General features: G+C 42.5%; 8 protein-coding genes across 8 annotated transcripts; 4 read left to right on the top strand and 4 right to left on the bottom strand.

Moving 5' to 3' along the window:
• Positions 1 to 7,448: 7,448 nt before the first annotated feature.
• LOC310992965 (piggyBac transposable element-derived protein 4-like) lies at positions 7,449 to 10,582 on the top strand (the record flags this gene model as incomplete). Its single annotated transcript, XM_083981193.1, has 2 exons — positions 7,449 to 9,038; positions 9,160 to 10,582. The coding sequence occupies 2 exons, from the start codon at positions 7,449 to 7,451 to the stop codon at positions 9,607 to 9,609; spliced, it is 2,040 nt and encodes a 679-aa protein (XP_083837319.1). The 3' UTR covers positions 9,610 to 10,582.
• A 2,661-nt stretch (positions 10,583 to 13,243) lies between these two features.
• Positions 13,244 to 24,082, top strand: LOC310992964 (piggyBac transposable element-derived protein 4-like; the record flags this gene model as incomplete). Its single annotated transcript, XM_083981192.1, has 3 exons — positions 13,244 to 13,346; positions 21,937 to 23,467; positions 23,591 to 24,082. The coding sequence occupies exons 2-3, from the start codon at positions 21,974 to 21,976 to the stop codon at positions 24,080 to 24,082; spliced, it is 1,986 nt and encodes a 661-aa protein (XP_083837318.1). The 5' UTR covers positions 13,244 to 13,346; positions 21,937 to 21,973.
• A 35,346-nt stretch (positions 24,083 to 59,428) lies between these two features.
• Positions 59,429 to 63,718, bottom strand: spry1 (sprouty homolog 1, antagonist of FGF signaling). The gene is made up of 2 exons (XM_083981046.1): positions 62,901 to 63,718; positions 59,429 to 61,508 (listed from the first exon to the last, which is right to left on the bottom strand). Exon 2 carries the CDS (start codon positions 61,451 to 61,453, stop codon positions 60,365 to 60,367), a length of 1,089 nt encoding a protein of 362 aa, XP_083837172.1. The 5' UTR covers positions 61,454 to 61,508; positions 62,901 to 63,718; the 3' UTR covers positions 59,429 to 60,364.
• Positions 63,719 to 66,190: 2,472 nt separating this feature from the next.
• On the bottom strand, positions 66,191 to 191,995 carry afg2a (AFG2 AAA ATPase homolog A). Its single transcript, XM_083980445.1, has 17 exons — positions 191,763 to 191,995; positions 190,533 to 190,657; positions 190,284 to 190,441; positions 189,593 to 189,651; positions 188,743 to 189,402; positions 188,538 to 188,667; positions 187,919 to 187,975; positions 187,647 to 187,770; positions 184,150 to 184,251; positions 183,730 to 183,883; positions 171,308 to 171,462; positions 163,111 to 163,320; positions 157,877 to 157,930; positions 157,438 to 157,517; positions 151,803 to 151,932; positions 92,168 to 92,332; positions 66,191 to 66,668 (listed from the first exon to the last, which is right to left on the bottom strand). The coding sequence occupies exons 1-17, from the start codon at positions 191,935 to 191,937 to the stop codon at positions 66,489 to 66,491; spliced, it is 2,718 nt and encodes a 905-aa protein (XP_083836571.1). The 5' UTR covers positions 191,938 to 191,995; the 3' UTR covers positions 66,191 to 66,488.
• A 788-nt stretch (positions 191,996 to 192,783) lies between these two features.
• Positions 192,784 to 206,972, top strand: nudt6 (nudix (nucleoside diphosphate linked moiety X)-type motif 6; the record flags this gene model as incomplete). Its single annotated transcript, XM_083981191.1, has 5 exons — positions 192,784 to 193,021; positions 194,980 to 195,183; positions 201,539 to 201,594; positions 205,089 to 205,143; positions 205,545 to 206,972. The coding sequence occupies 5 exons, from the start codon at positions 192,784 to 192,786 to the stop codon at positions 205,922 to 205,924; spliced, it is 933 nt and encodes a 310-aa protein (XP_083837317.1). The 3' UTR covers positions 205,925 to 206,972.
• fgf2 (fibroblast growth factor 2) lies at positions 205,954 to 213,946 on the bottom strand. The gene is made up of 3 exons (XM_083980769.1): positions 213,242 to 213,946; positions 210,458 to 210,561; positions 205,954 to 207,305 (listed from the first exon to the last, which is right to left on the bottom strand). Exons 1-3 carry the CDS (start codon positions 213,417 to 213,419, stop codon positions 207,120 to 207,122), a joined length of 468 nt encoding a protein of 155 aa, XP_083836895.1. The 5' UTR covers positions 213,420 to 213,946; the 3' UTR covers positions 205,954 to 207,119.
• Positions 213,947 to 217,239: 3,293 nt separating this feature from the next.
• bbs12 (Bardet-Biedl syndrome 12) lies at positions 217,240 to 220,178 on the bottom strand (the record flags this gene model as incomplete). The annotated part of the gene is made up of 2 exons (XM_083980481.1): positions 220,132 to 220,178; positions 217,240 to 219,207 (listed from the first exon to the last, which is right to left on the bottom strand). The coding sequence occupies exon 2, from the start codon at positions 219,190 to 219,192 to the stop codon at positions 217,240 to 217,242; it is 1,953 nt and encodes a 650-aa protein (XP_083836607.1). The 5' UTR covers positions 219,193 to 219,207; positions 220,132 to 220,178.
• A 176-nt stretch (positions 220,179 to 220,354) lies between these two features.
• cetn4 (centrin 4) lies at positions 220,355 to 223,853 on the top strand. The gene is made up of 5 exons (XM_083980094.1): positions 220,355 to 220,471; positions 220,667 to 220,822; positions 221,056 to 221,184; positions 223,012 to 223,149; positions 223,603 to 223,853. Exons 1-5 carry the CDS (start codon positions 220,469 to 220,471, stop codon positions 223,690 to 223,692), a joined length of 516 nt encoding a protein of 171 aa, XP_083836220.1. The 5' UTR covers positions 220,355 to 220,468; the 3' UTR covers positions 223,693 to 223,853.
• Positions 223,854 to 250,068: the final 26,215 nt, after the last annotated feature.

Genomic DNA, 250,068 nt, shown 5'->3' with positions numbered 1-250,068 from the left:
CACCTCGCTCTTTTCTTCCTGTTTGTATTGGTCCAGCACAGCTGATGTTGTAGTGTTGCTGCCGTTTACCTGTTGTGGAAGTCCCACAAGCGCTGTACAACGTCAAGCCAGCTTTGCTCTGCCGGACCGGCGGAGTCGTATTACGTTTCCATGATATTTCAGTAGTTGTCATAGTTACGCATAGATTACGGCAGCCAATCAGTGCTGAGCGACAAGTGACTGACGGCCAGATAGTTGGGATTTCCCATCTCGAGCCCCAGCGATTTTTTGCCTGAGTGATTAAACCCTCAGTCGCTCGTTTGCATTGACTTAATATGTAAACTTGTCGCTAGTGATAAAAATAAAAGGTCTGGTGTGTGAACGCACCTTTACTTAAAGCAGAAGTGAGTGGTCCGGTCGTTTTCGCTAATGCTGCGTTCCAGGCAGGCTTTTGAAATCGTAAATTACAGCTTCAAGTCACAATTTACGACTTTGTAGCGTTCCAGGCAACCCACTCGTGTTTTTCCGACCTGTTTTACCGGTGAAAGTCACTATAACGGCCACTCGTAACTTCCGACCGGTGAACTCGTACCAGATCGAACTGGTACGACTTCACGGTCGGAAAAATACGAGTTTCCTTGAACGCACCATAACAGTCCTCGTCGCTACGTCACCACATTCACGGCGTTCCTTGGCTGCACACACAGCCCTGCATGCCGTTCTCTCTCCTCATTGGATAAAAACTGTAGGATACGATAAATGTTTTCTCTTCGGCTCAGAGCAGAGCAGAGGGACTGAGAGACCCGTGTTTCAGTCCAAACACTCTATGTAAGTGATTGCTGTCGGAAGATATAACTATTTAAGACTTATATTAACACAAATATATCACTCACTTCTGCTTTAAGTTACAATGGTAACATGGTAATCAGTGACACCAGCAGTACAAAACAACCAAAAAGAACGTTGGCTGACAATTTGTGGTTTGTTAACAATGTTATGAAGAGAGTGATGATTTATTTTGAAGATGTCACAGTGCGGCTTGAGACAATAAACTGCTGAATTTAGACATTTCTCTGAAGTCTCTGTTTTATTTATAGTGTGGCTGTGAAACTAACCTTCTCTATTCAATCATATATTTTACCTCGTTAATGTCACCAAAACAAGGGCTAAAATCCATTGAACCTTTCCAATATTATTGTTGATTTTAAGCATCACAGTTGTTTGTTGTTTTGGTCAAATATTCTTTTGACTTTTTTATTGGATTTGCAAAAAAATGTTTATTTTGGGACTAAATCCAAACTAAGTACAGCATGGTAGAGAAACGACAGGAAACAAACTATGTCGAATTAATCTCAGTCATAGTTTTGTGATGATTTTTTTTTTTTTTTGGGTGGGTGGGGGGGGGGGGGTTGCCAGTCAAGGAGATCATCAGCCAACCTTTAATATAACGTGCTGGTGTAATAATTACATTAAAGTTCTGACACTCAACGCACCTTGCTTTCATCACATTAGGAGCAAAAATGACAAATTATGCATGCATTTCCATAATGATTTACTTTTCAGCTATTCCTGCTAAACCTTCTCCACTCAGTCACTCGTTGTTGGGCTCCTGTTAAAGGTGTACAGAAATGGCCGTTTGTCCTGTTTGTCGCGCCGAGTTGTCACGAGCTGCAACACGAGTTTACCCGAGTGAGGAAAACGAATTTGATTGGTCGTTATCGAGCGGGCGGGATATTCAAAGCTTGGGGCGAGACCGAGCTCCGTGTGTGTGTGCGTGTCTCAGACGTTTGAATGACGGATGACAGATCCAATATCAGTGGCTGATGAATCGTGTACAGGCTGACGTATAATCCGTGCGCCTGCATTATCCAATGCGAAAAAAAAATACACACTTTCATCCTGGATTTACTCAAAAATAGAATTTTGCACAAAGTTTGGTCTACATTGTCTGATAGATGAGTTATTACATAAATTTTTTGATCCAGAGTGGGCTCAAATTCAGTTTTCTTTTCTGTACACCTTTAAAGATGATTCCGATTCATCTAGAGTTTTATTTAGAGATGTCACATTTGTATATATTTTTGTCAGCTGGAAGGAATTGGACACGCATCTCTGTTGCTGCATCACTGTCTCATTCATTTGTATTATGTAAAAGTTATTATGACTTTTCATGGTTCATATGTTTATTAACGTAACACATTTGTGCATTAAAATTACGACTTGGAGGTTGGGAATTCTAGCTTCCAAGCCTGCAAACTGGTCACCTTTTGGCTACAGTCACCTTTTGTCAACCGGAGTAGCAGAAGTGAATGAAGAGGGTTTTAGTTTTGTATGTTTTCAGCTTTTTCATTACTCCAAAGTTTGTAGATCTGCCCACTTCTGATTTTTCTACTCGCGTTACTCTCGCGAGTACAAACAACTCGCACGTATTCGCCACTCCCACTAAGCTCCCACTGTAAGCAATCAATATACGGAAGTAGCCACTACGAAACTACAGCTCCCATAAGCACTATCGTCACACAGCGTGTGCTCATTGGTCCATCCATCTCGACGTCGCTCTGAACAGGAAGTCTCTGTGTCGAACACACAGTGGAGATTTGAAACGGTGGAGCAATTTGGCGGTACAGTAAAACTATAACAAAACTGGAAAAACGCGGAGAGGAGACCAAACTACAGAGACTACACAGGGAGACAGAGGAGAAAGAGGCAGAGCTGAAACCAGCTTCTGAATCACGGCATCACTCCGCCTCCTGTGCTTCATTCCGCGGCTCCGCATTGCCACAAAGGTAAACAACCCTCCCCCTCTCTCTCAGCGGGTCACAAGCAAAAAGTACAGGCAAACTTTTTTCATGTAGAAACCATTCTGAATGAAGACTTCATATAAACATGCGACGTGATGTTTTCCGAGCTGGTGTTTACCTGTGAAACGTGTATTTCCTTCTGCATTTATTCAGAGCGGACGTTGATAAAAAAATAAAAAAAAACATCCCAAACAAAGGTGAAACCACTTACTAACGCCCTGCCTACTACACTCAATCATGTGCTGCATAGGCTACTAAATACATGCAACTACATACTAAATGTGCGATTAGTTTGTCGTTCCACAGATACCACCACATTTGAAACTTCAAATACATGTTTTAAAGGAGCATTATCGCAAATACAGCAGTAATAGCATAAAATAAGCTGACATATGTAAAAGATGGGTCGGGGGGGAGCCATAACAAAAAATCGCCAACAGTATAGTGTCCGTGGGGCAAATGCAGCATTTGTCTTTGTTATGATCCAAGCCGGCCCGGCGCTTGCTGCGCTAAAATGCACTCGGAACTCGCAAATCAGACCTCCGAACCAGACAAATATGCAACAGTAAGTAATGTAGCAGTGTTAGGGTGCTCACAGTCACTGAATCGCTGGTAGAACACTTTGTCTCCACGTCCCTGTGTCTTTCTTCAGCTGTCCTCTCAGCGTTATTAAGGAGGAGGACGTTTCAGTTGTTGTTGTCGTTGTTGTGGTTGTGCGCGACGTAGAGCTGCCGCTTCCACTAGCGAGTTTTCTTTTTCCCGCGATTGCACGTTCATTCAGCCTGGCGAGGGAGAAGGAGGGGGGGCGGGGGGGGGGGACTAAACGAGGCTGCTCTCTCTCTCTGTCAGCTGCCCACATCTGATAAGCTCCGCCTGGCTCCATCTAGTGGCCGAATTTTGCGATAATACTCCTTTAAAATGAACAGATAAGTCTATTTTATTTTATTAAGTTACTTTACAGCCTGGATCATTATTATAGCTACACCCGTTCTGCATGCTGTGCTTGGTAGCCGCCATATTTGAAGACGCTTGACGATACATTTACGCCAAAGCAGAGCTACAGATTCACCCCCACTCCTGTCTCTCCTTAAAGCAGAAGTAAGCGATCCGGTCGTTTTGGCTAACTTCTTGTCAGCCGATGGAGTTAGCAGTCCCCGCCCTCGTCATGGATCTATTGGTCCTCGTCCCTACGTCACCACATTCACGCGCATCCCTTGGCTGCACACACAGCCCTTCATGCCGTTCTCTCTCCTCATTGGATAAAGGTTGTAGGACGCAAGGAAGTATACAAGAAGTTTTCTCCTTGGCTTACAGCAGAGCAGAGTGACTGACAGACCCGTGTTTCAGACCAAACACTCTATGTAAGTGATTGCTGTCGGAAGATATAACTATTTAAGACTTAGGCTATATTAACACAAACATTCCGCTTACTTCTGCTTTAAGTAACTCAGTGTTGGGCAACATCTTATGGGATAGCAGAAAAAATACCTCATTACTGTAAAAAGTAATTACAGGGGTGCAAACTTGTCACCTTTCGGCGAAATTCACCGTTTTGGATCCAAAATGGGTCATTTGTGTGATTCGTGTAAATCCGCAATTTAAAAAAATTTTGGGGGTGGTATGTGGCGAGGCGAGCCAATGCACCTGTCTCTTTAAGGCGCGTGCACCTTATCTGGATGAAAATAAGTGGAGGCAGCGCTCCTCTTCTGTCCAGCAATACACACCTGAAGCTTCACTTTTCATACAAACTAACTAACGCGACTGCCACAATTGTTAGATTTAATCAATGAGACCAACATTAACTCATTGAGTGCCGCGCTCCTTTCCAAAGTTTTAGTCAAGTGTACCGGCAATTTAGACCATTTTTGACTTTTTATGTAGAGCCACAGTGTATTCTATATTATTGCCACCAACACATACTGTGGCTCAATTGAAAGGTTTACCTTAATGCTTCAAGTGGCCACAAACCGTTTGTTTCTACGTGCCTCTGTTCCTGAGAAAAGTCAAGCTAAACATGGCTGGGTTTCACCAAAATCCCTCCTTTTTTTCTAGAAAAGGAGATACAGCGTCTTTTATGAAAGGTGCGCTGTTTGTGTCTGTCGCTCTTCTGACACTCGCATTTCTGGATCAAAGGGCTCGTATAAGATAAATATATACAACAGTTGTTGTTCTATTCACAAAACCACCATCGGGGGCGGGGGGGGCGCCACTAAACAACAATAACACAGACGCACCGTGCCGTGTCACAGCTTCTCCCCGCGGAGCGTGAGGGTCAGTCGGCCACCGCGGCTCGGGAAGACCGGTCCCGCCGGTGGTCGCGGTCCTTCTGTGGTTCGGGTCGGTGATGCCGGTCGGCTTTGGTCCAGAGACCATCAGATTTTACCGCGGGAGGACTTTGGGGAGGACACGGTGTTGCTCCAGCTGAAGACCGGGCGGACTGTCGGCTGAGAGCTTCCTGGTTCAGCTCCGAGCAGCTCGAGCAGCTGGAGCAGCTGGAGCAGCAGCGCGGGTGAGAGCAGAGCAGCTGCGCTGCATCTGCATGCAGAACTCGTTTGCAGAAGCCGAGTTATGATAAAAACTTCCAGATCATGAGCTGTCATGTGACTTTGATCGTCATCTATTTCAGTTCTCCTCGTCGTAGAGTCCCCAAATTTACATATAATGTGTATTAAAGTGTCTATTTTCATAATTTAAAAAAAAAGCAAAAAACGTAAAATTACGTTTTCGGCACTCAACGCATGGGAACGAAAAACGAGAAATTACGTGGTTGGCACTCAATGAGTTAAGCTTCTATAAAGAGTTTAACCAGCCAGCGGTAAACCTAAGGCTGTACAGTGCACACATGCCTGTGTGTTTATCTGCCCTGTAGCATGGCTGCTATGGGTAAACAAGAAGAAGAAGAAGAGCAGTGTATCAGCTGGTCACTTGTGGAAACGTTTGTGAGCATGGCGAGTGAAAGAGTTGGAGCTAGCCAGCAGCGTTGTATACAGTAGGTCTGCTGAATGGGACCGCGTGTGTGATGATCGCGACCAATTAGCGATTAGCGCGTTTAGCTTTTATTAGCGCTGCAGCGCGACCTGTGCAGCAGCAGGAGGAGGTTGACTGACTGTGGCAGAACACCTCTGCCTCTGTTTCACTTTATGTTGCTGGTAAATAATGTGGTTGTAAAAGTAGTAGGCTAAAGTTAAATTATTTTGTATGCACTAATTAAAGGGGCAGAGCAAGAGACATTTTAGCTTTTATATTTTATAAGATATATTTTTTGTAAGAACCACAATTAATAAATATAGGTTATATATTTCAGTGAATATCTAATTGTTCTTAGCATTTGTTAGATAACTTTCTTTGCCCAATAAATTAAAACATGTTGGAACTATCAATGTCTCCTCTCTTGCAGCCAGAATCTCACCTACTTTTAACCTCAGACTGTCACAATGACGGATCAGATGTCAGACTGCCTCATTCTTTAAGTTTTAACCTGAATATACAAGACATGATTGATTTTCCCAACGATCAAAATATACGAAACCGAACCGAAAACCATGACCACAAAACCGTGAACCGAACCGTTTGCTTGAACATCTTTTAAATACATATTGCCGCTTAATATGTTTTATGTAACCTATGGCATTTTTAAGCTTCATGTGTGTTATTGGACAGAAAGAGCAGCGCTGCCTAGGAGCATAGCCTACGTACAAAAAACACATTTACATCAATAAATAAATGTTTCACAATGAACCAAGCAGTCTGTATTACATTTTATTTAGTTTGAAGGCAAGGTTTGCAAGGTTCATCTGATGGACATCTAGGGACAGATTCTCCAAGTTTTGCACAGCTTTTGCTCATGCTAAACCTGCATAGGCTGAAGACCCCCTTCACATATTTCAAAACCAAACACAGAGAGACAGATTGTGCAGGTTTAACAGGAGCAAAAGCTGTGCAAACCTGAGTAAATCTGGACCCTAGTCTCATGCTAAAATTGACTGTAAATTCACCTTTAAAGTTGGTTTTAAAAAAAAATTCCCCAGGGGAGCATGCCCCCGGACCCCCCTAGGGGGTCGGTATCTTGTCACCTTTTTTACCCCTGATGAGTTTGCACCCCTGTAAACAACTTGTCTCCCTCTGTACACCAAACTTCATTCAAATATGACATTTTGCATGCCACAGCCTCAAACTTGATCATACTAAACATAATTTCCCAACAAAAAAATGTGGCCTATGAAAATGCTGACTGGCTAGTAACTTTGGAAAATATTTAAAACTTGTTTCATGTTGCATAACGCTCTGTTTCTTTAAGCAACATACTACATCACTAGGATTTTTGCCAATTTGGGCATCTTGAGCTGACCATTTTGTGTGCTGTGTTACTGCAAATGACACATTTTTTGTAAGACCTGTAAGCCTTTCTCTTGACAAATTTTGGAAATCAGATTTTAATATTCTAATTGGTCAACAGAACACTGGAAAAATATTAATCATACTCATCAGCATATAAATCATATCATCATATAAATATCCACTTCCAAAAGATGCTATAAAGATATTACAGATTAATATGTTTTCTTCTGCTTTTCTACCAATGTTTGTAGCTTGGCCATTTCATTCCTGTGACGAGGAAGGAGCAAGATGGAGAGGCGTGTCTCTGAGGAACAGGCTCAGCATGAACCCATGGAGGATGCACCTCCTGGCAAAGATGCACCTCCTGTTAAAGATGGATCTTCTGAAGAGGATGCACCTCGTAGAGAGGATGCACCTTCTGGACAGGATGAACCCATGGAGGATGCACTTCATGGCAAGGATGCATCTTCTGAAGAGGATGCACCTCCTGGAGAGGTTGAACCCATGGAGGATGCACCTCCTGGCAAGGATGCATCTTCTGAAGAGGATGCACCTCCTCGCAAAGTTGCACGTTCTGAAGAGGATGCACCTCCTCGCAAAGTTGCACGTTCTGAAGAGGATGCACCTCCTGAAGAGGTTGAACCCATGGAGGATGCACTTCATGGCAAGGATGCACCTTCTGAAGAGGATGCACCTCCTCGCAAAGTTGCACGTTCTGAAGAGGTTGATGAAAGTGAAGCAGAGGGAGACATTGACCCGGACTATGTGGTGGAGTCAGATCATTCTTCTTCCTCATCCTCCTGTCCTGACCTTCACACTGAGGATGGAGAGAACGACCACAATCCCAAAAAGGAGTGGATTTCAAGAAGTGGGAAAGTCTGGCTTCCTACGAATGCAGAGACCCCCGGTTATGTTCCTTCTGGCAAAGGTTTGACTCCTGGGCCGACACGGTACGCCATCTCCAGGATTGACAACTTGGACTCCTCGTTTGATTTGTTTTTCACTCCGGAGATCATTAACATCATCGTCAACATGACAAACCTGAACGGAAAATATGCAAAAGTGCCTAAGTGGAAGGATGTCGATGTCACATGTATGAAAGCGTACATCGGGCTCCTGATTTTGGCTGGTGTATACCGCTCAAAGGGAGAACCCTACTCCAGCCTCTGGGAGGACCAGACTGGACGTGCGATCTTCCGAGCCACCATGAGTTTCACCAAATTCAACCTAATCAACTCCACCCTCCGGTTTGAGGACGAGAAGAACAGATCTGGCCGTCTCAGAAAGGACGAGCTTGCCCCCATCCGTGTGATCTGGGACATGTGGACACAACGCCCCCCACTGCTTTTCAACCCCGGGAAAGATGTGTGTGTTGATGAGCAAGTTGTCCCTTTCAGAGGCCGGTGCAAATTTCGTTATTATATACGGAACAATCCAGCAAAGTACGGAATTAAAATGTGGGTCGCTGCTGATGTCACCACTTCGTATGCCTGGAAGTGCCAGGTCTATACTGGAAAGGATTTGAACGATACTAAGGATTTCTCCCAGGGAGAATGTGCTGTCCTGAAGTTGACGGAGAAGCTCCGAAGGGCCACTGTCACATGTGATGATGTCTTAACAACGTATTCACTTGTGCAGGAACTTCTGAAGAGGAATGTGGCGATGGTCGGGGCCATTAAAAAAAACAAACCTGAGCTTCCTCCCAAGCTCGCGCTACGGAAAGAGAAAGCCCTCCACTCCTCTATTTTCGCCTTCACAAAGACAACCACTGCAGTGAGCTACATTCCCAAGCGGGACAAGAACCTGGTCGTCCTCAGCAGCAGACACAGAGACATGGCTATGAGCAATGATGATAAAAAGAGACCTGTGATCATCACAGATTATAACCGCTGCAAGGGAGCTGTTGACAAATTGGACCAGGTACGAGCCTTAACACACATTACAGCATGCATCTATTCCAGACTTAGCCTGCTTACTTGTATTGAAATGATTATTGTCTGAAATATACTTTATTTGGTGATTTTATTTATTTATTTTGTAGGCCATCAGCATCTACAGCTGCAGAAGAAAGACCTCTCAGTGGCCACATGCTTTGTTCTTCAACATGATCGACATGTCCACCTTCAACTCCTTCGTGATTTACACTGCTGCCAATCCCAACTGGAACAGTGGCAAGACGAACAGGAGGAGGCTTTTCTTAGAGGAGCTGGGGAAGAAGTTGGTGTCTGGAGAAATGATGAGGAGAGAACGCATCCCCATTGCACCAACTGCTGCTACTGTGGTGCAGGAAATAAAGGGAATACGACAATCAGAAGCGGCTCCCATAACTGACCTGCCCACCAACGGCTCCAAAAAGAGGACATGGTGCTGGATGTGCCCGGAAAAACATACGAGAATTAACACCTGTTGCATCAAGTGCACCAAGCAAACATGCAAAGAGCACAGAGTCTCATGCTGCTGGTCCTGCTGGATCGGCGGAAGCATCTCGTAAGTCCACTCACCACCTCAGAAAACCAATGCGGTTGTAAGGAAATATTGATACAATGAAATTTTGCGATATTTCATTTAGCAATATTGTATCAATACTCAAACACACTGTACAGATTAACAGGCAAACATTCACGGCGGTGGTTCATGTTTGTGTTGTACTTAAAGGTACAATATGTAAGAATGTGGTCAAAAACGGTTACTGCAGTCAAATTCAAAACACAGCGATCTCATTTTTTCTCCCAGTCGTAGCAGCAGCTCAGTGGAAGCAGACTGAGGCTGAAACGCCACTGACGCCGCCGTGACTGGGAGAGAGGGCTAGGTGGCGCAACATGTAAACAAGTAAATTCAAAACATGAACATGATTTGCAGTCTGCAAAAAGAGATTTTTAATGCGAATACTCTGGCTGTACTATTGTTGTTGGTGAGTTCATCATGTTATATGAACATTATTCCTGAGTCTCTGTGACATATTAGGAGGATTTTACGGCCAGTTGCTTTAGATTTCTTACATACTGTACCTTTAAAATTCTGACAGCTAATTGGCCACAATCATTCAGCCATCGACTCCTTTGCTACTCTGCTGGCATTAGCTAACTTAGAACAGTCAAAAAAGGAAAAAAATGTTGCCCCTGTATCGTATCACCAGGATCTTGCCAATACACACCTCTAAACTACATACGCACACACACTTTTTGTTCAAATACTCTAAAACAGGCTAAGGACCCCCAAACTGATGGAGAGATCGAGCAGGGACCCCCCTACTGTTGTATAAGATTGGGTTTTATATTCAAGTAGGCCTATTGTTAGTGTAAACGTACCTTGTTATGAATAAACAGGTTCATATAGTCATTTTTTGTTGTTGTTGTTTTTTTTATGCATGGGCAAGGTGCAGTGAGTGGAGTGTTCACGCCAATGCCATTTTTAGTAAATGTGAAAACAAAACAAAAAATTTAAAATTTTCTAATAAATGAAAAATGTTGCTACCCCCACTGCAGTACCTCTGTGCACCTCCTACGGGTCAAGGACCCTCTGTTGACTACCTCTGTTCTTAAAATGTAAAGTTTGTTTACCTCATTTGTACATTAATGTCTCCATTTTCTTTAACACACTTGTTTAGAACATAGCCTATGAATGTTGATTGTATTTCATTATTCAAAATAAATACTGATATTGATAAATCTGGCTACTCATCATCTGCCTCACGCTGCATTAAACATTGTTTCATAAAAAAAATAAAGACATTTCAGGTAAAAACAAAACCATTAGACAACTCGCCCATCTCCAGGGCTTACTGAAGTGCAGTGACACCTGCAGCAGCACAAAACAACCAAAAAGAAACATGGCTGACATTGTGAAGAGAGTGATGATTTATTTTGAAGATGTCACAGTGCGGCTTGAGAGAGTAAACTGCTGAATTTAGACATTTCTCTCAAGTCTCTGTTTTATTTATAATGTGTCTGTGAAACCAACCCTCTCTCTATATATATACAGTATATTCTACATAATTAATGTCACCAAAACTAGACTAAAATCCACTGAGCTTTTACAAGGCTATAGCCCAAGATTATTGTTGTTTTTAAGCATCACAGTTGTTTGTTGTTTTGGTCAGATATTCTTTTGACTTTTTAAAGTTCTTGTTGGGCTCCTGTTAAAGATGATTCCGATTCATCCAGAGTTTTATTTAGAGATGTCACATTTATTGTGAGTTGTATATTTTTGTCAGCTGGAGGGAATTGGACACACATCTCTGTTTCTGCTTCACTGTCTAATTCATTTGTATTGTATAAAACATATTATGACTTTTCATGGTTCACATGTTAGAAGTAAGCGGAATGTTTGTGTTAATATAAGTCTTAATAGTTCTATCGTCCGACAGCAATCACTTATATAGAGTGTTTGGTCTGAAACACGGGTCTGTCAGTCACTCTGCTCTGCTGTAAGCCGAGGAGAAAACTTTCCTTGTATCTAGAGCACTGGAAAAGAGAGTAACGACACCACCATTGACTCCCGTGGTAAGGGTTTTGCACCCCGAGTGGCAGGATATGGGTATTGCAAAAGCGCCAGAAAACCCATGCACTCCAATGTATGTGTGTTGCCCACTTGCTTGTAAATTTATGAAAACGGGCCATGTTTTTGTTTTTAGGTGTCTTGGTCATATCAAATTATACTTATAATTTGTTTATTACAAAATGTAGATTGAAACATTAAAGCAAAAGTAAGCGGAATGTTTGTGTTATAAGTCTTAAATAGTTATATCTTCTGACAGCAATCACTTCGAGTGTTTGGTCTGAAACACAAGTCTGTCAGTCACTCTGCTCTGCGGTAAGCCAAGGAGAAAACTTCTTGTATACTTCCTTGTATCCTACAACCTTTATCCAATGAGGAGAGAGAACGGCATGAAGGGCATTGTGTGCAGCCAAGGCATGCACGTGAATGTGTTGACGTAGGGACGAGGACCAATAGATCCATGACGAGGGCGGGGACTGCTAACTCCATCGGCTGACAAAAAGTTAGCCAAAACGACCGGATCGCTAACTTCTGCTTTAATGTAGACAACTGTTTTTTTTGTGTGTTTTTTTTTTACTAGCCTATGTGTTAATATTCATCTGTAAAGGATCCACGATGATGCTATTAACGTGGGTGATCTATAAATGTCCATAAATTATTGAAAATACCACACTTGCTCATTCACCAACAATGCAGAGATGTCAGTTCTTGGGCGCTTTTGAGGCTACCCACATTCTGCCATCAGGAGGCGCTTCCATTGGACCAATGCGTGTCGTTACTCTCTTTTCCAGTGCTTTACTTTTATCCTACAACCTTTATCCAATGAGGAGAGAGAGCGGCATAAAGGGGCGGTCCTCTCGTGTGTGCACTGTGCAGCCAGAGCATCAATCGCTCTGTGTGCAGCCAAGGGATGCGCGTGCATGTGGTGATGTAGGCACGAGGGCGGGGACTGCTAACTCCATCCGCTGACAGGAAGTTAGCCAAAACGACCGGGTCGCTTACTTCTGCTTTAACATAACAATTTACCATTCTCATCCATTGTACATTTGAAGAGTTCATTTGCAAAAAGCAGATAACTCAGTTTTTTTTTTTAATATTTGAAATTTTTTAATTATTATTTACACCAGGTGATATCAGTCAAACCAAAGTTGAGTGGCTTTGAGATGAGATGTACAAAAACAGATGTAACTCAAAAAAAAAAAAAAAGCTTTATTGAAAACAACACTATAAGAATAATTCAAGAGCATCCGCTATCTTTTTTTTTTTTTTTTTCTTTTCAAAATGGCACTTATCTGCTTTTGCAAATGAACTCTTCATTTGTTGCATTAATATTCCGATTTGGAGGTCGGGAATTCTGGCTTCCAACAACTGGAACGAACCACAACACCCGGATTTTCTGATTTTTCTACTCATTTTAACTCATTCGCCACTCTGAAACTACAGCTCCCATAAGCACTATCGTCACACAGCGCGTGCTCATTGGTCCATCCTTCTCGACGTCGCTCTGAACAGGAAGTCTCTTTGTCAAACACACAGTGGAGATTTGAAACGGTGGAGCAATTTGGCGGTACAGTAAAACTATAACAAAACTGAAAAACGCGGAGAGGAGACCAAACTACAGAGACTACACAGGGAGACAGAGGAGAAAGAGGCAGAGCTGAAACCAGCTTCTGAATCACGGCATCACTCCGCCTCTTGTGCTTCATCCCGCGGCTCCGCATTGCCACAAAGGTAAACAACCCTCCCCCTCTCTCTCAGCAGGTCACAAGCAAAAAGTACATGCAAACTTTTTTTTTCATTCAGATACAAACCATTCTGAATGAAGACTTCATATAAACATGCGAAGTGATGTTTTCCGAGCTGGTGTTTACCCGTGATGAAACTTGTCTTGCCCGCTTCTGCATTTATTCAGAGCGACGTTGATAAAAAAAAACGTCCAAAACAAACTGGCTCTCTTTGAAACCACCTAACGTCCTGCCTATTACACTCAATCATGTGCTGCAGACTAAATACATGCAACTACATACTAAATGTGCGATTAGTATGTTGTTCCACAGATATCACCACATTTCAAATTTCAAGTAGGGTGGATTCGCCTAATGTGGGACACTGCCTAATGTGGGACACTTAAGCTTAAATGGGTGTAGGTCTTCCTATAGCAAAAGAAAGTTAATGTAAATGTGGTCTCACACAAGCTGTGATATTGCATTATCAAAATCACATGACATCTCAAATGTCCAATCATAGGTTTAGGAGGGAGAGCCTTCAAACCGGAGGCACCCTGTGTGAAGACCACCAAAATGCTAGTTACTTAGGGTTTGGACAAAAATAATGTTAAGGCCATAATTTATTAAAAAAAACAAAATGATTGCAATTTTTTGTCAAAATGTGTTTATAATATGCTGATGCATTAAAATATATCTTAATATGGTGTAACCATTCTCAATATTTAGCATTTTGATCAACATTTCTACTGTCCCACTTTAGGAAACATGCTTTCCTAAAGCGGGACAGGTGGTTTTTCCTAATGTGGGACAGTGCTTTTCCAGGTAAAACTAATAGGTTGAACAATAACAATGATTGTTTACATGGTTTTATTGTTATAATGCATTGTTTTGAATATTTTACTGTTAAAGGGGTAAATGGCTCTGATTTTTTTTCTTTCTTGTTTCTAAATCTTGTCTTTTTTGATAATGTTCATGAAAGATGTTGTGTTTAGAAGTAATCAAGGGATAGCACATTACTGATTAATTAAATGGAATGTATTTCAGATCACAGTGGCAAAAAAGAGTAAGGCAATGAGACAAAATCAGGGAAAGAAAACATGGGAAAAGAAAGGAAAATAATCAAGCAAGAGAACTCAACCAGTGGAAAAAAGACAGGATGAGGGGAGACATTACTGAATATAGGAAGATCACTGAGGATGGTGGTGTCCCACAATTGAGGTTGTTGACCAGGGCTGGGAATGACCCTAGCGAAGGGTAAAAGGTCACATCCAACACACAATTGGTAGAAAACCATTAACACTATAGAAGATGAAGCAGAACTAGGACAATAAGTGATATTATTGAACACTGGTTTGCAATCTAGCATTTATCATGTAAATTAAGATGACTTTTAAACAGACTTTTTAGTGTCCCACATTAGGAGCATGACTGTCCCACATTAGGGAACAGAAATTGCCGCAAAAAACTTTGCAATCAGAGTTGAAATATGTATGGTATTTCTTTTAGGAGTGTGATATCAGAATTTTCTCTTTGGATTCCATTAGATCACAACCTAAGGATTTCAGAATGGTACAGGATGTAGATTGAAAGTGTTTGCTTCATATCGCAAAATACACCAGAAGTCTAAATTGCAAAAAATGTCCCACATTAGGCGAATTCACCCTATATTTTAAAATGAAAAGATTAGTCTATTTTAGTGCTGTGCCTCATGGACAACATTTTACATCCCGATATAGGTAATTTTATATCCCGATAACGGTATACGATATCATATTTTCTCTTGAAATCATATCCTATGTAGGCTACAGGGTTTTTCCTGCATAGATAATTTGGTGGCGGCTGCCACACTAAATATCTCACCGTCAACTCACGACTCACGAGTCAGTGTTTTGTTTTGTTTTTCTCAGATTTTTTGTGCATTTATTTTGAAAGGACAGCTGGAGAGAGACGGGCAGGAGGAAGAGAGAGCACTTCTTCAGCTTCAGAGTTGGGGCAGACGCACAATAATGGCCCTTTCCACTACAAAGTCGTTGGTCCGACGGGGGGCTGAGCAATTAGCGCGATATAGCGCATTTAGCGTGCGCCCCTGTCTGTATCTGGCAGAGATCAGAGATGGTGTTTTAAATAACCATGCTAGCGTTTCACCAGCTCTCATCTCTGCCATTCAGCCTCTCAAACTGCCGCCTCTCTCGCGTGCGGGCGCCCCGCACGTAGACACACGTGAGAGAGAAAAAAATAATAGTTAATAGGAAACACTGAATTACGATATAAACGAGAGGGCTCTATCGTTCGTACGATAGACATTATTATATCTCACTACGATATATATCGTAATATTGCACAATGCACAGCACTAGTCTATTTTATTTTATTTTAATAATCTACTTAAAGCAGATATCAGCTTCACGGCCGTTTCGGCTAATGCTGCGTTCAAGGCAGGCTTTTGAAACCGTAAGTTACAGCTTCAAGTCACAACTACGACTTGGTAGCGTTCCAGGTAACCCGTAGCTCGTGTTTTTACCATCCTGTTGTCTGTGAAAGTTCCCTATAACGGCCACTCGTAACTTCCGACCCGTGAACTCGTACCAGATCGAACTGGTATGACTTCACAGGAAGGAAAAACACAAAGTACGAGTTTCTTTGAACGCACCATGAGTTAGCAGCCCCCGCCCTTGTCAGGCATCAATTGGTCCTCGTGCTACGTCACCACATTCACGCGCATCCCTTGGCTGCACACACAGCCCTTCATGCCGTTCTCTCTCCTCATTGGATAACACTTGTATCCCACAAGGAAAATTTTCTCCTCGGGTTACAGCAGAGCAGAGTGACGGAGAGACTCGTGTTTAGGCTGAAATACTTCATGTAAGTGATTGCTGACGGAAAATAGGACTATTTAGGACTTATATTAACAAAAACATTCCACTGATATCTGCTTTAACAGCCTGGATCATTATTACAGCTACATCCGCCGTGGACCAGTTCTGCGTGCTGTGCTTTGTAGCCGCCATATTTGCAAGTGAAGACACTTCACTACGCATTTACGCCCAAGCAGAGCTACAGATATTCACCCTCACTCCTGTCTCTCATTACATAACTCAGTGTTGGGCAACATCTTAAGGGATAGCAGAAAAAATACCTCTTACTCTACCTCTTACTCTAAGAAGTAATCACGTTACTGTTCTTCAGGACCTTCTGACTGGGGACTTGTGGCTTGTGTCGGCAGCTGTGACTTATGTTGACAATGATGATTTTACAATCGTTAGTTTATCTATTTGTCTTACTTTTTTTTTTTATTTACCTGATGCTCGGATCGTTTCACTTCCGGGTTGGAGTGATCTAATCTACGTGAATTGATGCGTGATGAATGGCTATTAGTGCTGGGTTGAAAAGATCGATCCACCGATTTTAAATCGATTCTCATTTTAATTCCTACAGATCAAGTAGGCCTACGTTTTTTTTTGTTTTTTTTTAATATATATATTGTAGTGTCTGACCGGACGTGATAAAAGGATGATGAGGAGTTGTTCAACAAACCTTCATTTATTTCAGGAACGGTACAGTTACTGTCGGCCGTAACCCAAAAGAAAGAAAAACGACGACAAACTTCCCTCCTCTGCTCCTCTCGCACGCACACCATAGACTGTAAAAAGAATGGGCGTAGCGTCCGTGACGTCACCCATTGGTTTTGGGGAGTCTGTTTTGTGCCGCTACTACGGGGGTTAGAACCGCGCCATGTTGGATTCTACTTGCCATATTTGGAGCGGTGCGGCCGTTGGCCGGCCGAGAGCCCGCCCACTGGCCTCGTAGCAGCGGTCGCCGGACCTGTCACTCAACGGTTCTGCGCCCTGATTGGCCAGAACTTTAACCTTAATAATAGTAAAACGGTAGAGTTTAAAAAAAATTCACCCCCCTCAGAGTGTGTGCGGGGGTAGAAACTATCGATTGAGACCAAAAAAATAAAATGTACCAGGCTGTAAATATGTTTTTTTAAGCTGTAAAATCGGCTATTTTAACATGGGGCTCGATTGGAGTTGCTCCCTTCTGGAGCCAGCCCCCAGCGACAGCCGAGGGGATTGCAGCTTTTTGAATGCGGAAGTGAGCTTCACTCCTCAGACCGACAACTGCCCCCTTGACGCACACGCAGGCTCGGTCCTCCTCACACCCGCCCCCCACTCTCTCATCCAACCAACTTGGCGACTTTCTCTTTTTTAGTCAAAAGCGACTAGCGACAAATCTAGCGACATTTTCCGGTCTCTCGTTTGTAGACTCCAATGTGAAAGCACGTCTCAAGCACCATCTTCAACGAGCCGCGGGTGCCGCCGTGAGCCCCGCCCCCCATCCCCGTCCCAAAGCACTTACAGGCGGTCAGTCTCACAGTGGTGTCACGGTCCCTGCTGCAGTCAGAGACCCACACCGCTCCACGCCACCGACCGCTCGTCAGTCATGCTGCTTTTCACACTGATGCTGCTATTCGGGCTGAAGTGTGCACAACATGCAGTATAGTTCACTGTGTTACCCTACACTTCACTATCTTAAAGCAGAAGTAAGCGGAATATTTGTGTTAATATAAGTCTTAAATAGTTATATCTTCCGACAGCAATCACTTACATAGAGTGTTTGGTCCAAAACACGGGTCTGTCAGTCACTCTGCTCTGCTGTAAGCCGAGGAGAAAACTTCTTGTATACTTCCTTGTATCCTACAAGCTTTATCCAATGAGGAGAGAGAACGGCATGAAGGGCTGTGTGTGCAGCCAAGGGATGCGCGTGAATGTGGTGATGTAGGGACGAGGACCAATAGATCCATGACGAGGGCGGGGACTGCTAACTCTGGCTGACAAGAAGTTAGCCAAAACGACCGGATCGCTAACTTCTGCTTTAAGTTGTTCACATTCACAGCTGTTTGTGGGCCAAATGGCCATGACAAAATTAAAATAAAAGTACTTTTGTATTCAACAGCAACAGCTTTTGGGTGAATTCTTCATGTCATATTTTTAATAATTCACCAGGTTACTGTCCCAGTGTCCCAATAGCAATCCATTGCTGCAGGTGCCCTGGATCTGTTCAGTAATTCTGCCCTACAGCATGTTCGTAAAATTCTAGTCTATCAATATTCTGGGATTGGTCCTTGCCATTTTCACCAGTCTTATAGCCATCAATAACTACTACTACTAAATAGGCTACTTCATTAATTTAATACTAGTATTAATATGTTGCATAGCTAGACAATCAGGTATTAATATGTTACATAACTAGACAATAACAGCTCAAAAAACTGTTTTAATGACACTAATCCAAATTGATATCGGATCAAATCGAAAAAATCGATTCTGAATCTTAAGAATCGGAATCGAATCGATTCTTGAAATTTGAATCGATACCCAGCGCTAATGGCTATGTGATATTCTTTGGTATTGAAGTAATCCAAATGTAACTAAAGTAATCCGGTACACTACTTAATTTTGTGATACTTACAGTAAGTTACTGATTACATTTTTTAACCCTTCCAACCCTGCTAGTTACATTACTCCATTCCCGCCAGAAAACAAACAAACAAAAACAATGTTTAGCAAGACAGCGGAGCGGGCCGACACTGGAAGCCCAGGACAGGTGCCCAAGTGTGGGTAAGAGGATCAAAGAGGACCTACAATGGTAACAGTTGCCTTGGCTTAACCATAATCTAATTACTATTTTAGAATTTATAATGCATTACATCTAGGGGTGTAACGGTTCTGAACGGAAACCGAAAACCTCCGTTCAAAGGACTTCGGTTCAGAAACTCATTTTATCTTCCCGAACCGATCGGTTCATCTCCGCCCCGCCCTTCCCACACTCATACACTGAATTTTATTGAGGCAGAGAGAGAGAGAGAGAGGACAAGCTAAAGTTGGACCCACAGCTGTGGGAGACAGCATGACCGGGTGATCAGCAGTAAATCCGGCGCAGTCCGGGATGGAAGATCAGATCGACACTTGTGTCATAGTCTGACATGTTTACGTTAAAGGGATAGTTCACCCTAGAATGATATTTCGCTCATTATCTACTCACCCTCATGTTGACTAAGGGCTGGAAGAATTATCAGAGTCCACCGTCCCTTCTCTTAGTTACAGGGGGTCTCGGCGTAGCAGTGAATTTCAATGCAACGGTTGCAAAGGGACACCGGAGCTCTTCGTAAAAAAACACACACAAAAAAACATCCAAATACCTCCATGATGCTCGTATGTAATGTCCGTCTTGTGCTGAAGCCCCAAATTGCGTAATTGTCCCGAAAAAAAATTAAATAAGTCTATATTTTAAGCTTGTTTGTAGCGGAAGCTTCTCGTCTTCTTCTTCTTCTCCTATTCCTGGTCCGTCCAAATATCGCGTGATTCGCAGTAACCGCAATGACGCCGGCGCAAATCACGCGATATTTGGACGGACCAGGAATAGGAGAAGAAGAAGAAGACGAGAAGCTTCCGCTACAAACAAGCTTAAAATATAGACTTATTTAATTTTTTTTCGGGACAATTACGCAATTTGGGGCTTCAGCACAAGACGGACATTACATACGAGCATCATGGAGGTATTTGGATGTTTTTTTGTGTGTGTTTTTTTACGAAGAGCTCCGGTGTCCCTTTGCAACCGTTGCATTGAAATTCACTGCTACGCCGAGACCCCCTGTAACTAAGAGAAGGGACGGTGGACTCTGATAATTCTTCCAGCCCTTAGTCAACATGAGGGTGAGTAGATAATGAGCGAAATATCATTCTAGGGTGAACTATCCCTTTAACTATCCGAGCAGTAAACACTGTGAAACAGGTGATGGAAACGTGCACAGCTGTTGACACGCTGCAGCGCGCAGTGATACAGAGAGAAAATAGCGCCTATCGATTGTCATGCAACTATTACTCTTTTGAAATTATTATTTACTTACTTATTGTTATACCTCGGACTGGTGTAAGAAGTTTTTATTTTATTCATTTAGATGATGTAGAGTAGCCTCGTAAACCAGCCTCTCGCGGAAATGCATTGCATTTCATTTCTCGGGAGAGTCTGGCCTCATTCCCCCTGTAAGCGTTTGGGGTGGGCGGGAGTAGTAGCATTGACAGCCAATCAGCAGAATGCTGAAGGCTGAATGGGGTTGTCTGTAGAGTGGTCTTAAGAAAAATTTAAATTTTTTTCTATCCCTGGATAGTTAAGAAATTAATGTAAGTGTTTTTTTTTATTTATCTATTTTTTTATAGGGGAGAAGTGTTATACTTGATTAAGTTAATATAATTCTGTCAGGATCACTATGTCAAAATAATATTTAATTACTTGCACAAGTTTTATTTGGCGGTATGATACTGTTCTGGGACCCCCTGCTCTTCCATGCGCTTGCGTGGAAAGCCTGAGGCAGGAAGAGCACCTTCCTGCCCTTCATGAGCTATCATGAACGGCATAAGCAGGGAGCGCAGCAGCAAAGAAAACCCAGACAGAGCAGAGCAACTAACAAGATAGGATTCATAACAGATAACGGGAGGAGCTGGGGTGGAGGTGGGTTGCAAAAAAGCCAGCAGAGGAAGCAGCAGCAAGGGAGGTGACGTTGGGCTAGAGCGGTTTAAATAGCGCGCTCTGAATGAAATTCCCCAATAGGAAGCGGCCACGGGGAGTCAGCGGAGCCATCAGCTGATCTGCACCGGTGATGCAGCTACGCTGTGCTGATTTAGAGCTTGATGTCATGGCCTGCCAGAACTAACGCTACGCTTGATTTTAAGTCATGTTCATGTTCTTGATATTGCAATGCAACAATCCAGACATTTTTCTGGAAGTTTTCCAAAAGGTTTTTTAGTATGTTTTTAAAAACCGAGGTTTGAACCGAACCGTGAGTCAAAAACCGAAGTTTGAACCGAATCGTGGGTTTGGTGAACTGTTACACCCATAGTTACATCACTCTGTTACTAAAAAACAAAAATCAAATTACAGGGAATGCCTAACACTACATAACTATCATCAGAGACATTTTTCGTGGGGTGTTGTTGTTGAGACCTGCTGTCAGGGCTCGTGGACTCTGAATGTAATGTAATGTTACTAAACAACTTGTCTCCCTCTGTACACCAAACTTCATTCAAATATGACATTTTGTATGCCACAGCCGCTGTTGGTTTACCACACACACACACACACCTCAGACCATGACTGAGGGCCTCTGCTGTAAATTTTAGCATGCCATAGTCAAACTTGATCATACTAAACATAATTTCCCAACAAAAAAAATGTGGCCTATGAAAATGCTGACTGGCTAACTTTAAACATGTTTCATGTTGCATGTATGCTATGCAACTCTCTGTTTCTTTAAGCAACATACATTACTAGGATTTTTGCCAATTTGGGCATCTTGAGCTGACTATTTTGTGTGCTGTGTTACTGTATATGACACATGTTTTTGTAAGACCTGTAAGCCTTTCTCTTGACAAATTTTGGAAATCAGATTTTAGGTCGACAGAACACTGTGGAAAAATATTCATCATACTCCCAAATAATAAGTCTACAAAAATATCCACTTCCAAAAGATGCTATAAACATATTACAGATTAATATGTTTTCTTCTGCCTTTCTATCTATTTCTATGTTTGTAGATTGGCCATTTCATTCCTGTGACAAGGAAGGAGCAAGATGGAGGAGGAACGGGCTCAGCATGAACCCATGGAGGATGCACCTCCTGAAGAGGATGCATCTTCTGAAGAGGATGCACTTCCTCGCAAAGTTGCACGTTCTGAAGAGGATGCACCTCCTCGCAAAGTTGCCCGTTCTGAAGAGGATGAACACATGGAGGATGCACCTCCTGGTAAGGATGCACCTTCTGGAGAGGTTGATGAAAGTGACCACGTTGATGAAAGTGCAGCAGAGGGAAACACTGACCCGGACTATGTCCCTGGCAAGGATGCATCTTCTGAAGAGGATGCGCCTCCTGGAGAGGTTGATGAAAGTGAAGCAGAGGGAGACATTGACGATGTGGTGGAGTCAGATCATTCTTCTACCTCATCCTCCTGTCCTGACCTTCACTCTGAGGATGGAGAGGACAAACACAATCCTGAAAGGGAGTGGACTTCAAGAAATGGGCAAGTCTGGCTTCCTACGAATGCAGAGACCCCCGGTTATGTTCCTTCTAACAAAGGTTTCACTCCTGGGCTGACACGGTATGCCATCTCCAGGATTGACAACTTGGACTCCTCGTTTGATTTGTTTCTCACTCCGGAGATCATCAACATCATCGTCAACATGACAAACCTGAGGGGAAGAAAGACAAAAGTGCCTAAGTGGATCGATGTCGATGTCACAGGTGTGAAAGCGTACATCGGGCTCTTGATTTTGGCTGGTGTATACCGCTCAAAGGGAGAACCCCACTCCAGCCTCTGGGAGGACCAAACTGGACGTGCGATCTTCCGAGCCACCATGAGTTATAAGAAATACAACCGAATGAACCCCAGCCTCCGGTTTGATGACGAGAAGAACAGATCTGGCCGTCTCAGAAGGGACAAGCTTGCCCCCATCCGCGTGATCTGGGACATGTGGACACAACGCCTCCCACTGCTTTTCAACCCCGGGGAAGATGTGTGTGTTGGTGAACAGCGTGTCCCTTTCAGAGGCCAGTGCGAATTTCGCCAGTCTATGCAGAACTGTGAAGGAAGGGTTGGAATGAAAATGTGGGTCGCTGCTGATGTCGCCACTTCTTACGTCTGGAACTGCCAGGTCTATACTGGAAAGGCCTTGAGAGATACTTGGAATGTCTCCCAGGGAGAACATGCTGTCCTGAAGTTGACGGAGAATCTTCGAAGGGCCACTGTCACATGTGATGATGTCTTCACAACGTATTCACTTGTGCAGGAACTTCTGAAGAGGAATGTGGCGATGGTCGGGGCCATTAAAAAAAACAAACCTGAGCTTCCTCCCAAGCTCCTGCAGACGAAATCGAGAGCCGTCCAGTCCTCTATTTTCGCCTTCACAAAGACAACCACCGCAGTGAGCTACGTTCCCAAGCGGGGGAAGAACCTGGTCGTCCTCAGCAGCAGACACAGAGACATGGCTATGAGCAATGATAATAAAAAGAGACCTGTGATCGTCAAAGATTATAACCGCTGCAAGGGAGCTGTTGAAAACTTGAACCAGGTACGAGCCTTTACACATATTACAGCATGCATCTATTCCAGAATTAGCCTGCTTACTTTTATTGAAATTATGTGCTTGTCTGAGATATACTGTATTTGGTGATTTTATTTATTTATTTTGTAGGCCATCAGCACCTACAGCTGCAGAAGAAAGGCCTCTCATTGGCCACAGGCTTTGTTCTTCAACATGATCGATGTGTCTGCCTTCAACTCCTTCGTGATTTACACTGCCGTGAATCCCAACTGGAACAGTGGCAAGACGAACAGGAGGAGGCTTTTCTTAGAGGAGCTGGGGAACAACCTGGTGTCTGGAGAATTGATGAGGAGAGTTCGCATCCCCAGAGCACCGACTGCTGCTACTATGGTGCAGGAAATAAAGGGATTACGAGAATCAGAAGCGGCTCCCATAATTAACCTGCCCACCAACGGCTCCAAAAAGAGGAGGACATGGTGCTGGATGTGCCCGAAAAGATTTAGGAAAGTTGACACCAGTTGCATCAAGTGCACCAAGCAAACATGCAAAGATCACGGAGTCTTATGCTGCAGGTCCTGCTGGATCGACAGAAAACTATCTCTTGAGTCCACTCACCACCTCAGAAAACCAATGGGGGTGTAAGCAAATATAATGAAATTTCGCGATATTTCATTTAGCAATACCGTATAGGCTACTCAAACTCACTGTACAGATTAACAGGCAAACATTCACGGCGGTGGTTCATGTTTGTGTTGTATTTAAAATTCTGACAGCTAATGGGCCACAGTCATTCAGCCATTGACCCCTTTGCTACTCTGCTAGCATTAGATTACTTAGCACCGTCAAAAAAGGAAAACAATAGCAATATATTGTACTGTTGCCCCTGTATCGTATCACCAGGATCTTGCCAATACACACCTCTAAACTACACACGCACACACACGTTTTGTTCAAATACTCTAAAACAGGCCAAGGACCCCCAAACTGATGGAGAGTTGTATAAGATTGGGTTTTATATTCAAGTAGAACTATTGTTAGTATAAACGTACCTTGTTATGAATACACAGGTCCATATAGTAATTTTTATTTTTATTTTTTATTTTATGCATGTGCAAGGTGAAGTGAGTTGAGTGTTTACGCCAATGTGAAAACAAAAAAACAAAAAATTCAAATAAATGAAAAATGTTGCTACCCCCACTGCAGTACCTCCGTGCACCTCCTACGGGTCAAGGACCCTCTGTTGACTACCTCTGTTCTTAAAATGTAAAGTTTGTTTACCTCATTTGCACATTAATGTCCTCATTTTCTTTAACACACGTGTTTAGAGCATAGCCTATGAATGTTAATAAATCTGGCTACTCTTCATCTGCCTCACGCTGCATTAAACATTGTTAATCAAAAATAAAGACTGGCACATTTCAGGCAAAAACAAAACCATTACACAACTCACCCATCTCCAGGGCTTACTGAAGTTACCATGGTAGCATGGTAATCAGTGACACCAGCAGCACAAAACAACCAAAAAGAAAGTTGGCTGACAATTTGTGGTTTGTTAACAATGTTATGAAGTGAGTGATGATTTATTTTGAAGATGTCACAGTGCAGCTTGAGAGAGTAAACTGCTGAATTTAGACATTTCTCTGAAGTCTCTGTTTTATTTATAATGTGTCTGTAAAACCAACCCCCTCTCTCTATACTGTATATTCAATCATATATTCTACCTAATTAATGTCACCAAAACTAGGCTAAAATCCACTGAGCTTTTACAAGGCTATAGCCCAGGATTATTGTTGTTTTTAAGTATCACAGTTGTTTGTTGTTTTGGACAGATAACAACACTCAACGCACCTTGCTCTCAGGATTCCAGCTTTCATGACATTAGGAACCAAAATGACAAATTATGCATGAATTTCCGTAACAATAATTTACTTTTCAGCTATTCCTGCTAAACCTTCTCCACTCAGTCACTCTATGTTAGGCTCCTGTTAAAGATGATTCCGATTCATCCAGAGTTTTATTTAAAGATGTCACATTTTTTGTGAGTTGTGTATTTTTGTCAGCTGGAGGGAATTGGACAGAGAGGGACCCGTGTGCAGGGACAAGGGCGCCGCCATAGCTCAGCTCATCCATACCGGAAGTCACGACCGGAAGTTGCTTTTCTTCGTGTATATTATTTCTATGTTATTCTAAGAACCCCCTCTCTCTCTCTGGCCTGACTAAACTTAACCAACTCCTTTCTTCATTGCCTAAACCCAACCAAAGCACCCACCAAAGACATTCCTTTTTTCTCTCTCTCTCTCCTGGTCTGCTGTCAGCAGGAGCGGCGAGCTGTTAGCCGTTAGCAGCGTTTTTTAATAACTTAATAAACGATCCATGCAAAAAAATATTTAGTTAGCTCAATCATGTTGTAACTAAGATATCCGCTGGAAAAAAAATATATTATCATGGACCATTTGAGTTACTGAGTTTTTTTTTATCTGAGAAATGATACACGAAGAAGAGCAACTTCCGGTCGTGACTTCCGGTATGGATCAGCTGAGCTAATGGCGGCGCTCTTGTCCCTGCATACGGGTACTCTTGATTGGACAAGCATCCCTGTTGCTGCTTCACTGTCTCATTCATTTGTACTGTTATGTAAAACTTTATGTTTCATGAACATCCTTGTGACGTTTACAGACAGCACGTTGTTTGGAGACACACGTTGCAGTCTGCAGTCAATAAGCAGTTTGGTTATTACTACCCTTTATCAGGGGGGTAAAGGAGTAAGTCCCCCCCCCGTCCCCTTTCTGGGACCCCAGAGACAGAACGGAAAGCATAAACACTCGCTGAGCCTCTGTGATGTTTTTCAAGTGCTTAACAGCTCAATCTCTCTTAAAATAATTACACCTGAAAGGCAGAGATCCATCACAACTGCACCGCTCTGGAAATTGCCCTCAGATGGGCACACACAGAGAGAAAGGGGCAACATTTGTAAGCTATTATAGGGACTTTCTCCCTCCTCCGCTGCCTCCCTGCCTCTGCTGCTTCTCTGTAAACCTTTGCTCTGCGAGTGGTGGTGGTGATGATGTTGATGATGATGCAGGATGTGGTCAGAGGACACATGTCTGACTTTGCTAAAGGCTAAAAATTAAACCTGCCATCAATGTTAGTGCTGACATTAACCATGGGGTTAGTATCAAGTATTAGAATAAACATCAGAGTTTGTGTTGGGAGTGTTCAGGAAGCAAAACTGTTACTCATATCCTAATAGACAAAGCAATTGCCCATAGGTTATTGACAGTTGTAACACATTCAATAGTTAATAGTTCTATGGACATGAACTGTTGAGATCTTTAGTGAAGGAAAAAAGACCAGTCAATCCATTAGAAAATCATTACTTCTACAACATTACAGACTTTTAACAACCAGAGGTGAGGAATCAGAAACATTTCAAGCTACGTCCACACTACATTTTCATTTTAAAGCAAAAACATTATCTGTCTGGACCGGTGTTTGAGTTTCTTATCAGATAATATAATAATAATCTTTATCTTTCCAATCACACTTCAGCACATGTATCACATGACTATTGAGAGACAATGGGCATGTGTGAGCCAGTGTAAACAGGAAAAAGATTGTCTACTCTCAGTGCAGAAAATACTACAAATGAGGAGCAGCAAAGGCAGCTGTAGCAATCAAATGCAAAATATAACTGCACAAGTACTGCAAAGACAAGGTTGTTGATGCTTGTGATTCATCATCATCATCATCATCATCATCATCATCATCATCATCATCATCATCGAGGCTGGTAACCAGGGAGCGACCATGGGGCGTCTTTAACTTTGTTTCCAAATGTCTGAATTTCTGTCCATCCAGTGTGCAACACAAATCACAGTAATAAAGATGTGTTTTAAAACTAAAAGAAGTCTTAGCAATAAAAGTCTAACTCTGTGTAATCTGGAGCTAAAGATCACATTTTGTATAAACTTGATGGAAAAATTAGGATTTCTTGCTGCTTGGGTTTTATTTTTCTAGCTCTGACCATATTATCACAACACTGTGCTCATCAAAGTAATCGCTTAATCCTGAGCTGCAACCCGATTTGTAATAAACCAAATCTTCCATTTAATAATAAAACCAGTTCACTCCAGGATTCTGGATCAGCGCAAGACTATGGCACGGAGTTCAGGTCCTTGGTTCCAACAAGTGAGATTCAGGCCTCGAGCCGGTGTCTTCGCCACATCGACACCCCCCTGAGGTCGACGGTTGTTGTCATTTTTAGAAAAATCGATGGAAAACACTGACTCCTCAGAAATTAAAGTTGGAATATTAATAACCGATGGGCACGACATAAAACTTAAGCATCGTTAAATAATCCAGGAGACTACAGCGTTTCTATTTGGAGGAACAACACTGAGGTTGTCATGAAAAAAATGAAAAAAAAATCCCTTAAATGCTAATTTTCAGTGGGGGAAAATATTTCCAAACCCAGTTGCAGTGCAGTATTTTTAGCATTATTTTAATAGCGGGTGTCCTTTAATCCCACAACTTGTAAGGTTTTCTGGGTTAAACCTTAATACTGTGAAAATATCCACTATTGGAAACTACAGCAACGTTAGATTAATAGTTTGCTCAAATAAAGCAGGTTTGTTGTGCCCATGCAGCCGCTGTGCTGCTAACTGCTTGTGTAAAAAGTGAATCATATGATTGTGCGCTGCCAGCCTGAGCCTGTTACAGTCCAAGCTGCTGCTGCTGTTGTTGTGAAGGCCTGCGATACAGAGCTAGTTAATGTTTACCCAGAAAATATGTAATTGCAGACTTCCCCCTAATAAACTGTTCCAGCATGCAGACCACAATCCTCCTGCTGTAACATTATTATTATCCACAGGCCTCTGACTCCCTCTTTCTCCCTCTCCGCCTCACTCACACATGTATTTATACACACACGTCTGTAGTTATAGAAATGATACGACCAAACTAAAAAAAAAAAAAAAAAACATTTGGAGACAATGCTATGCAGAGTTGTTGTGAAATAAAAAGTCACACTTGTACTTTTTGAAGCCGTTTTGGCCTCAAAAACATCAACACATTCAGATTTGAAGCACAAGGATCTACTTTCTGTGTATTTTTAAAAGCTTTGATGTCCTACCTAAGAACAAAGTGTCACACCAGGTAGGTAAAAACATATCAAAAATGCTGATAAATGACCCACAGTCCTTTGTACCAACTGTGCTTCAGACTCTCCATTTACTGCGCTTTATCTTTCTCAGTTAAAGCTGCCAGAATAACTAACCAACGACTGAAATCTAATCTGTAGTTATTGATAAATGAGTGAAACATACAGCACATATTATGCTCTTTGAACTCTGTCTGAGGAGATGTCAGGGCACCACAGCAGCAGGGTGAACGGTGCTGGGGGAAAAAAACGCAGCCAAATAATATTTACTCGTATTGCATCCTGTTCAGGTTCCTTTATACAATAAAGCAGCAGTGTAAAATACATTTCCTGCTCCGGATGTTTTTATATTACTTTATGGAGCCATCAGTCACACTGATAGAAAAGGAGGAAGTCTGATTGCCAGCGGTTGCCAAAAAATGATTTAGTTCTGTGAAGAAAAAAGTCGACCGACTCATTTCCTCCTCATGTAAATAAATAAAACTTGTAGGCAGTTGACCTCTTTGATTTTTACTCTTTTTGTGTATGTTGTTATGTCAAATCATGTGTCTTTGTCTGTTGAACACCGTGGGAGATTATAGACTTACTTGTTATCTTTCATAGAAGAAATAAATAAATATAAAATACTGCTCTCATGCCTGTGCATAGACACAAACAGACGTCCTGGAGGTGATTAGCATAGCTTAGCATAAGGCCTGATAGCGTGAAATGGCTCGTGTCAAACAGTGGCCTTCACATCTTCTACACTTCTGTCATTAACATAATTTATATTAGAAACTTCGGGGTGTGTCTCCACTGCAGGAACCGCCCCGAAAGGAAAATCTCCCAAAACTTTTACAGGGTCTAAACCTGAGGATTATATGCTGTCATTCCTACATACCGCTATTCCGACATGCCATCATCCCACCACTCCGACAAGGCTTTCAATATAAAGAAATGTGCGTTACTCAACAGGTGACTCCCTCCTACTTATCTGGGTTTTCTCTATCTATCTGGTCTGTCTAGCCTCTACCTGGTCTTTTTACTAAACTTAACCAATCTTTTGAGTAGAAAATACACTATTAAAGGAATTGTCAGAAAGGCCGGATGTTTAAAAAAAGAAAATAATACCGTCATTCCGACCATAGGAGGCAAGAATTGTCAGAATGATTGGACATTTGATAGAAAATTAAGTGTTGCCCATTTAGACAATTAGAGGCCTATGTCGGACTGGTGGGATGGCGGGATGGCGGCTGTCCCCCAAACCTGAGTCCCTGCCTCAGGGTAGGTAGGGCTACTCCAAGCAGCCTTGAAAAATCCTGGGTGGGGGCTCAAGGTTTACTCAGTGCTGATTGGGTATACTCAATGGAGGATGTGAGAGAGAAAGAGCCCAAATAAGCGGCATTTTTAAAACCCAGCAGATGAGGAGCATTAGTAGAAAGTGTCAACAACAACAGCAGCAAAGAGAAGAAGAATAAGGGTTAGGCTATACAACGACTACGTCCGGTGGGTTGGTCCAGCCTCCAAAATGTTACCAGGAACTTTCTCAGTGGAAACCATACTATAGTTAGTCCATGCAGAATCATACATTCAAAAGAGGTTATATGCTGCAAATGTTTCTTGGTTATGTGTAGTGACCAACAAATTTTCATTTGACGTGAACATCGATGAGGTTTAGATCCCTATAAGCCCCTACAACACCAACGCCACCTGTTTCCAGTCTTTATACTAAGCTACCCTAATCACTTCCTGATTCCAGCCCCACACTCTCTTCCAAACACACAGATGCGAGAACCACATCAATCTTCTTGCAGTCTAAGTTGAACTACAGCACACCAACATCTTTCATTGACACTCACACCACAAATTCATATTAACATAAACCAGAGCACTTAGGAGACCAGGACTTGTTTTTTCCTTGTGAGAAAAAAAAGATTTTCAGAGCAACAAGGAATTTTTCATATGTATCAGCCAAACCACAAAAGGTGAGTGTGGTCACTGAGGTCGGCAGGAGAGCTCGTGTGCACAGAAATAAATCAGTCCTTTCAAAATGTCAAACATCAGCATCATCAGGTGAAAACCACAGCTGTCACATTTTCTCAGGTTGAATGCTGACATGTTTCTCAAAATCCTGTGTGTTTGTTCTGCCTGGAGAAAATCTCATTGTGTAATGGAGAAAATACAATAATAAGCATTCTTTCCATCATTCCTGCATAAACACATTTCGCAGATATGTGGGTTTTTTCCGTAACAGCAGTGATATTTCTTAAACACAGGCTTAAGGTTTCACCCAGCAGCTCCGGAAGAATGTTAATATTCAGGTCAGATAAAAAAGTAACTCCCCGTTTCCGGCCACGGCTGTAATTTTTACGCCACAGATGTAACGCTGGACGTCCCAGTTGAGGCTGAGGTTGGCTGACGTCGCTTACATTCATGATTACCGTCTGTAACATGTCTTTAAAAGACCATTTGGGATGGAATTATTTTATGCTGGATTATTTTTACATTCTGCTTTGGCTTTTTGTCATGTTGGACAGCTAACTGTAGCTGGCTCTTTCATTTTCCTCTTCTTTTCACAACGACTTATTGGTTTCTGCTCTGCTTTCACTGTAATAAGAGCGGGCATCTGCCTCCAAGTCTGCCCAGTTTAATATATAGAGACAAATTGCATTACCTCAGTCTTTAGACCCAGTTAAGTAGCCAAGATGGCCACCGTGACATTACTGGGACTTTCCTTCATAGAGGTGGTGCACTGCTGTGGATGTGTGGCTCAATCTGTAAGTGTCTGAAGAAGTCTGAAGGACTGATCATATGATATTGATGATGATATGGATGTTTCTTTACCTTAAAAATCAATTAAACTTATTGATCTCTACTTCCCAAGAGACACACACAACACATCCAGTATCCTCAAATGTCAAACTGTTGTCCTGTCTCCAAAGACACTTTAAAAACTGTTTTCAAACTAAATAGATAATCAATACCGTGATTGCTGCTTTGTATTATTGATTGAATGATCAACTATCACACAATCTCATTGAGATAGAGTTTGGGTCTTGTGAAGGTGTATTGATCACCAACTTCCAGGAGGCCTGACCAATGGATATGGATCAAAATGCCTCTGTACACAGTCGGATAGACCTCAAACCAATCAGAGCAATGATCCAGATGACATTTGCAGAACAACAGAAAACGTGTCTGTCAACAAATGTGGTTGTTTGTTGTATTTTTGCAGGAGCGATGGCGTCGAAGGACTTCTGTTGGTTTTACAAAGACAATGGGAGAGTGTCTGGCATCTACAGCCACTCGCTTTTAAGCCAGCCTAAGTAAAAATCCCATTTGTGATTGGGTTCCCCAGTTTTCGGGTAATTGGAAATTTGCCTCGAAGGCTTCTTCTCTAGACTGATCTACATAGCAAAATGAAATTGGTGGCAGGTTCATCTGAGTTCACACAGGGGAAATGGTGGCAAAACCAACATCCAAGTCAATGGTGCAATCAGGCCAATAAAAATCAATTCACCTGTCAATGCAGCTTTTCAATATCACATAAATGTCTAGCGCAGCTAAACAAGAGCAGAAAGTTTCAGTGTTCTATGCTAGACGTAAAGTCATTAAAGTTGTCTCGTCACCAGAGGTCATAAAGGTCTGAACCAAACGGCACCAAACATTTGCTGAGACGTCTCACTCTGAACCACAAATGTCAACCTGTTGTAAACATCAGAGGAGAAGTGAAGGGACGAGCAAAGACGTTAGGATTCATCCTCTGTGATAAAACTCAAATTGTAATGAACAGGAATCCTTCAATGCGGCATCAGGCGTGCGTAAAATGAATCTGGCATCTTCTGATGTAAAGAGAAAATCCAGGCGTGACACAGTGGAGATGAGCAGGTGACGATCACAGTGAGTCACAACATAATGGCTCCTGAAGCCAGAGTCAGACTCAGTGACTGGAGCCCAGAGAGGGGTGGTGGGCTGTTTCTCTGCTTCTCCCCCTGTGGGAAAAAAGGGGGTTCAGGACATGCTGACATCCCAGGACACACTGAAAAGGGGGTGGGTGGTGTTGGTGGTGGTCTCTCTCTCTCTCTTTTCTTTTCTCCCCCCTTTCCTCCAACTCCACTCTGCCTCGCTGCCCTTGACTCCGCCCCTTCCGTGAGCCGGGAGGTGGTCGAGGAGTGTGTGTGTGTGTGTGCATGTGTGTCTGTGTATGGAAAGTGTTGAGTTGGGTGGTGGTGGTGGTGGAGGAGGTGGGGGTCCTTATTGAAGCCGAACGGAGTGGAACCTCTCGTATTGTCCCCCCCCCCCCCCTCCTGCACCCCACCTCCCCACCCTCCCTGCCTCACCCCCTGTCTCTCTCCCTCCTCCTCCTCCTCCTCCTCCTCCTCCTCCTCCTCCTCCTCCTCCTCCTCCTCCTCCTCCTCCTTTCTCCAGGGACAAAGAATGCCCTGAATGCCTGGCGTCTCCTGCAGTGTCAAATAACCAAAGGATAGGTGGAGTGGTGCAAGGGCCCAGGAAGGAGAGGAGGAGGCGAAGGGGATGAGGGGGAGGGAGGAAAAGAGAAAAAAAAATTAGAGGAAGTGCTCCTCTACTTCTTTTTATGTATTTACATAAACCATCCATCCATCTGTCAACAGCACTGGTCGTTTCCCCTCTGAAAACATCTGTATGAGCGTTTCCTAATCTGTGGTCAATAGTTAGTTAAGTAGTTCAAACAGACAGTGTGAGATAGGAAACTAGGTGAAAGACTGGGAGAGAAGATCTGGGTCACTTTTCCTTTAAACTGTGTAAAAATGGTTATAACACCATTCAGCCTAAAATCCTATATCAGCCATAACATGTTGTTCGAGCAATCATAAGCTGCTTTTAAAGGAAATGCAAACCAACAGTTGTCATTCAAGGTCTGTGATGAGATGTTATCATTTAAAATTCCTCAGCTGTCACATGTCCGGATATGTAGCTATATGTTTTTAGGTGTGTAGTATGGAAGCAGATCATTTCTGATTCAGAACTAAAACCACTGATCATTGTTGTGTAAAACAAACATAGTCAACACAGATGGATACTGAAAGTAGGAAATCACAAGAAGCCCCATGATACAAAATGGGGTCATTCCTATGTTCCCACAGCCCTATGTTCCCACATTTCTAACTTTTGTTGTCACTGAAAATTAGGCCCTATGTTCCCACAGCCCTTTGGTCCCACCATTGGTTGGGTTTAGGCAATGAAGAAAAGAGTTGGTTAAGTTTAGTAAAAAGACCCGGTAGAGGCTAGACAGGCCAGATAGATAGAGTCCAGATAGGTAGAGAGAGTCCAGTGGGAACATAGGGCCTAATTTTGAGGAAAACCTTAGAACTGTGGGAACATAGGGCCGTGGGAACATAGGGCTGTGGGAACATAGGGCTGTGGGAACATAGGCACGCTCCCTATTACAACACTACTTAAGTCTCAATGCAATATTATTGTTATTTTAAACATTTTGCGATATCCTCAACATGTGTTTTATCCACCAAGATGAAGTTGTTCGTCTGTTTCGCACTTGAATTATTGTTCTTCTTGCAAAACAGGATTGTAAAACAGCCAGACTGACCAACACAGTCATAAAAACGTACTTTAGTATTCTGGTGCTAAAAACTTCAATTCGTATTTGCAATTCATACGATAAAAAATTGATACTTGGCGTCTGTGAATCAATACACTATTGCCACACAAAATATTGCGTTACTATGCTTTTCCCCAACACCACTACGAGATATTGAGACGTTTAAGCCTGGATCTTCCTATACAGTAGATGCACCAACAGCGTCATCCCTAAAGCTGACATGTGTCTTTCAAAAGAAGCATACACACTCGGCTCTGTTCATGCAACACTGACACAAACTCGAGCTGTCAGAAGTTTCAGGGTTAGACCCCCATGAAAGATGTGAAGTGTGATGTCAGACACTTTTCAGACCCACCAAGACGTCGCTCTGCAACTTCCTGTGACTTTGCGACTGAACACTTTTTGCATCTCCTGATGAACATAATTTAACATCTCTCTCTCTCTCTCCCGCAGTGAAAATGTGAAACTGCTGAACTGAGGCAAACCCTCCTCCTTCAGTTTGATTGATTACGGGAGCGAACGGTTCCATTTCTTAATTCCATGCAGCAAAATGAAATCCAATAATTCACTGGATACTGTTTTCTTTCCTGCGCCGAACAGCTCGGAATTGTTTACTGGCAAGAGCTCCAGCGCGTATTTCACTTGTTTCTGCAAACATTTGCCAAAAGTAGTCTTATGAAACTACAAGTGTGGTTTGAAAATTATGTCCCATGAGGTTTTCACGTTCACATCTGCAAACCAACACACACACACACACTGAAGCTCTCAATTCCACGTGCACACGCCCAGGCAGACACGCTGCAGCCCTATCATACAGTGAATGTAATGGGTGAGTGCGCTAATTGCTGCAGCGCGCTGGAGCAACAGGAACAGCGCGGCCTCGCAAACCACATGAAATCATCTTATTCCGCAAGCAGTGTGTGCAAAAGAGACCATCCATCAAGCTGTCATACTACCCCCCCTCTCTCGCTCTCTCTCTTCCACAAGGTAGGAAGTGAAACTCTCACACAAACACACACTGTGAGAAGCATGACTTCATCATGACAACACACACCATCCCATCCACTGTTCAAGAAGACACACAGACACACAAAGTCACAAAGCTGAAATCAAATAATAGCTATTAGGTTTGTTTTAATGGTGGTGCCGCGGCTGCAGCAGACGGGCGGCTGCTATTGCGTCAGGATACGACTCGAATTGTTCCAAGTATGCCGTCAACCACAGGAGAGCACGATGATTTGATGTTCAGGAAAGTTACTGGTACGCTTTGTGTGTGCCAATGTGGGGAGAAACTCGCTCCATCTGGTGCTGCGTGCAGATCAAAACAAAAGGGAGAAGAAGAAGTATTTGGACGTAGCTTCTGAACCAGCCCTGGATCAGAGAGGTTTTTTTTTTTCATGCATGTAATCAGATGTATCAGAAACTATGCGCGGGATATTCACCTTTTTGACTGCAACGCCAGTGACTTCATCTGAAAATAACTAATTATGCGAAAGCAAAACAACACATCTGCGCTGCTCCATCACGTTAGCTGTTTCGCAAAACAAAAGGCGTTTCAGTCAAACAAGAAAAACCGCACGATTGAGCCGTGATGCGAGCTCGATGCGGCTACGGTTTGTTGTAGTTACACACGAGGATCGGTTTACTCATCCTGAGCCATGCTTTGCCTTGAGAGAGCAGCTACATGAGAAAACACTGTGATACTGTTGTCAGCGTTTTCTCGGCTCCAGTTGAAACAAAAGTCACAACATTTGCGAAAGCGGGGAGGGAGATAATAAAAAATGCAATGCTTGTGTGGGGAGGGGAGGGGAGGGGGGCATCATGGGAAATGTAGGGTGTGTGGTAACCATTTGTAGGCAGATCACCGATAAACATTTGTAGTATTTGTGTTTACATGACAGTCCACAGTTTTGTTTTATGTGTTTCAATAAAGTTGAGTCAAAGTTAATTTAGAAGAAGTCGGGTTTTTTCAGGAATTATCTACAGCAGTAGCAACACACAGACTTAACACTTTCCATTGCAGTTTAGCAAAAACAGCCAAAATACTAAAATAAACATCAGCAATTTCAGTTTTTTGTTTACTTTTTGCTCATCGTGTCTCGTCTTATTCCTTTTGCCATCCCATTTCTTAGCAACACAAATTCTTGTCATCTGGTTGAAGTTCTTGGCCGCAGCTTGGAGCCGGTCTTCAGGGACCACCAGATGGCGTCCTGCAGCCCCCACCCACCAACCCAACCACCCACCATTCTCTTCTCTTGGTGCCATTTGGCAGGATACCACCAACAGTGGTTCACCAGCAGAGATAGGATGAAAGTTTGGCTAAGTGCTGATCGCTGGCAAGATACACAACTGCTTTGCAAATGGTCCGTTCCACAGAGGGAAAACTACAGGAGCTCTGCCTGCATTTTTTTTTTTTTTTTGCAGTCGACCAAATTTCTTTCATCTGTTGATCCAAACCAAAGTGGACTGGTGATACGAGGAGGAGGAGGCCGTGTAAAAGACACGGTTTGGTTTCTGTGGAGAGAGTTGTTGGACTCCGACCGAGGAGGTGAAGCTGTGGAGCGGATGGAGAGACTGGAAAAGGAGGAACTGACAAATCTCTCATGAAATAAACTTTTTGAACGTTTGCTGCAACTAAATAAAACAAGCATCATAAATAAACTGCTACCACACACACACACACACACACACACACACATATATAGACACACAGAATATGGAAGATTTCATGGAAAGTGGAGTAAAAAGCAGCTGCAGGCGGAGACGCAGTGACATATGGATACTGCAGACACATGGTGTTTGTATTGAGAAATAATCAGGCTGCACTTTTTTCTGCTCTCACTGACATGAGATATGATCTGTAGCGTGGAGAGGAAAAGCAGAGGCAATGGTTGAGAGCCAGAAATTAAATGTGCATGTGCAGTGTGTGTGTTTGAGTGTGTGTAAAGAGACAGAGTCCCGCAGTTTACGAGGTTTTTGTCCCGTTGCCCCTCAGACTGGACTCTTAAACCACTAAAAAAGAGAATCAGGGAATATTACTTCAGGTCCTGTGCTTCCTTCGCTGCCGGCCTATCAAATACACAAAGCAGTTAAATCAAATGACTGGAAAGTGCACTTTGAACTCGGCCCCTGGCAGAGGTCCCATTCAAGCAGAAATGTAAAAGTTCCTGTCCCCCCCCCTCACCCGCCCACCCCTCCCTGTTAGAGGGTGTCCCATAAAAAGACTTATAGCTGGTTACAGCAGCTTGGAAAGGAGCCCATAGATGGCCCAACAAGCCTCGACCAGCATTATTTCCTGCCGGCCTCTTTGTTTGGTGAAGCCTCCGTTCTTGGCAGAGTTCCTGTTTCAGCACCCGACCCCCCCCCCCCACCACCACCACCGAGCACGGCACTGCGAACGAACCCCACAGGCTTCTGGCCCTCCATGTTTCCTTCAGCAAATTAGTCAAAGCTTGTTTTTTTCTTGTTGAGACCTCACTGGAACATAAACCACATATCGATCACTGATACTTTGAGATACTTTGATTCCCAGCCCCCCCCCCCCCCCCCCCATCATCAGTGTGTAAATGAACACTTTCTTGTCAAAATGTCTCATTTCTAGTCAAAACTAATCTCTTTCCACTTAAAATAAGACTCATCACCTAAAAATTCACTTGTTTTTAGATAAATTCACTTGTTTTAAACAAATTTTCACTTGAAATAAGTAGAAAAAAAGTTTTTTGTGCTTGTAATAAGAAAGAAAAACTTGCCCCACTATCAGATTTTTCTACTTATTTCAAGTAACAAATATGCTTGAAAGAAGTAAAAAAAAGTGTCTAAAAACAAGTTACTTTGTATGTGATGAGTCTTATTTTAAGTATAATGACATTTGTTTTGACTATAAATTACATTGTGACTAGAAATAAGACAAATATTCTTGGAAAGATTTTGAGTTTTTGCAGTGAAGTAGCACCTAGCCTACTTGGTTATTGTTTTCACTGCTTTTTTTATGAATGGGCCCTGCAATCAAAGTTCACTATTGTTTTATTGTCGGGCTAATTTATCAGAGTTCCAGGAGTTAATGGTTTCCTTGCCCGTCTCAACAGCTTGTAAAGATCTGGCTGCTCTCAGCGAAGGTTAAGCACAATTTATAGTTAACTGATAATACAGAGTTACCCTCGCTATATGACCTTATTAAGGTTCTGTAAACAATTATATTCAATCAGCTGTATTCATCCCTTTTCGAGCAGAAATGACTCTTGGACGTGGAGGCTGAGTCATTTGAAGTAAATGAGCCGCGGGGCCGAAGCAGCCTGGCATGGTTCGGCATGTCAGTCACAGTCCACAAGCAGAGCACAGTAGCACCTTTCCATGTTGCCCCCGCTGCCTGTCAGCAGCTACATTAAGCCATTACACAAGTGTGCAAAAGAAAACCGCCCCCGTGGCTGGGCCCACACCGGCACACATCCGCTCAGGGATACATACCATAATTATCCCCCCACTTCATACTCATCTCCCCTGGCAACTGCAATCATACAGCCTAAATAGCTCGGGCTAATTCATTACTTTGGTAGAGGGAAGTTGGCTGCCTGTAATGACACCAATTGCCCTGACCTAAACGCTGTAATAGGACCTCTCGGTACACTGGTGAGGAAATGGCTGCAATTGAGGCTCTTCCACTTCCTAGCAACCGAGGCTCGGGCCTACAATTTAAAAAGGGGAGGGTGGGGGGGAATGCTTTGCATTACCTGTGCCCTGCAGCTTGAAATGCAGCCTAATGAAGGTGAAATTGTACGAATTAAGCAGGCTTCAGTGGGGGTGGGGAGGTTTGTGTGTGTGTGTGGGGGGGTGGGGGGGGGGGGGGGGGGGGGGGGGGGGGCAACAAATAGAAAAGTGGAAGCATGTGTGTCAAATGGGTTTTTCTCGTGAATCCGGTGGGTGTCTATAACGGCGAGATTAGAGACCCCGGCTGAATTTAGCCTGGACGCTCCAATCACAGGAGAGGGCCAGAGGTGAAACAAACACAGGCCGGTCTGTTCGGACCCGGCTGGCGGCTGGACACAAACAGCGAGAAAGAGAGAGAGAGAGAGGAGGAAGGGAAAGGTGGTGGAAGTGGGTGGTGGGAAGGCCGACAAGCCGGAGGGGAGGTGGTGGTGGTGGGGGGGGGGTTACAAAGTGTAGAGTCCAACATTTAACAGTAAATTGCAGGGCGAGCGTTTCGCAACACCGACCCGGGTCAAATAATATTAGCAAATACTTTTTTATGATGTGTTATATATCACTCAGGTGCCAGATGGAGACGGTGCACCGGGCCGGACAATACAGAGAGTGAGAGAAAGTTCAGATAAGCACAGCAGCATAAGTGTTTCTAAAAATCTGCCAAAAAATATGTATATAAAAACACACATACACTATCTGAGTTTTCCCTGGGGGGCGGAAACAAACGGCTTCCAACAGACACTGAAAACAGGCTTGAAATTTACATATTTGACAAGACAAAAGTCAACAGTGAGACAGAGAAATGTGTCTGCTGCCAAGTTTTAAAGGGTCACATCAACTAAATCACAAAAATAACATAACATTTTCTCACGTATATGCAGTGGAATCTGGTTTTAAAGAGATATAATTCCCACATCATATCATAGAGGTGAATGGGATTTTGTCTGAGGTTTCACTAAATCAACAAAAACTTCTTTCTCTCAACTTTGTATGTCTTACAAACAGATAATGTATTTTATTCTGGCGAGTAGATGCTTTAAACTTCTGATTATTCGAAAAGCTGTGAGATGTTCACAAACACAAACAACATGTGAATGAGGAGGAGCCTCAGCAGACAAGACAAAGTGAACCTTGTAACCTTGGTTTTGAAAGGTGCTATAGAAATAAAGTTTGTTATTATTATTATTATAACTCGGCTCAGCTCTGCACAGCGCTGACATGTTATCCACGCTCATCATCACCTCGGCAAACACCACAAAACACTGGTTGGCCCCAGTTTTTTAGCCGTGGATCACATCTCCACCCCTCCCATTGGTTGGCTCACAATAAAAGCACGGCTCTCTCTACCAGCTCATCTGTTGGAAAAGCCAACCTGTGGGACGAGGTACGGATCCAGGCCTCTGATTGGTTGGGAACGATAACGTTATCTGGCTGATCTTCAGTCGGGACGGACGGGGCCAAGAAGAGCTCATCATGGGGCCAGGGGAGCGATCCAAATTTGTGGACTGGTGAGCAGATGGAGAACCAGGAGAGTTCGTCTTTCTCACTGGGGTCCAGGTGGTGGTCCAGGTGAACCGCTTCACCCCCCCAGAACCTGCAGAGGATACGGGATCGGAGCAGACACACACTGTATTTCATGATGATTTCTGCTGTTGCTTTTGTTTTGTCTGTGTGGAGTTTGGACGACAGGTGCTCAATTAGCTGTTTAGACGTCAATGTGCATCAGTGTCACGAAGATAAATAAACAATTAAACAATTGGGAAATAAAAATCGCACATCAATGCTGCCAAAAGTCAGTATCACTTCCCAAGAAAATAATCAAAGTCAAAACCTCAGCAGACATTTAACACAATCAGCTGGACTAACCTTCGAGCTCCCGGGGGTGCAGCTGCTCTCCAAACTGTTCCTGAGATGTTGAAAGTTGCTGCGAAGCTTTTAAAATGTCTGGAATCAATTTCTTGTCCACTTTCAAAAATCATCATCATCATCATCATCATCAGGTGTAACTGTGGTTCGCTGAAAACTGAAAACACATCACTGGGAAAAACGAAGCCTCTTGAAATCTGCTCGGGTGTTGACAGATTCCAAAGAAAAACACACAAATCTCGACGAAAAAGCTCAGTGAGTTCATACAAACATAATAAAATCCTTCATTACTCAGCTCTGCAGGAAAGTGTTGGACTTGAAGGAGCTTTTACTGTAGAGAGCTTAAGAGATAAAATAAATAAATAAATAAAAATGTTTGATGGCAGATTCATTTGCAGTCAGGTGACAGCTGCAGGTGAGGGAGGTTACTTCCTGGTTGTTATGCACGTCCGGTTGAAACAGGATGTTATGGGGCGGGGCTTAACACAGAGCAGAGAAGCTTATTTTCTCTGCTAAAAATATCTGAGTTATTGCAAAAATGTTTGGAGGCTTTATTTCGTGTGGTCTCAAATGCAAGTTTTACAAAAACACAATAAATTAAGATAAATTAAAACTTCTTTTAATTGATTACACTTTAATTTACTTTTTACAGGATCAGAAAGTAAAAAAAAAGGGGGGGGGGGGGGGGGGGGTAAGAGACACTTTTTTTTACACAATATTTAGAAACATTTATATGGTATAATATAATATTGATACTTGCATTTTCTTGTTTTCCCTTTTTAAGTGCTGTTTTTTTTATGTTGTGTGCTTGCAAATGCTTTCTGCACTAGTGTTATAGTGGCAATAAATTTACACAACTATGCACTGTGTGGGAGTTTGTTTTTTTATTTTCTGGTAAACCAAAGGCTGCAATGTTGATTATCAACATAATGACAAAATGTGCAAAAGTGTCAACATTTTTCTCTCTGGGCTTCTAAAACAAGGGCAACATTTACGTATAATAGTCACGTTTTGGCAGCTCAAACAACTCGGTTAAAGGGACAACGAGGAGTTTCTATTCGGTTATAAAAAAGTCTCACGTTAATGTGGATGAATCTCCGCTACCCACACTTGTTAATGGGCCCATTTTCGATAAATATATCGTTCTGTCTCTATCGTTATTTTGTTATTATTAGTGGTGGCGGAGATGCTGGTCGAGCCGACCAGCGTTTTTTACTTTCGGTTTCGCAACGAGTCATGAGAATAACGCCGCCGAATCGCCGTTTATGGTCGGAACTATGACGGTATCTGAACCTCTTTGAACCTCTGACTTTAATTCTTGATGAATGAAAACATGAGTCCGTCTTGCGCCGGTCAAAAGAATTTTACGGTGCGCACGGAGGCTCATAAATGTAGTGTGAAAACGCTTCGCTTTTCCAAAACTCCTCGTTGTCCCTTTAAGGTTTGGTAAACACCAGTGGTGAGATATGCATGGTTAAAAATATTGAGGGAGATGTGTGTGTGTGTGCAGCTTGGTTGAGATGAACAAACATTGAATGGTAAGGATCAACATTAAAGCTGCAAGTTTCCTTTTTTTTTTTTTTTTTTTACCAAAGGCCCAAAACCTTTTCCCAAACCTTAAAGGGATAGTTCAACATTTTGGCAAATTGGCCCATTGCCATAATCCCTATAGTCATAGCAGTAGTTTCGTTACCTTTATTTGTTGGTGTAAGCTATTTTTAGAGTGGCCGGGCTGAGCGGCGAGCTGTTCAGAGCTAAGTTACGGAGGCTAATGGTATTTCATGGTAACTCTTCGAATATACAATCCAACAACTCCAAAACACTCTGGTGGACAAGTTGTGACCTGCACATTCACGACGCTATGAGATAATAACAGAACGTTATGAGACAGAGTTGTTTTAGAGGTAAATTCATGCAAAACCGCTGATGCGCGTTGCCTTCAGGGACAGTTTTTCAGTAAGCTGTCTCTGTATTTACCTCTAAAACAACTCTGTCTCGTAACGATCCGTTATTATCTAGTGTGGTGAATGTGCAGGTCATAACTTGTCCACCGGAGCGTTTTGGAGTTGTTGGATTGAGGAGTTTGATGAGGGAAACCCAGAAATCTCATTAGCCTCCGTAGCGTAGCTCTGAGCAGCTCGCCACTCTGCTATTTCTAAAAATAGCTTGCACCGGCAGTTAAAGGTAACTACTGCTATGACTATAGGGCAATGGGCCAATTTTGCCAAAATGTTGAACTATCCCTTTAAAGCTGGAAGTTTCCTTTTTCACCAAAGACCCAAAACCTTTTCCCAAACCTTAACAAAATGTGCCAGTTACTTTATCTCAATCACACCTGGAGACACAAACCAAAAATGGCTCTATATGGAGGATGTGTGGTGATTGTCATTAGTCTGGTGGAGCTCACTGTGATGTAATGCACAGGACACTGTACAAAGTTTACCGAACTACTGGGCGTAAAGTTTGGACGTAAAGTTTGGATGTGTGCGTCCTGCGCAGAGAGGATGGAGCTTTTCTCTCTTGTCTTTCCGTCTGCAGGGCTGTGTGCCACTCTGAGAAGTGGGTCAGAGCAGCAGAGGAGCCCCCCCCCCACCACCCAACCACCACCAGCACCCCCAGCACCAGTCACTTTTGGCCGCTTCAAGTCACGTCACATAAACAATGGCACTTCATGGGGAGAGGCTCGTCTTCCTTCCTGCCTGGCTTCCTGTCGATCGTTCTGCCTGACTTGGCAAACTCAATGTGTCCTACTCCCCCTCCCCAACACCCAACACCCCCACCTCCCCACCCTTTACCCATTCCTCCCCCATGCACCAGCCCCCCCCCTCCTCCTCCTCCTCCTCCTCCTCCTCCTCCCTCCTGAATCAGACAGCCAAGTTGGTCATGGCTAAGGAGGGGGGGACAGAGCGTTGTCAGAGAAGAAATGATAAACGACAACAAAGCTGCAAGAGGCTCCAGTGGAAGTGGAACATACCAGGACAACAAGCAGGAGCCATTCACATGTAGATGGTGGTGGTGACGGGGTAGGAAGGCAGTGAATGTACCGTTTGGCACCTACAGTGCACTAAACTTTTAACCCCGCCCACGACCTCCAGCTCCTTTCTCATGCAGGCCCCTCTGACCAGATTGATGATAGTGGTGCACTTCCTCTGCAGGGAGCGCGACCTCTGCCTGAATAATAGCTGACTGTTGATTAGCCTGTCTCATTAGCATTCAAGGCCAGGTGTCACTGCATCCTCAACTGTACTGCCGCCAGTCTGGGGAAGTGATGAATTACCGAATTGTTAAATTTAGCACAAGGGAGGAATTTACACATAATAGGAAGGAGGAAATCAATGTTCACAGTCCATTCATTGGTTCCACAAAGAATCAACATGATATGACTTTTCCATTTAATACAAACTTTTTCCTACAAAATAAAATCCGAAAAGAAAGAAATAAACTTGATGAACTTGTTTTTTTTTTTAAAGAAGTCACTCAGAATCAGAATTACTTTATTGTTTACCGAGGGGGAAATCTTTTGTTACAGAACTCCTGATAGAAAATTGGAAATATGAAATGTAATATACATAAGACTGGAGTTAGGGAAAAACATAAACTACAATAAAAGAAAATAAAAGAAATAAGATAATGAAATAATTTTAAATAATACAATACTGAACTTTTAGAATATAGATACCACATGGCAGCAAAATTAAAATATTTACATGATGTTTAAATTGAATTATATATATATAACAAATGAAAGTCGACTCCAGGTTATGAATTTGGTTGGGAAAATTGAAAAAAAAAATGTTTCTGCAGACTTTCAGGGGTGCAGCCAAATTTATGTGATCCTAATTTTTTCTTTTTCTTTTTTTGGACACAGCTTCTGTACAAGAAACACAGTTTGTCATAGACATGAGTAGGAACCAAAGTCTTTAGTACTGTTTTAAAAAAAAAAAACCTCAGCTAAATCTGTGCTTGTAAAAGAACACATTGCTTTCCTCAGGAGAACATCCTGTCAGACCGACAACACACACAATCACAGATCTGAAGGCCGATCCATGACCTCCGTAAGATGGCCATTGACTTTTTTTTTAGAGGCTGTAAACTCTTACGGTGTTTATGGGATGAACTTCCTGAGGATGCAAGATACCTTTATCTGTTTTATGGACCTATTAGGTCAAATCCAGATCAACACGTCTGGTACAGAAGTGCGAGCAACCTTTGGCACGTTGAGGTACAATTTCAGGACGATTTACTGCGGTTTAAATGACATCCTGACAACTTTTGTTATCTGCAGCCTGGATCGGAGATAGCAGACACAAAGTCGTAAAAGTCCAAAGAATACCCGAGAGAGGCACGGCTGACATCATCGGCCCACATGTCCACAGACAGGGAGGGGAGAAGCCAAGGAGCTTTTTCTTTTCTTTTTTTTTTTAGACAGGTGGTAATTTGTGTTTCTGTTTAGTGTCTGAGCTCCTCTGAGTCTTTACCTGGAGGTTAGGTTCATTCATGAAAAGGCTTTTGTGAAGCAAACTGTCACCTGTCTGCATCTCCGTCTCTGTCATTGTCTCGCTCTTTCAATGACTTACTGTGTCTCTGCCCCCCTTTTAGACTCCACTTTCAGCTGTTTAGGGCTGCACCCACTCTCCAAGGTTTTGATATTAACCCCCTGACTTCCACACGAGTTTTAAAATATTTAAAAAGAAGATTTTTAAAAACTCCAACCTGTGCTGTTGTAGTTGGGAAACTCTGCACAAACCTTTGGAAACACTACACCAACAGTTGCTCCCTGACTCGATCTTATCCGACTCAACTACCAGTAATGAAGGGAACATGAATAACAACTTACAAACATTACCGTTGACGCTACAACTGCCTCTGTTGTAGAGTAGATACTCTGCTTTCCATTGACACTGCAATGTTTTTGTCTCAAGTTCCTGTTTTATTTTGAAACTCCATTGTCTTGTCTTCCTGTGTCTCACCTGTGTCCGACTGCCCCACTTGTGTGTCGCTTCCTCATGTATTTTTACCTCAGTGTTGGTTCATCTGTGTTCGCCCTCAGCATTCCCCAGTTTGTTCTTTTGTCTATGAGTCAATAAATCATCTCTTCGTCCAAACCGTATCTGGTTCTGAGTCTGCAAAACCCCACTAGTTTACATGATTGTTAAAGGGATAGTTTTTGGCAAATTGGCCCATTGCCATAATCCCTATAGGTTTTAGGTGTAGGTTCGTTACCTTTAATTGTCGGTGCAAGCTATTTTTAGAACGGCGGAGCAGAGCTGCGAGTTGCTCAGAGCTACGCTACGGAGGCTAATGGGATTTCTTGGTTTCCCTCATCAAACTCATCAAATACACAATCCAACAACTCCAAAACGCTCTGGTGGACAAGTCGTGACTTGCACATTCACCACGCTATGAGATAATAACAGAACGTTACAGAGTTGTTTTCGAGGTAAATGCAGAGACTGCTTGCTGAAAAACTGCCCCCGATGGGAACATGCATCAGCGGTTTTGCATGAATTTGCCTCGAAAACAACTCTGTCTGGTAACGTTCTGTTATTATCTCATAGCGTGGGGAATGTGCAGATCACAACTTGTCCACCAGAGCGTTTTGGAGTTGTTGGATTGTGTATTTGCCGGCCGCCGTTCTAAAAATAGCTTGCACTGACAATTAAAGGTAACAAACCTACTGCTATGACTATAACGAATATGGCAATGGGCCAATTTGCCAAAATGTTGAACTATCCCTTTAGTGTATGAATACGTTCTCAGGTGCGACAGTATATGAACATGTAGAGCAGACTGAGCCTTATTACTTAAAGTTTGCACTCCTCAGAGGTTTTGGGTCAACCCTGAGGACGACGTCCAGGAACCCATAAAATATTTGATCCCTGAATCCAAATATTTTCCCTTCATTTATTTCGGTATAATTGGTGGTAGTGTTTTTAGAGTCATGGTTTGGTTGACACACTCATAGAGTTAATGTCATGTTCATATTTTGGAATGAGAAGAGAGAGAGAGAGAGAGAGAGAGAGAGAGAGAGAGAGAGAGAGAGAGAGAGAGAGAGAGAGAGAGAGAGAGAGAGAGAGAGAGAGAGAAATAAAAACGTCTATGACCTTGAATTGATGATGAGAGAAAAGAGAGAGCTGGTTAAAGAAGTGAGGGGAAAAACATAAAGGGAGAGACGTAACTGCAGGCGTCCAGCAGCCCGCCTGCGATGAGAGCGCTTTTAAAGTTGCACCTGTACAGCGTGGTGGGGGTCCGGCTTGATGTGGGCACACTGTTCTCTACCCCCTCAGGAAAGGAAAGAATTAGAGGGGGGCCTTTGTTGTCTACACCAGCTACACCTCATATATATTTTAAAGGCACAAATACTTGAGGGTAGCCAAGCCTGTTCACCCCCCAACCTACCCCACGCCCCCCCCCCCCCCCCCCCCCCCCCCCCCCCCCCCCCCCCCCCCCCCCCCCCCCCCCCCCCCCCCCCCCCCCCCCCCCCCCCCCCCTCCCTTCAAAAATCGACCTTGGCTGAACATCTCCGATATTCCTGTAAAGGCAAATTGAGCGTTTGATTGTGGCCAAACTTGAACAAGGGTTATGAGCATGCGCCGCTGCAGTGTCGTAAAGACGAGGCACTTCCAGACAGCTGGTTTCACTTTTTCGTTCACTCTCTCTTCCTCTCTCTCTCTAACTCTACGCTTTCCTTTTGTTCGACCGAAAGTGTTCCTCTTTTTGATTCATCCTGAGTAATGGTGTGAGATTCGCAGGGCAGCTGAAGTTTCCTTTCAACTTCTCACATGGCCTCCACAGCTGGCCGTCTCTCCCGAGCAGGACCCTGGAACAGATGCAGACGAAAAGCTATAGGGCCCTCTTTTTTTTTTTTTTTTGCGTGACAGCTATTTTTTCCATCTGCTCTGCTGCTCCGGCCGCCGGTGCCTGTTGGAGCTGAGGCTGCGAGCAGGAATTAACATTAGTGCAAGTTCTGGTATTAACAGCGGTTTAAGCAAATTGGTGGAAATCCAGAGTGACTTTCACATCATCATCATCATCATCATCATCATCCACTTGTAGCATCATGATATCACCACCATCGCCCCCCGCCCCGCCTCGGCCTGAAAGCACCAAACGCTGCTGAGGTTTGTCACCTGCCACACTGGCTACAGATGCTCAGACACAATAAAACAGGACGACCGCTGTTTTATACAGACGTGGACTTGTTTCTGCAGACCTCAGACTAAGAGCGAAAAAAACTGCTGATAGGAAGTCTGTCTTACTGACTTACAACAAAGAATAGCAACAAAATCTGTGTTTTTTGCTTTAAAAAGTATAGAAAAATACCAAAAGTTATGCAAGTAAAAGCTTAATCAGAAATCAGTATGAAAAACCAGAAATGATGTCTATATTCAATAATATATGCAGGTATATTAATCACACTTTACCCCAATTCATTGCAGGAGTTTGCATATTTAAAATAAATGCCCATTTTCACGTGTGGACCACATGTTCGAGAAGTTTCTAATATCAAGAACGTTCATATAACAAAGGGTGAGCTTTGAAAGGAACTTTTTTCTTTATTCTTCAATCGATCAATTTGGTAACGTTAGAAATTAGAAACATATGTCGCCCTGAGAAAGTCAAGATAGCTGAGAAAGTTATCAAGAATCCTGGTGTCTTTTTGTCCAAAGTTTGCGCCAGAACATGACAGAGGAGCTGCAAGGAAAATGAACATGTGTTGTGAAAATACTCTGGAAACTGAAAAAAAAAAAAAGTTTAGTATGAGAGTTAAAATGGTCGTTTTTTCGGGTGCCAGACTTTCCTGCTCTGTCAGGAAGGCAGAAAGAAACATTTTATCTGCTGCCGATTCGCTCCTACAAAAAAAAAAAAAAAAACCTGAAAAGATTAGAGCAGCCTGCACAGTAGTCTACAACAACAATTTTGGGTTGCAAGGAAAATTACTTTGGAAATTTGGGTCCGCTGAGAGAGTTTGGAAACCAGTGAAGCGTTGCATCTGTTCCACAGGATGGTGTGCAGGATTGCGTATCTTGCATACTACCACTCTGAGTATATAATGGTCAACATCTAGCCTTGGCCTCTCTATGCTGAAACTGCTTTGTACTGCAAATAGCAGCGTTCAAACCTCAGCAACTTTATACACACACACACACACACAACACTCTGGCAGGGCAGCGATGTGGAAAAGGATCTCTGCACACTCCTTCAAAGACTGCACACATCCTACAAGGTGCCAATCAATGCAAGCGTTGACGATGTCAGAGCCTAACCTGTGATTGACAGGTCTGTTTCTATCGAGGGGGGCGTGGTCAGTGTGAGTCAAGCTGGGTTGTATTATCGGGGGGGACGTACTTAATAAGATCTACAGCAGGGAAAGTGCCTGCCCTTAAGGTCCAATTTCCCCTTTGGCATAATAGTGCCATTGAAGGAGATGGAGATGGAATCGCACCTCTCGCAGAGTTCGAAATTGAAATGTTAAAGACCAAGAGGAGTGGGAATAGAAATGATTGAAATCTACTTTACAGGAGCGAGGAGGTGAACTTTTGCAAAATGCCACCAAAGGAGCTCCGGAGCTGGTTGTTGTTAGTTTGGAAACAATACTCCATGTTTTCTCTGTCACATTTCACCACTTACCACCCCCCGACTCCCCCCCACCCGACTGCCTTATCTGCTCTTACTTGTTGCTTTCACTTTTAAAGGGCCCTTCAGAACTGTACCCCAGTTTTCAAAGACCTGGAAGAACAAATGCATTTTTTTTTTTAAAGATGAAAAGGTTGAGATTCAATGATCCAACCCTGTAATTCCTTGACACATTTCTAGAACCCTGTGCTTGAGCGTAAGCCTAAAATCAACAACAGATAAGCCTTTTCTGTGTCCTTTCTCTTTGATCTACAGCCCCCCCCCCCCTCTCTCTCTGCTTCAAGCATGTGTGTGTGTGTGTGTGTGTGGGGGGGGGGGGGGGTACCTCTAAGCTTCCTGTTCAGGACCCCCCCTGCTCTGGATTTGGGGCTGGAGACCCTGGAGGGAGGTAGAGGGAGGAGGAGTGCTCAGCAGATGCCCTCAGACTTTCCACAGAGTCACTCACTGTAATAGGCCGACTGACTGTAAACAGCCACTAACATAATTATTAAAAGCATTTTGACTGAAACTTGATACAGACCTGTCGCCATCTGCTCCCAACGCCGTCCACTTATTTCAACTGCCTAACGAGAAATGACTTGAACTGTACTTCAGCGTGGTCGTCATGCAGGTTTTGCATGGACTTAAAATTCTTACTCCGGGTCATTCAATATGTTTGCATTAAGTTGAGCATGCCCTTATGCCCCTCGGACATTTAATTGGATGGCTTGTCTTTTTCCGTTGATCTTCTCTCAGACCAAACAATCAACAAACAAGTTAGCTGGTGGTGGCAAACTGGTAGCATCTTTAGCAGTGAAGATGTGCAGTTTTACAGTGTTGAAGGCTACATGTTACTTTTTGTCACTGTCCTCTTCTTCTGTCGTATATTTGATTATTTTGATTATTATATTCAGACTCAGAGCCAAAGTGTTAAGCATGCTCGGAGCATCAAGGCTATTTTGCACCCAACTAAGGCCTTGTCCACACAGAAACAGAGTTCCTCCCCAAACGATCTTTTCCTTGTTTGTTTTGAAAAAGTTTTCCATAAACATGGCATCGTTACAAGAAATATCTGCATACACACGGATCCACTGAAAACAACTCGAAACTACATGTCTACATGTGCCAGGTCTGTGTGGCACTTGTTTGGCACTGTAACCCTCCCACACAAAACACTGTATTCAAACTCCAAACATTATAAGTCGACTACATGTTGACAGGGAGTCGTGTCAAATCGTGTGCAAATATGACAATTTAACGGATGCGTTTCGGGCGCAGTATCCAAGAAACCTAACAGTAGTCGGCCATTGTTGTTGTTGTTACGTTACGTCCATAGACTGTGTACATCTAGCAGTGTGGCTACAGGTTACAGGTTAGAAATCAAATCATCATTGTTTCACAAAAGATCCAATTTGGGTGTCTATGAAAACGCTTGGGCCAACATTTTGAAATCTAACACTTTTTCGAAAAATACAGTTTTTGGCCTCCCAAACACTGTTTCCTTGTAGACGAAAACACTGAACTGATTAAAAAAAAACTTTTGCGGATACTCCTAAACCTGTATCTGTGTGGATGGCTCCTAAGGTAAACATACAGGAGTACTTCAACTCCCAACTGCATAATGTGGATGTGTTAGTCCAACTTTGAGTAATTCAATTCAGTATTTCAGTCAAGTCAGTTTTATTTATGAAGCACCAATTCACATCATAAAGTAGGCTATCTGAAGACACACGTTTTGGTTTTTCCAGAGGAAAAAAAGGGGTAGAAACCAGTCGTAGCCTACTAATCTGGTTTCAGTCAGACTAACACAACCTGATTGATTTGAAATATTGGGTCCATTCAGCATTGTGTGATTGTGTTGCGTGCAAAAAGGTGAACCAATTTCCCCTCTGAACAAAATGGCTTGTGTGTAAAATGTAAATGTTTTTAGGTAGAGCAGAGGTAGGAGAGGGAGTGACATGAGGTCAGCTCCTTTATGGAGGTAATCAGAGTTGTCTTCCTGTCTATTCTCCCCCTATTCACACAGCCTGGCCCTCATTCCCAAAGTGAAACTAGACACCGAGGGTTTTGTTATGGGTTTACAGCTCCAGAGGGCGAGGAGACAAACAAGACGGCAGAGTGAGAGAGAGAGAGAGAGAGAGAGAGGGTGAGAGGGGGAGAGAGAAAGGCGACATCTCCCCTGGAGCTGCAGCACCGCTGTGAAACTGACACTGAAGTCAGGAAAATAGTTTACATAGAAAGTTAAGACTTGACTTTTTCAGAGTGTGGTGTTGTTCCTTTGATAGAGATAGTTGCTGGATGGCTGGGTCTCGTGTTAAAACTAATTAAACGAGGTTGTGTGGTTGTACAATTGACGAGCAACAACCACAACCACACAGTGGAGAAAGGAGCCAAAGATGTGGGCAGATGTCATGTCTCCTGTTGGGAAACTATCAAATCTGAACCCGGGGCGGCGGCGGTGGAGGCGAAGGACTGGCGGTGTTTGAAATGGGCTGTGTCACTTTACGAGTGTACAAGTGAAATATCAGTAATGTGATTTAAAGGAAAGGAAAACTGACACATTCTTCAAGATTGTAAATCATAATATCGTTTCCCCGATTTCAAATGCAAACCTACCAGCACCTGTTGATCTAAGCATTTTAAGACACTGTCATGATAAGGAATTTGTTTCATTGGTCCCCTGTTGTTTCACTGTTCACACTATCTTAACTTTAAAACACCCAACCGTAGCAAAATTGGTTCATTTCAGTGGAATCACCCGCAAGCCATATTATGAATGTTTCTGTAGTTCAGACTTTGGTCCTGTCAGTGAGTGCAGATCTCTGAGGGAAAGGTGAGCGGCAGAGGAAGCTATCGTAGCTCATTAGCCGCGTTGCACAATCAACTGTAACAAAGAGCGAGAGTACCTACGTGACTTTCACCACCTCAACAGGCCTCAGCTGTCTTCTACAGGTAGAAGGTGAATATTGATTTGTAAATAGTGAAGAGTGGCAGAACATAAAGAAAAAGAAATGCAGCAATTGCTAACATTTGCCACTTAGCTGTAGTAATAGAAGTCACCCATCACAAAGATATTGGAGTATAAACATCCACAGGTCTTGAGTTGCAGACACATGAACTCATTTTCCCATTAGCAATCATGCTAATTAGCTAGATGCTACGTTTGAAGAGCTAGTCCTGTAGTCTAGACAAAATGTTTCCATGCAACCTAAGCACAGCAAATATTTAAGGAAAGATTAGATTCCTATTACAACAGTGAGGATGGGTGTGCATGCACAGGCCCAATATTTGTTTTTAAATGAAAACATCCATCATGTAGCTCAGTGTCCATTAATAGTGAATCAAGCATTTTCAAATTTGCTTCTTTTTTTTTGGGGGGGGGGGGGGGGGGGAGGTTATGTTTAGACTCTCACATTGCTCAGTTACAGTAAGTGGACATTAAGGTCTGTGAAAAAAAGTTCACAGTGACCCCAGACAACAAGGTTATTTACATTTAATAAACACCATGACCTTTCGCTGACCTTAACCGCAGTGCTTTTGTTGCCTAAACCAAACCACAGACAGGACTGTGGATGTGAAGCCTGGTCTCTGGTGTGATGGTCATGTGCTTTGTAGCTACACTCACTGAACCTCCTGAACCACCTCAAATGATCAACAGCAAATACAAAATATCTTTGCTGTTACCGTTAGGCCTACATGTAGGCTATAATTTCTGGAAGAAGTTCATCTCAACAACTAATAGATGCATCTTACATAATAGGTTGTTTTTTAAAGACGCATGACCTCATATTCTTCCAGAGAAAGGTTTTCAAGAGAGGTCTCACTGATTTGATCGTATACAGTCAGATCCAAATAAGTGAACTTATGTTGGCCCCAAACTGAACCCAAACCTGGCAGAAAACAAAATATACAAAGAAGGGGAAAAAACTCTGGTCTGTCTCAGGCCAGACCTGAGTCTTTGTCAGGAGCACGGGTCTTTAACAGGATCAAAACCAGCCTGATCCAAAAGCTCCACAAAAGCCAAAATATCTCAGCGAGCCCACCTGTCGGCCGACCACACAGCAGCCTCAAAGGTCCGCTGATAGTGCAGCAGATTAAAGCCTATCTATCTGTGTCTGGGGAGGCTCTTGTGGGAGGGAGGGGTGGAGAGGGGCGGGGCGGGGGGGTCATCAGAATAGGAAGAAGGAGGAGGAGGCCTTCGAGGGTCGAAGGGTGAGCAAACCAGCAACTGGGAGGTTACCCATCATACTGGGGATGGGATGGAGGCTTTTTTTTTGGTGGTGGGGGTGGGAGGGGGGTTGCAACTTCCACTCTGTGACTGGCTGACTGATGGAAAAAAAAAGAAAAAAAGAAAGTCCCCCGTGACCCCCACTCTGTTGCCCCCCAGCCGAGAAGAGCCGGACGGGACTAAAGCCCCCCATTGTTGTCCCCTCACACAGGATCACCAAGGCCCCAACAGTGAGAGAGGGACGGGGGGTGGGAGAAAGGATGGGGCCGGTGTGGGAGTGGGGTGTGTGTGAGTGAGTGTATGTGTGTGTGTGTGTGTGTGTGTGTGTGTGAGGGGGGGGGGGGGGGGGGGGGGGTCGGTCCGCCAGCTCAAACACAATCGTGTGATAGGACTTGGCCCTATCTAATCAAGGGCAGGAGGTCACTTCCGAACAACTGGGCAATAAAAGATTATTTTCAGCCACATAACAGAGGAGCCGTTGGAGGAGGGGGGAGAGGGGGGAGAAGGAAAGAGAGAGAGGGAGGGAGAGGGAGAGAGGGGAGGGAGTGAGAGAGAGAGAGAGAGAGCAGAGGGGGGAAGGGTGGCTGTCTGTGAGGAGAGGAAGTGAATTGAAAAAAGCCAGCAGACGGGAACCATCTGTCTGGATGCATAGTCTAATCTAAAAAAAAAAAAGAGGGAATGCAGGGGGGAGGAGGAGGAGGAAAAGGGAGGATAAAGAAAGAGCGAGCTTCCTCTTCTTCCTCGCAAACAACCACGCAGTCAAATCTTACGCTCAGCTGTCAGATTAGCGGGAACACCTTGCTTTTAAAAAAACGAAGGCAGCAGATTAATCCAACAACAGGCCTGAAATAAACCCCCGTATTCATGAGGGACATGTTCCTGTTGTTAAGCCTCCACTCACTGAAGTGCAAAAAGAAACACCTCAACATCTTCCATGATTAACATATAGTTGAATCAACATCAAAAACTCTAACATTATAACTTTCATGAAGGAGGATGTATCGCTAACTGATCGTATCTCTCCATATCTTTTGAAGTTATCTATCTAATGCGTAGCTGTGTGATGTTTGATGATTCTTTTTTTTTTTTTTTTTGGTCGTCCTTGGTTGAGAAATCAAAGGGAAAAACAGAACAAAAGTGGTTGTAGGGGGCCAGGAATGCAGCAAACACACAAAACTGTCCCCTGGGGCCGTTAAAAGAGGAACAAGGACATGATCTTGTCAGAGGCCATGTGAGGAAAAAGTTAAAGCAGCTCAGAGTTAGCCGGAGGAGACGCTGCTGTTCGCATTAGAAATATTCTTCCAGAAGTGATCTTTTTCTTTTTTCTTTTTAATGTTAAGGCCAAGCTGTGGTTGGATTATTGTCCTTCTTCAACTATACCTTCTCCTTCTTCTAGCATCGTTGATATCCGTCGAGCGGCTCCGTTGAGCATATTTGCAGATCAAATCTAACGACTCTTGACAACTGTGTGTTTCCAGCAACAGTCTCCAATAAGAGCAACACTGAGACAAACACCCCGCTGATTTAATTAGCGAGCAGAATACAAAATCACAAGCCGGGTCCATTGGGATCTCTGTGAGAGCTGGCAGAGGGTTTTTTTTTTTTTTTGCACTAACTTTGCAGAAAGGAAGTGACACTTTGAATACTGATGAGTCAATCGCGCTGATGAAACAGGCCGCCATTGATCATGAGCAAATCTCATCTGTAAGCCGGAGTAACACCGGGCCATTAATTACAAAAGAGGCCGCAATGAATGATTTGCCAAGGGTTGTGTTTTTGTATTGATCCATCGGCCGCCTCCTCCTCCTTCTTATCATCATCATCATCATCATTGTCGTCGTCATCCCCACCAAGTGGCCTTTGTCCATAAACTGGCAGACAAAGACAAGAGACAGGAAGGGGGCTTGGAGAAGAATGTGGTATCAGATAGCCAGTAACGCTGCATAGACACATAGCAGGTTAGGAGGGAAGGGAGAGGTGGTGGGGTGGGGGTGTGAAAGTTTTACGCTGAAGTTCCTGTTGGTGGGTGGGTGGGTGTGTGTGTGTACCCAGGAGCAAATGCTTAAGAGGCTCAAGCTCCAATGAAACACCTCCATCTTGAATAGCCCTCAACACCTGATAAAACACTGGGTCATCCCTGCAGGCCCTTTATGGCCGCCGAGGAGGAAAGAGGCCGCTAAACGACCGACCGTCTGTCTCCTGACACGCCGCTCGTCTGACAAACAACACAGCCCGGCTGAGTGTTGTTTTCTCCAGTGTCAGTTACACAGTCATCAATGTGTATTTTTCTACTTTTGTCGACCTGATTATGTGGGTTCTTTTGAACTTTCTGCGTCCGTTTGTTTTTGTCACGTTCATAGCCGTTTTGCACCAAACTTTTGTATTGAGAAACAATGTCTTGGTTGCTTTGGATAACCCACAGACCTCAGTGTCAACAGCTTTCATGGGCGAATAGTCCTCATGAAAACTGTTGACAGTGAGGTCTACGGATCATGCATGGTATCCAGGACACAGTTTCCGCTGTAATTTGTCAAAGATACCAACGGCAACAAACAAAATTCCCTTGACTTGCATTGTTTTTTGAGTTGTATGGAGGGGAAACGTCCTCTCTAATTTGTCAATACGAAACTGCTAAAGTGCCTGAGTGATCTTTATTTGTGTTTGGAGGGACATCTCCTCATGAGATCACCTGTGGATCTACTGTCAACACAAACCAACACTGCAGCAGCAGCAGCAGGAGTCAGGTGGAGGAACAGCAGCAGCTCCAACCGTGTTTACCTTCTTCAGTCGGTGGCTACCTGGAGCCACAAAACCTGTTGGGCCTTTTCTGTTGTCGAGCCAAAGAACAGTCTTTATGGTATCATCTCTGTTAGGTAAAAAAAATATCAACATCTTCTACACCTTTGTGGGGATTTTTCATGTTTTTGGAGTTAAATTGAAGGATTACATGTTCCTCTCTGGGTTGAGAAACATCTCCCAACCATCCCCCGCTTCAATAACCTGTTGTATAAACTGTGAAACACTTTGGTGGTCGGGGTAAACACAAGGCTGCTTGTCTTATTTACTGATGTGTTTACACTTGGGATACGTCAGGTTTTCACCAGATAACAGCAATATGTTGTTTCTCAGATATTTAAGACGTTGTGAGTTACAGCAGGGACTTTATCAGGACCTTTAGAGAAAATGTTTTATGGCCGTCTAATATATTTTTTAATGTTATTCTAATCCTGCAGAGGCCAGTGTGTATGTTGGAGAAGTTTCTAAAAACGCATGAGCTCTCACATGTTGCTCCAGCGGCACCGACATCATCCAAATCCAAATATCTGAGGAGATAACTTCCATAAACTTTGGTCATCACGCTGAAGTCCAAAAAAGCCGCCTTCCTCTCCAAAAAATCCACCACCACCCCCACATTTCCACTGATTGCTAATTTCTATTTATATGCCATGAGGGGAAATAATGAAAACCAGATGAGGAGGCGGAGGAAAGCTGAAGCAGCAGCAGCAGCAGCAGCAGCAGCAGCAGCAGCAGGCCCTCTGGTGATGAATGCTGTGGAGGAGGATGACTGTTTATAGAGTATCCTGCTCCACCACCGCCACGGCCCGCCATGCCGGCAAAGCAGTGCCATGGCTAAGAAAAGGACTGCCCCGGTAGGATGTGTGGGCTGGAGGTTCCACCATGACTCACTTGGTAGTCATGCGTGTTTGCACTTGTATGGTCCCAAAAAACCCAGAGCTGGAGTGAAGGGACCCCGCCAAGCCTGACGACTCCAAATAGCATTACGTGGGTGTGTGGAGCAGCTAAATTTACTCTGAAACAAGTGCAAAGAGGAAGAGGAGGGGGGCAGGGGGGGAGGTTGTGACCGTTTATACCATTGAATTACTTAATACTGACTCAGATTTCACTCCTTCTCTTCTTTTTTTTTTTTTTTTCTTACAGTCAAGTGGTAGCCCTCTGATGAGTGAAATGTGACGCAGTTGCAGAGCGGTTCACGTGGCAGGGTGACTGAAAAAGTGAAAGAAACTATTCAGAGACCCTCACAATGTTATTTTAGACACCTGTGCTGATTAGATCAGAGATTTAAGAGACGTGTTGAGGACTTTGCAGAGCCAAGTTCTGGAAATGGTGGGAGTAGGATCTGTTTCCTTATTTGGCTTAGGCTGGAAAATACCAAGTAAACACTGTCTTCCTGTTCACCGCCTCCTGAATACACTACCACCACCCCCCCCCCCCCCACCCCACCCCCCGTCCTCCTCCTCCTCCTCCCTTTTCTATCCATACAGGGGAACTAAAGTGAAACCTGAAAAAAAGAAGAAAAAAAAGAGAGGCCTCCTATTGTTTGCTGTCATCTATGAGCCAGGAGCAAACAGGGCTCAATTTGCAGCTCTGAAAGGTAACAGGAAATTGACAAGTCGCTTATCCACTCTTAACTATTCAGAGCAACAAAACGTACATTTGACCAAAAAGAGACGGAAAAGCGTGTAAGGCTAAGTAAGGCCCAGTTGTCTTAATGCAGACAGTTGTGAACAAACTGGATGCACGCTAGTCAGAGTGTTAGCTTAGCCTGGTCACAGCTCCTTTGTGCTCATGTTTACCATGAGCGTCGTCTTATCTGTGGAGCATTTATCTGTTCCTGCTGCTCAACACCACTGCTGTTGCAGCTTTAAAACTGTGGGGCTCTTTAGCTTCATGTTCCTGTTTAGCAAAAACTCCACAGATCCCAGGCCCGTTGCGCACAGCACCTGAGGGCACCAGCGAGCGTCATATGTGGCTGATTACAGACACGGTTTGTGTTGTTTTCTTGCCAACACTGCAGCTTTCCAAACCCCGAGCCCCCACGAGTATATTTTTTCCCTTTTGTCCCAGAGAATTTCCTGGTCACAGTTTGTGTTTCCCCCAACTGTTGGCATTTCTGGCCCCGGCCAACCAACTTTCAAAGTGATGATCTCATCCCCTTAGGGGTGGTGGGGGTCAGCGGACTTCCCAAGTGATAAATTCAATGACAAAAAGTAAAAAAAAAAAAAAAAGAGGCGACCAAACGGCGGGGTCTGTGGGATCTGGTGGGGGCTGGATTTGCCCCCATGTCGTTGCCTTTAGTGCAGGAACCGCGTCATAAAAGCCCAGCATTGATAGCCCCAGTTTATTATCTTTGAACAGGTGGCCCTGGCTACTCGTAATGGTCGCTCTCATTTCTCAAGGCACACACACTGTTGGTTGGCCTCTCTGCAATATGGAGACCATTTGGGAGTTTGGGAACATCCCGATCTAGCCGTGTTAAAGCCCAGGGAATAAACTATAGCACATAGTTTTGTGATGACTTGTTGGCTGGTGTGTGGAGTTTGAGCAGAAGGAGAGTTAAGGGGGGGGGGGACAACTTTAGAGTTACTTCCTGTGAGCATAACTCATGGAAATGTGGTGGAGGCTCTTGTTGATGCTATAGCAGCTTCGGGGGCTAATCGTGTCAATGACCTGTATTGTTTAGCTTTCAAGGTTACCGAGGAGAATCGCAGCAAAGAAGCCCCCTCCAAGAATGTAAACAGTCCCATTTCTACAAGCTACAAGCTGTTTCTACTCTAACTGCTGATTTTTTTTTTTTTTTTTTTTTTACCAGGAATTCCACACCCAGCATGAACACACACAGCACGCATGCATGCATGCATACACACACACATGGAAAAACAGTGATTAGCTGTTCGCCAATGAGCTGGAGGAAACAGGAAGGACCCGCCAATCATAATCAATCACCAATCACCAATCACATCGTTCACTCCGCAGACCAGTTTCTGTTCAGCTCAATCAAGACACCAGACAGGGCTATTGTTTTCATTAATTAATATATTTTCTGCATTAAAGTTAACATAGTTTTCTTTTGTGCCACCCTTTAATTTTTCAGTAAGTATTTGATATTTTTGTTATATTCAGACATGAGTAAATTTAAGACTGTCTCTTGCAATAAATATCATAAAATAATAGAGCTTCACATAATAAATATTTTTTACAACAAAAAAAATGTTTTAACAGACATTTTTCTTTTTTTAAAAAATAGCCAGAATTCCTCTTATGGATTTTGAGCAATACAATTTACACAAAATAAAGAAAAAAACAAAACAAAAACAAAAAACCAATGGGAGAATGCCACAGAATGTGTATGAAGAGTTCAGATGGGTGGAAGGAGAGAAACATATCCAAGTGGGAGGAAATACTATGAGATGGATGTGCTTTCGTTAATGCAACATGAGCATAGGAACCACGTTTTCTTTTTTTTCTCTCTCTTTTTTTTTTAGTGTGGTAGCAACCAATAATTCAAACATACCTGTTTTGCTATGAATACCAGGTAACAGCTACATAATCGCCCTATAGAAGATCGTCCTTCACAGATTTGGTGAGAGGCAGCTTCCCCCCTGCCGGGCGCTCAGACCCCCACCGGAGGAAGCTGCCTACCTAAAAACGGAAGAAAAACTTTTCTTTTTTTCCATATATATAAAAAAATAGTGTTAATGAGGAGCTGAGGATAGACATAGAAACAGTTAAGGCAAACACTGGTCTGTAAAAACATGGTCCTGATCCAGAGAAAATAAAAAATAAAAAATAATTGAGTGGTTTTCATTACTCCTTTGCTTAGCTCCTTAGGGTTCCGCAGTGAGGAGGGGAGGCGGGTGGGAGGTGCTTAGAGAGTGTTTGATAAACATTAATTTGTGACTATCATCATCATTATCATTGTCATCATAAGATCCACATCAAGAGTTCTCCCGCGCACACGCAATCACAAACACACAGGGGCGATCAGGAAGGTTTTTCCTGGGTCTGTGGGTCCCAGCTCTCCAGTTTGCAATAGACAGTGTTGGAGTTCTTGCAGCGACAGCCGGGCCTGTTGACCCGGTCGTAGCAGCTCTGGCACGCCTTCAGACACCCCTTGACAGGCGGGTAGCATAGCAGAGGGGGGAAGAGTACCGACATTAATCCCATGCACAGGAAACGAGAGCAGCAGTGGGAGCGTGACAGCGAGCAGGGGTGGTCAGCGCACGAGTCCCCCTCGTCGTCATTGGAGCAGTGGTAGAAGATGCCCTTTACCAGGCACATGCACGTGCCGTGCTCCAGCGCGCTCTCTGCAGAGCACAGGCACTGGCCGTTACATGCCAGACACGAAGGCAGGCTCCTGGGAGCCGTGCAGTCGCTGCACTTGCACTTCCCACAGCGCTCACAGATGAACTGGTGCCCAGCAGCAGCCACCACCCCGTTGCCGCTGCCAGAAAAGTCTGATTTCCCTTTGCCCTGGGGCTTGAGTGGAGCCTCTAGTGGAGGCTGGTGGAAGTGAGGTCCCTGCTGGGGCTGTGAAAGGGCCTTGGGCTTGGGCTGAGTCCGTACAGGCCGCTCCGCTCGGTGGTGGTGCTGCAAGTTCATGCCGGGCCTGGTGGGGGGCGAGCGTGCCAAGAGTCCCTGCTCAGAGGAGGCGCTGCTGTTGCTCCCTGAGCTGGCAGCACTTCCTGTGCTAGTGGAGCGGCTGAGCCCCGGTGCCCGGGGCCCGCCATACTGCTGCCCCCCAGCCACGACCACCACGCCGCCCCTGACGTGATGGTGGTGGCCTGACGGCCGGTGCTCATAATTGTTGTTCACATTGACGAGGATGACCTCGTGAGTCCTCTCCTGCTTGTCCTGGGGCCTGGGGGCCATGCGGGGCGCAGGGGGCCTCCGTACCACCGAGGGCCCCTCGGTGTACTCGTTGCTGGAGCGGATGGCCTTGATTTGGTCCAGGGAGAGAATGGCGGCATGCTGGAGCTCCCGCTCGTAATCCGACCTCTGCCGGCTCTCCAGGGAAGGCTGCTGGATCACCACTAATGAACCGCCGGGGCCATGTTGACTTTGGAGCTCCATCTGGGGGGATCACCACTTCCGACATTCACCGTAGACTTGGCATGCATCGGAAAACCTGCCAGAGGGGGGGAAGAGAGAGGGGAGAGACAAAGGAGAGGCAGGAGGGAGGGGACATGATCAGAGAGAGCCAAAACATGGCAAAACTGGCAAACACACAGTGTCCTGATGGAAGAGGCTCCACATGACTCCCTGGATATAACATGTAGACCCCAAACAGCATCACAACATCATCATCATCACTCCTGAACCACAACACTAAACTGACTCTGCAGCTACAGAAACAGAAACTCTCAACGTGGACTGATGTTTAAGAAGAAATCTCACACTTGAGCTGCATCTAAACTCGATCCACACTCCCCAGTTCTCATCCTGTCAACGTGACAATCTGTCACTTTTGATCCGGTTAAGTGAGGCAACCCGGGGGAAAAAGTTGACTATTAACAAGACTTTTTGTACCTTCCTCCCCAAATACGCTCACATCTAAACTTCAGCAGGCCCTACAAATACTTCCCCTGCTCATTTACATTTGTATGACTAGTTAACATTTAAATGCACCGCGGCGACGAAATGAGGACACGATCCAAGGGAACTAAATGAGCTGCCTCACTTAGTATTCTATTACTACACCAAAAAGGATTTCAGGGAAATGGGGACAAAAGTAGAGCAAAAAAAAAAAAAAAAAGAATCCTAAGGTCAGACCAAGTTCCGACAAAATACAGACAAACCGAACTCTGCGCTCGACACTTGTCCGAGTAAAACTTCATCCTAAAGCTGCAGAGAGACGCTTGACGTTTCTAATAAGAAGTAAATAACCGCGTGTGTGTGTGTTTATGCCATTAATACCAACAAACTCTCATTATTAGTAAGAGGCAGAGCGTCAGTGGGAGACGCAGCACGAGCGAGCAGGCTGATCCGCACAGGAGCGTGTCCCGGAGCGAGAGAGGGAGAGTCGGTGCGCAGCGATAAAACAGCAGAAAAAAGAAGCAGGATCCTGCTACGAGGCTGAGAGCAGGAGATATTACAGGACGCATCCAAACAGACTCGGGGAAAAACTTATGAATGAAAACAACCGCCGTGGGGGGAGGGGTGTTTATTACAGCAGAGCCGCAGAAGGACACGGGCATGGAGATCCATCAACTTCTATCAACTCACCGAGACCGACTTCTGTCGCTCTTTCTCCTTTTTCTTTTATTTCTAATCACCTAGCCCTCAGCTGCGGGTGTTTTTTTTCACGTGCCAAACGCGTAAAGCATTTTTTTTTTTAAAGAAAGAGACGGAACCTCTCCGGGGTTTGTGCACCAGTCAGTCGAAAACATTTATTTCGCTACACAGCGGCGCAACAGCACACACACCGCTGCTTCTCTCCGGCAAGAAACGCCGCTAAAAGCACAAACACAACGTGCGTACAACAAGTGTAAAATAAATAAAGATAAATAAAGATACGTACCTATATGCAGTCATCCATAAAGTCGAATCCATCAACCAGATGAGCCTACTAACACTCCATCCACAAGGAAGGGGCCAATGTCCACACGGAGACTAGTTCACCAGGTCTAATGCATAACATTCACAGCCTTGTTAATCCAAGTGCGAGTGTAGGATCCCTTTGCGTTATTCCCTTTATTTATTGATTGATTGTTAATTCTTGGTTGGTTGGCGTAAAGAAAAGTTCAGCAGCGTGGGGTTTTTTTTACGCATGCACTCGTCCCAGGATAAAAAAGCCCCAGTAAATCCACGGTGGAGATTCTGATGGAAGCGCGCGGAGGGGAAGGAAAGAAGAAGGCACCCGGAGGACTGCTGCGCACTTGAGAGGACAATCTTTACAAAAATAGAAAAGCAAAGACAACGTTGCCCCTCAAAGCTTCTGGAAGTCCCGTGTGAATTGTTGAAGAATTTTTAAAAAATAAAATAAAATAAAATTTAAATTAAAATCACAGCGTTAGAAAGCAGTGAAATCTTGTAGCTTATATCCCAGAGTTCCTCTTCTTCTTCTTCTTGGTGCCTCTTGCAGAGAGCTGAGCTGGAGTTCTGGCTCTGACTTATTGTTGCGGGGAATCTGCTGCTGCGCTCTGGTGCAGAGAGAGAGAGAGAGAGAGAGAGAGGAGGGAGAAAAAAAAGCGTCGTCGGGTCTCGGGCGACGGTGCGCTCTCTCCAGCTCTGCGTTGCCTGTTCAGCACTGAATGAATGGGAACGCAGGACTCAGTGTTTGCTCGACAAGCCAACTCCCATTGGCCATTCACTCCACTGAAAAAGGATACATCGCATCCGCTCCTGATTCATTGGGCAGATGTAGAAGGCCGGGCAATAGAGATGTGTGCACTAGTTAAGGTGGAACGGCAGTTTTATGTCGAGGTTGGCTCTCGGTGAGGGGGCTCAGGGAGGAAAACACACACACAATGACACACATACACTCACATGCACTCACACTACTAGTTTCCGTTCCTGTGGGTTATGAATAATGATGTGAATAATGTTTTAATGTGACTAAAAGTTACCTAATGTAATAAACGCGCCATTTAAGGCTATTTATACTCTGGCTGCTCACTACACAGACCACACATGGAAGGAAATGAGAGGAAAAATAAAAGTCTCACTTAATCATTTTTTTTTCTCTGCTTGTAAAATATAAACTAAAATATCATCTCGGTCCAAATAAAGATAAAAAGCCATTAGGCTATAACCACTTAATACATATAGATCCCCACTATTAATAAAGCAGTTCAAGGCATTTTGATCTTCTTGTATTGGCCATATAAACATCATATAAGTGTATTTTTCTTATATAGAGCGTATAGGTTGGCAAAGAAGTGAAAGTAAAAGCTTTAAACTGTGTATTAAACTGAAAGCGGTGATATTAACTGATGGGAAACGAAGCCGATAAACTAAAAATAAACTAAATAGGAGTGTTTAACTTTTTATTTAAACTTCAGATGATCCAAGTTGTTGAGAAGTTCACATCAGGATCAGATCTCTGTAGAAAACCTGCACATCTGACTGACTGTCATATTCACTTCAATGTTATAGTCCTATTCTAAGTTAATTTGATTCAACGTGTACTCTGTTGCATGAGCTGAGACCTCACTGTGTGTCTTCTCTTCTGCACAGACAAACTGTGATTTCAGACAATTCAGGGAAGAAACATCAACAGGATGTCTATGCCCCCCCATCCCCACCCTCCCTCCCTCCTTTCCCCCTCTCCGGAATGTTCCCATTACGCATTTACGCATGTCATCAGAGGAAATCAAATGTGTGGAGATGAGTCTGCAGCTTGTGTAACTCTCTGATACGGACACTTTCCCATCATTTGATGAGTTTCATGGGCAAGATTTCTTATTTTGGATGAGGGAGGGGGGAGAGCAGCAGCAGGAGGAGGAGGAGGTGGTGGAGGGGGGGAGTTTAGTTCCAGTCCACCTTAAGAAAAACGCAGCCCTGCAGCCAGGGGAAAGACTCCCCCCTCCCTCCCTCCCTCCTCACTCCTGCCACCCCACCCCCCTCTCCCTCTCCCCTCCCCTCTGTTCCTGACTGTCTGGTTTGATTGGTGTCGCGGATGCGCTACATCCGGATCCATGAGAAAAGGAAGTTCAATACAAAGTCAATTTATCCTATTCAAATGGAAAAATCAATAGATGAATGACCCTCGGTGCCATTTCGGGTCAGCAACAGCTTCCAAAAAAGAAAGCGAGCTGCAGCCTGAGCAGAGTTAACGGACTGTTAAAGTGACTCTGCTGTGGCGCAGGAAAGAGTCAAGTTTTTTTTTTTTTTTTTTTGAGAGCTCGATGTTAAAGCGGAGTCTCTCGGTGATAAAGCCAGTCCTGGTAGACCGACAGATGGCCGCCTGGATCCCCTGCTCTTAGTGGTCGGAAGTGCGGACGGAAATCTCACGATTACAGCAATTAGCTGATTTTCCATGGATGAATGTGATGAATATACCAGCCGCGGCTGTTTTTCTCCCCGTGGATGTAGAGCACAGTTTCCCAAACTAGGGGTTTAGTAACCATCAGAGGTCCTTGAAGCGGGGGTGGGGGGGTCCTCAGGTCCTCACTTACAAACCCTAATCCACAGAAACAGAATATCCTGATTAGAGGGTTTATTCTCTCTCCACTTGCAGAATAATCTGTCGTAAAACAGACTTGAGGTTTATTGCAATCTTTTCAAAATATGAGGCTGAAGTCTTGGATCTTTTTTCCCCTGAATACATATATAAACCTGCAGGATTTGATTGTGCAAGAACTGCACATAAGATCCATAAGTAGTTCAACTAATAAAAATCATTAAGTGGCAGTAAAACATGCAGGAGGGGTTTAAAGCTGAGCCGAAGCAGATATATGCATGTGAAGAGTTCAAATCCAGTCTAAACCTGTAACTTTTGCATTGAAACACACTGAATTACTAGAAAATATGCGTCCACTTTCAGACTTTTCTAACTTGGCTGCAAATGCAGTGTCAGAAAAACGTGTTTCTTTGCTTTTTTGCAACTTTACTTCTTACTATAAAGTGTGAACAATGTGTTGTGGGAAAAAAAGACACAAGGCAACCACAGACAATCAGTACATAAATAATGTGTTTTAATACATTATCAACATTTCATATCATCACACTTTCTTTTTGCAAAAACCAAACCAAAAAAAAAAGAAATGAAATAAAAGAAACAACGCCGTCCTCGTCCTGCTGAGCTGCTGAGTATTTTGAAACTTCAGTCTAAGGAACAGCCAAGATTTTAACAGGCATTTTCGGGAAACTAAATTCTTCTATTTGGCTTGATAGTGCGTGGACTCGAAGCCACTTTTTTAACCACATTTGTTTTCTAATAGCTATAAAATAAAAAAAAACATTCATAACTTGGCAGAGCAGCTACAAAAAAGAAATCTTCCCCATTTTGCCAAAATCAGCATCGACCACTTTTCAGCTGGACGCCGTCTTATCGTGTTGGTCGGTGACTTCTCCTGTGAGAAGAAAACTTAGACTTTTTAAAATAATAAGAGAAGAATAAGAAGAAAAAGCTATTTAGTTGTGGATGTGTCCATGGCAGCGTGGTTCAGAAGAAGCCCAGGCCGCTGCGCTGCTGCTGATAGCTGATATACGACTGGATGAGAGAGTCGGGGATTCGGGGTTTCACAGTGTTCAGGGCACTTTCAAAGTGTCTGGCCTCGATGTGCTGAGCTTTGATGTCCTCTTGCAGGGCCAGGAGGGCAGCCTCTCTGCATACTGCTGTTATCTGGGACAGGAAACAGACACAGATATTCAGCTGTCAGGCCGAGCGCTGCTGCTGCTGCGTCCACCACAGGACCACGTGAGCGGCCGATCGACTCTGCGATACACAGCTGAGGGCAGATTTGTCATAGCAACAGAGCAGCATTTTGTTTATCTGTATCTGTAGAAATATCTTTATCTCACGAACATCAAAAGCCTGTATATAATCTGCACAGCCACTGACAGATCGGCCGCTGTCTGTGCCGCATGTGATCGTCTGTGGACGTGAAAACATTTCAAACTTCTGATTCTGATTTATCACCATTTACAGCTTACATATTGAACGTATTAAATCCCTTAGAAATATTGATCACATCCCGTTGGCCATGTGAGCGCAGTAAATTACAGCGGTGCAGCGTTGGCGCTTCATGCTTTGGAGAAGACAATCAGCTAAATCAGCTGAAGTACGACATGTAATCACTGAAATCCTAGGAAAAAATGAGGCGTATGATATAAACAATAGGTGAACGGGAGTTTAACTAGGTCTTTAAAAATGTCAATCATCATATAAAACATAATAGTAAAGTGAAGAACTTTTTACAGGCTGGAAAGGAAACAAGGAAAATGAACAATTTTGGATTAGAGTACATTAAAAAATTTGGTTTTGCACACATTTCTCCACTGTACAGTTCAGTTTCTTGTGAGTTTTTCATCTAAGAAGGAACTTTACTACTGCAATCTGCAATAAAACAATGTGTAGGCCCTGGCTCTGCCCTTTAAGATTTACTTAATAGGATTATTTCTGCCTCCGGAGCATCTCTTTTAATGAGAAATGTGTATGTAACGAACATTTCTGCTTTGCTGTGTCTGAAGTGTAAATACAGTAGTTCCTAGGACTTGATGGCATTATGCAACGGCTGAAATGGAGGAGGAGTGCTGCAGGTGAACTTTTCGGGGAGAGATTCTGCACACGCCAGAGGAGTGACTCACTTCCGAAAATCGGCGGCGATGGCTGATGGAGCCCAGGCAGGCACCTTTCCCAGCGCTGCCACCCTCCTCCTCCTCCCTTTTTTTTTCAAGAAGCACAGCTTTGTTCTGAGCCGGGGCAGCTTACACAACTCCCTCCGACGAGAGCCTCGCAGGAAACTATTCGCCTGTACAACCGCTGATAACGTCTGCTGGGAGGTTAGTGGGACATGCAGTCATGTGATGCAGCAGCAGCAGAGAGAGAGAGAGAGAGGGAGAGAGAGAGAGAGTGTTGGAATATTGCACAGTGAATGTAGAGCAATGTGGGTCCAGGGAAATTGTTCAGTGGCCCGCGAAGCGCTGATGGTCACCGCCCTTCCCTCTGCAGCTGCACTGTGTGGCACGCTGCGTGACATGCAAGCTGATACCAGATATTCACATCACACCGTGTGAAGCAAAAACAATTTACAACTACCACGGATGTTGCACTGTCCCTTTAACCACTGCTGCCTGTTCACAAAAGCATGAACAGGCTCAGAAACTATGTAGACACTAGGCTACAGAACATAAAGCTGTAATCAAATCAACTTTAATCAAGATGTTATTACATCGGGGCTGATTCATTTTCAGTTTTTGAATGAGAAAACCCACTGAATAAGATTTTGCTGAGGATTCAAGAAAGAAAATGACAGTTTAATAATTAATTGTTTAATGTTTGTGCACTTTTCTCATCCTAAGTGACCACTACAAGCGTTGCAGCCATCATGGGTAACCTGAAGTTCAGTATCTTGCCCACCAATAGCTACTTGGAATTGAGCTGCTGTTGAGCAACTTTACCTCCAAAAAAGAGACTTAATAAAATAAAAAAAAATATTTCGTTAAGTCTACAACAAAAAAGAGCTCCTATTTCTCTGAATAAATTAAAAAAAAAGTCTGTCAGACTGTTGTTTTCTCCTTTTAGCTGATAGAAGTGTGACATTAGCCACCTAGCTAATGTTTGCACCCTAGCCACGCTAACAAACCCATTAACTTGGGTAATGCTCATCCAGTATTTACAACTTCTATTTACTAATTTACTTAATTTCTCTCACCAGGGCAGAAACTTAACAAAGAGCAGCTGTTGCACTCTCGATTAGCAAATGTTAGCGAGCTGTTTATCTAATTTCTTTTTGTTTGCTAAACAATTCACCTGGTAAAAAAAAAAAAAGAGGATAATTAACAGGTTTCAAGATACGTGGTTCGCAGGATGTGGTTATTCAGGTTTACTGTTGAAGTGTTGGGCTCCAACAGCTGCAACTGTGCAAAGCAATAAGTCAAAGTCTACAGTGAAGCAGTTTCCTCACTGAGGTCGACTGACGGTGAGACAAAGATAAGGAGCTGCAATAAAAAGCCGATGTACTGTAGGCTGCTGCACTAATACTGTCTAAATGTGTCAAACATGAACCCAAAGCTTAAAGTCTCAACACAAGGTCCGTGATTCAGTTGGAGGAAAACACATCTCCACGTTTAGATAAAACTATCAACAACACGACATCATCATCCGAAACAAATAAACCGCTCAGACTCGGTGGCGACAGGAGAAAAAGAAGAAGAAGAGGAAGAAGAGGAAGAAGTGCAGCAGAGGAGGAGGTCGTCCACTGTTACAGCCGAGGACAGGCCTGCATGGGGAGTGCAGGCTGTTTCAACGTGCTCCGGCCTCGGCCTGCATCATGCACGACTTGGGACAGGTGCTTTGCAGATGTCAGGATGTGAGGCCTGCTGCCCCCTTCTCGTCCTCCTCCTACTCCTCCTCCTTCTTCTGTTTCAAGCCAGTGAGCGGCATGATTCAGGCTGGGTAAACACACGGGGCTGGGTTAATTTTCTGCGAGGGTTTCTCATCATTCAAGTCATTTAGGCCTGTCAGTAATAATGATGCGAAACAATGAGGCCACGTATCCCTGTTCCCCTGTTTACAAACCGACTTCGAGGGCCGGGCGAGTAAACGAGCGAGAGGGATGCCACATGTTGAACAATATGATTTAGTGTTGTTTCCAAGCAACACCCATAAACAGGAACAGACAAAAAAAAAAGCTGCAGCACAATAATCAAGACTGTAATTTCTTATTTACGTTGACTTACAGGAACGCGTCCGCTCCCTCTGCCTCCGTCTCATGATTCAACGGTTAATAATTATTTGCTTGTTTACTTCCACAACACCCCTCGGGTTTATTAAAAAAAAAAAAAAAAAAGAGGGAGGAAAATAAATGTCCGGAGCTGCTCTTGAAGTACACAAACGACACACACACACACAGGCCTCGGCATTCATGCTCCCTGGGTTTATGAGCTGGTCTGTGAAGGCGATCAACAAGCCAGTGTTTCCTGCTGTGTGTTTGCCCGTACAGGCCTTGAAAAAAAACAGAAAGCCACAAAGGCAAACAGGGCGAGCGAAAGAGCCAGTTTGTTTGTAAACGTGAAGGCATTCCTACACCGGAGCCAAAAGTCCAGCAGCGTCCAGTATCCAGTGCTGACCCCCCCCCCACACACACACACACACCTACACACACACACACTCCTACAGCAGCACCTTGATACCCCCCACCACACTGTAAAAACTCATAATCTTTCCAAGAATATTTGTCTTATTTCTTGTCAAAATGTCTCAATTTTAGTCAAAACGAATCTCTTTCCACTTAAAACAAGACTCATCACCTAAAAATGTACTTGTTTTTAGACAGTTTTCACTTTTTTCAAGCAAATTTTCAATTGAAATAAGTAGAAAAATCTGCCAGTGAAAGCAAGTTTTTTGTGCTTGTAATAACAAAGAAAAACTTGCTCCACTATCAGATTTTTCTACTTATTTCAAGTGAAAATATGCTTGAAAAAAGTAAAAAGTGTCTAAAAACAAGCTACTTTGAGTCTTATTTTTAGTATAATTAGATTTGTTTAGACTAGAAACGACATTTTAACTAGAAATAAGACAAATATTCTTGGTAAGATTTTGAGTTTTTGCAGTGCACCACCACCACAAATACAGCAACCTACAACCCCTTAAAGACGGGCCCCCTGCGCCTCTGAGGAGGAAAAGGAGGAGGAAGGCGAAAAACTGCAAATGCACAGAAATGAGAGTGCATATGTGTGTGTGTGTGTGTGTGTGTGTGTGTGTGTGTGTGTGTGTGTGTGTGTGTGTGTGTGTGTGTGTGTGTGTGTGTGTGTGTGTGTGTGTGTGTGTTGAGGAGGGGGTGGTGGGGTTGGGGGTCAGGGTTGGTGGTGAAGAGTGCTGAATTGTGGCGGGCCAAATAAATTATAGATCTCCCTCTCTCTCTGTTTTATTTTATTGCAATGCAGACTTTATTTTTCATTCCCTTCATAAATTATGTCAGCAATCACTTAAATATATGGAGAGGGAGGGGTGGGGTGGGGGGCCGCGCTGCTGATGCATTGCAGTGGCTGCTCTCTGGTGATGTGGTGGGCGAGCTCAGAGTTCCTGGAGGTGGCACGGAGCCAGTCGTAAAAAGGCAAAAGCAAATGAGAAAAAAAAACAGAAAAGAAAAAAAAAAAAACAGCAGCAATCATCAAGAACTCCTCAGTTTGGAGACTTGCTGACTCAAGATGACCCAGAAAAAAAAAAAAAAAAAAAAAAAAGTCGGGCTGATACTGAGTCAAAGAGGGTGGTTTTGATGACGAGGCAGAAAGCGCTACGGTGAAGCTGGTGCCAGTGCAGCTGGTTCAGGTTAAACAGTAACGCCTGTGACAAACTTCTCTGAATCAGGGGTTTTCGGGGCTCGTCCTTCAGCACATCTGAGCTGATGATACAAACATTCAACAACTCCTGTGGTGCATTGTAAACACACTGAACTTCTATGCTCTTATCAACCAATCAGGCCTCGTCTATACGTTTCATCTCTATCTTTTTTGTTCTTGAAAAAATGTCTGCATACACACAAAGTTAACCCTCCTGTTGTCCTTCTGGGTCAAATTTGACCCAATCTGTTCACTTCCTCCATCCTTCCTTCTTTCCACAATCCCTTTTCCCTTGCTTCTTTCCTTCCTTCTTCTTCCTTCCTCTTTTGATCCAGTTGACCTGGTCTGTTCCCTCCCTCCATCTTTCTTTCCTTCCCTTTCCCTTCCTTCTTTCCACAATCCATTTAGCCTCCCTCTCTCCCTTCCCTTCGTCCTTACTTCTTCCTTCTTTTTTGACCCAATCTCTTCCCTCTCTCCATCTATCTTTCCTTCCTTTTTCCCTTCCTTCTTTCCCTTTGTCCTTCCTTCCTTGACACAGGAGGACAGCAGGAGGGTTAAAAAAATGTAAGAAACAGCAATCCAAGTGTTTCTTACAGTTTTTGAACTTTATACCTCATTAGAAATTCAGCACCCACTTTTTGTTTCTGTTCATGTGAGTTGAGCGCGTTGTCTCCCATTTAAAATGCATACACACAAAACCACTGAAAATGTCTCTAAACGTTGTGGCGGTGTAACGCTGCCACAGGAATACACCAAAAAACACAGAAGAACGTGTGCATAACAGTTTGCACACTGTATATCAACTTGTCCGTGACCATTTGTTGCTCAGCACAGTCGTACAGGAGCAGAAGGTTTTGCTGAAGTGGCTCTAATAAAAGACTCGGTGCCTTCTGTACAGGCCTGTAGTCCACCATTTTGGTAGTTGTTACGTGATTTCTAGCGGAGAAGCTGAGGTCATAGAGGTTAGAAAGACAGGTCTATCACATCATTTCACAAAAGCTGCATATTGGTTGTATACATGAAAATGCCAAAGATGGCGTTTTGAGATTTGTTCACACATGTTTTAGACGAAACGCAGATAGAATCCAAAACTTTTGCAGATACTCCTGAGCTCGTCTCCGTCTGTGTGCTTCACAAAGGGAATCTACATTCACCCGTTCACACCCACAGTCACAGACCTACGATACGTCATTGACATGCAGACTGGACGAGCCGGGAATCGAAACCACTGATGTTCCCGTTGGTGGACGAGCCGGCCGGTCGACGACCTCCTGAGCAACAGAGACGCTTCAATCATCGTAAGGGACAGGATGTGTGTCTTCTGGGATGAGATCATGAGAAGTAATGATCAAAGTGTCATGTCGTTACCCTTTTTCACTGTTGGTTTTTGGTTGAAAATCACCACTCCTGAATGTGTTGTTTTTCACCTTCTTCCTTTGATTTGAGGGTTCCTCTAGAACCTTCGTCTGCAACATCTGCGTTGAAGAAACATCTGGTATAACAGGTCGTCTACTGTTCTCTAATGGGGAGTCTAAAGCCTGGCGCAAAGGTTTAAGGTTTAAGGCTTTTCAAAAAAGGTTTGTTTGTTCGATCATGGAAGTAAAAAGTCACATTTAAAGGGATAGTTCAACATTTTGGCAAATTGACCCATTGCCATAATCAGTATAGTCATAGCAGTAGGTTCGTTACCTTTATTTGTCGGTGCAAGCTATTTTTAGAACGGCCGATCAGCAGCAGTTTTGCATGAATTTACCTCTAAAACAACTCTGTCTCGTATCCATTATTATCTCATAGCGTAGTAAATGTGCAGGTCACAACTTGTCCACCAGAGCAAAAATTGAGAAGGAGCACAGATCAGAATCTCACAATGGTGCCGGTGGTGTAGGGAATAAAGTCCAAAAAAAGGGAAGGAGTTCCACCGCACACAAAGGGGTCGTATAAACACTTATTTATTTATTTAAAAAGTCAAGCAGCAACGCGTTTCACCCGTGTGGGCTTCATCAGGCTTGTGGCTCAGACACAACCACTGCCCCTTGTAGGTTCTTACTGCAATCAGTGGAATAAGCCGCAGCTGGCCATGGGCTGGTCCACCAGAGCGTTTTGGAGTTGTTGGATTGTGTATTTGATGAGTTTGATGAGGGAAACCAAGAAATCCCATTAGCCTCCGTAGCGTAGCTCTGAGCAGCTCACGGCTCTGCTCCACTGTTCTAAAAATAGCTTGCACCGACGATTAAAGGTAACAAACCTACTGCTATGACTATAGGGATTGTGGCAATGGGCCAATTTGCCAAAATGTTGAACTATCCCTTTAAAGGCGAAGAGAAAATACTTCATATATCTAAACACACTGGATTAACCCCAAGAAGAGCAACCGAAACAGACAAAAAAAAAGATGATAAAGTGCTGCAAAATACAACACACATAAACTTTTACATTCATTACATTGACTTGTGTCCAGCTTTAAGCTCCCTCATATACTGCAGCGCCGCCGCCACCACCACCAGCAGAAATGTCGGGAATCCTTGTGTCAGTCATTCCACCTTAATAAAACGTCCACGGAGCCTCTTAAAACCACAAGAGCTTTTAAATGGGTCGCTGGAAAAGTGATAGATACTCAATTGGAGCGCCCACCACATCCTTGTTTCCACATATTCCTCTAATAACAAGTTTCCCCTGGTGGTTCTCAAACCCCCTCTGAAAACCAAGCCTCCAATGCACGAACATACAAACACACACACACACACACTGAAACACATGCAAGAGTAATATGTAATTCCTGTTGAAAAAGGTTCATCACCACTGTTTGGGCTGCTGTCAATAAGAGTCTGCAGCAGCGGTGAGAGCGGTGAGGAAGAGGAGGCTCTGACGACTGTAATGACATGTTTGGTGGAGACTGGCACATTGACCTCGGCCGGCTCTCACTCGTTTCATACGGACGGGAAAAGTCATTTAGATTTCCTATTGATCTTCAAGCGGGCTACAGATCGGCTTCTCCAAAAGAGCACAAAGAGACGGAGACAGAGAGGGAGAGGGACGGAGGAAGGTGATCATTAAACCCCGAGCTGTGGTCATTGATTTCAAGACGGAACTTTTTCAGTTACAATCTGGGGGGAATGGATTTACAAGCATCACCTTCAGGGGGCAGACGTACGTCAAGTCCGACAGTCAAAGAGGAAGAGGAAGAAGAAGAAAGCAGGATGAAACAAGCAGCAGGTTGGTGATTGACAGCTGATCGTCCTTCAGATTGATTGTTCGCAAAGCAGTTAAGATGGAAACCAGCCAACATCAGAACCAGTGTGTTCTCAACAGAAGTGTTAACTATCGACTTTATTTCTTGTAATAACACATTAATCGGGACTTTTGGGTTGCCAGGTTGGACCAAAATGGACCAAAATGTGATTATTAAAGGGACAACGAGGAGTATTGGAAAGCAAAGTGTTTTCACACTACATTTCCAATGACCCGCTGGGCAGCGTCTGGGAAACCAAAAGTAGGAAATGCTGGGCGAACCGACCACTAAATAGTAATATCAAAATAACTATAAAGACAAAACGATATATTTATCGAAAATGGACCCATTAACAAGTGGGTAATGTAGATTCATCCACATTAATATGAGACTTTTTTATAACCAAATACAAACTCCTCGTTGTCCCTTTTAAGTAACTTTGTGACATTTACAACTCAACATTTGATGGAAAAAAAATCATTATTTCACAACTTATTAATGTTTGCAACCTGCCCAGAGCTGATGAGACAGCACAAATCTATGGTTATCAAAGCATTTATAAACATGTGTAACCTGTTATTATAGATTTATAAAGCATGGATTAGATAACTAATGGGTATTATTTAGTGTATTATTAAAACTCTTCTTGTCAGCTGTGTTAAAATTATAATAAACTATTATGAATCTTGAGCGTTAAGCCTCTAGTTCCTTTTAAAAAATGTTTTATCAGACAGTATCAAGCTTCCTGTTGTATCTGATTTAATTTTGAATTCTGGTAACGTGTCAGACGAAGCCAGAGGACTCCAGTGGGTCCAGTCGTTTTAATGGGGTTACGACATGAGGACGGGCACGTGCAGCGCTCAGGGCTGCAGGCCCTCGCTCGCCTCCTGCGCTCGCAGCAATTAGGGTGCCACAACAGTGGCCTTTATGCTCTACTGGTCACTGCACTGCACTTCCCTCTGTACTTACAGCTACACCCTATATCATACAGTTTCAGAGCACGCCGCTGTATCACATTGGATATACAGTGGATATACAGTATATAGTGTATGTGGGATGATATACTGCAGTGTGTCCAGCTCTGTATGTGCGGTCCTGTTGTCCTTGTAAGATAAGACAACACCAAGCTTTTAATGAACCCAGAGAGGAAATTAGGCCGTTGTTGTTGCAGCGAAATGGTAACGAGATACAGTGAAGAATAACAGAGTATAAATAAGAACATAGCAAAGTGGAGGTTGCATAAACACACCTGACACTTTTTAGCACCAGAACATGGCAAGCAGAAATATATGAGTGGAATAAAAAGTCGCAAGTATCAACATTTAGCTGGAGACGCAAAATAGCGACAGTAATAATCTCAAGCGTTAAAAAAATGAAAAAATAAATAAAAAATGGAGCTGAAACGTTGAGAATAAAAATGATTGAGAGATATGATAAAGGCTAAATGAGGTCAGAACACACACCAGCATGTGAAAATAGGCTTAATAGGTCTGCAAACTTGTGCCATGTTGTCAAAAATAAATAAAAAAATTGCATCCCACTACTACATGTTGGTGTATATTACATGTCACATGGCAGCAGGCAGTGACACATATTTACACGCCTCCTACATGTTTGCAGCTGAGAAACGATGTAATTCCCATCAGTATTTCCCAGGAGAAGGTGAGACAACCTGCTCAGCGTGATGAAAATAACCCCTCAAGAGAAAAAAAAAGGGTAGAAAAAAAAAACAGAAAAGCTTGTGAGTGCTGGCAGTGCACAGCAACCATCTCAGGTCAAATCTGTCTGCTGTACTTTTTCGCTTCCTCCTCCAACAAAGGCGCTCAGTGAGTGTATCAGACGCCCTTAATGAAGGGCTTGTTAGCCGGGCTACACCGGCAGCAGATCCACTAGACCCCGAATGTGTGTGTGTGTGTGTGTGTGTGTTTACTATCAATCCGCCCTTGTGTCTACAGCGGGCTACGTCCAGTCCTCTCCGCCTCACCCACCCCCCTCCCTCACACACAAACGGCCACATTTACAGGAGCGACCTCCCCCCCTTTTCCTTGCCTCCCACAAAACCTCTCCTCCATCAATCCACAAGCCCTGCACACATACTTTACACACACACACTGCACTTGCTCGTATAATACATTGCACACACTGCACAGATATGTTAAACAGGCCAATGCACACACACACACACCAAAGGTATCATGGTTTATAACACATATGAACATATACTTAACAAACTGCATGTTTAATTATTGAATAAACACTGATTTAACCATTTAAAGTCACAGAAACAGGTTATTCTCTTATTTTATGATTTCATGGTCAGTTATAACATAAACACCAGTCAAACCAGTCAGTCCTGTCACTGTTTAACTGTGAGTGTCAGTTCCTGTATCGCTGAAAACCACAAAAATGTTCGGTGAAAAGTCACAATGCAGGCAGGACTGGACTGTCATTGCTGATTCATCTACTGGTTAATCAAAACTTAATTGATAAGCACCAATAAAACATCAGTTTATCATCACAAACGTCTTCTAATTTGATGTTTACAAGTTTAAAGCAACTTAAAGAGGAACTAAGTAGGATTTCTCACGTGGCTATGCTACATTTTTACCTTAACTGCTCCGTAACCGGCCATCTTTTGTTTATGGCGGTTAAAATTACACAAATAGATACGCTGTAACATTTTATATGTTAATGTAACGTTATCCGCAGCTCCATGTATTGATTTTTCGCCGGCTTTGTTGTAAACAAATGCACGTGGACAAGAGGAGCGTTAGCAAAACAGCGGAAAAGCCACCAGATTTGCATAGTTCCCCTTTAATTCAGCCCAAATAAATTCAGTTTACTCAGATGAATTTACTCAGAAAAGGGAAAAACTGCTAAATTATTAGTATTAAACAATAAATACAAAATAGTTTAGCATCACTGTGGAGAAAAATGTTCAATAGTATGTTGCTTGAACTTGTTTAAAACTCACAACAACAGGTTTTCAGGTGGTAACTAATGGACAACACTATATATACAGAGGCCCATGCAGTGCACGGACTCCACTCACATCTAATACAGAGATATTGGCTCTGAGAGAGGTGCTTTGCTTTCTGAGGTGGAAAAATATTAATTCCCTTTCCTTAAAACTGCCCCCAGCCACCCCCCCCCATAACCCCATCACTGGAGGAGAGAAAGAAAAAGGAAGAAGCCACGCTGCATCCAATTTTCAGACAGGAAATTAAATAATATATAAATCAAACGACGTCAGGGGTGCAGTGCCCAGACTCTCGACCAGAAATAAAATGTTTCATCCTCCAGAAAGGCAAAGAGGAAGTGTCTGCAGTGACATGCCCGCGCCAAGAGAAACAAGGCCTGACCACAGCTCCATGTGAAACCTATTTAAGATTACAAGGCGAGAGAGAAGGAGAGAAGGAGGGAGGAGGAGAGGGGGGAGGTTAAAGAGAGGGAGGTGAGGTTAAGCATGGAAGGAGGAGAGTCACGTGGGGAGAAAAAAAAGGGGGGAGGAAGAGAACGGAAATATGGCACATGATCATAAATAGACCGTGTGTGTGTGTGGATGAGTGTGCACATGCTTGTGCTCTAAGCCGAGGAATTTAGATTCCATAGAAAACTCTGCTGATGATGAAAGTGTGATCGCGTGGGCTGCTCCTCGCCATATGTTACAGCTGAGACAATAGAGACTTCTTTGTGTGTGTGTCCCGGCAGAAACACGATGAAGGGAAGGGGGCTGAGGGAACTTTATATATGATATAATGTTCAGTTCATGTGTGTGCTCAAGGCTGAAACCAAAGAAAACAAACAGACATCTGACTTTTTTTTTTTTTTACTGGAGCTCCTGATCTAATCTGAGAACTGTGAGGTTTGCAGGTTGCTGATGGCTGTGTGTGTGTGTGGCACGTTTCCTAGCCACACAGGAAATGTTTGTCATGAACGTGGAGGATGCTCCGATTGTCCCATGAGTCACTGCTCGTGCCTTAAAGTGAGTAAAGACTAAAAAGGTGATTTTCAGGGTGGAAACCTCCCACTAAGGCAAAACTAAGAACTTCCTTGTCATGTGATTATTATTATTATTAATTCTTATTATTAGCCTAAAGGTAGAGTCTGGAGTTTTGTTCATTGCAGTTTGTGGGCCGAAACCCGACCATCACCAACACCGGGAGCCTCTGTGTTATGTTGTTATGTTGTTGTGGTGAGCTGGGAAGCGGGTGTTAGCGGCAGATGCTAACCGCTACCGCTTGCCGAATTTAGCATCGAGCTAGCTCACCAAACGATCCTCATACTTGTTACCAGTCGAGGCTTTAGTTGTCGGTGACGGTCGGGAATCGGTCCGCGGCTCCATCGCTTCACTCAGACTGTATTTCTTTTTCGTTTGCAGTCCTGACTGCTGCTGCTGAGAGAGAGAGACGTGCTAGCACCTGTTAGCATCAGAGACAGCTAGTGCGGCTAGCAGCCATAGCTGAGCCCTCCTACTCTGCTGCACGTAGCTTCACCTGAGCTCCGTCATTGGCTGGAGAGAAAACACAGACTCTGCACCCAGAAACGTCCACGTGCACAACAAAACAGAGCAAAATACCAAAATACAGGCAGGGGGAGTTGGCGCTGCAGACACAGACACCACCACGCAGGACTAGAAGCCCATAGGTGATGATTAAGATGGATTTCATTTGTATAAGTCTTAACGTTTATTTTTGGGCACAAAACTCCAGACTCAACCTTTAAGTGTTATCCTCTCCTACCCCCCTCCCCCCTCTCCTCATGTTTTGGAAAGACCTGTGTGGGATCGCACCTGTGTTGGGGCTACACAGTGTTAAGATTGTGTGTGTGTGTGTGTAGGGGAGTATAGCTGGGCCTCGCCTTTAACGGCATATTTGTCCTCGCCCCTTAATCAGACGAATGAAAGCTCCACATTCTCCGTGGACTGGGAAAAGGCCGGGATGGCATATTTACCAAACACACCCACACTGAAGTGACCTGCAGACTCAGAATGTACATGTATGTGTGTGTGTGTGTTGGGTAATGTCAAGGTAGGTAAAACTCCACCTGTGTGATGTGCTCCACTCAAATGCTCTTTTTCCTGTCGCCTCCATCGTTCACACACAGTACCTGCATACATGCTGCAAAGCCTTCACGTGTTAGCGAACGCAGCACAAACAACATAAACACATGACGCAGACGAACATTTACTGATTACAGTTAGAGCTGAAACGATTTTCTTATTTATTTTATTGCAACATTTTTCTTGATAGAAACGCTGCTGTTTAGTTTTTTAAGGTTTTTTTTTCCCCCTAAACTGAGCTGTGCTTTGGGGGAAGTGGTAATTTTTGGGAGCAAACGTCCTCTTCAACTAATGGATTTTGCAGCAGTTACCTGTCAGATCTGCTTCAGCCTCCACACCGATTACAAACCGCCTGCCAACATCTCAAACCTATGTCGCACGGGTCAGAACTGAGACACTGGAGGTTGTGAAGTCAGGATAATGAACTCTCCAAGTGACATGTTACACCCTACATATGATCTGATTAACTTAAATGTTCTACTTTATTCATCATGACTCAACAACTTTGGGCAGAACAGCGGCCACTGTGACCACAGGTGGGAATTACAGGGCAAAAGGTAAAAAAAATAATTTGCTTTAATTACCCTAAGATGTTTTTACACCACATGTAGTGCAACAGGTATACAATTAATTAGAAACGTCAATTCACAGGTAAATCTGCAGCTGCAAAAGGTAACTGAATAAATTCATAGAGAATATGTATTTTATGTCTTATTCTTATTTATAAATGAACATATTACAAACTGACATAGTCTGGCTTTAACTCCCATGTGGATATCCTGCAGCCTCTCAGAGCCAACACAGTCTTCATCCAGTGTGGAAAAAAGTTTTTAAACATTCGAGAGCTCAACTGTTGACATTTTAATTCGACCTTTCAAATGTGTGGATGAAGAAATATATAATTGACACTGACTTAATGGTGAGTCCTGTGAGTTTCCTTCTTGGCTTAACTGTCCTCTTCTATTTTTATTAGCAGGCATTTAAAGGTTGTTCTACCGTTCCCTCTCTTTTGGCTTCTTTCTCCTCACCCCTCCTCCTCCTCCTCCTCCTCTCTTCCTCTGTCCCTTCCTACCTTTCAACCCGTCTTTTCTTGCTCCATTTCTTTCCCTTTTGGCCTTTTCCCACTCACCTTCTGTCCTCTTGCACGGCCAAAGGAAACAGCACAGCTCGTGCACTTGTGGACTCGTATTTCCAGGGAAAAATTCAATTTGTGCTTTGCCGTGTACTCACACATCAACCACACTGAGGGCTTTATGTATATATATATATATAAAAAAAACAAGTTAAATTAGGTCAGATCTGGAGCCCTTTTCCCGCTCCAGGGTCGATCGCTGGCCCTTTTACATGTCACCACAGCTCGAGCTTGGCCGAGGGAAATTATTTCTTTTTCTTTTTCTTTTTCTTAACCTTTATTTAACCCGCCGTGTGTCGGGGTAAGAACAACACACGCACAATCACAAGAGGCAAAAGGCTTTCTGGAGAGGAAGTGAGGCGAGGTGTTTCACAGCCACACGGCGTTGCAGAGGTGTGAAAGGCTTTTTCCTCGCTGCCTTTGTTGAGATGTTTGACTATGTTTTCTGTGTCGACTGTGCTTTTCTGTGTGGCAGCGTGACCGCCTCTGTGGTCAGACACACACACTTACACAAACCCACTCATTCACACACATACACACACAAGGGCTAAGGGGTGAAACCATATTTTGGAAAATCACGGTCAACTTCAGACCTCATCAGACACGCATTCCACCAAAGCTGACATGTTTATTCGATGATGATTACCGATCTTTGTCTATACTCCAGCGTCCCGGGACTGATGGTGTGTATCTGTATCAGGCCTCGCACGTTGTGTTATGTCACTATTATTCAAACAGCAACGTGTTTTGTTGATGCATTTTTTTTGTTTCTTTCACGCCTGTGTCCTTGGTGATAAAAATCTTTGCAACAACAAATACCGAGTCATAAATCAGAGACGACACGGCGAGCCAGAGGAGGAACAGCCACAACCACAACAGGTGTTAGGAGGAAACCATTTGTCTTCCTGTGAGGGTGGTGTGTGTGTGTGTGCGCCATGGCTGTGTTGTGTGTGTGTGTGTGTGTTGTCTGGTGTGTCATTATAGCCTACAAAGCTGTATTTGTGATCAAACTCTATTTTAATTCTCTTAAATCGGTGGAAACCAGCTCCTATAAATCCAGCGTGTCGTGTCGGGTTTCCATTTTAAAATATGTGGTTTAACGAAAAAAACAAAAAAACAACACCACATCATCACAAAACTGGATTTAACTGATGCATAAATGCACCGCTGCTTTATCAAGTCACAACTCAACAACATGTTGACGTTGTTCACACAGAGCTGCAGAGCTGCTGCTGCTGCTGGGTAATCTAGGAACCAGGGGGAATATTAAGCGTCTGAGGCAGCTCATTGACGTCAAGACGAAATGTTGATCTGCCTGATTGGTGCGTCCTGCGTTTGGAACAGACTTGCTCCTGCCAGTGTGATGAAAAAACAGAGTTAAGAAAACAATTGCACCAGTGAGTTTGAATGGCTGCCAGCCAAGCGTCTCAGACACCTGGGCTCAGACCAAAAAAAAAAAAAAAAAAAACCTCCACCAGTGTTGGAGGGTAAAGCCCCTCCACTTCCACCACTGGGGTCAGAGGCATCAGAGACTGAACCGACAGAGATATTCTGATACTCAGTGTTGGGTAGTAACGCCGTTACTTTATTCAGTAACTAATAACGTAACACGTTGTTTTTTTTAATTCAGTAACTCCGTTTCCGTTACCAAACGCTGCGTTACTCTGTTCCTTTTGGTGAGGTTTTACAATGGCACACAGTTCCCATAACATTTTAGCAAACAATAAAGTTTTATTGAATTGAAATTAAGACAGAGTACACTGTGAAAAAAAAAGCACTTGGTGCCCTGCATCAGTGCAGAACTGAAATGACGGTTAGAGGGGAATTCAATTAACCTTTATTTAATGGGAGCATTGGAAAAACGTTTTAAAGTAACAAAAAAGTTACTTTCTCAGTAACGCATAACTTTTTGGTTTAAGTAACAGAGTTACATTTTTATTAAGTAACTAGTAACTGTGACTAGTAACTATTTTTCAGTAACTAGCACAACACTTCTGATACTGCAGCTCCAGGTTTCATTAAAATGCTTCAACCACCACCACCCGGCTCCACTCCTCTCCTCTGGAGATGGATGTTATGTTGGCACTCGGGTGGGACGGTGGGGGGAGGGGAGGGGGGGCACGCCGCGAGGTCGACGCTGTCAGTCAGCTGTCGTCACATCCACGTGTTCTGCATCCAAACAGTGACTTCCAGCTCCGTCCAGCTCGGAGTTCATGCAGAGAAATCCTGATTTCTTCTTTTTTTTTTGTCAACAACTTGTCAAGATCTGCTAAGAGCGTCTTTACTGTGGTGTTTTTGCTCTTGCACGTCCTGGAGGTCACCTGTCAATCAAACACCACAGGGGAGGTCCGAAACATCCACTGGGTTAAAAAAAAAAGAAAAAAGTTTTGACTTTCTGGAAGTTGCGCACTCAGTGACTGTCACTGTTTGTTTTAATGACTCAGTTCCTTTCCTGTTTATTCCATACTAACTGCACAGCAGGAAACATATCAGTCCGACGTGTCTGAGCACTTTTCCAGGGGAAAATGACCTAATGGCTTTTTCCTCATCTGTATAGTATGTGTGTGTGTGTGTGTGTGTGTGTGTGTTCAAACAGCAATACCAGAGAGTTTCAATTAAAATATCTCGTGATTATTTTGTGATGAGACCTTTTCAAGTTCTTTGCAAATACCAATCTATCATTTGTTTCTGCAGAATATCTAATCTTTCCATTCGCTTTTTAATTACACTGAATGACTATTTTGCTTTTCTTCATCATCTGTTTGTTGTTTCCTGCGCAGGCTGAGACGCACTTTGCCCGAATCGATCCCACTCACACTGATGCCATTTGTCATCTTGTGAACCACGACCTATTTCTTTGTTATGTTTAGCACGTTGACTCACAACAACCAGCACAGGAGGAAAATGTGCAGGTTATTTTTGAAGCACAGGTGTGTGTGAATATTACAGGAAGAACATGTGCGAAAACACTATTTCCTGTTTTATTTTTGTTATCTGGGCTCTTTTGTTGTAGTAAAATTGATTCAGCTCTTTTAAGACTTTCAGTCTTTATAACTTATTATTAAACTTAAAGCATTTTGAAATAGAAAGCAGTTTCTGCAGGAATAATACTTTTGTATTTCTTTACTGGATTCAGCTAAAGTCTTGGGTAACACTTTATAATAACTACACACTATTAAGCATTAGTTAAGCATTAATAAATCCTGATTTCTTCATTTATAACGCATAAATACCTATTAGTATGTAGTTTATAAATACAGTTAATGATGAGTAAAACTTTTTTTTTTTACTGTGTTTATAAACTACATACTAGTGAGTATTAATGTGTTATAAATGATGAATTCAGTATGTCATGCTTAACTAATGCTTAATAGTGTGTACTTATTATAAAGTGTTACCAAGTCTTGTTTATATTGCAAAAAACTATATGAAATTTTGATTTGACAGTAGACAAAAGCTGCGTCCCTAAATAGTTCAGGAACCACTTTGTTCAGAGCCTGCAACTTAAAACTGGTTAAGAAGCTGTGGTACATTTCACTAATATACAACGGTTAAATCAAGGGCCTTAAACCTGAATCCTCCATAGACCCAGACGGTAGGTTTACAAGGACCCTGCGTTATCAATATTCTGTTTTACATAATATAACATTTGTTGCATAAATGAGTAACCCTGTGGGTATTTTATTACTCAGAAGTGATATTACAAAAATTTATGTTCATGTTAAATGAGGTCGAAATGAAGCCGCTTGATATCTACAATAAAAAATAGTGTTGTATCGAAACCTGAGAAGGCTTCAGCTTTTCATCAAGGCTACAAAAAAGGCCTGCAACTGACTCGATGTCTGTGACAGGCTGCAATAAATCCTCCAGGTCTTTTCCTGTCAGGACTTGATCATAGATAGAAAAAAGAAAAGAGAGAGAGAGAAAGGGGGAGAGAGAAAAGGAGAGAGAGAGAGAGAGACGTGGAGCAGCATCACACCGTCCTTTAGGTGGAAGTTAAGCCCGTCTTCGTCTTCGTGACAACACTGCGATTACAGTATCAAATGTTGCTTCTGTTTGGAGGAGTGATGGCAGAGATGAGGAGGGAGAGCCGGCAGCAATTTTCTGAGCTGAGTGTGAGTTAAAGGTGTGTGTGTATATGTGTGTGTGTGTGTGTGTATGCGTGTGTGTGTGTGTGTGTGTGTGTGTGTGTGTGTGTGTGTGTATCAGTGAATCGTTTAGTGGGGAGGTGAGGGTTGGGAAACCAGATGTCACTCCGGGCAGGTAGGAAGACAGGTGAGTTTAACAAGCTTCTAGCTCCGAGCTGACAACAACCGTGTCCTCCTGCATGACCCCCCCCCCCCCTCCCTCCTCCTCCTTCCTCCTCCTCCTCCCCCGACCTTACCTCCCTCTCCTCTCAAACAAGTCTGAAATCCCAGGAATGTAATTAAAGTCAAAGCTTCAGGTAGTCCGACTGCCAAGTCTGAGGACTGAAACATGCTCGGTGTGCCTCAGCAGTCATGTACAGTTTCCGTAAACACCCAGGAAATCGACCCCCCCCCCCCCCCACCACCCACCACCCACCCACCGACTGCCAGTGTAATCGGAGAGAGGGGAAAAAAAGAAATGACAATAAATTTACTGCTGAATTCGAGGCAACAGTAGCGTAAAGGTTCGAGCAGCAATCTGACCCAGTGACCACGAGACAGCTTCGATTTCTGTAGCAGCAGATAAGACTGTGACTGTGCTGGACGGCTTCCAGGTGTGGATGTGTAGCAGCTACGTGAACATGGAGCAGGGGGCTAACAACAAAACAGTGTCCTCAATATATGTGACTGAAAAAACAGATTTCTGGTCTTGTACATTATAATGTCATGAGTAAATATGCAATGAAAGACAATTAAAAACACAAATATCACCTGTCTGTATGTATAATGTATAATCATAACAGCTTCATTCAGAGTGTGTTGCTGTGCTACTATATTGGATTAAAGTGTTGTTCATACTGTATCATACTCCTGCTACACGTTTACACACAATATATCAGATAAACGTATGTTAATAGTTGAAGTTTCTCAATCAGACCAGTAATAAAAATGACAAATCTACAAGTAATCATTAATTAAGCTTATTTAAAAGCTTTAATATTGCTACATTAGCTTATTTTAGCATTTAGTCATGTAGCTGTTTATTCACCAGTCTTCCCAGAAGCTTCAGCCACTGTTGCCTCAAAGGGGCGAAACAAGCTAGCTGGTTAGCATGCTAATTTCAATATGAGAAAAGAAATAATAGAAACAGAAGCAAAACAAAAGCTCAGACAATCAACAGCTCAGCAACAGCAAGTTTGATGCTGAACTCACAAGCAGCTGTTAATGCTAACCGTAGCCATGTAGCAACAGTAAAACTCGTTTGAACATGTTTCTATGACACAGCAGAGCTACGTATGTTTTTTTTGCCTTCTGCATCTTGATAGACCTGAGATGCATGGTTTCCACCTATAATTAACTAACATAGTGGTGTAAATTATGAATAATTATCACCACAGCAGCAAAATGTTTCCATCCCTGTTCATGACACAGTAGCATCATCAACATCATGTGAGAAGATGCAGGCCGTCAATCCAGTCTACTCTGGAGATATCAGAGAAACACATCAGTTTTAACTTTATGCAATAAAACAGGCCCATGCAAGCTGAATCTGAACCAAGCCAGCTCCTCATGAGGAGGTGGAGGCTGCAGACGAGAAGACCCCCCGACCGCCAACTGTGTCCAAGCTTCACGGTGACACCAGCTGGAGTCGACAGAAAATTTGTCAAAGCCTCGGTACGAGCAGTCGACAGGTAGGGAGAGACGGGGAATGCAATCTAAGGAGGTGAGAACAGTGAGGGGAGTGAGGGGAGCGAGTCGGCGGCGACGGCGCACTGGACAGTAAACGATACGAAAACTGAAACTGCACACGGCTCAGTGGCCTCCAGCTTCAATAAGCATCTCGCTGTTGATTTACGAGCTCCCCACCCACCACCCACCACCCACCAGCACCTCCTCCTCCTCCTCCTCCCTGTCTTCATCCAGCTCGCTCCCTGGCAGCGTGGCCCTGACGCACGGCTGACCAGAGCCCGTCGGCTGCGGCTCACCCAGCTGGCTACTGCATTACCAGTTAGCACGCCAAGTCAAATATAATGGCTCAGCGCTCTGTCACACAGTAGACGGAGAGGTCCAGCTACCTCTCCATGTCCACGCCGAGCTAAAGGCAATACCACTCATTCCTCCTGGTTATATAAGCTGTGAAACTCTGCCAGAGGATGTGTGGCACAGCGGCTCATGATGCTGAATGAAACATATACTGTACTATATATAGTATGTATATTTTAAATATATAGTGTATATTGTGGTGAAATACTGCTGATCTGAAAGTGCTTTGTTTCCAATTTGCATTGAAAGCATCAAATCTACTGATAATTGTTTGCAAAAAGGTGACAAATAATGACAATTATATCTGTTAGGGGCATTTTCACCTTCATCTATTGTCATCATACTGTTATTTATATCTGAACAGCTAGGTCCAGCTTCTATTTTTAATGTTTTTGAATTGTATTGCTTCATTATGTTGCATAATAAATGTGTACGGTATATTGTTTATAAAAGCTGATCATCTAAAAAGCAGGTTTTAAACAAAAGACAACTTTATTTAAACAACACAGCCCTCTGAGGACAAGCAGCTGATCGCCTGATTTCTTTTTCACTCTCTGTGAACAGGACAGATTTTCTCCATGGTCAACAAGAGGATCTTGTTTACTGTAAACTGTGGTGATCGGTGTCTTCCTGCCGCACGAAACACAAACACTTTTGGGGGTTTGTGTAGCCGTAACAACCAGGTGGAAAAAACAAAAACAAAAAAAACAATCTGCTCTATAAAATAAATCGGGGTATTTTGAAGTGATGACCTTGACTTTTTACCTTTCATCACCTAAATAACAATTGCTCAATCATCGAGTCCTTGTGGATATTTGTGTCTAATCTGAAGAGGATCCAGTGGAGACAATTTAAAATAATCTGTGGAAAAACAAAGAAAAACTCCAAGGCACTCTCTCGAGTTAATAAAAATGCCTTTAATTAATCTGGCATTGTCACAATGACATGTTTAAAATGACTTTGACGCGTTTCGGCATCAAGCCTTCATCAGGGAGTCAAAAGCTTGATGCCGAAACACGTCGTAGTCATTTTAAACATGTCATTGTGACAATGACAGATTAATTAAAGGCATTTTTATTAACTCGAGAGAATGCCTTGGAGTTTTTCTTTGTTTTTCCACTTCCCTTGGATCCCTCTCCAAAGAGCACCTCTAGTTTTGAGAAAGGTATAGCGCTCTTCGCTTTGAACATTTAAAAAAAATAATCTGTGTTTAATAACGAACATTTAAAATTGTATCTGATATACTTATCAACATTGTTGCTTGATGTTAAAACTTGAACCCTCCAGCGAGTAACAGAAGAGCTGGCCAGTGATCATGTGACCGGTCGGCAGTCACATGCAGCGTGTTTGGACATCCACATGTTTATTTACTTGTTGATTTGTTGCATTTGTCCCTGGGCTCTCTCCTCTTGTAAACACAGCATTATCTCCACTGCTGTGTTCGCTCTCTTATCTGTATCCTGTTTTCCCTGCAAACTTCCCCTCGCTGATCAGAGGAGTTTAAGGTTTCATCTAATCTAATTTGATCTATAGCGTTGGTATGTAAAATATAATACCTACGCAGGTGAGACCCTGCCGGAGCTCTTATCAGCACGACTGTGGCATGTCTTTGAATTTTTTTGCGGGGTTTCAAGAACTCAATGGCAAGTGACTGCAAACCTCCATTCCACAGATGAGACACTACACCAGAAACCCCGATGTCAAACACAACACCTGATAGTGGGGGGATTGGTTTCCCTCTGCATACCTCCTCCAGCTCAATGCCTGGCTTTAGGGCTTGCTTGCTTTTTTTTTTTTTGGGTGGGGGCTGCCTCATCAGGATCCGGAGAGGAGAGGAGAGTATGTACTTTCAGGATATGAGCGGGCCCTATAGATAACCTCGACCTGCCCTGGAGAAGAAAATAATGTTGAAAGAAAAGATGAAAACAGCTCAACACCTCGCTGTCCTGAGCAGACTTGATTCAAGAACTGATGAACAGCTTTGAGAGCGCGTGGAGAGAAAAGTCAACGTGTGCATCTGCATGTGTGTTTAGAATCAGTCAGTACGTTCATATGATACTTGAAAAAACTAAATTATTGCCTTAATCCGACTTTAACTGGACAACTGAGTGCATGTAAACGCGTTAGTCCAACTAATATTAATATAAGATTAAGACACCCAGATAATGTGATCGATGAAAATCAATTTTCTTCAGCATGTATTCACCTTGATCGGACTGAAACTGGACAATGCATGTGTGCATGCTCCACAACAGTAGAGACGGCACAAAGTGGAGCAGAGAAGGTCAAGTAAAGAAAAAAAAAACTGCGTCAACTCAGCGCCGATTCAGTGCATTTCACACATTAAAAAAGAGAGAGAGAGAGATGAAGCCTGTAGACTGTCATTTGTAGACCGGCGCATCTGGTCGGGCACTGAATTTGAGAATTTTTAAAGCTTTTTTTTTTCTTTTTTATTTAAACACAGAATTTTTTAAGCTTATTAAATTGTTTATATTCATTTTTTTACTCTGGGACAAGGACAGAAGTCTGATCGCCAAAATCAAATTTTGAGCATAGCAGGATTAAGCTGTGCATGTAAACGTACTGAGTGTTCCTCTACAAGACGACTTTTATGTGATTAAGCCTCGAGTGCTTCATGTTAAAGCAAAAGATTTTGTTCATCTGTTGGTGTCTGGATGTATCAGGTTGGACTGACAGTAACTCCAAACTTTGCTGATCTCTTTCAACAGTTCACCAATCAAAATGTATTGAATCCATAATGGTTGAAAATAACAAGTAATCATTTATATTATCAGTGTTTTGTTCTTTTAGACAGACATAAGGAGGATTGTAAGGTAACAATCCTTCAGTCTGTCTAAAAGAACAAAACACTGATCGTCTAACTGAAGACACAATGAACCAAATTGCATAATTTATATAGGTTGATTTTGTGGTGATTGACTCATCCATTAATCAACCAATGTCTTTAACAAACAGACTCTAGTTCTTGTTGTCATGTTGTTATGTTGTGACTGACTGATTGATTGATTGAGTCTAAATCGATGGGAACAACAAGATAGACAGAAACGAGTTCCTGTTCCAGTTCCTCTGTCAAAGATGTCAATAAGTTTTATGAATGGGTTTCTTCTATGTCACAAAACCAGTCTGTCTTTACAACCTTGTTGTGTTTAAACATGTTTTTGTAAACTATGACCAACAGTCTAGAAGAGGTGACGCTATAAATCAAACTACGAGTTGGAAGTTTAGCGGTGGTGACATGTAAGCCAAGTCACCTTAATGTTGTTATGTATAGCCTGAGAACTAACAGCTTTTTACTTCAAGTTCTTCGGGTATAAGCTTTCAAAAACCATGTAGGTTTTCGTTTGTGATGCTTATCGAGCTGAACAAACAAACTCTTTTCCACACTAATACAGAAGTCTATGGAAAAATCCCATTGGCTTTAAGTTAAGGAAACCGGGGCGATGCTAACCTCTGGTATGGCGCTCTATAATCGCAGACGGCATAGGACACAGGACACAATGTGTGAACTGTAGCTCATTTTAATTACGGCTGCCACAGTTGGTCTCATTATCCTGGAGTCTCAACCAACTAAAAAAAATCATCATCCGGTTCAGGCAGCTCTTGTGCGAGTGTCTGTTTCAGATCACCCTAACGCGAACCCACAAATCCATACCCACGAGGACAATCATGGACAAGACCCAAAAGAAATCTCTGAAGTGAAAAGAACCAGTATCGTTCATCTGACTTCTCTGGACAAAGTGGTTTCATGAAGGAACCCACTGCTCACAGCGAGAGGCAGATTTTGTAAGAGTAAGTAAGTGTTTCTGCATCTAGAGCAAAACAACCTTGGCTCCTGCACTGTCTCAGGGAAACGAATGGAGGAAACAACACATGACATGTTCATCTGTACACCGACAAACATGTCACACAAAAAAGCAACAATGAAATGTGTGTTTTTGCAGCCGCTGCCAAAGGCACGTTTGCGTCTGGATCGTTTGAAAACGGCCGATTTTCGAGGACCAGCATGACATTTCTCTCATGGCTGTAACTGTAACTCTTCAAGTCTAAATATACAGTGGGGGAATTTACATTCAGGGGCAAAAGACATACTGTATGTCTCATGGGGAAAGTTTTTTTTCTTTCCGTTGAATAGTGTATGAACTGTGAGTCACAATGAAGGTCAAAGACAAACAAGATTTCTCTGACAAAGAACAAGACAGATACCGAGAACCAGACCCAGTAGAGAAAACTCCCAAAACCCCTTCGTCTCCACCGTCACGAGGTAAATACTTCAACCCGACCGATCGTAAAGTGAGGGGAGATCGGTTTGTTCTTATTTCTTATAATGTTTCAGTCGACTCGTCTGTGTCCTGGAGGACGGGAGCAGTTTCTCTGTTCAAAACAATGTGAATCACGCGCTGGAGACAAATCTGTCATACAAAGAAGTGTTTGTACAATTACTCCCAGTCCGCCGTGAGATCACGAGGGCGCTCTGTGACACAGCACAGACACGACGCAGGCATCATGGAAAAGCTCAGTAACATCTCTCTGCAGGGAAACAGCAGCGGTTTCTCTCTTGTTTTTAATTTTCATCAGCTGTTGTCAGAAGGTAAAGCTCTGGCCCTTGAATGCAGCGTTACCGATTTGCAGTGGACTTTTCCTGAGAAAAAGTCTGACGAGTTGACTGAATGTCTTGTATCTCTAAATCGGCTGGTTTTTTAAACAATCGGCCCAAATCTTTAAAAAAAACTTTGCCAAAACAGAAAACCCTGCTGCAAATGTGTTTTTTGTAAAAACAGATTATAGTTAAACGAATTTGGACGCGAGGCAGAGCCTGCTGCACAAGTATTAGGAGAAATTACACTTGGCTGAAGAAACTTCTTCTTATCTCTATTTTCTGTGTTGCATTCACTAGTTTAATGGTTTGTAGTGGCCTGTTGTCATGCTAGTTTCAATAAATCTTTTGCTTTTCCCAAGTGCAAAAAGCAAATGTGTTACTAAAATAGACAGAGCCGTTCACTGTTGATTTTTTGGCAGCCACACTGAGTGAAAATTGAATTTTGAATGAACATCTCACTTCATTCTTTTCATGATTTATAAAGAGGTCACACAGTCAGTATTTAATGTCATTAATCTCTCTTGTCATTTTAGGGAAATGAGTTTGTAACCAGTGTGTGTTTTATGGATCTGTGACATTCGCAACTAGTTCCGCGTTGTAAATTATCCAGAGAAAAATGCAACCCACCTCCGCTCCGGAGTATTTATCCGTCCGAGTCACGAGGTCATCAAGAGACACGTCCTGGGCCACAGGCATGTTACGGAACTGGAGGGAAAATATTTCCCGTCGGGTCGGAGCATCTGGAAGAGGCACGTAGATGATTCGGTCGAGGCGACCTGGACGCATCAGAGCCTGTGGGACGGAAAAAAGACAGTCATCGTCTGATTTACCGTCGTATTTCACAAAATGTCACACACACACACACACACACACATAAACACATGCATCTGTCAAGTTCAGACTCAACACATCAGCGCTCATCATCAGTGTAACGGTCTTTGGCTCTGTGAAGGTAACACACGCAAATCCAGAGGAGAGATAATTCTTTCTTTCTTTTGCATATGTGGACGCCACAGCTCTGACCTTTGACCTCCTCTCTGCTCTACATCTAGGAACCCAATCTTTCTCCACCGCTGCACCGCCGACCGTGTTGCTCTTCACACAGAACCACGAAAACCCAAATGCCTAAAATGCAAAACTGTGAAATTTCAGTTTTCCACTTCTTGCAGTCGGCGTGGAGACAATGTTGACGTTATCTGATAAACCCTCCACTTCCTACAGATCACATCTCCATGACCCCAAAACAAGTCCTCGAGTACCCAAAGCTGCCGCTGTCTCGCTTGTCAGACGTCATTAAGTGGCAGGCGCCTCTCAACGCAGACAAGCCGACGGACAGACAAATATGCCCTGTCTCCATTTGCTTTCCCCCGGCCTGGGCCCGGGACAGGCTGAGGGCTACGGTGTGGCGCTGTTTGGTTTGGGTTGTGTATCCTGTTTGAACAGCGAGCCGGTTGAAGAAACGGCGTGATTTGAAAATAACAAAAAAAAAAAGAAGAAGAAAAAAAAAGGCATTTTGCTGGCTGCGAGTTAACCTTCAATTTAACAGAGAAACAAACATCAAGTGGAACTGACAGTTTCCTTGTTGTTTATCGTCTAAGGCTCAGTGAGGTCTGGTTGTAAAGACGGTGGAGCCCTCTGGCTCGGGGCCAGACAGGCCACAGCGGGGCTAAACCCCGGCCGGCGGAGACGAGGCAGGAGACACACACAGACGCAAGCCATGCAGGAGGTCACGTCAGGAGAGATCAGTGAAGGTTGGAGGGACTGGACCAGCAGCCTTTGAACTCTTACACAGTCATCACGCTGCTGTTCCTGCTACTCTGCATGCACAATGCGCCCTTCAGGCCCGACAACATCTTTATGTCTTTTATATACTGCACGTAGACGGAGAGCATTAGCTGTATGTCTTCCTGTTGGCTTGATGAGAACAGCAGAGAAGAGCTCAGATGAACGATGTGCCGGGTTCAAATCTAAATGATGATTTTGTGAAGTAATATAACAAGCAGAAATACATTTATAAAAGTTTAGCATTAATTATTTATACATAACTGTTTTATATCTTTGTAAACTCAATTTTTTTAAATAAAGGTAATTTAATGATGTAAACTGTATAGATATTATTGACAGTGATGAATATTTCACTTTTTCCTGGTGTTTATTGACTAAATCATTAACTAAACAACATGGGGAAAAATATCTGTATGCTTCCAAGGTTAAAGGGATAGTTCAACATTTTGGCAAATTGGCCCATTGCCATAATCCCTATAGTCATAGCAGTAGGTTTGTTACCTTTAATTGTTGGTGCAAGCTATTTTTAGAAAGGCGGAGCAGAGCGGCGAGCTGTCTCTGTATTTACCTCTAAAACAACTCTGTCTCGTAACGCTCTGTTCTTATCTCATAGTGTGGTGAATGTGCAGGTCACAACTTGTCCACCAGAGCGTTTTGGAGTTGTTGGATTGTGTATTTGATGAGTTTGATGAGGGAAACCAAGAAATCCCATGAGCCTCCATAGCGTAGCTCTGAGCAGCTTCTAAAAATAGCTTGCACCAACGAAAAAAGGTAACAAACCTACTGCTATGACTATAGGGATTATGGCAATAGGTCAATTTGCCAAAATGTTGAACTATCCCTTTAAGCTTGAAATTTGAATGTCAACTTCAACACCAACATGGATGAGAAGTCCTGAGAGCATCTAGGCGTTTGTGACGATTGAGAAACGATGATATAACCAGCAGCTCCAGGCTTATTCCAGTCACATGCTGCCTTCGCTGCCTTCAAGACCGAACCGTAATGAAACAAAAGTAAGTTTCACTCCTGTCACAGAGAGAGACCATCATCAAACAGTTTTTATCATGTTACATTTGAAGTCCATCTGCTTGCTTGAGTTTTGCCGGATGCAGTTTTAAGAGTTTAGTTTTATGGTTTGCTTCATTTTCCCTCTGGATAACTAAACTCCCGTTTACTGAGGCTATGGACACTTTTCCTGCCTTTTATCTGTTGCTTTTTTTGTGTTCCTGTGTATGTCTATGGAATATGAGAGGATGGAAACTGGAGACAAACATTAGTAGCTACCCTTAGGTAACCACAACAGAGCCATGGCTGACAAAGGAGCAATGGATCATGAGAGGAAACGTTCTTGTTTTTCAGGTCTCTGGATTCTTCCACTCATCTGAGGAGAGGGGTCCGGGGCCGTGGGTGACCAGCAGTCGTCGTGAAACGGACAGAAAGGAACAACGTCACCGTGATTCAAGGCGAGGAAATGATGGCTGCTGGGGGATCGGAGGTTCACGTGCTGCCTGCAGCCTTAAATTAAAGTCATGAGGGTACAACTTGATAAAGATGCGTCTGGCAAAACAACTATTAAAACCACACATGTGGGAGTTTGCTGTCATGATTCTTCCCACAGGTTAGCGCTGGGTATTGTAGGTGTGTGTGTCTGTGTGTGTGTGCACAGGTTGTGGGACTGCAGCCTGTGGTTGTTTGTCACAGCAGGTCGAGCCAGTCGCGGCGGTGCGTATTGCTCTGTGCAGAGGACGTGCCAGGGACACTTCCTGAGTTGCTCTCCCTGGAAGTATCTGGCGGCTGTGTGCCAACACAAACCTGCTGACCCCCAGCTAAATAACTCTCACACACACACACACAGACACTCCCACATGCACACTGACAAACAAACACACACACATACACACATGCACGATTCCAGTAAATGCTCTTTGGCTCGGTCCCTTTTGATTTCAGATCCATTTTTCTTGCCGGCTACTTTATCAGCCGTTAATTCTCTCTGCACGCATAATGGAGAAGTTGCTCGTGGCTTCCAGGCGCTCGGGCTCCAAGGGCTCCAAGGCGCTCCCAAAAAGCAGCAGAGCCTCAGACCCTCAGCTTTGAGACTGCTAAACTCATCTGACTGCCCTGGAGGGAAAGAAAGGCTTTTTTTCCCTTTCCTCTCAGCAAGAACAGGGGGCCCATCCATCACTTAACAAGATACACTTCCTGTTCTCAAGGATCCGGGGGTGGGGGGTGAGGGGTAGGAGAGTCGGAGGAGGGGGGAGGAGGAGGGAGAAGAGGAGGAGGAGGAGGAGGAGGTGAGGGGCACCCCGAAAGACAAATACTTGGCTTGGCATGTCGGGCAAGCGTTGACGGGCTCTTTTCGTAGCGGCATCATTCCACCTGAAGTCTTGGCTCAACTGGCAAGAAGGCAGGAGGAGGAGAAGAGGGAGGGAGGGAGAAAATAGAGGAAAAGGAGGAGAAGGAGGAGGAGGAAAAAAAAAAAACACACCCAGGCCAAGGGGACAACCCAGACAAACCCACTTGAAAAAGACTGCAGGGACCAAAAAACCCTGCAAACAAACACAGATAAGTGGCGTGGGAGACAGCAGCAGTCGGCCACCATCCACAGAGAGCAGTGGGATAAATTCTCTGTTGTTCTAACATGAGTCTGCATGACGGATCGTATCCACCTTGTTGAACCACTGACATGATAGGCATCATTACACATGAGCCATTAGTAATTAGAAATGCCCCCAGGTAAGAAATACCAAGTAGCTTTAAGTCAACATCGGAGCATTTATAACATCGCTGAAGCTGGGTCACTGTGCAGCGTGGAGAAAGCAAAACCTTGGCCTTCGCCGGATCGGTCGAGCTGATCAAAACACACAGGGAAAGAGAAGAGAAAACCGAGACAAAGAAGAGGAAAAAGAAAAAGAAAAAGAAAAAAAACCTCATCCGCTCTCCCTGCGCCAAGTTTCACTGCCGATAACAACAGTAATCATTCCAGGCATTGCAATCCTCCTCAAGAAGAAGTGATTACCCCCTAATGACAGACGACTTCCTATCTGTGAAGGCCGGTACCTCTCCCTAACCAGCGAGGAATGCTGGGAATCTTCTCCTCGGAGCGTTTTGTTGCCGAGCACATTCTTGGCCTATAGCGGTGGATCTGACCTGCTCTGAGCTATGTCTACAAACTGTTTACAAACGGACGCCCACGCAAAAGTTCAGGTGTCTTATTCTTAGATTTTTTTTTCCAAGCTCAGACACGGGCCGCGGATCGGATCGGCTTCGCTGCCTCACGTTGTCAGATCAAATAAAGAAATAAAAAAAAAAAACACAAAGGAAACATTGAGTTCATGATACTGAACATGATGACTAAGTTCTTCCCTGCACATCTGGTGAATTCAACTGTGTTTTTTTTTTTTTTATTGTTGTTGTTGGTGCTTTTTCCAAAAGTGCAGGATGATCGCAGGCTTGTCTGAGTGAATAAGTGGTTTGCCCCGAGGAGATATGAGTTGACTTTGTTCCCTGCCTCGAGGCACCGACTGTATGTGGTTTCCTAACCTGTCAGTCCGCAATCCTCAGAGGCCTCGGTGAGTCATACTGACTCGGAGATGGGCCACCCTGGATTTATGCAGAACACACACACCAAAACAAAAAAAAAGAAAAAATGCAGAGAGTATGATGGGAACCAGAGAGGGAGAGAGGGAGAGAGGGAGAGAGAGAGAGAGAGAGAGAGAGAGAGAGAGAGAGAGGTCAGAGAGGTCGAATCTGAGGTTCAGATTTAGAGAAATTGACACAGGGCGGGCTCTGACTAAATGCTGGTGAGTGTTGGTTGTCTTCAGATTGAAGACACTGTACTAATAAAGGTTTTAGTTGTTGCAAATTTTTTTTGACACATCCCATCCTCAACTCAACTCAAAATGTATTTATATAGCACATTTAAAAACAACCTTAGTTGCCCAACATACATAAAGTCAAGTTCTAGCAATATAGATAAAAACAGCATAAATCATCAACATAGATTAACAATAAGATGGGGCAATAAGAACAATTACTAAGATGAGGTAAAACAAATAAAAGCTATACTAAAAGATGAAAATAACAGGTCATCCTCGGTGTGGAGAAGCTCGATGACTTGAACCCAGACTCAGGTTTGTCTCTCACGTGGTTTGGGAGGGAGTTTCTGAACTTTATGTCGATTGTGCAACGTGCATCCGATCGGACGAGACGGAACAGGATCGATGCCGTTGTAGTTGTTGCAATGATCATATGATCATATAGAAGGGTGTTTTTATACCGGTGCATCCTGCAAGAAAAGGAGATCCTTTTGAGGAATTAAGCTTCACCTGGATTCAGCAGCAGCAGCAGCAGCTTCACTTTAATAACAGAATAAACTGTGTAACTGTGTGAAAAGAAGGGGAGGTTATCAGCCCCGCTCTGGTTCAGCTCCTTCAAATCCTAACAAACTATCTCCCAAAGAGTCCCTGAACACCACATCTTTCTAGAAAAAAGAAAAAAAAGAAAAGAGAGATGACATAATTTTGGAGGAAGCTGCACTATTTGCAGAGAGACGCTGGACCTGCCTCATGTCAGTCCACAGTTTGATGCCGGAGAGGATCAGAGGGAGAACGGCGGCGTGGGGGAGAAAGAAAGAGTAAATCAGTGTGAGAGAGGGAGAGGGAGAGAGAGAGAGGGAATAAGAGTGACAGGAGAGAGAGAGAGAGAGAGAGAGAGAGAGAGAGCAAGGGAGCAAGAGAGAGAGAGAGAGAGAGCAGAGTTGGCAACCAGTCAAAAACATGTGAGGCTTTCACTCTGGATTTTGCCCTTGAGTCAAACTTGCATCCGGCAGGCGAGGCCACCGTGTCCAAGAACCAAAGAGCTCTGGCGCTGTTAACCCCCTACTGTCCCGCCGAGGCTGCTCGGCCAGGAGGAAGTCAGGATTTGTAGTTTCAAAATGAGGTAGAAAGAAATCATGTGAGCGGGTTATTTCCTCTGGTTTCTGGCATCGCTATGCAACCCAGTTTTAAAAAAGAATTGAAAAGAAAGCTAATTATTTAAAGCATTTTCCAGCACATGTGGAGCACTATGCTGTGTTTCTTTTATTTTTTACACTTTTAAAACTCTTAACTTTTAACTTAAAGTGACGTTATTTGTCTTTGTTTTATCTTCCAAATAGATTTGAATGATTTTGGGTTTATTGAAAACCTGATTCTTTTGTCTTTCTTTTAAATGTTTGGCCCGTCACACTTCTTTTAAATGATACTCTGTGTATAATGTCACTTCTACTGACAGGAATGGTTATGAAATTAACATCTAAGCTGTAATAAAACTGTTTTTTTTTTTTTTTCCTTTAACACATAATAGGAATCATGAATTTACACATAGTTTGCTTGTTTTTTGGACCATGCAGCCGCAGGATTCACATACAGACCACAGATGTGTGTGTGTGAGCATAGGGTCATTACAGAATTACATGTCACACCTCTTTTACCTTTTATGGTCTGTGTGTGTGTGTGTGTGTGTGTGTCTGTGTGTGTGAGGGTCAAGATCATATGGAGACCAGGTGAAGGGGCTGAGTTGAGGGGAGGGGAGGAGAAGAAGTAGCAGCAGCTGTGTTGCTCTCTTTTTGGGTCTGGGGGGGGTGGAGGGTGTGGAGGAGGAGGAGGTGGTGGGGTCCTCACACCCCTACAGCTGCCTTGGGGGCCGCAATAAAGTCCCTGAATCTGTCAAAACAAGCCCAACAGGCCGGTCCTCACACCTCCACGGAAATAAAAATGGCTACTGCCAAAAAAACAGAGGTATTTTGATAGGAATAGGTGGGCAGAGTGTGTGTGTGTGTGTGTGTGTCTGTGTGTGTGTGTAAAAAAGAAAAAAAGAAAAAAAAAAGGTGAAGAAAAGCAGAGGAAATTAGACGGAGGCCATGTTGAAATGTCGACTCATTGGAGCCCAAAATAAAAAAGCACTAAAGCGGCTGCCATAAAGTACATGTATGTTTGCTTTACAAAGAGGCGCTTCCTGTGAGCTGTCCACAGTTCGCCGGTTCATTCTACGGGGCCTTTTCGTTCGGTGTAAACTCACCAGGTCTGGTTTCCATAATCTGCCCCAGAGCCATGTGGGCAACCAGCTCCAACCCCCACCCCCCACCCTCACCCTCACCCCCTGCCTCACTCGCTGCTCGCTGACAAAACGACAAGCGACCGACGTTTTTACCTTACAGGTGACACTGGCATCGTCGTGGAATCACATGTTTTATGAATACACATGTTGAATTATAGGACTGTATTAAAGGATTATTATTATTATTATTATTATCAACTGATCTACCAATTCATATTTTGATAAATCAGTTCATAAATAAAGTTTTGTCTATGAAACATCAAAAAACGGTAATAAATTGCTCATGCTCATGCTTCTAGAGGCCAAAGTGAGTTATATTCATGAAGCTTTAAGCTTTAGAGATTTAAAAACTACGTCTCTAAACTCTCAACGTTGGTTTTCACAATGAGACTGAGCTGAACATCTGACAGAGAGGTTTGCAAACTCTGATGTATTTAAAGGGATACTTAACCCAAAATCAATAATTCACCAATTTTCTACTCACCGTCATGCCAAGGAAGGGTTTGGAGAACTTTCAGAGTTATCAAAACGCTTTTGGAGTTCCAGTTTTCCGAACCCTTCCTTGGCATTGCGATGAGTAGAAAATTGGTGAAGTATCGATTTTGGGTGAAGTATCCCTTTAATCACTAACTGCAGATACAGGTGCACACACACACACACACACACACACACGCACACACACACACACACACACACACAAACACACAGACACACAGACATACATTAATATAGCGAACTATGACGTCTTGGTCGTCCCGTCCACTTCCACTACAGTTCGATCACCATCTGATTTCCTCAAGACACAGAAACTGCAAATGAATCATTTTAATAATGAGCCACTGTGTTTTCCACATCTGAGGCTTTTACAGCCGTTGATTTATTTCTCCAATTGCAAACTGGAACATACATAGATGTTACAGTTTATTTTAATTACTGAGAAAACCATGAATAATCCTACATTAGCTTCTGCTTCCTGTTCAGCGTGTCAGTAAATACCTCCTGTTTCAACAAGTGACCATCACAGCAGCCTGACTGCTCCAATTCCCCACAGTGGAGAGTGACATCCTAACTGCCGCCCCCCCACTGAGACACATGCATGTTAAAAACTGACATATATGCACACACACACGCACACACACACACACACACACACACACACACACACACACACATCCCTATTCTTTCCACTTCCCCCTTTCCACACACAGAGCCCCCACCCCACCCCCCCATCCCCAATCCCCTCCCACTTCCCCCAGAGACAGACTGCAGGTGCCAGGCCCACCTCGGGGTCCCTGCCGGGCTCTCGTTAGGCCTGGTGCCATTCAGGCGGCTCCTAACACGCAACCCTGAGTGCTTTGTGTTTCTCTGACAGCCCTTGTCGTCCTCTTCATGTAGTGGTGGAATAAAAAAAAAGAAAAGGGAAGAAAAGAAAAGAAAAGAAAAGAAAAAGAAAGAAAAGAAAAGAGGAGGACTTCAGGGATTATTGCTCTGAAGAATTTGACAGAACGACAAGGCCGAGATTCACCTCACACTTTTTTTTCCTTTTTTTCTTTTTTTTAAAAAGGCCCAGCCTCTGTTTTTAGCCCTTTTACGACAAATTGCATATTATTTCTAGACAGCCATCGGCTTTCATTCATTTTCTATGCTAGAGACTTCAAACTTGCTCGAGGGGGAAGACAGTCAATCACGGTGAAAATCACATGTGCCACAACTACGACGAAGACGGCGGCGCTTATTTCAACAGTTCCAGGCTTTTTAAAGTTAATGTCTCGCTGTCATTTATCACCTGAAGCAGGTCTCCGCAAGTTCACTTAAAATGAATGGAAACCAACAAGTGCCTGGAAAAATAAAATGAATTAAAACATTCTGTAAAGATATAAAACAAAACCACTGGAAAAAAAGGTTTAAAGATCCTGCAAAAAGACAGGAAGTAAAGGATCAATCCGCCAGTTTTCACATTCAAATGCATTGAAATTAAAGCAGATATCAGCTTCACGGCCGTTTCGGCTAATGCTGCGTTCAAGGCAGGCTTTTGAAACCGTAAGTTACAGCTTCAAGTCACAACTACGACTTGGTAGCGTTCCAGGTAACCCGTAGCTCGTGTTTTTACCATCCTGTTGTCTGTGAAAGTTCCCTATAACGGCCACTCGTAACTTCCGACCCGTGAACTCGTACCAGATCGAACTGGTATGACTTCACAGGAAGGAAAAACACAAAGTACGAGTTTCTTTGAACGCACCATGAGTTAGCAGCCCCCGCCCTTGTCAGGCATCAATTGGTCCTCGTGCTACGTCACCACATTCACGCGCATCCCTTGGCTGCACACACAGCCCTTCATGCCGTTCTCTCTCCTCATTGGATAACACTTGTATCCCACAAGGAAAATTTTCTCCTTGGGTTACAGCAGAGCAGAGTGACGGAGAGACTCGTGTTTAGGCTGAAACACTTCATGTAAGTGATTGCTGACGGAAAATAGGACTATTTAGGACTTATATTAACAAAAACATTCCACTGATATCTGCTTTAACATTTAATTGACATTTTCATCTGTCATGTGATTATATATAACACTATTACACTACTACTATACGATACACTTCTTTCTTTCTTTTTTCTGCCCAAGAAACATCTGAAACATCTGCCCCACATGTGACAGAGTGGAGGAGCGGGCGGCCAGATATGTTTTGTCTCCTGTAAATCATAAACCTCTTGTCGCTGAGTGATCAAAGTTAATGTGCTGCTTTTTGAATACATTGTAAGAAACACACACACACACACACACACACACTCACACACACTTGTACGTCTATCTTTGTGGGGACATAATGTGTTCCCTAGCCCCTTGCTATGCTAAGGCCTAACCCTGACCATAACCCTCACCCCCTCTTGACCCTCAAAAAGCCCCTTTGATGATGTGTCAGAAAAATGAGGCCCGGCCCAAAATGTCGTCACTCTGTTGTGGAAAAAAACTTTTTTTTTCTTTTCCCTTTGGCCCGTGCTACAGTATGTAACATTCACAAGGACGTCCATATGCTGCACGCCTCCTCTGGTGTTGTTTTGAGGACGGCGCCTGTGTTCAGTTCTGCAGAATATGTTCAAAGGACTCCTTTTTAAAACATTGTTTGACGATTGTTTGCAACGCTTTCCCTCTGTGGAGATGTTGCTGCTCAGGGCCGCACTTTCTCAGTCACTGTTGCATGATGGGAAAATAAGATTAATGCAACCAAAGAATGGCCTAAAACAAAAAAAATAAAGGTGAAATGCAGATTGTGGCAGCGTACAATGATCATCCTCACGATGAGGCCCAAGTCAATGTTCAACCTGTTTGCAGCTCGTCCATTCTTACACACAAAGGCATGCTCTCTCTCTCACACACACACACACACACACAGACTTGAACGCTCACATATGCTGCCACTCACAGATACTCACCAAAGAGACAAACATAAACAGGCGCGTTGCTGAGTGACAGAGCCGACTCGGCCGGATCAGTTTCCACTTCCGTGAAATCTAAACATTAGCTTGTTTACCCTCATCCTGAGCCGAGACCAGGGCCCGGGCGGGCGAGAGACAGAGTGTGTGTCTCAACATGCAGATCAGTGTGTGTTGCATGTGTGTGTGTCCCCCCGGAGAGACTAGAGAAAATAGGGGACATGGTAGTGGAGTGAGACAATACCCCGATAGAGAAGCAGCAGCAGCAGCAGCAGCAGGACGGGACAGACGGAGCTCTCCGTCCTCTCCCTGCTCACCTGCCTAATCCCTCCATCATGATGTCAGCCATGACATCTTTCACACAGCTGTCAGCAGAGTGAGTCCTGCTTTAAAGCAGATCTGGTGATTGATTAGCCGATTAAAAGCAATTCTGATCATCTATGATTTGACAAAGCACAATCGATGCCTCTTGTTTTGAACTCTGGGAGTCTTTTTTGACATTTTAAATGTTTGACTTAACTTATTTTCTTCAGCGTGTGAAGAGGAAACAGCTGAAAAACTGGTGTGTTTTTGAAGCGACTCAGATGTAAAAATTTCCCAGAGCTCCGGTCGGTTTTTCCTGCGTCTGAACTCGAGGAACCGAGAGTACAATTCAGCCGTATCTGCTTTTTCGTCCTACTGCACCACACTGCACACAAACAATGTGAGCTGCATGCTAAATGTAATCTACAACATCAGAGCAATTAGCCACCTACTGCAGGAGATAACAAGACAGAGGAAGAGAGAGAGAGAGACAGAGGGAGAGGAGGAGGAGGTGGGAGGAGGAGGAGGGAAAAAAAATCCCCCACCCAGCATGTGAAAACCTGTGTCAGATTTCGCCACAGACAAGGTCACCCTCTCTTGGTCTCGCCTCAATGCCCCGGCTTGGTAACCGGATCCAGCACAGGATGGTGACAAACCTGTTTTTGTCACAGCAGAGGTGCCCACTTGGTTTACATGCCCATTGTGTTTACAACACCTCCACGTTTTTTTTTATTTTTTATTTTAAATTTTTCCCACTTGTTTTCTTTCCCAGTGAACCGTTCATTTACCTGTGCAGCGATTCAACGGGTTGTGTGTAACTATGCACAGCTGCAAACACCGAAAAACTTCAGGAAAAAAAAGAGGCTTGTCCCAATTCCAGAGCCAAAGCATCATCATTGATGTTATGCTGCACAGCCAAGTTAACACTTGGTATGTTTGTAATTGTGCTGCCTATGAAACTGCACTGTAATCCCTTCCAGCTGCCTCCCTCACTCACCCATCCACCCTCCTCTTCCTCCTCCTCCTCCTCCTCCTCCTCCTCTCTCCCCTTTCAGAGAAACTGTAGCTGCAGCTCTCAGTATGTTTTCCATGGGCCCTGGTGGATTCATCCTGTTGACAGCGCCAAGCCTTTTATGCATTGAAAACACAGTATTCCCTTTCAGGTGGAGAGACGATGGAAGAGAGCGGGGGAGCCGGGCTGTGTGAGGTGGAGCTGGAGGTGGAGGTGGAGGGGAGTCGGAGCTATAAGGACGGTCCCCACAACAGCCTTCAAACTTCAAAATCTTGGTCCTCATCTCCTCAGAGAAAGAGAGTGAGAGACAGACAGCGGGAAGGGAGGGGATGAAGGGTCAAGAAGAAGAAGAAGAAGCGGAGGCAGGAGAGGAGGTGGAGGTGGTAGAGAAGAGGGGAAGGGAAGGGGGGAAGAAAAAAAAACAACGGCACAAAGGAGTGCGTAATTAAGACAGGAAATGGGAGAAGAGAGGAGGGCTCTGGGGGCTTTCAGAACGAGGCTGGCTGGGGTCGCTTTTCCAGAGAGCAGAGGAGTGGGGCTGATACCCGAGCCGTCTGAATGGAAATCAGATAATCTGTTAACACAAGGCATGGCCCAGATCCTGCCTGCAGACTGACATGGATAGGCCAGTTCCTGTTCCAATCCGCTGCGGTGGCACAAAGTGTTGCCAAGGCAACCAGCTGTTCCAGCCAAACTTTGCCTCTCTCTCTCTCTCTCTCTCTCTCTCTCTCTGTGAGCCGGCGGCAAAGAAAAAGAAGAAGAAGAAGAAGAAGAAGAAGAAGAAAGAAAAAAAAAAGCGACAGGTGGGGCAGCGAGGTGGGGAAGAAGCAGCACGGAGGCGCTTGTGAAAACACAAAGTTACCGCGACAATGACACGACACCGGGGGGAGGAATTCAACACCGGCTGCCGCCGCTGTGCAAACAAAACAAACAAACAAACAAACAAAAACAAAAAACGCTGCAGAGCTCAGGCGCTGACCAATCAGACGGTCTGTTTCTGCTTGGGAATTGAAAAAAAAGTGACATGCTACATAACATTTTCCCACAAACATTTGCAGAGATTTCCATTTCTGTTTCTAATATTACTGTTTGTCAAACACATGAGAGGAAAATGATATATTTACATTGCACACTGTCTTTTTTTCTTCTTTTATAGTCATAATAATTATGTAACTTCTGCACACTGTAATGCAGTGTTTTTCAACCTTGGGGTCGGGGCCCCACATGGGGTCGCCTGGAATTCAAATGGGGTCACCTGAAATATCTACTAATTGATAAAAAAACATTGACTGATAAAAATATTCTTTTAACTAATTATTATTATTTTTAAAACTATGATTAAAAACACCACACAATCTTAAACAACTGTATCCTATACCTTTACTTTCTCAAATATAAATCGAGTTCAATTAAAATGCAGCATATAAAAATATCACAGCTGACGCATGATTGACGGTCGCAATCACATGACTGCACGTGATCGGGGGTCACCAGAAATTTGTGATGTCAAAATGGGGTCACGAGCCAAAAAAGAGAACCACTGCTGTAATGTCTAAAAATGACTAATCCTGTGTTTATATACATTTTGAGTTGTGTAATTACATTTTTATAAATTCTGTGATCAATTCTCCAACCCAGAGGAATACATTATCTTAATCGTGGTAATGGTCTGTTTCATTTGGTCGTCTGTCCATGACGTCACATCCCCTGTGCCGACAGGTGGTTGGTTACCTGCCAGAAACTCAAACCTTTTTTTTTTTTTTTGCAATTTCAAGCCACATTCCTACGATACACTTCTTATACCTCTGTCATTTTCAACCATATGTGGCGTCCAATCTTTATTGACTGGACGCCAGGCATAACTCAGTGTCTGCTGAGGAATCACTGATGTTGAACATGAAACTGTTTTAATCTGTGTTTCTATTAGTTTTAAACCATGCTGTCTGTTTGTCATGGACAACTGGACAACCCGGTGGAACATCTGGATCACAAGTTATCAATCAAAACAAAAGTTAGCAGCAGGCTCAGTAACCAGCCGTATACAGCCTCAATGAAACACTGAATTAAAACGTGAAAACTGTTTCATTCAGTTTTTTTTCCTGTCACCAGGTCTGTTTGTGTTGGAGAGGAAACCTGGATGACTCCACTTCCTGAGTCCAAATCAAGAAAATATTCGGAAAAAAAAAGACAGATGAACATTTAGAAATCTAGTAAATTTGTGTTCAACTAGAAACTCAGCATTAGTGCCATAGTCACAGATTTATTATGAGGATCAGGCGTTCAGGCCATAACGTGACTGGTCCACATAAATACAATGTGTAGATTATAAAAATTAATTGTTTCGGCTACCAGTTGCGTTTATGTCGTCAAGGCACGCGGCCAGTTGAGTCTTCAGGGCCTCGTGTTAACTAACATAAAAATAATTTCACTATAAGCAACACACACACAGCCCTGGCGTGAGGCTGTGTATCAGTGTACAATGAGTGGAGGTGTTAAATCAGCATCTGATGAGGAAACGTTGGATCGGCGCGTTTCTGTCTTTGACTTGCTTGAACCGATGGAAAAACAAGTTTGGCTTCCGGCTGTGCGGCGTGATGAACTGCTGCCCTGATCAATGCAGGCTGCTACTGTTGCTAACTAGCCGTATTATCACATCTGGCTAAATGATCACACTTTTTTTTTTTTTTTTTAGCACGTCTTCTCTGATTTAACTCACACCCCGCTCTGCATTTACACAGCCTGAAACACTAAAAACTCCCCTTGGCCAAACTCAACAGTCTCCCCTTCCCCAAAAATAGTAGATTTTTACAACTTTATGCTCATTTACATTTTTGTGTGCTTGGTCACAGTATCATTTGCTGCCGGTCGACACAGAAACAGGGGGGGCCGGGGCCGGCTAATCTACCTAGCAGTGGTGTTGGTCCCAATGAGGTGTTAGGATCAAACTCTCCCCACAGTACCATAAAAGTGTTATTTACAATGGCCTGAACAACTTTATAGATTCCCCTGGAGGTGAACAGGAGGCCACAGCTCTAAATCAAGGCTGGTTAAAGGTAGCTATTTCAACCCCTTTTTAAATTTAAGCTGCGTTCATATTTTAAGAGCCGAGATTTAACAACAAGAAGGAACAAATCTTTGGCAATAAAGCCACCACCACCACCACTTGACCCATGTTGTTTCCCAGCCTCCTCCTCCTCCCCCCTCCATCTCTGATTATCAAATAGCTGAACTGGAGGAGATGATGAGGAGGAAGGGAGGAAGAGAAGAAAAAAACAAAATAATAATAAAGAAGAAGAAGAAGAAGAAAAAAAGAATCTCCTGAAGGACCTCCACCTCTGCTCCCACTTCAAGAGCCAGGCGGTGCGACATGCAGCGGCGTACCGCAGCTCAAACTTCCCCTTCCTCTTGAGGGGAAGCCATTTTATTGTGTTCCACTGAGATAATTGCCAATCCTTTAAATGAAAGGGTTTTCTCAGTGCTCTGGTAATTACTAGATACGCAGCAAGGGTCTGGTGAAGGGGAAGGGAAGGGAAGGGGAGGAGGAGGAGGAGGGGAAGGGGGGTGGAGAGAGAAGGAGAGAGAGAGAAAAAAGAGAAGAAAACATGACAGGCAGGTATTAAAATTCAATGGGTGGGGCAGGAAGGAAGTCGAGAGAGGGATGTGTTGAAACAGAGAGAATGAGGGAGGGAGGGAGGGAGGGAGGCACGCTGTGCTGCTGTAGCCTCTGTTTGGGGTTGAGGAAGGACATGTTTATGGTCTGAGGGTTGGGCCTTTTTAGTTTTTTTTTGATCCGACACTGAAATCCTGTGCCAAGCACCAAGGACACATCTGCTCCTGGGCAACGCTTTACCATGGAAAGGTGATTTATGTGGTGAACACAAACTTTTCCTCAAATCAGTGATGTTTAGTTTTTTTTTAGGAAGTTCCCATCAGAATCGGAGCAGCTGAGCCCGAGCTGAATAAATTCTTTCAGACAGCGCAAATTACACACTGCGCTTCCTATACTCGGTGTGTGTTGTTGAGGAATGTCTCTGCAGTGATGATGGAGAGATTGAAAACCAGAGCGAACTGTTAACTACACTATGCAGTTATGTGTACACCTCAAAAGGTTTCATGGAGACACTCATTGGCACAGTTTCACAAGAACGAGCTCCATGAATCACCGCAGGTAAACACACAGCAGCAGGCCCCGAGGAATAATTGTGGGGTGCCGTCGTTAGGGATCACACACTTATTAACTATTGCTGCTGCTTCACATCTTGTTGGAGATAGATAAAGCCCAACTTCAGAGCCTGAGTTCACACGGCAGAGCAGATTAACGACAAACAATGATCGTAAAAGTTGGCTGCGTAGAAAAAAAACAACAAACAAAAACCTGAGTATCTTAAAAAGTTGTTGTCTGAAAGCCAATGGCAGTTTTTTTTTCAGTCAATATGGTGCATTGCCTGTTCTTGCAGCCGTATCAATACAAAAGTTTTTAAAATGACAAATTTCTACAACATTTTCACAAAGAAACTGTAATACGTCGAGGGTTTAAAGCAGAAGTAAGTGATCCGGTCGTTTTGGGTAATTTCTTGTCAGCCGATGGAGTTAGCAGTCCCTGCCCTCGTCCCTACGTCACCACATTCACGCGCATCCCTTGGCTGCACACACAGAGAGGACCGCCCCTTTATGCCGTTCTCTCTCCTCATTGGATAAAGGTTGTAGGATACAAGGAAAGTTTTCTCCTCGGCTTACAGCAGAGCAGAGTGACTGACAGACCCGTGTTTCGGACCAAACACTCTATATAATGGCGCATTTCCACTAGCACGGCTCGGCTCGGTTTGGTTGTGTTTCATATACAACTGAGTATCACTTGGTGCCTCCTCGACCTGGGCGGGGTCGTCATAACATGGCTGCGCAAAACCGCCGTGACGTCATTTACACGGCGCCGAGCAACGTACAAATCTGGAAGACCAGAACAACAACAACAACATCAGAGCAGGACAGCATGGAGGACATCGAGGCGGTCGTGTTGCTGCTCACCCTGTGGCTTTTTGTCGCACAGAAGGCAAGAGAAGAGAGCCAGAGAAGACTCCGGGCCGCGAGACAAAACACTATTGAAAAGTACCGGAGAGTTTCTAGTCGGTCGTCGCGCGGTTATGACGCTTCCAGTGACGACACTCATCGGCCAATCAGTGGAAGCCAGTCGGCTGACGTCACGTTTTAGTAATGCTTCGGCTCGCTTGGAACCAGGGCTGAGGTGATACCAAAAGTGTACCTAGTTGCAGGTACTGTGTGCTACTGGAAACACGCAAATAGCGCACCGAGCCAAGCCTAGCCGAGCCGAAGCTCGCTAGTGGAAACGCGCCGTAAGTGATTGCCGTCGGAAGATATAACTATTTAAGACTTATATTAACACAAATATTCCGCTTACTTCTGCTTTAAGGGTTGTTATAGTTATTAGAGCTGGGATGTAAGAATGAATTATCCCTTTTGGAATAAGAAAATGCTTGTTTTAGTGAAAAGATCTGAGAAAATGTGACACACTAACGATGGAAGATTTTATGATGACGCACTAGAAAAAACAACAGAAACAAGTTGAGATATGCATAAACTTACACAAAAACAAGCCCAATGTTGGAAAAGATGGCGACTGCCCTGGGCCCCCACACTACTATACCACCAGGTATGGCAGAAAATACGCCACATGTACAATATTGTCAAAGTCTGGTGCTGCTTTATTCACTCATGTTGTGGTGGTGTCTATTAAACGCACAGCAGCCATTGTTCACTTCCTACAGTTGTTTAAGTTAATTTAACTCCTACAGTACAGTGCAGTTGTCCTGTGGTGTTGACAGCTACCTCCGCCTATCAGGGCCCTATCAAATGTTCTTTTTTTTTTTACATGCCGTCAGGTATCATTTACTTTCCCCTGTGGTCCCTGACCCTGGAGAACGGCCCTTCAGATGCCCAGAGAGGCCCCGCGCCTGTCAAAGGATCGCCTGTTGAGGGGGCCTGCATGGCCTGCTGGAAAAAAGGTGTGCTTTTAGCTTGTTATGTGACACGGAGAGGAGACAGGCCAGAGGAAGGTGAGGGGAGGAGTGTGGGGGGGTGGGAGGGTGGGGGTCAAGGCGCACAACAATGGCCCTTCTCAAGTCGGGAGGGCCCATCAGTTAAGTGTGTTTTCCTGCAATTTGAGAAAGTGGAATCTGGTCAAATTGGTGTCCTCTTGAGTTCCGATTGCATGAGTTATGTGACTGGGGGGAGGGAGGGAGAGGGAGAGGGGGGAGGGTGAGGAAGGGGCGGGAGGAGGTGAGATTGGGAGGTGTGTTTAAGGGGGCTGGTACTGCCTTAATTGATACTTTCAGCTCTTCCGAAAGACGAGCGAAAAACCCCTCAGAAGTGCTGAACGAGCGGCATTCCAGGTCAGACTGGCTGTCTCTATGGCGACGGGGGGGGGGGGTAACGGGCTACGGCAATTCGCGCCCGGATTGGATGCTGTAAATGGATACTGAGTGACAGGTCAGCGCCACGAGCCGCATAACACGCTGCAGCCGCAAGGTCACCGGACTGAGGCGGCTTCAGCATCCGTCAGCCGGGAGAGGAGATCCGATATGGGAGGGGGGAGGAGGAAGAAGAGGAGAGGGGGTGGGGGGTTTATTCAGAGGGTCAAGGGCCAACGCAGCATCCCGGCCATGGATACACATACACATATAGTGAAAGCCAACACGGTGGACAGTTATAGTTAATCAATGCGACAGCGCTCGCGGTTGGCTGAGACAGCCGATAGCCCGACTCAATCAAACATTCCTCATGATTATCTATGGAAAAAAATTAATAAATGGAAAAAAAGAGACTTGTGCGCTTGTGTCTGGAAGGTCTCTGCATCTTTAATGAGATTATTCTAGAGTTACAGTTTCTGTTTTTCTCACATTTCAAACAGTGATGTGCCCGAATCCTTACTGAAAGCTCAATGGAGTTGTGTTACGGAAAAATAAATGAAGGTATGAAGCTTGAAGAAAGTCTTTGTTTGTCTGAAACAACATAACCCCACTGACTCCAAGGCCACAAACTCAGTTACATTGAATAATCAGGTATTATATTTGGGGCTGTCACAGACTGGAGGAAAGACTTATCGATCCAAAGAATCATCTGAAAGAATTAAATCTTATGAATGGATATAAACGGGTGAAGTATAGAAAAATAGACTATACAAAATAAACTTGGCTTGTCTTTTTATGCTTGTCTTAATTTGCGGTATTCTTTTATATTGTTGTGTGTTGTAAAGCACTTTGTAACCCTGTTTTGAAAAGTACTATGTCAATAAAGATTATTATTACTATCATTAAGCGGCGTTTTACAAAAGCTTAATGTTTGTGCAGCTTCCTGAGTTTTGTTTGTATTCTTCACAGTGCGTTGTTATGGTATTGGTACCAAAATCAAACCATGGCAATATGACTACAGGAAAAAAAAAAAAGAATAATACCAAGCCCTCATACCAAGTAATGAGGCCTTGCATGTGAACACAGCCAATATTTCATGTCCTACAGTCTAATACAATGGAACAAGACACCACTTGCTCTACATGGGAACTACAAGAGTGCACTTTGAGCCGTACCAGAGTTTGTTGAGGACTTTATATGGATGATTTGTAGGTTTATGTGGGCTGAGCGACTCATGCACAAGACGGTGGAATCAAAATCAATCAATCAATCAACCAATAAAACAGCGCTGACCACAGACAAGAGGCATCCAGAGATCTCAATGCAAAAAATTATATTATCGGCAGTCCCATCTATTCAGTCAACTCAGCACCGCCCTGTTTGCAGAGACATATATCCTTCCTTTTTACAAGGGGATATTATTTTACAGTCTCCTGACCTTGGGTACACGAAGTGAAACACAACACTGCCCACCAGTCTATTTCTGTATTTGTCTTACAGTAAGCTGCCGGTAATTGAATCATGCTATCCAGGCAGGACTGCTCGACATGAACGACGGCGGCGGTGGTGGTGGTGCTGTGGACGCAACTCAGACTTAGTCACAGTGGTTAAGAACAAAGCGTAATCTTGTGGCAACGGCGTTTTTAAGTCGTGTGACTTCCAATTATATTTGTTTTTCCTCCGCTCTGTTTTTACTACTCGAATGGCGAGGCTTTACGTGTTGAGTTAGGAAATCAGGTGATCCGTATTAAAACTCACTTGAGGCTCATAATCCTGAAAGATTAACTAAATATAGACTTTTACCAGCAACATGAATGAGTTGCATCCTTAAGAAATACCACAGAAATAATGCAGTGAAAGCCGGTGTTAGCATTTAGAGCATTTAGCATCATGGTTTTTCAATTGTCTGTGCAGGTTTGGTGCAAAAACCTAGCTGTTCCTGGTACTATTGGTGTTTTTGGTTATGCTTTATTTGTGCAGACTGTTTGGGTGGAGGTTGGTGCATGCGATTATTGTTTATTCACAGCTGGCTGAGCAACAAACAGTCCCCTTAGGGATAATTAACATTTTGCCAAACCTTGAACTTTGAAAAGAGCTGTATGTTTTCCAGTTTGTCTGCGCATCAAACTGATGCAGAAAAACAAGCCGGGGTAATAAAAGCCAAGCTCGTCTACTTTGACTTCTTTCACGTCTGCTTGGGTTCAAAAACCCAACCACACCTCTGTTGTGTAACAACTCCGGATCTAGGTGATTCCCTTTGGCAAGACAACAACAACCCTCAGTTTCTAAAGATAGATAAACTGGTCTTTTTGCATGCTGTCAACTGCTTAATCTCAGAACTAACAAACCACAAACTGAAAGTCACTGGCTTCTCCAACAACAAGCCTCTGCTCCTCCACCTAAGGTCAGGTCGGGAGCCACTAATTCACCTCACTGTGTTTTCAAAACAAATTTTAATGATCAGGCCAGAACTGTCGTACATGGAAAATGAAAGTGTTCATTCAGTAGGAATGATAACAGGCTAATAAAATCAAACAACTCTATTTTTACCTGTGGAGGTGTGTTAGCTCTGTTCTCTACACACACATTCCTACACCCATTTCTTTTTTTAAGGGGGTGAAGAAACAACCTGATTGTGATTTGACGGGCGCCATGTTGGACGATACAGTTCCTCTACTGCTGCAGCCATACGGTTCACCCAGCGCTGCTCTGCCCTGCAACGGAAGAAAGGGGTAACTCCTCAGAGTGCAGTTCTGAGAAAAATTAGTTTAAAGTATTTTTGTTGTCCAGTCAACTGTATTGAACTTAGGATTCTGAAAATTGGTCAAATCCTTGCTTTTGCGAGTAGTAGTCTAGCTGTGTAAAAATATTTAACTCAAACTTAACATTTTACCCTTATTTCAGAGTTACCTCTGTATGTTTGTGCATTGAGGCAAAATATAAGCTGGCCATACAACGCAAGAAAAGGGTAACTCCCATTGGTTCTAAAATGGTAGTAGCCTGTTGTACAGTAGGGCCTGTTGAACATTCTATACACAGGAAGAAAGGGGTAACTCATGTTACTGTGTTCTCTTGTTGTTTCCCCACAGCTTTGGGTAGTTCTATACACAGAGAGAAAGGGGTAACTCTAGTTACTGTATTCTCTTGTTGTTTTACCGCAGTTTTTGGGAGTTACTGTGAAAACCACCCGCAAATATATCCCAAATAAGATAACGTTGACTCAAGATATTTATCTGCATGATGTAGCAGACCTTTAATGTCCCAAAAATGACAAAATCTCATTTTTGACAAAAAATGAGTTACCCCTTTCTTGCGTTGTACAGCTGCTCAATGACATGGCGTCGCCACACGGCCGCCATCTTGCATGAAGCATGAAGCCTATGCATGTTCTACTAAAATAAACAGAACTTCGAGAATAACCCATTTTCAAATGGTTTGGTTTGTTATGAAAGTCAGAAATGCAGTTAGGATACTGCATACTTAAATCACAAATAATTTTAATCATGTACTTTACAGTAGAGTAACATTATGAAAAAAAAAAAGTAATAGCTATATGGACAAAATTTCATAGTTATGAATAGTTTTTTTAGTGCAGATGACTGGTCCACCCATCTACAATCAACTGACCCAATATGGCCGCCTGTGAGTTACATCTGCAGGTAGTCCGATCCCCCCCCTTGGCTGCTGCTACACAGTGTTACAGCTGCACAACCTTATGAAGTAGGGATGCACCGATCCAATGTTAAGATCAATTTCTCAACAGGAATTGTCATTTAAATGTTTAATTTTTATCCCCTGTGATTTTATTTTATTGTTCTAACTGCTAACCCTAACCCTAATGCTCGTGTTTCTCTGTTAAGCACTTTGTACTTTCGTTTGATAAATGCCCTATAAATAAAGTTTATTATTATTTTTATTAAATCGGACATCGGCCCAGATATCGGCTAAAAAGCTAGATTGGGTATCGGATAATGGGGCTGATCCATGATGCCGATCTATTCACTTTAATTCTATGTTTATGATGCGTTTTACATCACGTGTCAGTAGACAACAAACACAGAGCAACAACGTTTTACAAAGTTAGAAAAGTAATGTTAAAGTCAAGCCTGATTCCCTAACTCTCTTCCATGTGGCAAGGTGTACAGTTTATTAATTCAACAGTGGTACCGGACTTAAAAAGCCTGATTGGTGCATCTCTACTCTGAAGGCTGCTGAGAACAGTGCTGCAGCAGCAGCAGCAGCAGCAGCAGCAGCAGCAGCAGCAGCAGCAGCAGCAGCAGCAGCAGAGCATCAATCACAGAAAAAGTCGACCTTCTTAGCCAGCTGCCATCTGCTTGCAATTTCGTGTAAAATCTTTTCTAAGAGCAAAAAAAAAAGTCCTCAGAGATAAGAATCTTTTGGGCCAAACTTTCTCAGATGAGGGTCTCCGGTCTAATTTGGGTCCATTATCTATATTTATGTCCTCTGTAGTGTAGTTAAGTCGTTTGTGAAAAACCTGTTTGGTAATAGCATTTACAGTAATACATAAACTCTGAGCTGAGTTTTGACTTGGGGGGTCCTCGGGATGTGAAGGACTGAAAAAGCGCGGCGCTCGCTATCACCGCCCGGTCGGTGTGCGTTCAGGTTTAGCAGGCTGTTGCAGTCCGGGTTGTGATTAGTGCGTCGATAAGGCATTGTTGATGGGCTGTGGAAAAGCGTTTTATCACTGGAGCATAATAGCGTGCATAAAAGCCATGAACCTGCGCTGAATAAATATGAGGCTGCACACACCCACTGAAAGACAAATGTGCGTGCACGACGCGCACACACACACACACACACACACACACACACACACACACACACACACACACACACACACACACACACACACACACACACACACACACACACACACACACACACACACACACACACACACACACACACACACACACACACACACACACACACACACACACACACACACACACACACACACACACACACACACACACACACACACACACCTTGTGTTCGTAGCACCTTTCCTGAAGATTATCTCTGTGAAAGAATGGCGGGATCTAGGGGCTTTTTCCCTCCCTGCCTCTCTCTCTCTCTCTCTCTCTCTCTCTTTCAGTGTGTGTGTGTATGTGTTGTGTCTCCATGCCTCCCCACACACACTCTTTACCTCTCTCTCTCTCCCTTTCCTATCTCTTCCCACCTTTCTCTTGGCATACACTGCAAAAACTCAAAATCTTACCAGGAATATTTGTCTTATTTCTAGTCTTCAATGTAATTTCTAGTCAAAAGTCTCATTATACTTAAAATAAGACTCCTCAAATTAAAAAGTAGCTTGTTTTTAGACACTTTTTAAAAAAAACTTATTTCAAGCATATTTTCACTTGAAATAAGTAGAAAAATCTGATAGTGGAGCAAGCACAAAAAACTTGCTATCACTGGCAGATTTTTCTACTTATTTCAGGTGAAAATTTGTTTGAAACAAATGAAAATGATCTAAAAACAGGTTCATTTTTAGGTGATGATTCTTATTTTAAGTGAAAAGAGTTTAGTTTTGACTAGAAATTAGACATTTTGACAAGAAATAAGACAAATATTCTTGGAAAGATTTTGAATTTTTTGCAGTGTACTCCTTCCTCTCTGTGTCTCTCTCTGTTTCGCCTTCCATGCCTGAGTGCAAGGTGAGGATCACAAAAGGAACACCTGGCAAACATGGATGTGGTCCTTCTCGTCTCATTGTCACCCTTCCCCTCCCTCCCTCCCTCCCTCCCTCCCTCCCTCCCTCCCTCCCTCCCTCCCTCCCTCCTCCCCTCCTCCCCCCCCTCCCCCCTGTTGACTCCCTTTTCAGAGAGGTGCTTGCAAGAATGGCAAACAAGCCTTTCAGCGGGAGGAGGAAGGAGGAAGAGGAGGAGGAAGAAGAAGAGGAGGAGGTGCACCCCCCACCACCTCCCTCTAGTACTCACTCACTCCCTCCATCCCTCCCCCTTCTCCTCTCCTCTCCTCTCCTCCCTCCCACCCTAGCTCGCCTTTCACACGGCAGGAAGTGCTATTCAGACCAGGAGCTGCATGTACATGTCCCTCTCCACCAGTAACACCTCCCTTCTTTCTCTTTCTCTCTCCGAGTGTGAGAGCACACATGTGTATGTGAGTGCGTGCGTGTGCGTGTGATAAGAGAGAGAGAGAGAAAAAAAGGGGAGAGGAATAGGAAAGGCAGAAGCCAAAAGAGGAAAAGTGAGTATGGAAATGATGAATGGAGATTGTACTTTTAAGATCCTGACTGAAAAAAAAGAAGAAAAAAAAGTGGCTTGTGTAAAACTTTCTCAATGTTTCAACTTTACACTATTTTGGAAATTTACAAGAATACATTTCACATCCTCTGGGGTCACGAGTTGCTCAACCTCGAGTGGAGGCAGGAGAAGTTTCCATTGAAATAAATTCAATTTAAAAACAACACAAAATATTGAATTATGAGGCTTTTTACTTCTATCTCTTTTCTGTCCTGACACTTTAATGGCTCAACAAACACAGGAACCTTCACCTTGAATTAAATGGATACAGACACAGTGGCTCGACATGGAGGCCGACTCTCCACATATCGTATTATGACTGTCATATATCTGATAAAAAAAGAAAAAAAAGAAACCTGAAAAACCCCACACAAGGCTCCCAAGGACCAACTTCACCCTTTACATATTTTAAAGCGTGGTGGTGTTTAGACTGGGGGTCCACGCAGCCTTGGGATTTATCATCGCTCTGCATGGTCATAGAAAAATTGTATTAAATAAACTAATGAGAAACAGAAGATCTTTGTTTCTATCGTGCTTTTGGCCTGTAGACGTTTCAACAGCAGAAGGCCGTCATGATTTCAGCAATTGGTTGAGACATCAGTTTAGTCAGGCCTACATCTTGTTATGGCTTTCAGTCATTACTGTGATAAAACATGAGAGGCACTTTGGCCCATGCACAAGGTCCTTGTTTGATTTTAAAACAAAAGTCCCAATCAAGCACTCGGATGCACTCGTGGATCTGGGCTCTCGTTCTGCTGTTTGGTTTTTTTTAAATAAATGCTGCTGTAGCTAATGTGTGACTTTTTTTTTTATATTAAACGTTGATAACTCAGCGACGACACAGTAACTCAACGTCTTGGCTGCTGATGCTTTCACATGGGAAATATTTCTGCCTAAAACATGCAGATGTTGATTTTTAGGACTGGAAACTTTTTTCTTAAAGTTTAGTTTACTGTAAGTTAAATTCTGACAAGATACTTAAGCCTTTAATCAACTAAAACATTTTTAAAACCAGAAACATTCACTACCTGAGGCTGTAATCAAAGATCCCTCAGAGTTGAGCTGTCAGGCTGTCATATTTCAGCACTAATAAAAAAAATAAAATAAAATGTAAAGGAAGCTTGATTTGTTTTGTTTTTTTTATCATTTCTTCTCTGTAAACAAAAGACTGAACATTCAACAAGAGAAACCAGATGCTGGGACTACTTTTCAGAACAGAGAAGTTTGGACTGGGGTAAACTCAAAATGAACAAGTGTCGTCTGTCTGTATTTTAGACAGTGGTGCTGAATGTGTTAACAGGCAAGATGTTTGATGTAATTATTAATCAAACAAATGACGACAACAAGATAGTACTGAGATGTTTTCTCATAACATTGGTTGTAAAAATGAATAATAACAAGCTGCTGTGTGAAAAATGAAACTTGTATGACTAAGGTTTCCCAATTCCAGTACTGCAGACGTGTCGAGATGCAGGGTTTCAGAGACTGCACATGTACTATTAAACTAGTAGTTTAAAGCACACTAGTAACTACAATCTAGTTGATAAGAAGAAAATTATTGATTCTCTGATAGCGGCAATGACTGTGAGTGAACATTTTTGATTTAAGGGAACAATTTTGAGAATTTATCCTTTTTTAAATACATTTTTTGACTCTGTAATGTTTTTTTGTGAGTTTGTCAGAACTGTTAACCTAAAAAGTAAATAAAACAATAAAATACACTGTTAAAGACAAAATGTTTAAAATGGTATATTATGTATAATTAAGTAGAAATGGAAAAAAAACAATCAATGTGAAGTGATGACTAACAAACTACAGCTGGGGTTTCCTGTCAGTTTCCTACCATGGGAACTTGACAGAGGGTGATAAAACCCTCTGGGGGGCAGCTGCTGGTGCTGAAGGTGGTGGTGGTGTTGTCCCACCACCTTCTGTAAAAACCTAATGATAAAAAACAAAACAAAACAAAACAAAAAAAACATGACAAAACACTTGAGAGAAAAGCTCCTTTGTTCCACAGCTTTCAAAGCGAAAGGAATCGGGGCCTGAACATCATCAGCGCTCACAATGATTAAGCTCCTTTCACACTTGAATACAGGTACCGGTATGTTTTGGGTTTGGTTAAAAAAAGATCTTTCCTTTCTCTTGAGAGTCTTTGTTCGGGTCAGGATGTTGTTGTAAGTCGGCCTCCAACTCTAACAGGAGATATTAAAGCTATCGCAGCGACGCATCAGCAGCAGCAGCAGCAGCAGCAGACAACCTGCATGTGGCGGAGAGGAGAGGGCCATGCAGGCCGACTGTGTGTGAGTGTGTCGGGGAAAGGGGGCGTGGCCTGTGGAATATGATGGATAGTGCAGGAGAGTGTGGGTCCATAGATCTTCATATATCTTCTCAGTGAAGCACACACACGTGCACCAGGCGGAGACGTAAGAGGTTCATCTGCCTTCAGACACAATATTTAGTCCCTGTGTGTTGAACTTTATCCTTATTATACTGCCTCTAAACTTTACCGACTGAATAAAGAAAAACTTTGGAGCAACGTGTTCGACATTGTTCTCCACCAACATCATCACAGGATTCATTCCCACTGTAGAAACACGGAGATCAAGGCCACACGGCTACATTTTTATTTTAAAACACAACTCTTTTGCTACGCTTTTGAACGGTTGCTCCCCGATTAGGTCTCAGCTGCTTTGACTACAAGTGGTGAAGGTAACATGGATAATCAGTTACAGGTGTTACCTTAATTGGCAAGATTAACATTATGGGGTGTACTTTATTGATCCCAGGTTAGGGAATTATTGTTACAGCAGAAGCTTCAACACAGTGCAAATAAAAGTAAGCAAAGAAAAAAATAGTAACTATTTGAGAAAAAAAAATCTTCAAGGCTAAAAACCTACTTATTTAGGATGGCTTTTAATACCCAGTAGCATGATGACACTTTTATCTCATTTGATTTTGTTGTATTTTATTGCTTTCACTGTTCTTTTATTGTTTTTACTTATTCTTCTCTTTATTTATTACCTGCTGAAAAGCACTTTGGTATACCGAAAGGAGTGTTGTAAGGGCTGTATAAATGAAGTACATTTACATTTACATACATGTAAGCGTTTGTAGTTTGAAATGAAATAAATAACTAAATTTAACTTTAACTTGATTAAAACATGAGTGCAACATGAGTACTGGAGAAGTGCAGGGTGCAGATGAGGAGTTAGTGCTCTCTGCTCTAATTGTGAAAGTCTACAGTAGTTGTTTTTGATGGCAGATGTTGTACAGTTGTTTTTTTAACTCTGCAGGTGGAGCTGGATATTATATGCAAATACACGTGCAAATCAACACATCTGATTGGGTTCACTTGTGTGTTTTCAAGCTGATTTCTGTCGACAGCCTTATTGACAGCACTTTATGAATCAGAGCTATCATCACTGTCTGATCGTACCGACCCTTTCTTCTGCTCACGTCATTATTCAGGAGGACGTTTGTTTATCTAGCGCTCAGTCATTAAATCTTTACATTCCAGCCCGGACGAACAATAAAGTTGTAACGTTTAATGTTGTTGATTTCACACATGCATCAACATGGATCATGTTAAACCAGAACCTCACTGCACTGTAGAAGGAAACAGTTTATTAACTCTGCAGCAGTTTAACATCCAGCTCCTCTGTTGTGGGATAGTTCAACATTTTGGCAAATTGGCCCATTGCCATAATCCCTATACTACTTGTTTTTTTGTTTTAAATACTTGTTTTTTTGTTTTACATTTTTATAATGTTTATGTTTTGTGTTTTCAACTGTATATTTGATACTGTTGGACCCCAGGAAGAATAGCTGTGGCTTTGCTGCAGCTAATGGGGATCTTAATAAACAAACAAACAAACAAACAAACAAACCTATAGACCTTTTCAGAGAGTATAAACAAAGACAGGTGTGGCTCATTAGAAAACGCTCTGGTACACTAAATGGAATGGAGCCTTAATTAGTATCCTTGGTAACACCTGTATTTGTTTATACTCTCTGAAAAGGTCTATAGTCATAGCAGAAGGTTCGTTACCTTGCTTGCACCTGTTGGTGCAAGCTATTTTTAGAACGGCGGAGCAGAGCCGCGAGCTGCTCAGAGCTAAGCTGAGGAGGCTAATGGGATTTCCTGGTTTCCTTCATCAAACTCATCAAATACACAATCCAACAACTCCAAAACGTTCTGGTGGACAAGTTGTGACCTGCACATTCACCACGCTATGAGATAATAACAGAACGTTACGAGACAGAGTTGTTTTAGAGGTAAATTCATGCAAAACCGCTGATGCGTGATGCCTACAGGGACAGTTTTTCAGCAAGCAGTCTCTGTCCCGTGACGTTCCATTATTATCTCATAGCGTGGTGAATGTGCAGGTCACAACTTGTCCACCAGAACGTTTTGGAGTTGTTGGATTGTGTATTTGATGAGTTTGATGAAGGAAACCAAGAAATCCCATTAGCCTCCGTAGCGTAACTCTGAGCAGCTTGCGGCTCTGCTCCGCCGTTCTAAAAATAACTTACACCGACAAATAAAGGTAACAAACCTACTGCTATGTCTATAGGGATTATGGCAATGGGCCAATTTGCCAAAATGTTTAACTATCCCTTTAAATCTACTTTTTATGAAGTGCAAAGTTGCAGATACTGTATATAATAACTATACTCCCTGTTGTGGCTGTGTCTGACTTTCTGCTCTCTTTTCTTTTCACCCATCAGTGTCACTGCTTTGGTTTCCAACAGAGGCCGATGGAGCCAATCAGGCGTCCCCTCGCCAACCAACTTCCTGTTTAACACAGGAAGTCAAATTCTGCTTGGAAAGACTGTAAAATATAGACGGACACAAAAAGCAGGAGGCTGAACCTGAGGATGGTGTGTGTGTGACTGTGTGTATAATATGTGAGTGTTCATATGCGAGTGCATGCTTGCTTCAGGAAGACTGTGACAGCTTTACTGCGCTGTCAAGTATTTATAACCTACAACCTTTTCAGAGCCCCTACCCCAGCGCCGGGGCCCTGCCTCTCGCTCCGTCTGAGGCCCTCGCCACAGCGGCGGGCCCCCGCTGCACCCAAACTCCACAGCACTTCAAGCCCTGTAAATCTCTCAGTAAGAGGACTACAATACATGTGTATGTGTGTATGAGGCTCCAGCTCCTGCTATGACAACAGACGAGCCATCACAGCCTTAAGAGCGGCTATTTGCCTGTCAGACTTAATCTTGGCTCGCAGTTCGACTGGAGGTGGCTTTTACTGTCTGTCAAGAAGAGAGGAAGAAGTAGAAGTTGGAGAAGAAGAAGAAGAAAAAAAAGCAGTAGAGCGGATATTTCAGGGGTGGAAAGTGGTGCATACCATAAATAGCTTGACGTTCACAGCTAGGAATCCCATTTTTAGTGGGAGGCATGAGTTTTTCGTTTTTTTTTTCTCTTTTCTTTTTTGGTTTGTGTGCGGAAATGACTATTTATGTACCAAACACCGTGATGTGTAATTTGGGAGATTTTGTTTCAAGCCTTGCGTTCGTGCAATTGAGATAATATAATACTTACTTGTCTTACATCCTGTGGGTTGCCTAGTTTCACTGACACCCTTAAACACACCATCTCTCCCCTCTTTAACTCTCTCTTCCTTCCTTCCCCGAAGACCACAACGTGCCATAAGTGCCTCCGATACCATCATCTAACAAATCACCAGTGCTCATATGAAAGCATTTCTGCGTGGTGAACATATTTCCTGCAACAGTCTGTCACCTCAAAGCGTCTTGTTTGATTTTAATATCTCCATTTACACTGACTGTGCAGTTTCAGCTCTTGCTGCATGCGCTACGGAGGAAACTGTATTCCTCCTGCAGAAGATCCTGAGTAAGAGGATTTCATTCAAGTGACTATTACGTTGCTGTTTAAGACATTTTCTCCTGTATCTATGTAGCAGACTCGAAGTTGACATATTCCCCGCATCGCCTCCGTCCACACACGGGTCCCAGAGCAAAATAACTTATTGCTTTTTTTTGTCGCTCCGCGGTAAAAAAGCTCTCCATCAAAAGGTGCGCGCTGTGTAAAGAGGAGCATTGCAAACTGCTTTTCCAGTTATCTCCTGGATCGCGGTGCTTCTCAGAGGGACTGCACACAGTAATTCATCCACACTGACAGCCATATGGTATACTGCTCTGCTCCGCAAACACTCTTAAAAACGAGCGGGAGCCACCAACCAGAGAGGGGAAAAAAAAGAAAACACATATCCTGACAGGGCCTCTCTCTTTCTCCTGCTATCTCAATAAGAATGCAAACATTTTCAGACATGCTGGCAACAAAACACACATCAATATTAAGACTATGACTGAAATACAGCCGCCCCCAATCCTCCTTAAAAAACTGAAAGTGGTCCATGCATCTATAATTTGACCATACATCTATAATTTGTACCTATCGCATAACATTTGTTTATCTAACTATTGGTTCCAACTGTGTTTGGGCATATACTGTAGGGACGGTAATTGCATCGTTGGTTAAGTGACTGTTTCAGGGAAACGGAGCGGTGCATGTGCCGCCACTGACGGCGGAGGAATGCAGAGTACATATTTGCCAGTTGAAATAACTGTAATATGGCGAGAGGGGGGAGGGTGGTGGGGGGGGGCAGCTGAGTCAGTCAATCAAATTACTGAGTGTAGTCGGGAGAGAGAGAGAAAGAGAGAGAGAGAGGACAGACAAGAGAAGTACGGCTTTAATTCAATTTGGATGGCATGCCGTCTCAGCGGTTTGTATGGCAAATTGTACCGTATACGATTCTGGACGGCTCGAGTACAGAGAGGACCACATTTCACCGAGGAGCTATCAAATGTACAGAGCTTCAGCCTTAATGTAAATCTTTTAAAACCCAGTAAAAGTTTCCTATCGACGATCTATGCACATTAATACTGATTTTTGTTCTTTCTTTATGTTTATTGAAGAAATTCCTTCTCAAGCCATATGACCGAGAGCTGAAAACTTATAGTATAAGTGTAAACAAGTCAGTGAATCAAACCTGCGCCATTAAATAATGTAGGAAAGAGCCAAATCTCCATATTAAGGCCAAGAATGCATGGATTACGCACTGCAAAAATGCAAATCACCTTGTTCCCCGTAGTTTGTAAAAGCAAGTTATGCTCTTTTTTTATATGGTGCAGAAACCTGCCTTGTTTTATGACGCTCATACAGATTCAACATGTTAATTTTTTACTGCACTCGCGTTTCAGGAAAAAAGTAATGTATTTAGGATTTAGTTATTTGATTAAATAGGTTTAATGAGATTTGTAGCAGCGTAGAATCTGGACTGTACGCCGGGTTTACAGGTTTCATCTGAGGTTTTATTGGCCAGAGTATAACGCACTTGAAGTTAATGTGCTGCACAGGTCTGTTAGTTGTAACAATGTCACCAGGTGATTCGTGCACATTTACTTTTCCTGGCACTGAGAGCGATTTCTCCTGCGAGTCGGAGGTTTTCACAAAGCCACATGCAGATACAGTGTTTTTTGTTTTTTTGTTGGTTTCTTTTTTTTTCTCCTCGGGGTCACGGGAGTGTCATATGTCAAACTAAGTGCTTCCTGAGGTTAGCCATGTGCACACACCAAGTCAGTGTCACCTGTAAATCACACTTCACTAAATGCCAAAATGCATTCCACTGCAATCAGTGGGGAGGAGACCAGAGTATAAGACCCAGGACATTATATTACTGTACATTTCCCCCTGTGCAACTCTCTGAGTCAAAAACTTGCCAAACAACCAACAGATTTGCTTGAAAAGAGGTGGAACAACAACAAAACACTGTTGTTTCCCGTCGTCATGGTGGTCATACATGATAGGGCCTGGACTATTCACACTCATTTGCACTGGAACAATCTCATTAAAAGCAAAAGTATACCGCAACCAAACCTGTCAGGAAATTAACTATAACATGTGTGGTTGGAGTTTGATCATAAACATGCCTAATTAAAAGTGCAATTTGCAGATCAGGATTTCCTGTCCTGAAGCTACAATGGTAACAGTCTGCTCTCGTCAATCTATAGTTTGAACCACAAATACCTTGTCCTGAAAGCAAATCAACAAATAATTGTTTGCTCAAAAACAGAAAGGCCTCTTCTCTCATGGAAATCCACTGTGGTACAAAAGAGAGGAGCCCTTTTCATCTATTTATGTGCCTCTTTTTTTACTTGAGCATACGATTCTGCAAGTAAAAAGGGATGCATTTAAAATATAATGGTGTCAAATATTTCATGTTTTAACTTCTTTTATTTCCAGTCTCAAATACTGAAATGCATCAACTATAAAGATGTGATGTTTTTAATAATATAAATAGCTTTCAAAAACAGTTAAAACACAATGAAAATGTTTGTAGCTATGATTAAAATATGACTAAAAATGGGGGTATTTTTAGACAACAAAAACTATACGTTTACAAAGATGCCTTTAGCTTTTTTTCTCTCTCAGTTCTACAACTGCTCTGACTGACAAACCTCCTGCCTCATTTTCTGTGAAGTATCAAATCAAGCGTTCAGCTCTTAATAGGTCCCGACCGATTTGTTTGTAGACACAAAAGAGTGACTTTCACAGAGCCAGCCGAGCGTTGTGTGCATCATCATTTTCATTGTGCTTGGGAATTTTAATTATTCATTTATTTGTTGCTCTTCCGCTCTCACCCCCCACCCCTCACCCCACCTCTCATCTCTATAACCTCTTCTCACCCCCTCATCACACATCCTGGACTGACATAGACACAGGGGACGTACATAGAGTTGCAGGGCCCCGATCCCGGAGCCCACAGAGTCCTAATTGGTGCCCCCACCCACCACCACCACCACCAGCACCACCAGCACTACCCCCCAAAAAAACCCCTATCCCTCTTCCCCATCTCCTCCATGGTGTTTATCCACTAATTGGGCCACTTCCTGAGACAGAGGCCAAACAGGGAAGGGAGGAATGCATGGCAAAAGGCCACTCAGACAAGCTAGCGTCAGGGTTGGGGGGGGTTGGTGGTGGGGCGGGAGGGGCAGTGCAGAGATAGACAGGGGCAAAAGATAGAAAATAAAACAGAGACAGATGCTTTCTTTATCTTTTTTATGGGGAGGGGTGTGGGGGGGGGAGCCCTTGTTCATGACATAACATTAGATATTCCACACGAGGACTTCCCGGTACCAGCACCCTGCAACGTGTGGCGGCTGCGCTCGCTCACTCGCTATAAACTGTAATGCACGCAAGGCTTTTGCGTCTCGACCGCCGCCAAACCCCCACCCACACACCCAGCGCCCCATCGACAAATTGCCGCTTTAATGGGGAGAAAATGTGTATAAGTCATCGAACTGACAAATGGGAGGGTTCATGCTCGTTTTTATCCCGGCTGACCATCTATTCGCTCGGTTCCGTTTGATGTGCTCGTCCTTTGAAGTCGGCCTACAGGGTCTATTGGTGTTTTCCTGGGGTTAGAAGTTGAGCCCCCACACCAGTGAGGCCAGACTTCTCAGGCCAGTTAAAGGATGCCAGATGAGCATCCCACAGGCCCAGTGATATAGGCGCATTTGTTTCTGTACTATATGGGAGAGGATTCCTTTTTGTAGAAGAATTAAGACCTAATTGCCGTTGGAAATTAAGATATAGCCTAATTGGAGGAAACTTCGTCTGTAAGTTCATCTAAAGAAGTAGAGGTTCGAATCCTGCTTTTTGCTTTGAATTTTGAGCAAAAAAACTGTGAAAAGTGAAAAGCCACAGTATTTTGATAATATTGCACGCCCTGTCTAGCACATGCACATATGAACAAAGACATTACAGTCATCCTTAGTCTTCGTCCTCCTGGTGGTGCGTAGTCCGGAAAAAGGTCACATGGTGGCCATTTGGATGGGGAAGAGTAAAATGCAGCTGGACTGGTGAGAATGACTCCGAACAAACAGACCAGGCCAAGCCGGCTGTTGAGGGGAGGAGGAGGGGGACGGGGACGGGGGGGGGGGGGGGGGGTTGGTCGAGACAGACACAAACCCTTTCCTGTTGTCCTAAATAGCAACAACCAAGGGAGCGCTATCTCAACTAAACTTCCTGCCCTATCAGCTCCCGTGGAGTCTGAGAACAGGGCAAGCTGGGCCGGGCCGGGCCGGTCAGAGAGCGAACACTGCGCTACGCTGCTGGAGATCCACCACAAGGTGCTGAAAAGGTGATGTAGGGACGTGTAGTTTGGTGACATGGATACGATGAGGCTCGAGTTAGGACGCCTTCTCTTCGGTGTATTAAATCTACATTCCATCAAACTCATGATGAACGAGTCACATGCACCGAACTTCCCCCAGCGTTAAGTGTGTAACATCATGCACACTGTCTTTTTAAGGACTGATCCCTGCACCAATTTCAAAGACACATTCCTTGAAAATGATATAATGTTCTTCTAAGACAAATGGAAAGCGAGTCCAAGGTTAGAGAAACAAGGTAGAGGGGAAAGAGAAAGGGCAGATAGAGGATGAAGTTTATCTGCAGTTTACTCCATTTAAACAATCTGGGTGTTTGTTTTGTTTGGAAGTGGCGATCTAAAAAAACAAAATCAAAGTGGGAGGTAGATATAGCGAGACAATGGGAAGCCAATACGAGCCAAACTGCAGGGGGTGTGTGACGTTCGGCCGCTGTCCCCCGGTCTACTGGCAGATGTGGTCCTGCAGTCTGCAGGTGGCGTGCAACAGCCCGGGTCCTGGCCAATGGCACTCCAAAACAGGATGTCTGAAACTCCCCAGGCTTGGGACTTCCTCTCCCGGAGCGCCACGGCCCAGAGTTCAGCCAGCTCCCAGCCCGGAGGAACGCATTACAGATCTGGCACGTGAAACAGTCTGCTGCTCACAACTGAACACCACCGCCACCCCCCCCTCCACCCTCCCTTTCTCTGGCCCTATCCCCTCTTTAACAATTTAAAACTACAGAAATAGTCCCCCTGGTGCTTTTCCAGAGGAAAGAGCTCTTTTTCTACTCGCTCGGTTTTGCGTCAGTGAGGGCATCGAGAGTGCACCCTCCACGCTGTTAATGAAACTAGGCCTCGCCAGACCAACGTGCCAAATTAAATCCAATGTGCTTTTTCCAAAATAGCACAAAAAAAGGAAAAACAAAACAAAACACAGATCCAACCTTGACATGAACCATAAACGACTGTAAAGTTCACAAAGAGGATGTGCATATCTTTTACGACTGAATCGCTCCCCGAACACACAAACCCGTCGATGATTCACATTTATCTACATCACAAAGTGTTCTGGGTCACAAAAAGACACAGTGCAACATAGTGTTTTACGATCGCGCCATGTGGCCGCAACTTCCTGTTTGTTAAAAAGATACCTTGCAATATCACCGGGCTTGTAAACTACAAATATTTGGCATCGGTTTGAAAGACATAAATACCCCCTCCCTGTTCCTACAGTCCCGATAGCACTTCTCTGAAGCGGTTTAAGACCTTGCAGCTGCGGAGGCTGTGTTCACAAGCGTGAGCCCGTGTTAATACCATCAGCAAAGATAGATGAAAGATAAATTTGCCTTTGAAGGAGTGGATGAAGCCAGAGGAGGAGGAGGAGGAGGAGGAGGAGGGGGATTCAGGAATAAAAGTGGCCACATTAGAGCGAAGCGGCAGTCTGCTGGGGGCTAAAGGCCAGGCTGGGAGTGTTGAGCAGGATCCTCTGGCCCTTTCCAGGCAGGCACCGCTTCTCGAATTATCCCCCCCCCCCCCCCCCCCCCTCCCCTCCCCCCCTCCCCCTCTCCTCTTTGCCACCCACCCACCCACCAATTTGGATCACAGTGACTTCATTAAGATGGCACGCTGTTTTGCCAATGTGGTTCCAATCGGGGCCCAAACTGTACATAAACCCCGCAGGAAATGCAGCTGGGTGACAGACTGTCCAAAAATAAAGAGAGAGGCAGAGCAACGAGGAGTTAAGGGTGTGTGTGTGTGTGTGTGTGTGTGTGTGTGTGTGTATGTATGCAGGGTGAGGGCTGAGGAAAATAAAACACATGTGAGGCGACGCACAAGAGGTGGGATGGGGGGTGGGGGGCATGATTAACGACGCCGACACTTTGAAGACAGGAAGACACCTGGCGACCATCTTGTCTCCGTGGGCCCTGGACAGACGGTAATGCTTTAGTGTGTAGGAATTAGGCCCTACGCATCTCCCAGCTTTAGCACGGAACCGCTGGCCAGATGGGGACTAAGCCACGGGGGAGGAGGGGGAGGCGGAGGGCTCCAGGAATGAGACATGACTGCTGGCTCTACCCACTGCCGTGGAGTCTCCGTTGCTTTGGCAGCATGCTTAGAGAATGATGGATAGTACGCTGGTCTGCGAGCTAGTTCACTTCCCTTATTGACTATGATTGTGTTAAATCCCTCCCATACGGCTGCGCCTGGGAAGACTAATGAAGTGACTGGGCTATGTGTATTTTCCAGAAAGGATACTGTACACTTCCTGCCTTTGCCAATCCACAAACAGCCATTGTTTTATCGTGCCTCGCAAACAATAAACATCAGGCGCCTAAAAAGTCTCCTGTCTGCATGACCTTAAATATACAAGTGTTAAAAAATAAATAAAAAAATACGCCTGCCTGCTGCATGACAGTACTGACAGCTAATATGAGTTCTGTGTTAAACATCCTCAGCGGCCCTATCGTTTCAGGAAAACATAAATAGGATGTTTAAGTATCATTAACGGAACCATTTCCCATCTGTGAACCAGCGCCGTCCCCTGAGCTTTCCAGTTCAAACTTCACAGGATACATACAATGATTTCCTCCCATTTTTTTCCCATGAAACAGAAGAAAAAAGGAAAGACCCCTGAAAACTATATTTGTCAAATCCCCCCCACCAATAAACACATTGTAAAATGTCAGCTTCCCAAGCCAAAGATGGCAATAACAAAGTCTTGACAGGAAAAGTGGCGACACAAGGCTACACGTTGGGAGCTGAGAACGGCCTGGGGGCTTCGGCCAACTCGATGAGGGTTTAAGGTCCGAGCTATTAGACCAAACAGGCAAGGGTGGGGTGGGGTGGGGGTGGGGGGGTAGTGGGATTGTTCCTGTGGCAGCAGCAGCAGCGTCGAGTGTCTCTTCCTAAGGTCGGCTTTGTAAGTAATTGGTCTGGTAGTTAGCCACAGTTAAGCATCTCCTCAGTGGACCCTGAGGGCTAAACCACTAGCAACGTTGTCATTACCAGGCTCCCTTTGAAGACGCCAGAGATTGAGTTTGACCATTCGTTACGCTCTTTATGCTGTTTCTGGAGGAGCCCAGTATTGCTGCTGGTGACAAACCCCTAATAATGACTACTCTGGCCTGTTTGATGGATGCCTGGGGTGTTGTACTTTGACATGCAGCAGTTTTGGAGTGCATGCGCCTCCTTGGCCCAATTACAATGGCCTCGTTTAGTCTGAAACACCTCTTGTATATAAAGTATCAAAAAAAGAAAAAGCTACAGATACAATCTTTTCAATGAGCATTCAAAAAAAACCCAAATGACCCTTGACAGCAACACATAAGAAAAAAAAGCAACAGAATCCTTCAAAAAATATGTGGAAATTCTGTGGGAAACTGATGGTTTGATAAATAAAAAGGACTTAAATGCTCAGGAAATCAGCAAGTGTAAATAAGATTTCCCTTTTATTCCAACAGGTCAATGGAAACAGTAAAGGCATATGCAGATAAACATCCAAAATGTTAAAGTGTTGCAATCCTCTTCAAAACTCTTGTGATAAGTTGTCTTCTATCACTGCATTAAACATCATGGCTTCATTGTTGATGTGTATTGTTTTTAGAAGCTCCCGTCTACCTGTATCAGAAACTGCAGATGGAAAGTATCTAGCAGCCAAAACTTGCTAAAAAGCATCTCCTCTCATTGGTTGAGATTTACACAGGACTTTTGTATAGGGCCTCTGACAAATTCAATTTAAACCGACGACGCTTCAACACCCTGAAAATGAATTATGCTACAATAAAATGTCTACACTCACACTTACATAAACAGTGAACATTGGCAAGTGGCTGCCTCATGTCCTTAAGAAAGAACAAGTAGTCCATGTACATGTGTCATGACCCGGTCTCTATAAATATACACATGGCGGGCCAATACCCACAAAACATGCCACAAGAAAGAATGGCCCTTTGCAGCGGGTGCAGCGGAGAAGGCAGCAGCCCTGGAGCTCTGCTCCGAGCAGGTCTCAAATCAGTGCTTGGGGAGAGCAAAACATATGTTAGCTGTGTTATGGTTAGAATTAGCATCCCTGGTTTTCAACGGATGTGGATTTGATCCCTTTGGCCTCCAGGCTCAATCAAGTCAATCTAAAATTAGTGGGCTGCCTCTTTTTTTCCGGAAGACAGATAATTCCCCCTTGATTGTGGAGAAGGAAAAACATTGGGAAAAGCAAACATGGTAAGGTACTCGGAGAGAGAGAGAGAGAGAGGGAGAGAGTGGGCGAGTCCAAACTGCATGGACGGAACAGAGCTATGGTGTCACCGAAAATAGTGACAGGTGCAGCGACCAGCAGTTGCCAATAAACACATTCATGCTAAAAATACACGGAGGACAAGAATGGGAAAGCTTTGTGTCAGCTTTTAAAGCTTAAAGTAAATATAGCTATAAACATGGCTGTATACTGTCTGTGATGCTAGGAACTGTAAAACGGAGACGTCTTGTCTTTTGTGATACAAAGTTCAGTTACAGTTTTTCTCCATTGGTTTGGCTCATTTCTTCAAACAGAAACTACATCCTCAAAACAACATGGACAAACCTCCAAACCACTTGACAGGTGTTCACAAGAGAATTGAATTTCTCATTCATTTCATCAAATTGCAAATGTCTTAGTAGGCTACATCTTTAATCTTTTCTCACCTATTACAGATTTTAACCCTTCAACTGTTACACTTTATTATGCAAGATTCAAGTAATTTCCAACCATTTCACATAGCCTCCTTCTTACACATTTTAGTTTTACTCTTCAGATATTGTTTCATCTTTTCAAGATTGCTTCAGATATTTCTTCACTTAATTCAGCATTGTTTCAACAATTTATTCAGCTCATTCAGCTTCCAGCTTTCAGCATTCACCCGTATTTCCTTCAGGAAATGCATTCTCTAGTACAGGTAGCCTACAGTTAGCACAATGTCAAAGTGAATAGATCTTGTTGATCTAACCTGATTGATTGATTCTCATTCTAGTGGTTGTTCTCTCCAAAACATGTCAGCATCATTTCATTGTATAAGTCACCACATGCACAATAGTCTGTTCAATTGTCAGAATTAGTCAAGAACATAATATCATGAATACTATATGAATCTCTTGGAACATTTGATTGATTTGAGTTCATATTACAGTATATTATGCTGTATACATTTTCTTTTTACTCTGATGTATTGACGTTACTTTATGTGTGTGAATAAAAATGGAGGCTACTCTTACCCTAAAATCTTTTATTTTTCCTTGCAGTTTTATACACAATTGTATTCTGTTAGCTAGACAAAAAAAATCTAGTACAGTAACTATTGTCAATGAAGCACATATTTCAATGGTCCTCTGCCATAGTGACAAAACATCTAAACATTTTGACTTGCGGTGCTCACACAATGCCAAAAGGACGATGCATTTTGGGGGAACTAGCTATTTGTATGAGAAAGGAATTCAGTTTTGACACGAGTGAACTGTTTTGGGAGAGATATGAGCTTTTGCAAGTGAGCTATGGTGTTGTGCTGAACTGTAAGACTGTTTTGCCAAATGATCTTAGAGTTTTGAGAATGTAATTTCTGTTTAGAGAAATGAGCCAAACCAATGACGAAAGACTGTAATTTGAAATCCATCCTTGGGGGAAAATGAACGTGTGTTGGTTCAGAGAGAAACCTGACAGTTACTGATCCTGAACCAGGCAACTTGTCAATTGTCAATGAGCTACTGTGACTTTTAACAAGGTAAAAGGATGTAGGCACCTCTGTGTGTCTGCATCCATCAACACTGCTGCTACATGAACAATGCGGCAAAACACACACTAGTCTGAAAAGGCAAATACAACTTACTGTTATCTAATTACAGGGAAGGGGTTTAGAGACCGTTAGTTGTGACAGTTGCAACATGCAAATCACATCAGACTTTAGGGACAGTTGGCTCCTTAGGGCCCAACTGTAATACGTGTCCTGTTTGCTTTCTGTCTGAAGAGGGATCGGCACATAAAATTAATTCAAACATTAAAGTTGCCAATAAGCGAAGATCTTTTGTTTGCAGGTTAAAAAAAAAGATTGTAGTTTCAACAGCATTTCAATACCTCTACTTCAACATGTGGTTATTACCTGCTTCCCAGTGAACTATGGTAATTGGAGCAGTCACTGAGTGAGGTTTGGATATTTGCTGAACAATCACTTTATAAAGAGCTGGAATTAGATGTGAATATCATGCAGGCAGGACTGCAGAGGAAAACAAAAAAGGAAAAACACTGCAGCCTTGGCTGCTGATGTCACTGGATTCTCAAGTGCTGTTATGTCTCTTAAAAAAAAAAAAAAAAGGAAAACTGACACAAGAAATATGTTTTGCTGTGCTATCCTGTTTTGTACATTTCCTGAAATCCAAGGTGTAGGGTACAGGAAAAATCCAGTTGGAGAGGGAAGGTCAGCCTTCAGTGTTCGAGGTCTGGAAAAACCATTAGGCGGAATGGAAGGGAAGAGACAAGGTCTAAGTTATTTCCTCTATTTTTTTTCTCTTCTCTCCATCATTTGAGAAAAGGGTCGGATCGGAGGGAGGGGTGGGGGGGTTTACCCTCCTTGGAGTGTCGCAGCGGTCACTGCTGGGAAGGAAGCAATGACAAGGGGATTCAGGACACATATGTATGTGTATTGGCACAAAGCGAGGCAACTGCTCATGCATCTGGTGGGGTCACAGGGTTACGCAAAAAAAAGTGTCCGTCTGTTGTGTATCTGTTTCTCGGTGTCTTATTGTGCTTCCTTGCTTTATTACATATTTCAAACATTGGAAGAAAGCCTGAGCTAACAGCTAACTAAATTAATACAAGCAGAGGAAATTCAATCAACTCCCAAAATAGATCCTTTCAAGTGTGTGTTCGTGTGCGTGAGGCTATCGTAAATGTTCGTGTACAGTGGTTACACAACATCTTGAGGTGAATAGTTGCCAAGAGGTGTTAGGTAATCACCCATAAAACAATGAGCAAGAAATAGAATCAGGAAGTTGAGATTTATATAAAACAGGCGAGGGCCTCCTTCTTTTTCAGAGTCTCTCCTGATAAGATTTCATGGCACACTGACTTTATTTTTTCATCCCCAGAATAAATACTGAGACTTTTCAGGTTCTTCATGTGGGGAAACAACAACGTCCACGGTGTTGCTTTAATCTCATAGCAACGTTGGCGGGGAAATATTTGAATACTTTTGTGATTTTTTGGCTCACTTTGTTACCTATTTCTGGGAGCGCTGCCCGTCAGTTTTGACCACAAAGTAAATACAAAAAAAAAAAAAAACATAAAAAGGCCTGGAGTCGCCTCCTTTTACAATATGTGCACAGAGACAAGTGCTCCGAGGTCAGTTTGCCAAACGGACACCATTACTCTGGAAGCGTTTGGCGAATACAAGCCCCCGGCCCTTTTGTGAGCCCAGTGTTCAGAGCAACCCTGCGGCTTTCCTCAGGTGCTCAACGTTTCCCTGCAGCTTTCCAAAGCAAGCGTATTGGTTAACCACCCAAACCACTCGAGCATAATGCAATCTCCGATTCACAACACACAAAATGTATTGGCAGCGATCCACGGAACCTAATCCAGGAAGGGGAAACATTTCTGCAAAACAGACTCTTGTTGAAAACGGCTAATGAATGGTTTCTCGTCTATTCTGAATGATGTGGAGACTCCAGGATTTTTCCAAATTTCCCCAGTTTGTGCTTTTTCTTTTTTAGTTTTCCTCATTCCAAACTACCAACAAGGGAGAGGGGCAGACAGACAGTGCTGCCTCTGTGCACAAGCGCTTTCCAAACACAGAAGGCAGCTGTCCTGGAATGTGCACTGGCGTACAAGCAGGCTCTGAAATTATGGCCCTGGCCATTGCTAAAGAAAATAAAATTGATGCAATCTGTAGAGCATGCAGCTTTTAATTAGTGGCTTCCGTCTTCCTAATTGGTTTCTCTCCGTTTCCCTCCGCCTTAATTCGGGATTGGACCAATTGGCCATGCTGCATTTAGTGTGCTTTGTTTGTCTTGAGAGAAACCGTACACCGTAATCAAGGCACAAAATGAACGTTTTCAAGGGCAGCGAAGGCAAATCAGTGCACAGAACAGTAAACCTCAGTCTTTTTTTAGTGTTCCCTGTTGTTTCTTTTTTGCCCTTTTAAAAGGAAATAAATGTGTGCCGATTGTGGTACCACTCAGAGGACAAGTCTGTGTGTTGTGTTGTAAACACGAGATGTTCAGAGAATGTGGAAGAATGAGGACATAACATCGCACTGTTCTCACATTCTTTCTATCTAGAATATCATTTTTCAAAGAGCATGACAGTATGACACAGTTAAATACCTAGATTTCCAAACTTACCATTAACTCATTGAGTGCCATTGACGTCTATGGACGTCAATCAAAATCCAACGCTTGAGTGCCATTGACGTCCATAGACGTCAAATGCAGTTTTCTGCGGCTGGTAAATGGGGACCCTGTTGCGCACACTCTGAGTAATTTTGGGGCTTCTGGGATGTGTAGAACGAATGAGACTGTAGATCAGAGCAAGAAGTGAAGAAGAAGGAGAAGACGAGCGCGATCGGTACAGAGATAACAAAGTTGGAAAAAGTTTCTATTTCTAGAGAAAACGACGGGCAGAGCCTGGAACAAGTGTAACGTGGAGCTGGAGGAAAGCTTAGCCACGGTGCTATTAGCATAGCTCCAGCATGAAGTGATCAGAGGAGGCAGGAAAAGTAAACTCATCTAGATGATCAGCACCGAAATGCCGAAGCGAAAGCGGAGGCGGATCGCGGAGTCAGTGACCGACGTGACGACGAACCGAGAGATCAGCGCGGTGCGTCGCTGCCGCGGCCGCGTCCAGCACAGAGGCTGAAGACGCCACGACGTCTCCCTCCCTCCTTCAGAGACGAGGGGATGCAGCAGGAGGAGAAGGAGGGGAGGAGGGGGGAGGAGAGGGAGGGGAGGGGAGGGGGGCGTAGGAGAGGCTGAGGGGGCAGCAACCGCTCGTACTTGTTGTATTTTAGTTGTTGTTGTTGTTGTTGTTTTTTTTTTTGGGGGGGGGGGGGGGGGGAGGGTCAATGAAAAAACATGTGAAATGAAATTTTCAGACGTCTTACATGTTTTTGAAGCCAAAATTAAAACGGATAAATCACTATTTTTCTTGAGAGACTCTCTTTCACAAAAATGCATTTTTCTCAGCTTTCTAGAAAAAAAGTGGTCTTTTTGGTGCAACCAGGCTCTATTCAACTTAAGATATATCAAGAATGGAACAAGGTACAAACAAATGGTTTTTTCCCTAGTTAAATAGAGAGTCTCCTCTTTCCTTTGAGCTATTTGGTGTTTTCAGAGTCATAGTACAAAATATTCTCTGGGTCTTGACATATTACTCAAAATGCCCCAGAACGCTGGCACATGGCACTGACCATTTTATAAAAGGGCTGGCACTCAATGAGTTAACAACAGTAGTGAGGTCAAAGGTCAGACCCACATGCATTAAAAATGCTTTGGTTTTATGGCGTTCGTATAGAAAAATGCAGGGATCCTGCCAGCTGGAAGAAAGGCCTTGCTGCCTGCACTTCTATACGACTTTGAACATATGCAGCTCGTGCATTTAACACCACTGAGAAAATAAATAAAGCCCCATTCATGCACAAGCTGGGGGTTTATGCCTATGCAATAAGCACTCTTCATAATGGCCTGTGGAAAGTGCATTATCTGAACGCAAATGTTTACCCATGACCTAACAACAGAGTCATGTTTATTGCACGCAACAAAAGCTAACTGTGAGTGAAAACACACAGGAGATCACAAAGCTGAAGCTTACTGTGGTATGTTTATAGCCGGGTATGTGGTCTCTTAGTGGTTTTTGTGTCACAGCGCTGACGAGTAAACACACCCATTCGGCTTTTCCAGTCAAGGTGTGTGAGCACGGTATGGGCAGTATGCAGGTAAAGGAAACGACGGGTGTAGTCTGTCAGCCGTCGCGCAATGTCGACTTCTCTTTGGGTGAAATAAGTAGCGACGAAAACAGCTGGAGAGCAGCTGAGAGGCCGACGAAGCAGAGCAGAGAGAGGTTGCAAAACATGCTCGGTTTGATAACACCAACAAGATCTTTTTTCCTTTTTTTCCCCCCAAACAACGACCCGCTGGACTCTGGGTACGCTGGAGAGATAAGTGTGGGAAAGGAAAAGAGAGAGAGAGATAGAGAAAGCAGATAATCAGAAAGCAAGGACAGAGGAAGAGGAGATAAAAGCAGGGGAAAGAGAGCGACTGGTCGGCTGCTGACGGCTCACAGCACAAGCTTTCAGGAGCAATCATTTGAGGTCAGGGACAGGTCTGGTTGCCTGGCATTACTGGATTCTCACTCTCACACACACATACACACACACACACACACACACACACACACATTCCCTGTGTCATCCTCTCTCATGTTTACTGTTTCCACCGGCCAACAAACGCATTTCCTTGTTGCTGGGGCAACTTGGGAGAAATTCACTCCTGCATAGAAATCACATTCTCCACACAGCGGTGCAGAGGCCTCAGCTGCAGCGCGCGCTAAAACTCAAGACTGACACACTACATCAAATTACTGAAATGACTGGAATGTCATGAACTAGTTTTGGACTTCTGGCATTTTTAAAGAAACTCAACAAATCTATCCTGAGTGTAAACTTAAACTGTTACCTGTGTTGCGATGCTTGTATTTCTCAGTTTTTTATGTGATTGGCTGGAAATCAACTTTTGCACTTGCACATTAAGGTCATTTGATTGTATGAAATACTATATATGAAAATGCCAATATTTTTAAACCCTCTCACCTTGATAAGACTGTAAACTAAACATCAGCCTGGAGCCTCGAACCTAAGGTTTGTCAAAGAAATGATGCTGTTATGACTAAATTCAGATCCGACCAGATGAATAAAACATCCAATTGCTCATTTGTACTTGTTTGTCCAGTAACACTGACCACAAGGATCCAAGTCCTTGTTTGACTGATGGCTTAGGAAATCTGTGTTTGTTTCACTGTGCGATTGTGTGCACGGATTTCCCCGGAGCTGGAACAGACAACAAACATGTGACTCCGTTTTCTGGAAAGCAAAACAACATAGCGAGTGTGTAAGCTGGGCTCTATTAAGTATTTGAGGGCGTAACATAATTCCATGCAACATTTAGTGGTGAAACAAGACACAGATCGCCCGTGGATGCAAGTTGTGCCTGAATTATGAGGGGCTGAAAATGAGGGAGATGGAGGAAGGAGGGAAGATTGGGGACGTGGAGTAAGAGGGGAGGAGGAGGGGGGTGAGGGGTGAGTAATAAAGATGATGGAGATATGAGAGATGAGAAATGGAGGAGGAGGGTGAAAAAGGGAGTTGAGGAAAGAGAGGAGAGAGTTGTGAGTTTCTTCATTCTGCTTTCTGTCTGTGACCAGTGAGTCTAATGCTCAAACGTCCCTCTCTCTCTCCCTCTCTCTCTCCCTCTCTCTCTCTCTGTCTGTTTACAATTACCGTGCCGCGAATGAATCTTCCACGAATGACCGCTCAACTGGCAGCCCTGACTAGTCAGGAACAAGGGAGCTATTAGTGGAGGAACTGAGGAAGGAAGGAAGAGGGGAAAGCCAAAGGGAAGGCAGTCCAGCTCAGAGGCCCATGGAGGGAGAGGAGGGGAAGGAGGGAGGGGAAGGAGGGAGGGAGGGAGGGAGAGAGAGAGCAAGCAAGCAAGGGGGAAGGCTTAGAGGAGAAGGGAGAGAGGGAGGGAGGGAGGTTGGGGAGCAGTAGAGAGGGATCAGCGGAGTTATAGAGCACAGAGGGAAGGGCGATGGAGAGGGAGGGCTCAGCCACATCTCCCTGAGGCGATCTGTTCAGCAGAAGCACAGATCCCAGATGAGGAGGAGGAAGAGGAGGAGGAGGAGGAGGAGGGGGAGGAGGGCAGCAGAGAGAGAAGAGGAGATGAAAGAGATTAGTTCTGGGGTCTGGTCCGGTGGACAGTGGACCAGGCAACCTCTGAAATTCTTTCTTTTCTCAGGCAACAGGATTTAGGATGAGACCTCCCTGTGGCCTTTTGACACAAAGAAATACATGAGAGTATTTGGTGGGTGTGACACTCTCTCCACCCCCCCCTCCCCCCATCTGACCCAAGTCAAGGTTTTTTTTTTTCAGACATGAGGGCGCTTCTGGGGACTTCCTGACAGCCATAAATTGCTGAGACTTCAGAGATGACAAGCTCAAAAGAAAAGAGAAAAAAAAAAAAAAAAAAAAAAAAACACCGGTGCCCTTTTTTCTAACACCTTTTTCATGAACGCACACACACACACACACACACAGAGCTGCAGCCCCCTTACCCTTCGAACCAGCCGCCTTTCACACGGTCATTCATCAACAGAGCCTGCGAAAGAGGAAATGAAGTGACACTGCGGCATCATCCTCTTTCCAAGGCGTCTGCCAAGTCCCTGCAGCAAGGCCACGAGGCCTCCAAGACCTCAGACATGTTTGTGTCTCTCTTGACTTTACAGCTGTACCTGACCTCAGGCTTCCTGTTGTAGCTGTCAAACGATTCATACGAAATCATCAAACGAGGCAGGTCAGTCCAACTATCCATCAGCACGTATGTAGGCGATGATCATTTTAACAACTCTGTGCAATCAGATCAATAGTCGAGAGATCTGCCGCAACACCTGGATACTTCCATTCAGATACAAACTTGTCTGTGTGTGTTTGTCTACATTTCCTAATCCAAAATTTCATTCCAGTTGATCAAGGTGTACCAAAACTTTATTTGCCAAGCAACCGCTGTAAAATTGAATAAATTAAGAAGAGAACAGGAAGAGGGAAAAAAAGAGAGAAGATATAATGTGTGAGGCAATCAATGTGAGTAACATGTGATACCCCAAGAAAAGAGTCAGTTTTGTTTTCTGGAGTATGTGCAATCAACACATTTTCTATGAGAAGGCTACAATCTATTCTGCATGGTTAGAAAGTTGGTGCTGCACATCAATGTCTGCATAATAAATGGCCTTATGAAATACAGTCATCAAACAAACTATCCTACAATAGAAGAAAACACACCATTGGTTAAAAGGGTTGTAAAACAAAAGCTGAAGTTTTATATCATTGTCAATAAATCATCTTTAGGTTGTGTACTGTTTGAGGAATTTGAGGCTCTCACCTTTGGGGAAACTTTCGATAACAGATTTTACTTCACTATTTCAGACATCTATTCACTGGAAAGATTGTGAGAAAACTACTCAATAATAATCATTAGTTGCAACTCTAATCCTTACACTAATTATTCCTCTTCAACAATAAGTAGTGGGCTTATATTATCCAAAGGAATCTACTTAACAACATGCTTAACCAGCACTGATATACTGTATACATGCAGCTCCGGTACATGGAAACTCAACTCCTGCTCTGACAGGCAAATGGTCCTCCTCACAGAAGAGCCTGGTAGGATTGATTTCATCTCAGCTACAATGGGTAACTTAAATCTTGATGAAGACGACTGAGGCCGGCAGAGGATATACATTGGGATACCGTTACTCCCCGCCCGGGCCTGACCATGCAGCGCCCCTCTGAAATGACTGCGGCAAATAATAGCCCATTTGTTTAGCCATTCTCCAAACACAGCAGTGGACCTTGTTGAACACACACAAAAAAAAGCACAAACCTGCTTCTTATCACCGGAAAAAAGAGAGGAGACATTAACCGCACCCCCCTCGTCCACCAACTCCCATTTCAAATCCCCCCAAAACTTACACCTTATCCACTTGTAAGCAGCTCTTAATGTGGTGTTGGGATCCCCGGAGCAGAGAGCCGGGCTCAGGGGGGCTTCAGCAGGGGATACTTGGAACATACAAAGGGAGTATTATTTGTTGTATCCCCCCCCAGTTGGCCCCCTACCAGCTTCTATTCTGTATGTGAGTCTGACTGTATCCTGATGGTGGCAAATGATGACTCCTTCCGCTCCTAGCCTAGAAAAAGACCCGGCCGGCTGGCTAATGTCCTGTCATGTGGCACAAACACATATGTTTATATATATGCCCATTCATGTCTAAATTTAACCTCAGGTTAAGATGCATTATAATGATTAAATCATATTGATGTCCGCATATTCTATAACAACGTTAAGGCAATTGAGTCACTAAAAAATGTAATGTTTCAAAAATTTTAGATGCAATTTCCATCCACTCCATATTTTACCAATGGGGCCCTTTTTCTAGGCCATGGTGAAACATATAGTTTGAGTCATAGATCCATTAGTTTCAAGGCTCTTCGGACGCCTAAATACTGCACAGTGGTTTACAATAACAGAGTTACAGGGTTTTACCCCTCAGGACAGTTGTTACGATGGATATCATATCAAATTGAGTGTTTGCATACAGTAGGTAGGCTATTTAATTTGCTATGGCAGTGCTCTGGTGGACGTTATGTTTTGGCTTTAGTTTTGCTAAGTTCAGTCTCAGGTCACAGTGTCTCCAATTCAAATTAATTAATGTTTTCTCACACTAAGCTCATGTGAGTCTGTTTGCAACCTGAGCACATTGATAAACAAATTAAATGCATTTAGAAAAGTTAAGCTAATAGTTAGCTAACAGCTAAGTTACACAGGGTGATAAAAGACTATGTTTCATAAAATATTGGCTGAAAGACTTTACATTTTTGTCAAAATTTTGATGATCAAGTTGTATGGATAATGTTAAAGCAGAAGTGAGTGATATATTTGTGTTAATATAAGTCTTAAATAGTTATATCTTCCGACAGCAATCACTTACATAGAGTGTTTGGACTGAAACACGGGTCTGTCAGTCACTCTGCTCTGCTCTGAGCCGAAGAGAAAACATTTATCGTATCCTACAGTTTTTATCCAATGAGGAGAGAGAACGGCATGCAGGGCTGTGTGTGCAGCCAAGGAACGCCGTGAATGTGGTGACGTAGCGACGAGGACTGTTATGGTGCGTTCAAGGAAACTCGTATTTTTCCGACCGTGAAGTGGTACCAGTTCGATCTGGTACGAGTTCACCGGTCGGAAGTTACGAGTGGCCGTTATAGTGACTTTCACCGGTAAAACAGGTCGGAAAAACACGAGTGGGTTGCCTGGAACGCTACAAAGTCGTAAGTTGTGACTTGAAGCTGTAATTTACGATTTCAAAAGCCTGCCTGGAACGCAGCATTAGCGAAAACGACCGGATCACTCACTTCTGCTTTAACTTGATAGCTAACTAAGCGAACAGCTACGTAGCTACTTGGTTAGCTGCTAGCTTAACGTTAACGTTGTAAATAAATATAAGACATAATGTAGTTGGCATTAGCATCGACTCAACATAGTAGGCATGTTGCATAAAGACACATTATTTTACCGTGACATATTTGAAACAGTTACTGTACCTCCAGTTAACATTATAGACTTAAGTGCAAGCTAATAGGTGATCGAGTCGGAGATCACTTTTTCTTGCGTCATTTAGGCTGCAATGGCATGCAAAAGTCTGGGCACCTCTGGTCAAAATTTCTGTTAATGTGAACAGTTCAGGAAGTGGAAGATGAAATGATCTCCAAAAGGCATAAAGTCACAAGTGACACATTAGTTATTTTACAACATTTTCAAAATGACAGAAAAGGAACAGGGCCCACAGGAAAGGTTTGGACACCCTGCATACAGTAGTTGGCTATCTAGCAGTTCCCCCTTTGGAAACAATCACAGTGTGTAAATAGTAAATAGCTTGTCTGATGCTTTGGTCAAAGTATCTGAGAGCTCAGGTCTCCTGGGTTTCTCATTCTTTTGCAGGCTGCTGCTTTGTTTCCCTTTCTTGCCCCAAAAACTGTAGAAAACAAAAATAATAGGATTGCTTAAAATATTGCAAAAGAGTGTTTTTTGTTTAACTTGGTGCCTCTTGGAGATCATTCAATCTTCCACTTGCTTAACTCTTCACATTAACAGAAATTTGACCAGGGGTGCCCAAACTTTTGCATGCAACTGTACGCTCATTGAGTGTCAACACTTCCCATCACCTAGAGACCATGTCCTTAAAAAAAACGGCAACAAAGAAATTGAAGAAAACGACAATGAAGTAACAGTGACGATGGACACACCAGGACATAAAACACAGATACACCAGCTCTCCAGCAGGATTGCAGGAGGGGGTTAGGAGCAGCATTTATGAGAATAAACGAGATTTCCTGAACTGAGAGCATTCCAAGGGCGCCGGTGGTCTCGGCTTGCCAAGAGGCAAGACGACACATGCTGGAGATGTCTGCCAGGTAGCAGAGCACAAAGAGCCCTCATTTCCTCCCTATCCCTCCCCAACACACACGCACACACATACACACACACACCTCCCTCAACCATCCTCATGTCTTTTCTCTCTCTTTGCTCACCAAAACACAGGAGTAGCTGACGGAAGTACAGAGTGTCTGTTGATTTATAAATGGCAGGTTTTACACTTCTTCTGGTCACCTCAGCATAAGGAGCAGTTTGTCAAGAAATGGGTATTAAAAAAAACAAACAAAGCTGCAGTAACATTAAAAACACAAGCAGCTTCCTTCCATGACTTTAATGCCTCTTTATTTTCATTTTCTACACTGTCCATATGCATTTCTGACCGTTTTAAAACTCCTTTTGAACTCTACGTTGTAAATTTCATGGAAAAAAAAGGAAGAAATTCCTAAGCCCTTCTTGAACTTTCTTCCGCAGACTTAAATCTTTTTAGGGCTGGATAACCAGAGTTGGTCTGATTGTGCAGGTTTCTTGTTGGCGTCTGGTCAGATTGGAGGCTTTTTTTTTTTGTGGTGGATTCTTGGATGCGCACATGTGTAAGCCGATACTAATACAGCCCTTGAAGTTTGATACTTGCCTGGGGATCCAGCTCCCCCAATGTTCACAAACACATACACACATGCACACAGCTTTCCAGGGCTCATCCATCCCTAGGTGGTATCCCATTACTGGCTTGCAAAGACATACACACATACACACACACTTTTTGTTTTCTCTTGCCACTGTAGCTTCACTAAGCCACAAGCCAAAACTCTCACTCTGCCTTCTCATTACTGCATCTTAGAAACATAAGCAGCGCAGGAAATACTTTGAATAGTCTCAAAACAGGACGGTGAGAGAACAGTGTTCAAGCAAAGAGAAATATTATAATAATAATACCAAAACAAACTATTGGCTAATATAGAAAGAGCTCGATTTAGACCAGTGTGCACTGGCCGACAACGGCTATGGGGATAAATTAAGAAGAGCAAGAACACAGCAGCAAAACACCAATAATGGTGTGGGTAATATGGACGGCTCAGCTCAGCTTCAGCAGGACGCCCTGTACTGTGGCAGCGGGGCCCTATTCAGAACTGTGCAGTCAGGAAAAAACAGTGAATAAGCTCTAATCCTTTAAGACAGCACCAATAGAGATTCCATCATGCTTGGCTCGTCACGAGAGGCGAGCAAAGCTTGGGAGATGATAACGTCAGGCCCAACACAAAATAAAATATGGCCTGTTTTGACTGGCAGGCTTATAGCTGCTCTTTTTAGCGAAGGGTTTTTTCCTGTTGCGTGGAGGCACCGCTCAGGTGGAGGTTTCTGCCGAAGAAAAGGCAAAAACAGAAGGTGTTCGCAGGGACGAAAAGAAGCTCTGAGGATCCGGCGGTGGCCTCGTGTGACGCCGCAGGACAAAGACTGAAATGCTTTGAGTGTTTTCTTTATGTACAGTGTGTGTATGGAGGGAGGATTTAAGAGGTGTTCATACCAGCAAACACACAAAAGCCGAATGGGATGCACACAACAAGTGTTTTCTATTGGGCAAGAATTAATTTTGAACCCCAACTTTAAAGATAAGATGACATGCATGAAAACTTTTTGAGTTAAACATCTAAAGTGATGATGTGATAAGATCTAAAGCTACAGAACAGCTGTTTAATGGGGCATGAGGTGAAATTGTTTTCTCAACTGCTGTTTCCGAGGTCTAGAAAAAAAACTTACTTTCAAATTCAAGATTAATTCAATATATTAATAATATATCATGCGAAAGTTAAAAAACAAACAAAAAAAACCCTGCTGATTGCATCTATTAGTTCATAAATTGATTATATTTTGACTTGGGGCAGTTTTTCCACTGAAATAATGAATTGGAAGACATTACTTTGGAGTCATTGGCTGCATTTTTCCGTGATTTAATAAACCACAAGAATAAAACTGAAAGATTAAAAAGATCTTCTAAAGAATCCTTAATGTATTAAATTCCAGTCAAATGCATCAAAATTTATGTAATTTTCTTTAAAATGATGAATAATTTCCTTGACACTTTCTCAGTAAGGGAAACCCCGCCACTCTGGTTCACCAGGCAGGTGATAACAAAAGGCATAAATCATTTGCAAAACACCCCTGATTAAGATCTGGGATACCAGCATGCAAGCATACATGAATGGAGGGCCACATACACACACACACACACAGGCACTGATACGAGCTGCAAATGCAAAAGAAAGCGGAGGAAAAAAAAAATCAAAGCCTCTCTTAGCTAATGCCCGAATATTTACCAAGTGGCCCACTAATTACAGTCTGGAGGAATTCAAGTGTGATTACAATTAGCAACGTCCAGACTGGGTAGGAAAACACTGGCAGATGTTCAGGGCTGCTCAAACCAGGCCGATGGCAGATATTTACTCCACCGCCACAGAAGGACTTCATGAATTAATTCACCTTTCATTAACGTGCATGTTGGCGAGGAGGACGCGTGACCAGATGTGCTGCAGCTTTCCTCGGGTTTGAAGATGTAAATGATAAGTTATGTGGCTCTGCAAAACCTAGCATGAACTGTGACTGTATTTAAAAAAAAAAAGAAAAAAGTCACATGTTTCACAATTACAATGCTAGTTTGTGTTACTGGAAATACATGAGGACACGAGACCGCAGGACTGTGAGGGCTCGTAAAACATCTCACAAGACCTCATGCTTTATCCTCATGTGTCGGTGCTGCAGAGCTGCGTCTCAGCGGACGACTAAAACGTTGGACATAATAACAACCAAATTACTGCTAAATTGAGACAACATGAAAATGTGGAGCTGCGATGAGTCCACGCAGCACAGAGTGTCATAATCCACCAGTACAGACGATTAAATAATACAACATGTACCACTCCTTAAGACATAACTCTAGCTTTTCAGTGCGTTTTGTTTTTTATGTGGTAAAAATTTATTTAGTGTGACAAGTTTCCTGCTGTTTGCCAACCACAAAGGATGACGACATCAGACATTTCGCCATTATTTTTCTTTAGATTTCCTTTTATCACTCTGAGTGCAAACTTAATCTCAGTAGGAGCTGAACCTCTGAACCACAGATGTTTCTCACTTCATCCACTCAACAGCAACAACTGGGGAGGTGGTTGTACACTTTGTTTTATAAGCATCGCCATCAATTCTGGCAAGTTCCTAATCTGTCAGTTGTTGGAGTCTAATTGTCAGAAAGAACTGACCCATGTCAAGTTTGGCACCATCTCCTGTTCAGAAGCCACACTACAGTACAAGAGGCTGGATTTCAGAGGGAAGCGCCTGTAAACAAAAGAGAGGGGAGAGGAAGGAAAGGCTAAAAAAAAAAAAAAAAAAAAAAAAGGCGACATCCACAGAAGACACTCTGACACTGACTCCTTCACATATCATTTCCCACCACGGACAATATGGAGCGGTGGGATGGCAGCAGCCGTGACACCTGTCTCCATGTTGACGTCTCCACTCTGGGCCTTCATTCTGATCTCACCTGCACACCTGTACAGTTTTTTTGTGATTGCATCTCGGACGGTTGTGATGCTATCGCAGTGACACAATCTGTCCTCAGACCGACAGACGTGGGAACACCTGGAAAAATAACTTTTACACTGTGGCAGTGGGTGTCCTGAGGAAACACAACATAAAAGGTCATTCGTATGTGTTTTACAATCTTGAGGCTTATTTTTGCCATTTTGCTAATAATTAGCTAATTTCAGTGGTTGCTGGCAAACAGCATAACCAGGAAGGAAAGTGTTAGAGGCATTTATTTGTTGTAATTCCTCCAGCATGGTAACATGCCCGTGGAGCTGTTAGCTGACTCAAACAGCACTCTGGCAACACTTCACCCACAACGAGGTGAGTAAAACAGGCAGATAAGATGGTGGGTGGGCCGCCATGCTCAGACCTGTACATCCCATTAGTGTTTTAACAACATCTATATTTATAACATGATTTTATCTGGGCTTGTGGTTATGAATGGATATTGGTTCATCATGAGTGCAATTTGTTTGTTACTGTCAACTGAACTGTTCATGTTGAGAACCTAGTTTGCGTCAAGAAACTGCAAAAATAAGCAAAGCTGAAAGGATCCATTGATCAGCTGATTGGTCAATCACCAGAGAGGTAATTGGCACATTCATTATGAAATTGAGGAAGCAAAACTACCAAGTTGGTTCCATCCAGAGAGTTGGATGCACAAGACAAGAAACTGGAACATTTCACTTTGGCATTAGGTGGACGTTGGTGGTGGAGATTTTTCACTTTTTATCAGAATAAATGATTAATAATTAATAAAACAAAATCAGTTGCCCTCTTTTTCTATTCATATTTTATGTTGAATAATCATAATCATAAGTGTTCGTGTCACCATCTTTTGCACAGAGCAGCCAGGTTGATGGCTCCCGGGTTTAAATCTCTCACAGACATCAGTCCTCTAATTCTGCTGCCTCTGTTTTTGTTTTGGCCTCTTGATCTAATAAGAGCCCAGTTGGCAACTTCTGATCCCAAACAAAGACCCATCTGCTACCAATCTCCTCCACTGTAAGAAGCCCTGCCTCCTGATAGCCCTAGATGTAGTTTGGTTGCGCATTAAGGTAAACAAAAAGATTATTTGGTAGCAAAAACAAACCAGAGGAGAAGAATAATCCGCCTAAGGATTCGTAATAAACAAACTGTAAAAGTTGAAAAAGTGTTTTTTTTCTTTTCAAATGGCAAAAAAGGGGACGTGTTGTCTAAACGAGTGTATGTGTTTGTGTGTAGGAGCAAATAGATGGGCAGCTGCTCGACAAACACAGTGACAGGGGGGGTGCTTCCTCCTGAACAGGCTGGATAAATATTCCTGGTGGTGCTAATCAATCACCAGGGCCGGGTCACGGCAGGTCAGAGGTGTGCCTGGGTGATTGGCGCAATACAAAGGAAAGAGGAAGTGTAAGAAGTTTTTTTTGGAGGGGCTCAGTAGGAGGTGTGTGTGTGTGTTTGAGTGTGTGTGTGTGTGTCATCATGCAGAGGAATGACCGGGCTAACTTACACTCATCCCTCCACCGTTAGACCTTTGTTGCATTATGGTGACGTTACGTTATGTGTTGGGGCACAAACACAGTTTATTCTGGTTTGTCTGGAAGTCGTTGCGTTATATATTTATCGCAACAAAGCCGAGAGGAAGTGCTTTCGTGTGCTTGCGTGAAAACTATGTATTTGTTGTCTTTTGTTATCCTTTTGTTAAGATATGATTCAGCTGCATTAGTCACATTGTGTGTGGATGTTGTTACAGACCGGGTCATGTCAGTCAGTGATGTAAGTCAAAGGAAAGAGGAAGCCCGAGGACTCGGTGTGCGTGAGCGCAGAAAGACAGGACGTCTTAGCTGGAAAAGTTCAGGCTCATCAACTTTATACACAAGAGTCTCAACCACACGGGCAAACAGGCCACTGGTAATCACACATTTCTTATAAAGACGTAAAGAAACAAAGGCTTTGAGTGTTTTTTCATTGGTGCGTAAAGGAAACAATATAACTTGGAGTGTAATTGCTTTTGTTTGTTGTTTGCTTTTGCTATTGTATAACAATAAAAACAAGTAATGTAAAAAGATTGCCCTTTGCAGTGAAGATATCCAGAGACATGTTAAAGGAAAAGATCACCAAAAAATGAAATTTGCGTGAACGCGAGAGCGTGCCCCAGGCAAATTCAATACAGGACTGTTTAGGCTGTAAAAATGTCCTAAATGACATTGTTTCCAGTAAACTCTGGACTATATCCCTTCAGGACACTTGGATTGTAGCGGATGAGCAGTATGGAGGAATATTACATGGTTTTTGTGTAGTTCTATGATTTTTTTTGTGCCAGGCGCTCTTAATCTCATATAAAGTTTTCGTTGGACTACGAACCGGCCTCCCGGGTCTCTAGATGCACTTTGAGGAATAAAAAACTATTCCAGAGTATTCATCAGCATGAGGGTGAGTCACTAATGACTGAATTTCATTTTTCGGTGAACTATTCCTTTAAAGTTTAGAAGCTGCATATTCTGTTTTTTCAGCTGTGAGGCATCCTGCTCTGAACTTATTCAACTTATCAACAGTGATTTCATATTATATTTTTATGAGGAAAAATAAAACAGGCTGATGTATGGTTGGTTGTCAGATTATCCAAATTCTCAAGCACTGAGACGCCACGAAAATCTAATCTCCGTCTTTAGAAATAAAAAAACAAACAAAAAAATGAAATATTCAAAGGACTACATGAAGGATCTTTCACTGAGTCATATATTTATTAGCCTCCTTCTTTGAGTTTATCAAATAAAAACTCATTCCCATGTTGGTGCCACGTGTAAAAGTGTCTCCCGGCTCCAAAAAAAACCTCCTGACTTAGAGAAACAATGTGAAAGCTACTCTGTGGAACAGCAGGAGGTGAAAGACAGACAGCAGGCCTGCTCCTCTCAAAACTAGTAAAGTAAATGCCACTTTCTCCTCATCCCTCCCTCCCACTCTGTCCGTCAAACAGCTGAGGCCCCTAGGAGCCTCCTCTGCTCCATCAAGGCCCGACAATGACTTCATTGACACCCGAGCGTCCCATTAATCTTCATTTGTCCCATCATATCCTGCTATTGGTATGGAAATGCTCGCCCATCTCCGGTGTGAGCTGACAGTCAGGGAGGCGCAGGGCCAGTAAAGTGAAGGCGGGTATGGAGGGTGCTAAAACAGTAAGTGAAGGGTGTGTGTGTGTGGTGGGGGTGGGGGTGGGGGTGGTATCTGTCCATTTGGCAGCTTCCGTTCCCAATGCAGCAGATAGGTTATTCATTCAAATGACTTCAACCTCACTAAACACACACACACACACAGTGGGGGGTGTGTGGGCAGGAGGACGAGGTAATCTGATTTCTCAGCTGCCCGGGAGACCCCACTTCCTGAGAGGGAGGCCAGCCTGTGGAAAGAGACGCCTGGGGTTTCCCATCTGTCCACCCAGGGGCTTGACCCCCTGCTTACTGTTAATAGAGTTTCTTTCTCCCCCCTCTGCCCCCCCACCCACCCCCCACCTCTCAGATTTACACACACATTATTTCTTCACTGTCATGCGTCTAATGGAGTTTGAAATGAAATGACAACCAGTTGCAGAGGTGGAGGAAGATGCTGTCATTCCTCCACCACAGTGATGGATCAATTCTCCACAAGTGGGCTAGAAGTGAGGGGGGTGGGGGTGGGGGGTTGTAGTGTTTGGGAAGCAGGATGTAGTTGGGAGTGGGAGGAGGGGGGGAGGGGGGTTACTCAATATTTCTATGTGGAGGATCTCTCTAAGGAGTATATGTAAGCGCTGATGGATTTGCGGTGAGCTGTTACACAGTTTACGTAAAAACAGTTTTTTCCCACTTCGATGAAGACAGAATAGAAACATAAAATGACGTTTGGATGGAAGAGCTGAGAGAGCCGAGGTCCAGCAAAATGCAAGGTAGATGGATACATGAGAGAAAAATGTAAATATCCCCATCTCATCAATTTCATCTCATGTCAGCGCTCACTCACTCTGAGTTTACATGCTGGTCTTATTATAACTGAATGATGGATGTGCTACTTCAGGACCAAACTCTTCCTGACGGCAGTAGGAGCTGTAGTATTTTTAAACCGACTGGAGGAGGAGGAGGAGAACCAACGACAACAACAGAAAAGAAGAAGTGGAGGAAAGACAGAGACAGAGACAGACGGCGGCGGCCTGAGCAGGAGCTGAAGGAGCGCCGCGACGTTCTCCTTTCCTGTGTCCCCTTTCTTTCTTTCTTTTTTTTTGACGAGGCACAGGCTCCGTCTTTGATCAGCACTCAGGAAATTTCATTAGAACGGAGATGGGAGGATAAGAGACCAAAGAAAAGCTTTTGTGGATGGGGAAGAGGAAGAGAGGGAGATAAAAGGGGTAGAAAAATAGAAAATAGAGGAGAGCAGAGGAATAAAGAGGCTGATAGTGGGGTTCTCCCTTTTTTTTTTTACTCTCTAATTGTCATGGACGGGAAGAAGAAAGGACGATGAGGGCCGATGCTTTTACTCCCACCTGAAAATTAGACCACTTGCTGCCAATAGGAAGCCCCTGATGCAGATAATTAAACTGATAAACTTAAAACGTTTAAATGAATTAAAGTTCAACTGGTCTGCTGCCATGCTAGCTAACAGCTGCCAGGCTGCAATGAAGCACAGTTAAACAAAGAGAACAGGAAGTTATTTGCTGTTATTTAGTCAATCAAACTAAAATAAGCGAGTAAAAAGATGGTGCAAAAGAAAAAAAAAAACCTTAGCAACAGAACAACAGACAGGCGGCGTCCAAGAACAGACAGGAGAGAGTCCAAGAAGACAGACCGGAGCAGGCCACCTTTGACCTTATCAATCATGTACAACAGAGGAAGGGAGGGAGAGGAGGAGACACACAACATCTCCCCAGTCTTATCAATCACAGGCCCAAAGGAGGAGGAGGAAGGAGAAGGTAAAGACAAACAGCCGGCGTCTGTTTACCTTATCGATCATGTCGGGCCGGTTGGTGGCGGCCAGCACGGTGACGTCCCGGAGCTGCTCGATGCCGTCCATCTCTGTCAGGAGCTGAGCCAGGACCCGGTCCCCGACGCCGCCGCCGGAGCCCGAGGAGCTGGTGAACGAGAGAGAGAAGAGAACAAAGAGATAAGATGAGAGGAGAGGATGAAAAGAGATGAGATTGATGTGGTGGAGTAAAGAGAAGAAGTGAATCTAAGGATGGATGAGTGATGGGGAGAAGGAGATGGAGGTTAGACTGAAACCGGTTGAAGAGAAGATGACTGATGGTGTGAAGTGACGGAGGATGGACAGATGAGAGGAAGGACACTGTTACTGTAAAGGAAAAGGTGGAGAAGTTGTCCAGAAAACACAAACAAATTGAAAGATAGAGATAATGGAGGTGAATGTGTGATGGAGGAATGACAGAAATATGAAGCAGCATGCAGTTTGCTCTGGGGAGTCATTACAACACATGCCGTAAAAACTCTCATTATGTAATAATGAACATTGTCCAAATACTTTTTTTTTTTTTTTTTTTACACAGTTTCAGTGACTGATAGCAGCTTCTTTCATTAGTGCAACTCTTTCACTTCGGCTTTGGCAGCAGAAGTCGGCCTCCCTGCCAGTGAACATCACCTAACAAAACTCAAAACAAGAAAACAGCACATCGATCTCAAATAAAGACGTCCTCCTTAGAGATGAATTAAATGTCACCTTGTTTGAACTTGTAAATGTAATGCTTTTGTCCTGCCAATTTGGCAAAGTGTCTTCCTCTCCCAGATTTAATCAAATTCATCATTTTACTTTATTTCTCGCTCCTTGTTAAAGGGGTGAAGTTTGTTGAAGTTTTCTCTGATGGTGATTGTGGTTTCTTTGCCGGGAGCAGGCAACATCGTCTGAGCAGCATGATGTGTTCAGGGCAGAAGTTCCTGTCAGAAAGTGAAGGAACAAGCCGCTGAGCGTGCTAACAAGCCGGCTGATCCATCTTAATGTCCAGGAAACTGAGGACATGACCATTGATTTTAGAAGAACTCCTCAGGGATCAGCTGTGGAGATGGTTGAGTCTCACACGCATTTAGAGACAGTGATTGACAAGAACTTTTATTTATTTTTTGAAAAGTTATTAATTTGTATGGAACCAGCCAAGCTTTTTTTTTTACTTGTGGAATGCACTTTTTGTATTTATTTTAAATCCTGATGCAAAATATTTGCATCAGTTCTAGAGGCCTTTATTTTTATATCAAGTAATGCACCTTATTAAAATACTGTAGATGTTCATTTTAGATATCAAAAAATGTGTATATGTTAGGTCCTCACTAGTCTTTCTTATCTCCAGGTATGTTATCGGTTATCGGCATCGGCATCGGCCTTTGGAGGCAGAAAGTTATCGGTTATCGGTATCGGTTTCAAAAAAACGTTATTGTGCATCCTTAATTTTTTAATTTATTGAGTCAATTTTACACTTGTTTTTTTTTTGTTTTGTTTTGTTTAAATCTCCTTTTATCTTTCTGTACAAAACAAAAACCGTCTTGGAATAATGAGTCCAGTCAGCTAACTCGCCAGTTAGCTGACTGGACTCATTATTACAAGACGGTTTTTGTTGTTCTGCAGCTCTCTCTTAAATAAATCAGTTCAGCCCTTTTTAGTGATTTTATTCTTCTTCCTTCAGGATGGAAAATGCTCCTTTGTTCCACATGCAATCAGTGCAATGGATTGGCAGAATTATCAGTTTGCACTTTTACAGGAACTGTTTTTTATTGTTTTAACTCTGGTTTGATGGTTTTATGTTCTTAAATCCTCCTTTAATGTACCTTACTTCTATCTTTATTGTTTTTATTGTCTCCGTTGTGTTTTTTAGTACCACTGTAAAACAAATCTCCCCTCTGTGGGACAATAAAAGCTCTGAATCTGAATCTAAGTGCAGTAAAATAAAAGACATGATAGATAAACTTTTTCATTTGATGCTTCACTCTTGCCCTGCTTCACCCGAGCACCTTCAGCCTTTAGTTGCTGGGTGTGGCTGCAGGTGCAGCAGGGCTCGGCTCATCACGGCCCACGCCCTGCATTGATCCTGGGTGTGGTCTCAGGCCTGAAACCTTCCACCAGAGGGGGCAGCAAAAACACGGCTCCGCCTCACCTGGTGTAACCTCTCACCTCTATAAGATGTGTTTGTTGTTTCAGACGCTCACTGCATGTGTTGGCAAATCAACCGGGATTGGCAGCTCTCCCATCAATCACATTCATTTTATAATAATTATTATTTTTGTGCATAAGGTGAAGAAAAAACAAAAGAAAAAAAAAAAGATGTTCCCATTTTCCACGTCATTATTGTTGCTATAACGGCAGACAAAAACAAGGCAAAACAAACTACATTACATCAGACGTAAAACAGAAACAAATCCATAACCATGTGCTTTAACTTAATGGCTATGACTGGCATAATTCAATATTTTTGTTATCGTCGAATAAGCAAGTGTAGTTGGGGCTGAAACAAGAGGGAACAGTGCTGTTGTTGAAGACCACTTTAAAACAAGCAGTGATACACAGTTGTGTGTTTGCTGCAGCTGGACAGACTCAAACTACAGTGTCCAAGTTTTTAATAACGAAGGAACGGGTCACACAGAGGACCAGTGTGGCTTCCTGCTGAGTTTTTAATGACAAATATGAATAATAAAGTAAAAATTACAACATTTTTGGTTCAATAATGGACTCTAGGATGAGATGTAACAGGCTTTGGCAACACTAGTGATAGTTTTTTGTTGGATTCATTCATAGTAAGAACAGGCTGTATCAGCAGCTCGGTCCTTTAAGAAACTCATCGGCGTGTTAGACGCTGCACTACAAGGTGGTTATTTTCCACAGCGCGGTGCAGACAGCCACCCTTCCCAGCTCAAACACACACACACACACACACACACACACACACACACACACACACACACACAGACACACACAGTCTCTGTTGACAGGGCCAGCGGAAGTGCCAGACGTCATTAGCAAAGACAAGGCTGCAGAGGAACACAAAGGAGCTCTGTCACTGAGATATGAAGGAGGGAGGAGGAGGAGGAGGAGGAGGAGGAGGAGGAGGAGAGAGGGGGTAGAGGGAGAAAGTTTGGGTCAGGGGAGATAGCGGAGAGAGAGAGAGAGAGAGAGAGCGGGAATATGGAGGAAGAGAGAATAAAAGTGGTGAGAAATAGAGGGAGAGATGAAAGGAGAGAGGATGTTGGCAAAAAAAAGGAGCTGACAGAGAGAATGAGTGACGATGGGATGAGTGTGAGCAAGAGGAAGGAGTGACATGAGATTATAGGCAAGGGAAGGAAATATAAACTCTTTCATTCATTGATCTTTTCGAATCCAATGATCCCTCTCTTTTCCCTCTTATTGTGATCGTCGACCCAGAACAAAGCAGAACTTCCTCCTCCTCCTCATCAGAAAACAGTTCCCTCTCATCAATCAGCCTCTGCCTCTATCTCCACTCTTTCTTTCTTTCTTTCTTTCTTTGTGCTCATCTCTTTCTCTCTCTCTTCTCTTTCTGTCTTCTTTGTTTCATTCCTCCACTCTGGACTCGTGGCAGGTAGGGCTGACAGATTTACAGGTGCTTCTCATCTCCTGCCTCCACGGGAAAACACACGCACGCACACGAGACAGCTGAGGCCGTCTGGTTGTGTCAACAGTTTTGAATTCTGAGTGAGCCACTTCATTGATTAAACATGGCAGGAAGTGAAGACCAATAAATATCCTTTATAGATCAGCGCTAAGTGCATTTTTCCCCCCCCTTCTTTTCCTTTTTTAAATGGCGAGTGGCCTGGAGGCACAGGTCCAGCCCCACGTTCATCACAGCGAGCTGACAAACTCCCACCGCCGGGCGGAGAGTCGGCAGCGTCGGCTCTCGCAAAAGTGCATTCCCCAAATTAAACAAACAGAGCGAAGTTGACGTCCGCACTGGCAAAACAACTGATTGATGAAGACAGGCTGAAATACAGTCGTACTCAGAGCTCATTGGAAACGAGTCTAGACTGCACTGAACATCAAAGTCCAGCCTTTCTCTGGGAAATGCACGCTCACACGGCGCTGTCCACTCAACGAACCCCTGGCTGATCCCCGGCCCCGGTCGTTTGGGAAGGATTTAAGTGAATGAGACATAAAGGTATAAAAAAAACTGTGAGAAAATAAAGATGGAGGAGAAGAGGAGCGGTGCTCTTATTACAAAACATCCTGTTCCTGTAAAACAGAAACAAGACGCTGGAACCGAGAGCGAGAACTGGAAAGTTGGAACGGATGCAGAAATTACCGACTTCCCAGCAATTCAGTTTAATTCTTAAAATATGCAATTCATTACAACAATGGTTATATTTCCTTTCTCGACATGATTTGATTCTGGAAACATGATTTCATAACGATTAGTCAGTGCAGAGCATTCGCTGCAGAAACCTGCACTTGTGATGTGAATCTATTGTAAACGTATTATCCTACAAGGTGAAGAATTAAATATAAATGCGGGTGGAGCACTTAATTGGGATATTATACATTATTATGGCAGAGCGCAATATCCTTTTTGAATGTGTCCTAATGGACCGTCATGATTGATTGGTGCAGAGATCGCCAAGAATGACCACTCCAAGTGAAACTGACTCATATTACCATCAAAATATCCTGTTTTTTTTCACCCAGGCCTAATACATACAGTATTTCCAGTACAAACTGGAAGCTGAGTTTGATTTATTGGAAAAGGAATTCACAAAATCACTTTGTTAGTGGTTCTAGTATGAATCAATAAGCTGGAATAGTAGATAAAACGTTAGATATTCATATGTATGATATTGTTTTTCAGGATTAACAAGAATCCAGATGTCAACATGTGTTATGTCTCAGACAGAGATCGACCGAGGGCCCACGTTAGAAGAGCTGTAGCGCCGGCCCGTTGGCCTCTCTGTGCTCCTTCCTACAACATTTAGTTTCATCGACTGGTTTACCAGGAAGCAGGCTGCATATTTGGCCTTCTCCATCTGCCGTGGAAGGGCACAATGAAGTGTTTGTGTGACTCTGATCTGTGTCCTCTGTCCCCCCCTCACCCCCTCGTCCTCTTTCCTTTAAGCCACAGATGTTCCCAGTGCCATCCCACTAAAGCGCCTGCAGACAAGACTGCGTTCTGTGTTCGCCAGCAGTGAAAAGCCGCAAACGTCCAAGAGGACACCATGGGAACCGAGTGGCTGGCTTTGATAGCGCAGCCATGCAGACTTCTCTGGGATGTTTGCTCCGTCCATTCATAAAGTGAATCTTTGTTGAAGACGTGTGTGTGTGTGTGTGTGTGGGGGGGGGCATGACACACAAGGCTGTGGCCGGTGAATTAAAGCAGACCGCAGCGGCGATGACTGTGCATTTGTCATCATCGCTGCACAATGAATGACCACAGCACTGAAAATAATCAACACTGGACAGCAGCAGTGGCGAACAGTGGACAATCACCCAAATAACCAAATAACTATGAGGGAGGAAATGCAACGTTCATCACGTGGGAGGGAACTTCTGCTGCAACATTATTATTATTTTTAATTCCAGGCATCTTTCTGTAGTGTTTAGGAAAAAAAACAAAAATAAAAGAGAACATGGTGTACTGTACCTTCCTCTCTCGCTGGCAAGAGCATCGATCTCATCAAAGAAAACGATGGAGGGAGCGACGGCCCTCGCCTTCCGAAACACCTGCAGCCAGCGTCAGCAACAATAGGGCAGAGGAGGAGGAGGAGGAGGAGGAGGGAGAGGGGGGGAGAAACAGGACAAATCCTTAAACAGGAACGATGATGAATCACTCTGAGCCAGAAGTGCGCACAAACATACACAGGAAATACAGCACTCATTAATGTCATACGCTGCATCGTACTGTATGCGGGTCATCCGTTCATTATGTCAACAACTATAAATATGCAGTGAGGATAAAGTCACTGGGAAAGAATCTCAGCTTGCATAACTGTCCGTCAGTGTGAGGACGGCTTTAAAAACACACTATTGTGAACCATGTTGACTGTGATAATCAAGTAAAGGGGGAAGTTTAATGTGCTTACCTCTCTCACGGCTCTTTCAGACTCCCCCACATACTTGCTGAGTAACTCCGGCCCCTGAAAAGCAAAGTTTTGAATGGTATTTATTGGGTCTGTAATTAGACATATTTAACTGCACAATCATTTTGTGATGTAAAACAGTGGTTCTCAAAGTGGAGTCCAGGGACCCCCAGGGGTCCTTGAGAGGGTTCAAGGGGGTCCCCAATTTTTTCTTGAAATGTTACCATTTTTTGTAGAATTTTTAAAGTTTTTTGTGGAATTTTTTACCACTTTTTTTAAAATTATTATTTAACTTTCCATAATTTTTTCTGCAATATTTTCAAAAATTCATGCCATTGGCCCTAATTTGAATGTATATTGACTAAAAAAGTAACATTATTCAGTCTCAGAACAAATATTTGTGTATTTCTGGTGTTTGCTTCAATATTTATCCAATTGACCCTTCGCGTAAGCCCCGCCCCCTTGGTTACTGTTGCTACGGCGGGCAAGCTTTCACTCCCAGCCATGCTCCTGGCAGTATTTGGTATCGATTTCAAAGGAAATATCAGCAAATTTCTGGATAAACTGTTCTGAGATAATAGAGAGAAGAAGTCACAAAGATCATTCAGAGTTTTCAGTGACGTGACTCGCGCAGGAGGATAAAACATCTGTTCAACGACACGACTGGACAATGTACAGAGCAGCAGTAAGGGCTGGTCATTTTACCGTCTATCAACCCACGAAGACTTAGGTCATCTCACTGGTCATGAAACGTTGTCAAACTGCAAGTTTTTGGGCGATTGTGAACCACATACAGCTTTCGCTGCTGTTTTTTTCTCTCCCACCGCTGTATCAGTCAGTGAAAGCAGTCCCTGCCTGGAGGATCACTCGCCTAAAAGCCCAGGTAAAAGCCCTAAAAGTACAGCTGTCATTTCGGAGGTGAACATATGGTTATCCCCATATTTACACTTGCTCAAGTCGAAAAAAAAAGTCTGCTCGTATCTGAACATCTCTATATTGCTGCTGCCGCCGCCGCCGTAGTAGCAGCAGCAACAACAACATCCTTCTCTACAAACAAATGTTTTTCGTCCTAGTCTCAAAATGTGTCCACAAAAGCAAACGTAATGACTCACTGCGGAAAGCTTGCCAGGCCTATAGTTACGGTTGCTAACGTAGGATTGGACAATAGCCGTTTGTGGGAGGAGTTGGCGAAGGGTCAATTGGGGTCCGTGGTCTAATTTGTGTTAGTTTAGGGGTCCTTGGTGTAAAAAAAAGAAAAAAAACAACAACAACAAAAAAAGACAAGAAAACAACAACACTAAAACACCAGCACCATCGCCCAATATCACATGCTGGTGGAGCTGCATTTGTGATTCATTTGGTTTAAACTGAGATTTAACAATGTTTGAAACCATGTGGCGTCTTCTGAACACACTGAAACGGTGATAACGCAGTGTGAAAATGTCAAGGAGGACCACAGGCTGTGTGTGTGTGGTGTAATTGCACTGTGCTGCTACAGTGTGTATGTTTGTGTGTGACGTCTGTGGTTCACCTGGCACATGAAGACACTTCCCACTGTGTGATTGTATGATCGCAACATCACCATGATTGCTACCACTGCCAGTACAACAGGGCTGCTGCTGCTGCCGCTGCTGTTACAGTGTAATTACCGCTGCTATTTCTACTCTGTCGTCTAAATCCGACCTTTAGTGAGTTCTCAAAAAGCAAAAAAAAAGAAAAAGAAAAAAGACACTTTTGTGACTAAAAACACTGGATCAAGCTGCTTTTTCCTGTAAAGACTTGTTACACTGCCAACTTCAAAAACACTCCAAATACTCTGTCCCCTGTAAATGTCCACAAGTGATTTAGTGCATTTCCACTTTTCAGGGTTTTTATCTCCAGTGGTTTCATCCTCTGAAACTCCTCCGGCTTAAGGAGAACTCGACTCTGTTGGGCGGCGATTCAACAGTGTTTGCAAACAAGTTCTATTTTATCTCACTGGGAGAATACAGCCAGGCTTACTGCTCTTATAATTACATGTAATACCACTGATACGACTTTAATTGTGTATTTACAAGTTACTTGTACTTCCTCCATTCTCATCTACCATCCACACTAAACTGATTTGAGCTTTTAGAAAATGGTTGGATGATTCATTTTCCGTAATGTGGAACAATAAAAATAAAGATTTTTCAAAACATTGACACCTGACGAACAGATAGGATCAAATGGTAACAGCTAGGTCTGTCACAATTATTACAAAATCGCCTGATCGTGATCACTTTTCATCTGTATAAAAACAGCTGGATGAAACAGAAATATCATATTTACATCACTGTTTCCTCATTGTTTTCCACAGTTTGTGGTTTGAATGGTCCTCTTTTAATAACATCATCAGGCTGCACCCCCCTTCGTCTTCAATGGTTTAATGACAGATGAGTGGACAAAGAGAGCTGTTCATCTCGAGGAGCTTAATTTCTAATATTTGATGACCACATCTCAATTAGCATCTATTGACTTTAGCATCATGGATTTAGTTGCAAAGCCAATAAATGGCTCTTCTTCTTCTTCATAAGGTGTATGTGTATTATTAAACCATGTTTAGGCTTATACTTAATAAAATGATCAAAAAATAGACAATTAAATTGTTACTCGTAATTATTTGTTTGGCAATTAATCGTCAAATGAAATGTCATGCCCTAACAACTGATAACACAGCGCCTATAGTGATTCATTTGTGTACATTTGGACTTTTGTGAGTCTAGTCTAGTGTCTATTATGTTATTGGTCACAAGGTAGCGGTTAGGGGTCATTATAGGGGTTAATTTAAGTATCTGACGAAGAAAAGTGTCAATGACAAGAACTTAACTGTGAGTTCGGCTTTAATCTGAGTTGATTGTGTTGTTCTGTGACAAAAAATTAACACTCGGCCATGTTTGGTGTTTTACTAAGGACAGGAAATATCTCCAACTCATCGGAAAGTCACTCCTTCTGACTGCATTTTTCAGATTTAGCCGTCTGCCTCCAACACTTGTGCGTCTGACCGGCTGAAGCTCCTATATCCTCGTCCTCTTTTAACTTTCCCTCCTTCTTCTCTCCCCTTCAGCTCAGGAGCAGATAAACATCCACTCAACCCTCAGAAGAACTTCCTCCCCAGCAATCCACCCTTTCAACACCTCCGGGCCGACGGAGGAGAAGACACTTAACTCCCAGCCCTTTTGTCTCCTGCAGTAAGTGTGGAGGTTGACTCATTAATCCCAGGTTCCCTCTCTCTGTAGCAGAGTCAAAGGTTGGACATGGTGAGTTTGAAAACCATTGACACTGTAGAGATACGAGCCCCGCATGTGTGTGTTTGCGTGCGTGCGTATCCATGTGCGGATGTGAGTGTGTTTCAGTGGCTGCAGTGGGAGGAAACTGAAAATGACAAGATGATAATAGGGCTTTTTCACACAGAGGAAACAGGCTGAGCTTTAAAGTATCCACATTTAAATCTGGATAACATATCTATGTCAAAGCAACCGCCGCACTGGAAAAACCTGATACTGTTATTGCAGATGCTGGAGAGCAGCTTTCAGCCGGAGGGACAGGATGTTTTTTAGTCTTTTCACAGAGCACAGATACTCTTCCTGATGACTGCAAACCTGCTGTTGTACAGCTCTCTTTTAACACCTTTGTGTCAAACACAATACACAACTCAACAACGATAACGTCTCACGTAAAGTGAAACATTTTAAATTTCATCCACTGCCCATCCGTGAAAGCAGGAGCTCAACTGGTAAATAAAGTGATTAATTCAAAAGCAGTTAATTTTATTGGTCACCTCTGAAAATATTCTAATGCATTTATTCAAATTTATACTTTTTTCTATACATGAGGTGTTTTTTCAAAGGATTTCGGCTCCAAAATCAAAAGCTGCACAGACTAAAGCTGCTGTGAACGACAGCAAAATCAAGATTTCAAAGAGTTAAGTAGCCGGGGTTGAAGAAAATAAGTTGTTCCAGTGAAAAACCGCAGCATTTTACTGCTAAAAACAACAAACAAAGTATTTGCTGATGGTTTTAATGCCCCTGGGTTGAGAGCTTCTGTCGGAGCCCGTTGTCTCACATCATGGCAACTGTGTTTTTCCAAATATTCACCCACTGATCAACAATTCAACGAGCTGATCAATCAATCTCCGTCAACCCGGGGCCTTGATGGGTGGAGGCGATGGGGCGACAGCAGTGGTGGGGGGCGATCGGGGTGATGAATGAGAGGGGACAAACACGGGGTCGGAGGTCAGACAAAGAAGCTCTCTGCAGAGGAAGTTGGGCAGTCGGGCCGCCTTCGGGTCATCAAGGAAACATCTTTCAACCCAGGTCGGTATCCGAGGATTCACGTCCCTAATGGACCGATGTAACCCAGCGCCAACCAACGGGGGTAACAACACAGGAAGTAAAGAGTGCTGTACTGTATGTAGGAAGGTGTATAGTGAGGCTGTGAGGGTGGATGGCTTTTTAACCAATGTGCTGTTGGTTAAATATTGGTCATAGAAACATTGTAGAGAGCAGGAATGAGGAAAAAACATCTGTGTTAAATGTAAACCAGAGTTTTACACCCGACTGACATTCTTGCTTTGCCCACATGAAACCAAACTTGATGTTATTTGTTTGTGGATAATTTCCTCTGATCTGGTTAAATAGCGTCAAACTGAGAGGCTGAACTACAACATAATCTGTATGTTTCGACTTCTTCTGCCCTTATATGAAGCTGTGTCTTTTTGGCTCTATGGTTATTATTCTATAAGAAAAAAAAGAAAAAAAGATGGCAGTACAAATTGCACAACTGCAGCACTTTACTCTGGGATGAAACTGAATCAACACATCATCAATCATCAGGCTAATGGCATCACTTCTAAAAAACTTGCTCAAAACATGTTGGCTATCACTAAACTTGCAATAACTTTTGAGTGAGTTCTTGGCTGAGCTCCATTCTCTTATTCTGGTTTTTGTTCACTGAGTCATGTGTGGACTTTTTTTTTTTTTTGCCAGATCATTCAATCCAGAATATGATATGAGGAGCTACACCTGTAAAACATTATTTGTTCATATTTATGTATAAAAGTTGGAGAAAAACAACACTCTATAACTTTTTTTTTACCATCTTTGATTAGAATTCATCATCCGCTGACGCAAAGATCCAAATAATCATTCAAAAAATCATGTCTAGACAAAGAAAATAAACGATACCACTGGAGTTATGACTCAGTGATGAAAACTCACTTTAATAGCCAGAAAGTTCAGCCCACTTTCATTGGCTACAGCCTTGGCGATCATGGTCTTGGAGCAGCCCGGGGGCCCGTACAGCAGGACTCCTTTAGGTGGTTGGATGCCCATGCGGGTGAAGGCCTCGGGGTGTTTGAGAGGCCACTCCACGGCCTGCTTCAGCTTCAGCTTCACCTCCTCCATCCCACCGACGTCCGACCAGCGGACCTGGAAGCGGGAGACAAGTGAAGTTTGGTGTTTTAATAAAGTTTTGGAGGACGTAATGTTTTTTAATACATTTGTACTGAGTGGTAAGATGGTAAAAATGCACAAAATGAAGTGCTCAATAAAGATAATTTGAACATCAGGTTTTTTTCCAAATACATAAATAAATCAACATCTCGTAATCCCTGGCATTGTTATATAAAAGCAGCATAAGGCTTTTGGCATCTAGTATCTGTTGATTTAACCTTAAGGAGCTTTTCAGGCCAATTTCACATCAATATATTTGAGTGAAGCTGCTCAACTCAAGCGACGAGTCTTAACTGTTCCCCAGGGACATTTATCATGCTTTGACACCGCACTTTGACAAGTTCAAGAGCATAGAAATAATAATAAATAGTGATAAGAGATTAAATAAACAGAAAGAAAGAAGTAAATATAAAGAATGAGAGGAAAAGGATGAGGTAGAAGAAGTGGAAAGAGAAGAAAGGAGTTGGGTCAGACAAAGAAGAAGTAAACAGTATTTGTAGAAGCAGAAGAAGGCGACGCCATTGGGTGAAGGCGGGGTACAACCCGGATATGTCACCTGTTTATCACATCCAACCATTCACACCTATAAGTCCCCAATTAACCTGAACTATATGTGTTTGGATTATGGGATGCAAACAGACAGACTAGCCACCGATCCACCGAGCCGCCCCCAAATCAAATCAAATCAATGAATGGTATTAATCAATCACATGGTGACATGGGAATGAACCTAAATGCACTGTGTTGTGTATGAGATACAATTTGGCAAATTGAGTGGAGGCTCTAATAAATGATCACCATCAGTCTAATAACGCCGGTCCAAGTAATCTGTGGCAGCTTGAACACAAACACGTCGCCAACAATAAATGCAACAGACCAAACAAACTCTGATTGCGCGCTGATGTCACTGGTGTGCTCATGTAGCTTTTCAACTCCCTGACCGCCCGGGTGAGTTGGAGAGAACGGCGAGTTCTTGCAGACGATGAGGATGATGATGATGGTGATGATGATGACGACGACGAGGGGTCGAGTCGGGAGAGCAGAGGAGAGGAGTGAAATATAAAAGCATATTTGGAAGGAGATGGAGGAAGTGGGGGCTCGGGTTGAATCAGGGAGACTCTGGACGGAGTGAGCAACAACAGAGGGAGTCGGCCAATAGCTGTCTGTCTGACAGATGGAAGGAGGGAGGGAGGGAAGAAGGGAAGGAGGGAAGGAGGTGGTGGTGGTGGTGGGGAGAGAGCGAGTCCGGCAGTGAACAACCGGAGGAGATAAAGCAGATAAGGAGAAACTCTCGTCCAAATCCCTCTCTCTCATCCTTCCTGTCTCCTTCTTCATCACCAAGCCTCTCCTCCCTCCCATTCTCACTTCTTCAGCTCTAATCCCTCCATACCTCTGTTCCTTCCCCGTCTCTCTTCTTTGTCTACGTGTCTACATTTCTATCTGTCTTTATTCATCTATATAGCTTCTCTTGATTACATTTACATAAGAAACCAGGTTACTGGTAGAAATGAGGTTACGCAGGAAGTTGCACCATGTCGCCGTCTGGTTACTGTAAAATGAAAAAGTGTGTCGGATTACTTCATGACTTAACTGGTTTTGTGTTGGTTTGGAGTTTGACAGATGTGTTTACTCGACCTCTGCAGCTTCAAGCTAGCAACTCAAAGCTACGTTAGCTGATACCTAATTTTCAACCAAACTGTTGCCAACTGGATTGCTTTGTGGGGCAAAGTAGGCAGCAAAATGTTCAATGTGCGATGACACTGTTCAATATTGCGATATTACGATATGACTTGCGATACATAAGCAAATGTTCAGGTGTGAATATTAACCACACAGTTCCTCCTGCTATGTCTTTCTGAAAACGACTCAATAAGCTGTAGTACATCCACCAGGCCTGTAATGGCGCTGTAACACTGCCACACTGAACACGATAAGTCGTGCCAGTACACATATGCCGATGTTGAACAAAAGAGGGAGTCCGCAATTGTTGTTGTCACTTTACGTCTAGCAGTGTAGCTTAGGTTACAGGTATGAGGTTTATCAGTGTGAAGGCATGACCCCTGTAAATAAAACGTACTCATCGCATTTCCGGAAACCTTTTGCAATGTGTTCATCGTGCCCGTTGACATTAAGCTAATGATGAAAATAAGATTAATCGGTCAGCCCTATAGCACCACATTTGATGTGATTAAAACATGTTCTGGTTCTTCGGCATCCATTTTGATCCTATTTGTTTAAACCAGTCCGTTATATATGAGTGCAATGCTTAATCAGGACAGTTCTCCTTCAAGTGTCGGTTTCAGTTTTGATCAAACTTTTAAATAATTTACTTGTAATATGAGAATATATGATTATATTTGAATGTCTAAAGTCTTTCTACACCTCATGTCTTCAGGTCCATCATAGACCGGAAAAGGTTCTTAAGAAGAAATGTAACTGGGTAAAACCAGGTTTCTCTCAAGCCCAGATCACTGATTTGGTGATCAATCAATTACTTGGTTGATGGGGGAAAAAATCCCCAATCAATCTTGACTGAAGCTGTTTATTGAATAAAGATGTCAAAACGTTGTGGTTCCTTCCAGGTTGTGAAACCTGAGGATGTGACTGTTGATCGGACAAAAAACAAAGATGTCACCACGGGCTCTGGGTCTTTGTGATGTGAACTCGTTCTCATCCTTTTCTGATATTTTATAGACTAAATGATCACTCAAGAGGGTCGATCAAATTAATCCTTAGTCACAGTCTTATTCAGGTCAGTGCAGAGAGCCAACAGTCACCAGTTACTTCCAGTAAGTGCATGTAAATGTTCATCTTCCTTCCTACAATATATTTCCTCCGTATCTGTTTCTTATCCGTCTTATCTCCCTTCCTCTCATTTAAACCCTCTATCATACCATCTCTCGCTCTCTCTCCTTTAAATACAGCTCCTTGCTTCTCTCCTTTCCCCTCTTTCTGACTTCCTCCCTTTTTGCATGCTCACCCACCCCCACCTCCCCCTCCCTCCCTCCTCTCCCTCCCTCCTCTCCCTCCCTCTGCTCTCCATCCAGAGGTAACACATCCCAGGCCACCGGCGCCGTCTCCGGGGTACGAAGCACCTAATGGAAACCTGGCGTCTGGCCACATACTGTAAATACCGAACAATTTATGGACAGCGCCGAGCGAGAGAGGGGAAAGGACAGATGGAGGGGAAGGGAGGGGATGGAGGAGGAGGAGGAGGAGGAGGAGGGGAGGAAGAAAGAGGAGTGTTGCAGAGATGAGGAGATAGGCCGGAAGCAGGCAAGCGAACCAGAACGCTCATTTGAAGGCCCAGAGAGGAATGAAATGAAATAAAGGAGTGGAGCGAGATAAAAGCAACAGTAAAACAGGCTTATAGACGGAGAGATGGAGGAAACAGGTGAGCAGGAGAAGATGGGCGAAGAGATAAATGAAGACATACGGAAAAGCAAGAAGGACAGAGACAGAGGAGACAAAGAGGTTTTGTGTCTGAAGTTAAACTGGTTTCGTAATTTTGTCTCCAACTTTTATTCTGACGCCAACAGAAGCTTCTGGTTCAGGCTGCTGAAATCATTGACATCAGAAAACGCATAATATTCCACAAAATGGTCTCATCACTTCCTCAGCGCGATGCATCACCGCCGACAACATCGGCTGTGGCGTTACTCAGCGAGCGCAGAGTACATGAGATATCAATTATGGTGAGCAAGATCAAAGGGCGGGAGCGGAAGTTATTATTTACCAGCTACGATGAGTGCGGCATTTCGTCACTGCTGCAGATTTTGTGTTTTCCCAGAAAGTTCAAGTCCCCTGTTTCTCGAAAGGGCCACACTTATTCCTGACTCTTAACCATACCACGTGGTCTTCGCCAAAAGAGAGACGCCAAGATCAACCAGAAGTCAGGGCTCAAGATGTTTGAGTATCTACAGCCTCTTAACAACTGAGCAAACTCTATTCGCTGATGAAGACAGTGTTATGACAGCTGAAAGCTCTAGAACAAGAGATTTAGTAAGTGGACCTTAAGCTGAGACGGTCTCGTCGATGACTATAAATCTACAAACTTGTGATGTGTTTAGGAGACTGTTTTCATTATTAATAATCAGACTGAACTCATATTTGAATCTCCATTCACTCCCATGGTCGCCGGTGCATTCAAGGACACTCAGCGAGTTGGAAACTGTTGTGCTTTAAGTTGTAAACATGGCAGAGGACGGATCTTAAGTAAACACAGACAACAGGACGACATCAATGTAATTCCTTTGTTTAGAGTGGCTGCTGTTGCAGCAATGAACAGAAGCTGGAGTTTCCTTGAACGCACAACACAAAACAACACTGAAAAGTGTCTCTGCTTGTAGCTGAATCACTTTAAGTAAACAGTTTAACTGAATATAATAAATAATAATGTGCACTTAATATGAACTCGAGTTTCTGTCAGCGAAAGAGGGAAACTGGTTTAAAGGGATAGTTCAACATTTTGGCAAATGGCCCATTGCCATAATCCCTATAGTCATAGCAGTAGGTTCGTTACCTTTAATTGTTGGTGGGAGCTGTGGAGCAGAGCCGTGAGCTGCTCAGAGCTACGCTACAGAGGCTCATGGGATTTCTTGGTTTCACTCATCAAACTCATCAAATACACAATCCAACAACTCCAAAACGCTCTGGCGGACAAATTGTGACCTGAACATTCACCACGCTATGAGATAATAACACAACGTTATGAGACGGAGTTGTTTTCGAGGCAAATACAGAGACTACTTGCTGAAAAACTGCCCCTGAAGGCAACGTGCATCAGCGGTTTTGCATGAATTTACCTCTAGAACAACTCTGTCTCATAACGTTCTGTTATTATCTCATAGCGAGTTGTTGGATTGTGTTTTTGATGAGGAAAACCAAGAAATCCCATTAGCCTTCGTAGCGTAGCTCTGAGCAGCTCGCGGCTCTGCTCCGCCGTTCTAAAAATAGCTTGCACCGACAATTAAAGGTAACGAACCTACTGCTAAGACTATAGCGATTATGGCAATGGGCCAATTTGCCAAAATGTTGAACTATCCCTTTAAGCTAAAGCTTTTATAGGTTAATGATCGTCTTCTATCAACAGGCTACAGCAACAGACTTAACGATCATGTACTTCCTAATGTGTGTAACAGGCCGTCACATGCTCTGTGTGTGTGTGTGTTCTACCACACTCTAGTAAACATCTCTATGATTTGTGACATGACACCTCGTCTTTATGTGGTCGACGACGCAGCAGACGGATTCCTATCATTTCATGGTATATAACATCATATAGAGCAGTAAACAAACCCCAACACACACACACACACACACACTCACTCACACACCCGGGGGGCAGACGATGCCTAGAAAGACGCGCAGTCTCATTCTGCTATCTGAACCAGATTTAGTGGCGTCGGGGATTTAAAGGCCTCCAGCTTTCCAGTTTACTGACAACATCCTCCGACCTGCTCGTCGCCTGAATACAAATCACTCTGCTTCTCTGCTGCGAGGACGCAGATGTGCAGCAGCGCAACACTGTGAAGTCTCATCGTCCGCCCTCTTTCTGGCACAAGCTCTGCAGACTTAATGGAGTCATTGTAAGAAATGACAATACAGAGAGTCATTAATTGAAAGGTGCTTTTATTTTAGTGGAATTAGAAGGCAATGTTTTGACTCACACTTGGTCGTGCTGTGTTTTTCCCCACGTTCCTCTTCTTCTTCTTCTTTTTCCTTCCCTTCCTTTTTGTACGAGACTCAGTTATTATCTTTTACTGTTGTTTTCTGAACTTTACAAGGGGCCTCTCAGGCTCGGGCCCTTTGATGGGGGTTGAGAGGAGGGTGCGGGGGACTTCTCAGACTTAAAAAAAAAAAGAAAACTCAGGGGAGACGTGGAGTAGGTTTAAAAGGAAGAATAAATGGGCTTGTTATAGAGCTGCCAAATGATAATATTAAAGCCAGACTGCAGGGAGGAAGATGATTGTTTAAAAAAAAAAGAGAAAGTCAAAAAGAGGAAGAATGCCTTGTCACAAAACAAAGGATTAAGATTGAACTGAATTTATTTACATGTAAATATAACGTGGATAGGAAGGACGTTCCTTCTTCTTCCTTTTTTTCTTTTTTCTCCTTCTCCTTTTTCTCTTTTTTTGGTTGCTGGCAGGAACCGTCAGCGACCCGATCTGCTTTCAATTACCGGTGGAGGATGATGTTAGCCCTCTTCCTGTCCGTTATGTCTTGCACATGCAAACTCCAAAACATCCTGGAGTCTCACCACTGTCCTCTCATCCCTCCCTCCCTCCTTCCCTCCCTCCTTCCCTCCCTCCCTCTGTCTCCCTCCGTTCGCTGAGAGCAGAGTGATTCATCTTCATTGCAGCGGAGGGTAAAATGGCCACAGGGTCATTTCCACTCTTCCCCAGCCTTCCTTTAAGTGCTGGTGATTCAGTGGTCAGTGGTCCAAAGCGTAGTTAAGGGATTTTCTGAATGTACATTAAAGGGTGTGGGGGGGTAGGGGTGCAGGAGGAGGGGGTGCATGGCTGCTTTTGCTTCTGCTGCTGATGAACTTTTCGTCTTTCTTGTGGTGATAAGTGTTTGGGTTATAAATTTGTCTTGTGCATTAAATGAAGCAAAGACGTGCGTGATGTAAACCAGTCTGCTTCCTCCTCCCGGGGCCACGGCGAGGTTGAATGCAGCCGAGACACAACGAATGCTGATTACGAGCACAGGATCCAATACAGATTGTGTCATTAAAGATGATGCTATAAACTCGGCAGGCGTGTGAGGGGAGGGTCTCCACAGTCCATGTGTCTCTTAATGATTTTTTTTTTCACCCCTTGGCATGATTTTTTTTTTTTTTTTCCTGACTCGTCCATGACATGAAGCTCTGAGCTCCAGCTGAAGCAAAACCAAATGTTCTTTTTGTTTTTTCTCTCTTTTATGTCTTTTCCTCTGTCCTTCCCTGGACATCTTCTGTATTGGTCACTTGTGGGGCCAAAAAAACTGTTGTAGGAGTCCTCAAAAAGTCTTATGTAACATAAATCTTGATTTCTTTACATGGTCTCCCCATTAAATTTGGATGTTTTATCGGCTATTGCAGGTTTTAGGTCGTCTGAACAGGGACTGCAGCCTGTGTGTTTGGCTTCTTAACCTCACTCACTCTTTTTGAGCATGAGTTTTGCATCTTTTGTTGTATGCATTTTTAATTATTGTCATTTTTTGCATATTTCACGCTTTTGTAATTGTCTAAACTGTTGCTTTGGCCAAGAGCAACTGATGATCTGCACCGGCTAATGACTCTTAAATCATAACTTTTTATCGCAATCCTCTTAATGATGTCTCTTCGAGAAAAAGGTGCTAATAAACTTTTCTGACTTGTTTACTTACTTCTTTTTTGACCAGCTGCATTTCTTACTCTCCTCTTGGCTGACTTAATAAGAAACACAGACAAACTTTGGCAAGATGGAGGAACTCTATCTGTCATTTTCTGGGCCTGGAAAGCATCAATTTTCCAATTTTATGTCTTTTCTTTTGCTCCTTGAACACTAACTGCAGACAGCCCTTCATTCACATTTACGGCCTGTTTCCACTGCAGGAACCATTTCAGGAACCCAGGGAACCTTACCAGCATTTCAACCAGGACTAAATGCAGCTCTTCTGACATAGATCCTGTTGCCAAGTCCCTTTCCTGGGGGTAATACTGTACAATGGTCCTGGAAGTATTGGGGCAAAGTTTGCCGTGCGTAACACTGCTGATTGTTCAAACAAAAAAGCTGCATGCTGCTACTTGTTTACAGCTTCATTCATGTAATAAGGTAGCACCAAAACTCCAACATTGTTAAACCAAGGGAAAGGCATTTTGTAATGTTTATCGAGTTTGAAAACAAAGTTAGGTGTCTGGCTTTGCTACTGGTCTAAAAACAGAGAGAGATAATGTGTTTGCATGAACAAATTAACAACAGCACTGAAGAGTTCACGGTACCTTGGGGACGTCGATGGCAACCTCCCTCATGGCGCTGGGCTTCACCACGGACATGGCCCACTGGAGGTCCTGCACAGTGACGGTCACTGTCCCCATCAGCTGCTGGTCTGACAGCCGGTGGGGCCCTCCCAGCGCTCGCCTCAGTGCATGCAAACCTGTAGAAAGTGGATTTACACATGTTAGATGTGTCTCCCCGGACCAGAGAGGAAAATAAATTGACAAAGTAAAAAAGGAAAATATATATACAATGAATCCTGATCCGTCTGCAGCATGGAACAAAAGTTACACTCCAGAAAAACATGGTTTAAAGAGATGGAAAGGAGTCATCAGTCTTCGGCAAAGTTTATAAAAAAACAAAAAAAAGTAAAAAAAAAGTACCAGTTGTCCCATAAAAAAAAGAGATTGGGGCTCAGATGCTACAACAGAAAAGGTGAATCATATAGACAATATAAAGGCCTGTGAGCTGGGCCATAAAAAGGATATAAAAGTGGTGTTTGTTTGCCTAAAGAAGCAGCGTTAGTGTCATTGTGGCTTGAGGGTTTTTGATTCCAAACCCACATGCACTCAGTCCAACTTTGTACTGAAAACATTCAGGTTTGTACACGCTGTGATGATACACGCCTAGCAAATGCAAATCTCAAAATGAACGCTAATTCCCCTTTTGACGGTGAAAATAATTGGGCCTGCATTATTTTGGAGAAAGGAGAGTAGGCCGAAGGGAAGGGAAGTGTAATTGAAGCGCTTAGGGTTTGAATACCCGCAGCTCCAGAGACTCCTGCACTGGAACCAAAAGACGACAGCAAAACAAACACTGACGTGTCAATATCAAGAATGAGCCTTTGTTGAGCCTTGTAAAAAAAAAAAAGAGAGAGAGAGAGAGAGAGAAAGCACTGCAGATTGATCTGGGGGAGACACAGTCTGGGCACAGACAGCTCTGCAATATGCCGAGGTGATGAATGAGTGCAGACTTACAGTGCAACACACACTTGTAAAGAAGAGGGCATCAGCACACACACACCAAAAAAAAGAAAAAGAAAAAAAAAAGATTTCATTCATTTACAGGAAAGCTTGTCAAACAGGCATGCTCTTCCTGTATCATGTTAATAACAGTTGCACAGTGTGACAGCTGGAGCATTGTTACAATAATCTCTGACTCATCAGTAGAAAAGATGAGCAACTGCGTCAGGAGATAATTGGTGGCGGAGAAAAAAAAAGTCAGAGATACAAGTCTCCAGATTTGGATGAACACAAAATAACTGAACTGACCTTAAAATCCAACTGTGTGCATCATTTACAGGTTGTGAAACTGTAGTTAAAGATTGAGTGTTATGTGAATTTAGTGCTGTGTTTTCTCAATGACCCAATTTTCCAGGGGTTAGCTAGCTGCTGACCACTGCTGAGAAAAAAAAACTAGGAAAGCGGAGGCCAATGGTTGACGTTCTGTCAGATTTCTGTTCTGCACTAAGCCAGAATAGTTAAATCTGAATATTTCAACCATCACACAAATCTGTAAACGTTACTCAGAGTGTCGGTCAAGTGCACAGGAACCCTTTTTGTGTAATTTTTTTTTTTTTTTTTTGTAATTTCACCCGACTCATTCACTTTCTGCAGGCACTTTACTGTAGGTCTGGTTGCAATATTGCCAGCGATCATCTGGGAAAAAAACTGATGGGAAAGGAAAAAGGCAAGAAAAACGCCATGTGTACATCAGCTTGCATCCAGCTGTGCAGATTTAACCCCTGCAGGTGGGAAGACAGGTCCTCTCCGAGTGAATTACATGCTAAATGTGGGCAATGATTAGTAGTTACAAAACCAACCCACAACCCACGTTTTCCAAGCCCGGAGTTGGGTAACAGTACATTAGACGCACAAACCGTTCCCGATGCACATGTGCACACATCACACACAGACGCACACACATACACATAAACTATTGGCTTCCTCTTCTGAGCTAAAAAAAAAAAAGGGGGGGCGGGGATGTGGGGCAGGGAGTTGGGGTGGCTAAGGGCTGGAGGGGAACGGACGTGGTCCAGGGCTGGGGGCCAGGGTGCAGACGAGAGGGGATTTACGATCAGACAAGACTGCATCCTGTTTATATTTTCCAGGACCAGTCCGACGAGGCGAGGGACAGACAGACAGACAGACAGACAGACGGAGAGAGAGACAGACAGAGAGGAAGAGAAGAGAAGAGGAGGAGAGGGAGCAGCACAATTAATGCAAGCAGGTTTGCTCTCTGTGAGCACGCCAAGCCGAGGTCAATGTGTTCCCCAGTCCCGGCTCCCCGGTGTATGATGTCTTTCTTTCGCTCTTTTGCTCTCTATCCCCCCCCGTCCACCCACCCTCCCACCCACCCTCCCTCCTTCTCGCTCTCCATCCCCCAGAGGACCAACCATCCTCGATCGTTCCACCTGGCCGCCGCTTCGGCTCTTCGTCTGCGTTAATACTTCAGACCGGAGGAGCTGCTGCTGCTGCTTAGGGCTGCACAAAAACATCTGGTCTGAGAGTGGAAGGGGACGACGAGGCAAGACAGGACAGGATGTGGAAGGAAGCTGGGGTGAGGAGGGAGATGAGGAGCACCAGCCACAACACCATCTGCACTAAACCCCAAACCATCAGCTGCCTGCCCTGTGAAGGTGGAGGCCGCAACCTCCTTCACTGCTGAGAATAAAAACTGCTGTGTTTAGATCTCGTTTTAAGACATAAAAGGACACTTTGTACAGATTGTTTGATTAAAAAGGGAAAAAAAACTAAAACCACTTGCTCAAAAATACCTTAAAGGGATAGTTCAACATTTTGGCAAATTGGCCCATTGCCATAATCCCTATAGTCTTAGGAGTAGGTTTGTTACCTTTAATTGTCAGTGCAAGCTGTTTTTAGAACGGCGGAGCAGAGCCGTGAGCTGCTCAGAGCTACGCTACGGAGGCTAATGTGATTTCTTGGTTTCCCTCATCAAACTCATCAAATACACAATCCAACAACTCCAATCCAACAAAGTTGTTTTAGAGGTAAATTCATGCAAAACCGCTGATTTGTGTTGCCTTCAGGGGCAGTTTTTCAGCAAGCAGTCTCTGTATTTACCTCGAAACCAACTCAGTCTCGTAACGTTCTGTTATTATCTCATAGCGTGGTGAATGTTCAGGTCACAATGTGTGCATGAGAGCATTTTGGAGTTGTTGGATTGTGTATTTTATGAGTTTGATGAGAGAAACCAATAATTCCCATTAGCCTCCGTAGCGTAGCTCTGAGCAGCTTGCGGCTCTGCTCCGCCATTCTAAAAATAGCTTGCACCGACAAATAAAGGTAACGAACCTACTGCTATGACTATAGGGATTATGGCAATGGGCCAATTTGCCAAAATGTTGAACTATCCCTTTAAAACTCAAAGGTTTTGCATGTCTACATGCTGTTCGACTTCTACGAGATTGAGATATGCTGCTTCATTTTGCTTTTTCCACGATCATTTTGTAAAACCTCACTTTATTTCTGCTGAAAACGTTATTGCCATGTCTCAATTCAGCACCTAAAGCACAGACAGGCTGCTGCTTTAAAGGGTCGAGTCAATGGTGGTGCTGAAGAAACGCAGCTGACAAATGTTTAATAAATGTTTCAGTAAGAATCATCCGAATCTGTCTGGAGTGACTCTAACACATTGCCAGCGGTAATGAAAAGCTTTGCAGAGAGAGAGAGAGAAAAAAAAAAAAAAAAAAACGGCCCCCGACCAGAGGGGAATGGAGGTTCATAAGCCGCAGATCTCCGAGTCCAGCATGGACACCCGGAGGGCAGCGGAAACTTGATTCAACGACGTGACTTTAACATTTTGCCTGAGGGATTCTCTCTCTCCTGACTGCTCTTGGCTGACTCCGAGCACACATTTGGTTTAGTTATGAAAACATCCGATGGGAAGGGAGGAGGAAAAAAAAAAAAAAAAGAGGCAACACAACACAATTTAATCTGAACCTTATGTGGACTCATTTTCCTCTTTCTTTCTTTCTCTCTCTCTTTCTTTGCACTCTGTCTTTCCAAAATGCTTCGAATTCACCAGCGATCTAGAGGGAATTGAGGGCCCCCTAAATGTACAAGAATGCACATTTGCAAAACATCACACTCGTATCCAAACTAGGTATGGATGGAAGAAGAGGAAGAACTGGAACTGACCAGGGAGCATGGAGGAGATCGGTCATTTGTGGTTTTTCCAACGAGGATGGTCTTAATTATGTGGGTTCACAAGAGACCCCCACCACCACCACCACCACCGCCACTGAATCAAGGCCTTCTCCTCAGGGGTCACATCCGCTGACCCTCACACCAAACTGGCTCCTTCTACTAGAGAATCAAACCTCTAAATACAAAACATTGGAAGTGAAAGATACTTGCGGTGTCATTGTAAGTTGAAGTAACTTGAACTTTTGATTGATTGAGAATAGAATAGAATAGAATAGAATAGAATAGAATAGAATAGAATAGAACTTTATTGATCCCTGAGGGGGAAATTCACGGTGTCACAGCAGCAACAGATACAAAGACAAGGCACACAAAGAAGGTAACATATCAATGTTCCTCTGTGCAACATTCGCAATAAATAGAATAAATAAGTTAAAAAACCTATGTGTTGTTAAAGTGCTAGGATCTGATTGACTGTTTTCTAAGTAATCAATAAAAATAACACTAAATGCTACAAGGTTGGATGGTGGATTCAGGTGGGCTGGGCTTTGTTGTGACATCACAAAGTCACAGAAGTGCCAACAGCTCCTTATAAGGCTCAGTTTCTGAAAACAGACTGTGTGGATTTCTCTGCGGCCTGAAGCTTTGATACATTCACAGTATCAATTATGGAGCCTGGAGCTGCTGTATGATCAAAAAAAGACATGGACTTCTCACTTTACACAATATGGGACCTTTAACTTCCAGTGATGAGGTGAAAAAATGAGTCAGGAAGTGGGGGTTAAGTTCCAGTACGGGACTTCAAAAAAAGGTAAAACTCACAGAACTTCAGTGTCAAGACACAACAGCTCATCACCCTCAGAAACCAGGAAGTTGTGTCAAAAGAAGTCCGTCAGCACCTTCACATTTCAACAGGAAAGAACCCAGGGCTGTGTTTTGCATTAATGTTGTGCTTTTTTTTCTCTCCCCTGCACCAAACTCCCTCGAGCCGCCGGAGCTGCAGCAGTTCTCCAGCGGCTCTGTCCTCAGATGAATTGTGAAATACTTTGGGCATTACACCATTACAAAACCACAGGAACGTTTTCATTACTCGCCGGGGCTTCCGGAGCACTTCTTTTGCACCTGTATTTACAATACCCAACATCTGTTCCCGGAGCTGAAACACCGCAATAATATGTGCTCTTAAAAGTGCGCGCACACAAACACACAGCGATGACAAAGACAAACACACGTGCTCACACACTCCAAACATGCGGAAAATGTGTGCAGGCATACACACACACACACACAAAGACGCACACACACAGCTGTCACTGGGTAAAGGTAAGTGCCGGGGTTAAGGAGTACAAGCAGCACATTTCCGGATTTTATAAACAGAGGCCTCAAATAAACTTCACATGCTGATCCGACTGATATTTATGTGACCCGTCCTGAAATTCCTGAAGTGTCTTTAAAAGGACAGATGAGTTGGGAAAAGCACTTTATAAGGCAAGGCCAGGCTGTAAACATCAGCGAGCATTTAGCACTGTTTGGCCCATTTAGTCTTGCACAGCATAATTTATGTCAAACACACAAAACACAGCTCATTTTTGCCGCCGTTTTTTTTCCCCTCCTCCTCCTCAGCGGAGTAACTTGTTTCCTGCGTCCTGTCGGCCCAGGAAGATCAATGGGTTTGGTTTAAAAACACTCAAGTACTGAGTATTTAGGTTTGGGGGTGGGATTTTTTCACTAAGCAAATCACTTTTCACATTTAACCGAGTAAATCATTTAAGCCGTTTAGTCTAAGATAGAGAAGTGGATGCTAAATATCGAGCCTGAGCTTTCTCAGTCAAATAACAGGCTCAAGCTAAAAGCTTTCAAGCAGACGCAGCGCAGAGTTGTGTGTTTATTATTCTGCATAATCAATTTTACTGGCTCTTTTTGTTCCAGTGGGCTTCCCCTGTTTAGAGAGGCTTGTAAACAGTGTGTCCGGATGTGGCACAAACCAAACACGCACACACGCACGCGCGCACACATGCATCCGCGTACAAAAAAACTCGAACAAGCGTGTGTGCGCTCACACACACAATTTGCACTGTTTAGACTGTGGAAATGAGTCATCTGCTCGCACCAGGATCAGTTGAACGCCAACAGGACGACAGAGAGACGCCCGGGCTCCGCGAGGCTCCACGAGACCGCATGATGGTTTCCAACGCCGCACCGAAAAAAACACCTGGAGGGGTTCATTATGTGAAGCTGTTTTGTGTAGTCTGTGCTGAGGTGGGAGCAGGGTCAACGCAACGACTGGAGAAGTGAGATCAGAAGAAATCGGCGCCTTTGTGGACGAAAATGTTTTCAGTGATTCTGCGCAAACACATAAACATAACACCGTCTGCTGGCTGCGTCTCCACTGTTTGAATCGGCCCTTCGCCTTGTTTGCCTGGTTATTTTTTTCTTCCATATACAGTTATACACAGTAGATTTTACAGGTTTTAGAAAACAGACAGCTGTGGCTTTGTCTTTCTAAAATGCTCTAAACTGATCCCAGTCTGCAAATTCCAACACAATTTGGCTTGTGACCACAAAGGGAAACATTGTCTACTTAAAGTTGTCCACTACTACTGCTGCTGCAGCGTGACTCTTCCTTCACAGCGTGTTTCATTTATTAGAGGCCTGGTGTGGAAAAATGATCAAGTGTTTCATTAGATAAAAGCTTAATTGGTGGAAAATCAACAATGATCAGCGTAGCAAAGACATCTGTCTCTCTGTCTCGACCTTTTAATCATCTCATGTCCCATCAGATTTACTGTATCTTGTGACTCTCTGAACCTGAAAACCCTTGGAAAGAGCTCTGTGGTTCAAGTTACTGCAGTTATTGTTATTTAGTTTATTTTATCTATGCTCCTGTCTTATCAAATTACAGGAAAGTTAAGTCCTTTACACTCTCTATTCAACATAAAACATTAAATATTAAGCGTAAAAATGATTGACTATATATTTCACGTAGCAAACATCTGTTGCTGCAGTTCTGCACCTGACAGGCAATAAAACACGGTCCCTCGACAACGACTCTATCCATGTCAGCCCGTCCAGTAACAGCGCTCCGTGCTGACACTCGTCTGACAGAGAGCCCGGGCAGAATGACGTGACGGGGAGCTACATCAGATAACATCAGGAACGCTGCCGCCACCGCTGCTCCCGCTCCTGCTCCTGCTGGCGTGCAGACTGCGACTAACACAGTCCAGTAGATCGTCTTAGTGTGTACATAAATCTGTCAGCCTGTGAGAAACGATGATGAAAGCCATGTCTACTTCAGACACAGTGACTGAGACGGAGGACGGCAAGCGGACACGGAGGAGTGAGTTTGATTGAAGGTCAGAATCCACAATTGCAGAAGGGGCTGAAGGAGGGATGTGGTTTAACTGTGGCGGGTTGTTTGTCTCTGCAACGTGTAAAATCTGCACTCAAAAGGTTAGAAAGACCAAAACAGGACATTTTTAACAATCCAGACAAAAAATTGTTGGATTTTTTCCAAAAAGCTCTGCATCGGTTCATTTTACTTTGGTGTCAAAGTTTAGATCAGTGAATGCAAACTGGGGTCAGTATTTACCCTCTCTACTGACATTGCCCTCACTAATAGCTGCTCTGCTTGGCTGTTTACATCCTCAGCAATATAACATTTGACCACTAGAGGTCGCTATTTAGAGATACAACAGTGCTGGGCAGACATGTACTTTATCAAAAGACTTTGATGTTATTCAAACTTCTCAGGTGCATCAAGACCAAAACAAACAGACTGAAAAACAGCTTTTATCCCAAAGCCATTACAATACTTAATGTAAATATGAACTGACACCCTATTGTTATATCATTGTATACATATTTCTTATGTATTTACTTTTATTTTTATACATATTCTCTTATATTTTACCCTGCTAGCCATCAATGCACTTGCACTGTCACTTTATTCAAATGCATACTCAGGATCATACATAACTGTTGAATAACTGAATGATTGTTTGTTGTCTGTCTTGTTTCTATGTCGTTGCACTTTAAGGTTTTAGCTTTTAATCTCGTTGTGCTACTGTGCAATGACAAAATTAATTCTAAATTATGATTCAGATACAACAAACTACCACTTTCTGCACATTTCTGCTGCAAAATTAAGATGATTTTTCACAAAGTAAAATAATCTCAATGAAGCAATTTTAGAGTGAAATGTCACACTTTGGTTTAGCTGCTCATGATACATAGTACATCAAAAAGCTTAGAAAGCACAGAGTAAGTGGTCACTTACAGCACAGCCATTATAGTTGGAATAGTTATGGTCTGTATCACCCTGACCTCTCTGTTGAGACAAGTTAGATCATGGTTTTAAATATCTAAACATAATTGATCAGAAATGATGACCTGTTCTTTTGAGTGTAAGAACAGGACAGTTGACAGAGATGCTAATGAGTGGAGATTTAGCCTAAATAATAAGCAAAGGCCTCTCCCCACAGAACATAATGTGTCACTGGAATAAAAATTGCGTGAATCAGATGCTGTGACCTTCACAGTCACCAGATATCAGCCCAGTCTAACACCTACAGAGAGGCAGAGGTGGAGTCAGCTTTTCAGAAACAATAAATAATAAATACATGCTAATAAGAGTGGAAAGCCGGGGGAAGCCACGTCACCCGTCTTGTCCTATGGGGTCTTATAGTGTCCTGACTCCTTATTTGGACATTTTATGATGGTTGTTCCTTTAGTTTAGCATAGATCTGTGCATCTTTAACTGAATAGTACAGACTCTATTCAATCATTGGAAAACCAGCTCTAGTTATTTTCATTTTAAACAGAAGTATTACATCATACTATGTTAAATCTCTCTGAGAAAGAGTGGGTACATTTCTATCAACCAGTGACGGGATGCATTCAAGTTTCAAGTTTTTCCTCTCCAGGTTTAAAAATCCTTCCTTTCATTAAAGGATCACGGCGTTCAACCTGGATTCCCTCGGTCAGTGCGTCTGATGTAAAGAGCAGATTTTCTTAATAATTTGGGCGCTCAGCGGCGGCTTAAAAAGGGGATTTGAAGTGACCTCAATGAAACAGTCTTTAATGGATCTGGTATGAGTGCGCTCTTGCATTACATTACATTGCATTTGAAACCGGCCGACCCGTGATCAACTGTAATTAAAGTGCTGATTATGTAACACATCTGTCGTCAAGAAGTTGTTTCTGCGGGCTCGGTGCGAGTCGGAGTGGACAAACAACAAACTTCCCTAATGACATCAAGATTTCCATCCATTCTTGTGCGCACACAAAGAAAAGAAATGCACAACCACCACTGGTCCTGACACTGCTGCCCTCTGCCCTTCAGCACAGATGAAGAATTGATTTAAACAGTCTCTGATCTATAAGCAGGTTGGTATTGTGCTAGAGGGCAGGATGTGAACCCCCCACCTCCCCCACCTCCCTCTACCACCACCACCACCACCACGATGTACTTCTTGTGTATGCCGCTTCATGTGTATGTGTGCATGCTTCTCTGCAGCTGTGCAAGGTGGGGATCGTGTGCGTGACCCGAGTGTGTCGCAGCCGTCGTTATGTAGTCGTTTATTCTATTTTTCAGGAAGCGGTGCGTCGGAGAGTGCGCTCCTGCAGCAGCTCATTGTTACCTGAGCAGCACAAGGAAACAACTGCAGTTCCTTCTCTTGATGTGTTTTTGTGCCTCTTCGGCTTTTGTTCCTTTTTTTTTTTTTTTTAATGAAAGCGAAGAAGGAAAAAACACAGATCGACTTGTGGGTACATGAGTGTGTTGTTGTGCGGCTGCATGTGTCTGTTTGTGTGTATTTAAGCTACGTGTGGTGGTATAGGGGCCCTGGTGAAGGGGTGGGGGGAGTGGGGGGTCCTCACCCATAATCAACCTCTCTCTATCACACACACACACACACAGTCAAACTCCTATTTACATCTATTCATCTTTGTTTTGCACCTTCTATCAACAAAGGATCAAATGATTACGTGCATGTGAAGCGGTGCCTGTAAAGTTATAATTACCGCTCGACTCCGAGCTGCAAAGCGTTTCAGTCTCTCTGCTCTGTGTTTTGATTCGTGTTTCACTCTCGCTGCTCTCGTCTGTGTTGTTCACCAAAACACAAAAAGCAGAGCTGCTCTGCAACAAACAGCAAGACAATACCACACACTAACAGAAAGTTAGCAACAAGCTGGTTGTTGTCACCTGATTGTGATGCTGCATGCATGCATCTAACATGCATTTGGTTATTAATTCTTACTAATTTCTTAGTCCACATCTGAGTAAAACAAACAACCCCACCGTTACATCACACAACTTTGGCTTTTCTTTCATTCTGACACCGCAGCTTTGAGCTGCAGCAGTTTCAGTGACTTTACTGTGGTGCTGTGTGATGTGTTGATATCAAAGAAAAAGGCTAAATCGCTGCACAATTAGATATTTAGACAGATAATCACAGTATTGCTCTTTTAACCACGCCCGCTGTGATTAATTTGTATTAGAAATAGTTGATTTTTTTGCTATTTGCATGAACATTGTCAGGTTTGCTGCCTAAATCTTTAGGTACAGTCAAACATAGTCATGATTCTGGGTAAAGAAAAGTGTCAAAACATCAGAATATTAACTGAACTGTTCTTCGTATATATGAATGATGGATAAGCGCTACAATCAATCAAACATTAAAACTGATGACTGTTGCAAATGATCTGTGTATTTTTACGAGCCTTAAAAATGAAATCAAATGTGAATATCAACCAATTAGATCTTCACAGTATAGTTTAATGGTCGGACTAAGATAAACAGGTTCGTGTTGCACTTCCGGAACGTTTCTAGCTGTGTTTGTTTTCTATTTCACATCCGTTAGCATTTTATTTGCACTTTATTTAGAGGCTGAAAGAGCCTACAGAGCGCAGCAACGTCAGGACAAAGCCTTAAATGAATTCTGAAGCTGCTGGTTCTCCTGCGGTGTTTCTTGCGAGGAGCCTGTGTTTGTCTAGTGATTTGGGTTTGGAGATTTTTGGGGGAAGCGAGCGGAGTCCAACGGGGTTGAGGAGGTTGTTGTCTCCCTCCGGGGCGCGAGGAGGTTTCTCAGAAAACACTGCCAGTCACGTCTGGCCCTCTGCGGACAGTAAATCACGCTCTTCGCCGGAGTGCTTCCGCACAGCAGCCCCAGATCCCTCCTCAGCTGGAAATGCAATACGCCACGTACCCCAGGCACCGGGACCACCCAGGAGGCACATGGGGTCACACATGCACATGCACACACACACAGAAAAACAAAATGTGCATGTGCTCATACAATCACACACACACATATACAGCCGATATGTTAGTCCTGGGGATGTGAGGTGGATTGGTTTGTGGCGGCAGGGGTGAGGGGGCAGAGGAATTTCACAACAAGTGGTGGTTTCAGTGGTTTCTCTCACTGGGATCTGAACACCACAGAAACTCCCAAACTTCCTCCTTGGCACATATCAAAGGATGGTTGACCGACCCTGTGCGTTTTTTCGGAGGGAGCTGTAGGAACGTCCGGACTCCAAGAAAACTTCGAAAAATAATTGTTAAAAACTAATTTAGGAAGAAATAAGGCACTATAGCAATTGTGGTTTGGGCAGCGTCCTGGCAGGCAGAGGTGGGGTCCAGAGACAAAAGAGGGGAAATAATATGAGGCCTGAAAAATGCCAATGCTCAATAACAAAATGCGATTCGAGTGCCATTTGTTTGTTGGTCGGATGCCTGAGCCCGTGAGGCAAACCAAACTACTAAAAGATGGTGAGCAAGCATTTTTCGGCGAGCTGCCACGCGCAACTTTATTTTCCCAAATGATGCTGGTTTTAGGGGAAAGAGAGCAAAGAGGCAGAGGATGCGAAGAGCAGCAGTGATGTTTTGCAACTGCTCTGAGGAGTTGGGCATGTTTTTTTTCTCCTTGGCATATTTATATGATACAGATTTCATGACTTTATCACAACCTATAGCTGTGTTTCTAGTGACAGGGATTTGATGCGTTTAGGGAACTTGTTGCTGCTGCTTCTTCAGAGGCTACTTAGAAATCTGGGATGATCAAATGTTTTTCATGTGACTAATCTCATGTCTGTATTAATAATAAGATACTTTTTAGACTTATTGTAGTGATGGAGCGGGAAAATACGTGAAAAAACGCTGCAGACAATATTCAAACCCAACCCTCGCCGATCTGAAAACACTGTTGGATTTCATCTGCTTCATACAAACGTGGCCTTTCGACAGTAGGACAGTATTTACTCGCCTGCCTCTTTGCAAACAGCTGCGAGGTCTGCTCCCACGTATCCATGAGCGGCATCCGCCAGCTGCGTCAGCTCCTCGCCGGTGGCGCTGCACGGCACCGAATTCAGCTGCTTTTTCAAAATGTCTGCACGCTCGGCTGCACCAGGAACTCCCACCTGCCAAAACCCAAACAGCAGAACAGAATGTTTTATTTACGCGTCCAGCGACTGTGGTGGAAACTTTCAAGGAACTTCCAGGATTTCACAACATGGCAATGGGTTTTTTTCTCAGTAGCCTGATCATGTTTTCAATGATCGTTGTTTGAGCTACCGACTCTTTCATCACTGACACTCACACAGTGTGTTGAACGAAGCCAGGTCTATCTTTCTAAGTTTTCAGCCCGTTTCAGCTACTCTTGCTCACAGTGCCTGCTGGGACTCACCTCCAGCTCTTTGTCAAAGCGTCCTGGTCGGCGCAGGGCGGGGTCGAGGGCGTGGGGCCGGTTTGTGGCCCCGAGGACCAACAGCTGACCTGAGTGACCCTCCTGGAAAGGAGAGGAAAGAAAGTAGAGATTAGTTTAGTGCAGGTGAGTCTAGTTTCATGTAACTTTGTCATTACTGTGCTGCTTTGATGCATAGATACTGAATGAACTGCTGATCTCCTGCTCAGTCCAGTTCTCACTGTCATTCATTCATTTTTAGTTTATTTGGGAGGGACAATGCATGCTAATGAACATTTCTTCACTAGGAATAAGATGTAAGCAAGCCAGAGTGTAGCCAAAGGCTAATTTCCATCCGTTGTCCTGCCGAACCGGACCACAAGACACTTTGGGAACTATACAAGTCGGGTCACTTTTCCGCTGTTCTGCTAACCCTCCTCCTGGCCATGTGCATTTGTTTACAACGAAGCTGGTGAGAAATCAATCAATAGAGCACTACATAATTTTATATATCGTATACGATGTGTATATTTGTGTAGTCTTATCCGTCATAAACAAAAGATTACGGGTTACGCCTTTGTGTCGCGGTGCGCAGAGACGAGAGCTGGGACACTGGGGCGGTTGTTTTCCAGCCAAGAGATGCAATGTGGGAGGCAGAGAGCCTCCATTCTCCCTTATAACAAGTAATAAGCAATGTAATTTATTAAACCATCACAATTACTCCAAAGCTGTTTAATTAAGAAAAAAAAATTGCATAGTTCTGCATAGAAATCCTGCATAGTTCTTCTTTAAACCTCCTTCTTCACTTTGGGCAGAAACTTCATCCCAACCGATTCAAAGTAGTAACGACGCTGTTGTATCGAATGCCTCAGCGTGACCTGAACTCCTCCATTGGGTGTCTGGGAGAGAGGGTGATGAGCTGTGACATCCAAAGGAGGCCAACAGTAGAGCTGCTGCTCCTTACAGGAGGTCTTGCAGGCAAGTCCAACTGGTAGGAGGCCTTGGGGTCGAACCAAGAACGCAGCAGAGGCCACAAATCACCTCAGGACAACTCTGCTGGGGGGGAGACATCTGTACTCTACACCAGTGGTTCTCAACTGGTGGGTCGGGACCCAAAAGTGGGTCGCGGACCCGTCCTGGATGGGTCGCGGACAGCTGGTCAAAAAAGTAAATACTATTTAATGCACATCTGATGTTGGACATGTCTTTTATTTTGAAAGGCACATGAGGCACGTGAACACATGCAGTTGTAATGGTCCTCCTGCATGCAGAGATGCATTAGAAGTCAAATATTTCATTTTGTTGGTCTCCATTTTGTGCAGTTTGATATTTTTTTATTCACTTCCGTACATGCAGTTGTCATGGTCCTCCTCAGTTTCATTCATGTGCCCTGAAATGCACTTTGCTCAACAAAGAGCAAAATGAAATAGTTGAAAAATTCTTGGTTTGAATTCTATAAAAGTGGGTCGCGACTTAATGACCATGGGAAAATGTGGAGCCCAGAGTGAGACTAGTTGAGAACCCCTGCTCTACACAACCTTGCACAAATAGATGAAAGTATATGTGTGGAAAGATGGATGGAATAACTCCACCAGAGTTATATGTGACTTTAAATCAGCTCTAGGCAACACAGTGAGTGGAGCTGTGAGTGATACAGACTGGTACCAGCACCACCGCCAAATCTGCTGCGCTGGCTGAGGCGGACACCAGGAATTACACTTAGTAAAACATCCGTCTATTTACTGTAACTTCATGACCACACATTTGCGACTTCATCCCCACTGCTCAGTGTTGCGTGTGCTTAAGGAGTTTGGTTATTTTTTCAAATCCTCAGAGAATGTTTGGCCTGCGTCCAAAGCTGAACTCCACTTGTTTCCTGCGGTGGTGGTCTGCCGGCAAGATGAGGGATATTTTTTCCACCTTTCAGGCAGAACTGAAACACAAATAAATTACAGCGCAAGTAGGAATGCTGCGCCGCGGAGCAGGAAGTGCTCTCTGCGCATTCCTAGAACCAATCAGTGTGATGACCTTGGATCCTCTGGTCTGGAAAACAGACAGGAGCAGGCAGGGAGGGAGTCGATGCATCTGTGTAGTATCACCAGCTGAAATGTGGGCTCCATGCCTGAGGACACAGAGTTGTACTTCACTGATAAAGTTATGGCAAATTGGCAGGGCATGGTGACCATAGGTGATCTCTTTCCCAGGCTCCCACTGGGTGTGTGTGTGTGTCTTTTTTCTCATCATGAGCCATCAGTGGACGAACGACACCCAGGAGGTCCAGCCCACGGCGTGTGAAGGGCGTCCAGCAGGATGCGGAGATGGTTTCTACATGACAGTCTGCATTTCCACTGAGGACATTTCCTGACTCTTAAAGGGATAGTTCACCCAAAATTCAAATTTCACTCATTATCTACTCACCCTCATGTCGACTAAGGGCCGGGAGAAGTTTCAGAGTCCTCCGTGCCTTCTCTGAGTTACAGCGGGGCTCCGTGCAGCACTGCATGTCCATATGACGGTTCCCAGTGTTGCTCTGCCGGAATCTCGCACGATTTGCGGAGCCGTGAACTGGGTGTCAATGCAAATCGCGCAAGATTTGGACGGACCAGGAAGAGCAGTGCTGGGAGCTTCCGCTACAAACAAGCTTAAAACATATACTTATTTAATTTTTCGGAACAATTTCTCATGTTGGGGCTTCAATACAAGAGAGACATTACAGACGAGCACTATGGAGGTATTTGGATGTTTTTTGGTGTGTCTTTTTGGACGAAGAAAAGTGAGCTCTGTTCGCAATCGTCATATGGACATGCAGTGCTGCCCCCTGTAACTCAGAGAAGGCACGGAGGACTCTGAAACTTCTCCCAGCCCTTAGTCGACATGAGGGTGAGTAGATAATGAGTGAAATTTGAATTTTGGGTGAACTATCCCTTTAAGCCGTGTGTGTCTATGTGTGTGCTGGACGAGCAGCTGTTGGTCAGTCTAACACGGCGATAATCACTCACACGTATCGTGTAAATGATGTAAGCCGAGGAGGAGACGCTGCGGTGGACATCTTCCCTTTGAGATTAGATTAACTAGTCTAGAGAGGATGCAGCTTCAGATGAAGTAACAGGGAAACTTAAATAAACATGGAGGAGAAATAATAGAAAATGTTTGCTCAAGAGGAGGAGGAGGTTCGAGGGAGTCAGTGGGGGAGTATTTTTCAAAACAGTGCTGTGAAAAGTCAATCTAGAGGTGCTACAATGTTAGATTTTCACTTCATGGTTATATTATATGGCTAACAGAATTCCTAATTAGGATTTAAATCACTATATCTATAAAAAAATAAAGAAAATTAACAATAATACTCAATAGAATTCTTCTTAAACATTGTTTTCTCTTTTTTGGTAAATGGATTAAACTCAAATTAAAATGTAGGGAGGTGGTGGAGAGAGAGTCTGTGGCTTTAACTTTGCAAAAGTAAAACACACAAAGAAGACGTGACTTCAAGAGTCAGAACTTACTGATCCGATCCCGTCCATCAGAGTCAGGAGAGAAGCTACGACTCGTTTCTCCACCTCGTTCTGAGCTCCCTCTCGCTTCGGGCACAAAGCGTCCAGCTCATCGATGAAGATGATGGCAGGCTGCCTGTCAAACCGAGAGACAGGATGAAAGACGGGTCAAATCCGCAGCTTTGTACTTTAAAACAAAACTCTGAGTCTCAACACAACATTTTGAGAAGTATTAGTTCTCTTCTATGATGTCTATGTGAGTGATGGTCGTATGTGGGCTTTACCTCTGAGACGCTTCAGTAAATATCTGTCTCAGCTTTGCTTCTGTTTCACCATAGAATCTGTAAAAAGATAATAATACATAAAATAATAATAAATAATAATAACTTGTTGCCAGGCAAAGCTGTAAACATGTTTGAAAAAAGAAACTGTAAATATGAACTGGGGCTAATATTAAATGTACATCGATTTCTGTAAAAGGGTGCATACTGAGTATGGAACAATCTTGAGAATGAATTGAAATGATGTGGGACGCTTCAGAGATTTAAAGGTCTCCTCAAAAACAAAATAATTGATCAATATAAACAAGTGGTTTGATTTCATATAATAGAATATTTGATGGCATCATTATCTACACCGGTAGAGGAAATGGGTGATCTGCCAGTTGTATAATAGGTGAGAAGGGTAGGCGTTGCAAGCTTATAACTTCAGCCTGTACCATTTTGGTTGAATATAAAGTTGTTTCTTTATGTTGATTTGTACAGTTGCAATGTCGATTGACCGAAATAAATAAAATCAATCAATGATACATAAGTGAATAAACCAACTTCTGTTTATTCTTTTGCCCAAACAGAATAAAAATCCAAACATATATTTTCCACTGGGACATGAAAGTGATCGTACTTGCTCAGGATCTCTGGGCCGTTGATAACCGTCATGTGAGCTCCGACCTCATTGGCTATGGCTCGTCCAATCATAGTCTTCCCTGTGCCCGGGGGACCGTACAGGAGAACTCCTCGGGGAGGGGGGATCCCTGCATTGACAACAGCTCATGATAAGCTGAAAACTCACCACTGAACATTATAATGAGGTGAAAACCTGAACCTACCGTAGTTGCTGAACAGCTCTGGGTGCTTCAGAGGAAGCTCGATTGTCTCTCTGATGGCGTCCAGCTGGCTGCTGAGGCCACCGATCATGCTGTATGTGACCTTTGACCTCTTAGCCTCTGCGTCCGGAGCCTCCTGTCCCGCTCTGTCTCTGAAGCTGACTTTGGTGGAGCAGGAGAGGCTGTAGAAGGTGTCAGAACTCAGCACACCACCAGGGGGCGCTGTGGGGCTTTTCTCTGCCAGGTCTAATTTGTGTGAGCTCTCCTCCTGACCGACAGCATCCTCCGCTGACTCTGCAGGAGGATTCTGGGAGTTGTAGGAGGGCGTGCAGGGAGAAGGGAGTGGGGAGAGGGGAGAGAGCTGCATCGGCCTCCGTGGGGTGCTGGCTGCAGGACCGGGCTCTCCAGGAGTGCCCGGTGACCCGTCAGCGTTCCTGTCGTCCACCGTGAGCATGCTGAGCTGCAGGGAGAGGTCGGCCGACGTGGAGTCCAGGGCAGAGCTGATCACAGAGGACTCCTCGGTGTCAGGGCCGAGTCCTAGGGGAGGAGCTGGTCTCTGCAGGGTCACACCGTCCTCCCCTCTGATGGCTTCGACCCGGAGGCTGCACGACCGGCCATAGTAGGACAGAGACAGGACGTTCCCTGGTAGGACGATGTTCCCAACTGGAGCAAGAGAAACAAAGCAGGACAGTTATTCCAGCTCAGGAAATGAGGTAGATTGATTAGCAATAAAACAGTAAAAGGCAGGAACACAGAAAATCAAATCACAGTTTCTTCACAGTAGATATGTTTGACACATAAACTGGAAAAAAGAGATACATCTGATACAAGAAAATCAGCAAAATGTACTTACCCAAAGATCTCAGGAGGAAGTTCTTGAATTCATCTGTCTCCAGAGTGTCATCTTTTGATCTGAGAAAGAGTTCATATGTATATGATAAATCACACACACACAGTACAATTTCCTTTACAATTGTGTTCAGGCTGAAACAGCAGCATCACACAAAACAAAAAAATTTGGTTGCAACACTATCTAATGGACTAATGACAACTTAGATTCTGATGAAGCACCATAGAAATACATAATAACATGTATTAGAAAGGATGAAGAAAAGATAGAGCATACTGATTGAACACTGAATATTTGAACAGTAGAGGCAAAATACAGCCAGCAGATGGCAGCATCAACTAAAAATAGGAAATAAGTTGAGACCTCTGAGCCAGTCTCCTGTTTCTGTTTTAGTTTACTTAAAACTATTTTTCATAAACCCAAAATTCGCATTATGACAATTTTGTAAATTTTACTTATATACATTATGACCACAGTAAAAAATCACTTTATCAAAATGCATTGCTTTTGTGAAACGACAAAAAATTTTGATATAACAAAATGAGGTGATATGTTATTGCAACATGAGAAGTGAAACCATTTCTCATCTAGTGATAATATGAAATGATGTAGCTATAATATGAGGCAAAATGTAATTTCACTATGGTCTGATCCATTATGTACAATTCTTCAATGATAACCAGATGATTTTTACCTGTTGAATAAAACCACCTCTTCAGCCCGAAGCACAGGACCTGTTATCGGCTGCAGCGTCACCTCCCCCCCTGACTTCACCTTCAGGTTGGTCTGGATGTGTTTGTGAAGACCGACTTTCCCACCAGGGAAGGGAGCGACAGGCCATCCCAAACACACCTGTAACACACCAGATATGTTTAATGCATTAGCCAGTGCTGGTTTGAAATAACAATATAACTAAGGACAGAGGAACCAGATGAAAGGACACCTGTTGTTGTCCTGTGGGACTCGTCATGAGGACCGGTCTCCCGATGCACACTCCAGCTGACTTCATTGAATTGAGGCCCAGTTGGACTAAAGTTGATCTGCAGGTTTTTGGTGTTTTGTCATCGGCTGTGAAGAAATTAACAAAAACACATGAAACCAGGATTTCAAGAAAGTGTTTAAAACCTTCAAATATGTATAAGAGAGGAGATTACAGCAGTTAAAGGCAGTAAATCAACTGTTAATGATGGGGACAGAGACGAACATATTCTCTATACTGAAAATGGGCTCTGATGTCATTAACCTGTCAGCTACTGAATCAACTGGTTCATTCAGCATTTGGAGCTGAAGCTAAACTACTGATTTAGGAGTTTTCATTAATAATATTTCAAGTATTTTCTCTGCAAACAGATTACCAGACGAACACTGAAGCAGGATGTTAACTGTAACCCTTCACCACATTCATGCTGATCACTTCTTGTTAACAGGGGGAAAATCAAGTCCTCACATGTGCACAATTAAAATCACAAATCTTTTGGAAGTGTAGACGCTAATTCAAGGCTTCAGTGGCCTGTTATGGAAACTAATTACATTTCCCTAAGTATTGCACTCAAATTTGAGATACAGTGCTTTACATTGAGTATTTACATTGTGCTTTCTATTGCAACTACCACAGCCGTTCTATGATTTCTACTACCTTTTACATTTGATGCATTATAAATTTAAAGCTGTGTTTGGCCGAGACCCATTGAGACACAGATATCAACCCGACATTTCCACTCTAATTGTATCAGGTGGTTGCATTTCATTAAGTGTTTAAATTTCAAAGGGAAATTAATTCTGGACCAATAATCTGATTGTATCTGTATCTTGTATCATTTAATGAAGACTGATGAAAGCATCATTTTACTGTTGCAACTGCTTGTTCTGCAGGTTGAATATAATGCATGGAAGTAATTGGTCCTTTAACCTGAATACTTCCTCCATGTCTGGGTAAAGTCTGAGCTGCAGTGGATAATAAATACAGCACAAACTAAACAGTTAAAGGACTGTCACAGTGGAAGAAGATCTGTTTGCCCCAGTTTGAATGAACACCATCCAACATGAAAACCACGTTTGGTCTCAAAATGTGTTTCATGTTCAGTTAAAAACTGGATCAAAGACTGCAAAAGAGTCATTGAGTTTAAATATTCAATCACATCTGTAAGATATAAGTGAGTAGAGTAAATCTCACCTTTTTCTATGAAATCCGTGACAGTGAATGAGTTGCTGTTTGAACTTTTGCAGCTTCCTCCGTCCTGTCCAGATGTTTGCAGGTTGGAGGAGTCATGTGAACCCTCCTTCAGCACCAGAGAACCGTCCCCTTCACTCGACTTTTTCGATTTGCTCTTATTTTTCTTAGAAGACATCTTAATTGTCACAATATTCTCCACGTGAAACTGCAAACATGTGTAAACACGGAGCGGTGTTGCAAACTTCCTGGTTCGCTCTTAAGCCCCGCCTCATTTTTACCGTAATACCAGGAATCTCATTGGAAAATTAATTACAATGATATTTTTGTATTTTAAAAAATAATTACGCTGTAGTTGTTTTAATTACATGTAATAAATATTATGTCCCTGATTTAGAAAAAAAAATACTGAAAGTGTTTGGACCTTATCTAGCCTTGAAAGAAAAAAAATGCAGAACTCCATTTACAAATCATACAGATTTATGTTTTCTTTCTTATAGGCAGGTCAAAACATATTTTTCTCATTAAACTTGATGAATTTGTAGCATTGTCAAGGCGCAGTCGTTAGTTCGGCACATATATACAATGTTATACATAACTTTTTCTAAGGTTTTCAACGATTTCTTTGATTGAACCTGTTAGCTTTTCTTCACCTCAGGCGCCATTTTGGAGACAACCCGCCTTCCGCCACAGCGCGCGGTGTTCATCTACTATAAATATTATTTGTAGCCAGTTAAACACCGAGTAATGTGTTGATTATCTAGCCGATTAAAACATTACACATTGGCGATTGCTCGGATATAATGTTGGCCCGGTAAATCACCCACCGTGGTAGGAGCAACGAGTTGAATTATCAGATTTGCGAAGGGAGTTAGTTTGGCGCAGCAGCTGACGTTATTACGGTATTTATGCAACGTCCGGGGCGGACCTTTACGTAACTGTCCTGCACAGTTGCACGCGTATGCCGGTTGGAAACTGAGCCAACTGAACCATTTAAGCAGGATTTTTAAAAAACTGTATTGACATGGCAGCTCGCGGCTTTGTTTCCAAACTTCTCCCGTTGGTGAGCGCGTCACCTGTCCGCGCGCCGTTCAGGTGCTGCTCGGGAAGTCGTTACCTGTTACACAGCGTGGAGGGGACCGGCGGTGGTGGTGGTGTCCTGACCGGCAAGGTGGACCGGTTCGGTGGAGTCACGGTGAACCTGGCTGACGTCAGTTTACCTGCGGACATCAGCGAAAGTTTATTTAGCGGATTATTACAAGGTTTGTTGACCGGAAGTTGGATGAATGAATGAGGGACAGAGAGAAAGAAACAACATGCACAAGTTGCAAATCATTAACCGGATCAATAACCACATAAGGACAGTGATTTACAGAGTTTGTGCATGATGAGACTTGCACGTGTGCATCATGCATGGAAGTAATGTAGCCTATACTTTTTCTCACATGAAACTATTCACTATTTTAAGATCCTATGTCTTGCATGATTTCTTAACTTTTCTCTTTATTAATCTGTCCTAAATTGGTCAATGTAATGCCCATAAAAGCACATTTAAAAACGTTATATTATGTGCATCAACTACAGGATGCACAATCCAGCTGCCAGCTAAAATGATTGTGATGAACCAACCAGCCATTGATGCCCAATTAGTGTGACTGCTGAAGCAGTCACACTATTGTTCTTCTGTTTGGCCATTTTCTTCCGCCTTTTTACGGTCTTCTTCTAGTCCTTCATACTTTGTGCTATTTCAACAATTCATATATCAAAACGTGCAGCTTTTTTTGAACTTTATTGGCATTACTTTTCTCTTTTTAACTATTTATACTTTTTCAAATATTTAACTTTTTAGATATTGACAGTGTGCAGATCATTAACAGACAACAGTCTTCTTCACAACTCCACTGTAGTGTAGGGGTTAGGGTGGCTGCTTGCCAACCCTAAGGTCACTGGTTCGAATCCAAGGGAAGAACTCTTGTTATGTTATGTTGAATTCTGCTCTCCTCCCCCGCCTTCAATTGGTTACAGGTGTTTGTTATCTCCTTGATTACTCATACCAGTTTGCAGCACATCATCACATTACAATGAATGACAACAGTCTTGAAAGCAGTGTGCTCTCTGTAGCCGAGTGGCAGAGTAAAGGTTTAGTGATCATATGGTCATAGGTTCAATTCCTGCCTTAGTCATTTCACATCATTGCTTGACTTTTGATTCCAATTATTCAGCTGTCATTGGACAGTCTTTGATTCCTCATAGTATAAAGCTCATTGTATCAAAGGTTTTCTTTACCCCTCACATACTGTCTCTGTCTGTAGCCTAGTGGTTAGGTTGCTGGTTCAAATCTTGCCTCAACAACAATTATAGTGAATTATTTTCCCAGTTGTCCTCTGTTGACTTCTGATAACTTGCTTCATGTTGAAACTGCTGCTCTCAGCCTGAAATTCACAGAAATTTTCATTCTAAGTCATTCAAGCTTGACTCTCAAGCTTTCTTGAGGTCAACTGTGTGTGCACCGTGGCCTAGAGGCAGAGTGGAAGTCTAATGACCATGAGGTTGTGGGTTCAATTCCGACCTTGGTCAAACATTTGTATGGTGATCACTGCTTGCACTACTTGCTAATTCTGCAACAGCGTTCAGTTGCTATCAGCAGTCACACCATTTCCATTCTTGGAAATGCTTTTTCTAGTCTTTAAATATAAACCAGTTTTCTCTGACCAGTGGAGGTTGTTTTTGGAAGTTTTCTACAATTTCTGCTTGATTTTGTCTTATTAAGCTGTGATTTAACCACCTTGTTCCTGCACTATACACCATGTCAAATTGTCAAATGCCATTTTAGATGTAGGCTAATAACTACTTGGCATTACTCTCCATTCCCCCCCATACTGTAACACTCAAATTCAGCACTGAGTGTCTTACTTCAACCCAAAATTACAACATTTACTGGAAGTTAAAGTGCTTTTTTTTAAAATACCTTTTTCATTCTTCTAATCTTTCACAACATCAATCTCCTCCTGTAACATCAAAGCTGTTTCCACCAAACTGTGTCTGTTATTCATTACTCTCTGTAATCTTTGTTAAATTTCCCATCTTTGCACAATCCAGTTACACAGAAATGTAATTTAAAACTATCTGTTGTTTTTCAAAATGTGACGTCTTCCACATGTTTCCTGTTTAACTGAAGCAGCTACACACTTATCAGACATCTGACTTGTGTCCTCCTCAGAGTCTTTGGTGCAGTGGAGAGCTGAGGGGAAAGTAGCAGTGTGGCTCCGTGTGCCCATCTCCCTGAGTCGATGTGCCGCCGCCGCTTCTACTCACGGCTTCACTTTCCACCACGCGTCGCACGACCACGCCGTCCTGTCCCTGTGGCTGGGAGAGGGCGAGAGCAGACTGCCGGGGTTCGCAACTCACCAACTGGGAGTGGCAGGTAGAGATGGTGTTTTTGACAAAACATACTAATTTCAATACCTTTTTCAACCACATCTCACTGTCTTAACCAGCAGATGGAGTTAAAACTTCACTGAGCTGATGAAGACTGTGAAGAACAGCTAAAAGCTCCAGAAAAAATGCTCGCAAATGGACCTTAATTTAGGATTATATTGTCAAGCATACAGAGGCACAGTTGAGGATAGTGTAGGTGTGATACACAGGTGTATGCTATAACTTATTCCAAGTCCAAAATTTAGTGAATTAGTAAATTAGCAACATCCATTTTGACATTTATTGGCTTTGTCGCAAACTATTGATTGTTGTTTTTGTCCTTATTCTCCATATTAAAAATATACATTATACTCTCAATCTTTACTTTCACAATTACATAGAGTACATGATACATGATACTCACCAAATTAAACACTCATAGATCTTAACATCATAAATAGGTGTAATTATTTTCAGCATGATTCAAGCATCATCTTCTGAGAAATTAAAAAAATGTTTTAAAGAAAAAATATCCTGTAGGCTATCTGCATCTTTAACTAGATCAACGCATGACCTCCACCACCATAAGAAAATATCATCCATTGAGCAAACATCACACAATATCGTCAATATAATGTGTAAAAAGAACAATAACAATAGAGCTGAAACAATTAGTTTTCCAAGCAAAAACTCGTATCATCTTCTTTATTCTGTTTCATATCACTGTGTAAACTCAGCGTGTCTCATGTTTGGACAAACCCAGACACCTGAACACATCACCTTTGGCTGGAAACTGGATTTCTATTATTTGAGAAAATAACGTTCCTCTCTCATATGGTTAAATACAGCCCTCAGTCCACTCTCATATGAATATACTGTATAGCTGCATGTCTGAGTATCTAAAGCACTTAGCTGAGAGTTATATCAATAACTGTAGAGTAACAGATCATATTACCTTGACTGGAGGCGTTTATCCATGCAGCCGACCCCTCTCTGCAGAGTCATCTATATTTGACCTCTGACTGGCTGAGCTGACCACAAACTCCCAAGACTCACACAAAACACAAAATCACTACTGAAACAGAAGCAAAGTTTACAGCAGCGATGAAAGCCGACATCAGACGGCACCAAAGAGGAACAGAAATTATTTCTAAGTATAAATCAGTGCTGCAGGATTTTTTGGATAACTGCTCCACCACTGTCTGAGTCTGAGTCTGATGAGCTTTAGGTGTTTTTAAAGATAAAATCCACCCTGTTGCCTCTTGTTAATTAAAAGATTAAACCCATAAACTGTGGCCTGCATTAAATCTAGTAGGCTAGTGGTTTGTTTTTCTGCGAGAGGTTGTTTGTGTGTTGGGGCTTCAACGTTCTGGATCATTTCACTTGCGTAAATGGAAATTCACCCATCAGGATTGTGAATGTGGAGAGAGAGGCAACAAAAGGAGGAGCTGCTGCTGCTGCTGCTGCTTCTGCTGCTGCAGAGCTCCTGAGCGTCCAGCAGAGGGCGCAGTGCTGCCTGCCTGCTCCTCCACCACACAGCAGAGAGATGCTCTTGAAGCATGTCAGAACATGTCCAGAGAGCATCCTTCCTCACAGAGGGATGGAGACCAGAGTTTCCCTCTCTGATGCCAGAACGCTTCCCCCGGCGACGATGAAACACAGATCAGGAATCTGAAACATGCGGCCGTCGAGATATTTGTTTCCTTACTCGTCTTAGTTTTTCATCATCTCGACAAAGACGGGGATCAACCCCCACAGTCGGGGCCAAAAACTCTGCAACACTGTGCAATAAATGTGAAAACGACCGGCCAGATATTTAGTCCAATCAATTATCGCTCCACCTTTGATCACAGCGCCAATAACTGGACTTCACATGACATTCAATACATCTTCTTGAAGCCTTCAGACATGACCTCATGCTTTTAAACTGTCAAACCTGAGCCCAAACATCAGCTCGTACTTGAAGGTCAAGATGATCTTTTATCTGGTAAATAAGGAGGTCAAATCTTACAGTGTGTTTACAGTGACATGTAACTGAACTGAGTCAGATGAAACAAGAGGAAGTCATGAAGATACTGAGAAGTGAAGCACAGGATCTTATTTAGTTGTTTATGAGAGTTTATGTTTCTTTGTCCCTATAATGCTTTAGGGAAGAGGGGAAAACATTTTGGTTTGGGCTGAATTCAATTCAGTTCAGGTGCTGCTCGGGAAGTCGTTACCTGTTACACAGCGTGTAAAAGATATATGAGTTAGATTAATCATGTTTTTATACAACCACAATACACCTCTCTGCTGCAACTGAACAGCCTTTGCCATATTTTTAGCACTTAGGGTTTTTATACAGTTCGACGGAGAAGTGGCAAAGTGAAATGTTACAACTAACCCCATGGGTAAAAACGCTTCTGTTTTATGCAAATGATTTCATAAAATTGTATCTAGATCAATTCTATCTATATCCTATAAGTTAATACTGTTTTCAGAATGACAGTGTTAAAGGGATACTTCACCCAAAATCGATAATTCACCAATTTTCTACTTATCGTCATGCTAAGGAAAGGTTCGGAGAACTTTCGGAGTCATCAAAATGCTTTTGGAGTTCCAGTGGAGGTCCGGCTGGCAACAGATTTTCATATACAGTAATGGCGGCGGATAGAGTTCACTTTTGAATCGTCCAAAACACACACTATGAAACATCCAAATACCTCCATACGGTTTGTCCGTACTGACCCAAGTGTAGTACTGTAGCTCCCAGTGGCTGTGTGAGATGCGGTCAGTACAGACGAGCAGTATGGAGGTATTTGGATGTTTCATAGTGTGTGTTTTGGACCATTCAAAAGTGAGCTCTATCCACCGCCATTATATGAAAACCCGTTGCCAGCCGGACCCCCCTGGAACTCCTAAAGCGTTTTGATGACTCTAAAAGTTCTTCAAACCCTTCCTTGGCATGACAGTGAGTAGATGAATGGTGAATTATCGATTTTGGGTGAAGTATCCATTTAAGGGGGGAAAAAAACTACAAAGTAATCTAATTACTGTAATCAGATTACATTATAGAATTTTGATCTGTGTTGATGTGGGCACATGTAGCCTACACAATATGTCTTATTGAAGAAATTTTGTTCAAAATGAACAAGAGTCAAAGAGTAAAGAAGAATTTAGGTGTCAACAAAGTCTAGCTTACATTTTCTGGGAGTTGGTAACGTTATTTAAATCAACGTTTTGTTTTAGACAACAAGACAATGTACAGTAGTATAAGATCATACATAGTTGAATTCGGTGACTTACTCAAACAGCTCAGCAATCGAAAGACAAGTATGACAAAGGAATTCACTTATGCCGACTGAAAACACTCTTCATCGTTGAACTTTGTTGAACTGCGTCCAATTCTGATGAAAACTGGCAGGGGACCGTCTATTAGTTTTGTGGGTAACTGGCCAGAAGCATTTTGAGAGGAACCCTGTGTAACCACTTGAAATGTCCGTATTATAAGACTAGTCACTATAATGTGTCACTACATTGGTAGAGTTATATGTATCAGATCTAAACTATGCTGCGGAACTAGATTAATTCTTCATCAGAAGTCAGGTGTTGTTCGTGACAGGACTGAAACACAGTAAATTCAGTTTCTTCCTCTGCATCATTATAAATAATTATGTTTTCCACAGTCCGTTATTCAGCCATGGCAGACCTGTGGATAGTTTTCAATGCAGGTTCTGACTTTGGTATAAATAACACTGATGCTGGATCAGTTCTGACAGGTGACCTGAGCTCAGGTATCAGGAAGGAAAAGACTGGATCAGTGCAGAATGAATGTCAAGTCAAATACCAGACTGTTGTTTTCACTGACAGCATTTGAGAATAAAACATTATGGAGGAATAAAAAGAAAACTTTGATTGCAGCATTTACAAACCTGCTCTTATTTAATGTGATGCTAAAATGACACCTGACCTTTGGCCTCTGGAAACAGGATTATTAGTCAAAGTGGTTACAAGAAATTTAAATTGCAGCATTTAGGTGAGTAAAATATTACACATCATCATTATTATTGTTGTTGTTATTACTACTATTAATGACACATCATTATACGTGGTATTTTTAGCACATTTTATTTATTTATTCTAGCAGTAGCTCAGACAGGTTAAGTAAATGAACTTCCTGTGTCCACCCAACGACAGGACGACTGAATGAGCCGCTCTTCGCAGGAAAATGACAAAAAAAAATACAGTAAAGGAAATATGTTTTCACTGATACACACACACACACACACACACACACACACACACACACACACACACACAAATTAGTGTCATTACAGTGAATCACACAAACGTTTCATGGTTCAGTGCATCAGACAGTGACTCATGAAACCGTTAATAACTCACTCTCACAATACTGCGTGTGTAAAAACCACAAAAACTGAAGATTAATCTTGTGCATCAACAGCAACTGATTATTTTTCCCGACAATTTAACGAGCAATTTGTATAACAGTGTAAAAAAAGAAAAAGAAAAAAAAAGACGAGACATCAAATTGTATTTGTGGCCCAGAATTCAACTGTAACCTCAAGTGATTAACATTTGTTAAATAACAACCCCTCTGGGCTTTTTCCTCCTAATTCCTATTCCCCTTTCCCCCCCCCTGCTCCTGTTGAGCAGTTTGTTTCCTGGACTGAAGGCTCCGTAATGATAGCCTCCCTCCGCAGCAGCCAGGCCTCCTCCGGTGAAGCGCCATATGGCACGGGGCTCGGGGATGACATCAATTTCCACTTGGAAGTCCAAGTCAGGCCTTTAGGACGACCCATCCCTCTTTACACATCTGTGACATTCATTTAAGGAGGCCAGTCTCGCTCCGCTCGGGCAGACGGAGCCACCGGAAAAGAAAGTGGCCGCTCTCCTTCCTCTTCGTCTTTTCTTCGTCCTGGGCTGTCGACAGCAGCACATAGCTGCCCCTCTTAGTCACTACCTGCTGAAAAGAAAAAACCCACTCAAACAAGAGAGAAAAATGTTAAATGTTGGAGTGGGAGGTCGACATCATTCACAAGCTCAGCTGAGTCACTGCAACTCTGTTTAGACTCAGTGAAGAATTCTGCCTTCACCCATTACCTCTTTATTTCAACCCACTGTTCTCAGACGTTGACGTATTTGAGTCTTATTATGATGCATTATAATAGGCACTGTTACAAAAACAGTTCCAGTGAAGTGTTTACAATTATGTAGTGTTAAAATTAGTGTAAATAATCGACAATTTTACAGGATCTATGGATCATGTAGCTACTTGTGGGTGAAAGGATTATGGCCCAAATCTGCAGTCGCTGTCAGATTTAACAAGTTTTATTGTTGTTGTCTTTCAGCTCAGTGTTTCACAGTCCGATCTACAACTTCATTGTTTTGGTTCTCAAACACCAAACAGACAAAGCTAGCGTTAGAAAAGTGTTGATATGAGGAGCGTCGAACAGCTAAAATAACCTTTTATACATAGGTTGAACAAAACACAACCTAAAGAAGAGTGAATACAGGACGTGAATTCATTGGTTGGTTAGAAGCTCGACGCTGACCTAACTCTGTGTTGCGAACAGGTTTGTTATATCAGCTTTTAAACTGAGGCCAATGTCGTGTTTACAGTTTGTTTTTGCTGCCCCCAAGTGGCCAGAAAATCACTTGTCGCAGATTCAAGGTTAAATTCTCAGTGAGTTTCAGTCAAAGTCTGTCGGAGCCGAGAATTTAAATGTAAAACCTTTACAAAAGCAAAACTGGAAACTTTCTGAAACAGCCAATCGTGCTCATTTAATGCAACAGCTGGCCAGGTGTGCTCCACCTCTGTTATTTAAACCTTGATCCAAATATTCTAGTTTCGTGGATATAAGTGACATTACTAACAGCTTTGGGAAGAGACTGTCCGACAGTCGGCACTGATAACGTCCAGCAGCTCCTTCACTTTCGTTTTAAGTGTGAAACAATGTGAAGCAGCATTTTATTACTGTTTTATTTTGGGGACTTTTTGTCATCACTCTAGTGAAAAGTCGCTTCCAACAGTTCAAGAAGTTAGATTCCAGTCTTCTTAACTATGAGCAACAGGCTCAGAAGTCGCTGCTACTGTCGACTGATTAATCCTCAAAGACAAAGTCTGTGTTGTCTTCAGGCTTTTTCCTCGACACTGTGCAGGTTTTAACCTGATGATTAACTGCGAGCTGCGCTGCCAGTAGGTCTCCCTTTAAATTGTTCTCACAGTAACTCCTTCAGTGCACAGAGTGGGGATCAGATTACTGTGTATACTGGGGCAAAGTGCTTGCATAATACATACAGTGAAAGTTTCATCTTTTTTTTTTTTTCTTTTTTCTTCTTTTCTCTCTCTCTGCCTGTAGGTGCAGTCGTCGACGAGTCCAATGGAAAAGTTCTGGTCGTCCAAGACAGAAACAAGGTACATGTGTCACACACTGTCACACCACTTCATTCATGGAGGTTTAATGAACTGTGTCGGCCATAGAGAACATATGGTTTCTTTACTTTTTACTTTGAATGCATGCTCATAGGTTGAGTTTCACTTTTTATTTTCTATTACCCCTTTGTGGAACTGTGCAGGTCAAGGTTTTGTTTGGTATATAAATAAAATAAATAAAAGCCTATATTTATTCATTATATATCGATCAGATTAAGTTATAAGGTTACATATGAAACATTTAGAGCATCTGTTACATGGGGGAGACATTACATTATTATTATATTATATTTGATAATTTCTTTTCTTCTAGTAAAAGTAGTTTGCAGCTTAATTTATTGTTTGCCTCTAATTTTATTGACATTTGTAAAAACAGAAGACGACGAAGATGTTCTGTGTTGTGATGGGATGGACCAGACTGGTATGACAGAAATAAAAATGATTAAAATAACATAAAAATGAAGCTTTAAACACAGAGCAGTGACTTTTTAAAATACCAGGTGGGGTTAATAAGGCAGAACAGCAAGTTTCTAAAAAAAAACATTATTAACAGAAAATGTTAATATTGACATATTTTGTCCGGTGCTGCTCCCTCCATCCTCACTAATGATGCTGCTGCTAAAAATGTCTGATCAGTCATGTTTGTGTAGTGAGTTGTGTGTTGCCTCTGTTGACCCGAAAAGTGGGTGGAAATCCTCTCGGGCCCCCCCTCGGCCACCTCGGCCCCCCATCTCACATTTTAACATAGCTCCACACAACATTAGTCGACCTCAAGCAAACACGGTGTTTACTCGGGCTGAATGCCCCCAAACAGCTCAGTGAGTGTGTGTTTGTGTCGGGCCTCACAGAGCCTCGCTGTGGTGCTCAGGTTGTTACGAGGTTCACTCTTTTTTTTTAAAACTCTCTCCACACTGATCTGTTTGTGCCAAAAACGAGATTGTGACCAATTTGCAAAAAGCGATTGCACAATACTGCAGCAATTTGGAAGCCAATTACGTTTTTAGAAACACCAGCTACCCCTAACTTGATATAAACGAGGCAGTGAGTAAAGAGCCTCTTCAGTGTTATTTGAAACAATATGCCCATTTACACAGCATTACCACAGCGCTGCAGCTGCACATGCCAAAAAAAACAAAAGTCAAAACTGACCAAAGTGAAGCATCAGCGCTAAACAACGACGACAACAACAACACTGAACTGTAAGAAAAGCATGTTAAACTTTAATCTGCTCTGTCATAAACTAAGTATCTGAACAAAAACCATTAATTTAAAGATATAATGTCGACATATTATAAATTAACAGTCACCAAAAAATGCTTCATACAGTAGGTAATGGGAAAGCCTGTTTGTTTAACACAACACAGCAACATGAACTCACGAGCCATCGGTCATTGTCAGGAGGAGGAAGAGTTCACATATCTACTGAGGAAGAGAAGAGAAAAATAATCTGTGCCTCAGTAACAACAGAGACCCTTAAGACTATTTTGTAACACTGCAAAACTTCAACAAAGCAAATACAAAACTATCTGCAGACTCCAGAGACTACACAGTACATCTGCAGTTTGAGTAAACATGATAATAGTGATTATTTTGTGAATTTCAGTGATTTAAATCCTTTAAATTCAATATTTTATGATAACTACATGACATTAAGGTTTAATTCAACATTATTAAATACTTAATTAATCACATATAAATGTATGTTATTTATAAACACAGTTATACAGTAGATGTTTAACTCTGGATCAATAATAAGATCATCTATAATGTATTCTTTCAACACTTCATTTATCAATCAAGTATTTTATCAATTACAGACTATTTAGATCAACATTTGTACATATATGATAGAATGATTTAGACAAGTACTAATGTTAGATTTATTATATATGATCGTGTTATTTCCGGAGTTAAATATTTCTAACTGTGCTAAATAACGGTTTGTATGGTTTGTAATTGATGTAATACTTGATTGATAAGTGTTGGATCCATAATGTATTGAGTATAAAATACAATAATTTAACACAATGTAGGTGATCTTATTGATCCAGAGTTGAACATTTATAACTATGTTTATAAATTACATACTAATTAATATCAATGTAGGAAGATTAACTAATGTTTAATAGTGTGTAGTTACTATAAAATGTTTATTTGACTCGATTTAATTCATCTTTCTTAAAAGTCTCTTCGTAAAACCAGACTGAGCAGATACATGGTCACTGTCTAGTCTGGATCTGATGGTTAATGTAGTTTATTTGATTGACAGAACTGAAGTGAGCGTCTTTTCTGGACTTAAATCTTTAACAGGACATGTAACATGTGTCCCTCTGAAGAATCTGAAGAGTTAATGTTGATGTATGTTGATGGCTTTTGTCCAGAGGCAGAGGGAAGCAGTTAGAGGTCTGGGAGTGTGGGGAGTGTTTTATCTCTATCCTCCTCCTCCTCCTCCTCCTCTCCATCGAGCTGTTTACTGGAAATGGGCTTTATAACAGCCTGGCCCTTGGCAGTAGAGCGTCTCTGGCAGAGCGAAGCCAGTTCAGAGCTCACGAAGGGTTACGAACTTCCTGAGAGGAAACCAGGACATTATCGCTCTCACATCAGTACAAAAGACATCTAAACAGATCCCTGGTGGCCTCAAGGTAATTTCATCCATCGCACAGATGAGTGATGTCATATCATAGCTGAGTGTTTCATTTAATCACGGTCCGATGACATTTACGCAACATTTCCCTGTAGATTTGGTGTGAACAGTTTGTGTATGGCCGGCGCGTTGCCCCCACACGTCCTAGAGATTATTATTATTTCCGCATTCAGTGCTTGAGAGCTCCCGTGGGAACGAGAGCTTTTACTCTGACAAACCACACCAATTAGACTGATTAGAGTTACACAAAATCTCTTTATTTTTTCCTTCCTACCAGCACAATGTAGAAACAGCTTCCAAAAATATAGCATTCTGTCGACAATACATGAAAATAAATGCTGTAGTGCACTTGAGTTCCCCCACAAAGATGAAATGAAAACAGAGCGTAGCGTACAAAATTCGTTAAGTAACTACAAAAATATATATACACACACACACAACACTGACTTCATAATTTAACCAGCAGCAAACTGTCATTAAATATCAAGGATAAGTGGTGAAAACAGTTTTTTTTTCTTTTGGAAGACACACACTTCACTGCAGCAAAAGTCTCCAGAGTGAGGCCCCAAATATAAAATATATAAATGAAAATGATGCTCAGATCAGAGCAGTGAACGTCTCTCTCTCTGTGTGTGTGTTTAATTATTACTTCAGATACATAAGACATTCCCTTTGTACACATCTTCTACTGACAAACTACGGCCTTAAGTAAGAACGTTATACTGACATTTTATTTTCTGCAGTGTCCGTGTTGAAACTACTCCTCAGAAACATTTACAGCAGTGCCATCTATCACTACATGGATGTTAAAGTTTAACTCTTTGAATTGCAGACAAAGAACGCCTGGAAGTTTCCCGGTGGTTTGTCTGATCCAGGAGAAAATATCGGTGAGTGTCGCGCTCAATGGAGCAAAAAAACAACAACAAAAAAACTAATACAGTACCTCTATAGCTAAAGTCTTTCAGTTTCTCTATTATGATTAAAGGTGATACATTTACATTCATTTGAACTTTACAAAATAAGGCACATGATATATATATGCAAAGAGTTTCTCCTTATTCACCTTCTTTAAGATTTTTTATAAGCAGCTTTTATATAATGTACATGACCCAAACCCAGAAAGCAGCGTCAATGTTTGTCTTTACAAAAGAAATATGTGTTTTTCCTCTGTGAGGCGACTCTGACGAGGGAAACACCGGTGTGTTTCTTCTGGTCAGGCTCCTCTGAATGCCTCCACATCTACTGTGCTCAGACATAGACACAGTTTACACATGTCGGTCTCTCTCAGGGGCCACTGCCGTGCGGGAAGTCTTCGAGGAAACCGGCGTTCGCTCAGAGTTCAGGTCTCTGCTCAGCATCCGGCAGCAGCACAACCACCCCGGAGCGTTCGGCATGTCCGACATGTACATCATCTGCAGACTCGGCCCGCTCACCTACGACATCAACTTCTGCACTCAGGAGTGTCTGCGCTGCGAGTGGCAGGACCTCGCCGAGCTGGCCAAGACAAACGACACCACGCCCATCACGTCTCGCGTGGCCAAGCTGCTGCTCCACGGGCTGGAGCGAGGCTTCGACAGCATCGACCTCGCCATGGAGGAGCTTCCTGCCGTCTACTCTGGGATGTTCTACCAGCTGTACCACAGACAGCTGCCGACACAGAAGTCCTAGCCAGACTGACGGGGTCGTACAGCCTGTCATGGCTGAACTGTGTGGACACATGGTCGTCAGCGTTACTCGTATTTAAAATGTATTTAATGACTGGAGTTAAAGTTTTCTCTGTGTTTGACACACCGACTGTTACTGTTGAAGAACTGATGCACCTTCACCTTGTGAACGATGCCACTGTGGCACCTGAAACAATCTCAGACGGTTCATTTAACATTTGTTGGCGGCCATATTGGACGTCTACAGCTGCTCGACAGCAGTTGCCGTGAGCTGCTGATTACATTTTTAAAGGCACAGTTCTGAGAATTTATGTATTCTTGACTGGGAACAAATGATTTCACAATCAATGCTGACTTTAGCTAATTTTAGCATATTTGCTAGTTAACAATATGAATTAATTATTAATGATGTCTTGCCATAGTAGCCTATTGGCTAGGTAAAGAAAAAAAAAAGTACAAAAGCAAGGAACCTGCCTTTTAATGAATCATTGTGCCTCTGTGCAATTCAACATTAGGACATCTTGCACAAATCTGTAGCTATTTAAGAACAATATGGGAACGTATTGTATCAGAAAATGAAGACATGTGTAAGAAGCCTACAACAAACACTTTAAGTGTCAATATTATGATTAGTGTGTTAAAAGAAAAAAGAAAAGGTAGAAAAAAAACTTGATTTGAGTGTGTTCACTATGTTTAGTTGAGTTTAGTTTAGTTCTCTTTAGTTAGTGAAATTTGAAGTTAAAAAAAATCAAATTTTAGTTTCTGTATTTATTTTTGTCAGATTCATATCCTCAAGTCATGAGTACATCTACTTTTTCCTGCTGATCTGGGAGACTCGTCTTTTAAAAAGAAACTCAGTTGGGTAAAAGGTCACAGGAAGTTTCTGCCATTCTGGTGAGGTGCACTTGAGCAAGGCACCTGGTTCCAGTTGCATTACTGTAGCATTTAGTTGGTTTAACTGGGAAGTGGCTGGGTGTGAATGTGTGCCACCGTCTGGAAGTAAAGCTGAATAAGAGGAGATGTGCTCAGGATTAGTAAAAAAAAAAAAGAAACAGACTGAACTGTCAGGATGTAACAGTTGGAAAGGATCACAGCTATTTTAGGCAACACTCTGTCGTCACTGCCGTCACATCTTCCTCTTCTTCTTCATCATCATCGTTGCCACTAAGACTTTTAATATTTCTCGTTCAGATCCCAGATTAGCACTTGGCGGACATCGGAAGAAAGAGAATGGCCTTCTGACCCGGTCCAGTTTTGTTTCCAGACTTGTACTGGCCCGTCCGCTTCAGCGCCACGTACATGTTCGGGTACTTCCTGGAGCGATAGGTGTTGTAGTTGTTGCTCTCCAGACGCTCCAGGAAATGGCATTCGTCTGTAGCTCGTCTCTGGAAAGAAGAAGAAACGAACGGAGAAATGTGAGAAAACTGTGCTGCTGCTTATTTACAATACACAAACAAATGGGAACTGATCACTGACTTTGTTTGGGTGCTGTTTGATTAAATTTGTTTCATATAGTATGTACTGTAGCTGGAAATGGAAGAAATTTGTAATGCTGACATTTTATGGCATTAAATTACCACATAAAACACCCAGTGCTAAATGTCACCTTTATTTTGAAGGAGAGTGTTGGACCAGTGTTTCTCTCTAACACAGTGAAGACATTGTTTTATTTATTTTATTTTATTATATATTTTTTTTGAGACCATGTCTGACCAGGAGTAATTATGTAATTAAGCTGGTCATTTATTGTCTTGGTTCAGCTTCCTTGTATTTTGATCAAATATTAAACCCAGAGGTGAGTGAACTACAAGTCAAAGTAATCAAGATGTGAAAGATAAAGTTGGATTTGATGCAAATATAAAATGAAAAACAAACATCAGAGCTGACACGACGTCCTTTCTTGACATTATTCTTTTGTAGAAAACATGAAGAAACATTAATTACACAACATCTGGCTAAAATCTGACTGTCTGGCTGGGCGTTAACTGCCCTACACCCTGTCCCACAAGAGGCTTTTGTTTTAGTTTCTGTTTTTAGACAAACGTGACCAGTGAAGTTTTAAGTCGGAGCACATTTTCTGTTTGTTTGCAATAAACATGGAGGATGTGATTGTTAAATTCACAGAAATGTTCAGGAAGTAAAGGTCCAACATTTTTTCATTTTCCAGTGTTTTGTTCAAAGTGTTGATCCATAAGAAGATTTATTTACCAAATATCATATTATGTGCTTTACATCTCCTATGTCAGCCTGTTTTTAGAGCTTTAGAAAGAACAGGTTGGTGTCATCCAATCAAAAGAGAGGAGGCTCCGAAGCTCTCTTCTGATTAGATCACAGTCTTCATAGTGTTTTTTTTTAATTTTTTAAATAAAGCAGATATTAGATCAACTCTGTAAAGCAAACAATCCTGGCAAGTTGGATGGTGGGTCCAAGTGGGCGGGGCTTGGTGACTGCTTTGTTGTGACATCACTAAGTCACAATTTATGAATACAAGCTGTGTGCATTTCTCTGTGGACTGAGGCTTTGATACTTTCACAGAACCTAGAGCTGATCTATAATAAAAAAAAACACAGACATTTACCTTCATACATCATTGGACCTTTAATTAAGTTATCAAAAGTGCTGGGAAAGTGTATTTGAAAATCATTAAAATCATTATTCAGCTGTGTAAGTTTGTCAAAGGTTTCGGTTGGAATAAACTCTGACAAAAACTTCAAACCTGCTTAGATCTTCATGTCATCAGAAGAAAAGTTTTAAGTCAGTTATAGTAATAAAATGCAATCAGTCAGGATCTAATCAATAGCAGATGATTCCTGACTCAGGACAATCCTAACTTAAGACGCATCTCTTAATGATTTTTCATCAACATGTGTTATTCATCCTATTGCTTAATATGGTAATATTTCTTTTTTGACACAACACATGGTAATAAGAGTGTCTTTTTCTCTTGTGGATGTTTTTAAATTATTTTCCACATTAGAGCCAAAGTGGAGCATAGCGACGCCCTGGGTGGCACCTCACTGCTGTGGCTTCTCATTAGGAGGAAGTGCCTCTTACAAATTACATGGACTGCGTTCAAATCTTCACAACCACCAAACCACATCAGTCGCCAACACTTTACACTGTCAGCACCGTCAACACTGTGGCACCGGGCCAGCTGTGGTGCCCAGCTGCTGTTGGACACCTCTCATAAACTCTCAGGAAAATATCTCACATAACTTCATCATATATCTTTTGTGGAAGAAGAAGAGGAATCCTCCACTGGCCAAGTACTGTATGTTTTATACACATGGGAATGTGACCTGTGCATTTAACCCTTGAGCAGTGAAGCCAACAGTGTTACACACTGTAAAAACAACTTGTTTTCTTCAAGTTCATCTGCAGCACGTCTGGATGGAAGTGGTGAGAACATGTGTGCAGTGTCTCCACTTTGTTTTTAAGAATTTTTCCTATGAAAAATCTGATTATTCAACAACTGTGACCAGCAGCCAATATAAAGTCTCATTGTCCTCTGGTCTGTGGGATAATCTGTCATTTCCTGAAAACTTCCAAAGCTCTTAAAAATCCCGACAGACAAAAAAGTCAAGACTACATGTCGACAGTGAGACCTTCCAACAGACAGAGTGCACTCTGTGGAACAGCAGACGTCACGGGTCTAATAATGACCTTTTTGCAAAAGTTCAATAATCTCTAAGACTTAATTCTCTTTTCCAATCACCTGTGTCTCCTCCTGCTGAAAATTCCTCATGTCCTTCAATTCCATGTCAATTCCATGTTCCATAGACGCAGCTCCTTAAATATCCTTGTGATTCTGCTCCTGTCTCTCAAACCTCTTACTGTACGGTTCCCTACATACACCATCACCACCCTGGAATTAGGCCATGCCCCAGAAGATTAAAGAATTTCATAATAAAAGCCTTTGAATACAAGTCTCATAATTCTCCCACTCACTTTTGCTCCGACACCTCAGTTTATTTTGTTTCAAAGCCAAATAAGTTGTTTGTTATACACAAGTGGTACTAAATTGAGTGTTCGGTTTGAGTCCTGGAACATACTTTGATTTGGATTTTTTGGACTCAAAGTCCTGTCAAAACAAATAAGAGAAGTGTAGATGCAAAATAGTTTTGTCTCTGTATATCTCAACAATACTGAATCACAAATCTCTATTTCATTTAGACTTGGGCCTATCTCAATGTTGTGGTAAATCTTTTCTCTTTATTTTAAGCTCTGACTATGACCAACGTGCGTCAAGCTCTAATTCTTTCCCTGCGAGGGAGGATGTCTCGTCAGGTGGCTGGTAAATATTTAGTTTCCAAAACACAGCAGCCTGAACGCTGCATGTGACAGACGACTGGAAGACATTTAGATGAACAACACACATTTGTGAGAAAGAAAGAGTAACATTGTAATGCATTCTCAGGAAGTGATACTGAATGATTTTACAGGAATGTCTCTGGATAAAACAAAAGTAGAACAGCAAAACAGGAACTAAGTTGTTGTTGTTTTTTTTTATTGAATCATTATAATTCAGGTCACTCACCGCTCCAAACAGCCGTCCATCTCTGTTCATGGCCAGATAGCGGTTCGCACAAACTCCCTTGATCACCACCTCCCCCACGGAGGTCGCCTGGAGTTGAAGTTTTACTAGGAACAAACAAAAATAAAAGTTTACTTGAATGAGAAAAGACACAAATAATTTTAAGTTTGATCATGTGTTTCAATTAAGATTATATTAGATTAAAAAGACGGCTCAATACATGTAATTTATATTAAGGAGTAAACATCTTTGTCCCTGGATAGGTGTAGTTTTTGTATGAGTTGCACTTTCTTGTTACTGTAGGTTTTGTTTTAAGTCATCTGACGTTTCTACTGAACAAAACGAAAATCACAGTAAATGATGTTGTGAGTGGTGTTTGACATTCAGAGCCAAAGAGAAACGGAGCAGGAGACCGTTTCTTCAAGAGAAACCCCAACAACAATACTCAGAGATAATGATACGTTGACGCAGAGAGCTGCTTTCATTGTTTTTAGGGCACGTTCGAGAGGAGGCTGAAACGGCCCCATATACCATCATAGGCTTTAACATGCTGGCAGTAAAATTGCCCACTTAGCCTCCACATCCTGCAGACATGCTCTGGTGCATGGGCCAGTGGTCTACAGTGGGTTTATCAGAGCTGCAGCTGTAGCAGCAGCTGGAAACCAGGAGTGAGAATGAAGCAAACTGTAACAGGTCCCATAAAAACCAGTGAAGAGGCTAGAAAAGCTCCAGGATCGGGGGCAAGTTGTCTGTTTCATTAAAGAGTCAGATGACTCAGTGTTGATCTCAAATATACTGATTCATGAATATTGCAAAAAAAAAAAGTCTATATTTTAGATTCAGAGGGAGTGTGGTCTCTCAAACATTAATCTGCTGCAGAAGGATCTAATTCAGTGTGAGCCACAGTTGCCAATGTCGATTGTAAGAGAAAATAAACAGATCTTTAGCTGCATCTGCAAATAAAAACTCTGGTTTTAAAAATATTCAAAAGAATGAAAGCCTCACAATGCTAGCAAAATTAATTGAACGTCATAGCTGCCTGTTCTGTTGAAGCTTTTTCCTCCATGTTTGTGGTTATAGTTACTGTATGAATGAAACAGCTAATACCAGTTGTAAAATGAAGCTGCCTGACATCGACCAGGCAGTAGCATTTACAGTCCACCGTGGGCAACAGCAGAGCTGACAATACCTGATGTCCTCCTCTTTCATCATGTTTGTTATGTTTTTCTCTTTAGCCGAGACAACACTTTGCCAACACAACTTTACATGAAGCGAAACCACCAAAAAAGGAAGCAGAGGCCCTCGTGAGGTGAGCGAGGAGGATCTGTCCAGAATTAATCCACATTAAGACTTTGGATAGACACACATCTGTCTGCAGTTAAGCCGGCTGCCTGGGTGATTCATATCACAGATCAAAGAGGTGTTCTTCCTCAGAAAAAAAACAAAACATATAATTAGTCTCAGTGTGGTCAGATGAGGCATATTACACCCCACAGCTATTGTGAGAAGAGGCAAACTTTCCCTTGACCGTCGTTGTTTCTGTGCCATTCGGACAGATCTCTAACTGTCCTGCGGTGGCTGATCTGAGTCCAGAAGTATGTGGCAGTGAAGATGAGCAGTGTTGTCTTTGGAAAACTGTGGCACGAGTAGCTACGAAGAAATACTCTCGTCTGCATCAGCACAAAATCCCACGTGAGGATCTCTGGATGCGCTGGGCCACATTTCCAGCTCTAACTGGCAGGTATGTTGTGTTGTCTAAAAACCTGGCAGGTCTGATCCAGCTTCAACAAAAGGAGCATTGATGAAGCTCAGCTCGGATCATGCTCACTGTAAACGATTAACACTGATTCCTGTTTCGTGACTCATTATGAATGCATTTATTTCACAACTGAGAGGAAAAAAAACAAACAAACTAAAGTAACCACTTCAGGTTCATTTCTCATCAATGTGTGTGACTGAGTGTAATTAAATTAAAAAGGTAACTGAATTATTCTAAAAATAGCTCCTCCCCTCTTGAAGTGCTTCCATGTCAGGCATCTGTTTTGGACGCACCTGCTTGAAACGTCACACCGGATCTCGGGGGCAGTGTGTTTCCCAATTTGTGTTTTCCAAAGGAGAAATCCAACGTTCATGTTCCCCCAACTCCCCTCCCACTTACTGATGCAACTTAGGACACGCACTAAACAGTGTTCAGTGATAGAGAGGCACCGAGGGGTATCAGTCATTCAGGCCAAACAAGCATAAACATTATGATGCTATATTAGCTGCCAAGTTAAAAAAGACTAAAACTTTCTACATAAATATTGACTGACTGGTGGTACAGACAATTTGATAATTATTTTCTTTTGTTATTATTAGTGGCTGAAGTTCATAGACCTCAAACAGTGACGGGGACCACTAAATCAGGGACTCACTCATCCTGGTTTTTAACTCCATGTTGTGCCTTCTTGTGTGACGTAAACTTCACAGTGAGCAGTGTGAATGGCTGTGACTCAGCAGGGTGAACTAGGTTTACTAAAAACATAACTGGCATATTCCATCAAAGTTCCCATTGATTGAGAAAATCTGAGGCGTACTTTAATTATACTTTCCAGGGGTAGAACTACACACATTCTCAAATGGAGGATACACCTCAGTGAGCTGGAAAAGTCACATCTTTCCTCCATGATTTTTTTCTTTTTCTTTTTTTTGCTTCACTCTTACTTCCCCGTTGCATATTAAAAAACATAAAGAAGCTTTGTGTGCAGTGCAAAGCAAGAAGAAAAAAGGGGGACTGGAAGCACTTACTGTGGGGGTCGTTCTTCTCCCGGATTCCATCCACTCCCCCGTCAGACCTTATCCTCAGGAAGAAGCCCCCGTTTTTACAGTACAGCCTTTTGGGTTCCTTGAAGTTCCCGGGGGGAAAGCCGCCGCTGCCGCCGTCTTCAGGTGTGGTGGGAAGTGTTGTGATTTCTCCCGTGGCCATTCTCCTCCTCTTTCCCCCGCGTCCTTCCCGGCGACTGCTGCTTTCGTCTCCTTCTTGAGAAGTGCAGGAGCCCCACCGTGGCCTCCCACCTCCCACTAACTGCTGCCTGTTCCCTCCTCCCCTCCTCCACACTGCTTCACACAAACTGATTCTACTTAACCCTAGAGGTCAGTTTGCTTGAACGACCCCCCCCGCCCTCCTCCTCTCAGGGCAGCAAGTGCCCTCTGAGTCCTGAGAATCTGAGGCAGGACGGACTCCTAGAGCCGAGCGGCCTGGACCTACCAGCAAAGCTCTAAATCGACCATTTGGAGCTGCTCGTCTGCAGTTTGTAGAGCTGACAGCTGCTTTGCCAGTGTACTCTGAGCACACTGGTAGGGGGGGAGATGCATGCGGGTTCCCCCTCTCTTCCACTCTTCTTGCAGGGAAGTGTTTAAAGCAGGGCAGCTGGCTTAGATCTGTGTGGAAGGCTTTCCCCTTTGGGCCTCAGTTCGCATGCGCCCTAGGAGCACCAACACACTCTCGCATGCTCACGCCCACCAGTGCTCACTGATTTCACCAACCAGGCCAGGAGAAGTTGAGAAGGGAGAGGAGGGCAGTGAGGGTGGGTAGGGGTGGGGGGGGTGGGGGGTGGGGACATGCAACTTGATGTCACTGAGACCCCTTCAGAGAGCCAAGAGCAGCAGCAGCAGCAGCCAGCCATGTGAACAGAAGCAGAGCTCTCATTCATCCAGTTTGTAAAAGAGCAAGAAAAGAGGCGTAAGAACGAAAAGCAGCACAGCCAGAGTCTCAGTGATTCACTCTGAGCTATTCATAGGTTAAAAAAACAACAATGTGCAGCAGACCTGCCAGCAGGCTTAGATGAAAAAGCCTCCATCATGAATGAGTGGTTTTAATTACTATTCTCAACTCCCTCGGAGCCAGCTGAATGGAGGATCAGCGATGGGAGTTATTCATGCAGGATCTGTTTCCTTTTTGATTTTCGGACCAACAGCATCACGCATCTGTCAGAATAAGCTCTCGCTGGTCGAGGCTTCTGGGTAACTGTTACCACATCAGAAACTCATGCTGGATCGGTAGAAAGTCAGCTGTGCTCTCAGCTGACGTCATGTTGGTGTCCTCTGCGAGACTGGTCAGCAAAACATCTGACATCCAACCGCTGCATTATGAGCGACTAAAGCCAGAGACTTGTAAGACTTGTCAGGACAGAGAGTCAGCTAGAGGAAGGATTCAGATGGGTTTGGAGGTCTTTGGGATGGATTTCCTCGATCCACAACTCTGCAAAACAACAGGGCAGTTTTATCCACAGACACAGTTTCCACAGTCTCATGCATGTTAATATCGGGTAAAGTCATGATGGAAGTTTTGCAAATAACCAATTAACAACAGAGGATCATTGATACACTTTGTCAATCATAGGCCTAACCTTAAGGCTTTCTAAATCTTTGTAATAAGAAAGCAGGAAGGCGTCAGTCAAAGTAGTTTCAATTAGAGTTAGACTGATATTGACCTGACACATTCAACACAAGCATGTATGAATATTATATTTAGCATTATGAGCCTGAGTGGCTACAGATAATGATTCTCTGTAGAGGCCTTCACAGAACTGCTGGAAGATCCCAGTACAATGTAGGCTATCTCTTCCTGACTGTGATGTCAATAATGTTTTCTTAGCTCATGCTGAGAAAGACAATATAAGAAAGGGGGCCATCATAGCTTACCTCATTGTGTGAAAGGAAGATTTTTTTTACATCACTGAACCAAATGTAAAAGCTCCAAGTGGTACATGTCATCACAAACTGATCACTGCCTTTTGATCAGCAGATTCAAACAGACAAAACCTGCCAGGAAAGACGACCTACATTACTACAGAATGAATGAGAGTGAATTCACATCTGTCTATGTGATTTTAAATCTCAGTTCTGCATGAATAATGAAAAAAAGTGTGTGGGTTGATAATGAAATTTATGTAAAGCTGTACACATAGCACCATCAATAAGATTTACTGCCTGTCATACCACCACTAAATAGAGTGATCAGACTGACGGTGTGTATGGTTACACATGGTGGCCATAATCAGACCGGCAGTTGTAGCATACACACAGATAAGGTTTATGGTTTGGTTAGTGGTTGTTTCATTCCAAGAATAAACTCCTCTGACACATTGTGCTCAAACCTGTTTCCCCACTGATGACCTATTAACACACTTGACTGAATTCTGCAGCCAAGTTGGTCCAGTTAAAACACGCAATTGTGCAAATATCATAAATTGCCTCAATATTTACATGAGTAGTAGTGTACTGTATGAGCACTGCAACCTAAGAAAACACATGCAAATACACAAACGAGCTACAATACCATGTTTTTAGCATTTTTCTGTCTTTACACTATTTTTAGAGCCCAAGCAAGAAGCTCACTCTGTCTGATCTGAGAGGAAATGGAAGATCTCACATGTCGTTCTAACTGACACCTCTGAAATACAAGACACAGTAGGAAAAACACTGAAGCTAACTTAGAGCGTCCGCGCTTTACTTTCATGTGAACCGTAGTTGTTTTTAACATGTTTTTGAATTTTCCAAGTAGTCGACACATAACATTCACCAGCTGATGTACTATTTTTATACTTGTCAAGTAACTGTCAATCTTATTTGTATAATCAACCAACTTTATGTATCAAGTGCTGAGGCGTACTGAGGTTGGCATTATTAGGGTCAAACAATTGAGAAAAGAAGGAACATGACAAATATATGTACCCTCTTTTCCATTAGTGCTTTTTTAATATTCCTATGACCTTTGAATTATCACGTAGGAGGGGAAATATTAACTTAACAAAAGGTTTCCAAAGTTCAAACAGCTAAAGTAAATTCAGAATGTAATGAGACCTAACCAAAAACATTCACATCGTGTGGAGGCGTTCCTTCCCCATCAATTATTCCCATTATGACAAAGCAGGTCATAAAACCAACGCAGTTGGCATGGGAGCAGAGTCAAGGTTCAGCTCAAGCAGACACATAATGAAGCGTAGGCAAATATCGTTAAAGGAAGTTTACCAAGACTAAGACGCACGCTGGTTTCCTCCCATGCTCCACGACAGGGAAATTTAATTGTGGTTTCGGACATGTTGTATTTGTTTTCCCTGGCTTAAGTGAGCACGAAGACAAGGTGTTTACAAGATGATGTACAAGCCGTGTCAGGTGAGTCAGGCCTGGTTACTAATAAAACTAAAGCAAATTTCAGGTTATTTCCCAGTAGGCAGCACCTCCAAGACAAAAGGGAAAGACGACCAATTGAATTAAAGTACAGATACTTGATTAATACAGATCTTTGTGTGTCTTTTTATGATAATGTGCTCATTTGTCATGACTTTCCATTATCAACCAGATCGGGATGGATGAGGTCAAAAAGACAAATCTCACTCCAAACTTAAAAAATTACGTTTCCTTTGGACTTTTAACTTGCACCATAGTTTTTATTTTTCAATTAATTTTTTTGAGTTTGCCATGTTGTAGGTCCCCACAATCTACACATATTTTATTGGCAATATCAGAGTTGAGCCATGCATTTTATTTACCTACAGTACATCACCTTGTATGAGACAATGTCATATACCTTTGTCACCCCCTAGTGGTAGGGAAAATACTGCTTCACTTGTCTCTCAGCTATTCATTGAAGAAGAAATAGTCAGAAAATAATGGGGTTTTTTAGACTTTATTTGTACAAATACTTTAAAAATTCAGACTTGATACAATTTTGGTAAGAAAAAAAAAAGAAGGAATCATTAAGTTGTCTACTTCTTAAAAATGTCTAAGCTGCTGCATGACAATCACAACAGCATCAGATTTTCCTTTGCACCCTCACTTCTTTGGTCTACGCCTGTGATGACCTCGGCGTCAGTCTGTAGGACCAGGAAAACCAGGTCTAAAGCTCTTCTCCATGCTTCCTGCTTCACACTCAGATTGTCATAGATTTTCATTGCTGGTGCTGTGTCAGATTTCGCAGCTGCGGAAAATGCACTGTCCTCTGTTTCACCCTCTAAGAACAGTGGTGAGAAGTTTGCAGCAATGACTACACGTCCATTACAGTCCTGCAGTTGTTGGCTCACCGCAGTTCTAGCTTTAACTTTTGTGAACCTTCCAGTGTTAGCCATTACAGTGGATATGTAATCAATTAAACCATCTGCCCACAGTTGCAACACGACACTCTTGTAAGGGTTAGTTGCTGCCTCTGCTCTGGATTGCTGCTTAGAGTCACCAGTACTCGCAGCGTAGTGCTTCCCATGGTGCCCTGCTCGTTTTTGGAGGTGATGAATACAAAGCATTTCTGTCACCCCAGCACCAGGCAGGAGGGCTTTGTCTCTCAGTGCGTGGTGTACACGATGAGCACAGGCCCAAAACTGATCCTCCAGGGCCTGAAGCTTGCCATGTACACAGCTTGTGAGGATCACTGTGACCAATCCGCTGTTGGCACCCGTGGAAATATTCACAGCTGTTGTAAACTTCCTACCAGGACTGCTGAGCTCCTTCCATATCACAACCTTCACCCCGGTGCCAACACATTGCTTTTTCAATTGCATGGCATAAGTCACTGGAACACCTCCTGCTGCGTTAGCGAATGCCTTCAAAACGGAAGTCTTCACTTTTTCCACCACAAGTATCTCATGTCGGCAACAGCACTGAATCATTTTCTCACTTGCAAGGCCACTGACTAGTATCAGGTTCACGCCCAGATTCAGCAGAAGTGTCACAACCTTCACCATCCACTCTTCTTCTTTGCTTGAATTTGACAAAGCCGACTGGTCACTGACGTGCTTCATTCCTTTCGGTTGACTAAAGCCAAGATGACGAAAGGTCTCTGATAAATCTCCACGAATAAGAGCAACCTTCAAGTGCTGTTCCTTTAAGCGATGTGCAACAGAAGCCTGTTCAGCAGATAAGAGAACAAAGCAGCCTGGTAAAACACACGCATGCTCCTCTGGTAAACCGGGTAGAAGACAAGTCACCATTTTGGTTATGTCAAATGTAGAACAGCTGAAATCCTGTTGATTATTTTCTGATTGCACCTGGCTTGCTTGCACCACTAAATTCATAGCATTGAAACAACCGTGCCTCAAGCCCTCAGCAATGTGTGCCATGTTAGGGAGCTTGGGCTGATGACACTGTGGTACTGTGGCGGTATTTTTAGACGTGGCCTCACAAAAATGTCTGCTGAGCTTTATTTTTCTTTGTCGACTGCTGTTCAGAGTCTTGTGGTCACCGATACTTGGTTTCCCTTGCAGGTGGCTCGATGCCTGCGAAGCTTCCATGTCGGATTTCTTTGACAGCTGAAGACCAAGAGATGTCGCACTGCAGCTCTCCAACTTTGCCACACCAAGACCCTCGGTTGAGATGTCGCATTTTCTGAAAACATCCATGCATATATCAATCCCTTCAGACATAGCAGAGATGATGTGTGGCACTGAAATTCCTCTGTGAAGGCACTCCAGAGCAGCGCGGCTCCACGCTCCTGCAAGAAACAGCAGGCATCCTGAGCCCGTGTTATAGACTTTGTGGTGGGCTTGAAGGGTCTCATAAACGAGCTGACCCACAGCGCAGGTCAGCTCCAGGTTCTCAAAGACACGTAAACACGAGCACACAAGAGCCGACTCCCCACTTGTGTCATCCTGGATAAACTTGTACTTTTTATTGGGGCCCAAACAGGAATGTGTGATTCCTGCCAACGCTGAGAGCTTCTGCAGTCCAATATGTTGTTGATGGTTTATGACCGTACTTCCCTGCATTACTGGAGACTGGAACTGTAAAAGGATGACAAAAGTTTTAATTTGTTCACCTTTAATTGAATATAAATTAGTAAGACAACAAAATTAACATGGTTTGTGGCAACAGTTAGGCACAACATTTTTGAATCAATCATTTGCCTATGAAATATAAAATCATCATGAAAATGTTCCTTGCCATGTCCAAGATGACATCATCTTTTAATTGATCAACACTGCAAAAACCAAATTAATTTACTTTGCTTCATATGACCAAGAGGCAGTGAATCCTCTCATTTCAGAAGCATTTTTTTGGCAGGGATTTTTTATTTATCAAACAACTGAAAAGACTAAACACAACTAATAACAGCTCTGTCATAAGCCTGTGAATATTCTTATTTGTCCAGGTCATAGTTATGTCAATGAAACTCCTTGAGATAACAGCTCTGTTAGTTTAACTCTCTACTTCATTCAATTTCACAAGCTTTTTTTCTGTATTTTTCTGACTCAATCTAACTGTGCAATGTGTCCTGCTCTCTGGCTGCTACTCAACCATAAATCTGATGTCCATCTGGGTGCTTGACATCCACTGACTAAGTAGGGTGCCCAACATTTTGGACAAATGAATATGTTGTTCACATAAACAGAGCATAAACGCTTGAAGAAAGACTTTAAATGTCTGTTTGCTGCAGGACTTGTATTTACTACATTTCACAAAGTCAAAAGGTTTTTGCACACAACTGTAAGCGATGGTTAGTAAAGTCACACGGTGCCTGCACAAAAACAAAACAATACAGACTCTATACAGAGCAAGCTAACAAGCTAATGTCTTCAAGTATTTACTTTAGCTCTAAATGCAGCCTGTGTATAACAAGACTAAAGTGAAATAAAGAAGCACGTGTGTTTCCAAAAGATGTACCTGTACTCGAACACTTTCTATATCCATAAAACATACAATATTACCTTGTTTTGTTATTGCATGACAGTTGTACTGAATGCTATGTAGTCTCCTGCCTCAGCTCCAACGGTTTAACACTGCGCCTGCGCCGTCGAGTTTCCCGGTTGCTGGGAAACAAGGAAACTTTACTCCCGCATTGGTGGACACCGTTAAGGCCCGCCCACTCTAGTTTACGATTGGCTAATATGGCTACGTCACAGAGCCGTTGGGGGTTTCTATTGGACAGCGCCCACGTCAATCAACAGAAAAGACTCAGTCCAGCCGTTGCTGCCTGTTTTTGTTGACATCCGGCTACAAAAAACAACAACATTGAAGTTTGCCAGGCTCAATCATCTGTTTTAAATGGTATATCTTTACATAAATGTTAAGTATGAACGGAACGCTGAATTAACTGATGGTATTTGCCGCGATTAACTAGTTTTAGCTTAAAAACGTGTTTTTGTTCGGTCCAGTGAAGCAGCGTGGATGCTAAGGTTAGCTAGCACGATACGAACAGTTGACTGATAACTTACCCTGCATGTCTCTCTTGATTATTTTCAGGCTTCCAGTTTCCGAAAATCAGCTCCCTCGGCCACACAGAGGAAAAAGACAGCGCTCAAAGTCGAACTGACCGAGGAGCAAAAGCAGGAAATTAAGGAGGCTTTCGATCTGTTTGACACGGATGGCACAGGAACAATAGACGTGAAGGAGCTAAAGGTGAGCTGCTGGTTTCATCCACCGTGCATCAATTTGTGCAATCAAATTTAAACTTTATTTGTTGCACATCGTAAGTGCGGAGATACCATCAGTAATGTGCTGCGATAACATTAGAAAGGGAAATAACACAACGACAGGGGTTATTGCAGTTGTATTGTTATCAAACGTTGTGCAGGTGAACAAATAAACGTCAGGGTCAGATGACATATTGTGCATTTGTTGTTGTGCCACAGGTTGCCATGAGAGCTCTTGGGTTTGAGCCAAAGAAGGACGACATTAAGAAGATGATCGCAGACATCGATAAAGAGGGCTCGGGAACAATCGACTTCAGTGACTTTCTCAGTATGATGACAGTGAAAATGGTGAGTGTGAGCAATATGATGAAGTGTACATTGGCATGCAAAAGTTTGGGCACCCCTGGTCAAAATTTCTGTTAATGTGAACAGTTAAGCCAGTGGAAGATTAAATTATCTATAAAAGGCATAAAGTTACAGATGACACAATCCCTTTACATTTTAAACAATATATATTTTATTTTCACCTTTTACATTTTCGAAATGACAGAAAAGTAAAAAAAAAAAAAAAAAAAAAAAAAATAGGCCCACAGCAAAGGTTTGTGCACCCTGCATAGTTAGTACCTAATCACAACCCCCTTTGGAAACTATCACAGCTTGTAAACAGTGAGTAGCTTGTCTGATACCTTGGTAAAAGTTATCTGAGAGCTCAAGTCTCCTGGGTTTCCCGTTGTTTTACAGGCTGCTGCTCTGTTTCCCCTTTAAAATTGTAGAAAACAAAATAAAACAATCATATTGCTTAAAATAGCCTACTGCAAAAGAGCGTTTCATGTTTAACTTTATGCCCTTTGGAGATCATTTAATCTTCCACTCACTTAACTGTTTACATTAACATAAACCTTGACCAGGGGGAGCCCAAATTTTTTGCATGCCACTGTATACTATGTTTTGGAAACACCTCAAAAGATACATTATCGGTCATCATCATGATTTGCAGCAACTGAAAAGATAACATTAAACAATTCACAAGTTGCATATGCATATTTTAATAATTAATGTTGGGTTGCATGTTGCTACTGAGAGGAAAGTTTCTCAGTTACTAATTTCCTCAAAATCTGACATTTACTGGTCATGGAAATTGCCGTATACTCTGGTGTTAAAAAGTAATAGGAAATGCATTTTGATTGTAGTTGTGGATTGAATGTACTTTGATCTGGAAATGAGTAATCCACAACAAAATACATAAATGTGAAACATTTTCTTCAGACCAAAACTTAATGCAAATGTGTTGCAAAACTGGTACTTAACATTTTCAGTTCCCAACTACTACTTAAAGGGATAGTTCACCCAAAATTCAAATTTCACTCATTTTCTACTCACCCTCATGTCGACTAAGGGCTGGGAGAAGTTTCAGAGTCATCTGTGCCTTTTTGAAGTTACAGGGGGGCTCCGTGCAGCACTGCATGTCCATATGACGATCGCAAACGGGGCTCACTTTTCTTCATCCAAAAAGACACCAAAAAACATCAAAATACCTCCATACTGCTCGTCTGTAATGTCCCTCTTGTATTGAAGCCCCAACATGAGAAATTGTTCCGAAAAAAATTAAATAAGTCTATATTTTAAGCTTGTTTGTAGCGGAAGCTCCCAGTGTCTCAGTCTCAAATCGCGCAAGGTTTGCACAGACACCAGCAGAGCAGTGAACTGAGACACTGGGAGCTTTTGCTACAAACAAGCGTAAAATATAGAACATCGGAACAATTTCTCATGTCAGGGCTTCAATACAAGAGGGACATTACAGATGAGCAGTATGGAGATATTTGGATGTTTTTTGGTGTGTCTTTTTGGACGAAGAAAAGTGAGCCGTTTGCGACCGTCATATGGATGTGCAGTGCTGCGCGGGGTGAACTATCCCTTTAATTAAACTCAGTGTTGAATATTTGGTTGTTTATTCATCTGATAACTAATGAACATTTGTTTAATAAAGACAAAGTCAAAAGTCAAATTCATCTTCATTGTTTATTTCTGAGATGTACAAGACATACAGAGCAACATTGTGTTTTTCAATGTCGTTGTGCAAACAACAAAACAAAAGTATGAAAAGAAAGAAAGCAGCTTTTTTTGAAAATTTGATCAAACTAATGTGTTGGATGTGTCTTGGTTTATTGTCATCAGGGTGAAAAAGACTCCAAAGAGGAAATAATGAAGGCTTTCCGGCTGTTTGACGATGACTGCACCGGAAAAATCTCATTTAAAAATCTCAAGAGAGTTGCCAAGGAGCTGGGCGAGAACCTCACAGATGAAGAGTTACAGGTAATATTGAGCTCAAAGACATGTAGCGTGTCACATACACTGTATCATTTGTTTTTGGTGGTTCACACCCAAAAATCTATTTATTATTTGATGAGTAAAGTGCAGCGATTAGCTTGTGAATCTCATGATGCTGGCTCTTCTGTCCATCGATGGCAAACGTTTTTTTCTGTCCAGTGGCTGAGGTGAATAATTTCCACAATTAATACTAGCAGTATGATCTGAAATAAGACTGATTCACACCTCTCTCTTTACTCATTCTGTAACACTGATCTGTTCATAGATTTGATATTAATACAATTACATTGTGGCCTACTTCTCAGAAACCTGTGCAATTATGACAGATGTTGTTGGCTTAAGTGAGAGTTTTTCTGATCTGGCACATGCTACAGTTGAGTCCTGGATTCACGTAGAGCTGTTTCTATTTGAGCATCACCGTGTTTCTAATCCTTTCAGGAAATGATTGACGAAGCAGACCGAGATGGAGACGGTGAAGTCAATGAGCAGGAGTTCCTGAGGATAATGAAGAAGACCAATCTTTACTGAGCTCCAGTGTTAGTTTTTATCCTGGGACTTTTTGAAGACTCATGTCTGACTTTATCAGAACCGTTTCTACAGTAGCTTTTTGGGGACTTGTTTGTAAATACATGTTGTATCTTTGCACAAAACTTTCTACAATGCAAGACAAATAAATATATTTCATCATAGCTGATGTGTCTGTTCTTCTACATTAACCTCACACTGTGAATTTAAATTGAAAGAACATGCGTGAAATTGCAGAGGTGCATTAGGTTTGCTCTGCAAATAACAGATGTAGATTCAGGTTTTTTTTTTTTTTTTACTTTGTTTCTATTCAAACTCAGAGCGGTAGATCTGCAGGAACAGAAAGGCTGCACATGTTTTCATATGGGCTGAAAATCTCAGTGAAGTTATTTTCAGTACGCTGTGTGTGCTGCAGTGCATCTTGCAAAAGCACAACATGCCAACAATGGACAGATGTTGAACAGACAGTGAAAGTTATATGACTAAGTGGATGGCGACTAACCAGAATTAAGCTACTGTAAACAGAAATGACAAGCGTGAACCTGAGATGAGTAACTCAGTAAAAGTCACTCTCACTCTATCTTTTTAATTACTGAACCAAGTCACTGTCTGCACCGAGCCGTCTTACCTACATGCTCTGATCATCTTATAGGAAAAATGCTCCTGCTGATTAATAGTATACAGCGGAAGTCTGGTTTTGGCCAAAACATCATACCTTGTTAAAATAAACAGGATATTGTAGTGACGTGTTTTTCCGAGCCGTCAGACGGCCGCCTATTATTTTGAGGATGCTTGCCACTGATTCTGAAAGTTGTGATAACCTGTTATAGACGGCGAAGGAACATCTGACGGAAAATATGAAAAGTTTCGTCCCAAGATGAGAGATCCATTTTTTGCAAAATATTCCACAGTGAAACACTTGATGGTATATAAAAGAGAGAAGTATAACCACATTTAAAAGTATTGCAGAAAATCACAGCAATTAGAAAACATTCCCATTCAAATTAATATGAAAGTGGCTTCAGACTTTTAGATCTCACTATATTGGACTCTCAGATTAATACTCTGTTACACCTAAAATTTATAGTTATGTCTGTATGTCCGCTTTACTCACAACTATCATTTTCAGTTTGCACCAAATTAAAGAGCCAGAATATGGAAATTCCTATGGATTTCTTTCTTTTTGTAACAGATGATATAATGTGCGTTATAATGTGCACAATGATACATAAAGGTGTAGATGAGGCAAATCAAAAGGCCAGTATTTCAGAAGTTTATTTTATGTCGCCTCCCTATGACTCAAATCCAGCCACCTTTCTCAGAGTTCAAAGTAGACACCGCACACCAGGTGAGAGCTGAAATTATGTACTGAAATTCATTTTGAGTGGACACATATGATTAGAAACTGGCACCTGATAGCCTGAGCGAATATCTAACATCTGAAACTATGCCTAGCTGTGCCAGCTCCTTTAGTGTTTTACAGCTGCCCCCATGACGCAACATGCGGCAAACATATGTTTTCGATAGGTTTCAGTTGCTCAAAGGTGTGAAAATCCCCCCACAGTTGTTGTGCTCCATTTTCAGATGTTGCTACCTCAAAGATTTACACAAAAAAAGAGCATTAACACAACTGATGACTTAAGTAGAGGGTGTTATAGATGACTGCTAGTCATTTTAGAAGAGTAGGTGTTGTTCAAACTGTGGATGTCTGAGTTTTAGAACAAAACTTTCCAATTGGAAGTTGAGTGTTTTTTTTTTGTTTTGTTTTCGTGGCCTTTAATATGTTCACAGCCCCTCAGCTGAGTGTTATTCCCCTACTGTTGTGGTTAAAGAGCACTCACATCACACCGTCTGTTCACTACTCCCACTGCTCCGCTGCGCTTTTTTCTTTTCCCATAAAACGATCAATTTCCAAAACAACCAAGTGTAGCCGCTGCTGGTAAACACATGATTATATTATTAACCCTTAAAAGGTCAAGAATGTGTCACCAACTGGTAGACAGCCTATTTTCTCAAGCCCCTAATGAATAAGACGCGTTGAGGACAAACTAATAACCGTCATTGTGTCTAGAAGAAGCAGGAGTGAGAGTGGCTGCATCAGTGGTATGTTTGCTTTTTAATTTCAGCCTTATTTGTTAAGAAGTATTTATAAAAACATTCAGGAGCAGCTGTTGAAATGTTAACGCAGCAGTAAGTCCTATTATTCTTTTCTTTTTTTAATTATATACAGTAGATGCCAGTGTTTCTGAGGTCAGTATTATATTTAAATGTACCTGCAGATACATTTGACATGTGATTGCTTGTTTTGTTTGACACATGATAACCACAAAGCACTTAGCATGCTTTTGTTAGCATCTTCGTTTTATTCAATCTGTGAAAACAATGCATAGGAAACTTGGCGTCCCGACTCTGTAGTGTAAGTGACGCAGACAGAACAAGATCATATCTGATGTCTTCTCTAATCCTAGTCCTCGTGTTTTTTCTCTTTTGTTTTTTTTTTCTTTGATGCGGATGTACCTGAGCCATTTACAGTTTATGTGTCTCACTTGTTGACAACCAGCTCAATTGGGGGGAAAATCTGTTTCCAGTCTTTGGCCAATCACCTTTCAAGATTTAACCGGATCAGGTGTGCATAAATATGGAAAGGAAACCAAAAAAAAAAAGTTTGGTCAACAGTATCGTCATGCATCACCTCCGCACCTGAGGTAATAAACATCCTCTCCGGTTTTATTACTACAGATATTACGTGTAAAGGACGGGGGTTGGGGGGGTGGGATAACATTTATATAAAACTTTTCCAGTAACTGATAGTGGGCTGATTTATCCATCACGCTTTATATTATATATTATATATCTATTAAAATGGATGATGTCAGGAGGACACTCTGAGCTCCTTGTTCAGTAGCTTCCCCATTGTTAATAAAAAAGAATTATTATGAATTTCACAGTACATGTGGATGTGAAATCTCATCTCTCATCTCAAAGTCTCTGCAAAATAAGTCAAAACAGCTCTGTGTGCTGTTTTGGCTCAGTTTTCAGGTTTAGCTTCAGTGACATTTTCATTATTATTGAAATGCATTTCTATTATTTAACTCAGTTAATTTGAGGTGACAACAATTTAAATGGTCAATACTCAGTCTGAAAAAACTACTGTACGGTGCGTTTCAACAGGACTGAGATCAGTCAGCAACTACAGATCTAGCCGACGTCTGCTTTCACTTGATGTTACATACAGCCATTACATTGTTAACTGAATAATTAACAGCTATTACAAATTTGTTTTCAGATTGTATTCAAATATAGATTTTTTAAAACTTTGTCTGATGAACCCCCCCCGAAAAAAGAAAAAAATGGAGGGCACTAATGCAAGATCAATCAATTCACAGATCTTTGGAATTTCAAAAACTTTAAGAAAATGTCACGATTGCAAGTTCAAGTCTCTTTTTTTTTGGTGCATGTATGTGAACCTCATTAACTCGTGCAATAAGCAAAACCTTTACGCTCGTGTTTAGATAAAGAAAAAGAAACTGTGGGTGTGATCACACATTCAGATTAGAAACTAAACACAGGCCTTATTTTTTCAGAGAGGTTTTATCGATGGCCGACAGCTCGGTGAAAGTTGAGATAAGATCACTTCAGCACTTTTTTTTTTATTGTCGACTGTGCAGATTCCGATTCATGTTGAATATTCAGGAAAAACAAAATGGCTGGAAAAACTCTAACAGTCAGGCCTGTTGAGATCAAAGAATCATCTAAATATAAAATCACATCCAAACAACAGCTTTAAACTCAACTCTACTGCACACTAGCAGTTTGCCAAACTTTATATTATTTAGTTGAGTTTGGGAATGATCAACTTAACTCAACTATTTTGGATTCAGTAACAATGACCGTGAAAAATCTGTCGTCATAATCAAGCTGTGTCATCCCTGCTGTGGTGTCGGCGACGAGGACCAAAACAGGCGATCCCCCACCCACACGCATCTCTGTACTCTTCCTGTAAACTTACGGTAATATCATGCACACTCACTTTTCTCAGCCACTGAAAATAACCTTCACTTAAGGTTGTTGACTCTAAAAAATGGTTGTAAAATATCAATTAATTGCATATTTACTCAAATGCAGTAAAATCGGTTTTGAAAATGAGCTCAAATCTGCAATATTTCAATATGTGGATTTGTTGCATGCAAACACTTCCGTGCGCCCACTCGCCACGCAACCCGGAAATGCGAACAGTTCACTAAGGGGAGACCGCAGTGTAGGAAATCACACTACAGCAAGTGGGAGTGAAGGGAACTACATCAATAAGATGAATTAAACTGGCCTCATAGTTTTAAATACTGACACTTAACTGATGGTGTTTGATGGTGAGATTTTGACCATGTGTTTCTGACTTTCGCTAAAGCTTCCACAAACATAGATAAAAGAAAGGAGGCTGATATTTCTCTTCAGTCACCCACTCACAACAGCATAAATAAAAACTTCACAGCAACCGTGCATATAGCCGCGTGTGTGTGTGTGTTTATGGGGGTTTAAAGCTGTGGGAAGAAACAGTAAACAAGTCATGAAAAAACAAAACAAGAATGACATCATTACAGTGTGACCAAATGACAAGATCTAGTCAAAACAAAAACAAAATTATGATATGGATGAGCAACAACTGTGGCCGAGACGTGTGCCGATAGTGGAGGTTACGTAATACTGAGATACAGTAAGAGTGGAAAACCAAACAACGCTCACATTAAATATAACGTAGCACTGTCCTCAGAGAGAAAATATATCGCTCCTTTATCATTCTGTGGTGTTGAAAATATAAAAGTCATAAAGAAATTAAAGCATTAGAGTATCAGATAACTCACACCAATAATGTCCTTTTTTTAAAATCCTCATAGCCCCTCTGTTATGTATAATCAGCATCATGATCTGATGTGTTCCTAACTTTAAATGTATATAAAACCTTCTTTTACCTTTTTTTTCCCTCTTTGCATTTAAACGCAGCAATCTCACTGCATATTTTGCTTTACTTCATAATTTAATGATTCAATTAACATAGGGAGAAGGGGTGGGATTTAATAAGCTGTGGCTTCTTCCCATTCCTTTTAAACATAAATAAGTGTTAAGTCTTGTTGTTTCATTTTGTGTTGTTGTGCCTTGTATTTATTGTTGTTTGTTTTAATTCTGTTCTTTTATTCTGTGTTCAAATAAACTTTCATTCATTCATTCAATGACATTTTATTGGGAACAACATACACCAGTGCTGGAGAAAGTTTTTCTTGAAGGTTGTAAAGTTAATTTTGTGTTGAAACTGTGTCAATTATTTGTTGATGTGTGACCACTTTGGCACCACTTGACACCTGCAGTTTGTGGTATTATTGTTAAACTGCACTGCATTATGTCGAGTCAACCAATGTCACTATGATTTTGTCCACCCCCTTCAAAATCAATCAAAACGGCAGAAATACGTCTTTTAGTAATGCGACACATGCAAAAGGCAACAACTCTTTAACACCGTCTCAACAAAAACAGAACATTATAAACTTCATGCTTCATCACAAGACTGTTGTATTAGACCACATTAGTTTTAGCAAATGCTGTAGCCAATAAACTGACAACTGAGTGTTGAATAATTATATAGAATATATATTTGACATTTTAATGGTTCCTTTTAAGGAACCGAGCCACTCAAACTCTGGATTCGTCATAACTTTTCTGATGCACTCCAAACAGGCTCAAGCTGAAGATTTCTATTCTCTCCTTCACTATTTTCTAATGCACTGCTTCTGCACATTTAACAGAAAAAAAAGAAATAACTATTTGCACACAACTAGAAGTGAAAATGCCTCCCAAACTAAAAAGAAACAATTCCAACCATTTCTTTTGTTCAACGTGCAGCTGACCTCCATGTGTCAACTTTCTCCTGTGAGCAGCTTCACTTCCAGCGACACCTCTGACATTCTGCGTTTAACACTTCGGCTGACCACAAACAGCTATTCACTGAGCGACATGCTGTCAGCCCTGACCGAGAGTTTTAGTCACCGCCGAAAATAAGTCAGTGCTGCACAATTTAGTGGAAAAAAGCTCAAGATGAGACGTTTGTGACGACTGCATTTCTCCACCAAAGAACTTTCTTTCTTTTCTTTTTTTCAGTGACTGTTGGAGGACAGAGTTGATCAGATTGTGGTCACGATTATAAACTGATTCCACTGCCTCTTACAAATCATTACTAATGACTGACTAATGACAAAAAAAAGCTAATGAAGGTGGATCAGATACATTTTGCCTCTATTTTTCTTTTAAAACTCACAATTGTTCTATAATGCATTTGTAAGTTAAAATTAAACCATTAAAAATGCATTTGTTTCCATTTATAAATCCTTTACAGTGGCCTCATCAAAAAGCAGCACAAAAACACTTAAAATAAAATAGAATAAATCTGGGATTGTGATGGCTATAAATAAAAATTAAGCATAAATGTTGTTCACCTTTTAATTTTTTATTTTTATCACCTTAAACCTATTTTACCTTTATCTTCTCCTGCACTGTGTCAATGCCAAGTTGCTGTGTTTGTCGTTATGCATCTTCTGTGGCTTCATGTGGTTGGAGAATGTCATGTTTCTCACTGCATGAATTTTCACTTTGAGACATGTGCTCATTATGACAAAGCTGCTTAGTAAGACTTTTCTGCTGACACACACACCCACACCCACATCACAGGTGGGTTACAGGGGCTTCCTTATAGGCAGCTACTGGAGGAAAATTCTTCTGAATTTGTAGATCTACCTGAGGACACATTTTCCCTTCCATGTGTGCATCACGCCAACAAAAAAAGGGACTCCTGATAAGAGAGGAGAGTCTCAGGGTGATGCACCTCTCAGACCAGTCGGAGCCCCCACCCACTTTTTCCCTTACGCTGACAGAGAGAGAGAACAGACGAGAGGGGTTTTCTCTTTCACTCTCACTTCCTCCTCTCTGGTTGCAGAAAACTGATGTAAAGATTGTGCGTGGAGAGAACTCCACCATGATAGACAGACGCAGCAGCTCAGTGGACACATTGACTAACAATTACGATGCCTCCTGAATTTCCAGTGTGTAATGCTTAATGCACACCGGAGCAGATGACCATTTCCTCATTAATTTCCATATTGTAATTCTCTGTTAGTGATTAAACGCTAGTGATGTAATCTCAGGTCATGAAAGCCTCTGATGTGCTGCTCTGCTGGAAACTGTGTACTGTGCTGTATTTTACATACATAGTAAGAGTAATGCAATTTAAATACATTTCTCCTAATGTGGATATACTGTATGGCTATTTAAACTGACGTATGTACACATCTGCAGCTGGAATGCAACTCTAACTCAAAGGCAGTGTTGTGCATCAGAAACACATTTCATGCAAAGATGTTATGCTTAATGAGCATCGAAGGCCGATGCTTTGACTTGTGATCTGCAAAATGTATCAAACTAAATACTACCTCTAATTCTAATTATTAGGAAATGGTACAGAATTACAATTATGATTTGAGTTGTGGAGGAGGAATGTCCGAGAGAGTGTCTACTGGTCACCCCTCCAACTTTAAAAAGGGAACTACGGTATGCAATTGTGGTCGATTTTCTGCTGTTTTGCTAACCCTCATCCCGGTCATGTGCATTTGTTTTCAACGAGGTTGGCGAGAAAGCAATCCATAGAGCAGTAGATAACGTTATACACGTTACTTTGTGTATATTTGTGTAGTCTTATCTGTCATAAACAAGAGATTAGGGGTTGCGGGGCCATTTGTGATGCGGTGCTGCAGAGACCAGAGCTGGGACACCCAGTCGGAGGCACTGATCTTGCAAGATTGTTTTTTCGGCCAAGAGACGCTATAGGTGGAAGGCAGAGAGCCTCCATTCTCACTGGAACAAGTTACAAGTTATCAATTTAAACCTCACAATTCCAAAACTCTTTAATTAATGTAAAAATGTAAGAGTTCCTCTTTGAACATGCAATTGTGGACGGGTTTAACCCTCTTGTGTGGTACTATTTTATGGTGTCCCCCAATGGTCCATTTGAAACCCTCTTACTAATTATATACACTGTACAGTATGCTACATCTAGAGCATCTAGTACATGACCCCAATCCTTGCAGCCTTTACTGATGTCTTGTGAGTTTTAGCATTGATTTTAAGATTTTACTGCTTATAAGAGCTTTAAATTGTCTTTTTAAAATACATTTTATATTATTTTATTGGGGTCCGGGCTTCATGGCTGAGGAGATCCCTGCTGGGTGATGGGTCAGGCAGACCCACCTTATTCTTAGTTGAGGGTATTGGGTGTTGACATCTGGTTATTTCTTCTAGTCTGTATCTGACGATATCTGAAGTCCTTGGTATTTTAAATGCAAGTTTTATTTCTAGAGCACTTTGTAACTTTAATTTTAAAAATGTGACATGAGTATTAAGAAATGTAAAGAGTATGAGGATATGAAGTATAAACTCAGCTAAATGACAACTATTGTGCCAACTAGTTTGAACTGGACAATTTCCTTAGTAAAATACTGTAACATGTCACATAACTGCAGCGTCGAAACTCTGAATTAGGCTTCGGGCATTTGTTCCAAGTCAAATGACATTGCATGGTATTTCAATGCATATCTAATAAGATTGCAGTATCAGCAGCCCCATTTATTATCCACAGAAGTACCCTTCATGACTTTCATGTGACCACAGTTCCACGGCATTTCCCAATTGTGCTCGAATGAAACTTGACAAAGTGATCATTTAGACGGCATCGGCCTATCGTGGATAGGCCCTACACCGAGAAAACCATTTTCTCACTTCTTCTTTTCATTCAGCATTAATACTGTTACTAAATACTAAATAATGTTTCCTGTTGTTGCCATGTAGTGCAGCCATGTAGTGTTTGTGTAGGCGGCCGTCCTGCGGTGAATACATTCAGGTTGTCAATACCACACCTACATAGGCTACCTATGACATGGTATAGCTGTGGCTCCATGATTCAAAGTGAAAATGGGAAGTGCCGTCTCCCTGTAGTTTCCTGTCGGCTGCACTCAACAAGTTTACATTCACACACACTACGGGCCCCACGCACGCTTGACGACACTCTCGTATCACGTAGTGGTGATTGCCAGTGGAAAAGAAAAAGTCATTACTCACACACCAGTTTCTGCAGCTTTCCAACTCTCTCGAAGTGGTTTTCCTGTGTCCTCAGGGATACATATAAAAAGGTAAGCAACACAACCATCTACATTTCCAGTAAAACCTTCGAATAGCAACTTCTGGTGACCTGGGTGCCTGCTGCTCACACTGAGAATATGAAGCTGGTTATTCTTTGCCTTTTTGCAGTCTGCTGCTACACCATGGCCAATACAACACCAAAAGCGCTTAACAAAGCAGACCAGAGGAGAAAACTAGTGGAGACTCTGAGGGAGTTGACATTAGTGAAAGAAACCCACGAGGTAGGTTCATTTATATTGACTTTTTCACAACCTTTCCAGAGTGCGGCCATAGTATTCATCACTAAACGCAACATCCTTGCTTTGTCTCATGCAGCACAAAGATATGATGCTGAACACCCCACCAGAGAATATTGAGGTAAGCAAATCTGATTTGCATTCAAAATAATGGCGACAGTATGGTCACCTTCACATTTAATATTTGTGGTTGCTTAGTCATTGTTGTACTTGTTGCATTTACTGATTGTCATGTGTCGGCTACTGTAGGAGTACATCAAATGATGTGTGAAATCACAAAGGGCATATGTAATCAGGGGGCGCATCAACGGGTGACAATTATGCTTAACTGCACGACTAAATAAAATAAATAGATAATTTCTCATCTAAAATCAATCAATAAATTAAATATATTTTGATATATTTTATATTTCATCTTGTGATTCCAGTATAATGCACAGTACAGGCAAGTTGGACTTTCATAAGCAGTGTAAAGTTGGCAAAGTCAAACTTAATTAAATCTGACAGTTTATAATTGAAACGATGAGCATTTATTTAAAAAATGGTAAAGTAATCTTTGCATGTGATGCAGCAAACAGGGAATATAAAAGTTACTAAGTATTGGTAAAGTATTTAATGACAGTTTCAAGATATATATAAAAAAGTATATTACACATTTTATTACAATTACCAAGAGCAAACCACCACCATAGAACTATGTACAGCCCACCACGTTTAGTTGTAAGAGAATTTCTATAAATCTAGAAAAACCTGTAATCAATTAGATTTCACTTTTAACTTTTAGCTTTAGTGCCACACTGAACTTGGAGTTTAACATCATCAGTCCTTGTCGAAAACCAACACTTTATTTTTGCATTGTTATGCAATTAATTTGTGATGATGTGATTATATGCACTTACTTAAAGTGAATGCCTATGAAGGTCAACTGCATTACTTGTAAATTCAGAGCAGCCTTTTTTCTTGTCAGGCTCACAGTCCTCTGTGAGTCAACTCAAGAGTTTGCTCAGTGTATTTTCTCATAGCTTCCGTTGCACTCAGGTGAAATGTGATGAGTAATCAAGCAGAGAGCAGACAAAACCATGACACTTCCTCACAACCGCTACATGTTTTCTTGCATGCTAGAAAACGTATGACTCAATCTCTTGTTGTAAAAACTGTCAGGTTACTGTTTATCTTAATGACAATGATTCCTGTGTGGGTGTGTAGTCACTATTTTATAAAAAAAAAAAAAACACAACAAAAGCTTGATATCAAGAAGGAAAATCATAACACGAGTGAGAAACAATTTGTGACTGACAATAAAAAAAAGAAAAAAAATTCCCACTCATAGGGAACTTCAAAATACACAGATCAAAAGGTAAAGTCATTCGTTCCTATTGTTCCTGTTGCCTTTTCATTTAGCAGAAACATGAACCTGTTTCCTCAAGGAGATGAAAGATTTGACCCTGGTTTTTTCGGGGGAGTCACACGTTGCAGTGCGAGTAACTAAACAGAAACCAACTTGGAAAAAATATGTCTAAACAAATCAAAATCTTCATTATAATTCAAAGACACACAAAGCATTTTGGGAACAGAAACTTGACTTTAAAATAGTGGAAACTTGTTTGAGTTTCATTTTAGGTAAAAGTTTTGTGCATGTATCTGCTTGGAAAGTTTACTGCGATGATGAAGTCATGACATGAAACCAAAAACAGCTTTCTTGGAAATCTTTTTTGATTGTTTTTCCTCTAATTAATGATATAAATAATTATTAACTCCAAAAAATCTAAAAACAAACAAATGTGGCAGGGTGATTGTGAACTGGATTTATTATTTAAAGTTTCCAGTTTTCTGTCGAACAACATAAAAAACATCATGTAGTGTTTTGTGTTGTTTAGATATACTGTACACGTTTTATTCACAAATAGTTTCTCTTTTTTCCTTCTCGTGTCATAACAGGACTGCTGCTGTGTGTCAGCTCTGGAGTGCTTTCGGGCGAACCTGCAGGTGCATTTCAACATGACAGACAAAAAACAGAAGAAACTTCACAAGAGCCTTAGGAGCCAATACACTGTGAGTAAACGGCTGGGGATGTAAATCCATCTCAAAAAGTGTTCCTCAACAACAATGTCTTAAGGTTGAAGTGTATGGTGTTTCTAAAAACGTGTTTTCTTTGACTCATTTCAGGTGCAAGGTCTGGACTTCTGTAATTCAGGAAATAATTTGGTAAGAGGAAATTTTGTCCAAGTGTTTTCCAAATGATCGTTTGTTGCTATTTTCAGTCAAAAAGCTCACAGTACATGGCATAACACTATTTTATCCTGTTTTCTTTCAGACCACATGCCAAGCCTGCGACTTGCATCCCAAAGTAAATGCCCAGGAATTTTTCAAGCGGCTGGAGGCTCTTATTCAACGGGTAAGAGATTTTTTTTTTCTTTTCTATTATTATATTTCATAAACACATGATAAATACTAAAATATTCTGTTTTTGTTGAGCTTATCCTAGCACAACATTATCATAAATGTGATGAAATGAGTGTATGCAACAAGTACAATTAATCAATTGTGTTTTTCTTTCTTCAGGGCATAAGCAAACTGACCATGGACTAAGAAGAAAGATGTAGCTGTGACCAAGGAATGAATGTAGAGAGGACACTAAGCTGAGAAGCTGCCAACCGTGGCGATGTCTATATTTTTTCTAGCCTTTTTAAGTATTTAACTTATTTAATATTTATTTACAAAGTGGTGGTGAACTCACTGAAGCTATGAAGAATGTATTTTCAGGAGAGCTGCTTTGCCGCCACCCAGTGGACTTGGCAGTTTTTTTCTCTCTCTCTTTTTCACTCAGAGTGAAAGTTAATTTATTTATATGGCGTAGTTCTTAAAGAATATTAAGTATGTAAAGACATTTATACCATGTATGATGTGCCTTAGTACAGCAATCATTTTGTTCAAACGATTGTACAATTATTTCCAATTAAAATCCAACCAAAATTGAATTTTTGCTTTGCTTGGTTCATTTGTCAGACGTTTCCAAAAGCAACCAGCAGAGCTCTGGAGTTTGTCTTTTTGGCTCAAGGTGGTGGTTCATCATACAATTAATCTTTCTTAAATCTATGTATGTGCACCCTACCTACTGAAGAACTGCTGCTTTCTAAATTACTTTAATTTCACAAACTTTTTTTCTGGGAGTAAACCTGTGTGACAAACTATTAATATGTTACTTCTCCTTCTCCATGAGCATGAAATAGTTATTAACATTTAAATGAAAAGTCAGACTAGAAGTGGAGATGTAGCCACACAGTCTGTCAACTATTGCTTGTGCACAGATGAAAGATAAAAGTTTGAAATCATTGTAGATAAAAGATCAAAATTAGAAGACAAAAACTGAAATATTCACAGTTCCCGTGTGTTGCACAAGATGGCGGTATTAATCCTTCAAGCAGCTTTATATTACTATTCAGATGTTTTGTTTTGAACTTGTATTGTTACATGTCTGGGCTTTGCCAAAACCCCACGTGCTGGGAAAAGCAAATATTAAGACAATCACATTCATTTTCTCCCATCTTAATGATTGTAACTTACTCTACGCCGGCATCAGTCAGAGCTCCCTCCACTGACGCCAACATCCAGGATGCTGCTGCTCAGATGTTATCTGGTACCAGGCGTTATAAATACATTACATCTATTCCTGCCGCCTTACACCGGCGTAAAGCATCAAATGGTGTCGCACTTTTATAGCATCAAATGGTCTTGCTCCAAATCAAATCAAAGATTTACTATCTGTCTCGTCGCTCACGTAGGGGTGAGGGGAAAAATATTGATAAGAGTGTAGTATTGCGATATTTTGCATGGCAATATTGTATCGATATACGGGACGCAAAGTATTGATCTGAACAGACTAAGAAGTTTATCTTATTGGATAAAACAGATGTCAACAAAGTTTTCATTTGGAGATAAAAATCATGATATTATCGTATTGCATGGCCTCTGGTGATTCCCACCCCTAGTGATTGGTCCTTTGCTGTTAGAGCCCCCAGACTGTGAAATAGTCTTCTTGTTGAAATCAGGCGGGCAAATTGTTCAGTGTCTTTTAAAATCCTTCTTAAAACATTCTTTTATTGGAGAGCCTTTAGAAATGTTTGACATGTGATGTGTTTCATTATCTAACTATAGTGACTACTTCTTGCCTTTGTGTAACTACACTTTATTCTCCTTTTATTTTGTTATTTATTTTTCTTTGTTTTGTCTTCTTTCCCTGTTAAGCACTTTGTAACTTTGTTAGGAAAAATGCTAACTAAATAAAGTTTATTATGTTATGTGAAGGTATCAGAATCACTGCAGACTGAAATATTGCAGCACAGAGATTGTGTCAACGTTATAAACACTCTAGTTGAAAACCACAATAAACCACTGTGGACTTCTTTTCCACTTTCCTGTCCTAGTGTATTTATTACATTGTTTTCATTTACTGCTCCATTGGCCATGTTCCTTATCAAAACCATGTCAGAAGCCAGCACAGCCATAGCACCAAAAGGAAACATTAAATCTTGCAATGCGACACAAACGGGACCAATACTGACCAAAACTTCACATGATGCCAGGTGCAAATATAGAGTTGGATGGGCTTTACTCTGCACAAATTGACAAAATCTAGAGTACTAAAGTACTGTCACTCCTAATTACCATTTCTTGCCACGAGAGGGCGCCATGTCGGAGGCAAGACTTACTGTAGGCAGTACTATGTGAACTTTATGTAAACAATGATGGAACTGGAACAAATGTGCCAGTGACATTTTAAAATCTGTTTTGTTGTAAATATTCTTGTGCTATGTGCTACAGTATGTTCTCAAATGATTATTGTTTGTCTAATAAAACTTAGAAAAGTCATGTAAACAACAGGTGGACTTATTGTGGGTGCATGCATGGTTAAAGTCTGTGGTGCAAAAATTACCATGAAAAATTTAAAACAACAAAAAACACTAAAACAAACAGCCATACAACAGCACAATCCAAAACACCACTAACTACTCTCACAATGACAGGTGCATCATGTTTTGACCAGGTGCTCTGAAGACAAACAGCCCTCCTGGATTTCCCAGGTGACAGAGGGGATTTCAGCAACACCACCAAACTCAACAAGTTTTACCGAGGTGTATTTCACACATGTGAACAAACATCCTCAAGTTACCTCAGCATGTGCTGACTAAACCAACAAGATGAACCTCAGTGCACACGTGTTATGTGTAAGCTTAAGATGCTAAATGCATCAGCCACCTTTTTATCTTTCCATTTTCACAAAGTATTTGCTCTCCAAGACGTCGAACCACTTGCACAAATGCAGTTTGTTGCTGTGCTTAAGAATGCCCAGTAAAAAAAAATACTTCATCCAAAGGTAACAGAATTACATAATGCATGGGTGCTATGATTATGGGTTTCAAAGACATTCTGTATTAAACATCTAAATGCATAAATATCATCAGATTGGAGCTGATGTTGTGTTTTGTGTCAGTTAAGAAGCCCTTGATGTGACAAAGTTTGAGAACCAGAGATGTCAGATTTTCTCAGACCACAGCTACAGTAGGGTTGAGCCAGGTGTCAATGTGACCAGAGATGCACCTGACAATGTCTTAGCCAGGTGCAGGTGTGGTGTACACAGACGTGTGACAAAGTCAAAAAGGAACTGGTGGTTCTGGGACAACCTGAGCCTCCAGAGCAGCCTCAGTTATCTGACAGCCCTTCAAGTTGTCAAATTCACTAATGGCCAATTATCCGATCCTTTACTGCGTATGACATCTGTATCCCAAATAGAGGAGGTCCTATGCCAATAACTCCACAAGTAGCATAGATTGAGTTTTTAGAAAGAGCTACTAGTGTTTACAAGAGACTAAGCACCTCAGTTATCAAGCCCACATTAAAACATCCTTCGCATGTTTTAAATTTAATCCGGATTTTTTGATTTTAGGTACAAATTGACTGGGTTATGCCAAGCATTTAGAAGAAAAAAGTGTATTAAAAACTATGCTGAAGCCTGACAGTCAACTGTGTTTTCAGTAATTTATCTCACGCACATCTTATGAAACAGGCTCCTATTTTCCTCACTCCAGCCATCTGAACAATAAACATAATTCAGGTGTATTTTTGTGTACAGCATCTGCATTTGTTCTGTCTTATGTGTGTAACTACAGAGAACGGTTTAAACTTTGAAAAACTTTGAAAAACAATGATCCAAGCTTTATTTGAATTCAACCAGACAAAATGAAGTAAATAAATCAATATCAAATAAGGTGCCGGCTGAACAAAACAAAAGGGGGGGGGCGGAGGACAGAGACCGAACCAGCAGTGGGCCATAGGATCACTCTCTGCCGCCAACTCAGGCTGCCTAAAGGTGCAAAGAACCAAAACCGAAAATGGAACCACCGGCCACCTACTCCCCAAACTAAAACAACAAAGCCGAGCAGTCGAAGAACACAGGGGACAAATCGACAGAGGGGGAAATAATAGCGCTTGGAACAAAACGAGGAAAGCTTTAGTTTAAACTGAGACACATCAAGTTAGTGAGCCTCATCCTTGCTGCAGTGGCCATGGGTCTGAATCACTTCAACCTGACTCTCTTGTCTCTCTCCACTGTGTCCGGTCATTATAAAAAGGCAAAATGTTTTTGAACAGAACTACCATCAGACAACAGACACATTTTTAAGCAGGCAACATGCTACAGTAGCAGGCAACAGTGGTAACTCACATGATCAAGATTTTAAAAGAATAGTTCACCCAAAATTCAAATTGCACTCATTATCTACTCACCCTCATGTCGACTAAGGGCTGGGAGAAGTTTCAGAGTCCTCCGTGGCTTCTCTGAGTTACAGGGGGTCTCGGAGTAGCAGTGCATGTCTATATAACGGTTGCAAATGGATACCAACTGTCTTCGTAACAAAAAGACACACCAAAAAACATCCAAATACCTCCATGCTGCTCGTATGTAATGTCCCTCTTGTATTGAAGCCCCGAAATGCGAAATTGTTCTGAAAAAATTAAATAAGTCTATATTTCAAGCTTGTTTGCAGCGGAAGCTCCTCTTCCTGGTCCGTCCAAATCTCGCGAGACATTACATACGAGCAGCATGGAGGTATTTGGATGGTTTTTGGTGTGTCTTTTTGTTACGAAGACAGTTGGTATCCATTTGCAACCGTTATATTGACATGCACTGCTACACTGAGACCCCCTGTAACTCAGAGAAGCCACGGAGGACTCTGAAACTTCTCCCAGCCCTTAGTCGACATGAGGGTGCGTAGATAATGCGTGAAATTTCAATTTTGAGTGAACTATTCCTTTAAATAACTATTTTTCATAACTGCTGGGACTGCAGCGAATTGAGCGTCAGGTTAGTTTCAAGATATATTTTTTTGATTTATTCATTATGTGCCCTCAAGCAGGAATCTGTTACAATTTCTCAAGATGCTAGACTGGAATTACAGCATGTTTTTTTGTTTGTTTGTTTTGTTTATGCCTTAATTTGATATCAGAATAATGAAAAAAAAGGAATTTAAAACCTGAAACTGAATATTTGTCTAAGTAAACAGCAAGTTGATTTTTAAAATGATTCTGAAATCAGGGTTAAAGCAAACTGAAGTAATTTCAAAGTTTTTCTTTGATCATGATCAATAAAACAAAAACATGATGATACAATGCTCTAGCAAACTTTTGTACTGCAGTGTGGAATTGCCTTCTTTACATCTGAAAAACCACACTGTGCTGAGCCCGACCAAACCAAGCAGCTGTGTTTTACAGATGAGCACAAGTGCACAGCTGTGTGTCAGTCAACAGCTTTAGACCAAAGTGTGTGTAGTTCTGTGTAAATCCCTCTAGTTGCCTATGTGGTAGTGAATAGCAGAGCAATGGGTTTTTCCACAAAATGTATAATGTGTAAACTAAAATCAAGAATTGCAGGTTTGCAAAAGGTCACACAAGGTTGCTCATCCCTGTTTCACGCTGCTGTCCAAATTTGGACTTTTTTGGCTCAAGCCACCTTCACGATGGAAGAAATTAGTGTGTGACATCACAGAAACGATATTCAAATGTTTTTTTTTTCCTTTTAATAACACATGTATCAAGACTGTTGAAAGAGATTGGAGGCATCTTTTGTGTACTAGAGATAGAGACTACTGACTAGTTTTTCTGTCCAATACGAGAAGAGTTAACATGCAAGTCTGCTGGCTATTAGTTTAAAGCTATTTAGTCTAACAAAAAACATGATTACAATCCAAAACTAGCATCTCATACAAAGGACTGACTCATTCAAATTTTTCAGATTTGAATGTTTTTTTCTTTCTTGAATCAATAAAATAAATGTAATTAAAAATCTTCACCTGTGGCTTGGAGATGCTCCATCTGATTACACTACATTACACTATGTATTGTTATTTCAGTGCATATATAGTTCAGATACATACCAATTTGTTCAAGTGATGCACTTTGCAGTCTGGGCATACCACTGGTAATTACTAATATTTTGTTGGTAATTGCTCGATTACTAATAATTGGTATCTTCCCTGAAAGCGAACATATATAATATATAATATCTAATCCCCCATTTCATACTAAAAACCTTAATTCTAGAGGTACCATAGGTGGTGCATACTTGTTGTATGCAAGTCTGGACGATCAAACACCAGATGGTCAAACTGCCATTTGGACACGTTTTTTGTTCTCCAGCAGTCTGTTTTAGTTTGACAAGAAGAAGTCTTTGCTCTTTACATTTAGTATCAAAAAGGAAAACGTTTAAAACAGAGAAGGGGACTGAGGAATATAGAAAGCAGAATGATCTTTTCAGGAACAGGCTTGTCACTCTGCACTCTCGGCTGTAGCAGTTTTCTTTTACTGTTCCTGTTTAGAGTTTCGATCGTTGCGTAATCGTGTAGTTGTCTGTCCACTTATCACTTGTCTTTTACCATCCCATTCTCTTTTTTCAGGCCTGGTACCAGGTACTATTTTTAGTACCTCCTCGACCCTGGTTCCAAGCGAGCCGAAGCGATACTATAACGTGACGTCAGCCGACTGCCTTCCACTGATTGGGCAGAGCGTCGTCACTGGAAGTCACTGGAAGAGTCACGAGCGTTACGTCCGACATGAGAATCAAACCCGGAAATTTCAAAAACAGAGCGGCAACAGCGCCAGCTGATCTGTATCAAAACTGTTGTTATTCCTTCACCCGAGGTAAATGCTGCTGTGTGTAAAACCACACTGTGGTCTGTTAACGAGGTGCAGACGAGTGAGTTTGGAGCTGACGAGCGGATCGAAAAAAGAGACACGGACAATGCGGCCCTGCAATTGCCTCCGCGATCACCCCCGTGCCGACCCCACCCCCGCTGAGAAGGTACTAGAGAACTCAGCTGTAGTGGAAAAGCAACTTTACCGAGCCGAGCCGTGCCGTGCCGTTCCGTGCTGTGAAAGTGTAGTGGAAAAGCGCCATTAGAGTATGCCCAATCAGCAGAGTAAACCTCAAGCCCCACCTGGGAGTTTTTTAGGGCAGCTCTGAGTACCTACCCCGAGGCAGCCCACAAACGTTCCAAAGGATGGTCGTGCAGTGGAAACACCCCAATGGGCTCTATGCCCAGCCACTACTTCCTGAACTCTATGCTGCTCCTTTGTTTCCTGTCTTACATTTTTGGAAGTTTACTTTTAGTTTTATTACCATTAATATTATTTTTGTACTTTAAGGAACAATGCCTTAATGCAATTTGCAGTGATGGAATGTTGCAGTTCAACCAGGGCTACACTTTCACTCGCAATTCCTTTCTAATTTTAAAATTGCACTTTTCAGACTTGAGACAGTTTTGTTTACAGTAAGTTTGCACTTAAAACCTTTTGTGAGATCTACTGACTCAGGTCATATAGTGGAGCACAGAGTTCAGACTAGACATGGTGAAGCAGCATTTAGCTGTTATGCTGCACACAAGTGGAACAAACTACCAGCAGAACTGAAATCAGCCCCAACTGTGAGCACTTTTAAGTCCAGGTTAAAAACATTTCTCTTTTCACGTGCTTATAGCTGAGCTCTTTTTAAGAACTTTAGACTTCATCTATTTTCTTTTATTTTCTCTTGCTTTTACCTCTGTTTTTAGTGTTTGTTTTTATTCTGTTTTATGCTTCTCTTTTTTTTTTAATGTTTTGTCTTTATGTAAAGCACATTGAGTTGCCTTGGTATGAAATGCGCTATATAAATAAAGATGCCTTGCCTTGCCTTATGATGAAAAAAAAAGTACATTTGTATTTTGTAACAGAGTTGAGCCATTTTCATTATTTAAGAGCCGATTGAATTGAATCGAATCGTGAATAATCGAATTTAGAACCTTATGAATCTAATTTGAATCGATTAAGGAAATTGGCCACGATACCCAGCCCTACTCCCAATTCCAACAAACAACTGCTCCGATAGACCCAGAGTATGATGAACTCTAGTGTAGAACTAAATCACACACCTAACTGTTGTTCACTCATGATGGACAAATATGGACACATGTGCAAACACACACGTAATCTATATGTACTGTCTAGAGCTAGACTGCAGCTCTATGTGCTACCTATTGCTGTAACATGTTATGTCAAATGTCATAAGTAAAAGAATGTTATATCAAAATGTAAAAAAGCAAAAACAAAAGAAAAAGATTATGATATGATCTGATTATGAAAAAGATTTTATTCTGTGGGTAATGGGGGCGGGACTAGATAAGCTTTTGCTTCTCCCGCTTTCCCTTTCGGCCATGTGTATTGTATTATTTGAACTAAGATGAAGTGTGATGATGATTATTTAAATTGACATGCCCGAAATAAACAAATTGATTGATTGATTGATTGATTGATTGATTGATTGATTGATTAATCATTTCTACAGCTGTAATGTAGATTATTGATACAGATCATCTGCTTGCTTGCCAGAGCTGCCTTGAAATGACACAAGAGATGCACTGATTGCAGTTTCCTCAATGACTACACTAGCTGTGCACCAAGACATTGTGAAGACAAAATCTGCATATGATAAACACAATTACATAATGAGGAAAATATATATAATTAAGACGTAAACTTTTGGATTGAGAAAATCCCTCAAAGTTAAAATATATGCTTTTGTACATGAGACTGTGTAAAAATTACAGATTGCCTAGAAATAGGGATGCACATTTTGAATTTTTTTTCTAAACGATAACCGACGCTCGTTAACCGATAAGATTACAACACACTATTGGGTGTCTGTGACTAGGCTTGTGCCGATCAGCAACCTGATCTTGTATCATTGGTTAAGGGGGCGATCGACGATGATTTTGTTGTTGTTTTGCCATTATAAAACACACATGCACGCGCGCAAACACCAGGCTAAAGAGAGAGGGACAGCAGAGCTCCTCTGACAGCTCATCTGTGGAGCTGCAGGAAAGCTACAGGTAAACCGGCTGGAGAGCGTAGTGTTGTCCTTTTTTTCCCCCTTTTTTTTGCAGCCCTGCGTTACAGGTGATGCACATCTATGTCCATGTAGGCTACATTTGTTGTACAAGTGGCTGCACATACTGTCAGTCCTCCTGTGTAACTTTTTGCTGCAAAATATGACTGAAGGCACCGTGGACGTCTGCACGTGTCCATACGCCTCCATGAGTTGACAACATGAGGAACTAATAAAAACTAAAAAATGAACTGATAGTATTAATTTGTCAAAGTTCTTGTTGTTGGTTAACGGTTAATCAGCTGCATCCCTACCTAGAAATGTGGCACTCTTTAATGAGCCCAAACACAAGTGTTTCACAGACTTAAATCACAACTGTCACTGTAAGAATTGGAAAAATCAAGTAGTATTATTTAAACATTATTATTATTCTACCAGTTTACTGCTGCATTTCTATTTCTACAGTCTGTTCACAATCGATCGTAATCCATCATCACCCTCAATGGATGAAGGCAGTGTGACCTTCAAAGTGATGTTGGAGACAGACAGAAAAGACAGAGGGATCAGATGAGTTACTGTACATGAGCTGAAGCAGAGAATTAGAATCTGCTTTTTCAAGCGGACAAATTAACGGCCATGAATACTGTACTATAAAATGAGCAAAACTTGATGAACATAGAAACTTCAAACTGGAACAACCCAATCAGATAAATGCAAGTTGAGGTTGAAAGAGTGCATTCGCTGAAAATGTTTGTTAGGAAAAACAGCAAAGGGTATGAATGTGGGCCTCAGGGGGTTGGTAAAAGAAATGGACTATGCAGCAAGAGGGGGAAAAAAAAGATAAAAAGTCAAGATAAGACTTTGATAGGTTTGATTACCGCTGACTCAAATGCAACACATTAACTCTGCAAAGCCGCCACCTGACTCTGATACTATGCTGTGGCCTGTGGTAAGGAAACCTTCTCCATCTCCAGTGACATCACTACTATCACGGAAACCGAAGTTTTTATTTCCCTTTGATTATTTCTGTGTAGTGAAATCAAGTGAGAGTGGTGACGTTTATTTATAGGACTTGAAGTGCATTTTCTGGTCAGTGCATAATTTAAATGATATCAACCCCAGACACAGCGTCATAGGAAGTCAAAGGCGGAATTATGCAACGACCACAAAATTACCTCACTTATCCAGATATGAACAAAATGTAAGACAATAAATGAATGATCATATATTATCTTTCAAGCAATAAGTGCAAAACTGTCAACTAGAACCAAGATGCAAGAAAAGACCAACTCCGCTGCAAAGAACCACAGGCCTTGAATATCACACTCCATATAATTTTTTTTCCAAGTTCCAAAAAACAAGAATGTTTAAAATACGTAGTTAGCGGTCAAATCTAACTGAACTGACCACATTTTAAATACCAACAACTCACCCACTAGTTTTGTCTTGTTAGTCATAAAATACAATAAATCTGAGGACATTGCCTTGAATGAACTCTGATAACTCGTGCCGGCCACAGTATAAATGACTAAATGATCTAATTAAGATTATTCAATAATTGAGTTGTACTGCTTTTGGCAACCCAAAGTTCAGTTTTCAGAAAGTCATCAGTGATATCAATTTAAATATCTTACATATCAGTGAGAATGTAACTTGCATCGAAATAAAAAACAAAACAAAGTTTATAAATATACAAAATTAATGGAAAAGTGCATTAGGAAGTTCCCAAACATAGACAGCATGATTTACATGCCTTGCATCATAGGTGCACCACCTGTGGCAAAGATGACTCAGTAATTTCTCAAGGCTCCAAACAGGCTCCAAACAGCCTCCAAGAACGACACACACATTGTAACTGTCACAAAGGAGTGAAGGTGACTCCCTCCTCTCAACTATCTCACAATTACTAAAATCTTCCAAACCGATTAACTAATATCAAGTGTGGGTCTGTTAATAGTGTAACCACAGAAAGAGCTAAATAAGAGAAAGTCAAGGGTGGGCAAGAAAGTGAGAATACCTGTGGGGTAGTTAAGTTTCTAAAAAGTGTTATAATTAATGAAAATACAATGGGCAATAATATGAAAGTCAGCAGAAGCACAAAGCAAAAGCAAAAGTATGTTAAGCAATAGTATTTCACAATGTGAGCGCACATGAGGTGCATCTTCAGTTTTTCTCATTGTGGTTCTAAACATCAAACAAACCAGATACACAGAATCTCACTGAAAGTGAGACACACAAAAACAGGAAATGTGCAGATGGTCCAATCTAAGTTATATTTTGCATCAGCCACAATGTAAAACAAGTCAATTTAACTTTTGCTCAGGATACTTGTTGATTGACGGGGAAGATAAAACTAATGCATGTTGGACAGGCTCAAAAAGTGGGCACATTAACCCTTAATATCAAAAGCCTATCTTTAGTGTGGGCAAGGAGTTCATAGTAGCACATGGAAACAACAGGGATACCCCCAGAGAGTGACAGCTTCCATGGATAGAAATTTCCCCACCCTCTGCTTTTCACGTCAAAAATCCTGTCACATTCACTTTTTTTTAATGACTCCTGAAGAGAGTTCAAAACTGAAACCTAACCAGTGAACCACCCTAGGCTAAGCATTAAAGAGTAGCTGATGACGATGGCCATGATTAACAAGGTGTGATAAATAGACTGGTGCCACTTTGTCATCTACTTTGGGATTATTCTGGGGAATCCCCATGAGAGCGTAGGTGCATGTAGAAACCTCCATTCACTGCTGCATGTGACATCAGCCTATCTGGAGACACTCACACACCTGTCTATTTACTTGTTGCTAAATTAATTAATAAGCTCACAACTGATACTGGGATGCAAAAAAGAAAAATGAAAAAAAAAAAAAACACAAATGTGATTTAAAAAACTTTTTTTTTTTTGCTACAGCTCCAACTCCTAAAAATATGTATTTCTGCCCTGGACCATTTAACTCCAACACTTACAATACAGTGGTTGTTTTGTTTTTTTTTATAAAAAAAAATTAATTTATTACACCCAATTATTTCATAATGCATCCTTTATTTTGAATTTAAAAAGTTTAACAGTAACTGCTTCACCAGCTTAAGAAAAACACGAAGTATAAAGACATGTTGTGGTGTTGCACATACATTTGTGGTCATGCAAACTGCTCTACAGCTAACGAAAAAGAAATACCAACAACTTTCTTTGAAGAGAGGAAAAGACCTCAAAGCATGCTCAACTCGTCACTGATAGATAATCTACGAAGCATTGAAGTTAACATCAATAAAACCATAAAACTTGAAGCGTACTGTGTTGTACTGTGTCTGACGAATAAAATGATACAAATGTAAACTGGTGAGACAAACAACTGATAACAGGCAATTAAGAAACATCACATAAAAAATAATGTAGTTATTCAATAAACTTGAGGTTTTTTTTTCAGTACTATCTTGCACTAAGGGATTCTCTCTGTGCCCACCTGTTTGTGAACTGGGATTTCACCATAAGGGGAAAGACATGAATAATAGGAAAAAATAAGAAACAAAAAGTGAGTGGGCAGGTAAAACAGTATAAATTGCCTAACTGCTCAAAAGGGCATCACAAGCCACTGATAAACACACCTATTGAGCATCTGCACAGGAAACTTCAATCAACTTTTACTATGGAGCAGTACATCAGAACAGCAATCTGGATGTTTTGTCTTGTAACATGTCTTCAAGCAAAACCTGTCCCAAAATGTGAAGCGCCTTTTGATTTAGCGGACCTGGACCTCAGCCGCCTTGAGAAGATCTCATGTGTAAGTTTTATTTATTTTTTATTTTTTTGTTAATTTATGTGATTATGATGATTACCATGGATAGCAACTGCTCTTTCTGGGCTCCATGATTAAAGTAATGTACAGTCGACGTACATTTTAGACTAATTGTATATTTGTTTTAATTAAGAAAAACTGTTTATATTGTGAATTGTAACATCTAATATTGTTTCCTGTGATTATTTTGCAGGACACTACTGAGACTTTCAAGATTCCAAAAGATCTGGTAAGAGATTTCTCTACTTTACACAGGATGTTGATGCTTACAGAGATAAACCTGAAAAAGAAGAAAAAAGTCTCTTCACTTGTATTTACATTGCCACACTTGTTTTTGAGAGACTGACATGTTACATGTGTAAACCAAACCACTAGGGGAAGCTCTTGTTATCACTCAACAAGTCTCTTTCTGTGTTACAATATTTGCTCTTCATTAAGAGACACTGAATGACTCCCCTCTAATTTAAAAACTAGTAAGGGTATATGACTTAAGGTTGCTGTCAATGCTTTTTCTACCTGTCTGTTAATCAAATTATAACATAAACCATAACTGACTTTAACTTCTACTGGATCTGAGGCAACTTTTCATTCACTTTACAATTTAGTTTATTGCCCTCACTGGACAAAGTGTGACCATATTGTCTAATGTCTTTTTCAGTCGGAATCCACTGCCGAAGCCCTGACTTTATTCATTACGGAGCTAGAAAATGCCACAAAAGTCTGCCAAGATGGCGATGATGACATTCTTGACTTAGCAGACAAGGTGGAAGCGAGATGGAACGAGTTCCTTCACCTGCCGTGCCTTAAGCCTGTAAGTATCATCAACAGTGTCTCTTTAAGTTCCTCACTCAAAACATGATCTGATACTGAACCACCACTCTCCTCTCTTCAGGCAAATACCCCCCCTTCTGTTGTGGAAGTGCAGTTTACAGACTTCATGAAGAACTTCACAAGCTTTCTTCAACGACTCAACTACAACTATGTAGTTGAGTGCTCTACCTCACAGTGTCTTTCCATTCCTGCCTAATCACCTCCTGGGAGATGGATACACAATGCCATCGCGGAGGGTGGGGGGGGTGGAGGGGAGTTGGTGCGCTGCTAACCGCCGACTGAGCGCCAGACCTGTCCATTCCTCGCTCCGCTCACATTCTCTGGTGCTGATCAGCGGAGCCAATGGATGTGTCGCTGCACAGCTGTAGGCTGGTGTATGTGTTTTATAACATCGGCAAGAAGAAAACCATCTTCGATCATCCTCTCAATCATCGAGGCACGATTGGATTGCGGCACAAGCCTATTTTATACTAATTTATTATTATTTTTATTTCCTCTCCAATTGATATACACTGCAAAAAAGTTATTTATTTATTTATTTATTTAATATATGACTAATGGGCCACACTATGTAAGAATTTGCTAATAAAATGTGTTACAATTACAACTTTGATTTGTGATTTTGTGTTCTGATAGGAATGCCTTTACTGTTCATGTGGCATGGTAACTCTTCTCTAAAGCCAAAGGAGGTGATCTGTATTACAGTTTAAGCAGAGAGAGAAAAAAAAAACTACTCTTGCAAAATCTTACAGACAAATAATTTTTTCAGTAGATACTCACTGGTGTTTTTACGAACTATGTTCCTTTTTGTTTGGATATATCATGTACAGTAAAAGTAGACACTGGTGTCAATTATCACTTCTTCAATT

The sequence above is a fragment of the Trachurus trachurus genome, assembly GCF_905171665.1.
Source record: "Trachurus trachurus genome assembly, chromosome: 10".
NCBI lineage: Eukaryota > Metazoa > Chordata > Actinopteri > Carangiformes > Carangidae > Trachurus > Trachurus trachurus.
The sequence above is the reverse complement of the archived record's forward strand: the minus strand, read 5'-3'. Positions and strand labels throughout refer to the sequence as shown.

Excerpts from the sequence above, each read along its gene's own strand:
- spry1 (XM_083981046.1), bottom strand. The coding sequence starts at position 61,453 with ATGGAGCTCCAAAGTCAACATGGCCCCGGCGGTTCATTAGTGGTGATC.
- afg2a (XM_083980445.1), bottom strand. The coding sequence starts at position 191,937 with ATGTCTTCTAAGAAAAATAAGAGCAAATCGAAAAAGTCGAGTGAAGGG. Across the intron at positions 189,403-189,592 it reads CTTCCTCCTGAGATCTTTGG|TTGGGAACATCGTCCTACCA; the intron begins GTAAGTACATTT and ends CTCTTGCTCCAG. Across the intron at positions 187,976-188,537 it reads GGCCCAGAGATCCTGAGCAA|ATTCTATGGTGAAACAGAAG; the intron begins GTACGATCACTT and ends ATCTTTTTACAG.
- fgf2 (XM_083980769.1), bottom strand. The coding sequence starts at position 213,419 with ATGGCCACGGGAGAAATCACAACACTTCCCACCACACCTGAAGACGGC. Across the intron at positions 210,562-213,241 it reads GGAGAAGAACGACCCCCACA|TAAAACTTCAACTCCAGGCG; the intron begins GTAAGTGCTTCC and ends GTTTGTTCCTAG. Across the intron at positions 207,306-210,457 it reads ATGGACGGCTGTTTGGAGCG|AGACGAGCTACAGACGAATG; the intron begins GTGAGTGACCTG and ends TCTTCTTTCCAG.
- cetn4 (XM_083980094.1), top strand. Across the intron at positions 220,823-221,055 it reads TAGACGTGAAGGAGCTAAAG|GTTGCCATGAGAGCTCTTGG; the intron begins GTGAGCTGCTGG and ends GTTGTGCCACAG. Across the intron at positions 221,185-223,011 it reads GTATGATGACAGTGAAAATG|GGTGAAAAAGACTCCAAAGA; the intron begins GTGAGTGTGAGC and ends TATTGTCATCAG.